General features: G+C 42.5%; 1 protein-coding gene across 1 annotated transcript; it reads right to left on the bottom strand.

The window, feature by feature from the left end:
- Positions 1-55,027: 55,027 nt before the first annotated feature.
- On the bottom strand, positions 55,028-282,988 carry EGFR (epidermal growth factor receptor). Its single transcript, XM_074988061.1, has 28 exons — positions 281,625-282,988; positions 123,565-123,716; positions 121,320-121,512; positions 119,341-119,475; positions 116,410-116,478; positions 113,163-113,281; positions 111,121-111,262; positions 109,499-109,615; positions 106,668-106,794; positions 106,471-106,544; positions 105,023-105,113; positions 103,044-103,243; positions 101,014-101,146; positions 99,246-99,345; positions 96,822-96,979; positions 89,162-89,197; positions 86,423-86,564; positions 84,200-84,322; positions 82,372-82,470; positions 74,578-74,763; positions 68,962-69,117; positions 68,066-68,141; positions 67,127-67,273; positions 64,029-64,126; positions 63,549-63,716; positions 63,388-63,435; positions 63,049-63,151; positions 55,028-61,639 (listed from the first exon to the last, which is right to left on the bottom strand). The coding sequence occupies exons 1-28, from the start codon at positions 281,737-281,739 to the stop codon at positions 61,263-61,265; spliced, it is 3,684 nt and encodes a 1,227-aa protein (XP_074844162.1). The 5' UTR covers positions 281,740-282,988; the 3' UTR covers positions 55,028-61,262.
- Positions 282,989-284,888: the final 1,900 nt, after the last annotated feature.

Below are 284,888 nucleotides of genomic sequence, written 5' to 3'. Positions count from 1 at the left end.
AGCTCCTCTAGCTCGCCGCAGCCAGCAGGAGAGACTGAGAAACCCCTTGTAGAACTAATCCCTGACCCTGACAAATATGCCCGCAAATGGTAAAGACTCGGGCCTTCCTTTGCTCAATGTCAGCTTTCATTCATAGCCCATCCACCAATATTATGACAGCAGCCGTCTTTCTCCAGCCCATAGTCACAATCCACATTTATCTAATCAGTTTTACAAATATGACAAAGAACTCCTTCTGGACAAGAGGGGGATGAGGAAAAGCAGCCTTTACTCTTCTTCCCTCTCAGTTCCTAATTTCCTCCCGGCAGTTTATTCTCCCCTGGCTGCTGTGAAATGTGTGACCCCACCCCACCCCTTGCCTAGGATGAAGAAAGAATAAATTTTGCATAACGAGCTTTGGATGGATGGCTTCCTGCAACTTAACTATTTCTAATACTCAATTGAACAGGCAGCTTTCACCACATTGTCACATATCCAAACAAAAAAAAAATAAAATCACCCAAAGCACCTAACACAGGTATAAAACAGTCACATATCTGAGTACGAATGGTGATGGCATTTTCCTCATTCACTGTTTGCTTCTTAGTTTAATAGTCTTAAATTACCATTTTTGTCTGTCCCACTTTCCATTTTTCCCTCTTGGCTAACTGTTCAGTTTCACATATACGCTGCTGCTTTATAGACTGGCTACCGGCAGGAGCAGCTGAAAACTGGTTTCGGATAAACTGGGTTATTTATTTGTTATATTCGAACTGTGTTACAGCTTTCTGTGGAAGCAGAGACTGCCTGCCAAATCCCAATTGCTTAGTATTGCAAATGGAAAGCAGAGATCTTATTTTGGAGACAGCATGTCAGCATAAATGTATAGAATAATGCTGATCTTTAAGATTCTAATTATGTGTGACTATATTTATGCATTTATACAGTTGCTAGAGCCTCAACAATTTTAAATAATGACAGGGTTGCCTATTATGAATAACTGATAGAATTTTGCAAATGATGAAATTAATGGTTTGACCCTGCAAGGTGGAAACCTGCCCTCAAATCCCTTTGAAGTGCTTGGAAAGTGAGTACACTCAGCACTTCTCTGTGGAGGTGAACTCCTCTTCAGGTTTGCACCCAAAGGCCCAAATATACTTAAGCATATGCCAAAATAAGGATCTCTTCAGGGAAGCACTTAAGTGCATGTTTAATATCAAGAGGTGTATATGAACAAACAATAACAAAATTCAAAATATTTGCACTCAGATATTTAATTTTGCTGATTTTATAACACTTACGTAGACATATATTGTGCTAGTCCCCAGGGATCCCACTTACAGATCAGGTGTGCACTGAAACACCATCCTGGTGTGCACTGAACAAACACACTACAGAAAAACAGCACCTGCCCTGAAGAGTTTACACTCTAAGTATAGGGACTGTAGAATATCTTGTGAAAATGTGGACATCTCCAAATAGGAGATCTCATTGCAGCAGTCTCCTATTCAGTATTTTCCAATTAGTGGATGAATGATCAGTGTTTCCGCTATTTTTTTCTATCGGGGCAGAATAAATTTTGTTACGTGCACCAAGGCATGTGTGGATGTGAACCACCAACAAAACACATGCTGCTTTGTGTGAGTGGCTGTGGGTGCTCTGCTAATCATCTGGGTGGCTCCTGAACTTCTTCTGGGTGCCTGTCCAAGCGCTCTGCTTACAGAGAACACTGGTCATTATGAAGTATGCAGTTTATCAAGGTTCTAGTCCATGACATCGGTCTGCATCAATTTACTGCCCTCATCAGAAATACTCAGAGTATAGCCCCTGCCTGCTGTGCTCCACCATCACTCTGCTGGGTTCCTCTGCTTCACTGTGGTGATAGGAAGCTGAGCAGCCCATAAGAACAGCCATACTGGGTCAGACCAAAGGTCCATCTAGCCCAGTATCCTGTCTGCCAACATTAGCCAATACCAAGTGCCCCAGAGGAGGTGAACTGAAGACAATGATCAAGCGATTTGTCTCCTGCCATCCATCTCCCGCCTTCAACAAAAGGCTAGTCACCATACCTTACCCCTTGCTAATAGCCATCTAAGGACCTAACCTCCAAATATTTATCGAGCTCCTTGTTAAACTCTGTTAAAGTCCTGGCCTTCACAGCATCCTCTGGTAAGGAGTTCCACAAGTTGACTGTGCGCTGTGTGAAGAAAAACTTTCTTTTACTCATTTTGAACCTGCTCCACTCCTCCTCGCAATGGCTGAAAGCCGGGTTTGGGGTAGCAGTGTGGGCTGCAGCTGGGTTGCTTTGCCTCCCACTGCCATGCTGAGCATGGGGTGGAGGCCTGACTTCTGCTGCTGATGCCACACTCACGTAATAATCCCCTGGGTCATGTCACTTGGGGGAGGGTGCTTTGGAGAAAGGGGTCCAGCGGGGACAGAGCAGGGGTGGAAAAAAGACGAGCAGGTTGGGGTTTGGAGGAAGGGACAAAGGTTGAGAGGAAAGGCAGGCTAGGGGCCCAGTTCTCCTCCCCTAAGGATGGCATTGGGCACTAGTTACCCATGCTATCTTTGGAAAAGAAAATAGCAATCAAACTCTGTATGTTATATGATTGAATATGCTTGGCTATATTCAGAGAAAAATATGGACCAAATAAATAATTTATAGAAAGGCCTGGGGTTTTTTTCATTCATGTCACAAGTGTTATATAACAGGTCTAAGATTATTTAAATTTTTCCCACGATAGCTGAGTAAGTTAAAAACAGATCTTTGCACATACACAACGCCTTTAGAAAATGATGCAATACCTCCTAGTATGGAAACCCAGTTTTTAAAAATTTTTCTCTGTAAAAAGTGTGGTTTATTTTACACACACTGTTGCATGCTATTGCTGTTGCATGTGAGCATTCTGGAACTTCTGAAGTACTTTTCCCATAATGCTTAGCACTCTTGTTGGAAATAGGATTGGTGGTCTTAAATTTGAAGGAGTACATTTGTTTAGTTTCCATGCTGTGACTTCCTGGCCATACTGGGGAGAAATCATTCTACAGTGTACCATAACCCAGCTCATCCTGAACTGAGCGAAAGACTTTTTTGCTATGACCTGATACACGCAAGCTTTTGACAAGGTATTATATAAACAAAAATGTTGCAAGCAGAAGGTTTTCTTTGCATTCCAGCGGTGTCTTACAATGTTATTCATGTAATGTTGACAGGGTCTGTGGGAAATAGCAGTGCTATATTTCCTCCTTTCTTTTGTATCCAGAAAGGTGGATCTACTTTGAAGGTGTACTCTGAAGGCTTTTAACAAGTTCTCAGTTGACATTTTTTTACACCAACAGGAAAAGTGGCCACAAAACATACAAGAATATGCTGTCTTTGATGTCCACACACACAATTTCTGCGCAAAAAACAGGAAAGGACAATATGTATCCCACTGTGGGAGCACGAGCACCTGGTGGCCGGGCCTCACTCGCAAGGCAGAATGACCATACACTCCATCTTGGAACGCTATCATACAACGGCGGAGTGGCCTAAAGCCAGGGCAGGAGAAAGAAATCAGAAAGTTGACAAGTAGTTGGAGAGTCCCCAAAGAGAACATCCTGATAAGTAGATAGTAAGTCCCCAGCTGGAAGCCCCCCGAAGAGAACATCTTGGTTGTGCAATATCAGAGGGTCCTGGGGAGAGGTTCGGAAAATGACCAAGGACAGAGGAAATCTTGTAACATATTCTGACAGGCTGGGAGGATAGAAAGCCCAAATTAGGTAACAAACGCTTTAATTGGCCAGGTATTGAACCCCCAATTAAGAAACAGTATAAAAGGTGATTTAGCAGGGACAAGGGGGTGGGCTCCTGGACACAAGGCGGAAGCTACCAACTTCCAGTCCAGACAACAGACCCCGGCCTGATCACCCGGACGTCACTGCCATGAAAGGTCCCAACCAAGCCGTATCTCTGACTTGAAGGGCTGCTCTAACGTAGTTGTTGGTAAGATGTGGGAGCATTGGATGTTATTGGTAAGTCATATGTAATTATATACAGCTATACGTAACCTAGTGATTAGCCTATGCTAAATAAATATATATATATATATATATATATATATATATATATATATATATATATGAGACAAGTGTTAAGTAATTGTAGTTATGAATAAATGAATCAATCACTATTGGTAAATACCACTAGCTGGACTAACTGGGGCTGTATAGAGAATTATTGGGACTTAGAACAGCCACAGGGCATTGTGGTGTTCACAATCGGAGTGTTATTGTTCCTGGTACTCATAATACTGTGGAAATCCAGGTTTTAAAGTAGATACACTGAATCACATATTGCTGCTACACTATATAAGGCTGCTATAGAGGTGGGGTGGTTGGTCCTGGGCCACCCGACTCCCCCCGCTGTATCAAACCCCACGCGCACCCACGGGACCTGGAATAGGTTGGCACATCGTCACCCACTTTTCCCTTCACTGAAAAGCGGAGTTGTTCCCAAGACAAGCACCTTACTTAAATTATACCCCTGGGTTTAACCATCCCTTATAGACATCTATCTAACCTGCTCTTAAATATCTCCAGCAATGGAGATTCCACAACCTCCCTTGGCAATTTATTTCACTGTTTGACCACCCTGACAGTTAGGGACTTTTTCCTAATGTCCAACCTAAAACTCCCTTGCTGCAGTTTAAGTCCATTGCCTCTTGTTCTATTCTCAGAGGCCAAAAAGAATAAGTTTTCTCCCTCCTCCTTATGACACCCTTTTAGATACCTCAAAACCGCTATCATGTCTCTCCCCTCAATCTTCTCTTTTCCAAACTAAACAAGCTCAATTCTTTCAGCCTTTCATCATAGGTCACATTCTCTAGACCTTTAATCATTCTTGTCACTCTTTTCTGGACCCTCTCTAATTTCTCCACATCTTTCTTGAACTGCAGTGCCCAGAACTGCACACAATACTCCAGCTGAGGCCTAACCAGTGCAGAGCAAAGCGGAAGAATGACTTCTCGTGTCTTGTTCACAACACACCTGTTAATGCATCCCAGAATCATGTTTGCTTTTTTTCCAACAGCATCACACTGTTGACATATTTAACTTGTGGTCCACTATAACCCCTAGATCCCTTTCTGCTGTAGTCATTCCTAGACAGTCTCTCCCCATTCTGTATGTGTGAAACTGATTGTTCCTTCTCAAGAAGAGCACTTTGCATTTGTCCTTATTAAACTTCATCCTGTTTACCTCAGACCATTTCTCCAATTTATCCAGATCATTCTGAATTATGACTCTATCCTCCAAAGCAGTAGCAACCCCTCCCAGTTTGGTATTGTCTGCAAACTTAATAAGCATACTTTCTATGCCAATATCTAAATCATTGATGAAGATATTGAACAGAACCGGTCCTAACAGAGACCCCTGCGGAACACCACTTGTTATACTTTTCCAGCAGGATTGAAACCATTAAGAACTACTCTCTGGGTACGGTTATCTAGCCAGTTATGCACCCACCTTATAGTAGCCTCATCTAAATTGTATTTGCCTAGTTTTCTGATAAGAATATCATGTGAGACCGTATCAAATGTTTTACTAAAGTCTAGGTATACCACATCTACTGCTTCTTCCCTATCCACAAGGCTCGTTATCCTATCAAAGAAAGCTATCAGATTAATTTGACATGATTTGTTCTCTGGCTCTTCCCTATCACCTTACCACCTTCCAAGTGCTTGCAGATGATTTCTTTAATTACCTGCTCCATTACCTTTCCTGGTACAGAAGTTAAGCTGACTGGCCTGTAGTTTCCTGGGTTATTCTTATTCCCCTTTTTATAGAGGAGCACTATATTTGCCCTTTTCCAGTCTTCTGGAATCTCTCCTGTCTCCCATGATTTTCCAAAGATGATAATCATGGGAGACAGGAGAGATTCCAGAAGACTGGAAAAAGGCAAATACTAATACTTTAAATCATGTAGAAACCTGTCTTTTCCCTTGGCTATACTTCTATCACTTTTCTTCTGACATTGTCCAATATTCGAAAGAAAAATAGGGCTGCAGCTTGTCTGAAAGTCATCATACAAAGAAAGGGCCTGATGACAATGGGACTATTCGTGGTAGTAAGCTCCTGTACTTTTTAGTAAATATTTGCAGGATCAGGGCCTTCATTTTCATTATGTGGCACTTACTGGCTTTGGATCAAATCATGCCCTTCTGTAAGTGGATTTAGCTTTAGCTGGTGTTGAGACCACTTATGTAAGAGTGAATCTGGCCCATATAATATATTGTGTTGCATTTTCATAAACATCACACTTCTTAGACATCTATGAATAATTGGTTCCTATTATTGTTAGATCACTCTGCTTGACAGACTGAATGCTTCATTGTATGGCTTTTAAATCACTCTGATAATGACTCAGAGGGTTTTTGTAACAATTCCATTTAGAAAGTCCATTTGGACTTCTAAGAGCGTGCAGTGTCACCAAATGCTGGTATAGGATTGCTTTGTTTTGTTGAGGGTACACTAATATGAAATAAAGTGAACAGCAGTGTTGGCCTATTTTTAAAGAATGGATTTTGACGTAGTCACCCATTTCATCTGCTTGTCTTTTTACCCTTAATGTTTCTTGATTTCACACCTTGAGCAATATAATTAATAATGCAGTCATCTGAAGATAACCTTAAATATTTTTCTGGTGTCTTGTTAATTGTATCCCTGTTGAAAAGAAACAATTACTCAATGATATTAAAAATGACCACTTGTGCCATATCAAGTTTTGTAAGGAAATTGAAAGTACAAATCAACTGATAAAAAATAAATATTCTCTCAATGCCATGTAGGTGGTGGAGAGGTCAGCCCTCTATATAGTTATGCACATCTATTTACTGCACAATAGCTAAAATAACCACAAGATTCCAGAAGTGTTTCCTTTGTCTCAAGAATTTACCTGTGACTAGGGCTTTCAAACTTCTGGTATTATCTTGTAGTTTCATTTTCTTGTTTTCTCTTCCATCCCTTGAATCATCTTATTTTGTGTGCCCTGGGCCTCAGTTAGCATGTATGGAAGAAAACACAGTCTTCGCCTTGTGGTTATCTCAGATTTGTCAGCGACACCTTTATTAAAAGACAAGCAGCTGCTGGAAGGAGTCTTCACTAACTGACACAGACAGACTGTGCAGTCAGGAGAGGCCCCCCTCAGCAAGAAAGTTGCAAGATGTTTATAGTCTTCATACAGCACAGATCTCTCAGTCCAAAATAAGGAGGTGATTACCAAATTAGGAAAGCAAGGTTGTTAAAATGAAGGAAAAGCATCTCTTCTGCAATAACCGGATAGCTCTAGTTTTTCAGAACAAAGAACAGATACTTCCTTATCAGTTACACAGCTGCAAGCAAAAGCTAAAGACATGCCTGCTTGGCAGTCCACCACCCAACAGTCACGTCCTCCTTATCTTATTGCAACCTGGGGCCTCCAAGCAGGTATGCAGACTTAGCCAAAATTTAGGGCCTATCTTATGCAGATTCCACACATGTGACCACATTTCATCATCAAATCTAGTCCACTGATTGGATCATTAACTTGCTCAGGCTTGGGTGCTGATGAAACGTGTGACGTGAATGATGCTCCATGTCCCCCTCCACCCAACGCCTTGAATGAAATTACATTAATGTGGCTTAAAAACCAACCTCAATCACTGCCTTGAGTTGCAGACAGACCTGGGCCCAAAAGTCAACAGACAAAACAGGCTTGATCCTGGGAGACACAGAACGTGCTGAACTGCCCTCGACTTTGGCAGGAAATGAGAGGCTCTGCATTTTGTACGAGGTGCCCACTGCCACGCAGAATTGTGACAATGTTCAGTCACTTTTTCTCACACAGGGAACAGTGTGGGGTGTGCCAGAAGTGATTGTAATAGGATTGACAAGCTGAGTGAAAGAGTCTTAAGCAAAAAAATTGAATGTGATTTACAAGCAAATGAAGCAGTTGGATGAGAGAGTGAGAGAGCCAGGAGGTGAAGAGATTAAAGGGCCACCCTGTTGCTATTCAAGATGGTGAGAAAACTCTCACTGATTTCACTGATGCAAGATCAAGTCCCTGGACAGTCTATGGGAGAAGCACTCACCTATCTTTGTGAAGGGGAAAGTGCATAGCAGGGTACTGAGAATGAAATAGACCAGGAGTGGGCAGTAAGTTTTGCAAGGGTTGGGGGCACTCCAAGAATTTTGTTGTCGGCTGCATGTTTCTGTTATATTCATGCAGGGGGTTGGGTGTCTGGGATGGAGTTTGGGTTCAGTGGGGAGCTCCAGGCAGGGGAATGGGGTATAGGAGGGCTTCAGTCTGGGAGGGATTTTGGGTGCAGCAGAAGGTTGTGCACTGGGGCAGAAGTTGGAGTGTGTGTGCTTGCGGGGTGAGGGTGCCAAGTGCAGGCTCTGGCCAGGAGATGCTCACTAACGTAGATGGCTCCTGGCCAGTGACATAGCAGGGCACTCAGGCAAGCAGGCTAGCTCCTACATGCCACATTGGCCCCATTGCACTCAAAGCAGCCAGCTGCTGTTAGCAAAGGAGTCTCCCTGTGCACCTTATGCAGGGAGGAGAGCAGGGGGTTTTTGCACACTGGCTGCACCTGCAAGCACCACCACCCCTGCAGCTGCCATTGGCTGGGGCTGCGGCAGGCTGGCACATGGCCCGAGCACCCTGTTGGGTGGCAGGACAGTTTCTGTGCCTGAAATAAACTGATAGGTCTCATGTTTAACTAGAAACCCGTACAGTAAACCCCCAACATGTGCAATTTCGAGTTGCACTTAACTTGCGTTAATGTGAGTCAAACACAACTGGAAGCCGCTCTATGTCTGTCTGCCCACGCAGCTGCCTCAGCTGGGGAGAAGCCATGCCTGGCTCCCTGAGCGGTGGGGAGCCGGGAGCTAGCTTGCTGCCTGGATCCTGGGTCTCCGCTGGTGCTAGTCACTTTCCTGGCTCCTGCCACCTCACTGTGAGAGCCAGGAAACTGACCAGCACCAGAGCTGGTCACTTTCCTGTTTCCTGTGAGCATCAGGGAGTTGGAACCCGCTCTCAGCTCTCCACGCTCCCAGGAAACAGGAAACTGACCAGCGCTGGTGCTACTCAGTTTCCTGGCTCCCAAGTGAAGAGAAAATTCAACTTATGTGGAGGTTGCCAAGACAACAACCTCCGTGTAAGTCAGGAGTCTACTCTATCAGGAAAGGGACAGTTTGTGTAACACACACACCTCCTGGAGTGGCAGATTTGCCGGTGCCTAGAATGAGTCTGACTCCCTCGCCCCACACCACTTGTAAGTTGATACACATTTTTAAATAACATAAAGATGAAGTGGAAACAGTCCCTCTGCCTCTCTCCCTACCCCATACACACCAGAGCTCCCTACTATCAGGTCACTTCTGCACCTGGGCTGTGCTGCGGTAGTAGCAGATGGATTCTCCTTCCATTCCCTATGCACACCCTGGGCAGCTTGAGGTGAAGGAGCAGAGCAGTCCAGTGTAAGCATCAGCAGCAGTTTTCCCCTGTGGTTGCAGGAGGGGTGCAGGAGGTAGGAGAGAAGGGGCGCAGTGTGGAGGGCACAATGCAGAGCTTAGGGGCACAGGCAGGAGGTAGGACTGCAGGGTGTGGGGCACTGGAGGGGGGGGTGCAGGTATCAGGGGCAAAGGAGGCATAGTGCGGGGAGGGGAACATAGGGACCCTATGGGGGATCTGTGGCAATGCGGGGGCAACACAACCACAGGGGCCAGGAGGCACCAGAATGCCATTTTTCTCTAAGGCCAGCCTTGTGCAAGACATTCAGCCAAGAAGCCCTCTCTGGCAGCTGGTCAGGTGCAAGGTATAGCCTCTCCTGTTGCTGTCCTTGTGGGGTGGGCTATGAGAGGGGAGCGGCCAATTATGTCACATCCCTGCCCTCTCATTGCATAGGTAAAGAAACCAGTGAGTTTGCTGCCTCAGGCACTGATCATTTCTGGGTCCTTTGCAGCATTGCATGAAGAAGCAAGAATTCCACAGAGACTTTAACAATCTGCACCCCACCATCTACTTATGCCTCGATTACTCCACGCAAGAGAGACATTGCCTGGACACTACAGTACAAATCAAGGATGGCCAGATCGGTACCACACTGTACCAGGAACCCACTGATTGCTATACTTACCTACATGCTTCTAGCTTCCATCCTGCAGACATAACTAGATCCATTGTTTACAGTCAAGCCCTTAGGTACAATCGCATTTGCTCTGAGCCAACCGACAGACCAAAAACTACAAGATCTCTACCAGGTATTCATAAACCTGAACTACCCACCAGGAAAATTAAAAAAACAAATTGACAGGGCCAGACAAATACCCAGAGACCAGGTACTCCAATATAGGCCCAAAAAAGCCAAGAACAGAACACCACTAGTCATTACCTACAGCCCCAACTCAAACCACTGCAACAAATTATTAAAGACCTACAACCTATCCTTAATCAGGATGCCACACTCCAGAAGCCCCTAGGTGACATGCCTGTTCTCTCCTACAGACAACCTCCCAACCTTATGAGGATTCTAACCAACAGGCACAGTCTATACTGCAGGAATACCAGTCCGGAGACTTTTCCTTGCAACAAAGCCCGCTGCCAGCTTTGTCCACGTATCTATTCTGGCGATACCATCACTGGACCTAACCAGGTTATTCACAGAATCACGGGCACATTCTCATGTTCCTCAACTAACATCATATATGCCATCATGTGCCAACAATGCCCAGATGCTTTGTATATTGGACAGACTTCAAACTCTCTCAGACAAAGAGCTAATAGGCACAAAACAGACATCAAAACATTCCTGATCCACAAACCAGTTAGTCAACCTTCTAATGGAGTGGGCCATGCTGTTAATGACTTAAGAGTTTGCATCTTATTGAAGAAGAATTTTCAGTCTGCTTTAGAAAGAGAAGTTGCTGAACTCTCTTTCATATTCAAATTCAACACACTAACATGTGGTTTGAACTGGGATGCAAATTTTCCAGGACATTATAGGGGCTCTTTGGCATACTTGGCTTAATGTAATTCTTGACACCCCCGCCCCCGGCCCTCTCCTCTCTGATTTGCTCACCTTGATAATTTTTTTCTGACTTGTCAACTTTGATTACTGTTTTTGGTTCTCTATGCCTTAAATATTGAGTCTGTTCTGGTATGGCTATGAGCTGAAGAAGTGGGTCTGTCCCATGAAAGCTCACCTAATAAATTATTTTGTTAGTCTTTAAAGTGCTAGTTGACTGCTTGTTTGTTTTGATAGTATATAGACTAGCACGGCTCCCTCTCTGTTACTTTCAAACTGAGTGGGAGACCTGGGTTTCTGAAGATTGCTGGAGCTGAGCACCTACATGTGACTATTCATGGGATTGGGACACCAGTGCCCATATAACTCATGGCCTGTGGTGTGGTGTTCTATCTCCTCTCCGGGTGCAGAGACCCCTTAGCAATAAATGAATCTGCTACTGCCTTAGCTATAGAGGTAAACCCATTTAGTTCCAGAGATCCCAGGGTCAACCTGTTCAACCAACAACTAGGGTCTGTTTGTGTTATACTTGCACTCTGCAAGTAGCTAAGCTAAACCAAAAGCTAAACTTCTGACTTGATTACTGCTAATTGCATTGGAAGCCTGGGTGATTTGCATGTATTGTGATTGAAAACAATCAATCTCATTTTCTACAATATGTTATGGACTCACTCTGCAACCTGCTGAGTGCCTCTGTCAATGACAACTGCAGTTTCATGAATCTTGATGAAAAATGAAGTGGTTGCATCTTGCTGAGACACTTGGCAGGATCACACACTATAGTGTTTACGCTGCTTATCCCATTTACCTGTTGTAACTCACACATAACCTCGTTCAGTCCCATGAGTTGAAATGCTTTTCACAATTGCTTATTTTGAAAATTAATGCATGTGCACTTCATTCCTCACAAGCGGTCTGATCAGTGGCAAGTCACACTTGCTGGAAGGGAAGGGGTGCAGGGAGGTGCCCACAGAGGAGCAGGGAGGGGTCATGTGGGGGGTACCCCATTTAGGAATGAAAATTTTGGCAAGGGCATAGAGGGGTGGGGCACCTCCCATGTGCTACCATGAGTCACCCCTGGGTCTGATGCTGCAGTGATTATTTGCACGAGGAGAGGCTGCATGATTAGGCATTTAAAGCCAAATCTTCACAGAACCCAGCATGAGCAGCTGGTCTGGGCCCTAAAGAGAGGCACATGGGAAAAGTGGTGTGAAGTAAGACATCTTCCCCCCTGGTTCTTCAGTCTGATGGATAAAGTATTCTTGCTTGTCTCTAACATAGTCTTGGTATTGGAAGAGGACTACAGGATCCATAGAACAGACACCCGTGCCCTGGCCTAATTTTGCACGGCCCTGACCTGTTCTCCCCCAGTAGCGCACCCTGCAGTGAGCGAATGCTCTGCATCATCACCCCAGTTCAGCCCTCTCCTTCCTCCATGGTATATGCTGCCTAAGGATGGGAAGATATTTATGACAGCAGAAGTCGGGGCAGGATTTTTCCTTAAGTGATTGCAATTTATGATGACAGTCTTAATGGCACAAATGATTTTTTGATCTGCCCCAGTCTTGTTTTCTGGTTTCTGCTTATAATCTTTCTAGTACTTACAATCACATGTACATATGGGAACAGCCGCAAACACCCACACTTGTCCATTGCCAGAAGAACAGTCATTCTGTACGAGGGAGACAAGTTGGCAACATGGAGGTGTTAGTGTGGACTGATCTTCATAGCTACTTCTCCCCATCACTTTTTTTTTTTAAATCTAATCTTCATTAAGGATTCTCTGTGTGTGCTGTTTATTCAAGGCTAGAGACCGGCCTCTTAAACATACTTGTAATTCTGGCAATGGAACAAGCCAAGTTATTGTCGGTGATAGATGTGAATTTGAAGTAGAAAAAAAAAAGATACATATAAAATAGGCAGATTTCTGTTTTGAAGTAAATTCCCCATTCAGGTAGCTACCTGACTGGCATTCTATCCCTTTACCATGTTCTGTATTTATTTCAGTTTGACATAAAATAAACTACTACTAACTTTAGATTTGAAATAGTTTTCCTAAACTATATAAGGTTAGACAATATGCACTATACATCTGCTGTTGCTGCAAGGATAATAGTCTCTGTGAACACATAACATAGATCAAAAGTTTATACACAGGGCACTAACATTAAACATTGCATTGTACCAAATTGCCACTGAGGTAACTCGACTGATTTGGATTCCCTTAACTATGAACTCAAGCCAGTTAAGAGATCAATCACAATTATGCCATAGTTTCCACTGGAGAAAACCAGGTTAATGCTCTGCCATACAGTAAAGACTATAAATATGTTAATATAAAGCTGCTGTCTTTAGCAAATGAAATACTCTTTTAATTCTACCTGCAGCAGACAAATGGATCAGAATAACTTCTCTGTGTGTACTGCAGTTCAGTCTCTTTGTTATATTAATCCTAGGCAGATCTTCATGGCAAATGTCACAAGAAATGTAAACCTTTGTTAATGATAAGACTAGGAACAAATTTCCATGAACTTTTCCCATTGTTTTCAGTTGAAGCGGGACAGGAGCCAAACTTGAAACTGAGCACTTCCGTAGGGATGCCGGGTGCCTGGTTTCCAACCGGAATGCTGACTGGGCTGTTAAAAGGCCTGTCGGCCACACTGAGGGATTAAGGCAGGCTTCCTGAAGCGGCCAGCAGTTCCCTTCAGTACTTAGGCTGAGGAGCCCAGGGCCTCTTTGAGTTGTCTGAGGCTGCGGTGTCCAATACACTGTCTGTTCAGAGTTCGCTGCATGTGGTTAACTGGACACCGAGGTGTGGCGAAGTGGCTCATTAGAGCCACACACATGGAGTTGCCCCCCACGGCCCCCCGCCCCGCCGCATGCAGGTGCCCCCACCACTTGGTGGGACAAGAGTGGCGGCAGCAGTGGAGGTGGCTCCTCCTGTGGCTCGCGTGGGCGGCAGGACAGCTCATGCGGTGTGTCTTGGGGCTCGGGCGTCTCAGCTCGGCTCAGCTCAGGTGGCACCGCTTGGGACTTGGGTCTGGGCAGCTTGCAGCTGGGCAGCTCGGGGCAGCACAGCTCCAGCAGTGGCTTCAGTGAGTCACTGGCAGTTTGTGGGGGATGGGGGCAGGGCACCTAGCTGGTGGGTGGTGGGGTTTGGCGGTGGTGCCTGGCTCCGGCAGGGGGAGAGGGAGGGGGCACATAGCGATCCATTCAACTGCTTTTGGACACCACTGCTCTGAGGTTTGGGAGGGAAGGAACACACACTGAAGTCTGGATGGCATGAGGGCTAACTGCCCTTGGCCCTGTCCCTTCCCCCTGAGATCCTGTCCCTTCCCAGGGCACAGAGCTCCCCCTGCCCGCCCCCCCCCACATCTTGCCCCGAGGCCTGCGGTGGCTGTCACCACCCCTCCTACTGGCCTCAGAGGAGAGGCTGAGAAGAAGGAAGAGGAAGGTCAAAGGTGCTCAGTTTTGTGCAGTTAGGACATTGGCGACTTACACTTCAACTGAGTTAAAAAGTAAATAAAACAACACTGGGTGTGACTGAGAGGCATCAGCGTTCAACATTTGTTCTTAACCTATTAACCAGAGTGAAGATTTTGAAGTTTTCCAGTGCTGCAGTGTACGCAGTGTTCTAGAATCCCAGGGCCTAGAGCCAGCTCTGCCACTGGCTCAGTAGGACACTGATCCGCTGCCAAAAACAAGATCAAAGTATAACGAAAGTGCCTTCATTTTAATGCCTTGCACCATTCATAAGTGCTAACTGGTGAGAATGCTAGCCCCTCCAGATGAAGTACCCAGATGTTCTAGTGCGCTAGTTTGTATCGTGCATATGTGCAAGGCCTTGTAAGAGCCCCAGGCAAGCAGAGAAGGCTTTCAATGAACAGTTTGGCATCCACAACAGAGCGTTGAGGAGCTCCAGGAGCACCCCGCAGCTGAAGCAAATTACAGCATCCTACCTGGAAGCCGCCAAGGATGGAGTCCAGTGCTGCCCTTTGCTGCACTGTTCAGGGAGAAGAAATAAAGCAGAGATCCTCGCAGAAAGGAAGACTGACTACATGATGGACGAGGAGCTTTTGATGTGCTCTCTTATTTCTGTGAGCTCACACATTCCCTTCTGTGTCAACATTATGCATGCAGGGCTCTGCAGATTTTAAGGGAGAGATGTAGGTGGATTGAGACTAGGGGCTGAGGATGGCACGTTTGTAGAATTTTTAGTGGTGTCAGAAAGGGTCCATAGCTCTGCCCCTATCACTTGCCTAATGTTCCGGGAGGCAGTTTGGGTGGAGGAGGGCTGCAGGCTCTTGGAGGGCATTTGAGTGCTGGGTGCAAGTTCTGATCTGGGTCAGGGAATTGGGCTGCAGGAGATGGTGCAAGCTCTCTAAGGACGTTAGGGTACAAAAGGGGCAAGGGCTAAGGCTCTGAGAGAGTTTGGGTGTGGAAGGGAGTTGGGATGATAGGGGCCCACAGGCCTTTTTAAAAATCACCTGGGGTGACAGGTGAGCCCTGGGGATGCTTCAGAAAAAGAACATGGGTGCAGCAGGCGGGACTGGGGAAGAGATCCAGCTCCAGTCTTTGGTACCTGGGCCACAAATATTCCTGGACCCTGGGTACCATGGGCCTGTGTAACTTGATGCCCCTCTGAGCAACATTTTCTCCTTCAGAACTGTCTCTTGGGCAATCCGCTGGAAGTAATTCCAGATATGTCTGATTTGCCACAGGGATGAGCAAGAAAATCTTACCCCACATTTTCTCCTAAATTCAACTTAATGTTCCCCTGTGGAGGTATTTATGAAAACATGCACTTTTTTTGTTAATTGTATTGAGGATTTTACACATGCTGTCACACTTTTTTTCTGGATAAGAACTATAATTGCAATGTACTTTGTATAATGGGAGGTTAATGGATAGTGCACGCTAAAGAGCGCTAGCACTGTGAAAAGGTCATAGTATGATACGATTGGCAGAAACTTTGGAAAAAGGGGTTGCAGCAGTGGTATTCTTTTCACAGCAATGACTCCTGATAATTTTCAGTGAATGGCTGTTTGTGCATGTGTGAATTAGGGAAGTACTTATGTAGAATTTTTTCACCAGGAAGAAAGAGCTTGTGTGATGCAGTTAATGGAAAGTCCTATTTTGTTACACAATATGAAATTGAAAAGGAAACATGAAATTTAATTATATAATTTAATTTAATTTAATTTAAAATTTAATTATATAGTTCTTCCTTTAAATACATAGTATTTCCATATTTGTTATTTCAATTTCAATTTCAATTTCAATTCTCATGCTTATAAACTGCAGTTACTATGAGTTCATCATCATCATCATTAGAAACCACGGATTATAACAAGACTTTAGAAAAGGATACTGCTGGCTACAGTTTGGTATATGTAATCTCACACTATCAAAACAAAAAGCAGTCAAGTAGCACTTTAAAGACTAGCAAAATAGTTTATCAGGTGAGCTTTCGTGGGACAGACCCACTTCTTCAGACCATAGCCAGACCAGAACAGACTCAATATTTAAGACACAGAGAACCAAAAACAGTAAGCAAGGAGGACAAATCAGAAAAAGATAATCAAGGTGAGCAAATCGGAGGGTGGAGGTGTGGTGGGGGGAAGGTCAAGAATTAGATTGAGCCAAGTATGCAGACGAGCCCCTATAGTGACTCAGAAAGTTCCCATCCCGATTTAAACCATGTGTTAATGTGCCGAATTTGAATATAAAAGTCAGCTCGTCCACTTCTCTTTCCAAAACCGTTTTCAAATTTGGCACACTAACACATGGTTTAAATCGTGATGGGAACTTTCTGAGTTACTATTGGGGCTCGTCTGCATAGTTGGCTCAATCTAATTCTTGACCTTCCCCTGCACCCCTCCACTCTCTGATTTGCTCACCTTGATTATCTTTTTCTGATTTGTCCTCCTTGCTTACTCTTTTTGGTTCTCTGTGTCTTAAATATTGAGTCTGTTCTGGTCTGGCTATGGTCTGAAGAAGTGGGTCTGTCCCACGAAAGCTCACCTGATAAACTATTTTGCTAGTCTTTAAAGTGCTACTTGACTGCTTTTTGTTTTGATAGTGTATAGACTAGCACGACTTATTCTTTGTAATCTCACACTGTTGGGGAAAATAGCTAGAATTATCCATTTAAAATATGAAACCAGAGTCAAGGATTTTATTGATTTTATTTTGTTCTCATGTATCTCCTAAATGATTTGATTGAAAAGAAAACATTCTGGGCCAGTGATTACTGTCTAAAATGCTTTTAGGTTTCCAAAAATAAGAATGCTGATGCCAGGGCATGGATTATAACATTGTCATTAGGATTTTTACATATCATTAATCCTGTACAAAGGCAAATGAGAGGCCGGCACAACAGTTCCAGCTGTTCCAATTGCTTGCACAAGTACGTTAACATATTGTTAACATATTGCCACTGTTTTCTGTCAGCAGTGATTATGAAACTCAAGCTTTCCAGGCTGTAATGACCAAGGCTTCTTCTCTGACCACTGAAAATATTTTTTTAAGGAAAGCACAAAGAAACTGTTCAGCATTTTCTGAGTATGGCAAAGGTGGCAGAGAAAAACGGTTTCCTAGACAAGTTGGTTTTGCAACTGTTTTTTTCCCCCAACAGCTGTACAGCCACGCTGGCAGGGGAAGCTATTTCAAAATGTTTAAGACAAAAAAGCAGTCAAGCACTTTAAAGACTAGTTGTTGGTTGAACGGGTTGACCCTGGGATCTCTGGAACTAAATGGGTTTACCTCTATAGCTAAGGCGGTTGCAGATTCATTTATTGCTAAGGGGTCTCTGCACCCGGAGAGGAGATAGAACACCACACCACAGGCCATGAGTTATATGGGCACTGGTGTCCCAATCCCATGAATAGTCACATGTAGGTGCTCAGCTCCAGCAATCTTCAGAAACCCAGGTCTCCCACTCAGTTTGAAAGTAACAGAGAGGGAGCCGTGCTAGTCTATATATTATCAAAACAAAAAAGCAGTCAACTAGCACTTTAAAGACTAACAAAATAATTTATTAGGTGAGCTTTCGTGGGACACACCCACTTCTTCAGACCATAGCCAGACCAGAACAGACTCAATATTTAAGGCACAGAGAACAAAAAATAGTAATGAGTCTGTTCTGGTCTGGCTATGGTCTGAAGAAGTGGGTCTGTCCCACGAAAGTTCACCCAATAAACTATTTTGTTAGTCTTTAAAGTGCCACTTGACTGCTTTTTTATTTTGACAGTATATAGACTAACACGGCTTTCTCTCTGTTACTATTCAAAATGTTTAGTTAGAGGTAGCCCTCAATAGCTTTGTTTACAATAGGCTTTCCTAAAGCTTTAGGCTCAGTCAGGCTACGTCTACACGTGAAGCCAACATCGAAATAGCTTATTTCGATGTAGCAACATCGAAATAGGCTATTTCGATGAATAACGTCTACACATCCTCCAGGGCTGGCAACGTTGATGTTCAACTTCGACGTTGCGCAGCACCACATCGAAATAGGCGCAGCGAGGGAACGTCTACACGCCAAAGTAGCACACATCGAAATAAGGGTGCCAGGCACAGCTGCAGACAAGGTCACAGGGAGGACTCAACAGCAAGCCGCTCCCTTAAAGGGCCCCTTCCAGACACAGTTGCACTAAACAACACAAGATACACAGAGCCGACAACTGGTTGCAGACCCTGTGCCTGCAGCATGGATCCCCAGCTGCCGCAGCAGCAGCCAGAGGCCCTGGGCTAAGGGCTGCTGCCCACGGTGACCATAGAGCCCCGCAGGGGCTGGAGAGAGAGCATCTCTCAACCCCCCAGCTGATGGCCGCCATGGAGGACCCGGCAATTTCGACGTTGCGGGACGCGGATCATCTACACGGTCCCTACTTCGACATTGAACGTCGAAGTAGGGCGCTATTCCGATCCCCTCATGAGGTTAGCGACTTCGACGTCTCGCCGCCTAATGTCGAAGTTAACTTCGAAATTGCGCCCAACGCATGTAGCCGCGACGGGCGCTATTTCGAAGTTAGTGCTGCTACTTCGAAGTAGCGTGCACGTGTAGACACAGCTTCAGAGGCATGGTGGCTAGCAAAGGTAGGAGTGCTAGCATAGACTGACTACAGGCATTTTTATTAACAAGTTGGTCAAAGCTTAACTTTTTCCAAATGCTTCTCCCAAGACACGGGCTTCACAATGTGCCTAGTATCGGAGGGGTAGCCGTGTTAGTCTGGATCTGTAACAGCAACGAAGGGTCCTGTGGCACCTTATAGACTAACAGAAAAGTTTTGAGCATGAGCTTTCGTGAGCACAGAGTCACTGCAGCACCTGTTAGTTTATAAGGTGCCACAGGACCCTTCGTTGCTGTTATAATGTGCCTAGAAGATCAACAAATTTGGGTTATTTTAGCCTCAGTGTGGAAGTGAATTTTTTGATTAACAGGCCTCACTCATGGGCTGTGTCTACACGAGCCCCCTCCTTTTGGAAGGGGCATGTTAATGAGGGAGTTCAAAAGATGCTAATGAGGCACTGCCATGAATATTAGGGCCTCATTAGCATAATGGTGTTCACGGTGATTTGAAAGTGCTGCTTTCAAATCAGACACCACCCATGTAGCCAGGGGCCTTTTGGAAGGACCTCCCAGTCTTCAACAGCCCCTTCTTCCCGAAACAAATGAGAAGAAGGGGCTTTTGAAGACTAGGGGTTGTTTTGAAAGGCCTCTGGCTACACGGGCGGCGTGCAATTCGAAAGCTGCTCCTTCAAATCGCCACAGCCGCCATTATGCTAATGAGGTGCTGCATATTCATGGGAGCACCTCATTAGCATATTTGGAACTCCCTCATTATCATGCCCCTTCTGGAAGGAGGGGGCTCATGTAGACACAGCTATGTAGTTCAGCCTACCAATAATTACCTCTCTTTTAAACTAAGGGACCCTTAGTTTTAGATAAGAAACCCTTGAGGGTCTCTGCTAACCACAGATGCTTCACCCCAATCATTTCAAGCTGTATAAGTCAGAACCAATACATTAAACCATACTTTGAAATCAGTAGGCAGCCAGTGCAGACTCTAGGATACTTGGTGTCATAGATGCACATTGAGATACATTGCTTAATATATACATTTCTGAAATGTGCATGAACTTCAGTTTGTGAGCTGATTTAAGGTGCAGCCTTAACAATGTTACAGAGAATTAATCGTAGCAAGGGGAGAACTCAGAAATGGTGGGAGAAGGAGAGGTTGCTAAAACTGAGGTGAGGTTTCAGAGTGGATCCAAAGCTGAAGTGACTGTGTTTACTAATGTGGGCATCAGCATAAGGGATTCTGAGGGCTGAAGCCAGTGAAAGCAGAAAAACTTACACAAATTGGGCCAGATTTTTGGTCCTTCCTGTCCTATATATGTTTACATCCCACTATCTCCCAGCCCGTAGCATAATTGAAAAACTGTGTTGGAAGACTGTACACCACCACACTCTGCTTATTCCCCATTGCTAGACCGTTCCTTGGACACATGGGTAGGTTTACAGAATGAGGCTACAAAGAGGCAACAGTAGACAGGAACCACATTTGTTCCTATCTCTGCACCACTGCTGAGCACAGCTCAGCCAGAACCATGATTTAGCCAGGGCTACATCTGCACTACAGCACTCTTCCAAAAGAAGATCTTTCAGAAGGGAGCCTCTGGAAGATTGTCTTTCGGAAGAGCTTGTCCACACACAAAAAGTGGATCGATGCAATCTTTTGAAAGCAAGAAGCCACACAGCCGCTGCTGCTCTTTCAAAAGAATGGAGCAGGAAATACTGCAGATGAGGTTGAAGGGCTAGCAAGCGCTTCTGCGAGCCCTGGCCACAAGCTCCCTTAAAGGGCTCCTCCCAAACACCCTCACCCTGCCCACTCTGCTGAGGCCTGCTGAGCTGGTCACAGCAGAGCAGACTGGTGCAGGGACCGGAAGCCCCTCGAAGAGGCAAATGGATCCTCAGTTGCTCCCCAACGTAGACCCCATTGAAGCTGTGGTCAGCCTGCTGTCCATGGTGATAGTGGCCACCCTCCTCCTCCTGCAGGTGACCGCCCCTCCCCCAAGGGTCATGCAGGCCTTCTCCCCAGAGTCCTGGCTGCCTTCCTCCCCTCCACCACCGGGTGATCCAGCGCCTTTGGAACCATCACAGCAGCTCTGAGTGGTGGGACTGACTCGTGATGGGGAAGTGGGATGACACTCCCTGATGCCAGAATTTTAGAATGACGAAGCAGACCTTCCTGGAGCTCTGCAGCTGGCTCGCCCTCACGCTCCAAAACCAGGACACCCGCACGCAGCCTGCTCTCCTCCTGAAGAAGCAGGTCACCATCGCAGTGTGGAAACTGGCCACCCTGGACAGCTACCAGTCTGTGGGACACCAGTTTGGGGTGGGCAAGGTGACCGTCGGGGCCATTCTCATGGTGGTAAGGCATGCTCAGGTCAAACACCCGCCACAGGGAGGGAGCTCCTGGGTAAGGCGGACCTTTGGGCACTTGTGGTGGGGTGCAAGGGTGCGAAGCAGGGGGGGTGGGGAGGACCATCTCCATGGGAATGTGCTGCTCCACCCCCTAACAGGCCTCAAGGGGAGTGGAGGGCTCAGAACGGGGAGGAGGGGGCTCAGAGGGGGCCAGAGGGGGAAGGGGAACCAGCCGAGGCCTGGGTGCACCCTGTCATGCACTCACATGCGTGCACGCTGTCCATCCCATGCAGGTCATCAAGGCCATCAACGCGATGCTACTCTGGTGGGTTGTCCATGTTGGGGACCTTGACACGGCCATCAACATATTAGCTGCCCTCAGCTTCCCCTACTGCTTTGGCACCCTGGGTAGAACACAACACACACTACGGTCTGTGCCCTGGACCACAGCACACGCCGCTTCATCAATAGGAAGGGCTACCATTCACTGGTGCTGCAGGCACTGGTAGACCATAAGGGATGCTTTATGTGCATCTGCATGGGCTGGTCAGGCCAGGCCCATGATGCGCAGGTCTTCCAGACCTCTGGCTTCTGCTGGAGGATGGAGGCAGGAACCTTCATCCACCAGAAGGCGCTCCCAGTTGGGCATGTCACCATGCACGGTGGCGGATGTGGCCTACCCCCTGCACCCTGGCTCATGTAGCCTAACACCAGCCACCTGGACTCCATACAAGAACTGTTTAACAGCTGGCTGAACCAGGCCCACTACCCACTAGAGTGTGCATTCGGGTGCCTGAAGGGCAGGTTTAGGTACCTCCTTATGATCCTGGAGTTGGGCTGCATAATGTCCCCCAGGTGGTGGGGGTGTGCTGTGCCCTCCACAATGTGGTGGAGAGTAAGGGCGAGGCATTTGTCCAGGGGTGGATGGGTGAGGCTGGCAATGGCTATGAGCAGTGGCGACTGACCTGAGCCACCAGGCCTACAGGGATGGGGTGCAGATCAGAGAGGTCCTCCACAAGAGCTTCACCTGTGAGCCCAGTGACCCTCCCCCAATCACCCCCCCCCACAGGCCCCTCCATCCCTCACTGCTCCCCCACCAATAACGAAGGATATGGAGGTGGTGAAAAAATTAACTATATAATGAAATATATGAACTTTGTGAAGAATACAAACTGTGCAAGTAACTATATACAATAGGGAAGTGGGGGATAACAAGATACATTGGGGAGGCTTGGGACAGGAGCATCTGAACTTACTGGGGGGCATGAGACAGGGGGTCTTCATCCTCTGAGAGGGTGGAGGGCCACAAGTCATGGTGGCCACAGGAGCCCCTACTGCACTGGGTCTCGAGTTCCCTTCAGGGCTCGGATGGAGCTGGGACAACAGGAAGGCAGGGGCATGGGAGGGGTGCATTGGGCTCAGGCTCAGTGAGGGAGGCTGGCTCAGTGGGGCCTACCATGGCAATGAGCCAGTGGCCAAGTCCCTGTAAGCCGGCGGGGAGGGGGTCAGATGAGAGCATGGCAGCAGGGGAGGGCGGGGCAGTGCAAGGGACATCTGTGGCGGGGGGAGGTGGGAGGCTAGGCTGGTGGGTCGGCAATGGCCCGGGTGAGGGTGCACAATGCCACTGCCACCTTACCACAGGCCTCCCGCTGTCAGGCTAGGTTGGCCCACTCCAGCACCAGCCACTCCTCCAGCAGGGAATTCTGCCAGCGTAGGGCAGATGTGTAGGTGGTGGCTTCCTCCTCCCGCCCCAGGTGATAAGCCCTCTGGCCACAGGCCCTCCCAGACACTAGTGCCGGGGGTGCCCTGGCCCTCTCCTCCACCACTGTCAGACACCATGGCTTTACAGCCTGGATGGGGCTTGCCCAGTCCTTGGATGGCGTGCAGCTGTACAGATGGAAAGGAAGAGTGCCAGTCCTACAGCCCAGCCCCAAGGGACATGCCCCCTGTCACTGTCCAACGGCCTGGCAGCCCTGGGGGATCCTGGGCACTCAGGGGGTCCCCACGTGGGTGGGGTATGCACCAGGCATGGGGTACCCCCCACCTCCTCCTGGGGCGTCTGGCTCACAGTGCTGTCTGTGGGAGCAGGTGCTGAGTGTTGCCAGCAGCTGTTTCTGTGGGCTGGGAGGTGTGGCCGTCTGGGGTGAGTCCACACTGGGGCCGGCAGCTGTGTGGCTGGCCCATTTCCAGCTGTGATAGAGGTGGACACCACCTCCCCACACCCTGGGTGTGCAACGTGCCTGGTACCTACCAGATGGTCTCTCGGGAAGACCCTGGGAGGCCCTGCTCAAGGGTGCATGGCTGGAGGAAGCCCACAGGCTGGTGATAACCAGTGCTGCATCACTGGATCTCTCCTTGTCCTAGGACAGCGACAGCTCCAGCTCCAGCTCCAGCTCCAACTCCAGTTCCAGGAGGGTGGTCTGGGTGGTGGGTCCCGGCTGCTCCTCCACCTTGGGCTCCAGCTTATCCAGAGTGGTGGCCAAGCCCAGGGGGAAGAGGGAGGCGTCCTTGCCCCCAAGGAGTCTCTCAAGCTCCTTATAAATAAGGGCATCTGACAGGTGCTGCCCATGAACGGCTGGCCGCATCCCTGGCCTGGGTGTAGGCCTGCTTCCTCTCCTTTTCTTTGGTGCGCACCTGCTCCTGATGGCAGGCAGGGTGTCCCTGGGTGGCCAAGCTGGTGGCCAGCTGGACAAAGTTAGTAGCATTCCGCCTCTTGCCTGTGATCTCATGGAAGACCTTCTCATCCCACCAGAGGCTGAGGAGGTCCTGGAGCTCCGTCTCTGTCCCCAACAGGGCCCTCTTTTTGGTGGCCTGGGTAGGCTCCTGTGACCCCTCAGAGAGCTACCCAGGGGCCCCCTAGGGATCATGGGGCAGCTGGGTGCTGGACATCCTGCCTCCAATCGCTGCAGGGGTGGCTAAGAGGGCATGCTGCTGCTGGGCTCGTTTCCTCGCTGCCAGCATGCTCTCAGCTTCCTGCCACAGGGACCCCAGAGCTCCACTAGCGATGGGCAGGGAGCCAGGGTGGCCAATTCAAAAGTAGAGCCTGCTGAGTGTCTACACTTGTTTTCTTTTGAAAGAAGATGCTCTTTCTGATCCAGAACTGGAGGAGTGCCTCCCAAAGAAGTGCTGCGTTCTTTCTCTTTACTTTCGAAAGAATTTGTTTTGTGTGTTGATGCTCTACGAGATCTTTTGAAAGAGCCCCAGCTTTTCCGAAAGATCTTGCTAGCGTAGATGTGGCTTCTCAGTGCAGAACTGGATCCTGCCTGAGATACATCCAAGTACAACAATAATTTCAACTTGTTTCCTGTTAGTTTAGTAGTAACCATTTCCCAAGGTAATAATCTTCTTAACCTACAGTCTCAGAGTTTACTTACTATAAATATCTTGGCTTTTTACCTCAGTATTTGTTCAGAACAGGATACAGCTGTAAGTCCATTGGATCTGTTGAATGAACATGACTCAGCACTCTCATTTTTCTGAGTAACACTAAAAGTTTCAGCTTCCTGGAAGGACTTGATAACTAATATGTGGCGTTTAGTTTCATGAAGAAGGTTGATAGGTGGTGGCAAAACCTTAAATGATGAGGTCTGTGGGCTTCAGAAAAATGCTTTCTGTGACTGAATAAAACTGAGGTTTAACTCTTGACAAGGGGAATCTACTCAAACATCCTGGCTGTGGCCACTCTAGCCCCTCCTATCTGGTTTTCAGAATAAGGGGCTTTTGAAATCAGGAGTCCAATTCGAAAGGCCCCCCTGGCTACACGAGCGGTGTATGTTTCAAAACCAGCAGTTTCAAAGTGCAGGTGGCTGCCATTATACCATATTCATGGTAGCACCTCATTAGCATATCATATGCAGCACCTCATTAGCATATCTCGAAGTGCCACATTACCATAGTCCCTCTGAAAGTAGGGACTAGTATGGCCACAGCCCCTGAAATTATGTTTTCCATCCTGCCCTGCTATTTTAAAGGCTGTACTTCCTCTTAGATAACATCAGAAGTCATTAAAATAATCTTTAATGTGGAAGAAAATCAGAATAATTCAATCTGGCTACATTTGGAGACATTGTCCTGGGGCACCAAAGATTATAAGCAGACTTCTAGCCACGCTGAATGTGTGTGCACACACATATAGACAACACTCACAAAAACATCTGAGTCACTAGATTGCAGGGCTGTTGTGGGTTTTTTTTTGATCCTCACCAGATGGAGGCTTTTATTACTAGCTTTGTTCTACAACAAATCCTCTGTTAATGATATCCAAGCAAAAATGTCATGACCTCCTGTATTCTTTTAGATCAACACTGCAGAATTCCATTCTCGTAAACGAGACAGTGAAGATATTACAGATCAAATACACTCATTCAAGAATCCCAGAAGCTATCTGGATATGTGTAAGTAGAGACAGATCCTCAGTAACAGTGACCTTCTAGTCTTAAATGTCTCCACTTGAGTGATGCAGCAGGAGCAGCCTTAAAATCATCATCTTTACCTTCTGATGCTTTGGACTTCACAGTGTTTTCTAAGACAATGGTGTTTACCTTTAATATATATTAGTGATGCCATACTACCTGAAAATATAATCAGCAGAACTTGGTATCTATAAGGAAAGAGAAAATTGATCACATAAACCAAGTTTTCTAAAACTTTTGTTGTTCAGTTTTTCATTGACTATATCAGATGATTTGATTTACCATCGTCAGTGAAAAGAGACGGTGCACAGAGCTTACAATACAGTGTACCCTTCTTCAATGTAAAAATGTTCACTATGCCTACTTAAAAATTTGGAGTAGTTTCCTAATGCATTACTAACAGATTCAGAGTTCCTACATGGGCCTTTAATCATCACTAAATATTTTATGAAAATAACATTTTATAAGGACCTTCTGTGCTTTACAATCTATAACTTTGAGCATCATAACAGAGAAAAGAGTGAACACACACCACTACCACTGTTTCCAACTTTTGAAATGTCCTAAGCTATGAAAAGGAAGCGTTGCAGATTATAAGCCTAGATCTTCCAAGTGGGTATTTAGCCATACCATTTCAATTTATTTTAAAATTTAATCATCTTCATTAAGGTTCTAGTTCAGGAAAATATTTAGGCAAATGCTTATAACATCATTTTTATTCTTAAAGCTCACAAGTAGATGACCTCATGAAGTTAAGTATGCACTTACAGCAATTCTTCATAATACTCACACATGCTCACAAATACAGGCCCCTAAGGGGAAGACTCTTCCACGTTTGTGGAATTCTACTGACAGACACAAAAATTTCTATGGGCAGAACTGGGACCATGGAATGCATTTTTAGTTGAGGTTCCTTTTAGATATGTCGGCAAAAAGGTGCACTTCATGTGCAAGGTGGGTCTTTAATAATCAAAGTTGTTTTAAATTATTATTCCATTGAGGCTGCAGGAATATTTTGACAAGCATAGAGGCATGTGACATTTTGCTACTTTTGCCAATATGCTTAGCTGGTTGTTCATGAAGTATCTGTTTGCAAGAGAAATGGGACAAGGACTGAAATGCTCTCAAGCAAGCCCTGGAAGGAGATGTAACAGAAATCAAGCAGATGTTTAGTAAATGGAAAGATGCCTATCCCCCAGTCACCTATGTTAGTGGAACTGTTTTAATTGATGGTTCATGCTAATATCCTTGAGAAACTGTTGGATAATATTGTGTCAATCAGTTATATGCTATTTTGTGTAATTGTAAGAAGGGTGTAAATGTTTTCCTGGGTAAATTATTTCCTATAATATACTCATTTCCCCCTGAAAAGGTAAAGGATCATTTTGCAGTATAGTGGATCACCCCTTCATGGGATTATATTGCAGCCTGCAAAACCAGCGGGATAGGAAAGTGGAGCCCATAGAACTAGGAAAAAGCCAAGAGAGAGCAACTTCCCCCTTTGCCCTATGATACCTGTGGCGTGTGTTGCCATTGTTGAAGGTATCATTTGATCAGGAGATAGAAAGCTGTGAATTCTATGCCTACCATAAGCACAATATTAGATCTGAAATTGAAACACCACTATTTGATCATCCAGAGAGCAATCCTTTTAGTGGTACTATATCAGTAAAGTTAGGAATGAATTGTAGGTGCTTCTGATCAAATATATTGCACTAAACTTAGTGGGATTATTTGTCACCAGTAATCAAGAGATCTCCATGCCAACAAACCAGAGGTGCCTGATTGCCATTACAGCAAATGACATAGTACCTCTCTTTCCTTCAAGCTCAGAGTCCTCTTTGCCTGATTTTGATTTTACTAGCAAAAAGCACCCTGTTAGAGCGGCAATAATTCTTCATCCTGTCTCCCAGATTGTCACTGTTGGTTTTAACTCCAGAGCATGTTAAGCTAGCATCGATAAAATGATTTTGCTTTGGCCTTCCTTTTTTTCCTTGGAAAAGAAACATTTCTCCCTTTTCTGGCAGATCAAACCACAGAAATCTATTACTGTAGGTATTTTGATTTTTTTTTTTAAATGTCAACCTTGTTTTTCAGGATTTTTGTCAAGACCTTCAGGGCTCAAAAGGATAGATTTTTAAACTTAAAATCTATTTCATCACATCAGCTGGAATAGATTTTTAAGTTTAAAACCAAACTGAGCTGATTACATAGGTACAAGGTTGTTGCACAAATTACAGGTTGAACCTCTTTCATCTGGCATCCTTGGGACCTGACCAGTGCCGGATAAGAGAATTTGCTGGACCATGGGAGGTCAACATTCTCTAGCAGCAATACCTACATGTACACTGCTTACTGGGGTCTTAGAAGACTTTTAGGGGTAAATTACAGCTAAATAACAGCACAGAACATTGCGCGCCAGGACTGGTTGCTGTAAACAAACTTTATGGGACCACAGGAAATATGGCCACGCCCATGATAAGTGGTCATCCGGATAACTAAAATCATGCCAGATTACAAATTTTGATGGATGAAAGAGTTTTGGATTACAGAGGTTCATCCTCAAGTACATTTCACGTCAAGGCAGGAGTTGATATTATGGGCCCAACCTTTATGGTTCACATGTAACAGGATTGCTAGGTATATGCTGTTTGCTGCTTTGACACCTACAAAATGTGTGCAGATGCTCGCTAATGTTTTCTAACGTTAGCAAATGAATGCCAGTATAGGCTACTCAACCAACAGCAGACACCTGAACAGAAAAAAATAGCTTTTAGCAGTCTCTCTGTTTTGAAACCTCACACACATAATGAGCATGTCCTCACAGAGTGATGATAATATTTTAGCTCAATTCCCAAGTCATACCAAGCTCAAGTGTGTCATTCAAGAACAGCCAAGAGGAAGGGAGACAAGGAGCCACTTTATTGCCAGGGGAGCCCTGGGAAGTGGTCTGTGTCCGGGAGGTAAAATGCTTTCTGTGGGAAATGGGAATGCAGAGAATGCACACCTGCTACCCTGGCCTTTTGTAAGATGAAGCTGTACAGCTCGCATTAGAGGTCTTCTACACTCATTTTCACATGCTCACAGCCTGCCTATCTCACAAATCATTGTGGTATTTGAGTGCCCTACCTATAGCACACGAATGTCTGATTTTCTTATCAGAAATACCACAGCATCACCACCCCTTGCGCAACTTAAAAAAGGCAAACTGAGGGTGGAGGGTGAGGGGAAACAGGGAACTGCAACCTTGCTCAGGGCAATTGCTGGTGAGAGCTACTGCCTGAGGCAACTCAGAGACCTGAGGTCTCAGGGGTTTAGGGCCAGGGTGACACATCCTCTGGGGATGTCAGAACTTCACTGTTCGGAGAGCAGACAGTGTGGGGTGGGGGAATGGGGGATGGGCTGCCCCCTTCCTTCTGGATTGTGTGTGGGGCGGGGGGGGCTGGGCTGACGTTCCCGCCTTCCCTCTGGTGTATGTGCCTGGGCTCCCCACGCACCGCCCGAATCCAGCAAGGAAAGCAATTTGTTCTGAGAGAAAATGTTACCTGTGTGCAGAGAACCCAGCTTGCAACATACACTGGGGCTCCCCTAAGCCTCTGCACACCTTATGAAATAACAGGAGCCCTTCCACAGCTTTCAAGGTGTGATGCCCTCCCCTCAGCCTGAGGCCTCTACTGTTAAATAATCAGCTAGGGCAGGCATTGCTACCCAGCTAACTTTGCATCCTATACTGATTCTTCCTTAGGCACACAGTTTATTAGCTCAGTAAAAGAATCTACCATATTTGCTCAGTATATGATTTTCAAAGGTTTACATTTAGATGCAAAAGCTTAAAAATCAGCTTTAAACTCAATTTCCTTTGGCACAAAGGAAGACACTGCTCTTCAGAGAGTCCTAGTTCCATGCTGAATTACCAGCCTTAGTTTCAGGGCTGTTCACCAGGAGGACAATTTAGAAATTTATGAAAAACCACTGTACCCAGCAGGTAAGTGTCATGTCACCTTAACTATAGCAGTCATTGAGGCTCTTGCTCTAATTAGTGCAACTTGTCCAGAGATCGATATTTCTGACAAACGTAACAAGGGCTGAATTAAACTATTCGGGAAGCAGGATAAATTGCAGCCTTCAGGCTACACACTGCCTTGTTAAGGAAATGGACTGGCCAGTTTTAATAGATAAAGAATGTTCTGAACAAAACCCAATGGTGAGAACATAATTGGCAGACTTAAGGATCAAGGCTGGGGAAGACAGGGTTTGGTGCTCATGATATGTGTTGGATTGGCAGCTCTGGAGCCTGAAATCCTTCATCTATAGTTACAACTCAGGCAGTAGCAGTACAAATGTCCCTGGGGGTACACTACCCTTGAAAATCTTCTCAACCTTAGTATAAAGAGAACACGGCCAAAGGCAAAATGATAGACTGATCTCCAGACCCAATTAAATCCTTGGTCTCTCTGTTGGACCTGCCTGGGTCATTTCTGTCTGCTGGGCACCGGACTACAAAGACTAACTAGTTTTACAGAGTAACAGAGTGGTAGCTGTGTCAGTCTGTAGTCCAACAAAACAAAGCAGCAGAAATGTAGCACTTTAAAGACTAACAAAATGATTTATTCAGTGATGAGCTTTCGTGGGACAGACCCACTTCATCAGATCAATTTCTACTGGAAACAAAGTTGATGTGAAGAAGTGGGTCTGTCCCAGGAAAGCTCATCAATGAATAAATCATTTTGTTAATCTTTACAGTGCTACATTTCTGCGGCTTTGTTTAGTTTTACAGGGGTCAAACATGACTCTTCAGATGGTAACAATGTTCAATAACAGCTTATGCAAGGCACACCCATACCCATGATTTTGGGGTCAGCTACTAAACAATCTAGTTGCAACATACAGTGGAATACATGTAGCCTATAGTTACATATAAAACTACATTTCAAACGTATCTTGCTTAGGAATCCAAAAATATAGGAAAAAAACCTTGTGCTAAGTCTGAAAAATAAAGACTTATTTGTGGGTGATAAGGGTAGATAAGCATCTTAAAAGCTCTGTTTTTGTAATCCACTAAGGTCACCTTACCAACATAGCACAGTTACCAACAGCACAAAATCACAACAATTTTTTCTTTTTTAAAACCCAGTTGTTTACAATCACAAATCAAAATAAGAGAAATATATCCAGAGAGGGACTTTACAATGCCACTGAAGGAGTCTGGATGACTCAGGTGCTTGGTAGCAGGATTTGAAGCCATCTGAGCACTAAAACTCATTTTCACAAAAATAAAAGAAGCAACATTCAAAAATTAAGGGGTGCTTTTATTTTTTTAAAAACTGAATTGTTGAAACTGATAAAGCTCATTTCTGATTGCACGCATGACCCAGGCAATGCAGACAATGTATGTTCTTTGTGCCCACACAGGGCTGACTGAACAAAATACTTAATAAAAATAATCTCTTTAGTTGGGATTGACCTGAACTTTGTATTATTGAAATGTGTATCCAAATTTGGCACTTCATGCCCATCTCTAATGGAAATTAGTAGGCCATAACTTCTCTTACTGTCAAAGGGAACATACAGGCAAGGGCTTGTCAAAAAGTTTCTATTTAATGGTGTCAAAGCCCTGGCTGGGCTGATCTGATGGGTTGGGTCCTGCCTAGGGCAGGGGGCTGGACTTGATGGCTGTTTTAGGTCTCTTCCAGCTCTATTGTTCTATGATTCTATGAATCTGTTTATTGATATATAAGTACATTTTCAAGATCTACCTCAGCCAAGGAGTCTCATGATGTTCTGTGGTGGTGGGAGCTTCATAAGAGGAGGGATAGTGCCAATTATTGGAAATGTAGCCTACCCAGGAAACTTAACCAATTAAGAATGGGGCCAAAAGTCACCTGAACTGAAACTCCCATGAGCTGTATCACAAGAGGACTTTTTTGTGGTTTGAGGAACATTTTTGTGTTTGACATTTTTCTGAAAAAGTTAAATTTTCTGTGGATTATTACTACTATTATTTTGCTGACTAGCTGTAATACAAACCTTTCAACTCAGAAATATCTATAATAAAAATTGAGACACAGGTATGCATGAGCTTATAGTGTGGAAGTAGCAATGGGCTGTCTTTCTTTGGTTGTTGGTGCCATCATGTATTCATTATGGCCACTTAATGCAAGTCTGCTACACACATTTTCCTGGTGTTTTAATATGCCTGGCAAAAGTTTCGATTTCCCTTAATATATCAGTGGCAAATTATAGCAATTGCAAGAAGGAGAAGTAAACAGGTTACTGGGAAATATTTTGGGAACATAATAGTGCTAGGCAACGTTTGTTGCAACAGCTCTGCTTCTGATGAGACATATGCGGTGATCTATCTTAGTACCGCACTCTGGGTACTGTGTTAAATGAGTCATATGTGATGTTGGACTTAAACATTTCTTTTCTAAATTTCAGCTGATAATGTTGGATTTTTTAATTGTATAGCTTTTGTAGTTTTCTACTGTGTTGTATGTAGAAGTCTGTGTATTCAATAGTGGTGCTGCAGTTTTGAAAAACTAGTTAAAAAATCACTTGACCTACCACTACATGGTCTCAATCTCTCTAGGCTGCTCTTGATATTTAGATACTCCCAGAACCTCATATGTAAACTGGTGATGCTCCACTGAGGATCTGTCTCACTATTTAGTCATCACCTCCTATGCTGGGCCTTCAAATCATACAAAATGTTTCTTCTTTGTAATGGAAACCCTCTAACACAAGGAAGTTGACACAGAAACATTTTGGATGGTTTACTGGAACTGTGCTGAATTATACCCGCTGAGGATCTGGCCCTACATGGCTAGTTCTAGAGACTGGAAGAAAGTGCCACCATAAGAAAAGGAGAAGGTGCTGTCACGCGTTGTTTAGATTTTCCTGTGTTAAAAGTTCCCCTAAAAGATGAGGAAGCCTTTTGTATGATTCAGAAAAGTGATTGTTACACTCACAGAGAGAAATGATATGAGTGCAGCACTGCTTGAATTAGAGATGGAAGACTCAGTGGATACTGCTTGAAGATCAATGATAATGAGGACTGAGGTCCCTCCACAGGAACTTTCTCCCATGCCAACATTCTCTCTCTTCCTGCAAGGGAAAGTGAGAGGTGAAAATTCCACTAACTGCCCTAGTACTTTATTTTCTTATTTTGTATTGCAACAGACCTCATTTCTGTTTCTTTTTTTTGTAGCAAAACAAAAAAAGCAAAAGCATGGCCCACATTGCTTCGGTTCCAGCAACATCAGCAACCCATTTTATTAGAAAAGAAGTTGCTACCTAGCTTAGGTTATGTCTACACTACAGCTCATCCAGCTACACCTCTACAAAGTCTCCCACATAGCCATTCTATGGCTGCATCTGCACATTTATGATCTCCTGGAAGAAGATCCTCTGGAAGCTGTCTTCCATAGGATCGTTTTCAGGAAGATTGCGTTCACACGTTAAACATGTTCCGAAAGAGCCTCCCCTTCTTCTGGAAGATCACATCTATACAGCCATGGATGCTCTTCTGGAAGAAGGGACTGCGGAGCATCTACCCATGTATCCTTATGAATGAATCTTCTGGAAGAAGGCACTCTTCGTGGTTTGGGAGCAGAGTATGGAATCCAGAAGAGGTGGCACATTCTTTCCAAAGAGTGCCATTTATGTGTAGAACCTCCATGGATCTTCTGGCAGAGCACTGTCTATATCTACACTAGCACTCTTGTGCATGGGTATGTGTAAATGCAGCCAACAGAAGAAAATTTTCCATATGCATAATTAAACTATCTCTGAAAAGAGGTGGAAACTGTGTCCACACCAGTGCTTGTGCTGGTGAAATTTGTGTTGCTCAGGCCTGTGGCTTTTTCAAATCCTGGACACACAAGAGTGCTAGTGTAGATATAGCATAAGTGACTGAACAGGAAAGATGCATTAATATATGTAAAAAGCTGGCTTCCAAGAAGAGGTGTTTGGTTTTGTCCAGCAAGAAAGCCTACTGAAACCAAATGAGCCATTGTGGAACACCAAAGAGCAATGGGTTTGTTAATGCCCTTCCTCCTGCTGCAATGGAGAAACAAAGTGGGCATGAACTCATCCCAGCATTCAGAACTCTCTTGCTAAAGGAATAAAAAATCTCTGACAGAAATAAACTCTTGCTACGCAGCTTGGACTTTGGGAGGATGAGATTTCTATGTACAAGCAAGGGCTCACCATTTGTTTAACCTGGGCTACCCCTAAAAGACTTGAGGGTTTTTTCTTATTATAGACACTTCTATTACTGTTTGGAACCCAAGACTGTAACTCATTTGTGTGTATATGGTGACAGGGTGAGGCCAGTAGAATAACTCACAAGGGGAAAAGCAGCTTCAAAAAGCAGGAACAGCCCTGGCAATCAGGCAGAGGGGGAGCACGAGGGGAAGAGGCTCCCCTAAACCAATTAAGGCCAGCTGGTCCCATTTGAGACTGCTTTTAAAAAACCTTCCCCTAGGAGGGTGCCCCAGAGGGAGTGAAAAGAGCAAGTAATGATCTCTCGCCTGGCATCTATCTCCAGCTTCTGACAAACAGAGGCTGGGGACACCATTCCTTAGCCATCTTGGCTAATAGCCATTAATGGACCTAACCTCCATGAATTTATCTAGCTCTTTTTAAAACCCTGTTATAATCCTAGCCTTCACAGCCTCCTCTGGCAAAGAGTTTTATACAGGTTGCCTGTGTGCTTGGTGAGGAAGAATTTCCAGGGGCAAATGTTTGGAATACAGGGTATAGAGCCAATACTCATAACTTCAGATACAAAAATGATACATGCATACGAATAGCATAATTATATTCAGCACATTTTAATCTTCCGTAGACACTTCAATCCACAGCACTTAAAGTGAGCACTGTGTACTTTATAGTGTGGTGTAAGTGAAATAGATATTCTCAAAAATGTAGAAAAACATGCAAAAGTATTTAAATAAATGGTATTCTATAATTTGCTAGTGTGATTAATTGCACAATTAATCACAATTAATTTTAACTGCTTGCTAGACCTAATAGTGAAGTACAATGACCTTTGTTCTATCTTAATTATTGTTCTATTAATGCGTTCACTGATCTTGAGAATTTTTTTCAAGAGGCTGTATTTTTAAATCATATCATTTTACTACAAGTACTGATTTTTCATACAGAAATGCTGTCCTAGATATACTAGTGCTTTTGCTACACTGGTATAAGGTTTCACAGCAATCATGCCTTTGTGAAAAAAGAAACTTGTAAGGTTTGGTTTTTATTCAGTAGTCCCAGGTCCATTTTATGTTGCACTCTGGTGTCTGATAATCTCACCTTTGGGGCAAGGTACAAACATCCTACATGGCACAAGCTCACAGCTGGGACTCCTTTTCAAGACCAACCGGCATTTAAATATTTATTGTAGAGAGTAATATACATTTGTAAGGAAAATGTTTGTACCACATAAATAATTCTCACTGTTTCTTCTGAAGCATATTATGAAATAGTTCTGTGTGTTGATTTCACACTAACTTCTCACAGTCTGTGGCTAAGCACTCAAGTTTTTTTACATAATATTCATTCTTGCAATACACAGTGTCTCTATCAGGGATCTCTAGGGAAAGTCACATTAATAATTTAAAAACATGCTGCAAGCCAGCCTATTTGACATAATGAGCCAGTTTCTCTGCTGCTGCATGAATCAATGTGGCTCCAATAGAGCTGCCCTGATTTACGCCAATTGAGGATGTGATACGCTATTCATATTAATAACACTATTGCTTGGTGAAAGGGAGTGACCGGTTTTGAGGGTTTAAATGGAAGCCCAGCCCTCAAGTGAGCCCTCTGCACAGGGATTAATGTCATACAATAAGACTAGTGTTGATAGTTTGGAACAAACCAATATATTTATTTCCTGGTTTTCATGCAGGGGAAACACCACAGCATTTAATCCTGTAACTTAAAATTTGACACTTAGCTCTTAAATAAAATATTCTAAATTGATATTAGCTGAACAACCTCCTCTTTACACCTTTTTAAAGTTATTTTGCAGAAGGGAATTTTAAAATAGCTGTAACTCAAATGTCACTAGATGTTCAACTCACCCGATGCAAACATCCAGCCAAAGGTTTGTACCCCACTTAAGTCTCATTTAAGCATGAGATTGAGGTTTTAAATGGTACAGAAGAGGTGCAGAGATTTTTGGGTTGCCCTCTGGTCAGAGCCAAATGACAATGTATGTGAGTACTTGAATACATGCCATTGCCAGCAAAGGCAATAATACAAGGCCATCAAGATGAAACTGAAGAGAAGTCTGTCAATATTTACCCTAGTGAGTATCAGAGGGCTAAGGCATGTTTAAGCCTCCTTTCTGCCTTCCCAATCCCGAGGTCCTCTAAGGCTGCAGAAGCCCTCAGCACAATTTAGGCAGCCTGGGAGATATGTCTAAATTTTAAGAGACTCCCTGGGTTGCCCAAGGTGACATAGCATTAACCAGAACCTCCCAGGCAGTGCCTTGCTGCCCTCAGCATGCCAAGGCTTGTGAAAATGTCCTCGAGAGGCAACCTGACAGTTGCCTTCTGCAGTACCTGTGCCCAGGAATTCTCCACTGGTTGGATGTGGGGCCCTTAGAACCTCTTTGCACCTCATAGCAATTTTAAGTGGCAGAAAGAGGCTGGGGCAGGAGGGCACAAGGCCAGTTTGAAGCTCTTCCTCTAGGTTAATAAAGTGAGAATAGATTTTTGTGATGGAAATGGCTAAGAAGGAGGTATCAGAATTCTTTTACTGCTGCTGTGTACAGAACACTGTGTAGGCATAAGCAGAATTGATAGGCATACAACATAGCATGTTATGCTCTCTCCTCAATTGTAAACTGGCCCCTTACGTTGTCTGCATAGTTCAGATGGCCAGAGCTTTCCCAGCTCAACCTAGCAAAAATCACTTGCTGGTATCTTCACCAAACTCTTCCTCCTGCAGTTGCTGTTCCTCTCTCCAGCTCAGGGGTCAGCAACCTGCAGCTCTCTAAGGAGTCTCTGGCAGTTTGGGGTGCTGCTGACACTGACACCTCTTGTGGCTCCCTGCCCTGTGCAGCTGAAATAACAGGACTCAATTTAATTGATGTAATGGCAAGCAGGGCAGGGGGCGGGATCTGGCTGTTAAACCAATTAAATTTAGTTCCATTGTTTCAGCGTGGCAAGAGTGGGCAGGGAGCTGTCCACACTGTAGGTGGGGGAAGTGAACAGGAGAGCTGTGGTTGAATATTCCCCTGCTGGAGCTGCACAGCCCCGCTGAGAAGGCGAAGGGGAGGAGCAGTGGAGGCGGGATGCGGCAGCTGTGGAGGAGCAGCAGAAGTGCACATGTCTGGAGGGGGCTAATTGGCGGAGGCAGGTTAATCCTGGGGATGACAGGGGTGGATTCAGAGCTGAGGGATGAGGTGGGTAAAGCCTAGAAATGGGGAACAGGTTTGGGGCTGAGAGGGGCTAAGCCTTAGGATGGGGGAATGGTTTTGCAGGATTCGGGGGTAAAGCTTGGGGATAGGGGCATATTTGGGGGCTGAGGCAGGTAAAGCCTGGGGAGGAGGGTAACAACTTTCTAACTGGTACAACTGTGGATGTGCTGTACTTAAAATGAGGGTGACAAAAAGTATGGTTTGACGTTATTTGTTAAGGACTGGCTCATATTCACATACATTGTGGCTCTTGACGTATTGATTTTGTGACTGAATTTGAAAAAATGGCTCGTTTCACTCTTTTGGTTGCAGACCCCCTGCTCCAGTTCCATGGAGGCTGCTACAGGTACCTAACTCCCTTAAGGCACTATTCAGAAATGTTAACCTCTTTACCCCAGTCTATTCCTCCTCTGGCCTCTCTTCAACACTTAAAGGAAGGGCCAAAATCTAGCCCCCTTCAAAAACAGCTTACAAAGCTCATATCTTCAACATAGTTTAGAAAACACAACCTGGTGGGACAATGGCTCAGTAAGTAACTTACTAAATAAAATACAAATCTTTTAAATTTTTAGCATGGTGAGCAATAAAGACTAAATTTCAATGCAACCATTTAAAAAAAATCAATACAATCACTTTTAAATACACCTTTACAGGGAACTAACTCACAACTTACCTTGTAAAGCAGAGACTGAAGGCTAATGTGGGTTACCTCAGAAGGAAACAAGATGATTCTGAAGCGTACTCATGTTGGGACCTCTCATGCTGCTTACCCACAGAAGGGCCCTTATACACACACAAAACCAGTGGTTCATCTGTCTCCAACCTTCATTCTCCTGCCAAACCTGGCAGTGATTCCTCATATTGTAGGAGAAGTCCACACTGGAGAGGTGGATGGAGACAGTTCAAGGTAGAGTTTGGAGGAGTGGCCTGGATACTGGAGGGGCATGAGGATGTACATTGCCTTTTTTCAAGCCCCACTGACTGTGAGTGAAAAATATAATGCAGCTCCATCCTTTATTAGCTTTCCTGCTTCTGTCCATTGCCCTGACTTTCCAAGGATCTTACGAGCTCCTGGTTAATGACGGAACTGGCAATCTTTTCTGAGATTCTTCCAGAGTAGAATTCTTCCATAGTTTTTTTTGATTGGTGGGGAAGCTCTGAGCTTCCTCTACTGCAACTATTGAAATTGTCTGGCTCCATATCTAGCGTTTTCTAGAATTTAATGCTCTTGGACCATGTGGCAATGCTGTTGCATTGTCTAGTTTACAATGTTTGCACAGCAGCGATTTTTGGTATGGATGCTTTAACAAGTCCCCTGTGACCGTTAGAAAACTCCTGCTTTGGAAGAGGGGAGATACATTGTGGGAAAGCCACACTTTTCTGTGAGGATAACAAGTATTGTTATTGGTCCAAATATTCCTGTCTGCTGCAAAATCCCATGATGGTGGTAGGAGAAATAACCCAAAAACTCAATAAGGAGACTCTCCCAAGGTTGTATTTGATGGTTTGCTTAAAGAGGAAGTGTTTGTGTAACCATACAGGGGAGTATATCTGGCCTGACCCACAGAGACCCTCCATCCAGAGGCTCATAAGATCAAACTGTAGCAACTTTGAAGTCCCTGGTCCAATCCCTATGGGTTGGCCAAAATGGTGGGTGGCACATGGGAGGGGTGCAGCAAATCCCACAGATCCCAGGAAAGCCTAGGTGATGGCCTTGCTCACCATGCTACTTTCTGGAATCTATTCTCGAATGTCCTTTGGAGTTCTGCTGACACAGAAAACGGTGACTGATTTCTAGCTTTACTCCATCAGACCCTTCCCAAAGTTGCAGACTTCTGGGGTAACTATGTAAACGGATTGAGGGGCTTTTGTATATTTCTGGGAAGGAGGGGGTAGCATATAGCAAATCTGCTGATCATCACAGCCGTGTCTACATGTGCATGCTACTTCGAAGTAGCAGCACTAACTTCGAAATAGCGCCCATCACGGCTACACACGTTGGACGCTATTTCGATGTTAACATCAACGTTAGGCGGCGAGACGTCAAAGCTGCTAACCCCGTGAGGGGATGGGAATAGCGCCCTACTTCGACGTTGAACGTCGAAGTAGGACCATGTAGTCGTTGCGCGTCCTGCAACATCGAAATTGCGGTGTCCTCCATGGTGGCCATCAGCTGAGGGGTTGAGAGACGCTGTCTCCAGCCCCTGAGCTCAATGGTGGCCGCGTGGAGCGGCCCCTTAAAGGTCCCCTCCCCCTCCCTTTCCTGTGCAGGAAGCTGAGAGAACGTGCAGGCGGCAGCCCAGACATGCGGCCAGCCTGCACATCTCTGAGCCACCACTGTCTGCCACCCCAGCTGCGATGGCCGCCTGGCAGCCCCTGCCCCCCAGCGCCCCCAGGGGACCCCCCGCAAGGGGAGCCAGGGCAGCCAGGGCTCGCGGGCTGGCAGCCAGGGTGGCAAGCGGCAGCGGGGCCCCTCCTGGACAGAGGCCGAGCTTCGTGACCTGCTGGGGCTCTGGAGCGAGGAGGAGGTGCTCCAGATAATGGGGAGCAAGAGGTGGAACGCGGATGCATTTGCTCGGCTGGCCGAGGGCCTGGCCGCCCAGGGTCACCCTGCCCGCACTCCGGACCATGTCCGGAGTAAAGTCAAAGAGCTGCAGCAGGGTTACGCCTGGGCCCGGGATGCGGCCGGCCAATCTGGGGCCGCCCCCGTCTCTTGCCCCTTTTACAGGGAGCTCAGGGACATCCTGGGCCCCCGGCACACCTCCTCCCCTCCGGCCACTCTTGATACCTCGGCTGAGGAGCCCCAGCAGGCCCCAGAGCCGGAGTCTGCCCCGGAAGTAAGCCCTGCACCCCGGGGCCCCCCCCGGAGCCCACACCCGGGGCACCGGAGCAGGAGGAGGAGGGGGACTCCTCCTCCACCGACACCAGGCTCCAGATCCTCCTCCTGCCATCCCGGAGCAGCAGCCGGGCGTCCACCCCCCCCCCCGGGTATCCCCCAACCATGGGAGTGGACCTACAGGTATGTACCCCCCCGGTGCACACCCCCAGGGTTGAGGGGCGGGGGTAATAGATATGTGGCCAGGGCCCTCCACATGCCCAGATGGCCATGGCCCCAAGGACAGCAGTGCCATGTCCCTCACAGGAGTGCATCAGCCCCTGCCCCCCGCCCCAGCACGACAGTGCCATGCCCCATCCCCGGGGCTGGGGGGAGAGGAACCTCTAGGGTCCCCTGGGAGGAGGGGGTTGGACACCCAGCAGCAGCAGCAGCAGCAGCAGCATGTGATGGAGTGGGGGGGAGTGCAAATGCAAGTCTCAGGCTAGATATGGGCAACAAGCTGAATAGCTCCCAGTGGCTAAGGATGATCCTGGGGCTACAACTGGCAGGTGACACCTCTGCCCTGAACAAAGAGGAGGGAGGAGCCGAGCTGGCTTTGAATCGGGGGGCTGCAGGTAGAGGCTAGGGGAAGGGAGAGCTGGAAGGCAGCCAGCCTGAGGAGGGGGAAAGCTACACCCCAGAGGGGCACCCCTTGGGGTCTTCTCCCCAGGACGGGTTGGAAGGACTGTCTCTGACTGCTGTACTGTCGCTTCTGGGAGAAACTGGGCATCTGTTGCCTAAGAAACCTCTCCTGTCAGACCCTGCTGAGTGAAGTGAGAGTCACTCCCGCCGGGGGATGGGGCGCAGTGCAGGGGGGCCCTTGAACCCCATCACAGCAGCATCTCCCGGGGACAGAGATGGGGAACCTGCAGCACAGGGGTGAGGGGACAAGGGCCACAGCTCGGGGCCCACACTAACGCCTGTCTCCACTCTTCTTCCCCCGCTCCTGTGTTCCGCAGCTGCACCATCGGAAGGACCGGAGAGCGCCGGCGAGGCTTCAGTAGTCCCAAAATCCCCTCCGGGGCCATCGCTCCAGGCCAGCCCCTTGGCGGAGGACCGACCGGCCCCCACGGCGGGCAAGACGGCGGACCCAGCACCACCACCTAACGGCGACGGACCCCCAGCTGCTGGCCCTCCACCGCCGGCAGCTGGAGGTCACGGAGCAGCGCCTGCGGGTGGAGCAACGCCACCTTCATCTCCAGGAGCGGGCGCTGGCCTGGTGCCAAGAGGCATGGGGGGGCCTACATGGACAACTTTAACCGGCTAGTGGACTACCTGGCCCCCACATGCCGTGCCGGCCGCCGCTGCACCCGCCCTGAGTGCTCCACCCACTGCGCCACCCGCTGCTCTGCTTGTCGCTGCGCCGTCCGCCGTTGCCCCACCACCCGCCACTGAGGGCCAGACCGCCGAGGGAGACCTGGGGCCAGCTGAGACTCGCCGGACATATCTGCCAGTCCGCCTGGCCCCCAGCCAGCCCCGGACAGGGCTGCAGCCGAGGCGGGGCTCCCAGCCACCCACCCTCAGTGCCAGACTATAGCGGCGTGGGGCCCAGGATGTGCCCCCCCACTTGTATATAGTTTGGACTTATTCATTTGTGCCCCCCGTTTGCCCCGTCCCCCCCCATGTAAATAGTTCTCCCCTTCCTTGCAATCCCTGTTTTTTTTTTGTAAATATATGCATACTTTTTTATTTTTCACTGATAATAGTTAGAAGTTCTTGTATATAGTTTGGTATTAGTTAAAAGAACAGTTAAAAGAAAACCAGTTTCATTTTACAAACAAGTGCGTGCTTTTATTTGTCCAGGAAAAGAGGCGGGGGGGGTGCTGTTGGGTGCTCCGTGGTGTGGGCGTAGGGGCAGGGAGTGTTGTGGAGGAAGGAGGGGGGGCCTGGCAGAATTCACCCCATGGCCTCATCGAAGTGGGCCCGCAGGGCCTCCCGGACCCGGGTTCCTTCGGGGTCCACCTGGCGACTGGGGGTAGCGGGTGGCTGCACGTTGGCCCTGCCAGCCTCCACAGCCCAGCCCTGAAAAAAGGCCTCCCCCCTGCTCTCCACCAGATTGTGTAGGGCGCTGCAGGCACCCACAATCTGGGGGATGTTGTTGGGGCCCGCATCCAGGCAGGTCAGGAGACATCTCCAGTGCCCTTTGAGGCGGCCAAATGAGCGCTCCACCACCTGGAGCGCGTGGTTCAGGCACTGGTTGAAGCGCTCCTGGCTGGCAGAGAGATGGCCCGTGTATGGGTGCATGAGCCAGGGCCGGAGGGGGTATGCCGCATCTGCGATGACGCAGAGGGGCATGGTGGTGTCCCCCACAGGGCTCTCCCGCTGGGGGATGTAGGTCCCCGCCTCCAGCCGGCGGCACAGGCCCGAGTTCCGGAAAACCCGGGCATCGTGGGTGCTGCCAGGCCAGCCCACATAAACATCCTGGAAACGGCCCCGGCTGTCCACCAAGGCCTGGAGGACCACTGAGTGGTAGCCCTTGCGGTTTATGTAGCGTCCTCCACTGTGTTGCGGGGCGCGGATGGGGATGTGAGTCCCATCCAGAGCCCTGAAGCAACTGGGGAAGCCCAGCTTGGCAAAGCCCACGATGGTGGCATCTGGGTCCCCCAGCCTCATGAGCCTGTGGAGGAGCATGGCGTTGATCGCATGCATGACCTGCAGGGGAAGCACATGGGAGAGCACCAATGAGGGGTGAGCAGGGTGTGCGTGGCCCTGCCCTGCCCTCCCCTGGCCCCCCTGCCCTGCCAGGGCTGCCTCCCCCCCTCCCCCTGTGGGTCCTCTTACCTCCATGAGGACAGCCCCGACGGTGGCCTTGCCAACGCCAAACTGCTGTCCCACGGATCGGTAGCTGTCTGGAGTGGCCAGCTTCCAGACAGCGATGCCGACCCACTTCTCCAGTGGGAGGGCACGCCGCATGGCGGTGTCCTGGTGCCTGAGTGCGGGGGTGAGCCACTGGCACAGCTCCACAAATGTCTGCCGGCTCATCCTAAAGTTCCTGAGCCAGCGGTCATCGTCCCACTCCTCAAGCACCAGCCGCTCCCACCAGTCGGTGCTGGTGGGGTAGCTCCACAGGCGGCGGCATGTGAGGCGGGGGGGTGGGTCGGGGTGCTGCAGGGTTGGGGGGTGAGTCCTGCTCCCCTGCGGGCCGCTCCTCCTCCGGTGTGGCAAGGAGGTGCTCAGCTGCCTCCCGCATGGCATGGATCAGGGCGAGTACTGCTCCTGCAGGGAGGGCTGGGTGGACCTCTGGCTGCTGCTGCTGCTGCTGGGGGTCCATGACTGCGTCGCCCGAGGTCTGTGTGCCTATGGCTCCTCAGACCGCGTGCTGTGCAGGCTGAGTGTGTCTGGGAGGGGCCCTTTAAGGGAGCGGCTAGCTGTTGCCCCGGAAGCGCTAGTCCGCCCTGTGACCCTGTCTGCAACTGTGCCTGGAACCCCTATTTCGATGTGTGCTACTTTGGCGTGTAGACGTTCCCTCGTGGCACCTATTTCGATGTGGTGCTGCGCACCGTCGATGTTGAACATCGACATTGCCAGCCCTGGAGGACGTGTAGACGTTATTCATCGAAATAGGCTACTTCGATGTAGGGTTCACGTGTAGACGTAGCTCACATGACTCTTTTTCCCTCCCAACAGTCTGTGTAAAAAGAGAGCGCGTCCACCACCCCATTTTAATACCTACTGCAGTAACTGTCACAAATAATATTTGGATACCCATCTCTATTTTCCAAGCGGTTTTTTTCCCTCTATGAAAAACAGTGGGTTAGAGTTCCTTGTTGTTTTATTATTGATGAATATACCCATACTGGTCTAAGGTTTTTTTTAATTAAGCTCAAGTTCCATTTTTTTTTTTAAATTAAGTGCTGCAGGTCAGAGAATGTTGGTTTCCTTTCATCAATGACCACAGGTCAGACAGTTACATTTCTGTCTTCAAGAACAAGCTGTAATATACCCTCTCATAAATCAGCAATACTCACACTTTTTTTCTTCATGTACTTCTAAAGACTCAAGCTCTTCTCTCTAAATATTATTTTCCTGTGATGTCTTGTTTTGGTAGAGAGGAAATATATTTCTCTATAGCATAAGATGAGCCAAACCTTATAAACAGGAGTGAAAGAAATAGGAAGAAATTTAATAGTGGCGCTGCAAGGCCCTGTATTTACAGATTAAAGAATTTTTGCTTTAAACTCAGAACATACAAGTTGAAAGTGACAGAAGAGGAGAAAGACCTGGGTATACTGGTCGCTCATAGGATGCCAACGAAGCACCAATATGACATGGCTATGAAAAATGCTAATACAGTCTTAGGGTGCAACAGGCAAAGTATTTCCATTAGAGACAAGGAAGCGTTAGTGTTGTTATACAAGGCACTGGTGAGCCCACATCTGGTTTACTGTGTACAGTTCTCACCCCCGATGTTTACAAGAGATTAATTCAAACTGGATGAGCTAAGGGATGGAAACTTTACCTTATGAGGAGCTTCAATGTCTGTGTCTACACTACTAAGTTCTTTCAAAAGATTTTTCAAAAGAAGGGAGCTCTTTCTACACACAAAAAATTTTCTTTTGAAAGCAGATCAAAAGAATGTGCCGCTCCTTTCGAAATTGCTCTTCCTTTCCCGTTTCAGGAAGAGCACCCCCTTTTGCAAGCGTCTTTCAAAAGAAAACATGTAGATGCTCTGAGGGCCCCCCCCATTTTTTTTTTTTGACAGAGGGTCTTCATGGGGCCTAATTTTTTCAATCCTTGGCTCATTCTTTCAAAAGAGGAGGAGGCTGGGTGGCCGCTCTCTTTTAAATGAGCAGATCACTCTTTGGATCCACTTTTTTGTGTGTGGATGGTCTTGTTCAAAAGATGTTCTTTCAGAAGAGAGCTGCTTTCAAAATACCTCTGTAATTTAGATGTAGCCAATGAGCTTGTAATCAAAAGACTGAGGGGGGAATACAATTTTTCCCTACAAATACATCACAGGGCTAGATACCAGGGAGAGAGGATTTATTTAGGTTAAGCAGCATTGTGGACATAACAAATGGGTATAAACTGGCCATCAATGATCTTAGGGTTAAAATTAGACAAAGATGTCTAGTCATCAGAGAAGTGAAATTGTGGAATAGCATCTTAAGGGGAACAATGGGGGCAACAAAAGCAACTGGCTTCAACACTGAGCTTGATAAGTTTATGGGATGGGGTTGACATGACAAGTCTGTCTACAACTGCATGTAGCTCATCTGTGAGTAATAGCAAATATCTCCAATGGCTAGTGATAGGCCACTAGATGGGGCGGGCTCTGCGTTACTACAGAAAATTCTTTCCCAGGTGTCTGGCTGGTGGTTCTTGCCCTCAAGTTCAGGGTTTAACTGATCACCTGGAAGGAATTGCCCTCCAGTTCAGATTAGTAAAGACCCTCTGTTCATACAGTTGTAGGGCCAGAAGAAACTTCAGGAGGTCATACAGTCCAACGCCCCTGCTGTAATCCCAACTAAATCATCACAGCCAGGGCTTTGTCAAAACAGAACTTAAAAACCTTTAGGGATAGAGACTCCACTATCTCCTTAGGTAAACTCTTCCAGTTCATCACCACTCTGCTAAGAAATAAATTTTCCTAATATCCATCCTAGGATTTGGGAGGGAGCACGGTTATTTATTTATTGCCCTCCTCTGCAGGTTTAAAATAGTGCAAATGTTGGATTCTCTGTAAGCTGAAGTTTTTAAATTGTGATTTATGGACTTCAGTAACAGAGTCAGAGGTTATGGGTCTATTACAGGAGTGGAAGGGTGAGTTCTGTGGCCTGCACTGTGCAGGAGGTCAGATGAGAGAAGTATGATGGTTACTTCTGATCTGAAAGTCTGTATACCATCCTGACAGCTGTAATTTCTCCTTCTTTTGCCTCCCTGACACTTCATACCTCTTTCCAACCATCCAGTCCACACAGAATGTAGTTATGGTTCAGTCTTAGAGCACTACTTTTCTGTGCACCTCACTTCTCCATGGATGATAGTGCCCTCTCACAGGGCTGTGGTCAGGATAAATCAATTCAAGATTCTGGGGTATGCGGCTACACTAGTAATGGGGGTCCACAGACGTACCTCTGCTACTGAACAGCAGCTCCCCAATTTAATAATTTCGCTGGCTTCCTTTTTCCCACTACAAGAAATTTAATTGGAATCCAAGGGGAAAGCCTAGGCCAACCACAGTTGGCTATCCCATTTTACTTGTCTTAATAATGTCTGCACTAGGTGCTCGAAGTTGTGGTAGAACAATGCAGTCGCTAAAACTTTTAAACTCACTATTAATTAGCGGAACTTTGTTGAAATCTTGTTTGAGTTGCTATGCAAAATTCATGTCAATCAGGCTCGCATAACCTTGAGCTGATATACTAGCTGGCTTGGCTGTTGTTAAAAATGGATGTTTCACCCGAGACTTGCTGTCATTTGTGGGAGGAAAGTATTCTAAAAGAGTGGCATGCAAGTCACCTAAATGCTGTATACAACCACTGTGATTATCTGTTTTGAGAATGGAACTGGTTTCAGCCAAAAAGTCATTCAGCCTGGGAAAGAGGCCAAAGTTCTTCCACAGATGATGCCCAAAATTTCAGTTTAACACAAGAGTGACAGAATTTCATCTTTTAAGCTAAAAATGATTGCATTTTGTCTTTGCAGCAACAGCTTGGTGAACATTCAGCTTGGTGAATACATCAGCATGGTACACAAGTCTCAGCCACCACGAGAACTTTGTCAACAACCAGTCAATGTTTGTGACCTACAAAAGACACTAACACCGTAATGAAGCTCAAAAAGCCTTACAAGCCCTTTCCCTTATAACAGCCACCTCACCTTCATATATTCGAGTGCTGTGTACTGACTGCCCATTTTTTGCACATAATTGTAAAATCTGGATTGTAGTGATCTAATTTTGATATAATTAATAATATGTAATTATATACTTTTATATAATTAATAATTTGCACTGCCTTGTCCAGAACATTTTAAAGAGGTACAGGCATGTAAGTTAATACATGGTTTGCCATTGACTTCAATGGGACCAAGAACTCGTCCTCTGTCTGTAGTTCCATAATCCAAGATTCTATTTGGAATATATAGTTTCCTCCAAGAGATGGCACTATTAGCCTTTCTATTGGTATTTTCTAAAGACTCTCCTGCAAGTACCTACCTCTAGGAAAATGTTAACAGCTGTTAACACTCAGTACTGTAATACACGTATTACATACATATTAGACAATATAGAGAGTTCTATAGGATGTTGCTGAGCCTGTTACGATGGCTGGATCTTTCAAAGGACTACTCCTCTCTCATTCAAGTGCTGCCTTCAGGGATCTGTTTGGCTGAATGATGTTGTCAATCACACTACTAAGAGCTGTGTCTTGGTAACATCCTCTGGATTCAAACTGCTTGATTCCACTGGGTTTTTGTGGTCTCCAGGATCAATGTGGGATGTCACAGTATTTGCTGACCTACCAGCCACCTGGGCAACAGAGAATTCTAAATTTCACAGCATAGGTCTGTCCCACGAAAGCTCATCACCTAATAAATTATTTTGTTAGTCTTTAAATTGCTACGTGACTGCTGGTTTGCTTTGTTAGCATATGACAGTTAAATCACTTAGGTTATACCTACACTGCCCTCTTCTTCAAAGGGGGCACGGTAACCAGGGTGATGGGAGAGTACTAGTGAAGTGCTGCAGTGCATATGCAGCACTTCATTAGGCAAATTCTCCTCCATGGCAACTCAGAAGTGTCAAACTTTGAAGTGCCAGCATACATGTAGCCAGGGGAACGTTGAAGTCCACGCGCTGCTTTGAACTGCCTTTACTCCCCGACATTTTGAGGAATAAAGTTTGACACTTTGAAGTTGCCGCAGGGGGAGAATTTGCCTAATGAAGTGCTGCATATGCATCGCAGCATTTCATTAGTAATCTCCCATTACCCTGATTACCATGCCCCGTTTGAAGATGGGGGCAAGTGTAGACATACCCTAAGCCCTATAAGGCTAGTTCTCCATCTGGTATAAATTGGTACAGCTCCGAAGAAGTCAAAGTGACCAGGACAGTTTGCAGCTGAAGATCAGGCCCTTTAGTCACTACTTTGATAAGTAATAAGCAGTCCTGTGGCACCTTGGAGATTATTGAATTTATCAGGTCATGAGCTTTCATGGGTAAGACCCACTTCAGCTGACATCGGTTTTACCCACAAACGCTTATGACCTAATAAATTTGTTAGTCACAGGACTGCTTGTTATACATGAAGTTACAAACTAACATGCCTACAGCTGTGAGATTCACTACTTTGAGTGTACTTTATGCATTTACACAGTGGACTTGTATTTCAGGCATTTTTGTTTTAAAAAAATGTTATTTGTGCAAATGCATACTTCTAGGAAAATGTTAACACTCAGTACTTTAATATATGTATTACATACATATTAGACAATATAGAAAGTGCAAGAAATATATTTGTGCCAGAAGAATGAAAATTACCCCTATAATTGTCAGAGTGCTAGAGCTCATAGATCCCATTCTTACTGTTGTGAAATGTTACTTCACATATATATGGGTGCATCTACATGAGGCATTAACTTCAAAGTTAGGCACTACATCAAAGCAGCCAGCAGAGGGTCTACATGTATTTTCCCTTCCTTTGACATTAACTTCAAAGTAGGGAGCCAAACTTCAAATTCCTTACTCCATGCCCAGGAATGGAGTAGTGCCCTATTTTGGCGTTTAACTTCGAAGCAGGGTGTGCTTAGACGCTCAAATTAGAAGTTGCTTACTTCAAAGTTGCACTTTGAAGTAAGCAAGTTCGAAGTTATTTCTGTAGTGTAGACACAGCCATATCAGTCTCAAAATTACTCCAAAAATTATAGTTTAAAAACATCGTAAGGTCTGCTTACTATATTCAGCAACCATAGGACGACTGCAGCTGATGAGACCGATTCATCCCTGCATTGATTCAGCTTCACATTAAATGTTAACTTCAATGGTGTTGCACTTATTATTAGCATTTCCATAGCACCTCAGAGCTCTAGTCATAGACACGTTTTATACAAATACATGGGCACTAAAGTAACGTAACAGTAGGGAATCAGGTCTTTTAAGGCTAGCAAGTATTACAGGTCGCTGTATATACAGAACCTGTGTTTAAAGCCTTTGTTGCCTGAAGTCTGCATAAGAGGTGAAAAGACCTGCTCTGTGTTATAGACCACCAATATGCAATTTTTTTAAAAAAAAAATCATACAATTTTAAGTTGTGCTGAAAGCCTACCTTTTGCCCTTTTACTTTCATTTTTAAACTCGCTAGGCTGCTTTGACAAATAACTCGTATTTTCTGTGCTCATTTAAAAAAAAAAAACAAAAACCAAAAAACCCACAACAGAGGGCTTTCTGCTTTGAGGACTCGTGTGCTAAGTTTCACACTGTGTGACCCTTTGAGGCTGGATTTGAGTCCCCTGAAGTTTGGTGTAAACCAAAAATCCAAGAGAGGACCTGGCTCCCCAGCCAAAACACTGATCTCGCAACTATGCCCGTTACGGAGCCTCACCAAAGCCCACTCTCATATGTGCACCTGCAGGCCTGTTACTTTGTAACTCATTCTGTCATTAGGATCTGATATGTCAGCTGCATGATTGGGCCCTTAATTTGTACTGGAGCAGTGTAAGTGATCCAGTTCATATACCATTTTTTCCATTTGTTTATTTTAACCCATTTCCTCTACACAGTTTAAAAAACAATCCAAGCCCTGCCTCCATGCATGCCTGGTTTGTTGAGGCATGTTACATACCATGATTTTTAGGGTTTGAAACATGTTTTGTGATCCAGTTGATACATTTGGTTTTTGTTGGCTGCTATGGACTGTGGGCCGAGCACGTTGGTCCTAATCCAGAAAAACATTTAAACCTACAGTTAAACGAGCATAAGTGCTGCTACTCAGTACCCTTGCAGGACTGAATCCCCAAGAAGCAGAATGCCCTGCCTCTAAGCTCAGGACCCTGCCTTCCCTCGATGCTTCCTTCCTGCCCTCCACTCTTCTGGTCAGCCAGGTTGATGACGTCATAAAAAAACTACACGCCAACTAGATATGATTCAGCCCACTCAGCTGGAGCTTGACAAATCTAAGTCTAACACCACACAGCTAGCTGACCCAGCCATTTCATTCTAACAAGCTTGCTAAAGCCAAAAACAGCTTCCCTGATGCCTCACCCTCCTGCAGACATGCCATTACCCGCTTTCATCAACCTGCTTTATGATTTTTTTGTTGGCCCATGCCATGATTGAGACGGGTCTAATGCTGGCAATGCAAACCATGTAGCACGCAGAACTGAGGTAGGTTTCCTTTCCTGAGTGACAAGGAGAAATTGTTGATGTATCTAGTGTAGAAGTGTGTGTGCTCTTTCACAAAAACAGAGGTAAGTCCCCAGTTCAACACAAGGTACATCTTAAAAGTTTGGAACTACTTCTGAAAAAATTAGAAAAAAAATTTCCTCATTTAGATTTGCAGTTGTATTTTTAAAAAGGCCCTTGTGATGTGGGTGGTGGGTGGGTAGTAGACGCTTCCCTGAGTTAGCATGAAAGGACTGTGGGGCTCACATTTTGGTGCTGATAACCCCTTTCATACAGCAAAACCAAGTGTGATCTCCCCCCTCCCTAAAACCCACTTTTTATATGTAACATTCTTATAAATGCTGGGGACAAAGTAAGACTTGGGGATGGAGGCTGGCAGCTCATGAAACCCGCCCCAGCCAACAACATTGCAACCCTTGGTTTGAGACACACCCCCGGCCTTTAGGAAGAATCATAAGCATGTACTCATAGTGCAGAATCACCTATGAGGAGTTAAGGCCTTCCATGGTACGGCCCCTTAATTGTGCATACTTATGTATATTTTGTGGGAAAGGTTTAAGGCCATCACCACAAGCATGTACCCAAATGAACACCATTGGCCTATGCAATTGGTAGTGGCGCTAATGTAATTGTACAGTTGTCTAAAAGGAGAGATTGAACAAAGCCAAATTCCCAACGTGGACACTCCCACTTTTGAGAACGTCAGCATCAGAAGATTCAAATTTTATCATGCAGCTTGAGCAATAATGAAACTATATACATTTATGATACTCAGTCACACGTAGTTATCAACTTATTGCAGGCTCTTTCCGAAAGTGGGCTACACAGAACTTTCACCTATGAACCCTTTCTTTTTCAGGGGGTTTGGCGTGATTTGTGCATGAAATAGATATAGTCAATTATCCCCTTAAATTTAAAAAAACACAAAACAAAACAAAAAAACAAAAAAACTCGTATCATTCCACTTATTCATAGCATTCCACCAAGCTAGACTTTCAGCTTGAGCATTAAGCCAATAAGGTCTCCTGAGATCCTTACAATGCTTAAATCACTAAAGAGATGAACGCGCAATTAGCTGAGTGATTCAAAGTCATAGCTCCAGCTGACACCAGTCCAGGGATCTGAGCGTGCACAAAAGACCAAAAAAGGAACAGGGCCATGGGTTTTATATCCCTGCAACAGGGTGTGACTCACCACTGGGGTGCCCCCTACTGGCTGTTCTGGAAATTAGTTCATTAAAAAGTACCATACACCCTTCTCAGCAGGTGTCTCACCTGCCATCACTTCTGTTCTCTCCATCACCCTAGGACCCACGCCACTCCCTGTACCGCACATCCTCTTTTGCACATCCGGAGGCCTGTGTATCACCCCTCTCTCCTGGACGACTGGCCATTCTTAGTAGTGCCACTTGCCTCAGAAGCCAACTGTGGTCGAAGGTCCAGTCCCTTGCCTCAAGGGTAAACTGCAGTCTGGTTACCAGCCACTCTCCTCATTGGTAAGTGGGGTATAAAGGGGGCGCCCGCACGCACACGCACACGCACACGCACACACACAGAAAGGGAGGGTAAAGGGAGCAGCTGCCCCGGGGCCTGATGGTTTTGAAAGGCCTGCAGTGGTAGCAGCTGGAACCCTGGGCCCTTTGGGTCACTTCCAGAGTGCTATACAGTGCTCTGCAGGCAACGGAGGGCTGGCACATGACTACCTGTAGCTTACACTAATAAAACAGATGTGAAATCATAGCCAAGCCTAATAACCCAATTGTAAGAGCTGCCTGCTTGCCCCCTTGTGTTCCAGCTTCAGAAGCCCTACTGGTGGTGTCATTCAGCTTCACAAGCTTAAAATATATGACAAGGTCACAAGTCAACAATAGATTGGGCCCAAAGGTGAAAGAGGTAACTGCGATCTGGTAGGGCGACCTAGTGCTGGTTCGGCTCAATGCTGATAACCCTAGTATTTTATCAGGTCTGCTTTGAACTCCATACTGGGTGTTTCCTGAGTTCTCTCCCTTGGCAAATTCATATTATCTAACAGAATAACCAACTCTTACAAATACTGTCCCTTGTTTTGTTTGATGTCAGGGACACAGCTGGGGCAACTAATCCTTCCCACTGCTCACATCCCCACCCTCTATGTTTATGCTCTGTTTTTAGCATGCTAACTTGATTAGCATTAGTGTAGACGTACCCTCTGTGGCCATAATGCAATCTTTGCTGTTTAGGTGTCTAGCCTCAAGTATCTAACTCAATCACAGACACCCCTTTGTCATAACTCAGACCCTTTGATCCCTTTATCGCCTTTAGATAAAAAGACATGCTAGCATTACCCTGTAGATTCTCACTGATATTGCTGCCATTGAGGTCAGTAGAAACTAATCTGTGTACAGCACCTCTGAGTGTCAGGCCATTATACTTAGGAGCATTATGGATGCAGGAGTCTACCTTTAGGCATTTGTTTTTGAAGATGATGGCTGTGGGTTGTATCCCCAGCTCTTCCGCAGTCTGTCAGCTTTTGGGCAAATCATGAAACTTCTCTGTCTGAATTTTCCTACTGGTCAAATGGGGTAATAATTCTATTTTCTGCCTTACAAGGAAAGTTGTGAGCCTAAAGTAGAATTTAGCGAGACAAAGTGAGTGAGGTCATTTCTTTTACTGGACCATCCGTTGGTGAGAGAGAGAAGGTTTTGAGTTTATACAGAGCTCTTCTTGAGGCCTCTGATAACTATCAATAAAATGTGTGAGATCATAAACTTGTCTCTTTCCCCAACAGCAACTGGTCCAATAAATGACATGACCTCATCAACCTTGTCTCTCTGATACCCTGAGATCAATGTGGTTATTACAACACTGCAGATTACTGTTTGGTGTGGTGATCCTTGTATGAAAGGTGTTTTGGAAGAGCAAAGGATAATTATAACCTGTGAAAGAAACTGGAGCTCCCCCAACCTAGATTTGCTCAGAGTTCTACTTTGTTCTACAGAGTTCTACTGACACAGATGTGTCAGATCCACATACATGGTCCACAGGTATGAAGTGGATAGTAGCAGGTCTGCAGGACTGTACTAATCTGTAGAAAGAAAAAAAAAACCCAAAAAAGAGAAGTCAATTTCATTACTTTTATTAAAATAAAAATATCATGCATTAATACACATTAGACATTTGAGACACAATTATAGGCTGTTTTAAAACTACATAATTTTCTGCATAAAATAAGTCAAGGGGGTTCAGCATGCGGCTTACGTAATGGAAGGGATTGGATGAAAGGTGCTGTAGTGGCTTTTTCTCTGTGTACAAAATTCATCTATAAAGAAAAAACTATTAATTTACAAGTCAGTATAATGGGGACTTATCCAGGCTGATCTTGTACTCCAACTCGTCTGACCTTTTACCATCTTAGCAACACAATGTATTTTGCTGCTGAAGGAAGCACACTAAATTTTTCTTTCCCTTCTATATAACTCATAAAACTGTTATATTTTAGGACCATGTGCTTCTCTTGATCCTTGTATGTAACTGCTATTAAAGTCAGTGGGGAGTTCCACCATTTGGATTAATATCCTATATATGCTATGATCCTAATTTACATGGTTTCTCTTCTTCTGAAACCCTGCTAGTTCATGTCTCCGTGTTAGTCTGAGAAACTCCTCTTTCCTGTACTGTTTTAAAACTAAAGTTCATTGTTTGCTTTTTTTCATTTGACTATTTAGTTTGTTGCCCGGAGTAGGGTCAGGGTGGGCAGCTGTGAGTTTTATTTCCTTTTCCAGGCCTTTTTCAAGTAATTTTCTCCCCTAATGTATTGAAATATTTTGTTGGTGTTTATATTATTTTAATGTATTTATATCCCAAGCCCTTACCACAGATTTTTGCTTTGCTCATGCTGGTGGAGAGAGATGCCTAAGGGATTTTTTTCATAGTATACAATTTACGAATGGGCAATAACATGGGCCTCAAAAGCAAAATACCCCATGGTTTTGAGCCTGAGGTTTTGCTTTGACTTAGTTTCATGTTTGTGATAAAATTATGGAGAGGCATTGCTGCGCATTTCAAAGAGTGCGGTGGACAAAACTGCTAGTTGTCTCATACGATGCTATGAAACTCCAACAGTGAACACTGGTCATGAGGACAGCATGAATGCGCTGGAGAGAGGAAAAGCCCCTTGTTATTAACACCTGTAAGCACTGGTTAAATCCCCAAAGTGACACTTTTTTTAAAATCAAATTTTCTCAAGAAAAGACTTAACATTAGCTCTTCCATGGCTATTAACCTTACCAAACAGGCAACCAGATTTATTTGCTCCTAAATACAATACTGTATATTACAATAAATGTTGTCCAAAAATTAAAAACAATTAAGAATATACACACCTCATTATCATCACACAATATACAAACAATCTTTGATCAATAGTATAAACCATTAAACTGTATAAAAGACAGCATTTCTTATTTGTACAAATAGTGCGTTCAAAATAGTCGATTAACTTTACAATGCTAAAAGGTACCGTCTATATGGATATATTGCTGGACTTAGTTTTTTTTTTTTTAAAATAACCAAGGCATTATTCCCAGTTGATGGCATCATTACAAAGCAACCTAAAATTGACACTGGATCCCTAACACATTGCGAGAGGGATTTTCAAAAGCATCCAACAGCAGCTTCACTCTGCTTCCACTAAAATCGTAACATTCCCATTGACCTGAGTAGGAGCAGAGTTAGCTCAACGCTGATGGCTTTCCAAAACTACCATGCTTCAGACGGCATCTCAGCTGTTAGAAGGATGTTTTGGAAACATCGCCAGAACCACTGGGAGGGCTAAACGCATGTATCGTGTCACAAATCCCTTAGAAAGCAATTGGTTAGGGCAGTGTTTTTTTGATTTTTCAGCTTACTCATAAGGAGGGTGAACTATTTGGAGGTAACAACGAGGGGAGGGCTACACAGACACAAGGCAGAGCCTACTGGACCAAAATCCTGACTTTAGACATTTTGCCACTGACTCTTTTGGGACCAGAGTTGGCTCAATGCATCATGTGGTTTTTGCTAGCCGTGTTCTAGATTTCCTTGTTCACTCTTAAAGAATTCCTCTCCTTGACTTGAACCCTACCACATTCTAACCATGCCATAGCCTAAGAGTATTACATCCTCCTCTCAAAGTCATCTGAATTCCTACTGACAATCATTGGAAATTATAACCATAATTTCTAATCCATAATCTTAAGGAAACACTGGTGGCCTAGAAATGTGTGCAGTTGGTAAAGCAGGCAGAATACGGCAGGGACACAGATGTGCATCATGAAATTTCATGCTTTTTGTCCACACGCCACGTTTAAAGAAATAATGTAATAAAAAACATGCTTACAAAGTGAGAGTCAACCTTGGTCGGCCTACAGCCTTGGTCAGATAAAGAGCAGTGATCCAATCACTCATTATGAGCCCCTCAATTCATCCCCCACCCCTGACATTAAGCCAAAACCTAAAGTCTTTGTTTAGTTTTCAGTGAGTCCCTATTTGGCCCAAACTCCCTTAATTTAATGAGAGTTTTGATTGAGCAGATCATGACTCAAAATAAAGGTATCAGATTTGGCCCATATGTTACACACAGCTCCAGTTGGATCACTGTGGGCATATCCTTGTTCTCATGAAGAACCCTATTAACTTCAGTGGGACTCAATGCAGGATTAGGGGGCAGTGATTTCTCCCACAGATAAGCAGCTGTAGAAATGCGGTCAATCGTCATTTTGATTTATTCTTTTTCTTGTTTTAAAGGAAGATGTTCTGTCTTTGGTCCTAACACAACCCGATTTAAAGAGCTCTTTAAAATGTGTCATTTTTTTATTTTACAGATTTTTTAAAAAAAAATTATTAAAAAGACTTTAAAAGGCATTTGTTAGAGCAGATAAGAAACAAACCTCATTGCGAACGCAAAGCTAGAAAACAAGATTTCAATATAAAAATCTGGTTCAGTGGTGATTTAACAGCAACGATCCAAAACACACGGGTGAAGTGTGCTACTTGGCAGCGTAACTTTACAGTGTTTAAAATTTAATTACCGTACATTTTCTTCAGGGAGGGAGATAAAACAGACAGACACTTTGTCCCAACTAAAATGTTTTCTCATGGAGAAATGTAAAAGACGCTGCTGCTGAAGATGAAGAAAAGAGCTAGGGCAATGTTACCATTGGACAGTGAAGAGGGAACAGCTTACGTGCTATAGGAGATGTTAAACTTCTAAATGAGTGTTTGTCAGGAAATGCAAAGAGTCACTCAGGGGCATGGAGCTATTCATCCCCATACAGACTGACACCTCAGGCACTTCTCTGTAGGAGGTGCCCCAGTCATCTGAAGTCCTGTTAAATTGGATCTGAACTACACATACTTGATCTTCTACGCACAGGATAAAATTCACATTTGTAGCACAAAGCCTGAGTAAACTGATTTTGCACCCAACCCCCAGCCCTCAAAATAACCCCAAACCAAACCATATTAAAGTTGGGAGGATAATATTCCCCCCATCAGAAGGTATGGCCCTAGGCACCTACTTACTCACTCACAGTTACTACTGTCATGCCGAACTGAAGTAGTATGCAATGACTGCTGTGGCTTCCTCTCTAAGCATATTTGGGCCAATGGATCCGTATTGTGTATAGATCCTCCGGTAATGGTCCTGCAATATAATTCTACTTACACCCACCACACCCCACCCAGGCCTTTTTTCCTTTCCAGGGGAAATACAATGCAACCTACTACTTCAGGGCCTGAAAAATCAGTTGAATGGGATAGGAAGGAGCAGCAAATCAACCTTAAACATTTTTTAAAAATGTCAAGATGTGCCATGCATTCCAAATTGGTCTGACCAAAAAAGTTTGTCAAACTGCTTCGTTTGACTTGCCAATGAGACAAGGGCATTGGACCCTGCAGAAAACTTACTTTATACAATACGCCAAAATGGTTTCAGGCTTTCACTTAGGCTAAATAGCATTTTTGTAGACTGTTGAGTGGTGACATGCAACTGTTTTCATAGTCATCATAAGAAACTTAGGAAGATTTACTCTGAAATCTAGCACATTCTAGGGGAGGTGATCTATAGGAGATCCTGAAGTGTCGCTTATCATTGCCTTTGTACCTGTGTACAGGTGCAACTGCCCCTAAAAAGGCAATAAGCCTTTAAATTATATGCATTTATTTCAGCTATAAGGAGGGTGACTAATTGGCCTAAGATGCAGAAGGAGAAAGGTTATAATCCAGAGTTTACTTAAACAGTGTTTATCAGGATTTCACAAAAAGGTGAAATTACCACATAACTCCCATTGTTCCTGCACAATTTGTATCCTCCAGTAAAAACATTAGATCACTTAAACCACACATTTACTTAGTATAAATAGCACTGGAATATTTTGATACAGTGAAGCTCAGCTGCCATGCTGATGTACTCATTGCTGCTCATTTCTGTAAGTGGCTGAATAATTTAGGACTACCTAATAGGAAATCATGACACGTTTATCGGATTTAAAAATATTATTAGTTCATAAGCATAGCGTCTGTACTACATAAATTAGGAGAGTTCATAAGTTACAGAAAATCTTGTATCAGAAGGTAGCTCCTACAATTCTCTCTCTGTTTTCAATTAAACAATAAATAAAAAAAGAGAACTCAACCTTAAATTTCTTGAACACCATTAAAGGATATAGCTGCATAACGCTCATTGGCTTTCATGGAGGTCAGGTTACAAAATCTTTCAGGACCCACTTTAAAAATATAGCGAGGTTAAATAGTTTTAATGCTACATAAAGCTAGTAACTTTTTTATTTTTTAAAAAATAACCATTTTTAAAGCTAAAAATATCAGTGGATAATTTTGGGAATAGTGTTGGAAAGATTGTAGGAAACCATGTAGTAGTGTATTGTACTGTATTTCTTTGAGTAGTAGACCTTATAAACTCTCCATGACTTGCGTTGGAAAGTCACTTGACAAACATACAGTCTTGTTATGAGCTTGTTAATGAGGAAAAAGGAATAAAAGATTATTAAAATGACTGTGTACACATGGGTGAAAGTCTATTTGAGCGTGTGTGTCTAGTGCACTTTTAACATGATATTGGGACAAAAACTTGCTTTCAGATACACAATGGTAAACTGTACTTGAGGGCAGAATTTTTTCAAAGTTTTAGTTTCAAGCAAATAACACAAGTTGTTTCATAGTCTCTGTAAGTCTCTGGCTCCAGTCTTACCAATTGGTAAGTCTCTGGCTCCAGCTGAGATGTGCTCAAAGACTATGACAATAAATGTATTTTGACCAAATTTGCTCTCTAGCTCCAGACTCTGTACTGTTAAGGACGTATTATTATACATGTATAGGCTTTCAACAACAGTCTACTACATGGCTCTAACATGAGACATTTTACCCTGCCCGTCTTTATTTCTGCCCCCCTCAAAGAAATCTGCCCAGCACTGTCCCAAAACAAATCTGCCACAACAATATTTTAAGGACTTGGGACCTGATCCTGGACTCAAATACAGTATTCAACTGGAATTTATATTGAGGTATTCCACACATAGTGACAGAGGAGTGAAATTTGACAGTTCCCTGATGCGATAGATTGCATTGATAATCTTAGGTATAAATTACACATACTTTGTGTGCTACAGTTTTTACATCATCTCAAGTAATTTCCAAATGGTAAACTATTAACTAAGGATCTTAGTGTGGAAAATGCTTGACTCACACCTGGCTTCAGATCCAGTTAATTGGCTGTAAGGGTTTTTCCCAGCAAGGCAGAGGAGGCATGCCTCTATATTACTAGTTACACTTTGAATCAATCCTTTAACTATTGTTTTTCAAACCACTTTGAAAGAAGACAGCAAAATGATAACAAAAAGGTAGTCAAAGAACATCAGGAGTTTTAAAGCCTACATGCAACTTAAACAGAAGCAATCCCTGTAAATTCCTGTACTACAGTGGCTTTACGTACAATAGATATATTGTATATTTAATAAGCCAAATATTGATCTGAATTATTCCACTGTGACAATTAGGAACACCCAATTTCAGAAGAATAAACTAAGCCAGAGGTTGTCAAACTGTGAGTTGAAACCACTTTTTAATGTGGTCTCCAGGTCCGGTGTTAGATTTGCTGGAGTCTGGAGCCCGAATCCCACTGCCTAAGGACAAAGTCCAAAGGCTTCAGGCTTGGTGGTGGGACTCAGGTTATAGGCCTCCCCTCTGTGGCTGAAACCCTTGGGCTTTTCTTTCACTCCCTCACCTGGCTCTGGCTTCAGTCTCTTCTCCTGGGGTCACATAGTAATCTGTTGTCAGAAGGGGGCTGTGGTGCAATGAAGATTCAGAACCCCAGCCTAAACTAAACAATTGCATTCCAACACTTCAGACTATTATCTTTCCCCTGATTTACTCACTGTATTTCCATCCTATCCAATGTAAAAGACCACCCGAAGACAGCAGCAGTAGTCATCTAAGAGACAACAGCTTCCCACACAGTGATAAAGAAGTTGGCTATACTCTGCCTCAAGTTTACCAGATTATATTTATGAGTCTCTCCTGCTCTCTCCCACCATGGGCCTTTTCTTTGGATTCTTACAGAGGAAAAATGTTTTTTGACTGAGCTACTTAAAAAACAAAACAAAACAACCACCACCACCACCAAATCTTACTTCCTCGCTTTGCATTTTTTGCATTTTTGTCTTAGTCACATTTAATTTTGTGCAGTTGGATTCTGCTCACCACCTCTCTCACTAGTAATCCAATGAACAATCTTTCACATTTCCTTGTCCTTTCTGGGAAGTTTTTCCAAATGAGATTGAGACAGAGGGAACGGACACTTCATTTTTTAACCATATCAACATCATTAAAATTTTTGTTTAAAATGCAATTTAACAAAACGTAGAGCTAACCAATGGACAGGAAAGAAGGAAGGCTTGCATTCAACATAGAGAAAACAGACATGAAAGTACTTCATAAACATTTACAAACAACTCTCCTGTGTGTAGAGTTCTTCCTGCTGGTCTTCAGCAGTAGTGGTCAGTAAGGTCATATGGGCAACCATCAAGTCCTTGTGCTAAATACACCGGGGGTTATAAAATTTCACCAACCTGTTCCATTTAAAACACATGCCTCATCGAGCAGACTATCCACATTTCTCCCAGAAGCTTTTTTTTTCCTGTTTGTACCACAAGGCAGTAAAAAGAGCCAATATTTAAGAGCCAATAATTTGGAACAGCCATTTAACTTCCAAGAGTGTGAAAAAAATTCTTCTCAGGGGACTGAACAACATATTCCTTTTTTCTCCCTCCAGGTGGTTGGAGAGTCATATAACAATCCAGCAGGCAAGTGTCTCATCTTGCAAAAGATCCAAAAATTCCAAAAGAAATGTTTATAGAAATATGCATTGTAGAAAGGAATTCTTACAGTTTATCTCAAAATGGCTTTTTATAGTGCTACCATTTGAAAACGAAAGGAATGCATCTGTGATTTCTTATCTGTAGGAAGTTTTTGCTCTAGTCCAACGTGCATGTGTATGGTATGTGCCTAAGTTATGTATGTGGAAGGGCAAGGAAAAGCCCAGAATGTACAGTAAAATGAGTTTGGTGAATTCAGCCCACAGGCTTGAAGAGAAAAGCATGTCTGTCAGTGAACAGTATTTGCTTTTCTGTCTGTTCACAGTTTGATCCTGCAGCAGCCATGTTGTTCATCTGACTTTTAGTTGGTATTACTGCAAGAAGAAAAAGTTTTTCTGTGGTCATGCTGAGGCTTCAATGTATTCACTTTTCGGTGCTTCTACCCTTAAGTATTCAGGATTTTCTGCTGCAGGAACTTTACAGATGCCATTGGCCTTAGTTTCCTTAGGAAAGTAGTCCTGTTGGTAGTCAGGATTGTCCAGATTTATTTGGTGATTGGCTGTTTGGTCCCAGTAGGAGGAGCTCTCAAAAACCGTTTGGACAAAAGGGGACTGGTTTGTGTTGAGATATTCTGGGTTGTCCACTGCTGTGCTGTGGGAATTCAGATAGCCTGAGGCTGTGGATGGCTTGGAGTTAATGGGGAGGGATAAGTTGTTGTAGATTGGATTCTGTATCACAGATGCCGATGGTTTTTTGGGTACTGATTGATTGACATATTCTGAGATTAAAAAAAAAAAAAAGAAAAAGAAAAATTAAAGATAAGTAACTAACACAGCCCTTTTAATGATCTGATGTGCACTTTTAACCACGTGGAAACAATCTTCTCACACATCATTCCACAAATCTTTTGGATCTTCCTCAGGATTCACAGACTTAGCCAAAAGCAAGAAGTTCCTCTGACCAAGAGTTCAACTAATCAGATTTTCAAAGCAGCCAAGGGAATAGAGCCACACACTTTCCATTCATTTCAGTCAAACACTCAATCCCCAGGGAGTGTTCTGAAATACTAGCCAGAGAGTTTAGCCAAGAGCACCCATGTATCTGGGGAAATATTTAAAGATAATGGAAATGACTTAAAAGAAAGGAAAAAGACCAACAGCAATTGAGATCCCATGTCCCACCAATGCAATGCTGGTTCGTTTGGTTCTCTCTCTCTCTCTCTCTGAACTACAGTACTATTTGGAGAGCAAAGCATTGCAAGTGTATTGTTTTATTAAAATATATCACTTTTAGGCAGTGTCTGGACTGTAGGGAATTGCTGGCAAAAGATACACAAATTGAGCACTGCAATTTTGCGTATCTTTTGCTCTTTGTTCTTTGCTCTTTCTTTGCTTTTGTTCTGTCCAGAGAGGCTTATCCAACATTTGGCCCATCTACACGGGTCCAAATGTTGGAAAACCCCCTTATGTCGAGACACCCCTTCTTCCTCGTGGAACGAGGTGCAGAGGGATGTTGACAGAACACTCCTGACCGGCAGATCTGCAGTCTGGATTTGTGCTCTGTTGACAAAACTTCAGTTTTGTCGACAGAAACCTGCAGTCTAGACATAGCCTTAGTGACCTTTTAAGCCAACCAATTCTGGTTCCAGCCAACTGCTCTGCAAGTACAGGAGACTGTGATTAGGAGCTGTCTATATTTCATTGTGCCTTACATTCCGCTTTAGTATGCCACTGTTCTGAAAGCAATGAAAACATCAAAGATGAGCAGAGTTTCTACAATAAAAACCATGAAACAACTAAAGAATTCTTAGGAGAGATTTTCAGAAATGTGTTATTAGCAGGAAAAGGGGGAAAAAAAACCCTTGATAAGGCATCCCTAAAAAAACCCCCAGAAGTCTGATTAGTGGGGGCGGGGGGTGGATAATATGTGGTCAAGAAGCTTTCAGAGAAGGTCCAGGAAAAAATGACAAGAAAAATCCTACACAATTTCCTCACTCTCTTTTAATGACCAGTGAAGAAAAACTGTGATTATCTTAATGGCTCCTCCTTTGCTGAGGATGGGGAAGGAAAATCATTACCCAGAGATCAGCAACAATCCTCAGAGATCCAAAGAGAAGCAGGTGGCATGCCAGGCTGCTCATCCATAACAAAACCTCTGCATGGGATGACGCCTAGCAGACGTACTCACCTGGAGCAGGCAGGAAGCCATCATCTATGCTGTCTTCCAAGAAGATGCCGGTGGGATCTGAACTGTAACGCTGGACAAAGCTGTCATCCCTCATGGGGTAACCCTGCTAAGTCAGAGGTAGAGGTTAAGAAAACACGTATAGTCTAGGCTATTTCACAGAGGTGGGTGTGTACAGGAGTGTATGTGCAGGAAAAAGGAGGGGGAGTAAGCAAAAGGCAACATTTGGGGATGAAACTGAGGCACTATCTTTGTAAAATCAAGACTTGATTCCTTAATTCAGTTCACAGCCTTAACATGGTGATGCGTGACATTTAACTGTAGCTGTTCACACTTACTTACCCCATTTCTGTCAACGCAGGTTGTGGCTGAATTATTGCTTGTAGCACTCTTCAAAAGAGAGAAAAAGGATATTTAAAAAAAACAAGTAAAACTTTGTCTTGCCTGGGAAATGATTAATGCTCATGTATTAGATCTATGAACAAGGGTGACATGTTCCATACCAGTGAACTCAAGAGGGGTGTCCGGGATGTTGAGGGGCTGTTGAAGAACCCCTGGTGTGGAATAAGGTACTCATCTGCATCCACAATGTCCTCCATGTCCTCCTCTTCCATCAGGGTGCGATAGAACTTGGAGTCCGTAGGGCTTGGCAAGTGCATTCTTTCATCTCCCTGTCAACCAAACAGCAGTTAAGAGCTGTTTGCTGGACAGCCTCCAGGCTGTACTACAGCAAAGTAGCTTTCTCTGGAGGAAAATAAAGATTCTGGAGATAGGTCTAACCTGCAAAATTTGAATCTGGATGTAAATTTGCCAAGAGTCTAGATCTGGCATTTCTGGTTAGGCCTCTCTTTAGAGTATCTGTTTTGTAACCCCATGGGCATTCCCGGGAGTCACCCCTGCCCTGTATTTGCAGCTGTTTCCCCAGCCAGCTTTCTAAATGGCTTACATCTTTGTTTCCTGGTAAAACAAGCTCTGATCAATACCTGTATAACAAGATAGCGCTGAGGATCTCGAGCCATTTTGGAGAATTCTGATATCAGCTCACGAAACTTGGGGCGACTATCTGCATCTATCATCCAGCCTGAAAGGACAATATGGGAAAACAAAGCACAACTCAAATCAGCTGAACTTAAACCTGGAGAGTGTTTTCAAATAGGATATAAAGCAGGATAAACTGTATGGTGCATGACACGTGTATTATGTGGCACATGGTACATCAAACTGTAACAATGAGGAAACCATTCACAGCAGTTTTCCTTGGACTTTGTTGTTTGTTGCTTTTTTTTTTTTTAAACATTTAAGAACAATACCCCCTCGCTCTTCTTGTAAGACTAAAAAGATGAGACATAGTAGAAAAAATCCTGTTTAGCATCAACATGCAGGAAGTACCATCCTTTAGCTCCTGTTCACAGAGTGCCCCAAAAAGGTCAGGATCTCTGTTCCGCACAAACTCACCATACAGTAGCCCACAGGGTAGGGAAGGGAACGGTGCACCAGGAGACAGACTGGGAAACCAGTGCTCGGCTAGCCCTGGCAAGCTGCAGCCCTGATGGACTCTCGCCCCACCTGGCAGATCTATGGAAGCTATTCCAGCTTCATAGCCAGTCCACAACTGGGTGAGGAGCATTCCTCTCTCCCATCACCCTGTGTATTTGGTCAGAACCTGGCCTGCTGATAGTATCTAGATTTGGCTCCAATTCTGTTGTCATTTAGATGGGTGAACTTCTTACAGAAGTCACATGAGTAAGTGAGACCAGAACAGGGCCCTATGAGCAACTGTTGATTTTTAAGCATCTCCTGTGCACAGCACCATACAGGTAGGTCAACAGGGTTCAGCAGACTTTGGGAGACAAAAAGTTTATTGGTTGGAAGATGAAGTTTTGGCTGCCCCGACACTATCCATGAATTTGACATGATTAGTTTTGGCTGGACATACATTTTTCAAGGCAGCTTCAGAGGAGGAGATGGGTGGAGGAGACAGTGTGTACATAAGTCCCCTTAAAGCCTTTGATGGGGTTTAGGGCACTTGCTTGGGAGATAAAAGATGCAGGTTTGAATTCCCACTTTGAAGTAGTGACAAAATCAGATCTTCCTCTCCCAGTGAGCATACTAACCAGTAGGCTATCTACTCCTCAAGGGTGGGCTCTCGAGTCCACATTAAATATTAGCCGATGTTCTGAAGAGTACAATTCTGCCTTGGCAGGGAAACGAACCCCATGTTGAAGCTATTCCACTTCGTCTAAATCCTTAAATATTCATTGGAGCAGGGAATTGAATACCCATCTCCTTAAGGTCTACTGAATTCCTGTTGCTGCAACAAGGGCTTCCCCTAGACACAGATACTCCAGCCTATGCAGGGAATATGGCTCACTGTTGGAATTAATAGAGGATCTGAGATATGGTTGCTGTTGTTGTAATGTCAGTTAAGTTTTAAAAACCTGTTGGCCAACTGAACTGTGGGTTGAATATTGTCACATCCCTTTAAAACCAATACACGTTGCTCTATAACAGCAACATTGAAAGAAACCTCAATTTACAGTTGGCTCCACCACAGAGATGTGCAGCATCATTCTTCATTGCTAATTATTCTAACTCAAGTCAGTGGCTCTGTAGTGATTTACACTAGCTCAGAAACTGGCCCATTAGATTGAAAACAGGTTTTAATATATAACATTAACTTAATGTCATACATTTATTAATATTTAATAATTGATTGGTTTAGTTTTTTTACTTATAATGTGTTGCAATGATTATTTTATACATTTTATTATGTTTGTATTTCCAAGTTGAAGTGATATATAGCTAGATCTACCTATCCGTATTTCAGTTGAGGTTTACCTCAAGTGTTTCTGTAGTCTTTGTTTACTAAACTTAGTATTGGGCTGATTCCATGTTAGTTGGTAGTAAAATTCCCACTGGTTCAATAAGAACAGGATTGGGCAATTTGGTAGAAACTCATGTTTAGATTTTTCTTCCAGATTAGAAACGTGTCTCATTGACTGATCTTTTAACCAGTAAAATTGTATTTCAGAGCTCTATCGGTATTCAACCATGGACTTGCTTCTTAATATTTCTACAACTGCACTAAATTAGGAAATATTGCAAATTCCAGTGAAGTATCATTGTCAGTGCTTAGGCCACATGGCTTCTGAATCAGTGCTTCATTGCCATGCACTAGGGCAGGTCATGAAATCAGCCAGCTCTATGTGAAATCAACCAGTTTGTCCATTAGATCTGCCAAGTTCTCATTTTAGCAGTCTAATCCCTTGTGGAGGAGTGATTTATTGTTGTTGGTAGTTGTGAGAAATCTGTACTCAGAGACTCCTGAAACCATAGCATCAGTAGAAGTAAATTTTTTGAATCCAAGAAAAGTTTAACCTCTTTGAGGACTTTGTAAATTTTATCTAAGGAAGTGCTTAATTGCCACCTAGTGAGCTACTTGTGAACATATTTTAATATACTCATGGTAATAAAGACATGGAACCAACACCACAGAAACGTGCTTTACCAAACCCGCTGGCTCCCATACATTTATCATGTTTCAGTGTAAGTAATAAAAAATCAGGGGTCAGACTAGTTATGAGGCTCGGGATTCTGGCTCAAATCTTCACACGCAGCAACTAATATTGTGGTTGTCTGCATTCTCAGGCTACTTTTTTTTCCCCCAACTGTGTGTATTTTTTAATGTATCGAATTAAATGAAATGAAAAGACAGGAAGAGAATCAGGACTGATGACTTAGTGCACCAAACCAGAAACCTAGATTCTGACCCCAGCAATGCTGGAGTAACTCTGTTGTTAGAATCTAAGTTTTTATATCAGGCTAACCAACACAATGATGAGAAATGAGAATTTGGATTCTTAGCTGGGGTAAAGAAAAACCTGATGTTTTGTCTGACGCATGAGATGTCTCAACATACATCTGAACCTACAGTGATGATGTTAGTCTTCTCATATAACACATGACCATGTTTTTCCGTGAATCTGAAGAATATAGCGTAGACTGCAAGTGTTCTGTAACTGGAACCATTTTCCTTCAGACTAGTATGAACTATATGGACCTGTACAAGAGCTGAACTCACATTTGACCATGATCATATAGACATCAATGGTACAGATAGGAGGCTGAGGCAAACGCTCGCCCTTCTCCAAGACAGATGAAATTTCACTGGCTGGGATCCCATCATATGGTTTTGATCCAAAGGTCATTAATTCCCAAACAGTGACACCTGAAGAGTATGAGAAATGGACAAGGTTAGAGTCTCATTAGGTCAGCAAGAATTCACAATGTTCCCAAAGCACAGTGGGCCTGCTTTGTTAGGTCCAGTAACAGCAGGTTTGAAGGTACAGAATGGAGGTGTTAACCTTTGATTTAGAGGTGGTATAGCTCACCAAAGGGCCCATTCATTTGCTAGCCATTCATGGAGGGAGAAAATGTTCTATCTTACAATGACAGCTATTTTAATGAGGACTGTGTTAACAAAACACATTGAAATAATCACCCAGGCTATATAGATTTTTTTTTTTAAAAAAAGGGGCTTTACGGAAGGTAAAATCCCATCTTTCAACTCTGCTTCATAACTTCACATCCTCATAAAGATAATTAGTTGCTAATTACTAATTATTGGGTTTGCACAATTAAGACAGTTGGCAACTCTAAGGAAGGAAGGGAAGCCCTGGCCAGGCCTGAAGAGTGCACCCACCAGTTAGTGAAGGTGCAGCACCTCCCAAATGTCAACAGACCCCCTTCTGCGTGGATACAAACTTATTCATGTGTGGGGGCTCATTGCCTTTTTGCTTAGGGGCCGCAGTTGCTGTTGGAATTCATTAAGAAGCGTAGATTTGACCTATCATTCATATTTATTCTCTCCATCATTTTGTTATGAAGATTCTGTTGTAAGTATCACAAAAGGATTACTGAATTTCTGGAGTGGAGTGGGGGAGTAGATTGTGTAGTGTCCCTAACAAATCCTACAATTATTTTTGGCCATCTAAAATCATAGTCATATTTTTAGACTCACCATAACTCCAGACATCACTTTGATGCGTGTAGATTCGGTGTAAAATGGACTCCAAAGCCATCCATTTGATAGGAACCTAGCCAAGATTCAATTCAGTCATAAGACACCCACTTCAGATCTAGAAGCAATGCTGAATTCTTTATGCTAATAATTTGACCATCAGTGGAAAGTTTGAGATATATAGCAAGCCATGTGAGATTTGCAGGGATCAATTATCATGGTTCTGATTTTGCCACTGAGCCAGGGAACTTGGATCATAATTTTGCGTTTCAGCAGAAATATCCCTGATAAGAATTATGTAAAATCGAGTTAACAGTTGAACTTTCGTAAGATTTTTGATGTTGTTTGTTTAAACATCTCATATCAGATCAGGGCACAAGTCCAATCCCAGGCTGTACAGCGAAGACTGATTGGAGTTCAGATGGTTTCAATTTATGCTCTCTGCAATATTCACAGACAGCTGGTCTTGAATTTCTTATTAGAACACATTCCCTCAATCAGAGCTGTCGAATGAGATCTAAAGGGCCTGTCTCCATATATAAACATAGTATTCCCTTTCTGTTCATAAACTACACATTATTTGGTTTTGTCTACATGACAGAATTCAGACTTGCCCTTTTCCAAATTTCATCTTGGCTCTTCCCAGACATTATACTTGCAGATTTTTGAAAAGGCTCGGGATCCGCATACCTCTAGTCTCACTGAAGCTCGATGGGGATAACTGCATTAAAGTCAATGGACTCCAACTGGCTACACTGGGAACAGAATTAAGCCAATGCTGAGGACTTTTGAAAATCCCACCCTGTGTGTCTCATTTTTAAACTTCAGATTCATATACAAGAGTAAATATCTGCCTCCAATGAAACATGCAAAGAAGGTTCTCTGCTACTTCTTACTTTGCCTCCTTCTGCATGGTACTCTTTTTCTTCAGCCCCAAGCAATTTTGCCAGTCCAAAGTCAGTGATCTTCACATGTTGAGGAGTCTTCACCAAGACATTCCTGGCAGCCAAATCACGATGGACCAACCGACGTTCTTCCAAGTAGCTCATTCCCTACAAAATACATGCAATGGGCACACCACTGTAATGCCCACACACGCTCTGTCAAGGTGAGGTGGAGGAGAAAGGGTTAGATCTGCAGCTGGGGTAAATGGGAACAGCTCTACTGGGATAAAGCCCAAGAAATGTACATAAAGGATGTTTCTTTAACAGTGTGTCAAATGATGCTCTGTGCAACCTGACTGACCTCAGCGTGACGTGACCAAATTTTACCCCACCATGTTAACATACATACAATGAGAAAACTACAGGTTAACTTCACATACACTGTAAAAACACATGTATTTTGTATGGGCACCTCAGTAGCTCCAGCCATGGGATTGGTGGGGAGCAGAAGGTGGGAGAGCGCCAGCTGGGTACCGACTCCTCTTTTTTTTTTTTTTCTCTCACAAAAAAGGCACTAAAAACAAGTAATGATACCAAGCAGCTGTTTCTCTGCCTCATCATGCCAGACACTGGTTTGTAATGGGTAATACTTAGGCGAATTGTCACCAAGATGATGGAAAACAACCACGCAAAAAATGTATTTTGATGGCTGAGTTTACTGACAGGTCCCTTTTTCAGGTTCCCCTTGAAACAGTTTCAATAACTCACGTTACTAGATAACACTTGACCTACAATGAATGCTTCTTTTATACCATTTCCTCTGAGGGATGAATAAGACTTTCCTCCATATTGGTTGTAAAGCTCTTTCGGGCTGATAAAAAGATTAACTGTGCTGGTTTACTTTTGTTATGCCATGAACCTAACATCTATTTCTGACCATGGAGCTTTCCCTCCTCACCCCTTTGTGTGAGAAGTACATTAACAGAGATAAATATTCAGGCTTTTAAACTTCTTTCCAGTTCCTTTTTAAGAGCTACCATCATTCACAGCTGTCTTTTAAACTATTCGTACAGAAAGCACTTTCAGTCTACAAACACAGCACAAAAAGGATCATACTAATGTGATGACAAAGCACTAGGGGAAATCATTTTCTCCCTAGGATTTCATTCCCATTCTTCCCCCACCATTAGCTAGACCACCCTCAGATCTTACACTGAAGTGTTTTAACAAAACTTCCTCAATGTACTATGAGCGGTTAATGTTGCCAAAATATACCACTCCAACAAACTGGCATAAGATCAGTAAGATAATTTAATTAAATATATTTAAATTTAATGAACTGAGCTTTTGAAACAAAAAAAAAAAAACCCTTAACGCTGTCAATAAAAAGCAGCCTACATTGGAAAAATCATTTGATTTAATCTGGAAGAAGATAATTCTCCAGCTAAATTGGTTTTGGTAAAAAGACTTATTAAGAGTCAAAGCAACTGAGGGGCAAGGAATCAGTCAAATTAATTCACTTAAGACACAATCCTTCAAAGACATGCGAACATGCTTAATATTACGCAGAGGTCAATGGACTGCTCATATACACAGTTAAAATGTTCTTAATAGAGCATGGGATCAGGATATAAAAAGTACATTGCAGACCAGGGGACTATAATACATTCTTAAAGCCATTCATATTTTCATTTAGAATCATAAGGTCATCTAGGGCAGCAGGGCCAACTAAACCTAGACCTCCTTGGCATGTGTTTGTCTAACCTGTTCTTAATAACCTGCAAGGATGGGGTTTCCACGACCTCTCTTGGAAGCCTATTCCAGTGCTTAATTGTCCCCCTTTGCTGCAGATTAAGCACACTACTTCTTGTTCTGCCTTCAGCTAACAAAGAAGAATTGATCAGAGAACTCTTCATGGCAGTGCTGGTCATAAAGTTCACATACATGAAGACTACCCACATCTGGTCCGTCTATCAGTAACCTTTCCTCATAGGTCAGGTTTCCTGAACCTTCTAACATTGTTGCTGCTCTTCAATTTGTCCACATCTTTCCTAAAAGCAGACACTGCACTCCACCTGAGACCTTACCTAGTGCAGAGTAGTGTGGAGCAATTACCTCCCACGGTCTATGGATGACATTTCAAATCAACACATCCCAGAATGATGTTTGCCTTTTTTCACAGCTGCACCAAATTGCTTTCTGATGTTCAATCTGCAAACCACTATAATCTCCATGTTCTTTTTCAGCACACTGCTGCCCAGCCAGTTATTCCCCATTTTGTATTTATGAAGTTTAAAAGCTGTCTTCAAAAACCATTTATTTGAACGCTAGTCTTTCTGTACAATAATGAAACACATTAGCCAAAAGAGATCTTAAAATGATTTCAAAAAGATTCAGGAAGAGAAACAAAAATAAACCGTGAAAGAATACATTAGGGAGTTTGTTTCCTGCTTCTTAGTTGAGAGAGATGAATAGATCTGCCGTGATTTACAGAAAAAACAACAGTGTGTGTTTTTAAAGAAGGGGATTATCTCTAAAAATTAGATAAGATTTGTGGATATAGTAACAAAGAAAATGTTGAGAGGAGAAATTGTGATCTTTATTTGTGTGGATTTTAAGAGGAGCATGGAATAAAAACACACAGAGACTACGGTAGAAGATCAATTAGTAGCTGTGAAGGTGGGAGCTGCTCAGAATTGGAGGGTCAGTGGATGTGAAAAATCATACAATAGTGAACAATTGTGAAAGATAACCATTCAGATGTGAGGAATGTGTCACTCATGAAATGCTGCATTTTTAGGATCATTTTTCCCCTGACATATTAATGATGGGGAAGATGGGAAATGCAGAGAAGAGAGAAAATCTCCAAAAGTGGCAAAATCAAGAAGGTGCCATAATCAGCTTACCATAAAACAGACTAGAAACAGGGGCAGTTTGTGTGAAACATAGAATAAAGGTTATTTACTGAATTGCATGCAGTACTTTACAAAACTCTTAAGCTACGTCTACACGGCGTGCTGCCGCGGCAGGGTCATGCAAATGAGGGCACTTGACAATGTAAATGGTCACTCATTTGCATAGTCACATGCCTTATTTGCACAGTTGCGCGAGATCGTTGTCCCGACAGAACTCCATCTACATGGCTTGTTTTGTGGCAACAGACGCCTCTGCCGGGACAGTGATCACGTGAGAGTATGCAAATGAGGTGCACAATTTGTAAATTAGCACCTCGTTTGCATTGACGAGTGTTCTCATTTGCATGACCCTCCTGGCAGCAACACGCCATGTAGACGTGGCCTTAGAGCGAAAAAGGGCTGTGTAGTTTGTGGACATCTCTGTAGTCTTCAGCATGTTTATCCAAAGCAAACCATAGCCAGGTAAAATTGTAATGTGTATAAGGTCCCAAGAGATAACAAATGTGCCATATGTTCTGGGTAATTTAAAAATAGATATGACAGTAATGAATATAGTGCAGCCAGAGAGTCAAAGGGACTTGAACACCTTAGAGAATATTAGTGTCATTAAGAAAGATAACAGAAACTACATCTATTTCTCCCACCCTGTATGTTTCCCTGCCAATCTTCTAATAACCTATGCTGCAGGTGTGTAAATCTGCATTACCTGGGATGGAATAATTGATGAAGATAACAATATATAAAGAGCATCCCAGGACTGATAGTAAGATCATGATAGTAAGACATGCCATCAATAAATGATGACAATGAGCCAATAAATCTTAATGGCTAATGCTTTTCCTTGTGAACAACTTTTATTTTGAATGATCCACTGCTTGCTCTGGGCTGCCCCAGTTCATGTTTACACAACCCTGAAATGTTGAGTTGCTCTACTGTGCACAGATGTTATATTAACTGTAACTCCAGCAATTTTCTCAATGTTCTTTAGAATAGGTTGGTTACCATTATACAAAGGCATGACAAATGGACACGTGAATATACAGTCAGTGTTGTAAATGGTCCACTATGAAATAGTAACATAGCAGATGCAAGCTGCCACTGAGCCATTACTGATGTGGTCAGTATTCTTAGTAAGCTCGGGAATCTCCACGTTGCGGTTTTTCCATCTGCAAATGTGGATAGTCCCTCCCATTTTTATCCACAGACATCTTTTTGTCCATTCCATGCTAATTAAGTTTTTCCGGGTGTACTCCAAAACTACAGAGGCAGCATTACAGCCTCCTGCCATTTAAATGGAAATGCCAGGGCACCAGGCTTTTCACCAAGTTACAGAAATGCGAATGCAAACAACATTTAAACATGTACTTCAAATGTGACACCTTGCAAAGGGCAGTGATCACAGAACATTTCCAAATTTTAAGCAACCTCTACTTAACCTCTTAACAAGCAACCGCTGCTTGTGAGAAGTGCAGAATAGATGGGCCAGGAGAAAGAACTTCTCTGTTTATACAAAGAAAAGTGAGCACCTAGATAGGAGCAGCGCAATATCCCTTACACTGCCCTGTCATGGTGGCACAGCCCTAATATGAAGGATTACTGCTAAGGGTGACAGAATATCATTTAGTCTCCACACTGCCTTTCCTTCTTTGTCTCTGTGCCAAGCCTCCCTGTGTGTCAATGTGTGTCACATGTGATCGTGATTTTGTTATAGGGAGATATGTCCGCCAGACCAAGGTTAGGTACACCACCTTACTGCACACAAGCTACAGAAGAGCTGCCTAGGGCAGGAGTGGACAATATGTGGCCAGCGGGCCAGACGCAATTTGCCAGGATTAGCTCCTAGTGGGCTGCCAGAGGCTTTATGTACCTGTGTCTCCACAGGTACGGCCACTCACAGTTCTTGTTGGCTACAGATCATTCTTCCTAGCCAATGGGAGCTGCGGGAATTGGTATGGAATAGGACACCACTTCCCTCAGCACCCTTGGCCAGGTGTAGTGATCCATGGCCCACAGGAACTGTGATCAGCTGTACCTGTGGACGTACAGGTAAATAAAGGGTCCTTGCAGCCTGCCAGGGGCAGGTCTCTTATTGCCCACACTTGACCTAGCAGCGCTGTCTTGCAGTCATAGCCAGCATCAGTAACATTTTCACTACTAAAATAAGGCTTTAGTAACATAAGGCTTTGCATTTGCTCACCACTCCTCTGTAGTCTGCAAAATCAGGGTGTTAATCCCCGACACACAAAAGATTTTACCATCACATTTGTCCAGTGGCACAGCATGACCGACACAGCATTTTGGAGCAACAATGTATAGATTATTGGAAGAAGCATGGCATTGCACAGGACTGACACTCAAGGGCTGCCATCTTCTAGTCCCTCTTCTGCCACTGATTCATTGCATGCCGTTGGGCACTCCACTCATTTGCAACCAGTGCAAGTTTGCACACTTGTACAATGGTGATAACCCTGCACTGTGCAGGAATGTTACATTTACACGTGGTTTGAAAATCTAAAGCACTACACAAATGCAAAATTTTATCTTTACTATAACAAACTTTTCTACCCTAGAGTAAAATTTATTGTACATGATAAGATGCCATTCTTTTGTGTTCCTCTCCACTCTACCGCAGAGCTAGATTTCATAATGTTCAGATCTCTTGGTTCCCATTATGATCAGCCTTTTGGATGGCACTGTTTTGCCATTCACTTACCTTTGCAATCTGCACACACCAGTTGAGAAGGTACTGGGAGCCAATGTTATCCTTGTGCTCTCGGATGTAGTCGAGGAGGCAGCCATAAGGCATAAGCTGTGTGATAAGCTGGACAGTAGAAGTAAGGCAGATTCCCAGCAAACGGCACACGTGGGGATTGTCAACACTTGCCATCACATAAGCTTCCTGTTCAAAAAAATGACAACACCCTGAAACAGTCCCTCATGAATGACAGAAATACTTGGAAGAAAGAGGAAGTAGTCACCCCTGCTCCTCTTGAGAAATAAATATAAAACTGGCACTTTCCCGATTCTGAACATTTTTGTAAAATGTTCTCTCTCATATAATGGGCCAATGCATATTTCCCATTGTACTGTGATGTCCTCAATCTCAGTGTTGAAGCATCATTTCATATGGCACCAGGGCAGCCTGTTCCCTGGTTCTTGTATACTAAGAAGCGTGTTCAGTGCAAACTTTCAGAAACAAAACCAGGAAACCTAACAGGGCTTTATAATTTCAAATTCAATTTTAGGTGCCTAGCATTTTTGGGAAACATATTTTACAACCTAAATGAGGATTAAGGAATCGGACTTTAAGCAATTGTTTTTGAAATCTTGGCCCTGATTGGTAAACTCTTCTGCATAACAGCAATATGAGCAATACAATGAAGGCTGTTTATAAGGCAGCTTTATGCAGCTGGGAGCCAGGATGAAATCAGCCTTCCATCAAAGCTACCTAGTAATTAGGGCTTGATTTTCATAAATGTGTGATCGGCTGCTCACCTACTACATTCATTAACACGACCATGCCAAAAGTAAAAATCTATCTAGGTTTTGTGCATGCAGTGGCCAATTAGAGCAATAAATTAACTTCCAGTTTAAGTCTTTTTCCCCACCCTCTGTTCTTCCCCCACTTTAGAGTACCTTTAGGCCTGTTTTTGAAACAGAGGACTTCCATTGTTTGCAGGCTAATTGTTTTACACCCACTCTGAACTGCAAAGCTGTGCCCTCAGAAGGAAGCCTTATGGAAAAATCAGGCTTGATGCTAATTAATTATCTCTACTTGTTTTTGTCCCTATTCTACAGATATTGCTTTTGGTTTCTGTTTTTATGGCACTGACCATTAATGCAGAACTAAATGGGAAATTTCCCAAGTAGCGAACTTTTAGGTGAACATTTAAACTTTTAGGTCACCTGGAATGACATTAACCAATCGTTCCTTGACAGACAGCAGCCCAAAGCAAGCAAGCAAAGTCAAGACACTTCATTTATGGAGGTAGAAAAAAGTTCTGCTCTTTAGAAAGGTGAACAAAATGCAATATGACAGCACTTTAATCATCATTTCACAGGCTTCTGACAGATGTTACACAGTTGTGAGGCTGGCAGGGAGCTATTGTTAGAAGCACATTTAACCAATGGCATAAAAAAACCCCTCTAAAATCCATGAGGAATACTTTTTTCCATCCACTGTACTGTTAATTCACAATGCCAGCTTAAGGCCGACGTGTTATTGACACCTGATATTTACCACATGATACTGAGATAATGATGTTGAGAGGTCTGCTCTGAGGGATAATCGTGTTTTTTGTTTGCCACACTAATGCTGCCCTTTACAAAGGTCTTCTGTGGAGCAGAATCACAAAAGATTCCCAGAGAATTGGAGGAAGATTGATCACCTTACTACAAAATATTGAAACTGAGCTACAGAATTCTAGATGAAGGGTATAATTGCCAATTAAATTCTAAGTGGTATTAAATTTCTAGGAAAAGCATGTCATTCTCTACTAAATTATACCGGTTTTCGGAATAATTTATATAGGAACCTCGTGGTTCAGTACCCCACACATACTGTAAGATGTTTCCATATGAATAGAGGCCCAATTATGTTGATCCCAAAGGGTTTAAAAACCATACAACCACAGCAACAAAGAAAGGCTGTTTCTTGTACTGCTTCCTGTTCAGAGTCAGATGCATATGGAATTAATTTTAACTGAGTGAAAAATCTGCGAACTCAGAGATGTTCTCACTGCCCATCTGCTGCACAGCCTATAAGGAACAGACCTCAAAAGACTGGGAAATTGGGAACTGAGCATGTGGAGTGGGTGGATGGGCCACACAAAGTATGAAATTCTTCCAGAATTTGACGCTGCCTGTTAAATCTGATACTGCAAAGTAAAATAGGCCATAGCTCCTTTGAAGAACCACTGATCATATAATGGAGCCATTGTGCAGTCATAGGTCCCTTTAAATATTTTACTAAATTAAAGCCAGTCTTTGTTTCAACTATTTATCTTGGAAATCTCTGAGGTACACTCTGACCCACTCCAAGTATGCTTGGTATTTGGTAACAAATCTCTTGAATTAGCCCTACCCTAATAAAGCTAACGGGGCTTGTGGCTGGAGAATAAACTGGATTATATGAACAAATGCTGTATTACATGCTGAATACCTAACCATTCTTCTCACAGAAAGTTGTTATTAATTAGCCACTACCTCCAAGGGATCAGTGATCTTGGAAAGTTGTTTAGTAAAATCTTTTTAAAGTTCTGTTTATCTCCCCCCTTCCAAGTTTTTGTATCTTTTCTTTTCCTGTGAAATGTGGAATGAATTCCATCAGCTAAGTCATCTACAAAGTAAACAGGTCTAAAAATGGCAACAGCTGCTTGCTAAGAATCTCACTTCAATGGGAAAGAGCAGGAAAAGATTCAGTACAGATAGCTAAACTCTTTAAAAAATAATACTGTGACAGATCAGAAGAGCACAAATGTTACACAGCTATTGTCCTGCCAGGAGAATAGCTTGAGCTGCTGAACACAATTAATTAACCCTTCCTTCATGCTACATGAATTATATACAATTAGGTGCAAGGTGCTTTTGCCAAGTTTGTGTTATTCTCTCCAGACCTCTTTATATCACCTTTTAAATGTCCTTTTGATTTCTTTTATTGAACAAGCCTAAAAGTATTGACATGTACTTATGAGATACAAATGTTTAAAATACACAGAGACCGATCTGTGTGGCTGTGTCTACGCTTGCATTCCTCTTTTGAAAGAGTCATGCAAATGAGGGAAATCATATCTGGCACCTCATTTGCATATTCTTATTTCCAAATAGCTTCTTTTGAAAGACAAAAACTTGCGCAGATGCTGCTCTTTTGAAAGAAAACCCCATCTTTGAAAGAATCCTTGTTCCCTTTTCTTATGGGAAGAAGGATTCTTTTGAAAATAGGGTTTACTTTGGTAAGAGCAGTGTCTACACTGGTTTTCTTCTTTCGAAAGAAGCGATTTCAAAATAAGAATATACAAATGAGGTGCCAGATATGAAAATCTGCACCTCATTTGCGCTTCAATTTCCCACACTTGTATGCCTCTTTCGAGAGAGGAATGCAAGTGTAGACACAGCCTATTTGAGTACACCCATGTGTGCATGCTCTCACATACACACACAGGCCATGTGTTCTCTGAATTGTGGCTCTTTGAAACATAAAAGAGGAAGGGCGGCTTGTGTGTCATTTGCACCAGCAAAGAGCCCTTTGTGTTATCAAGGGACCCATACAAGGATGGAAATGGAGGTACAGGGTTTAGACTTGCTCCATCCTCACTGTCTGAGGGAAACTCTAGGAAAGGTAAAACAATTTGGTCTGCATTAGCTTTCCCCTGTATAGAGCCCTCTGTGCTATGAAACTGCCCTTTACAGGGGATTGGACATGTCATCTTGGGACACCATGCAACTGAGCCCTGGGGAGATGGGCATAGTGTGTGTGCGCTGGGGGGAGGGGAGGGCGTGTCGTAGACCATGCACTCCTACATTTGCAGTATGTGCCTGTGTTTTTCTTGACTTGCATGTAGTTTAAGGGCCAAACGCTCTACCACTTCCACTGGTTTAGGGAATGGACCTCCTCACATTCGCTGGACAAAACTCCATGAGGGGAATATCAGTGAGTTTTCCTTTTCCCATAGGTCTTCCTGAAGGCTGATAGTATGGTTGCATCTTTTATTTGTGTCTACCAGTCAGGGGCTATGTCTACACTAGCACACTACGTCGAAGTAGCCTATTTCAAAGTAAGACCATAGGCTACTTCAATGCGTATCGTCTACACATCCTCTGGGGCTGATGCCGTCGACACAAGCACTCCCCATCAAAATAAGGGGCCAGCAAAGCCTACGGATGGGGTCACAGGCTGGTCTAGCCCTTCTGGGGCAACAGCAAGCCGCTCCCTTAAAGGGCCCCTCTCAGACACACTTGGCCTGCACAGCACGCGGTCCGCAGAGCTGACAACCAGTTGCAGACCCCGTGCACACAGCATGTACCCCCAGCTGCAGCAGCAGCAGCCGCCAGAAGCCCTGGGCTAAGGGCTGCTGCACACACCGACCACAGAGCCCCGCAGGGGCTGGGCACAGCGTCTCTCAACCCCTCAGCTGATGGCTGGCATGGAGGACCCTGCTATTTCAATGTAGTGGGGCATGGATTGTCTACACACGCCCTACTTCGACGTTAAATGTTGAAGTAGGGCGCTATTGCCATCTTTGGATAGGAATAGCGATTTTGACGTCTCGCTGCCTAACATCGAAATAGTGCAGAGCACGTGTAGATGTGATGCGTGCTATTTTGACGTTGTGCCAGCTACTTCGAAGTAGCCGGCTAGTGTAGATGCACCCAGGGAGTGCAAAAACATGGTTGGAAGTCATGAATATATAGCCAGTTTTTAAGGAAACACCCTAAAAATCAGCATAGATTTTTGTTTGGCTTATCAGTCCTGAAAATAATAACTTTTGCTTCTGTATTTGAACAGAAAATGAATAGAGTGATGTGCCACATCAGTACTCTACAATATACATGTGAAATAGGAAAGTTATTCTGCTAGATGCAATGAGGATTCCAAAGTGCTTTATTGTAAGCAGGCCCATAGCTAAGATTGCCCAATACTTCCCCAATGTCTTCACCTGCTTATTATTTTGCCAAATGTTAACCATTTTGGCTGAATTTTTCCAGACCAGGTGTCAGCCTCAGGTGGATTTATTTTGTTGTTATTGTTGAAAGTTTCAGCTGAAAAAGCCTAGTCATTTCTGCGACTCAGGTAGGGAAAATATAATTTGTTGCCTGTTATTTTTTTTTTTTAAAAATGCTTGAAACCATTTCATTGAGAAGCTCTAGATTTTGGGGGCAGGACCTTGACATTTGGCAGAGGTGTGGCCATGGTGCCAAGGGTGTGTCTTTTTCCCTGTGTGTGAACGTTTCCCCAAATTAGCCATGGTGCAAGCTAATAAGACATTACAGTTTGCACATGCTCAACAGAGATGTGTAGAGTTTGGAAGCTAAATTCTCAGAAATGTCTTGGTGCAGTGAGTACTCTTAGCCACGCACAGCTACGTATGAGCTGACCAGACTGCACGCACACCAGCCCTGCAGAGCGACTGAGTGTGCTTCAGTCCAGGGCTGCAGAGAGATTATCAAGACTAAGGCAAATAAAATCTGATCACATAATTGAGTGATGCTCAGACTGTGTGTCAATCTTGAGCCTCCAGTGGCTTTTTAGTGGGCCCCCTGGCTCTTTGAAGCATATGATATTAAAACAGAGTGATTTAATTATTAAGCACTCTGAGCTATTGACCAGTCAGAATGCGTTCACTATATTATTAACAAATTAAGCTATCAACGTGTACTAAATTACTGAACTTATTTGCTGGGAGAATATATTAGTCTCAAAGTAAACTAAATATTTCCCATCTTTCACACTGCTTTGGCTCCTTTGTTTATTGCCGATGGCTAATTTGGCTCCCTGAAGCACTGAGGTCTCAATATCACTGGTGTAATTAAAGTGTGTACCATAAAATGCATACACACACAGGGGCCGAAATAAAAGTGCATGAGTAATCTTTATACTGGCATTTCCTAACTTTTTCTTGGCTGTGCAGTCTTTGTGAACTTTTAATGTAACTTTTTGTGAAGGAAATGAAGTGTCTGCCTGCACGCACACACTATTAGCCTCAAACAGCAAAATTCAGATCTGCATCCATCCCTGGTTGTTCCTTACTCTCAAGGATATGCACTCACACATAGTTACAGCATAATCATCCATATTTTATTTTCCTAAACACGTATACCATGCTCTCCAAGCAAAGTCAAGTACATTATTGCACAGCCCCTGGAGCAGCCCTGGGAGGCAGACTGTGACTTGGAATCACACTCTGACCCCCATTTATCCCCGTTCACTGTGGGAGGTACCATGTACCAGACCTAAACGAAAAGCATTGGATGTCTACTTCTAGGCTGGCTGGGTAGCTCCTGGGTGTTGGGAAAGGGTCCGGACACAGGACCAGCTCTATCTGTGAGTCACTGTCTGTCCTGTCCAAGCACAATAGAAGTAGAATTCATGAGTATTTTTTTCTTTATTAATTATGGGCTAGATTCAAGAAAAAAATAAAATCCAGCTGGACTCTGTGGTCTTGGATTTCTTCACAAGGCCAGATGATTTTTCACAGTTTCCATATCACATGAGCCAAAGAGAGGTGGTTTTTTTTTGTTTTTTGTTTTTTTTTTTTGAAACACACATCATTTAGCACCATGTAACTATACATGTAACCCTAAGACGCACTGAAATGTCACGGTCCAAAGAGCATTAGTAATCATTATCATTATTGTTGTTGTTATTTGTATCACCATGGCCGTGTCTACGCTAGCCCAAAACTTCGAAATGGACATGCAAATGGCCATTTCGAAGATTACTAATGAAGTGCTGAAATACATGGTTAGTGCCTCATTCGCATGCGGCCGGCTGTGGCACTTCTAAATTGCTGCAGCTCGCTGCTGTGTGGCTCGTCCAGACAGGGGTCCTTTTCTTAAGGACCCTGGGAACTTTGAAATCACCTTATTCCTATCTGCTGATAACCTGTAATTATCTGCTGTAACCTGTAATAACCGGTAATTTCTGTAAAGCCCCGAGGCGCTGGGAGAGCAGTCGCTGAAATGGTGCCCCATTTTTATCTTTTGTCCAGTTTTATTTCAAACATCTGAAGTGACAGATCTTCTACACCTTCTCTTGGGAGGCTGTTCCACTGTCTATTACATACCACTGTTAAAATATTTTAATGGATAATCTGACTTACTTTGCCATTTTAAAACTTTGTGTCATTATTGCTTGTACCATTTCAGGGGAGGGTTCTCAGAAAACTTTCTGCTTATGGTCCAACTCTGCCCTCATTGAAGTCAATGGTGAATGCTTCATGGACTACAATGAGAACAGATGGGTCTCCCATTGAGTCCACTGGGAGTAGGGTTAGATGGCTCTTGGAGTGGGGCCTTGAGCACAAGGGGCAGGCCTCCCCATGCAGCCCTCAGGGCCACACTGTAGCCACCCCAGAAAGCCCTCAGTGCTGCCCAAAGCACACCACACAAGGCTCCAGCAGTAATTTCAAGGCCCAGGGTTCTGGCCACCACTGCTGCCCTGGTTGCACACATATCATAGTGCTGGAAGAGTTGTCAAGTCTAGTCCCTTGCACCTATCACCACACCTGACATTTTTTATTTAAATCTAACCTGTGCCAGACTCTTGAAAGACCCCCCTCAAGGACTGAACTCTTAGACCCAGGTTTACAAGGCCCTTGCTCTAACCACTGAGCTATCCCTCCCCCTAGCAGCAGTGACAGCTGGTAGCCCTGGGCCCTTCTGACTTACCAGGCCTCGGCAATTGTCCCCTCTGCTGCACTGCCACCCCCTGCATAGGACACAATCTCCCTCCCATTAAGATGGCCACAAAGCAAGGATTTAATAATAAAAAAAGAAGATAAAAACTCACATCAAGGATTTCCTTGTTGGCTTTTGGGGAGGTAGCCTCTCTCAATTCTTTAATAGCAACAGGAATTTTAACCTTCTCTCCTTCTGGAATCCACAGGCCCTATAAAATACACAAAAAGGTTACCTAGCTCCTTAGCCCAATGATTCACTATCGTTGAGGTCACAGCAAATGCATGTTTTTAACATTCTTGTCTGTGCTGTTCTCAGAGCAGACTGAAACATTCCAAGCAAGGATTAGGGGAGGCTAAGCGGGCAGTGAAAGAGGTATATAGCAGTTGCTCTCCCTGGAGGGCTGCAGAGAATCCTGTTCATGGATGGCATCTGCCTCAATCTCTTGGGCCCGATCGTCAACAACATGCATATGCAGTTACCTCGAGTCAAATGTGTGGAGAGCCCAGAAGATGAACAAAGGACAATGTGTGTGCACCGATGCCCAAGTAGTGCTAACAATCATGGCAATGTTGGACACAATTAGACATAATTATTGGTTGGACCTCTTTAATCTGGACTTTCCTGGACTGGCATCATCGGTGATCCCTTGAGTGCTCTAGGGCTGGAACACCCATGGGATAAAAACAAAAGGCTGGAGCCAGAAGTTTTGCTAGCCTAGGGAGAAACAGAGTCATGGAGCTCCTGTGCCCAGCCAGTCAGCTGCCAGAGCAGTGGGATTTGGGACTGATGGGAAGGGTGCCAGTGGCCGGAGCAGTAGAGCCTGAGTGCTCATAGACATGAACAGCAGCGTTTTGTGAGGGACAGTGGCCAGGAGTGGAGGGGCAAACACTCATCTCCCTGATCTGGCAAATTCCCTGGCTCGGGAACAGTCAGGTCCTGAGAGTGCTGGACCAGGGAGGTTCAACCTGCAGTCTTTGCTGAACTCATTTTTCACTTGGTTGATTACTGTGTCACTTCTAATTTATAAGATGCTGAATGATGGGACTTGGGATTTTCTCATGCGCAACTAAATTTCAGCCAGTCTGCTCCAAGGCTTGTACATTAATTCAATCCTTAATATATATTATGAGTAGTAAATTTACATGAGAATGCTTTCTTATGTACTGTCTCCTGCAACAGATAGCCATTTAGACAGAGGGGTTTTTGGGGTCAAAAGAGGAAATCTTCAAAAGCACACTTGGAGACTTGGGCTCACAAGTGCTATTAAAAAGAAAAACTTATGCTCCTAAGTTTCTTACGAGCATATGAAAATCTACCCCCCAAAGGTCTAAACTTGAAATTTGGTAAATAAATCTATATTTTACATTTCAGTACAAAATGGTATATAACCTTCAAGCTTCCTCACTGAGAAATTTTTTTTAGAGAGGTTAATTCCATAGAGAAGGAAGAATAATGGGTGTAGGGAGGGAAATCATTCTGCATAACAGAGGAGGTCCAATTGGTTTTTCGTAACCCTATGTGGTTCTTTTGACCCAATGAATGTAAGCCACAAATAAAAAGAGAAGATTTAAAAAAACAAATTATGCTTAGCACAGCAGACTGAATTGGCTGCACTTTGATTTCTCTTCTTAACATTTGAACATCCCTAAGAAAGCATTTCTGGCAGTGGTATTTTTTAATTAGATGCACTGGCTCTATACTCAGCTGTGTAGCTTTCATACCTTCTTGTGCATTCTCTCTCTCGCTCTCTCTTGCACATGCACACACACATACGCACACACACCCACATACACACCACCCTTACCTGGCTCAAGATAAAGATGGCTTGGAAATAATTCAAAAAATAATAATTCATGGCTGTTTTCAGCTTCTAATGCAAACACTGTTTAAAGGGCTTTGTGTGCATGCATGTGATGAGAACAACATGGTGGTCTTACCTTATAAACAGTACCAAAAGCTCCAGAGCCTAAAACTTTGACCTTTTTAAATTCTGTTTCCTTTAGAATCCTCAGAAGAGCTTGGTTTGGCGCCTCGCCACTGGGTGTTAGAGGTTCAACAAGCTATTGTGTACAAAGGAATTGGACTTTAGAAAGATATACAGTAGAGGAGGAAAACAAGCAACACATGCTATTGAAACTGAGAAAACATTGTTGGTAATAATGCAAATTCTGTCCTATGTGGTGCAAATTCTGCTCTGATTTACAGCTATGAAAATCCAGAGTATGCCTGGAGTTCATGACGTCAGTGAAGTTACTCAAGACTTCCATCTGTGTCAGTGAGACAAGAAAAAAATCCATGGAATTATTACTTGATTTACACAACATAAAAGAGAGCAGGATGTGAGCTAAGCATGGCAACTAACATTTTGAAAGAGCACGGAGTGATGTTATTGTTCATTTTAGGATGCAAAATTTATACCCTTGAAACGTGTATAATATTGACCAGTTTAATTATCACATATTCCAGGGTTTCCCAAACTTTATATAGTTAGAACCTGTTTTTTTTTCAGTACCTTCTCTTGTGGCCCAAAATATAAAACACATTTTTAAAAAATGAATACATTTTCACATTTATTATTTTTTCAGAATAATAATAGTACATAATAATATAAATCTTGATATAAAATATGTAAGTGCCTAACTTATTGTTATTATCTTAATTACTTTGGAAAATATGAAACATACTAAATTAATAGGATCGTGCATGATAATTTGTGTATTTTCTAAGAACCAGTATTTTTTTTCCCCAAGGACTGGTACTGGACCATGGACCACACACTTTGGGAAATGCTGACATATTCCATAAAAGACTCATTTCTAAAAATAAGTCAGAGGTCCACATTTTAAAAGGTTATACAATGATCATTGTGAAATTCTGCAGCTTTGCCTTGCTTAACGAGATGAATTTACTACAGTATCGGAGGTGCCTTCTTTGCTTAGTATAGGGAACTACTGCAAATGCTGAGAGAAGATTACTTATTTAACCATGCAGCCAAGGGGTTTTGAAGTTGACTAATAGCTTTTATTTATTTGTTCTGAATTTTGTAGTATTTTTTCTAAGAAAACAACAACTGAGTTCCTTCCAATGACAGAGATTAGATGTTTTCCCACCATTTAATTTCCCCTTCTATTACTGTGGTGTGGTTTTCTTCCCCTGAACAACTTTCCTAATAGGACACACAGATTTGGCCAGATACAAATCTGTTTTCGGCATGCCAGCCATTTTCTCACTTCAATTAATAATTCTCATATTAAGGAGTACAAAAAGGTATCACATGAACCAAGCAAGGTATGTGCTATAACATTGCAACTGTACAATACAGAGGCTCATAAAAGGTTGCTACGTAAGTTAGCAAAAAGCAGGGCAGCTTCAGGAGTTTTATCACTTGACTTTGCAATGCTAGTGAGGGAAACAGTCTTCATTAGAACTGTGAATACAATGTGTTAGTATCTTATTAAAACTGATTTGGAAGGAGAAAGGGAAGAGCCATTTCCGATTTGTTTTGATTCTGGATTAATTACTCCAAGCACAGAACATAGCTCACAGTATAGTAAAAGACGTGTTTTCGCTATTGTTAGGCTCATGTTTAGTGAGTAATAGTTTTCCAAAAACACAAAAACAAACAAACAAAAAACCAAAAATAAAAAACCACATGAGTGGAATAAGGAGCAACTAAAGGTAGCATTAGCTTTGCAACTGAAACTCAGTCTATAAAGTCCTGTTCATGACGTTTGCACTAGAATAGAATCCAGCTGTGTTGGCTCTGCACCACTAACAGGACTACTAAATAGTAAAAACAGTATAAAAAATTCCTTAGATTTTGTCATTAGAATAAGCAGATCAGACACCTACGTGACTAATCAGCCTAGTTCCCAATGACTTTCTGCAGAAGTTAGGCACCTAATTCACTATAAGGTATTACAATTTTTATCCAGTGATAAGATCTGAGAATTAAGCAATATGGTGTCATATTTACATCGCCACTTTTCAGAGCAGAACTGCACATAACACTTTATCCAAAAACCAGATAATATTATACTCCATGTTTGTAGTAGGGCGAGGGCCACAGTAATTTGACCCAATAAAACAGCTCTTTCTGAGATGCTGTGACACACCAATCAAGTTCGTTAACATATTTAGAAACTGTTTGCAATACTTACCTCCCTTTCCTGAAGCAGCCTGCGCAGTGTACGCTTTCTAACAATGCGACGTCTGCGCAGGTAAAGCCCTATGCCCAAAGCTATCACAACCAGACAAAGGATACTTCCAACAACACCAGCTGCAATGGATGGGACTTTGGAGCTAGAAGACAAAAATGGGGAAGAGATCTGATTTGGTATAAGAAATAATATATGATATATTTTTTAATATGGCATTCCGTGTGAGAAATGTGATTAATGTGAATGTGAAATTTGATCAATCTAAGGCGACAAGTTGAAGCTCTCTTTTGACCTACTTGTAATCAAAGCAACTAGGGTGTCAATAATTTGAAGGTTTTCATTTAGGCCATGTCTACACCTGCCCCCTACTTCAAAGATGGGAGATTACTAACGAAGTATTATGATGAATATGCAACACATCATTAGGCTAATTCTCTCCCACGGCAACTTTGAAGGGTCAAACTTCGAACTGTTGGCATGCCGTATAGCTGTGGGCACTTCAGCCACTTTGAAGTGCCTTTATTCTCCAAAAAGTAGGTACACTCATCCCTCGCTCTACGAGCACAATAGGTTCCCAACTTTGTGCTCGTAGGTGAAAACTCGTAAGAGGGACCCTAAATTCTCATTAAAATACATGTAAAAGTCTCCGATTGGTTCCTAGAGCTTGTGAAGGAGTGGCAGCAGGTGGCGCTGGTTTTGAAAGGTAAGTGAACCTTGGATTGTGGGGTTGGAAAAGGTTAAAGGCTGAGGGCAGTTTGGGGCCATGAGTGGGAAGGAGGGTTAAAACCTGGTGCCTGGTTGGGTCCGTGGCGTGGGTGGGGGGTTCAGGCTGCTGAAGGTTGGGTGTGTGGTCCGGCGGGGGGGTTGGGGTCAGGCTGCGGCAGGTTAGGTCTACCAGGCTGGCAAGGACAGAAAGCGGGGATGTCAGGCTGCCGTGGGGCAGCAGAGGGCAGGGGAGTTAGGACACCGCCGGGTGGCAGAGATGTGTGGGTCAGGCTGCCGTGGGGCCAGTCTGCGGTTCCGCATAGGGGTTAAGGCTGCCACAGGTTGGAGCTGTGGGGCTGGCAGCAGGGGTCAAGCTGCTGCGGGGCTGGGGGTCAGACTGTGGCAGGTTGGACCTGCGGGGTGGGGGGTAAGGCTTGTATTAGCAGGGGGAGTTCACTCCTACAGTGAATAAAGGTAAGTAAACATGTCCCTTGTTTAAGCGAGTACTCATGAGTAAAGTAGTCATTTAACAAGGGATGAGCATAACACACCAGCCCGTACAGTGCTTACCATACAGAGCCTTTTCAAAATGTTTTTCAAACTATTTGAACAGATACAGTGACATGCAGACTTTAGAGAGACAATGATGGTTCACAAATCCTAGATTAACGGAAGAAATACATGAATTTGGAAGATTAAGACTTACTACTTTTAAAGTCCTGAACAAGAAATGTCTAGAAGAAAGGAATCAAGAGCTTAAATACAATAGATAAAATACATACATGCTTACAGTAGATCAGGTGAAAAATTTTCTAATGAAGTTTGTTTCATTTAAGAAAGGCCTTTTTTTTAAATAAAAAAATGCAAACTGTTGCATTTTGGGGAGTAAAGGCACTATGAAGTGTCCATGGCGACATGCATGTCAGCACTTCAAAGTTCGACACTTTGAAGTTGCCGTGGAGGAAAATTAGCCTAATGAATTGCTGTATATTTATCACAGTACTTATCACAGCATTTCATTAGTAATCTCCCATCAGGCTGATTGCCATGCCCCCTTCGAAGTAGGGGGCAAGTATAGACATAGCTCAAGTGTTTGTGAGTTTGTATTGAAAAAAACCAAAAACTTCAACACGATTTCAGTTGCAGGCTTGAAATAGACCAATTTATATATTTTTTCCAAAATAGTTTCACTTTCACTAACCATTATAGAAACCATGACTGAACACGTTCACTCACTGAAAATAGGGTTTAAGAACATTTTCAATTAAAATTTAGGGTAAATGTGGTGAAAAATGAGAAAATTTTGCAAAAAATCAACAGTTTTGCATTTTTTTTTATTTAAAAGAAGGGCCATTCTTAAATGAAATAAAACGTCATTAGAAAAATGTTGGCCTGATCTACTGGAAGTATATATGTATTTATATACATATTTAAGCTCTTGATGCCTTTCTTCTAGTCATTTCTTGTTCTGGACTTTAAAAGTAGTAAATCTTGATCTTCCCAATTCACGTATTTCTTCCGTTAATCTAGGATTTGCGAACCATTATTGTCTCTCTAAAGTCTGCATGTCACTGTATCTGTTCAAATAGTTTTAAAAACATTTTGAAAAGGTTCTGTATGGTAAGCACTGTACGGGCTGGTGGGTTACTTACTTTTTCTGTTTACCTTGTGGTTTTAAAAATAGTTATTTCAGTACACAAGAACAGGATTTTACTTTCAGATCTTCACAAAGGATCTTACCTCAGAAACTATGCACTTGAAATACACAGATCTCCAACTAACAGCAATCATACATTTAGGTCCAAAGCCAGAGAAGCACTAAAGCACTAAGTTTCATTGGCTTCAACAGGAATATTCATACACTCAAAATTAAGGACGTGCTTCTCTGAAGCAGGACATTATTATGCAGATTTTTGCTGGGGCTCTGGAGTTACTTCTCAGTGTCCAGTTACTTCTCAGTGTCCAGCACAAAAATGTAAATAGGAATACGTTCTTTCCAACTATATCATTAATCGTGACAAATATGATAATTACCCTAATGGACAGCCATCAAGACCCGGTCCTTTGCACCTGTAAAAATGACAATTACAAATACATATATTAGCACCAGTTCTTACTCTCACGTGCTCTGGAATAACTATCATCATTCCCAACTTACCTTTTTGAAAAGTGGTCTGAATATTAGCATTCTGATTAAGAACTAAAAGAACCGTTTGGGAAGTATTATTTTGCAAGCTTTGCTGCAAAAGCTGGGCCCAGTGGCTCTGGTGTTCAGTGCATTCGCTGAAAAGGACAATTTATGAATGCCGACCCATGAACACGGAAGAATATAGCCAAGGCATATATGCACATCATTTGACTGTACCACGCATCTCCAACATCTTTTTTTCCTCAAGTACCTCTGCTTGTCCCTGTAAGTGCTGCCTTATTCAACAACTTCAAAAGAATTCACTTCTTCATCTCTACCCTAGGGGGCTTGAAGCGAATGATCACAAAGAGCTGTTTGGTGGCCTGTGTGAAAGGAGCCAGCGATCTTGCCCTGAGTGGGCAAATATGCATTACATCAGGCTGTTTTTTTTTTTTTTTTTTTTGGTTACCAGGGGGACAAGGATTCAATACGTCTAGAGGGGGAATTAATCTTTTTCTAGGTTAACCATCTCATACAAAAGAGAGGGTTGTGAGGAAAATCCTGGACTGCTCTTCACCAAACTACAATAACTGGTCTGTGGATCTGTGAACGATGTCAGTGTCCGGACCTTCTAGCCTAATGAAAATTATCACTAGCAGACATCTCCTCATCAAAAAACAAGCAGTCCTGTAGCGCCTTAAAGACTAACAAATTCATTTATTAGATAATGAGCTGTCATGGGTAAGACCCACTTCTTCAGATTTGACAAATCTGAAGAAGTGGGTCTTACCCATGACAGCTCATTATCTAATAAATGAATTTGTTAGTCTTTAAGGCGCTACAGGACTACTTGTTTTTCTGTGAAGCTACAGACTAACATGGCTACCCCTCAGAGTATTTCCTCAGTGAATAGGGTTTAGTTACACTATTCTACCACAAGGTGTACTGTTTGTGTGAGCACCAATGATATTTTTTCACTGCGGATCTAACATCTTGCTTTATTGACCCTGAGCAGCTCTGTGCTGGAATGTATACACCAAGGTGCTGTATTATGTAGAATCCTTTCAGACTTAGTCATTTCACCCTCTGTATTAGCTTAAATGCATATCACTTTCCACGTACCTTAAATTCTTTTTTGGCAAGGCAGTGGACCCCGCACACCAATGCTACAACTCAAAGCTGAAAATACAGTGACTGTATGTGTAAAGCTCCATCTAGAAGTGCCAGTGTATGAGATAAACAGAACATCCTAAGTACTACTCAGTGGTAAGATGTGTCTGCCTCTTGCGAATTGTGGTCTTTGTGGCATTTACTAAGGAGAGGACAGCACTGCAGAAACAATTACATCACCACTGAAAAATGGAGTTGAGCAAGAAGAAGAGTCTAGTCTGGGGCTTGTGTCTCCCTCTCTTGCAGAAAATACATCACCTAAACACAGACAGGGTAGGTCAAGGAGCAAGCCAGGGCCAAAAATGCAGTTCTGAATTCCATTAGGAGGAAAAAGGAGTCAGAGCCATTTAAAATATGGGAGGTAGAGACGGAGATTTGACCTACTGCTCATTTTCTTCGTGCTGTTTTTGTTATTTTAATCTTTCCTTGTGTTTTCAGTGCCAACAAGGTGCAGCAAGACCCATAGTATGAGAGGTCCAATGAGTGCACTGCGCTCCCATAGAGGAATTTACATCTTGGTGTCCACTTCAGATATTTTACTCATTCCTTCCAGAAGCCTGAGTGTGCAACTTTGCCAACATCCTTCATTTGGATACGGTTTTCTCAGAGAACTTGTTTGCTTACACAACTTGTTCAGCCTTACAAGTAACCATAACAAATCTGAATAGTAACAAAGAGGAAGCCGTGCTAGTCTATACACTATCAAAACGAAAAGCAGTCAAGTAGCACTTTAAAGACTAGCAAAATGGTTTATTAGGTGAGCTTTCGTGGGACAGAACCACTTCTTCAGCCCATAGCCAGACCAGACCAGACTCAATATTTAAGACAGAGAAAACCAAAAACAGTAAGCAAGGAGGACAGATCAGAAAAAGATAATCAAGGTGAGCAAATCAGAGAGTGGAGGGGTGGGGGGGAGGTCAAGAATTAGATTGAGCCAAGTATGCAGACGAGCCCCTATAGTGACTCAGAAAGTTCCCATCATGATTTAAACCATGTGTTAATGTGCCGAATTTGAATATAAAAGCCAGCTCAGCTGCTTCTCTTTCCAAAACGGAGCGATAATTCCTTTTCTGTAACACACATACCTTTAGGTCATTGACAGAATGCCCCATTCCATTAAAATGCTGACTAACTGGTTTGTGGATCTGGAATGTTTTGATGTCTGTTTTGTGCCCATTGACCCTTTGTCTAAGGGAGTTAGAAGTCTGTCCAATATACAAAGCACCTGGGCATTGTTGGCACATGATGGCATATATGATGTTAGTAGAGGAGCATGAGAAAGTGCCCGTGATTCTGTGAGTAACCTGGTTAGGTCCAGTGATGGTATTTCCAGAGAAGACATGTGGACAAAGCTGGCAGCGGGCTTTGTTGCAGGGAAAGGTTCCAGGACTGGTGTTCCTGGGGTATAGACGGTGGCTGTTAGTGAGGATCCTCATGAGGTTGGGAGGTTGTCTGCAGGAGAGAACAGGCATGTCACCCAGGGCCTTCTGGAGTGTGGCATCCTGATTAAGGATAGGTTGTAGGTCTTTAATAATTCGTTGCAGTGGTCTGAGTTGGGGGCTGTAGGTGATGACCAGTGGTGTTCTGTTCTTGGCTTTTTTTGGCCGATCTTGGAGTAGCTGGTCTCTGGGTATTCGTCTGGCCCTGTTGATTTGTTTTTTTACTTCTCCTGATGGGTAATTCAGGTTTATGAATATTTGGTAAAGTTCTTGTAGTTTTTGGTCTCTGTCAGTTGGATCAGAGCAAATGCGATTGTACCTAAGAGCTTGACTGTAAACAATGGATCTAGTCACGTATGCAGGATGGAAACTAGAAGGGTGTAGATAAGTATAGCGATCAGTAGGTTTTCGGTACAGTGTGGTACTGATCAGGCCATCCTTGATGAGTACTGTAGTGTCCAGGAAATGTATCTCTTGCATGTTGTAATCGAGGCATAAGTTGATGGTGGGGTGTAGATGGTTAAAGTCTCAGTGGAATTCTTCTAGAGCCTCTGTACCATGGGTCCAAATCATAAAGATGTCATCAATGTATCTTAAGTAGAGGAGTGGTAATAGGGGACGAGAGCTGAGGAATTGTTGTTCCAGGTCAGCCATAAATATATTAGCATATTGTGGGGCCATGCGGGTGCCCATAGCAGTTCCACGAATCTGGAGGTATAAACTGTCCCCAAAACAGAAATGATTGTGTGTGAGAACAAAGTTACAGAGGTCAGACACCAGATTGGCTGTGGTGGCATCAGGGATGGTATTCCTGATTGCTTGTAATCCGTCTTTATGTGGAATATTAGTGTACAGAGCCCCTACACATCCATTGTGGCAAGGATGGCGTTATCAGGAACTTTTCCGATGTTTTGTAATTTCCTCAGGAAGTCAGTGGTATCTCAGATATAGCTGGGAGCATTGATGGCATACAAATCTGAGTGTGTGTGTGTTGCAGGACTGAGGGGATTACCTACCTATGAAATGTACACTGGGGCATCTCCACTAGGACATGAGAACATTTGTCTAGGATGCAAGTTGTAGTCCCACTACCTTTTAAGACCTCTAAATGAATGGGTAAGTGAAAAGGGGTACAACGCCCTTTTCTACTGTAGTCATGCAAATAAAATGTTAATTTAGACACTCAGTATTCAAGTGTATTTCTTTTACAAAATTCTTTATTCTGAGCTATTCTCTGAAAGTTTCATTGGGGTCGATGGACGATTCTGTACAAAGGAAATGCTTTCTTAATGCACATAGTCTGAAAGATTAGATTAGAATCTAGCTGCTGAAAAAAGGGACATCAGTTTTCATCTGTGGTCTTTGGTATCTATACAAATCCATACACACAAACGCTACCCAGATAAAGCCTAAAGATGTTTGAGGGAGAAAATGCTGGATCAGACTGTGCTTTTCACATCCCATACAATTTTCTGATTCCTTTCAGAAGTCAAAGGAGAAGCAAAGCATACAACAAACATCAACTCAAGCCTAAATATAAATATAAGATAATATAATGTGGAATCCTATAATGACACCTAACATAAGTCACCAATGTTATATGGAATCTAAAGCATCACTTTTTCCACTCTTGAATTATTTCTCCTCTGCTTCGTACAGACACTAAAATGAGAAATATGACCTTGTATTATAAACTGTCTAGGAATCTTAAGTACATATTAGCCTGAACATAACGGCGGGTGTACTCTGAGACACCTCTCTGCTTACTGTAAAATCATTGCAGCATACAGTTCCTGAAATGATTCTATCCTGGTGCTATTTGTAACGGTCTACACAAATATTAAGTGTCTTGGTGCAGATACAGCTAATCATTTTTCAGTTCAGAGGAGATTCAAACTAACAGCACAAGCTACCTCACAATCATAACTGAAACGGGAAACTATGGGGTTTTTAAAGCCTTTAAAAACTTTCCATCCATGCTTTCTTTTTCATTAACCTTCTAAATGACAGGCAAATATGCCCCACATGTGCAATGATTGCAAAAATTCTTCCTGGGCATTTAACATGAATGACTACAGCATTTATAAACAGGTAGTATCTAAACTTGGAGGGAGGCTCTATCAGTGAGGAAGCCCAACACAATTACACTAGCTCTACCTCTCTCTTTGTAGTTCTGGCAGCACACAGTTAAAAGGCTTGTTTAGACATGGGTAGCCATTGTTCTGCTAAAGGTATCAGCTCAAGGGGGCTGTAATACGTCAGCCTAATTTTGGGTGTTGAGTTAGGGGTGTGGGTGCTGGGTGGTGTTGGTGGCCTATGATATACAGGAGGTCAGCCCAGACCAGGGGTCGGCAACCTGCGGTTCTTTAAGGAGCCACTTGCGGCTCCGAGCGCTGCCACTGCTGACTCCACTTGCGGCTCTGGAAGCTGCCGCCACTTAAAGAATGCCTGCTACTGAAATGGAATTTCGGGTGTTTTTGCTTTTAGGTTAAGCAGCGGCAGCCTTCAGAACCGCAAGTGGAGTCAGCAGCAGCAACAGGGAGCCCTGGAAGGGAAAGCCGGCAGGGCAGCGAGCCGCTCACGTGCTGCACGCAGGGTAAGAAGAGCTAGGGGTAGGTCAAGCCTTCCCTGCTGGAGCTGTGCTAAGGAGGAGGCAATAGTGGGGAGCAGTGTGGGAGAGGCAGCGGCTGTGGAGGAACGGCTCACGGAGCTCCTCGTCTCAGGCAGGTAAACCCTGGGGATGGGGGTGGGGTGGGAGGTTTAGGGCTGATCGGGGTTAAGCCTGGGGATGGGGGTAACAACTTTATAACCGTTACAAATCTGTTTGTGGGCTGTTCTTAAAATAGGGGTGACAAAAAGTACAGTTTGATGTTATTTACTGCCTGTCTTTTAGTCACATGCCTTGTGGCTCTTGTACTATTGATGTTGTAACTGAATTTGAAAAAAATGACTCCTCCCACTATTTTGGTTGCAGACCCTTGGCCTAGATCACCTACTGAGTTTGTAACTCTAGGCTTTGCCATGGCCCGACTTGTAACAGTGACATTGGTTTACTAAGGCCAAGTTTCTATTAATGGGAACTAATGGTAATGGTTACCTGGAGCGCCACTTTTTGACAAAGATCACTCATTGAAAAACACAAACAATCCTTGCCTACAATCATGATAAAACACAGGCAAACCATCAATCCACATTAATGTCTCTCATGCCATCTGAAAAACATTACGCTAAATTCCACGAAGACTTGAAACACACCTGGTGACTTAGGACAGTGTTTCTCAATGACCAATCCATGGACTGGTGCCTGTCCCCAAGATCTCCCTCATACAGTTTAGGAAGGCAGCAAGCTGTCCCCTCACTGACTTAAGGCATGTCTACATGGGGAAAAAAACTCATGGTACCTCGTACACAGTAACACCCCATGTGGATGCTCTTAATGTGCATTAAGAGACTCTTTGTGCACCTGGACTTAGTGCATTTGAAAGTATACTAAGCCACATGGGGCGCTAATGGGGAATAGCTAGTCCACTTTACTTGCCCACCCTCACTTAGTGCACACGAACTTCTTCTTGTAGACCAGCCCTTAACTTTCAGTCATCTATGAAGTGATAGTGAAGCCTCTTTAACCCCTTCCTTTTCTTCTCCCCATCAATGTATGTGTTCATGCCATGTCAAAGGCAGGCTCCATTTTTCAAGAGTTGGCAGACAAGAAGTTGAAAACATGAGGAGGACATGAGACCTGGGCCAAAGGGCAAGCTGAGCACGGGAAGAGAACACTGCATAATCTTCTCTTAGCTAACACAGGTGAGCATTTGAGGTAATATTTCCATTCCTATCAAGGAAAAGCCCTATGGGGAAAAACCACCAATGAGAACCTTCTTTGAAAACAATGCAGGATAAGAGTCAAATTTCAAACCCCGTCCCTCTTTCTGTGCATCTAATGTAAGCACACATGTACAAATATATTGCTATCCTGCATGACAAAGTGATAGCATAGTCTGGCACATGACTCAGCATAGGCTGACACATGACTTTATTGTGTCTTAGAACTACAGTAATGCCTTGACTATACTACGAAACAGAACCGGGTTTGCAGCCAGGCCCTGTCTCAGTTGTACTGGTGAGGTAGATGGGACCCAGGTGCTGGAATGGTGAATTTGCCTTGTTCTGCCTACTCTCCCTGGCACACTGGTATGGGTAACTGACAGAGACAGGATACTGGATCAAACTTGGACTCAGTATGACAGCTCTTATGTTCTTAGCAGATACAGAGATGAAATCCCTTTGAAGTATTAACATACAGTGTAGGTCTGAGACAATCGGTTGGTGTTTTGCATATACACAAAAACTGAAGTCACAAGGAGATAACATGAGCAGCCACTCACACTATCACACTAATCTTAAAGGCATGGAACATACTTCATACTCTTTTCAAATATTTGTTTATACATGGATGTCACTACCCACCAGATCAACCCACCTGTGGCACCTTATAGACTAACAGATATCTGTTAGTCTATAAGGTGCCCCAGGACTTCTTGTTGTTCTCGAAGATACTGACTAAACATGGCTACCCGTGTGATACTACCCACCAGATGTCACTGTTGCTCCAGACAAATACAACCAACACAAAATCAAACTGGTGGTGAAAAAGTAAATCATACGGCAAGAAACTTATAAAATTCCAGAAAGTCTAATTTTAAAAATAACCTTTAGATTTAAGTCTACCAAAACCATTTTCTCCGTTTTTTGTCTTTTCTGCAGTCTAGAAGCACTTCTGAACTTTGCCTATTCCAAACTCAGCACCAGCAGCACTTTGCTTATATTACTTACAAATTCATAACCTCTTCAGTTTTATAACACTCCCCACCCCACGGATGACTTTACAATGAGGAAAATCACAAGCAAGAAAATACTTTACTCCTTCCACTTATGTGTAAGAAAGAATTTTACCCACCCACGGGTACAATTCGGATGACAGAGCTGACACACCGAATTTTCATCTGCATATTTCCAGACTAAGGTATCATTTTCACCCAGAACTCCAGCTGGGCAGGATTTAACACAGTGAGGGCCATCTATATAGTGGGCACACTTCATGCAGTTGTCTGGACCCTGGATAAAGAGAAAGAAATTGCTGTTGTAACGGATTTGTCCAAGCCATATATTAGCATATGCAAGAAGAGACTCAGATCTTGTGGGACCACTTACAATTCTAAACATGACTCAATATTTTATTCTACGTTATTATTGTATTTGTGTACTACAAAAAATGCTTGAAGTTTTGATTCTCTTGTATAATATGCAATGTAAGACAGAGCACTGGATGTTAAATTAAATCTCTCTCTAGGTACCAATGCTGAGGTATGATTCCTGCTGTCTTGTAATTTTTATATTTTCTGCCCTAATAAAAACTTACCATTTCTGGTTTAAGAACATGAATTAACATGATCTGGTAGTAAATAAGTTAACAGTGAAAAGGTCTGTTTCTAATTTAGTGTAAATCACCATTGCTCCTTTGAAACCAGTGAATTTCAAGCTTTTTGCTTTTCTGTATAAGCTTAGAAAATATTGCTTTACTCCATTCTGAAGAAGAAAGGGAAACTGGCTGAAAATAGAAAAGCCCACTCATTTCCCAGTCTGGACTGCTTTTAACTAAAGTTTAGACGAATTACTCTGACCATTTTCTGGAAGATTATTTTTACTGAGTTTGGGGTAGGACCCAGAATGATCTAGGTACTCTTCCCAACTGAGGAACAAATAGTCTCAAGCAAAATTGCCTTTTCAGAAGGAAAAGTTGGAAGTGGGGTGTTCATGACAGACAGCAGGAAGACTGTTGTATATCTGCAGAATATGGATTTTTAGTTTTATGATGTTAGTAAGCAATACACCACAAATATGAAGACACTAAAGAAACGTCCAGGCTACCTGGATGGCATGGTTTATTTCCAGCAGGAGTTCCAAGCAGGTTGCAGAAAGTCATAGGTTAGATCCTTGGCACTGACTGCAGTGGAGCAGCACTAATGTATTTATGTAGTATTATTTGTACCCTCTAGCAACCCTTCTCGTTACCTGGGATTCTACCCTACTAGGTGCTGTATAAACAGAACAAAAAACAATGGGGTCTATTCCCAAGATGCCTGCAATCTAAGGGCAAGTCTACACTACCCCAGAGTGGGGTTGATCTTCTGGGGGTTCAATTTTGCACATCTAGTACAGACTGGAGAAACTCTCCCATTGACCTACTCTTGTATAGACAGCCAAGTTAGCCAAGCACAGATATGTCGATTTTAGCTACTCAGATGGAGTAGAGCTGCATATCTGCAGATGACTTTCTCATTCTAGTGTAGACATAGCCTTAGTAGCTGTACATCTGTTCTAAAGCAGCAGTTCTCAAACTTTTTCTTTGTCAAGCCCCCCAACATGCTATAAAAACTCCACAGCCCACCTATTTCATAACAATTGCTTTTCTGCATAGAGAAGCCAGGGCTGCCAATAAGAGAGAGTCAACAGGGCAACTGCCCATAGCCTTCTGCCACAGAAGGCCACACACAAACCTGAATTGCTTGGAGGCACCTCAGATCAACAGCCTTGCCACAGTGGGGCTACAGCTTCCACTTTCTGGCCTGAGCTTCAGCAAGTCTAACACTGGCCCTGCTTGGCAGACCCCCTGAAACCTTCTTGCAAACCTCCATGGATGCACAGACATCTGGTTGAGAACTCCTGTTCTAAGCCACCATGAAATCAAGCATGTGCTGCATTACTGAACAGTGATTGATGAAGAATGGAGACTCATCCTGTGTCAGGAGAGTGGCTGCAATGGAAGGGGCATGGGGTTTCCAAGAGTGGGGCTGTAAGGTGCGGGGAAGGAAGAAAGTGGATCTTTGACATAAGGGACTTATTTTAAAAATCTGAGGACAAAACTGAGGAGTATTTGTCCCTGGATACTGGGAAAGACCATGGTATTTTAATGTTTACAAAGAGGGCTTTATACAAATTCAGAAGGTTTAAATAACTTTGGAAAAGTTGACCACCCTTTTTACAAACAACTAATACTTTGTTATTGCATTACAAAAGATGCATTTATTTTAATTGTGTAGGGATGGGGAGTTTGATCTTAAACAAAAACTACTTCCTTAATATTTTCTAATAAACATCCTTAAAACCTCATCTTTGGTCTTCAGAGGCAAACAGGGAGTGAATTAATTTTCTGTTGTCAACACTTATGATTTATGCAGTGTCTCAGAACCCAGCTTCCATAGTGGAAAGTTTCATCATTTGTTTATCATGATTTGACTGTTCAATAGCTAAGTATTTTTAACGTTTGCTGTATTAGAGGGTCTCTCTGTGTACAAGTTTGTTAGGTCAAATTTGCTCTTACAGGTCCTGTGCAGGTTGCATTGTACTGAGTTGAATTTTGCACCAGGCATTCTGGGTGACATTGAAGACATTCAGAGCCTCTTTCAAATTCTCTTGGCTCCCTGAAAAATAAAAAGGAATAGAAGGAATACCTGACAAGATGTCAACGTCACATTACTTTACATTTCAGAGCCTTTCCCCCTCTTTGGATATATTAGGATGACTATAATGATATGGGAGGGAATATCTGAAGAACTTCTTGACTAGTTATAACACATCGCTATAACTTGCTGAGTGTAACACACGAAACAGTGAGAATAAGGAAGATTTGTCATGACAGCATCACACATGACAATCTGGGTTGCAAACTACAATTAGTCTGTACATTTTAAGCCACTGATGAAGAATATTCTCAAAAAATTTCAAAACGTTTTTATAGCACTGCTGATCACTGAAAAATATCTCTTGGGATTCTGAGACCCTAAATAACTTGTGAAATTAAACAAATTGGCTGATAATTAGATTCATGACTCTCCTACAACACACAATGAATCATCAAAATATGAAAGCTGAGAACAGATGGTTGTGATAGCAATAAAGCTGTTCCACTTCAAGTAATTGTCTTATTCATTAAACCAAACCCACTCATCGTTTGACACAAAAAGTCCCCAGATCGTTCCGTACGTCATGATGTCTGCTGGCGGGAATTCACTTGAAAAGACAATGGCTACTGAATGCAAATCACCAGACAAATATAAACATTATGGACACCAGCATACTGTAAATCATCATCATAGTACTAATTGTGTTTTAAAAGTTTTGCAACCTTCAAATAATTAGTAAAAAAGAAACAGGAAAACCATATTCATTGGTAGTTCTACAGATGAGTGCACATTTTGTGCTCTGTAAATGCATAGTATTCAAAATCCTTCCATTTGGGAATCACCAGCATCTTTCATGTTAGCTTTTTCTTTATCATATGTATTACAAGTTTAAATAACCATGAGAATACTCCACCTCAAGATGCAAGGGCACTTAAAAAGGTTGCTAAACATAAGCCAAATTGACGGAATTATTTTGCTGGAAATTATTCTGCAAGGTCCTGGCATTCTGGGCCTCATGTATTTAAGTTCAGCTTGCCTCCGCTGCAGTTTAGCAATAAAAATTAAATTGTAAGGACAAATTATTTATTTAGGCCAAGCTCCCAGCAGTTACATGGGCATCTGAGGCCATACTTTGACCTTTCAATGTTACTGTGATCTAGTAAAATTTACTTCAGTGTGTGCATAAATGTAAGCCGATTAAGCTGTCACATTGAAGTAAGTGAGGCTAATCAATGGGTGAAATCCTAGCTCCAGTGATGTCAGTATCAAAATCCCATTGGTTACAGTAGGTTCAAAATTTCACCTAATTTGCCTAAGGGCTGAGACTCAGAGAGGTAGGCTGCTTGATTTTCCAGAGGAATGTGCGTTCTTAGTTTGCTTAAGCCCATTTGAAATCCCAATCTTCTACTAGTCGGTGTTGGGGAATCATCCATATACATCCCCCACTTGATGTTTTGTGGGGCAGGCGCCTAAGTATTCTTAGAGAAGGAAGACTATTTCTTCCCCCTTTTCTGTACTTAGGTACCACACTTAAACCAACATTTTTGCAAAAGTAACAAAAATGGACACAACTAGAATTCCTGTTTGTTTTTCCCAATGATGTTAATATTTTTCTTCATACACTTAAAAACAACACCACCACCACCACCACCAAGAGCTAACAGAACAAAACAACCACCTCCTTACCCTTGCATAATATTGCATTTTTTCACACACTCCCCTTGGCGACTGAAGTGACGACAGGAAAAGCAATGGAATGGCCCTGGACCCCAGCAGCCTATTTCTGAGCATAAGGGGTCACAAACATGTCCTGCAGCAGCTGAGAGAGACAGAGACACAGACAAACAATAGCCAGGAATTTCGTAAAGAGTAATTAGAGCACCACAAAAGGCTCATTTTGAGAGCCAATTTTTCCAAATTAACTCTGAGTAGTTCTGAAGGATCCTGGCAGCATTACAGAGCAGGGGAAGGAACATTCATGCTTTTCTCTCATTTCGAAAGCTTGAAATTCAATGGAATTATAAGTTTTCCCACATAAAATATAAGCTGTTCTGTGGCCATCTATGAATCAAATACAGGTTAATCTGTTGTAACGAAATCGACTCCTGAAATGGATATGAACATAAAACAAATTGATATGCTGCAGACAGACGCAAATCGGGGCCTGATCCAATGTCTATGGAAGTCAATGGAAAGCTCAAATTAGGGCTTGCCTGACGGAGACAGAAGTGGAGTTAGAACATCTCCCCCTTACACTTCAGATCCCAAACCACAAACCTGTAGCTGAGCCATGGCAAAGCAAATCTGGCCTGCCAGTCACTGCTAAGCCTTCATCCTCTCTGCAGGTGAACTGCAAGAGCAAAATCCCATGCAAACGCACATGGAGTCCCTATGGTGCAAGTGAGCGTTCAGAAGAGCACACCTGACTCCAGAGTTTTATCTTTTTTATGCTTGCTCCTCATTTGGAATGTATGAATTGAGCACCTGCCAATGTGTGAGTGGGAAGGGTTGTTTTGTACAAAACTGCCAGAAACTAGGTTTTGCATGTGTAATGCCTCATAATTTTGGGTTCGTGAACCTGTGTAAGGCTTTGAGAGTGCTGAGATGGGACAACCTGAGGAAGCCATTTAGTCTACATATCCCCCCAGCCACCCCGCATTAATACAGCATCATGCATAACCTTTAACAGGAAGCAAGTTAAATGTTGGGACTGCCTTTCCTTACCTCTGCCATGCAAATGGACAGAAATGGCAAGTAACAAGATAGCACCACAGAAGCATTCACACCAGCTGTGACACACAGGCCTAAGGCTACGTCTACACTACCCCAGAAGAGTCAATTTTCTAGGATTCGATATTACACATCTGGCAGGTACATGCGAAATCGACCTATCAGGGTCGGCATCAACACAAGGAATAAGGGAGGTCGACAGCAGAAACTCTCCCATTGATCTTCTTCTGTGATGATGGCTTGGTAAATCGATTGCAGATACACATATTCTAGCTATGCAATTGCCACCGCTAGAATTGCATATCTGCAAACGACTTACTTTCCCTATTGTAGACATAGCCTTACTCCACTCTCAGCATCAATGCCATATACATTCTCAGTCAGATCGGGTGAAAACCTGGCCTCATTAGAGTCAGGAACAAAGCTTCCACTGATTTCAGCAGGGCTAGGATTCCCCCACCCACTCATCTACCATAACTATCTCCCTTTCAGTTCCACTATACAACCAAACACAATGCAGACACCCACGCCCTCACAATAACATTCAAATGCACCACCTCAACTCTCACCTCAAGAAACATCACATTATGAGCTGTGCTGCTCCAGGCAGGTCACTCATCCCAGACTACCTGAGCATGGCATTAAGACTGTGTTTGAGGGACTCGGAGTTGTATTTGGTTATACGTTGGAACTGACAGGCGCTTGCTGTGGAGCGGAGGAATGCTTGGTTATTGTCATGGTTAGTTGCTAAGACGTGTGAGTCAAGGCTGAGGGGCATGTGAGTATCAGTTTAATTGATGTCTGGAATCATAGTAATTGTGTTACTAGAAAAGGAGGCTGAATAACAGCAGCAGCAGCTTAAAGATTTTTGTTTGTGGTCATATACAAGGAGGAAGAAAGGTGTGCTTAAATTATAGCTCTCAGTCTCTTTCCCTGCACCTCAAAAGGGACATTCCAAGAGGGGCAAAAGGACAATGTTAACTTACTGCAGTTGTCTTTATTTCTGTTGCTTGTAACTTTTGTCTTCTGTGCTTCTGTCGCAAAGAGTTTATTCCAGTTCATTGTCTCAGCATAGCAGAGGTTCTTGTTTCTCATAATGGCTACATCACCATCACTTATTTCCTTGAGGGAGCGCAATCCCAGAGAACGTATATTTAGGTTAACAACGGCGAGAGAATACTGACCACTAAAATGGGTGTTGATCAAAAAGAACAGATGGGAAAAGATTAAAGGTGGTCATACAGGGTACATTTTCTTTTCTGAGTTTGAAAGACTCGCTTGGGTTACCGTTAAGTGAATTTTTTACAAGGAAAGATCCTGCTTGGTCCACCACACTTAATTGGTGTGACATTATGAATGTTTTTATGCCACAATTATCGTACAGGTTCCATAGTAGCATCTGATTTTCGGTAGAGACTGGAAGTTAAATATTCCTAAGGGACAGACACACAGCATCATGTATGTACTAATGCTGTCTAGAGGTAAAGCTCTTTGGCTTAAAAGAGCTTATTTTGCACTTGAATCGGCCATAGTCCTAAGCATGTTAGTATGGCACCAACCACAATGGGGTCTTGATCCACATTAGGACTTCTGGATGCTGCTGTATTTCCTTCTTCATAGCACAGTGGTGCCCAGAGTCACCAATTGAGAATGCAGCCCCAATTTGCTAGGCTCTGCACATGCACTGTATAAGAGAAAATCTCTGTACCAAAGAGCTTACCAGCTACCTGAGAGATGGACAAGGAGTGGAAGCAACAGCACACTGGGATTGTCTGCGTGACAGACAAACGTGCTCTACGAGGCTGTGATTTCTAAAGCACGCTCATGTGTAGCACAGTAATTGGCTCCTGTTAGACCCTGCACACTACTGTTTCAAATAGAAGGATTTTATAGTGCACTTGGGCACTTTTAGTCTGTATCAACAGGATCTACTCAGACCACTTAACGTGAAGCTCATTAATAAGCTTTTGACCTCACAGTTGTGTAGGCAAGCCCGTTACTATCACACTTCTTAGCGCTGTGCATGTGCCATCCAGAGGAGAGAGTGATGCGCTCCAGCTAGATAGCGTGGGTTCATCATCAGGGTCAATTTCTGCAGGCAAGTGTTTGCAGCCACTGCTGTGCATCTATTTTGTTTCCTCTCTCCTGCCTTGGTAAATGCTGCCTCTAGGGCATGGGTGTCCAACCTTTTGGCTTGCCTGGGCCGCATTGAGTGAAGATAGCCTAGGACCGCGTACAAAATATATAATATAGTTAATGTATATAAATCACATAATAATGTTAAAAGTTTACAATCTTGTGGGGCCGCATTACTAGCTGTCCGGGGCCGCCTGCTGCCTGCGGGCGGCAGGTTGGACACGCCTGCTCTAGGGCCTGAAGCTATGTTAACAACAACAAGTTAACCCTTGAGGGCTCAGTTTACCATTTAGTAACATGCTCCCTGGGAAATATTCCACCCTCTGATTCTACCACCTCAGCAAAACTTATACTGTATATGTATAAACTAACTTTTGTCTGCTGGAAGAAAATTCCCTGGAACTTAATTCTCTGGAGTGACATAGATTCTTAATGGGGAAATTGGATTTGCTTAACATAGTTTTGTTTAAAGCAGTATTTTTCAGGAACATTGGAGTTACTGTATAAAAGTGGAATCATATGGTGCAGTTCTACTGACTTCAATAGGGTGACACAAATTTACACTAGCAGAGAATTTGGCCCAAGATTTGCACAACCATTTATTATTTAGATAAACCTGGCTATAGAAACAAAAACAAGTCCTGTAGCACCTTATAGACTAACAGGTGGGTCTTTGCTCACAAAAGCTTATGCTCCAAAATATCTGTTAGTCTAGAAGGTGCCACAGGACTTCTTGTTGTTTCTGAAGACACAGATTAACTCAGCTACCTCTCTGATACTGGCTATAGAAACAGTTTGTCTTACCCTCCTTCTGGCACAGTTTACTTACTGTTGCTTTGTTCTGCCTCGTATGATCTCCAGATTTTCAAAAGCATAGAGATTTGTGGCATTTTCAGGCCAAGCTTGAATCAACAAGAATCCTGAAACAGGAACAAAACACATCCAACAACTCACAGCATCTTGAAAATGGGAATTTTTTTTTTTTTTTGTTATGAATTCCTGTTGAGCCAGGGAAGGCACTTTTACCTTCCTCACATCTTTACGAGACATGCAAAATGAAGAATTACATTCTAGGGAGTCTGCAGATATTTTTAACTCTGTTTTGTAAACTGTTTACTTTCAGGCCACCAAGAGGGCTTAACATAGCACAAGTCCAGTGTGCAACTGAGCTGTACATCCTGAAGTGCTTGAGAAACCACAGGGAGTATTTGCTCTTAGCAGGAAATGCTGTAGTAAAATGTTGCTGGGTTCACTACAACATGAGAGCATCACTGGACCTTTCTATCCATGGAAATATTTAGGAAACGGAATAAAGATGAGAGGAGGGGAAAAGCAGAGCAGCCTTTAACTGCTCAAGACACTGATTTCCCTTCTTGGACATTCAATGGGGAAAGAATTTCAGGACCCATCTTACATAAAAGTAGTTTCCAAATGTAGTGACAATTACCTTTAAAGTAACTGGACGTATTTAAAGCGAGAGGGGAAAAAGGCGAAGCTGTCCATTGAATTCGAAGTTTACACTGCTTTTCTAAGTATGAAGTCCTTTTACATCAACAAAAGCACAGGAAAAGATTTTTATCTTGTGTGTTGGGGGCATGCATGGTGCCAGAAACTGAACACTTCTAAGAGGCAGACAAGGCAAGGGAGCGGGGCTGGATGTTGGGATGTGGCAGCAGGCGTGAACTGAGGGATCTGGGAGGGAGATGGGGGCTTGAGGAAAAGGAGTTGGGGAATGGGAAGGATTTCAGCGTGCTCACCTTGGGAGGCTCACCCATAAGTGGTGATCTGTCTCTATTGCTCCTGGTGGAGGTGCAGCTAGGCAGCTTTGAGCACCGCCCCGTCCTTCCCGATCACAGCCTCTGCTGCTCCCATTTGCTGGGATCAAAATGAGGCTCTGGCTGCCCAAGTTTGCTGCCACACAGAGCACTCAGTGTATGGATCCAAGGAAAAGGCACTCAGATTTGTGACTCCCATGGATGCAATGGAAGCAACAGAGAACAATTTCCCAAAGAACCTTTGAAGAGTTCTGCTCTTTGGTATTTCTGACAAGTTAGACAGAAGGGATGGGTCGGTAAAACCATGCACCTTAGACTGGCTTCTGATATGAGTTACGAGCATGTAAATCCAGAGTACTAAACTGACTGCAGTTGAAAGGCATTACTCTGGATTTACACGGGCACTAACTCAGATGAATTAGTTCTTTGTGGCTCTTACTTCTTTCCCCCTTTGCTGATGTTTTCTGGGTCAGACAAAATTTGAAGCCAAAAATCTCCCTACCTGTTATTTCCTTAACTGTTCTGAAGATATCCAGTTTCTTTGGGTCCAGAGGCTGTGTTTTGGTGAAGGCATCACTAAAAATCAAACAGATCAAGCCATTTGAAAAAGAACACATCAACTCGAACTGCGGCTTTTGATAAAACATCCACCTTGACCTTTCTCCCCCGACATCACAGAGGAATCAGTTGATAACTTACCCAAGAAATGCTACTGGCAGAATGCTGACATCCCCATTGATCTTGGTACAATTTTTGAAAGAGTCAATATTTGTAGCATTTATGGAGAGAATCCCTTTCAGTTCACCAATTCCAATGCCATTGCAGACTGTTAAAATGAAAGCACAAAAGCTGCAGGTTTCTTGGGTGATTTAGGAATTAACTCATTTTAGAAAACAAACATTGACGTGAAATTATTCTGGGAAGAGTCAATTGCAGCTGTTTTATCTCTAGATCTGTAGCTATTAATTACAGACATACCTAAGTATAACAGCTGACAAGACATTGCAATAATTGGATAAACTAGGAGTTCATAGGCACAGTGGAACTTAGACTCATGCACAAGAAGGTATATTTATACTGCTCTGATCTTGCACATTTAACAAATTTAAAAAAAAAAATCAGTATTATAGCCAAAGCCAGAGGGAAGAGAAGTTAACAGTTTGATAAGCAAATGTGAAAAGATTATTTTTAGAAGAGTTTTTCAATAAGTCTGAGAGCCAGAGTCTCATCTAACTTATACTGATCTGAGAGGAGAACCAGATCTAGAGTGAATAAAGGGGAAAGGGACACAGTAGAAGCTGCAGATGTAAAAGTTTGATGCACCATGTGGCAGGACTATGAGACGAGACAGAAGGATGCAGCAGGAGGAGAGAGATGGCAGCAAGTAGATTCAGAAGAGCAGGATGTGGATGGGGAACCAATAACGTAAAGATGGGGAGAACGGAGATGTGCTGCTTTGTAGCAGGTTTCTACATTCTGTACACAATGGGCCCTGACAACCAGGGGCGACATTTCAGATTCTGGAAAGGGGGAGCAACCGGTGCATGCTGTGATGGGAACACAGAGCGATGGCCGGGAGGCAGGAGGGGAGATGAAGGACAGTGGCTTCAGCAGTGTTACTGAGCATGCTCCGTATAAGCCAACCAGCAGCTTGGGGGGGTGACCCTATCTGCCCTCCCCCTCTCCACACCACCTCTTTTCAGGGGCTACTGAGGCACTTGAAAACTCTAGTTTTTTGACAGATAAGTTAGTAATTGGCTGCAGTGCATTTTGTTTTGTTTTATTTTAAAAAAAAAAAAAAAAAAAAAAAAAAAAAAAGGAGGAATCAGTGTTCAGCCAGCTTACTGCCCCCACCACCTTGCTGGGGTTGCCAGTGGTGCTCTGCACCCCAGATGGCTCCCAGCTGTGGGGCTGGTGGGGTCCCACCACCACCTGGCCGGGGATTATGCGGCTGGGGCTGCTGAGATACTGGTTTTCAGTACCAGCACATATTGGCACTAAAAAAAAAAAAAAAGATAATTAGCTGGCAGAAGCACTGTATCTAATTCCTAAGTAAATGTAAGAAAATTAAATACATGTTAGAGATGAGTGGGTCTAATACTAACATTCTGACGTCTTGTGGCAAGTCACCGAAGGGACATTAGTTAGCCTCAAAGTTTTAACATATATTCTTACTTTGTTACTACCTCTGCGGAGCCGGGGAGAGAGAGAGACTGTCAGGACTCCTGGGCTCTAAGTCAGCTCCGCTCAGGGAGGGGAGTGGGTCTAATGGGTTACAGCAGGGGGCAGATACATTTGGACTCTGTATGAGGACATCAGAATGGCCAAACCGGTTCAGACAATGAGCCACCTAGTCTGGCATCCTGTTGTACAACAGTGGCCAAGGCTAGGTGCTCCAGAGGGAATGAACGGAGCAGGTAATAAATCAAAGGATCCATCCCGTCAGCCACTCCCAGCTTCCGACAAACAGAAGTGAGGGACACCATCCCTGCCCAACCTGACTCGTAACCATTGAAGGACCCATCTTCTCTGAGCCTATTTTGTTCTTATAGGAACTTTGTTCTAATTTGGGGCTTTCCCACATCCCCTGGCAAAGAGTTCCACAGACTAACTATGCAGAAATAACTTCTGTTTTACATCTGTTGCCTAAACATTTCATTGGGTTAGCTTCTTGTGTTATGTTAGTGAAGGACTAAATAACTTTTCTTATTTTATTTTTCTACATCATTCACAATTTTCTATCTATTCGTTATTTCTTTTCCAAACTAAAAATCATTCACGTGTATCTTCACCAGAGGGAAAACAAAGCTGTGAAGCGAAAGAGAAACACTGCTTACAAACTCACAGAATGGCTGGACATTATCCTACTAAACCCGGCACAAACCACTAAGCAGCCTGAACTAAGGTGCAGGGTTCGGGGTGGCTATCAGGCATTTATGACACACTCATGTTACAGGCAACACTGGCTTAGGAGTAAGGCCCCTAATTCTACTCAGGTGCTAATTCTACTCAGGCACATAAACACTGCCATTCTGGGTCAGACCCACAGTCTATCTACTCCTGTAATCTTAACTCTGACAGAGGCCAGTGCCAGATGCTTCACAGGAAGGTAGAGGACACATGCTATAAGAGGTATGGGGTGATCTGCTCACTGTGTAGGTCTCATCTTGGCTACTTTTTGTTAGCATAAGAAGGCAGCTGGTCAATTGTTTGTTCAGCGCAGGACATAGTGTAAGCCTATGAAGTTGCGCCTACACTTACACATGCTTCTGCAAACACACTCGTTTTCGTGTAACTTCCACAGCTGAAGGGCTGCCAAGTGCAGGGGATGCAAAACCTGGGAAGACAAGCTAGGCAAAACTGTCTGTGAGGGCAGCATTTACTTTCTGTCCATGCTGAATGACCCAGCTGGAGGCCATGCTCTGAAGCATTACTTTCCAGCTATGATCAGGGTCCCATTTGGTTAGGTGCTCTGTCAAGTAAATTCTGACCATGGTAAAAATATTACTGTCTCACTGCATTTTCCATACCTTTGCTACATAGCCCATCACATTTTTTACATTTCCGAACACCGTTTTCTTCAACTTCATTGGCATCAACATTACATGAGCGAACACAGGAGCCGTGGTCTGTCACCACATAGTTATCTGCAAAGACAGGAAGGGCAATACAAAGTGGGCATTGAAACAAAGGAGAGATGCTTTGAGGTTGTATTTATGCTTTAAAAAGACAATGGACATATAATGCCGAAGTGTGTTTTTGAATAGAAGAAGAGTGAATTAAAACACACAAGCTGCGTCTACACAACAAGTTTTTGTCTACAGAAGACACCTTCTTCTGTCGACAAAACTAGGGAACGTCCATACTACAGATGTGTTCTGTCTAGAATCTGTTGACAGAGCACCACCTTTTTTTTCCCCCATCAGAAATTATGTCTTGAAAGTTTGAGGCATGGCACCTCTGTAGACAGACTTTGTAGACAAAAAAATAGCGTAGCTGTTCTGGGGGGGCCCTCTGTTGACTGAGAGGGCTTCCAGTTCACCAGGCAGCCCTGTTTGCAGAGCTTCCAGTTGGCTGTTCTGTCGAAAGAAGGCTGGGCAGTATAGCTGCTCTCTGTCGACAGAGGGCCTTTACAGGGGGAGCGCCTGTTACGCATGGACGTGTTGTGTAGACAGATATTCTGTTGGCAAAACTCTGTCAATAGTGACTTCTGTACACAAAACTTTGTAGTGTAGACCCAGCTAAAATGCTTAAAGCACTAACTAACCAAATTACAGACATTAACAAATTAATTCTCACATTATGCCTGAAGGGTGGGTGAATAACTATTATCATCATATTAGCTGAGACAGAAAGTTGGCCTTTCTTAAAGCCAATAGAAAATCAATCCCATCATCAGAAGAAGAACTCAATGCCTTCCAGTTCCAAGTTCCTCCCTCAATCTTCCAGACTGTGCTGTCTTTATAATATACTATGGTGGTCTCAAGATACAGGGCCTAATTCTGTGTCTCAAGTTCACCTCTCCTGTTAAATAAATATTTTTAAAAGACCCTGGATAGGGAAGAGAGAGAAAAAAAACAAAACAAAAACAACACCCCCACCCCCAAATACATGTGTTAAGAAGAATCCATACGCTTTGTGATTGATATGGTACCACAGATGTTTAAAAGAGTAGATTTCTTTAAGCCCCAACTAAGAACCAACTCTGCTTTATTTATGGGTTTGCTCCTATGCCACTGAAGTCAGTGGGAGTTTTTCCATGGACTTCAATGGGAGCACGAGAGCAGGTCTTTTAAAGGGATTCAATGGGTTTTATAAAGTGTTTCTTTTTTGGCATTCATCAGTAAAGACTAAAAGATAAAACCTCGAAAACAAAATACCAATAACCCAGAAAAAAACAATAGAAATAATGGATACAAAAACGTTAATCTGCTTGTTTTTTCTTGGCTACAGCTCATTTCTGATTTTATGCTGCAGGTTTCCATAACAAATGCAGCTGAGGAGAGTGACAAAATGTCTTTGTCTAAAAGAGGGCACTAAACTGAGGAGCCCTGAACTGTGTGGGAGGGAACAGATAGTGACCTCTGCCTGCTGCCTCTTTGACCTACTATCATCCTTGGTCTGGTCAGATTGCAGGCCTAAGTGAACTTACGTGGACATTCCCTCACACAAGTGGCTCCAAAGCTGTATTTTCCATCTGGGTTGACATCCATTTGATAGGTGGTAGGGTTGTAGAGCACTAAAGGCGGACAAGTATCCTTGCATGTTGCTTCATCCCGAAACTTGCGGCATGCCTGCCATGGCACAATGCAACAATGGTACAAAGTAAGGTGTAGTTATTTTTATAGCAAAAAAGGAAGATACCATACTTTCTATTTCCAGCTTAATAAGGCTGTTAAAGACAGAGCTATGAGCCTCTTAGGCCCATTTGAGGCCCAGGGCGCTTTCCAGGGTTGGGTTTCTGTGCTGTTGAAGTAAAAGGGTCCAATGGTATAAGCAATCTTCTCTGACATTTACAAAAAGAGAATATGCAGGTTCTTAATATTCATGGACTCAAGCAAATAATGTCTATGTTACAAAGTCCTTATGAACTGAGGCTCCAGCATTGGACCAGATCCCTAAGAAGTGGAGCCTTATACTTCATTGGTGTGCCCATGGATTCCACCTAAAGACAGGGTTCAGCCTGCATATACTGGATTGTGAAAACAGAGCCAAGGAATCAGAAAACAGATCCAAACAAACGGCTGCTTTCTTCATTGGCAACATTTTAATAACATCGATAGGATGAAGTTCTTACAGTTAACTGCTGACCTGGACAGTTTATTTAAGTAATGCCATTATGTTTGTCTACAGGTAATGAGCAACTACATTTACTCAGACTTCATTAATGTCATTTCTACGAAGTTAATTCTAAATTCAAGTTGACCCTCTTTCTTCCTCCCTTGGTTCTTCCTTTCTTTCCTGAGGAGAGAGAATTAATGTTCCCCTCCTTCAATCAATAAGAACGTAATAAATGTGATTTGTTTACATGTTTAATGGGCACAAAATATAGCTTGAACTGCTCTAATCTGGCACCCACAGGATCTGACCACTACTGAATGAGAGAATTTGCCAGACCATGTGAGGTTCAACCAGTGTGTGTGGGTGTGTGCGTGTGTGTGATATATGTATATAAACAGATAAAACTTGACCATTTCCATTGAAGCTGCCTGAATTCCACTTAATTTAGTGTTAAATCCAAACTAATAGGAATCCCTTCTTTTAAAAGGAGGAAAAAGTCACAAATATAAAAGCAAATGTTGCAACAGTTAAAATAACCAACTAATGTAAGCAGGTTTTTCTGGATTCCATCCCCTTGAATGCCGTGAACCTTAGCGGAGTTGTTCTAGTAAATGAAAAATATGGAAATTGCACAGTCTAATGTCAAGGACTAAACTGAATGAACTGCAAAAGGGGGTTTTAAAAATGAAGAAAAGTAAGTTTCAGTTTTAAACGTCTTTGTTTCAAAATTCTAAGCTGTTGTTGCCAAGTTTAAGAAATACTTGAGTCAGGTCCTCGCCTGGTATAGACTGGCATAACTACACTGAAGTGAATCTACCCAGTAAACTCTTGATTTAACAGACCCTGGTTTAATGGACTTTGGAAATAATGGGCACTGTCATCCAGCCCCCTCCTCTCCCAAATAAACGCAGGCAACTCACTAGAGCCGCCTGCCACTGCTGGGGCCAGAGGAGATGCTGTCACATCTGGCACTGGTGCTGCTGGGGCCATAGGAGCTGCGGCTCTGAGCATGCCAAGAGCCGCAGGAGGTGGAAGGAGCCAGGCCAGCATGCAGCTCTTCTCCTGGTAATCGGGAGATGGAGATGTGAGGGGAAGACTGGGGCAGAACTGGGGGAAGGAAAGGGCGGGGGAAGAGGACAGGAGTGAGTGATGGGCTGGGAAGGTCAGTGAATCACCGTACAATACAACCATTTGGCTATAACAGACACCCCTTCGTCCTATTAGTCTGTTAAATAGTGGGTTCACTGTACTGATTTACACCACTGAAGGATCTGTCCCATACATATTTTAACAAGACATTGTCCACTCGGTAAAGGATGCTAAAGATTAAAAAAAAAAAAAAAAGTGACAGTGTATTCAGCACAAAGCTTGGCTGCTGCTGTTAAACTTCAAAACATGTTGCTATACTATTACCAGGCAGTCACTCTCGCGAGGTCCTGTACACCCAGCAGCACACTGGTTATGACAACAGTCACTGGGCACCTTTCCTCTGCACCGGCCTGAACACTGCTGGGCACAGATCACTTTTGTTACTGAAAAACAGAAAAGGAATTAGAATGCATGTTTGCTAACCAAGATCAAAAAGCATGGAGAAAACTCCAGATAAAGACCATGTGGTACACCAATTTCTACTCATCATCAAGCAAAATTTGTGGGCTGGAGGAGCCAGAAGGGAGTTTTAAGATTTTCCTCAGCAGTATATTATAGCCAAACTCAACTCTCAGTCACCTTGCAGTAAAGGTGTCAGTTTGGCAAGGTCCTGACCACAGTGGCAAAGCACAGCTAATCAACTTACATGCTTTGTGAGAAAGGAGGTGGGGCTCAGCACCTTGCTAACTCACAAATGCCTCTACTCACATCCGTGATGTCTATCCCAATCAACAATAGCATAAGACAGCAGCATTAGACCCTTGTATCTCACAGTTTTACTGAGATAATAAAATATCAGTTGGTGCTACTTTGTGATATCAACGTGGTGGGAAGACCAGCTTTATATTAACAGGCTACCGTACATACTTTGTGTACCATAAGAATTCCTGTTAAGCATACAAAACATAAATCTGATGCTCACAGAGGATCCCACTCCCACAGCTTATTTTATATGTTTTACACCTTTCTTTTTCCTCTTTGTTTAAAACTTCAGTACCTTGGGCTATGTTTTCCTCTCTTATGCAACTCACCTGGGGTTTGTGCCACTATAACTAACAAAAAATTCTCATACCAAAGCAACAACCTGCGAAAGGTTTGTTTTTTTTTTAAATATCAAAAGTCATATGGACTAGAATGGTGAAAAAAGTCAATCATTGACGAATATGTGTTTGCACTACTAGCACAGGCAGGACAGAACCAGAATTACTCAACTATGTGCCCTTCACAGCAAGCTGATTTTCCTTGGACAGAGCAGGTAGGACTTGTGCTTTCTAAGCAGGAGGATTTGATTTTGAACCTGTTGAGTGGTTTTGGTGTGCAGCATGGTGTAAACTGTGAAATTCCCAGATGGGCATAGCGTAGTCACAATATTCTAAAAATTCTTGTAACTCAGAAATACTCAGACTGCAGTTCAGTCACAGAATCAACACTTAAAACATCTGACAGCTGCACTCTGGCACAGGGTAATCAACCAGGCTTTCCTTTTTGTTTGTTTTAAATAATTATTTCTTTTAAGTTAAACTTTTGCACCAAATATTTCTGATCTCACATTTGTAACCAAATGCAACATATTCAAGGAAACACTATCTCAAAAATACACATAATTGGTATAGCAGCAGCTCCTCCACCAAACCAGAAACAGTGGGATAAAAGACACATTGTTTTACAACAGAGTTTTTATGTCATATTTGTAAGCATCGGCAGAGGTGTAAAACAGAATCATTCTAAGAGCAACTCACAAAAACTTCCCACTGGAAGTATATCACAGCTAAAGCTTATGTTTTGTGCAATATAATCCACATTTGTTCAAAGACAGGAACAAACAGGACATAAAAATTTTCCACATATGGAATGTATTTCTGATAAGCCAGATTCAAAAACAACTTAACGAAATGAATGCTAATTGCTAAATAAGACCTGTTCCTGCAAATGCATTTGCTTAACCTTGAATAATCCCACTGAAATGAATAAATCTACTTTCAGTGCATATGATTAAGCACATGCATAAAAGGTTGCAGGATCAGGATTTAAATTTCCTAAGTGATAGTGTTACCTCTGGACACCAAGCTAAAAGTGGACATGATCCTGCAAGTGCTTTGGATATAGAACCACTATTTACTTCAATGTATACAAAGTAACTGTAGAATTAATTCCACAATATCCAGCAGAGAGTGTTTTATGAGCTGCTGTGAAGGACTGATGAATGAAGCTGTTACAGCTAGATGAAAAGTTTTGAAACTGATGAAAAACTGAGGGGCAGGAAGAATATTTGAGTGATGTGTTGCAAATGGCTCCAGAAGTTACATAGATCTGGCCTGACACCGGAATTGTGAGCAAGATACTCAGATTTAAATACTTGTGTAGGGCTGGATTCTGTTGTCACTTACGCAGATTTAACTCAGTGGAATTACGCTAATGTAAAGCTGGTGTGAGAGGAGAGTAAGAATCAACAGCTTTTCCACGAATGCAGACGACACTTACTCTACAGCAGTGAAATAAAAAAATTATTAAAAGAAACAAAGTATTCCAATACATTCCCCATTGGTCTTCATGTACTGAAAAGTAAAATCCTTACAAGAGCTTTAGTGTCTCTGAACATCTTGTGTTTGCTGTTCTCCTGATGCGCAAGGGAAGCATCCAATGTGCAAAATTGCAGGATAACGTGTGCAGCCAGAGAGTGACGTGATTGCTTAAGAATCCTTATGTGCTCTATAAATAATTAAGACGCCTCTCCCATGCTGTGAATCCCCAGAACCATGCACCCTTATGGCCACCGCATCATATTATGAGAGTGGTGAGGACTTGCTGGATATGCTGACAGGGTATAGGAGTGTGACTTTCTTTGGCTCTGTTATTCGTGATGGCAGGAATTTTACAATGAGGATTTAAAAAACAAAAAACCCACAACCTCACTGTGCTAGTGAGTTATTCCAATTCTCAGTCTACAATATTATGTAACCATTTATTACATGTTCATACACAGTCATTTTACTCGAAACAACAGAAGTGGAGAAAACTCGCATTACAGCAGTTTCATTACTCCTCTATAATTACTTAGGTCTAGGTTTTCACATTTTTGGGAAAAAGACATGGGAGGCAGGAAAAGTGCCACAAAGAAGCTTTGTTTTCATGGAGAAGTCTTGGTCCAGCCCAAATTATTTTATGATTTCTGTGCTAGTCACCAGGTCCCCTTTCTCTCCTCAAATGCAGCTGCTCAAAGAGATGTTGCAATGTCTTTTGTTTGCTGTTCATTTCTCCTATATAATAAGAGGGATTCATGCATATTGAAAAAAATCAAATCGGAGAGACTACTGTTAGATACTTGATGGATTGCTAGGAGACCATGCCATCAAGGTTCACAGTGTGCTTAGGGGTCCACAGGGCAGCATCAGGGAGCGTAGTGTTCTCTGTAAAACACTTGTCACCACGTAAGGGTTTGACATTATTTAGTGAATAATAAACACATAAGTGCAAAAAGTCCAGGATATTTTAAATTAATCAGTGGACTTACATGTTTGGCAGTTCTCCTCACCAGCAGCCCAACAGTAGTCTTCTGTGCAATTTGCATGACACTTGGGACCTAAAATGCAAAGGTTAAATTGATCATAAAACCTTTACAATGTAATAATTCTGTACATGCAATTGTTAGATAACACACCAGGGCTGTCAAGTTGTTGTTTAGGCCGTGTCTACACGAGCCCCAAACTTCGAAATGGCCATGTAAATGGCCATTTCGAAGTTTACTAATGAAGCGCTGAAATGAATATTCAGCGCTTCATTAGCATGTGGGCGGCAGCGCCGCTTCGAAATTGACGCGCCTCGCCGCCGCCCCTTCGAGCTCATGGGAATAAGGGGACTTCGAAGTAGGCGGCGTCCTTTCGAAAAGGAGCCCCGTCGGGACGCGCCGCGCGGCGGCAAGGCGTGTCAATTTTGAAGCAGCGCTGCTGCCCGCATGCTAATGAAGCGCTGAATATGCATTTCAGCGCTTCATTAGTAAACTTCGAAATGGCCATTTGCATGGCCATTTCGAAGTTTGGGGCACGTGTAGACGTAGCCTTAGTCATGAAATCTCCCCCAGGTGGCTGTTACTGGAGTTAAAGAGAGCTTCTGTGCCACAAGCTGACCAATGAGGATAAAAACAAACAGTAAACAGCTACCTATTCAGTGAGCACAGTCCCCTTGTGTACTAAATGACGAAGGAGCCCTGTGGAAAAAATAATGCATATACAGGGTGAGCAGTGGCAGGAAGGGTGATGCACAAGGCAGAGATGGAGCAATGGCATATGGAGTCTGGCAGTTCCTAATGTTTGTTTGTCTGACTTTACAACCCTAATTTTCCTCTAATGTAGCCTTCTTCTATGTGATTCCCTACATTCTTAAAGAAGCAAACTGAAAAAAAACAGAAATTCTACCATATGGAGCTATACTGACCCCAGCATGGGTCACTAGCACAGCTGCAATATATGATCCACAGCACTTACCTCCAATGTTTGAGCTAATGGGGTTAGGTAATTATCCTGTATGTGAATCAGCTATCAGAGAAGGAACAGAGAGATACTTTGCTAGCAGTGACACAGACAGCTGCTGCAGGCCCAGGGCTTAGGTGGTGGGGGCGCAAACTCCCCATCCGAAGGGGTGTGGCCGAAGGCAGAAGTGGCGGGGCTTAGGACAGTAAGCCCTGCCCCCCTATACTCCCTCAGAGCTGCACGCAGAGCAGCAGCACAGAGCTCCACAGAGTTTCAAATGGTTCTGTAGATCTGGTCATCATTTCTGCTCCTTTGGTTATTTAACTATAGAACTGGCTGCCAGTAACGACAGTGTGACACTCCCATCACCATAGGTACTCCACCTCTCCCAGAGGCCGTACCTATGTTGACAGGAGAAGCCCCTCCACTGACATAACACTGTCAACACTAGGACAGTTTGGTTAGTGTAACTTGTGGGGGTTGACTTTCTAGACCTGGAGACATGTAGTTATACCAACATAAGTTTATAACATAGACCGGGGCTCAAATACTTTATGGGGGTGGCACACAGGAGTTGTAAGGAGACGCAGCATGTCAAATACAGAGATATGGCCACCAAAATATATATCAAGCCTCCTCAGAGCATGTGTGAACTCTGATTTTTCACAGAGGCTTATAAATAACTTGGGGCAAATTTGGACAGATGTTCAGAGTTAAGACAGAAGACACGTTCCTGACACCAGGGCAAACCTCTCCCTTGCCACCCAAATGCCTGCTCCCAAGCACTGAGTTTCTCAACAAAATGGTTGAAAGAATTATTTTAATATGAGCAAAATTGTTTATTTTCTCAAATAATTTTAGCTGGAACTTTTCAGCCACAATATCCCAAGGACACAGTTAAGTTACATGCTCATTAATTTAAGAAAAAAAATGTTTCCTGGACAGATTAATCTGAAACTTGCTACATTTCATATTTCTTCCTAAAACAGTTTTGTTCATATAATAATATACGGCTCTTTCCAATCCCTTCCCTGCCAAAGTAGCTGAGCAACTGCCAGTTCATATCCAATAACTGATTGATTTAATGTTGGACAAAAGAGAATCACGTTTAAAAGCTAAAGGTTAAAAAATCCATCATCTCAGGCCAAATTTTGTGCTGACTGTAAGCACTTGCAATCCCATTGACTGCAGTGGGGTTCCACAGGATGTCTGTTAGTGCTGACTTAATTACTCAACTAAGTAGATTAGAAAATACATATTGAGCTAATCTGTAATGCCAAAACCACTCAAGAATTAAAACAAACCTCTTTTTGCCCCTCTTAGAATTGTGTGGGTGGATTTAGATTTTACAATGGATTAACATTGCTGGCTTGGGCCAGATAGAAGCATGAATACATGTAAGCTTTCAAATATACACCTATGCCCATGACGATCTAAAGCACTGATATTTATCCTTTTCTGATTCCCATTTTTTGCAAAGATTTCCTATGCTGTCATTCCATGTGTAGCGTTCATAATATTCATAAATAGGAATAAAAGCCTCAAGTCAGCAATGCATGTTCAGCACCTTGGAAGCACCTGTGCGCTTAAAGTAAAGCATACACTTAAAAGCTTTGCTGAATCAGTGCCTTACACTGTAAATTTAAAATCATTCAAAAGATAATTTATATGCATCATATTGATGTGTGTTGTTTTCATCAAAAAAAGCACATATTTAAAGGCCCAATCAAAGGCCACTGACATCACTGGGAACCAATCAATTTATTTCAGCGGGCTTTGAACCAAGCTGTTAGGTCCAAATCTGGGTCCTAATAAATTTAATACAAAATACAATTGATTTCTATGTGAGTAGGATTTGAAGTTGATGCATTGACATAAAAGTATCTGCAGAAATGGGGGTCTATAAAGCAATAAGCAGGTTGATAGTTACTGCTGTTTGTACTGGGTAACTACTGTTTTGTTATATGTATACTTACAATTAGTCAGATTTCTTTGGTAGTCCAATGTCATTGTGGGGTTTTTGTTCAGATCAACAATGTCATCCCACATAACTGTTTCCATGTTGCACAGTTTTGGATTGTTGCTGATTTTAACTCCCCCGTTAAGAATTTCTGTTAAAGAAAAAAAAGGACAAAAATGAAGCAATTTCATGATTGCTTTCTTTCTTCCTACACATTCATCAGATGTCATGTTGATGGAAAAGGACAATCCAAAACCTACAATTACATGTGAAAGAAAGTATGACTGCAAAACAAGAGTCCAGTCCTGCAGTCTTTGCATATTCGACCTTCTTCCCCCAGTGAAGTTAATGAAAATTATGGATGTGCATACTGTGCAAAACTGGAGGTTAAAACCAAGTGGCTGAATTTTTCACCAGCGAATTGTGCTTCTGGGTTTCTCCATTTCTGGATGATCAGATGTAAGCACTTCGAAGTTTTCAGCACTTTCTGAAACTCAGGCTCCTTTAAGGCATCTCAGATTAGCACCAAAAAAACCACCCTCTTCTCAGTTTTGGGATACCACCATTCACAGACTCAAACAACACTAGAACTGGAATGGACCTCAAGAGGTCATCAAGTCCAGTTCCCTGCCCTCTTGGCAGGACTAAACACCAGCTAGATCATCCCCGATAGGTGTCTGTCTAACCTGCTCTTAATATCTCCAGCAATGGAGATTCTACAACCTCCCTAGGTAACTTATTCCAGTGTTTAATCACCCTGACAGTTAGGAAGTTTTTCTTAATGTCTAATCTAAATCTCCCTTCCTGCAGTTTAATCCCATTGCACCTTGTCCTATCTTCAGAGGCCAAGAAGAACGATTTTTCTCCCTCCTCCTTGTAACCCTCTTTGAGGTACTTGAAAACCGCTATCAGATCCCCTCTAAACCTTGTCTTTCTATACTAAACAAGCCCAGTTCTTTCATTCTTCCCTCATAGCTCATGCTCTCTTGACTTCTAATCATTCTTGTTGCTCTTCTCTGGACCTTCTCCAATTTCTCCACATCTTTCTTGAAATGTGGTGCCCAGAACCGGACACAATACTCCAATTGAGGCTTAATAAGCGCAGAGTAGAGCAGAAGAATGACTTCTCGTGTCTTGCTTACCACGCTCCTGTTAATACATCCCAGAATCATGTTTGTTTTTTTTAGCAACAGCATCACACTCTTGACTCATATTTAGCTTGTGGTCTACTATGACCCCTAAGTCACTTTCAGCAGTACTCCCTCCTAGACAGTCGCTTCCCATCCTGTATGTGTGAAACTGATTGTTCCTTCCCAAGTACAGCACTTTGCATTTGTCCTTATTAAACTTTATCCTGTTTACCTCAGACCATTTCCCCAGTTTGTCCAGATAATTCTGAATTATGAGCCTGTTCTTCAAAGCAGTTGCAACACCTCCTAGCTTGGTACCATCTGCAAACTTAATAAGAATACTCTCTATGCCAATATCTAAATCATTGATGAAGATATTGAATAGAACTGGTCCCAAAACAGATCCCTGCAGAACACCATTGTTATGCCCTGTCAGCATGACTGAGTCATTAATAACTACTCTCTGAGAATGGTTATCCAGCCAGTTATGCACCCACCTTATAGTGGCCCCATCTAAGTTGTATTTCTCTAGCTTATTGATAAGGAGATTATGTGCGACTGTGTCAAATGCCGTACCAAAGTCTAGGTATACTCTGCAATTTTAAATGGCCTCAGTGGTTTACCAACAGATATTCTGGGCCTATGCATTGTACACAAGGAAATTTCCTTTAGTACCAGAAGCCTGGGGAATTATAAAGTGAGTATATATTTGGACAGACTACATTTAAATTCATTCAGAGTATCTCCTTTGGAACGGGTGTCTAAAAGTCCATGCTTTTTAAATGAAACTCTCCATGAAGATCTTGGAGCTTGCTTCAAATAAAGCAAAGTTCACAACTACATATTTTCAGCTGTAACACTTTACCTGATAAATGTTTCATTGGCAGCTCCCTGAGTCCACTGGTTTCATCTGCCTCTGTGTGATAATTGGATAAAATTGCCAGTGCGTAAAAGTTGTCATAAAGCACGTTTCCTCGGATGATCTGGAGATTGTCCAGTGGAATGCTATCCACACTGTTGAGTGCTATTAACACGTAGCCTGCAACCTCCTGTATGGTCTGAGGAAAATCAGAGGGAACAAAACATTTAGTGTCATTGTGTTGAGCTGCTTCTCTCAACTGCTTGCCAAGAGGAAAACAAGATTCATTTGAAGAGGTTATCTCCTCAGAACTCATATCAGTGACCCACCCATGAGTCTCTGGTACTCCACAGCTGTATTTGTTTTACGTACAAGTGAGCTATACTTGATATAGTTACTCTCATAATTTATCACCCTTCAAAAATATTGTAACCTGATAACCAACCATGAAATAAACAGAGTATTGAAAACACATTATTTCAAAAGCACAGATCTGAGGAAGCGTGATCGAGTATGGGGGGTTCCAAACTTCATTGCACCACAACCCCTTCCGACAACAAAAATTACCACAAGATGCCAGAAGTCTGAGACTGACTGAGAACCAGTGCTCCAAGCAATGGGGCCAAAGCCTGATCACCCCCGGAAGGCGGGGCCAAAGCCCAAGGACTTCAGCCCTAGGCCTGATCGCTGGGTGGTAGGACTCAGGCTTTGGCTCTGGGCCCCAGCCAGTCTAATGCCAATTCTAGCAAGTCCAGTAAAGTGAGGTCACGACCAACATTCCCTCTCATTTTTCCTCCCACGTGCAGAATGAGTGTTGGTATGTGCACAAGGCATGTGTGGATGTGCACCCATGGTTGAAACACAAGCTGCCAGCTGCAGGCAATCAGCTGAACTGCATTTGAATCTCTGTTGGGTGGCTACCCAAACACTCAGCTTACAATAGTAACAAAGAGGAAGACGTGCTAGTCTATACACTATCAAAACAAAAAGCAGTCAAGTAGCACTTTAAAGACTAGCAAAATGGTTTATTAGGTGAGCTTTTGTGGGACAGACCCACTTCTTCAGACCATAGCCAGACCAGAACAGACTCAATATTTAAGGCACAGAGAACCAAAAACAGTAAGCAAGGAGGACAAATCAGAAAAAAGATAATCAAGGTGAGCAAATCAGAGAGTGGAGGGGTGGGGGGGGGGGAAGGTCAAGAATTAGATTGAGCCAAGTATGCAGACAAGCCCCTATAGTGACTCAGAAAGTTCCCATCACGATTTAAACCATGTGTTACAGGAACACTGGTCACAGCCCAGTTTGGAGTCCTATCCCACAGTTTAAGAAATGCTACTCTATAGTGTGTAAGTTGCCAAATCGGCAGCCAGGAGAGCCAGGTTCTACTCCCAGCTGTTCCACAACCTTCCTGTACTATCTGGGCTAGCCAGGATTGCACAATACCAAAAAGTGCTTTTTTTGGTACATCCAGTAAAATATGTCCCTTTCTTTTCAGTTCCCACTCTCCAATAGTTCCTCTGCGTATGCATGGCCATGGCCATGAGACAAATGTAAGTTCAGAAACTATTATCTAGGATTACCCTTGAAGATCACAGTCCAGACAGAACACAGCTGACTCCCTTGGTGGAGGAATATATTACACAGTATTACGGAAGTACTGAGGGATGATGATGTTTACATGGCCGGGTATCTAGTAATAAGGGAGATTACATCTTCCACCAGGTATCACCATGGCAGTAGAATGCTCAAGCTAATGAGAAGCCATTTTCAATAACGAACCATCAATGCTGCAGTTTGCTCCACTGGTCTGACAACTCTCACATTTGTTTATCTTTAAGATGCAGAGCAGAGCTTTTCCTTTTTCCCTGGTAGTAGAGAGGAGAGAAGGGAGCAGCAGTGCAATACTTCTCCCATTTAAAATAATTACTTTTCAGCTGTGGGTGAGGAGTACAAAAAGGCTGCTTGATCAGTGCCATGGAATTACTGATACAAGTCTACAGTGTAGGCTGGTATTTTAGAATTCTAGTCTGCCACTTCTCTGATTGACAATCAGTACCCATGTGTTTGAACAACATTTTCATTTGCCACCAAATTTTATGGATACTTGACCCACCTCCAAAAAAACAAAATTCAATTCCTTAAACATGTGACTCAGACTAGAAAACTATTTCAATTAGGAGTTAAACTCTCCGAGGGCACCAGTGTAGGTTGTGTGCTGGATCAGAGCAATGTGATTAACTATACTGACCTTCAGGAATGAAAGATCCTGATTGCGCGTCACGTATGTGATCTCCAGATTGCCGAGCACCACTTCACAATTGTTATACATCCTTTGCAGGCTGACGAAATGGTCTTCTACGTTCCCTAGCTGGGTCAACTTGTTACTTGTTCCTTGGCACACTGTGGGAAGAAAGAAAACCGTATGAAACAAAAATGCTCACGTACAGAATGGGCAGGTACTGCCATAGCCACCTTAACAAGCATCAAATCAGTATGAATGAAGGGCAAGTAGGGCAGATTGTCATGAAAAGTGATACTAGCTCTATATTGCCTTTCCTGCTATCTAATAATTGTATTAGTTAGGAATGTCCTCAGAACTAGAGATGGGTCAGAACAAATATCCCTTCATCCTCTACTTTTTGTCACGCAGAGAGCCCAATGGGCATCTTCTAAATTTGGGTCCCAGATCTAAACGGCCCCAAGAGTTTTGTAACAAAATTAAAATCAGTGGTGAATGGGCATGGGTTTAATGTCATCAAACTGTATTAAAATAGAGTCCTGCTCTGAAATGTGTTTTAAAAAGGATTATATTGGATTTTATGGAATATTTATTGCAGCAAAATGACCTTATTGAAATTTGCTCCTATTGCTGTGGGTTCTGGGGTGTGTGGGTGGAAATACTGACATTCAAATTATTTATATGTGTGCCTCAGAGAGCAATCTAATAGTGCTTTACAACCGTACTTAAGAGTATAAGTCAGCCCAGGAAATGTATTACTGCTGATGAGGGGGCACTATACTGATGATGATGCAGGATAAAGACCTGCCACTACTTTCAGATCCCAGCTTTATGACTGCAAGTTACAACAATATTTAGAATTTAGAGCCATCCAAGTTTACTGGGTAGAAATCATGCAAAATTTGGAGCCATCAAGTTCCAACTGACAATTAGCTGTTCAGGTTTGCTGCTGCCAGCCTCCTGGTCTGCTGAGCTGAGGCGGACAGAAACCCCACGATTTAGATTGGGAGCCCTAGGCATTTCCAAACAACTGTGCCTGTAAGGCCATTAAAGGAAATAAATTATGGCTTGCATTTGTTGTAGAAGCAGACAGCTTATAACTCCATGGGGCTGGAAGTAGGTCCTGTCCCTCAGAAGATGGATAATGGAAAAAGCACTTTGTGAATGGCTTGATGCTACTTTTTGGGCTGCGTTAGGCAAAGCAAGTGCCCACCCGACCCTCTCTCAAAAAGCCAGAGGTATGAGGTGCAAAGATAAACAGTGAGGGCCATGGAGGTGATGGGATATATTGAGTTGCTTGAACCCAATTCTCCATGCAAGCCTCCAGGGCTTGTTTTGCTGCCTGGCCCTGCCAGTCAAAGCTACAGGATTCAGCTTGAGAACCCCAAGCAAACTGAGTCCTGCAGGGTTCAGACAGCTCTTACCACTATAAACATTTGGATGCCTGCTTCCTGTCAGAGTTCTCCTGACATACTTTTGCCATGGAGCACAAATGTGATTAGAGATATTGAAGTCTGCATTTTTAATGGCAAGGCAAGTGGCTCCACACAGCGGTCTGCTGAGGTCATATAAAAGTTTAGGATGGGGCAGTGGAAAAAAAAAAAATCAGTACTTGCTCGACACTCCATTACTCCCTTATTAGGTTAACTAGTGGAACAGTCAAAAAATTGGCACCGGCGCACTTAATCAGAACAAAAGAATGGCTTTTGTTTGAAATGCTTCATTATACCACAGCTTATCTAACTGTTCAAGTCCGTATTAAATAACAGACCCCCCTCTGCCCAACCCCTTTCCCCATCACATTCATACCAGGTTATTTTTCCGTGGCTAGAATTTAAACATCTCTCCATGCTGCACTAACAAACGGGAGAGGAATAGAATGGCACATGAAACAATACACGTTTATACACTGTGAACACTGTAGAGCCAGCCACCTTACAAATGCATATCACAGGCCAATTCTGAGCTCACCCACATATGTACAAATCAGCAGCAACTTCATGTTATTTCAGCAGGAGCAGGACTGGGCCTTTATTTTGCAGTCACGGGGACTGAAATCAAAAGCTGATGCCCTGTCTTGGTGCTAAATTGGAAGGATGAGCTATTTTGTGCTTAGGGAAAGACCAATACAAACCAACCAACCAAACAGGATGTTAGAGCCAGGGTCACAGAAAAGTAGTCTGGCCCTCTATTAGAGCTGACACAGCTGGTTCCAAATCCCATTGTACAATTTCACCAAGATACCTGCTCTATGTCTGCCAACAATTTATGGTCAGGGTTTGAAAGGTCCTGCCTGTGGGCAAATAAAGAGACCTAACCCATTAAATTCTGCAGAATCTACTCTTTAATTAACAAAAGTACCTGTTGAGTTCTTATGGTTCCAATCCTTCCAAAATGGAACCACTGAAATACCGTTTTCCTGCATCTGCAGCAAATATGCTGTCTGTGTCTGTTGTGGCTGAGTGGGGTGCAGAAATTAACAGGAACCTGGTCATTGGCATTGTACAGACCCTTTGGAGAGCAGGGATGCCAAAAAGACTCTTCTGATTTCTCTTGTGAAAGCAACAACTAAGAGAACCTCAGATGCTTCAACTGGTCTATGGGAAGACCCAAAACACAGAGACTGGAGCATAGCAGACATCCCTCTGATAGTTTCAGGGGAGGGAAGAAGAGGGAGAGGGAGTTATCTTTCCCTTCCAGCATCAGTGCTTGGGCAGGGCTTTAACCTTATTGGACACGTAGGCGCGCAGGTCTGATACAAATGATGGAACTTTATAACTAGGTGCAGGGATAGCATTGTGATGGGCATCCTAGCATCCACTTCCTTCCCAGCATTTGGAGACACAGAGAGGTTTGACTGCTTTCACTACAGATTGCATAAGCCATGGACCACAACAAGAACACAGTAAGTCTCACAGGGGTGCAGAACACACAACATTGCAATAACTACTCCCTCCAAAGCAAGTGTGTGTAGTCAACTGCTGTCCTATCTCATAGAGCTGGAAGGAACCTTCAGAGGTCATCAAGTCCAGTCCCCTGCCCATCACCATCCCTGACATACATATTATATATATATTGCCCTAGACCCCCTAAACAGCCTCCTCAAGGATTGAGCTCATAACTCTGAGCTTAGCAGGCCCATGCTGTAGGATATAGAATTGTTTCATGCTCTTTGGGGATCCTCATCCACCCACATTCCTGGTGATAAGAGATTTAAGACCATCTTATAGCATCTTTTCCCTGATTTCTGTTTTCATGGAAGATACAAGGCAAGATCCTCAGTTGATGTAAGCTGATCTAGTTCTGCTTAACCTGTTTGTACCAATTACACGAGCTGAGGAACTGGCTTATCATTCTTGTGCTGGGCAAATTAGGTAAGAAGAATGACTAAAAACAAAATAACCCTCCTCACCAACCCATCAAATTACTACTTTATAAAGGAGCACTTGGAAAACTGCCTAAATACAAAGTTCTGTATGAGCAGGAAATGGCATGCTAACTTTTAATGAACATCAGCACTAATCTCCAATTCTTTGCTTACAAAAGCTATACTTTGAGAAGCCAGCGGGCCAATGGGAGTGGAGAGGGGGCAGTTGCTGCACGCTCCTTCAAAATGCAGTGGAGTACTGTTCCGCGTGTGGCTGTGAGGGTGAATATGGGGACGGGGACACACAGGACTGACTGCCCTAAACCCCACCCCTTCCACCCTTGGCCTCCCTCCCACCTTGCTCCCAGGCCTGCAGCATCTGTCAGTGCCACTGCTGAGAAGACAAACCCTATCTTTTTCTGACTGCACTGCTGTCATGTTAACTCTGTTCTTAAACATTAGTTTTGGCCAGAGAAGGCGGGGAAAAAGAGGTTTTGTTATAACACATTTGTGGAGACTAAACAATACAACTTGATAATCTACACCTTCCTTTAAACTATAATGGAGTGTAATTTTGTCTAGTCCAAAGAACCAGTTTGTGAAGACCACATATACAGACAACGCAGAATTCATGTTTCTAAACAAAGATATAACCATGATGCTTGTGTGTGTTAGAGAGAAATACACAATGAATTAACCTCTAGGTAGCGGGATGTATCCAGACTCTCTCGCACTCATGGGGCAGATGTTGCACCCACATGCATTAATTCTCAAAAGAGGTAAAATAACATGGATACTAACATGTTTAAAACATCGGGGCAGTATGGAAAAACACTTACGGAACGCTTTATGGAGTATGCTAGATACACTTCCATAAAGAGCCCACGTGTGTAAAATTACCCTATCCTAAACAGTTTCAGCAGTCTGTATTTATAGGGCTGCAAAGAAACCAGAGATCAAACCCCTTGGTCAGAACATTCCAGATGAAACTCCTGGGTCAGAGTGTTCTTCTAAACGTGAGGAAAGCTTTGAGGCATGGGCTAATCTTTAAAGGAAACAGACTTTCCTTTCACTGCCTGTGAATACAACACAAATATGGCCAGCCTGAATATTTTAGATACCCAAAATTATGTAGCTATGATCTGCTGGCGGAGAACAGGACTGCAATCAGGCAAGTGAGGTGCTGCTCCTATAGTCTGTAACAGAGTTATCTGTATGACTCTGGGCAAGTCATTTAACTTGGCTGAGCCCCAGCCATCTTGTCTGTAAAATAACAATAATGAGGCCGTTTGTCAGCTTTGTAAGTGCCTGGAGACCTAGTCAAGGATGAACATTGCCACATAATTAAAAGTCTGATATACCTTTATGATGATTTTTCTCAGAACACTCTGTAGTTTACAAGTGTGAACGTTCTGTGCCTATCTTAGACAATTACAAAATTACACTCCAAAGAAACTAAAGCATACAAAGAAAGAGAAATCATCGATAAAATATAATAAGTTTAGGCCAATGCAAACGTTGTACAAACCCTATTTTCCTGTGCAGCAGCATAGATATGTACAGCTATGGTTGTAAAAGCCAGGCTAACAGCTTTTCAAAATGCCAGGAGCAGACTAATGTTTAACCCTGATGCAAGAGACCTAATCACAGTGAGCCAAATCAGCATTGCACAGGCTGAATGAACACCACCCCAAGTAAGCAAAGATGAAACAGTCACTACATGCCATACAAAGATGTCTACGTCTTTAAAATATGAATCAATTGAATTTTAGTGCTTGGGATAGGAATGAGGCTGACAGCTCTGGAGAATAAATTCCTGCTTTTACACACACACACACAATGCAGGTTTCTCTTCATTTTTTGCACAAAGGTGTCATAATCTTGACCTTAAAAGCACCATTGCTGTTCCCTTTCATAGAGCTACAAAGGATGTTGGGAGATCTTTGAGCCCAGTCACCTGCCCTTCTTATTAGGGCCAAGTATGTTTCCCCCTCCTCCAATCTATTTGCCCCAGATCCCTAAATGGCCCTCTCAAGGATTGAGCTCACAGCCCTGGGTTTAGCAGGCTGATGCACAACCCACCAAGCTGTCCCTCCCCCTCTGTAAGGGTGTCAGCAAGGGTACCAATTACTGACAACTGCGATGATGCACAGAGAATTGGAGTGAGACCAAATAAATTCCGGAATCGATCTTCTTTGAAGCCCCCATATACAGAGGACTTCAACAATGCAGAATCCAACCTCCCAATTAAAAGCCTCCCATCTGTTATGCTATTTGACTCAAAAGTAACATGCATTAAAAGCTGGTCTCCAGTCCTGATACAAACAGAAACATTTTTTCCATTTTTCAGAAAGTCTCCTGTTACCACAGTATAAATCCTGCAGTGCATATTTCCCTAAGACCTCATATGACCCTTGAGAATGCTATGGGACCATATTGCCATCAACCTCCATTATCTGTAACATCTGGGGCAACCCTATCTCCCTGTCCCAAATATGGGACAGGAAGATATGGGGAGGAGGGGTGGCTCCTTCAAGCCCCAGGGAGCTGGGAAGGAGGTAGCAGCTGCTGCCACTCCCCAGGAGCCCCAGGGAAGCGGCAGCCCCAGGCGCTCCCTGAGCCCTGGGGAAGTGGCAGCTGCCCACGCTCCCCGCTTCCCCGAGGCTCAGTGAAGGGGCGGGGGATGGCCTAAATACAGGACAGTTAGTCTCCTTTAAAAAATAAGTTGGGATGCCTTTTTGACGTCCAAAATACGGGACCATCCTGCCCAATACGGGAGGGATGGTCACCCTAGTTACAGTCTACGTTTTTCAGAGGGGTGGCCGAGTTAGTCTGTATTTTCAAAAACAACAAGAAGTCCTGTGGCATCTTATAAACTGACAGATCGGTTAGTCTGTAAGATGCCACCGGATTTCTTGTTTTTGAAGTGTACATTCTGTAGCTCATGATGTGCAGTTCTCCTCCAGCTTTGACACGTTAAAATAAATAATTCAATAAAGTGATTTCAGAGATGTCTGGGTCAATTTCCTCACTTCAGGTGCATCTACACTTGCAATTCCTCTTTTGAAAGAGGTATGCAAATGAGGCAAATAAAAATGCAAATGAGGTGTAAATTTGCATATTGACACCTCGTTTGCCTATTCTAATTCCGAAGGAACTTCTTTCGAAAGAAGAAAGCCAGTGCAGATGCTGCTCTTGCGAAAGTAAACCCCATCTTCGAAAGAACCCTTCTTCCCTTTGGGATTAAAGGTGAAATCCATCCCTCTGCTGTGGTCCTGCACGAGGTCTTGTGCGCCACATAATCCCCTCACAAGGGCTTACACATACCTCACGCGGGTCCTCCGTGCAGTGGCGGATGTTACCCTAAAACAGTTAAATACGCTACACTTGCGTCTGACTGGGAAAACTGTGCTTTTTATATTTTAAACTCAAAAAGTCTGTTTAAACCATTGGTACGCATTAAACTGCACTTCATCGTTCTGAAGTTCATGCTTTCAGAAGCAGACAGTTGCAGTGTGCTGAAGTCTGTGTAGTCTGCTGCACAGGGAGAGATTCCATGGAGGATCAGTTGTCCTGACTCAAATTTATTTGATGTTAGCTCCTTGGTATTAGTAGGAAAATGAAGTAGAGTTAGTACTTACTTGTGGAAATCCTTGATGTCAGAGGGTTAATGGGTATTTCTGATCGTTTGTTTGAGAAGCTAAACACGTTAAACATCAGATGCAACTTACAACCTCAACTACTGATAAACTGTGGCTGTGAGTTTGTGCAAAGACACCTCTAAAAAGCATTTGTAATGAAATTTCTCTATTTCAATAGTTCAGTTTATTTTGGAATTACATTTTTCTCCTTTTTTTTTTTAAAGCAATATTTTCTGAAATCCAATGTACTGAACCCAGATACAAAGACGACATAAAAAAACCAAAACCTCTGACATATATAAAAAAATGGGAGGGATGCATTTCACCCTTTGGGAAGAAGGATTTTTTCGAAGATGGGGTTTACTTTCGCAAGAGCAGCGTCTGCACTGGCTTTCTTCTTTCGAAAGAAGCTCTTTCGGAATTAGAATAGGAAAACGAGGTGCCAAATATTCAAATTTACACCTCATTTGCATACCTCTTTCGAAAGAGGAGTGCAAGTGTGGACGCACCCTTCACATGTTACCTATAATCCTATATTGAGCAAATCGATCTATTTTCTTTACAGTGTTTTCAGGCTTTATTGAAAGTAATTTAAAACTTGTAGGATAACAGAAGTACATTTCTATCGCATCCACCTGTCAAGTTATTTACACATTTTCCTCTCTTCCCTTGCAGAAATTTGATTCTGACAGATTTAGTGATTCTATGGAAGAAAAGTATCTTCCAAGGCTACTGTTCCAGACATAGCTGCTTGTGAAGGACAGTAGAGACAATAGCACTGTATGTTCTAATCTCTGCTTGTAAGTGATTCTTCTTCTTCTTCAAGAGGGTTTGCGGGGGAAAAGGACCAATGAAAAGAAAATATGTTTTATGAAATACTGGTCAGTCTGTGTGCACACTGCCATACATGTATATAATACTGCAAGTATTTAAGTGTGTGTGTGTATTGCCACATACAAGCACAAAAACACACTTTCTACTTTCTCAACTCACAAATGCACAGGAGTAAAGTCGCGTCTGGGTTTAACTGATTTTTTGAAGGCTCTTTTGGGACAGAAGTTCTAACCAGATAACAAAGGGCCCACAGTGTGCATGTAGCTAGCCCTGCCAATCACTATTCGTGGGCTAAACTATTTGTGGCTTCAAGGTGGTGGGTGTCAAATAGGAAGCCAAACAGGGACCCTTTTCAAAGCCAGGCCCATAATTAAACCAAACACACATCCAACGTGTACATATACGCATTTTTTTTTAAGTCTGCACACATGATGGTCCAAGGCCTGGTTCTTAGTGGGAATTAAATATTTTGCATATTTTAAAGGCATCCATGCTGGCATTACATACATAGGATAAGAGCCAGGCCCCATTCAAGATAATGATAAAATTCCCATTGGCTATGGGGCTATATCATCATCCAGAAGGCCTGATCCAAAGCCCACCAGGTCACTGGAATAACTTCAATAGCTTTGGATCAGTCCCAGAAACCAAGTTACAGCAATGTCTTTAAAACTGCACCAAAAGAACAGTTTTCACTCTCAAGCTGTGTCCACGCTAGTCCCTTCCGTTGGGAAGGGGCAGGGTAATGAGTGAAGTCGGAAGATGCTAATGAGGTGCTGCCATGAATATGCAGTGCCTCATTAGCATAAGGGCAGCCATGGTGACTCAAAAGTGCCGCCTTCGAATTGCACGCTGCCCATGTAGGTGGGGGCCTTTCGAAAGGACCCACCAGACTTCTTAAGAAAGCTTCTTATTCCTATTTGGTGTTAGGAACAAGGGGCTTTTGAAGACTGGGGGTCCTTACAAAAGGCCCTTGTCCACACAGGTGGCACGCGATTCGAAAGTGGCACTTTCGAATCGCCATGGCTGCCATTATGCTAATGAGGCACTGCATATTCATGGCAGTGCCTCATTAGCATATTCATGGCAGTGCCTCATTAGCATCTTCCAACCTAACTCATTACCATGCCCCTTCTGAAAGAAAGGGGCTAGCGTAGACACAGCTTTATAGAACTCAAAAATAGTCAAACAGGTTAAATTATAACAGAGAAAATTATCTGAGACCAACTCTACAGAATCTCAATGGCAAAAAGAGAATTTCTTAGAAATTTTAAAACAAAAAGCAGTCAAGTAGCACTTTAAAGACTAGCAAAATAATTTTAGGTGAGCTTTCGTGGGACAGACCCACTTGGGCTGAAGAAGTGGGTCTGTCCCACAAAAGCTCACCTAAAATTATTTTGCTAGTCTTTAAAGTGCTACTTGACTGCTTTTTGTTTTGATAGTGTATAGACTAGCACGGCTTCCTCTTTGTTACTATTAGAAATTTTAAGAGCAGCTGAAATTAGGGAGCCAAATGGAGACTCGCTCGCTTGCTCAGGCTCTCCAATTTAGCATATAATCTCTCTCTCTCTCTCTCTCCCCCTCTCAGCAGGCGGACAAAACAAAAACATTTTTGAAGTTCTGTTTCTGACTCGGGCTATACAAGGCCACACAGATGCACTCAGCCTGCAACATGACCTCTGCTCACAGTGCTTGGAGGCAGAAGGTTCCCATAACAGAAATAAGCGCTCCCACTGTTTGCAATTAGCTAGAAAGAAGGTAGGTGAAAAGCAGCAAGGTCAGCAGGCCTTGCAGGGACTGAGGAGTTACTTAAGGAAGTAGCTCAGCTGGAGATAGGTATATGGGACAGCCTTCAGTGCAGCAACTTTAAAAACAACTGCAACAATGAAGCTGGGATATAAAATGCTTATTTTACCAGATTAATGGAGATATAGTACAGAAAGACATGCAGGAAGAGAAGAGGATAGAGATACAAAAGCTGTAAATGGCTTTAAAAGGAGGGGTCCCTATTTTTTTTCTTCATGACAGAGGCCCATAACCATACTGTAGGAGCAGGTTATACATCACATTATCTAGACAAAGAATAACAAAAGGTCAATGAAAAGTGTTCAGCCATGCTCTTTATCTGGTTTGTGCATAAGCTATAATGTCACAATGTATTCCCACATGCTGCATGGTTGTGCCATGCCATTTCAGACAAAGTCTACAAGACAATCTGTTCACTCCATTTATCATATGGACTGGACAGAACCAAAAAAGTTAGAGACAGCAAAGATCTCTTTGGTGATTTGATCCATTTATTGTTATTTTGTCAATTGGAAAAATGTCCCATATACCAGGTTTCACCCATTTGCCATATAAAAATCAGTGTAAAAGCAACAACAATCCTCCTTTAATATCTGTGCAGTCTAGTTTTTAAGAACCATTTTCACTTAAACATACATCATTCAGCCAGTCAGATAAAGGGAAGGCATAAAAGGGTCTGTCCTTGGAGACAAGATCATGTTATGACTGCTCCGTGCGTTAGTAACATTTGCATCGCCACGCTGCTCCGACAGACCAGGTCAGTGACCGACTCCAAGGGCTAAGCTGGGTTGTTTAGACGTTGCTGTAGGATGGGGCAGGAGTCTGAAGCAGCTGTCTCAGGAGAAAATCTGGGGTTTCTGGTGTGCACTGCAAGAAAAGACAGATCACACTCCTTGGACTACCCTGTGTGCGCCAGTGCAGAAGGAAGGATGGACTTCTGGCCATGCCGTTGCTCCACAACTTACAGACCCACTCCCTGCCACCTTGAGGATGGGTGTGCCCCCTCTGAGCATGCATGGATGTAGCTCACTGCAAATGACCATAGTCCACATGAGCATTCACAGAGTGAGTGAATATTCCTTGCACCCTCATGCACCAACCCTGGGCACCTGCTTGTGAGCCATGGACAATATGGCTATAACATGGACTATTTCCTGAAAGCTAGTCTTATGTAATATGGGACAGATCCATGTAAGAGACAATCCCTCCAGTGTTGGCAGCAATTTCCTATGGAAACTGGGAAAACACAATTTCAAGCTCTTTCCAGTAAACTGATCCAAGTAATGCATTAAAAGTTACAAAGACCAATCAGTGGCAGATATGTGATTGGTCAAGATTAACAACATGTTGCCTGATCAGAAAAAGAGCAACCCAGGAGGCTACAAAGAAGACTGGCAGGGAATTTCAGAGGCTTACAGAAAAAAAGGACTAGGAACACCATGAAGTTTTGATATATATAATTAGCCATTTAAAGAAACATTTGTTAAGTATCTAGCTTTACACGGGAGGATGTTTCTGTGTTTTCTGACCCTAAATCACATTCTGTATCTCAGTGTAAGACTTCCTTTTCCCCAAGAAAAAAAAAATAAAAGCCCTCATGATACACAAAAAAACCCAAAAAAGAAACCCACAGCCCTACCACACACAAAGTCAAAAAATCTGCTATAATTTGCTCTCAAAAGTTTCAGAAATGAAAAAAGCCCCCCAGAATACAAATAGCGATCAAACAATGGGGATGGTCTCCTTTGAAACAACTGGTTGAAAATGCAAAATTCACCTAAAAAGAACAGTTTAAATTTAATCTATCTATTTTAGAGTGTGTGTGTCTGTGATTCTGTAAATCCATTTTTTCAAAGAATTCCCCCTAAACCATAAGAGGTAGGAACACCAAATGTGGTATGCAGCTTCCTCTAACTCCAATTGAAACCAGGGCCAGGGTCTGGCTGTGCCTAAAAAATGGGAAGTGCCAGGAATGGGGCTGTTGTCTGGAACATGAAAAGGGAGGGGCACACAGAGAAGGAACCCAGTACTGAGTGTGGCCACTGGGGGCAGCTACAGCACCAACAGAGAGGCAAGCAGGGCTGAGACTTTGCATCTCGTCTGTCACAAAGACCGGGTAAGTAGCTCCCTGCCCCAAACCCAGAGCCTGCCAGCTGCAGAGGGGGCTGCAGGAGGAGGGGCAGCACTGAAAAGCCTGCCTCCTCAACAGCCTGGTCCATGCAGGGCAGAGCTGGAGGGGGAACCATCCTCATCGTCTGGCCCCTCCCCAGACAGCCTTCAGGCTGAGCAGGGGCCATTGGAGGGCAGGGCAGGGCTGCCCACCCAGACAAGCTGCAGGCTGCCGTGAGGAAGGACACTGATGACATCCCCCAGAGCCTGGTCCCCGTACAGCCTACAGGCCAAAGGGGGCCACTGGAGGCCAAAGGCAGTCCTGAGAGCCTCATCCCCCAGCTTGACAGCCTACGCCCCGTGGGGCTGGAGGGAGGGCCAACCCACAGGGCCGGCTCCCTCAGACAGCTTGTAGGCCATGGGGTGAGACACACTTGAGACCAGGACCAGCTTGCAGAGCACCGCCCCACCAGGCTTCAGGCTCAGAAGGGGGCAGCTGCAGCACAGGACTAGCATGCAGAGCCCCAGCTCCCACCTGAGAATCACACAGTCCTGGGTCCGTCCCCTCTCAGGAGGAGTCGCTGGCCAGGAAATGCTGTCCTGGCCCCTGGTAGGAGCCACTGTCAGAGCAGCACCACCCTCACTGTCATGGGTGACTCTGGTAATGCCTCCCCCTGCCCCCCAGCCCCCTGCCCAAACTTCTGTACCTCTCATGTGTCTGGATTTCTGCACCCTCATGCTCCACTTTGAACCCCCCACCTCGAGCCCTCACCAACTTCTGCCCTAAACCACCCACCTCCTGCCCCTCCTCACTCCTGAGCCCTCCCCTCCAGCCTTCATTTTCCTTCATTTTTGAAAAAAATACTACTATTGAAAAACCATGTACATTTTCGTTTATTATTTAATTATTATTTATTTCAAAATAATTACTTCAGTTAAAAGACCTGAGCAATGCCGGGTACATCTGCTCGAAGAACTATACGACAACAGCATTTGGATACTGAAAGCACTGCCAGAGCAGAACTTCTTACAATTACCTGTGTGTGTGTTCAAAGCCTGTAATTTTGATCACAATTAAAAAAACACCAAACACAAAACCAAAACCCACCCCCCTCCCCAACAAAACAAAACATCCTAATATGATTTTTGTGTCTGTGGTTTGGAACACGAGAACAGAAATACACATTGATTCAGACTTCCAGACACATTACTAAAAACAATGGCATTGGTCTTAATCTACTTAGGGGGGGAATCATATTACAAAAGAAACCAGCCTCTAAACCAAATGCACCATGGTGGAGACAAAGAACATGCCCTAGGGAAAAGCTTCCCAGATGCTTTTCATATTTATATTTGTTTTAATGAAAGTAGGATTTTTTTTTTCAGACATAGTCAATTTTGATTCCCTTTGTGGTTTCAAACAATCTGTGGGATACAGTTGTGTAGAACGAGGCGGGAACTCACAGGGATTCTTTCATTTTTTTTTTTAAATGTCCCTCTCCTGAATGAAGGACTTGCCAAAGCAAGACAGAGCACTTCTTGTAGTAGTGAAATCAGCCTTGTTCATTCACTCTGTCTCAGTGATTCCCCTTTTCTTTTCAAAGGCCATCTAAGAAGATTTTTTTTTTTCCACTTGCTTATACCTCATGTTTTCTGAGCTCCCACTGCAATCTTACAGCTAAGGGAAACAGGAAGATCCTTGGATGTGTAAGCAGAGAACTATCAAATTGGCATTAGAAAGGCAGCGTTACCTGTGCGTACAGCTTTAGAGAGACAATTACAGGAGAACTGTATCCAGTTCTCGTGTCCACACTCCAAAAAGGATGTTGAACAACTGGAAAGGACTTAGAAAAGTTCTAAAAGAATGATGGTAAGGTTTAAAAGCATGCCCTATGGTGAGAATACCTTGATTAAGATTTCTAATCAAGACGGAGTGTCTTTCTAAAAAATATGCCAGAGCTTAACCAAAAGTTATGAGCTTGATACAGAAATTGCTGGATGAATTTATGGGGACTATGTTATGTAGGAGTTCAGACCAGGTGATTATAATAGTCCCTTTTGGCCCTATAAATCCACAATCTTTTAACATCAATTTCCACTGACTTTGTGCTCCTGTAAAATAAAGGAAAAAATCTCATGTTTTTAAAAGGAATTTAGAAGGCTATTTATCTGCAATATTGACTAGAATATTGGCCTTCTCTGAATCATTATACTGAACAGCCTGAACTAGGCTCAAGCCCAATGTCAGAAGTGAAGGATGAGCTTTCAGAACTCCCATCTTTTAGAGGAGATATGTAACTTCTGGTCAGTATCATGCCATTGATTTCTTTTGATCTGTTACTAAAAGTTCAGTGGCAATGCTATTTGCATAGTCAAGGCTGCCCGAAGTGCAGTCACAGTGAAATGTAGCCAGCTGAGCTTTCCTCCACAGCCCACCAACTCCTTCTCTGCACTAACTGTAGGGAGGAGGGGATTCCCCAATCTGTTGCTAATTTTATTGCCAGTGAAAACAAACATGCCATTTCCATTGTGGACTCATAAGACTGCACAAAGTCAAAAAGAACCATCATGACCGTGTAGACCAGTGGTGGGACCCATGTGGACCACCAGGATTCTACATATGGCCCAGGAGACATTTTGTTCACCGCTACCCAAGCCACAAGGTTTCCAGATTCTGCTGGTTTTTGTGCATGTAATTTTTTTTCCCCTACTGGTATTAAAGTGACACACACAAAAAGCAAGGGTGTGTGAAGTGAGGCGTGTGCTGACTGTATGCAAGTGCAGTTAGTAAAACTACCCCAGCCCAGGAGACCATCTTGGTTACCACAATCTTGTGGCCCAGTGAGATGAAGGAGGGCCACTCATGCAGCCCATTCGCTAGCTCAGGTTGCCTGTCACTGACATAGACAGACCTTCATCAAACTGGGAGGCCAACGGGATTGCCAGACCCCTGGGCAAGATTGGGAGAAAGGAGATTGTCCACTCCTGGAAAGGCAGAGCCTCAGATGGAAGTGGTGGGGGCTCCAGATGTAACTTAAAGGGACTGGAGTGGCAGTAGCCAGGAACTCTGTGTCCTTTTGAATTGCCAGGCCTCAGGGCAAATGCCTCCTTTATCCCCCAACTCCATCCTGATGTGACAGCCACTGAATCTCACCCATTCACTCCTGTGAAACACCCTAAACTTTGTTTGCGTTACCCAAGCCTGACTCAGATCATGATTTAAAGACATAACTTATTAGTGAAGATACATATAACCATAGCATTTATCTAGTCTTCTGTTTTGAATCTGAAGCATTTATACACACAATCACACCACTTGCAGGACAGTACTTTATTCACAAGTTGCTACAAATTCAGTGCCCACTGAAGTCCATTGAATGGCGTCCCTTTAGTGCTAAAGCACACAGTTTTGCTTTATGAGTCAATTAGGACTCTGACGTGCAAATGATGAATCAGTAAAAAAAATTAGGTCATGTGTCTTGTAGGAACAGAAGAGCAACAACAGGAACATGCTGAGGCTCAGCCGGGGCAGCTCATCTGCCCAGGCAAGTGAGAATTCCCAAAAGCTGCAAAATACATTTTGCTAATTCTATGTTATGGAATTGATAAGTACATAGGGGTTTCTGAACAAACTGTGATTTTATTTAAAATGCGGGATGGCCACTTATACATTCCTGGAATAGTCCAGTACTATTCCAGGAATGTATAAGTGGCCATCCCGCATTTTAAATAAAATCACAGTTTGTTCAGAAACCCCTATGTACTTATCAATTCCATAACATAGAATTCCAGTACTTAACATAACATAACAATTCCAGTACTTCTACCCCTGCCCTGCTCCGCTCCGCCCCCTGACCACCTCCTGGCACACCTTCAATCCCATCAGCATGATCTCACACACGAGACATGCAGGGCAGAACGGTGCACTCTCCCAAATGGCTCTTCTTGTCCAATACTGGACGAGGACATATAACATTTTATCTCAGTCTTAGAGGGGGCAAGGACAAACATTAGAAAAGCAGGAGACTGGTTTAAAATTGGACGAATGACCTTCTACTCTCCGCCCCCAGGAGCCAAAAATGCAGCACTGGGAAGTTAGAAAAACGTTGAGCTATGTGAGGTCCAGATCTTGATGCAGCTAATAGAATCTCAAAAAGCCACCATGTCATGATGGCATTTACCATGCCCTAGAGTCCCCATATTAGTATGCTGCTGTGCTAACCACAGCTTGATAAGGCCAGGGCAGGATTGTTATCAGTTGAGCCTGGCCTGCAGGAGGCAGGGGTGGGATCAGCACCTCCCCAGGCTCCTCCTACATGAGACAAGCTGCATGAGTGTGCCTGAGGAGCCACCGCTGATCTCCTGGCTCACCTCGTGTTCTACTCTGACCCTCCCTTCACCTGCAGCAGTGCTGGCTCCCCTCCTCAGGCCTGTTTGCTGCTGCTGCACTCTAAATGCAATGAGCTGTTAACTAATAACTGTTACATTTTCACATATATATGGGGGGTGGCAGAGTGGAAATAACTTTTGTAGTTTGTGCCTCACCTGTGGAAAGAACCACACACTGTCACTGCCCTCAGTGCACACTGACTCAAGGCAAAAAACTTTGAGGAGCCCTTGATGCACGAATCAGCATACTGGTCTAACGCACAGCAGCATTGTGGTGGAAAGGAAATAGACATTAGCCTACCACTGTAGTGTCGGGGCGCCTCCTACAAATGCACCGGGAGAGAGAACTCTCCTATCTCCCTGGCTCTGCCTTATTTAAGTGGCACCTCAGAGAGCTCAAACTTCACAGTTCATCCAACTTTGTCTGTCTGTGTGCTTCACTCAGCCTTGCAGCACTCCAAGAGACAGAGCTGTTACTGGCAACAAGTACAGTATTCTGCGTGCTCCTGCAAGGCCAGTACTGTGTAAAATCTGTTTTCTAAAGGGACTTTCAGGTGATCAAGAGGTCATGTACAAGGGCCATGTGTCAACAAGCTGTATTTATGGTTGAGAGATATCACTGGGGTTTGGGAAAATAACTGGATAGTTGCAGATGGATGCTTATGCCTTGTGAGCTAAGAAAATGCATCCTTTATATTGCTTGTTCTGTCAGGATCAGTAAGATACTATAACTTAATGAGGGTTACCCTAACTTAACAGAAACTGAAGACAAGTCTATGAACGTATGGGATTATTGTCTATTAACACCAGCTGTGGGTTGCTTAGGACATATTCATAAAACAGTTTAAAATCTGCTAAATGAGATTTTATCTCACACACATTGTAACCTATGGGATCTTGTTAATAAGCTGCAGTTGTATATTTGTCTTTCCTCCTTACCATGAAGGCAGACTGCATGTTCTTCTCTCCTACACTGATTTCCATTATCCAGCTCTTACTGCTGAACAAATCTTTTACACCTGTGAAGTTCATATTAAAAAAATGAGCAATTGAAATCTCACATTTAATTTCAGAAAAGTAGGGTTACCATATAAATACCAAGATAAATGCTAACCCTACTTTTATATATCTATCTATCTATCTATATAAAGGACCCCCCTGAGAGGGAGGGCATCTATATCCGTATCTACCAACTTATGTTGCACTAATGTGTTATAGTATCTGTAATATATTAATACAATGTGAGTTGGTAGATACGGATACAGATGCCCTACCTTTCAGAGGCGTGTTTTTTTTGTTTTGTTTTTGTTTTGTTCTGTTTTTTTTTAAATGTAACGTTACTAAAAAGCTCACAAATCTCCAGGGCAAAGTCTAACCACAGAGACCCAGACAGGGTGAAAGATACAGTTTGCACTGGTCTCAGAGTGCCAGTCTATATTGGCACAATTTTACAAATGCAATACTTTCTTCTTTTTAATTAATAAAGTTAGTGATCAGAGTTACCAGACGGACTACAAGGGAAATTGAAATTTGCTGTACAGATGGAAATCATTGCAACAGCACGAACTCTGATGCCATCTTGGAGTTCATCTCCATGCCTAATCTACTATTCACGGAAGGCAATGTAACTATTCCCACTGATATCAGTGGGCATTGGATCTAATTCTTCACCTCTTTGCAGAGATTGCCAGCAAGGGCTACAACACAATTAGACCATTTAATGTAAATCACCAAACAGCCGTTATAGAGTTACTAAGATTATTAACTTAAATATCATATGGATTCCCATCAGAGATCGAGAGAGGAAAGGATCCATTTTGCTTTTGTGCCTCCCAGAGACAGTCTCTCTCCAAAATGGATCAGGACTTTCTGAACTAGGCTCAAATAAGCCCCATGGGAAAAAAATGTGTAAGCTACATAGTGTTCTGCTGCTTGACACAATGAGATCAGGTTAACCCAACCGTATTTTTAACAACAAAGTGCTTCTTTTTGAAAGGTTGTACCTAGCAAATGTACTTGAATGATTTTTGCCATTAACAGCACACATTTAGGACTTCCAGCGGAAATCTGAATTTATATTTAGATAGTGGCAGATTTTTAAAAGGGAGCAAGAAAATACAGGAAGGTTTTTCTTCACTAATGTGCAGGTTTAGAAAAAATAGCTGGAATGTTCAATACATGTATATGGAGAGACTCACGTTGACTTCATGGGATTTGAATCAAGCTTATAGTCTCCTTAAACAAACAGCATGAAATTCAAGATTACCAATTCACTATTTTTCATCATTTGTTTTTGGTAGCACAGCGGGAAAGCCACTAGGTGATTTAAACAACATCTGGATAGTTTTTGAAAACGACAAACCAATTCATCTCTGAAAGTCTGGGGGGAAATATTGGGTTTGATATATGTTGCAATAAATTATGCACGTTAAAACGAGTTGTTTGCTGTCATTCCTGTTCATTAATACAGAATCTCAGCAGTACTCTGTGCCAAATATCAGTCCTGTGGAGAAACAAACAAGTTGGAACATTTTAAAATCTACTGAAGCTCAACGTACAGTAAGTCATAAAAAGTTGTAATTTGGAAGAAAATTCTCTTTTCTCACCCAGTATTACCCTGATTCACACTGCCAAATGCTGTTGTGTATGCTGCACACAAGGAATTGTGTATTCCTTGCACACAAGGAATCTGATCTGCAGCTCATTGTCAACAAGTTTGCTGAAGCCACTTGCCTCTTTGGTTTGACCATCAGCCTAGGAAAGGCCGAGGTACTGTTTCAACCTGCTCCAGGATCTGCTGCTCTCCCCGCTTCAATCTTTATTGAAGGAACAGAGTTAAAAACAGTAGAGGAGTTCAAGTACCTTGGCAGTGTGATAGCCAGCGATGGCTCCCTTGGTAAAGAAATCAATGCCAGAATCTGCCAGGCCCGCCGGGCACTAGGACCTCTGAGAGCGCGAGTGTTGAACCAGCACAATATCCGACAGTCCACTAAACTGAAAGTGTACAAGGCTGTAGTCCTCACCAGTCTCCTGTATGGCTGTGAAGCCTGGACCTTGTACAGAAAACATATAAAACTGCTGGAGCACTTCCACACACGCAGCCTGAGGTCAATACTGCACATTCGATGGCAGGACAGGGTTACGAACCTGGAAGTCCTGGACAGAGCAGGAGCCACGAGCATTGAAGCCATGATTCTGAAAGCACAGCTTCGCTGGACAGGGCATGTCATACGAATGGAGGAGTCGAGAATACCTAAGCAATTCCTCTATGGTGAACTCTCCCAGGGCAAAAGTAATCAAGGTAGGCGTTGCAAGACGTATAAAGGCCGCGTGAAGGCCAACATTGGTCATGCTAGTTTAAAACCAGATCAGCTAGAGCAGCATGCAAAAGACCGAACAAGCTGGTGTGCTCTTGTACGACACACGTATGACAACTTTGAAGAGCAGCGACGCGTACACCTCATTGATGCTCGTGAGAGGAAGAAAGCAACAGCAGCAGCTGCACCAACAGAGCCAGGACAATTCCATTGCCCCCACTGTGAACAACCATGCTGTTCAAAGCTTGGACTCCTCTGCCACGTGAGTCCACATCTGATTAGCCTGTGCAAGATCCAGACGTCATCGTCAGACATGACAGACTACCTACAGGCTGTATTTGAATGGTATTTCACTTCCGTGGGTTCTCAATACTGTACATATCATTTAATTAAAGGTAAATGCATAGTTACGCATCCCAAGAAATCTGCAGCCTGAACTCCAGACAAATATTCACTGAGATTCACAATGCTATACTTTCATAGTGTACAGGCAAATGGAAAATTGTTTAATACCCATCATACCATGTGACTCAGACGACAGGGTAATGGATTAAGTTTTATCTTGGTTTTCTGTGACTTTGAAGAAGTAATTTCACCACTTTGTGCCCCTGTTGTTTTCCCGATCTCTAAGGTCGGGACATGTATTTATCTTTATAAGTCATTTTGAGGTCTGTGCATAAAAAAGGCTACTTGAAAGTGTGTTTATTATTATTATTGTTATTACTAGAAATGCCTTAATAGAATCATCATATTCTTCCCAGGAACACTAATGAAAGACATAGGTTAACCTATTTATTTCCTTGATTAAAAAAAAAATTAAAAAAATAAACATGTCAAAAGCAGCGATAAGTCCTGGGCCATTTTTAGACCTGTTTCCAAAATTAAAATTATTCATATATATGGCCATGTAGAGTCAGTTTTCTGGTTTAAAACCATTATTACTTAGTGTCATGCTGTAAAATTCAGGTTCTGGAACTTGCCTCTTCCTATAGTTGGGGGATTCTACATTTTGGTGTTACTATTTGGTGCGATTCTAATAAGAGAGGGAGTGAAGGGAAAGATAGAGGGGGACAAAGAAGGGACATCTCCACTTCTTCTACTTAGACACAAAAGCTGAAATTTCAAAGAGTGAAAATTTAAAAGATCAATTGCAAACTCAAGTAAATAAAATAAATCCTATAATCCTCAAATGTATGTAAATACATCCTACTCCATAGAGAATAAGTTGCTGTAAATTAACTGTCACTTCTGCTCAAGACACTTGGAGAACTTTTTACACAAACTATGCAGAAAAGAAAAAGAAGAAGAAGTTACAAAGTGGAATGTAAAACATTATCTATAAAAGTCAGTTGGTTGCACTGTGTTTGTCTTTGCCAAAGGGACATGCTTTCTGCTTGTATAACAAAGTTTATGTAGAGACAAGAAAGCTCTATTGTTTAACTGGTCTAGTTCAAGTCTATTCCTATCTACTGCTTCCATCCTGCCAACATTTTTTTTTAAATAGACTGGAAGTATTTTGACAGCTACTGTTTTGTGGAATCCAGTTTGGGTCTCCCCTCACTCCTTCCAGCTGGTAATAAAGATACATTACAATAAATCTTGTATTGGACACATAGGGGACTGAAAACAAAATCTTAAATGGTGATTCTTCAGCACCTACGCAGTCATTTGCATGTGTGCACAGTGAGTGTATATTAGATGTGAAATGCTACCATTCTGACCAGGAAGGATTTTTTTCTCACTCTGCTCAGGTGTTAATGAGTCTGCAAGATGTACAGCAGTGGAGAGTCAGGCCAATGATATTCTTCACTCCATCCCTCCATAAAGCCAGGATAAAAATGCTTTTCACCAGGGCTGTGTCTACACTAGGCCCAAACTTTGAAATGGCCATGTAAATGGCCATTTCGAAGTTTACTAATGAAGCGCTGAAATACATATTCAGCACCTCATTAGCAGGGCGGCGCGGCACTTCGAAATTGACGCAGCTCACCCCAACGGGGCTCCTTTTCGAAAGGACCCCGCCTACTTTGAAGTCCCCTTATTCCTGTGAGCAGACGGGAATAAGGGGACTTTGAAGTAGGCGGGGTCCTGCCAAAAAGAAGCCCCGTTGGGATGAGCCGTGCCAATTTCGAAGTGCCGTGGCACCCGCATGCTAATGAGGTGCTGAATATGTATTTCAGTGCTTCATTAGTAAACTTCGAAAACATGGCCATTTCGAAGTTTGGGGCTAGTGTAGACACGGCCCAGGAGCCATGCAGTGAATAAGATTAAACCCAACCACGGGGCCATCGAGCAGCACCTCCAAGACCCTTATTCCAGCTGCTTGGCTGGCAGGGCAGCAGCTCTGTGTTCCTGCCCACTGTGGTCGGATTCTCAAACGTTGTGAACACACAAATGCTTATTCTGTCAGGTCCCCTCCTCTCACCTGCCAGCAGAATTTAACTTACCTCAAAGACAGACCAACATGTGTAAGCTATAAAGCAGGAAAGCTTCTGGTATATTAATTAAATGTAAATGCAAACAAAGCAGCTACTATGGAGTGAGAAACTGCTAGGTTTGTAATAATTCAAACATAATTAGAGCCAAATTAAGCAACCATTCAATGGTCCAAGGAAAACTGATCACCCAGTGGGGTCAGCAAACTTTCTGAAGCAGAGTGCTGAAATTTGACCTTTGAACCTCTATGCATGGTCCAAGTGCCAGTGATACTTTTAAAGGTCACTAAAAGTCCTACCTACAACAGCTTCATTAACAAACAAAGATACAGAGCTTTACCATTAGTGTATGAAAATCAGCTCATGTGCCATACTTGCCACACATGACAGGGGTTGCCAACACTGACCTATGTCAAATGTATAGATTTGAATTAAAGACTGACGCAAAACCAGACTGGTAACTGCAGAAGGATGGTTTTTCAGCTGCAGTCTGCAGACCACAGATTTCTCTTATCCCATCAATGAAAATCCTGTCATTCTTGAAATACTGATACTTATTGGCAGTGTTTACACTAATCCAAAACTTCAAAATGGCCATGCAAATGGCCATTTCGAAGTTTACTAATGAAACGCTGGAATACATATTCAGCGCCTCATTAGAATGCTGGCAGCCACGGCACTTCAAAACTGATGCGGCTCGCCACCGCGTGGCTTGTCCAGCCGGGGCTCCTTTTCGAAAGGACCCTGGCAACTTCGAAATCCCCTTATTCCTAACAGCAGATAGGAATGGGCTAGTTTAGACTTAGCCATTGCTAGTTATAGCCCAATCCAAGACTTTGTGTGTCTGCTTTTCCTTTGACTTCAGTGGCTTTTTACCTGATTTACCTAGTTGCAAGATCAGTATCACCCACTTTGTATTGTGAAAGGCTTCCTTTTTCAATCAGCAAAAACACATGCACTTTTTCTATGTGTATTACTTTGGAGTGGGGACAGGGGGAAAGAGTGTAACATCAGGTTCAAACCCTGATCTGAAATGTGCATGGACACTAAAATCAGTACATCAGCAAGCTCCACAGGGGCCTGAATTGGAATACTTGATTTCGTATTTGACTGCTCCCCGTGACTTTGTATGCTGACAAATATCTAATTGCAAAAGGGCTTAACAATTTGTCTTCAAATGCCTTTTCAGTAAGATCAGAAAAGAGAGCATATAATTAAATGTTTACTCACAGGAATGTGTGTGTGTGTGTGTGTGTGTGTGTGTGTGTGTGTGTGTGTGTGTGTGTGTGTGTGTGTGTGTGTGTGTGTGTGTGTGGGGGGGGGGGGGGGGGGGGGGGTTGGTATAATTATGAACTGCAGTTTGGAATTTAAATATACTTTCTCTCATGATGTAACAACATTAATATTTAAAATACTTGGCTTTGTCCACTGTATTTTCAGGAAATTTCCAAAATTGCAACACAGTCTGAATAAAGTACTCTTTGACCCCCCACACCACTGCAAACTTCAACAGAGCCATCTTATCTTGCAGAAATAACACATTGCTAATTTTAAAGACATAGGGCCCTCTTTGGCTGTCATTGATGGGAAGCACTGTAGCAGCTATTTTAATTGCCAGTAGAGTAGAGCTGCAAATAATGATATATACAAGCCTTGAAGAACAAAACAGGGGTAGCTGTGTTAGCCTGTAGCTTCACAAATAATAAGCAATCAATCGTGTAACTCCTTAGACTTTCAGGAGACTAACAAATTTACTGCATCATGAACTTTTGTAGGTAAGACCCACTTCCTCAGAGGAATGTCTTTTAATCGGTTTGTGTTTAGGAGCTGCTAAGAAAGCTCCCAATATATTATGTGAGCTGAACCAAGTGTTTTGTTAATCATTTAACTGGCTTAAAAGTGATCGCATAAGGGAGGAGTTACTGTGTTTGGGCCAGTTGTTCTTCACTAAATTTCTACTGCCTGGTGAAAGGGGGTACAGGAGTGGGCTGCCATTCATTTCATATGCTGAATCTCGATAGGTCAAATGCAATGGGGACTAAAGAGGAGGCTTTTAACGTCAACTCTTCCTCTGTGTAAATATTGGAAGGAAGAATGAAAAGGAAAGGGAGAATCAAGCCTTGATAGCATTCTACTGGATGGCAGCTGAATTACTGCTCTGTAATATTTGGCTCTCCTTTCTTTCCTCATTGGTGTGTTACAAGTGTAAAAGCAGGAGTGAAATCCTAGACCATGAAAAACCAATGGGATTTTGCCACTGACAAGTAGGGCCAGGATGTCAACTCATCTTTTCAATTTAACATTCCCTGAATAAAATCTTTGTATGGAGAAAGAGTTTCTCCCCCCTCCCCACCTGTACACATTGAAACAAATGAAAACCTTGAATTAGTCAAGCCATTTCTTTCACTGAAAGTAGTGAAGAGACACAGAATGTTATTCTAGAACATTAGCCCATGATGCTACAACCTGTGCTGGCACAGCACTTCACACACACCACCCCATAGATATGACCACTATGGCCACTAGTAAGGGTTTGTATGGTTAAGAATTTAGGGGAAGCTTTTCAAAACCAAACATGGAAGCTGTACACCCAACTTCCACTAAAAGTCAATAAGATTTGAACACCCTTATTGTTCTCCAGGCCTTCAAAAAATCTCCCCCCTTGTTTAAGATCAGACACTACCATTGCTATTCAGGCAGGGGTCAGAAGGATGGCACCATGGCAAATAAGATTTCATGTCTACTATGCCACCTAGAAAGGAACATTTTGTATTGAAGTAATAAGAGTGTGAAGTCTGTCTACAGCGCAGATTACTTTGGGGCTCTGATCTGATTGCTGCATCTAAACATTAGAAGTTTTTGGTTCAGCTGGGTGCAGAGAATTCACATTGTACCTAAGAATACAGTTTTGAAATGCTCTCAAACCCATTTGCAAATAAAATGCAATGGAACCTTAACAATTACAACTACACAAGAGGCCCTGGAAGCAGTCAAAAATAACTGCTAGTAGACACATTACATTTTAAATCAGTTTACAATGATGCCCACAGGTTCCAGCTCCAGAGTTAAGAATACCCAGAGGAAGGTCCAGGTTGCGATGTCAATATTTTAATATGGTGATGTGATGTCTCTACTGTCTCAAAGGTTTCTTTTATCAGAGGCAGCCTTATAAAAACAATTTTGTACTCTGGCTCCTAACTATTATAAAACTGAATATTGTAAAACTGAGCACTTCAGAACTTTACCTAATATATTTCCGCAGTAGGCCTTAAAATGGTCTATGGACAGTGTCTGTATAGTCTACATACTGTACTCAACTGGCCTCTTTCAAAAAATGACAATACAGTTTATCCTGGGGTGTGATGGGAGATCAGGGATGGGGTATTTAGCACTTCAAGGATACAGCAGATAATGTGCTAACAATACCCCACTGTGAGACATTCAAGTGTCACTTACATAGTCTCCTTTTTTCCAAATTTTATAAGCTGATGGTTATACCTAACAACAGGGCTTTTCAGTCATGTTGCACCAGTTTAGACATGGTGACTCAAGCACTGCACTTAGGTGTGATGAGACAGACCAACTGCCTTCTGAAAGCTAAGGCTTGAGAAACTACGGTTCCATGGCTTCCTTGACCACAGGATGTTCTTTCCAGAAGAAAGATTGCTAAGCAGAGATGCAGTCCACCTATCAAGGAAGGGGAAGAGAGTATTTGGATACAGACTGGCTAACATAGCAAGGAGGGCTTTAAACTAGGTTTGACGTGGGGGCAGGTAACCAAAGCCCACAGGTAAGTGAAAAAACATGTACACTGGGAGACGGGTCAAAAATAGGGGGACAGGAAGAGCACAGGGTGCAACAAGAACAAAGGAGAAACAAGGCAAAACTCAGGGTAGGGATGTGTGGAATCAAATCAGCATCGTAGTGCTCTGTATACAAATTTAATAAGTATAGGGAATAAGCAGGGAAGAACTTGAAATCCCACAACCACACCTTAAACATATGAAAACAAAAAGCAGTCAAGTAGCACTTTAAAGACTAGCAAAACAGTTTATTAGGTGAGCTTTCGTGGGACAGATCCACTTCTTCAGACCATAGCCAGACCAGAACTGACTCAATATTTAAGACACAGAGAACCAAAAACAGTAAGCAAGGAGGACAAATCAGAAAAAGATAATCAAGGTGAGCAAATCAGAGTGGAGGGGTGGGGGGAGGAGGTCAAGAACTAGATTAAGCTGAGTATGCAGATGAGCCCCTATAGTGACTCAAAGTTCCCATCCCGGTGTAAACCAGGTGTTAATGTGCCAAATTTGAATATAAAAGCCAGCTCGGCTGTTTCTCTTTGAAGAACGGTGCAAAAGTTCTTTTTCAGTAACACACATACCTTTAGGTCATTGACAGAATGCCCCATTCCATTAAAATGTTGACTGACTGGTTTGTGGATCTGGAGTGTTCTGATGTCTGTTTTGTGCCCATTAACCCTTTGTCTAAGGGAGTTAGAAGTAGAAGGCCCTGGGTGACATGCCTGTTCTCTGCTACAGACAACCTCCCAACCTCATGAGGATCCTCACTAACAGCCACAGTCTATACCCCAGGAACACCAGTCCTGGAACCTTTCCCTGCAACAAAGCCCGCTGCCAGCTTTGTGCACATATCTTCTCTGGAAATACCATCACTGGACCTAACCAGGTTACTCACAGAATCATGGGCACTTTCTCATGCTCCTCTACAAACACCATAAATGCCATCATGTGCCAACAATGCCCAGATGCTTTGTATATTGGACAGACTTCTAACTCCCTTAGACAAAGGGTTAATGGGCACAAAACAGACATCAAAACACTCCAGATCCACAAACCCTTTAGTCAACATTTTAATGGAATGGGGCATTCTATTAATGACCTAAAGGTATGTGTGTTACTGAAAAAGAACTTTCGCACCGTTCTTCAAAGAGAAACAGCTGAGCTGGATATTATATTCAAATTCAGCACATTAACACCTGGTTTAAACCGGGATGGGAACTTTCTGAGTCACTATAGGGGTCATCTGCATACTTGGCTCAATCTAATTCTTGACCTCCCCCCGCCACCCGTCCACTCTCTGGATTTGCTTACCTTGATTATCTTTTTCTGATTTGTCCTCCTTGCTTACTGTTTTTGGTTGTGTGCGCCTTAAATATTGAGTCTGATCTGGTCTGGCTATGGTCTGAAGAAGTGGGTCTGTCCCACGAAAGCTCACCTAATAACCTATTTTGCTAGTCTTTAAAGTGCTACTTGACTGCTTTTCGTTTTGATAGTGTATAGACTAGTACGGCTTCCTCTCTGTTGCTACTTAAATATATGGTGAGTTTCTTTTTAAAACAGCATCATGTTAATTTTCCATGGCAAGGCCATCACCCCACTGCATTAAGTACTGCACTTGCAGCTGAATACCGATGGTTCGGTGAAAACAAAATCTCATATTGGTTCTTCTGCATTTTTTAAATGAAATCAATTTGGGGGAAAATGCCAGACTGACAGCCCAGAAGGATGGAATCTATCCAGAGAGAACGACTTGTGATGATGCAAACTACCTGCCTGCATACTTTACCTGTGTCCCAAAAGGACCTCTTTTAGAGAATGAGAGCCTAGTTCCATTTCAACAAAGCTTTCTCTGTGCTATAAAATTCAAAGGGAGCGGTAATCTTGTGACATGGAGACCTGGCCACCAACCCTGGGGTTGCAAATTTCAGATACAGTCATACCCCGAGATACAGCCATTCAGGTTTGAGAATTCAAGCTTATGAGGAGGTTGATTTAAAACCCCTACCTCATCTTACAAGGCATTCCTCGAATTTACAAGGACTGATTTCAATTGTGTGCGCCTCAGCGGGACGTGAACGCCCTGCAGTGGGAGAAAGGCTGCAGCTCCAGGTAACGGCTGCCTGCAGCTGCATCCTGCCTGGCACGTCTCTTCGCAGTGCCCAGCAGAGGTTTCCCAGAGCCCCCCAGCCCAGCCTTTACCTGTGGCTGCTCTGGATCTCCGCCTCGGCTCTGCAGCAGCGGCGCGCCCCAGTCCAGCCGGCGGCTGCGGGTTGCCAGGTGCCCCCCGCGAGATGTGGCTGCTGGGAATGCAGCCCATACTGGCCCTGCCCCGGCCACTCGCTCCCTGGGTGGCTAGGGGGCTGCCGCTGCCCGCCCTGTGCAACTGTGCCTTGGGTGCTGCTTGCCGTGTTCCTTTGCATTTAGCGCCTCGGCCGCTGCTGGCGGGGCCTCTCCGCTGTGCAGCTCTGCATGAGTGAGGCATCGCCCCTTGCCAGCTGGGGGCCTCCTGTGCCTGGCTAGCTCCCCGCGCGGCCAGCCCTTGACACTGCCCCCTCCCCACCTAACCTGAGCTGCGCTCAGGCCAGGCTGCCTCCCCGTGCCCTGCTCTGCCCTGCCTGCCCCCTTGCACCGGCCCCACTTCTGCAGCTGCAGCAGCTACCTGACTTTGCGCCCCCTCCCAGGCACTCTTCGATTTCCATTCCCCTGTCTCTGCAGGTAAACAGACATATTGTAGAGTAATTAATGAAGGGAAAATGCCTCGTTAGGTTGTGTTATGATAACTAATGTTAATTATTGAAGTAATTGTGTTCATTTTAATGGGATTTGGTGGTGTTTTACCGTAAATGGGTGTAAATTTTGGGGCTCAGGAACGCATAAAATTTTTTCCCATTGAAATTAATGGTAATTACATTTTTGACTTTCAAGAATTTGGCCTAAGAGGAGTTTTTCAGGAACAAATTACCCTCGTAAGGCGAGGGAAGACTGTAACAGGCATGAAGAAGAGCTCTGTGTAGCTCAAAAGGTTGCCTCTTTCACCAAAGGAAGCTGGCCCAATAAAAGATATAACCTCACCCATCTTGTCTGTGTCATTTCATTCAGGCAACCAAACAGCTGACAGCAGATAATAGCTTTCAGTCTCTATCAATCTAGGTTACATTTCAACTGGTGAGATTCAGGTGAAAGGCTCTGCACTCCATTACTAATCCTCTGGGCTGTTCTGTCCATTAGCTGGATATATTTTAAAGTATATTTTGATGACTCCCAAATGGCGCATAATTAATTTGAAAATTCCATGTGGCACACTCGTACACTTTTCCTGAAACTTGGCAAAAATGTGAACAGAAGGATAGGGCAATGATCAGTTTTCAGATACAAGAAAAAAAATGATCATCTACTCACAGCAGAATTCACAGAGAAAGAAACAATTTCTAGATGGAACACTCATAGCAATGTTCCAAACACAGCACTGTCACATAGCTCTACTTGCCACCAATGGGCCCTCATCTATTTCAGATTTGGAATCCAGACCTGCAAGACAACACCCATGCATAGAACTATTTTTGTAATCCCATGGGTGTTTAGTGAATGGAGGAGCTAGAGTGATAGGACCCATAATTTGACAGCCTATTCCTTATCTCCTACACATGCAATGATTGCAGGAAAGTGTTTAGAAACGTTACTAAAGCTGCCAAGCCAGCTCTAGGAAAAGCCAGAATTAAAGTTATCCATGCAAATGTCCGATACGATCTAATTTCATACTCTTTTCCAGGGGGCTGTACAGCAGAGGAATGGTGAGACTCAGGAATCTTTGGCTCCATTGAAGGCTCTGAAGGGGAGTGTTCTTTAACCCCTTCTTCCTCCTCCACTCTAACCTGAGATAAAATAGCCAGGTAAGTCCCTTTCACTTCCAAGATGGAGTTCACACAGAGGCAATGGATTCTGGGAATTTAACTGCTGAAGTCTAACAACTCTATATTGAGCATCTGCATACTATATTTTTTTCCCCCCAAGACAAATTTGGGCAGATTTTCTGGAATGATAGGAATACGTTCCTGATACCAAGGCCACCAAACTGCCAAATGTCACTCCCTGCTCCAAAGCATGGGAAGGACACAGCTTTCCAAAACATGGTCAGATCACTTTAAAAATTTTATTTTTTTATTTAACATAAGCAAAACAATCTATTTTCCCTCTAGTCTCAATTCTCAGAAATGGCTAAACCATTTTGGCGGAAATATTCCAAGTGCGTATCTGTGTGTTGCCTGAGGCAGACAGCCAGCACTGACCCTTTCAGCACAAACGGTAACATTTTGGTAAAGTTATAAGCAACAGAAAACAAGCTTTTATGCTGGGAAGTGTTGAGCAACCTTAATAATAAGCACTACTACCAGCCTTGCCTATAATTATATGCACATACACAGAGAGAGAGATTTTAACAACAACTCACAGGAGCACAAATGTGCTTCTCTAAGGCTCAGAACAAAATAATTTTAAATTCTCATTTTACAGATGGAAAGAGTGCTTGATCCCAATTCAAAACGAAAGCAGAATACTGCACTTGTGATTTCCCTAAGCAGTACACACCACATTTGTTAGAAAGTACACTCTACCCCAGTATATCTCAACCAGGAATACGTGTACTCTTGGCGGTAAATTGTGGTCTTCCAGGGGATACATTAATTCATCTTGATAGTTGGCAAGTTTTACAACACCCTACATAAAAACGCTAGTAAAGTCAGAACAATCTAACATTCAGATAGTAACTTGTTTCTACTGCTTCATAAGGCTTATGCTGAAATGTAAGTACAATATTTCTATTTCAGTTCATTTATTTGATAATAAGATGGTAGAAAGTCAAAAAGTTTCCAGTCATAGCCTTCTGTGATATTTGTGCATGTTTTTGTAAGTAAGGTGTAACTTGGTGATCTGCAAAACAAATCTGGGTACAGGAATCTGGAAAGATAGAATGGTACTTGTTTCAAGACCTCAGATTACCTGAAGACCATGCTTCTCAACTGGTGGTACACACGCCTTTAGAGGTATATGAGAGAAGTCGCGGGGTGGGGGGGACTTTATTTATTTTTTTATTTGAAAAAAGGGGTACTTTACAAGAAAAGGCCAAGAAACCATGCCGTACCCCTCTTAACAGTCAAAAGCCTCTGGAACCCCTGGTAACTGATCCCATTAACATTTCATTGAACATGTGCGCTTGGCTACAGTTGTCAATGTCTTGCTGAGTGCAGTTGGGTCCAGAAAATGAATGGTTTATTGTCACCAACACAGAGGTGCTTCCCCTATGTCAGACTGCTGCAAATGCCCTTTAGAGCATTTTAATACATCATTCAGACAATACAGCTGTGCTGCAGAGGCAAGGTGACTTTACCACTTGCTGCAATGACAATCAGCAATTAGTGAAGAGGTATGTACACGGTGTTGAGCTAATCTGTCTCAAATACGCTGTGGAAGTGTGGCTGACAGCTCTCTGAAAACAGCCTTAATTTGTTTTGCACTGAGTTGCACCACTTAGTTTTTCTTGGATGACTGTTATATAGTTTACGCTGTTGCATATTCGGTAGGGATGTAACATAAACCAGCACTTTCATGGAAAATATCAATTTTACCGCTCATCAAAAGAGTTAGAAACAATTGCCACTCATATATCACACATCTTTTATCTCACCAAATAGAAAGCTGTTTCAGATTTGAGAGGAATCAAAGCATAAAACGATAATGTAGACCCGGGTGAAGATATCGGCCAAAAACTCCACTGAGACTATACCTTGGGCAAAAAGTACGGCCACCAGTTTGTCTGGGGACATCTCACTGACTTTGTGGGGCTTTGCTTTCTTTAGATTCACTTGAGATCAAAGCTGGGCAACCTGCATTCCGCATGCTGGTGGGCTGCTAAGTGGGTCGTTTACCTGCCATCCACAGCTACAGCTGCCTGCAGCCGCAATTGGCCATGGATCACTGTTCCCGGCCAATGGGCACTGCATGAAGTGGCAGCCAGCAAGTCCCTGTGGCCAGAAGCGATTGATAGGAGGGACTCGAGTGGCCACCAGCCACATGCCTCCCCTCCCAAGCCCAGAGAAGGGCTGGGACAACTTCTCTCTGTCTATCAAGACCTCTTCTCTCTCCACCTCTTCCCTGCTCTTGCTCTGTCACAGCCCCACCTCCTTCGCCAACCAGGACAGCCTGGGGAACAGCAGGGCCAGTACAGCAAGGTTGCCATAGTTTGCTTTGCTCCCCTGCCCAGCTGCATTATTCTGCTTCCTGATGGTAGTGTGGGGGCGGTCCCGCCCCACCCCTGGAGCGGCACAGCCAGAGAGCAGTGTAAACCGGAGCCGCTTTCTTTGCCACTGCCAGTGAGCGCGGGGTGGTGGTGATGTAGACCCCTGCTGCCAGTACCGGCCCTCTATCCTCGCTAATCCTTCCACCCATGGCAGCTGGAGGAAGGAAGCATGTGCCCCTTTGTGCCCCCTATGCATCACCACCGCCTGCTGCCAACACAACTCCCTGTGGCTGGGAACAGCAAATCACTGCCAGTGGAAGCTGTGGGCAGCCATTCCTGCATATGCAAGGTAAACAACCTGTCTGGCAGCCCATCAGCAGCTTATCCTGATGAAGCAGATGCCGCTCATTATTCAGCATGCATGCAGCTTCCTGTATTCTCCCAGAGGAAAACTGCCATAGACTCTGGGCATCAGAGAGACCCTACCTGGGATTATTTTGAAGAAATTCATTCCCTGGATTAAAAAAAAAAGAAAATGTGTCATGGGTAAGCAGGACAAGATGGTGGCGATGCAGGGCCTAGTTGCAAGAATGACATGTTTTAAGGAAAACTGTGTGTTGGGAGGGGGTCAGAGGATTGGGCCATGGGGCTCACGGTGGGGGGGGGGGTAGAGATGGGGGGCTGAGGGACTTGGGCCTCAGGGCTGGAAGCAGAACAGAGGCCAGGGGATTGGGGCTGCTTGAGGCCTCCAGTCTCACTAGGCACACACAGGCGCAACATAGGGCACTACTTCATTTGGGACAAAATGGTGCCTCATATTTATTGGTGCCCTATGTAGCCTCATACTTTGTGCATGCCACAGAGTGGCCCTGGGGAAAAACACAGGAATCATTTCTCTATAATTCTGCTTCTTTGAGACAGACTGTTCTTGATGCAAGCACATTCCAGTTCAATCAATCAAGTTTTCTGTCACAACTTTTCGTAGAGGTGATGACATTACCAAAGGTGGGGAAAATAGCGTTTAGTTGACTAAAACAGAATAACCCAGTGCTAGGCATAGCAGGGTAGCAGGGACCAGAAATTAATGCAGATTCTTCTTCTCTTGCTGCAAAGATTCATTTTTGACACTTCACAAAGCGCCAACACCTCAGAATATCTACACATCACCACCCAATCTAAAACTTACTGAAGTCAGTGGAAGTCTTGCCATCAGGTACATCTAATGATCTCTGGATCATCCCACAGGTTTGCATGTAAGTAGGCTGCATGATCCCTCTGTGCGGTTTTCTGGGCTGCAAGCCACACATACAGGAGTACTGACTATTTGCTTTCATCTGGAGTCCTTAAGTTTTAATACACAATTCCCTATAACAAGCAACACTCCTTACACACTGGTTTGCAAAAAATCTCCCATGGAGTCAGTGTAATCTATTCTCATTTTCAATTACAATATTTCATCACCTATAATTTATAGAAACAACTTAATTAAAGCTACAGCTCAAATGCATGGCATGATTCTAATTGCATTAAGAAAATCCTGAGCGAAAACATGATGTGCTACTAATTAGTTTGGAACGGTTTCAGAACTGAGAATGCACTATAGACATCAACAAACACCACCACCAGTTCATCATTCACATCAGCATGCTACCCCATAAATTTAAACATGAAAAATGTTTGCTTTGTAAGACATGAAACATCTCTCTCACTGGTAACAATTTCAAAAAAGTATGTATAGTTATATTCCTCTAGAACATATGTCTGAATTAGAATGTGTAATAATTATCAGTACTTAACTATAATAGTAGAATATTCAAAAGTAATTTTAAACACCTGTTCTTGTGTTCTAAGTAGTTTATAATATGTACTTCTCCGTTGCAGCATTATAAATCATGAAGCCCTTAAACTGTACATTGTTCAGAACTTAGACCGCATCTTCCCATATATTTGCATGGAGCCCCTGAAAATGAATCCACCATTGTAACTGGGAGAAATAAAGAACAAATTTTAAGAGCACCAAGTATTTTTGGTTCTGAAATTAATGGCATTACTTACCATTAAATAGTGCCATATGCATGCACAGCACTTTGCAGACTGATAAAGACAACATCATTGCCACCTAAGATCCTTCAGTCTCATTTAAGACCCATCTAAAGATTATTACAGAAATTAGGTAGTTAGGAAGATAGACAAGTTACAGCAAGAAGCTGAGATTCCTTTGGTTAGTACAATATCCATCACAAGGCTTTCAGTGTGCTTTACTATAAACATACTCAAATATTTACCTGGTATTGGTCAGGTCCTTAACTCAATTAATAGTTGGTTTTTGGAAAACGAAATGAAAATGTACATGCTTCATTTAAATCAGTGCTCTGGAGTGGGACTGAGCGAGGAGGGGTTTCAGTATACAGGCTGTCCCTGGGACAGAGGACTGCCCCGACCCTCTCTCGCTACAGCAGCTTGGGGCCAGGTGGGAAACACCTCTCCACGGCCACTGAAGCTCCAGTGAGCACAGCCAGGGGAGGGGTACAGGTCCCCAACTGGGAGAGGTCCAGGTTCATCTGCCCCCGTGCAGCAAACTGTGCACCTTCCCCTTGCTCCCTGACAAAGGGGGACAGGCAGCAATGGGGAAGAAAAGTGGGAAGGAAAGCTTCATTCCACCCCTCCACCCCACATCTATAGGGCACATGGAGGATTAGGAGGCTCAGGGCTGAGGCAGTCTGGCAGGGCTACCCCTAGCCACTCACTGTCACCTGCCCAGTGATTTTGTCTCTTTTCTGTATGATTTTGTGTGACACAATCCCGTTCTGGGCACATCCCATTTTCCTGGCACAATCAAACCCTTACTTGGTTTTAAGATATAAGAGGAAACTGGACACTGAATTTGGTGGCCCCAGCTCTTACCGTTTAGGAGAAGTCCTTGAACAGACAAACTCTCAAATATATAATAGATATGGTGGGTTCCCAACTTTTTCAGAGTTTGTTTGTTTTGCAAACTCTGAACTCTTTCTAAACAATTAACTTTCATAGGTATTTTTAAAAATGTGTCCATCAAAACTGAAACATCGCCTGATCACATCAGCAGAGGACTCCTTAATGAGTGGCTCCTTAGGTGAAAAATGTGACATCAAACTCATTTTTCATCAGGCATCACATTCATTTTACATGAACAATAAATAGGACACATGTATTTTACAAACCATAAATAGTAATATTGGAGGAAGCATCAAAGACTGAGGAAGAGACCAACTGCTATTATGTAGCAATAATGAAAAAAATATATTATGCCAAATTACATCTTTGTATATAGGAATGGGATTCTACCAACTTGGCCCATCTCATGCCATAGGGCCTGAGCCAAAGCAGATTGAAGTCTACATAAAGATTCGTCTTGACTTTAATAAACTTGGGATAAAGTCTCAAGAGACTAAAACCTGAAGAAGAATCTCTTGCCCAGAGTTGTGTGAATTACTTGAATAATAATTTGACATACTTCATGACCCTTATTCGCCAAGCATTCAAGTTGGGAAAATGTCTTCCTCATTAGGAGATGTTTATGTTTCACTCAGAGCAATTTCAATATTCGAGACAAAACACCAATGATATTTCATTACAAAAATTAGGGTCACTTTTACATAAAAGTTGTACTTTTCTTTCACACAACACAAGAACCAGGTTCAGCTAAAAATAGTAAAAGGCAATAATTTAAGGAAGTATTTCTTCACACAATGCAGTCAGCCTATAGAATTCATTGCCAGGCAATTTTATGAAGGCCACAAGTATAACTGGATTTTTAAATTAGGTAAGTTAAAGGGGCCAGGACGGTTACGGACAACTCCATGCTCCAGATGGTCCTAAATCACTGTCAGAAGCTGAGATTGGACAAGAGGGGCTGGATCATTCGAAAAATTGCGCAGTTCCATTAATTCCTTGTGAAGTATCTGGCAGCAGCCACTGCCAGAAGACAAAATACTTGTTTAGATAGACCATTGTCTGACCAGTTTGGACACTTCCATGTTCTTATCAATAGACAGTGTTACAGATAACTTATATCATGGTTATAAACAGCATATTGTCCTCTAAAAATCTAATAAAACATATATTAACAATTTATTAATCTTTCACAAGCTAGTTATAAATGAAATCTTAGTATGAAAGTGCGATCCAAGACAGTATAAATAAAAAATGGGGTGTTTTATTGAGGGATACCTAATGAAAAATTCCAAAATGATACATGCAATGGTAAATTTTCAATATAAACAATTAACACATAAAATTCCAATAATAATTAGGAATTGAACCATTACTTCCCTATAGTTGTCAGCCTGTCTACCAGTAATATTGCAATTGAACTGAACCACAAAAAGGTCTGACACAATAGATGAATTAAAGGCAGGGCAAATTCAAGGAAGCGCAATTGTGCATTCTTGGGTAAAACGCTGGCACATGTTTCCAGAGTCACACATGTTCTACGTGATTAAAAGTGTTGAAATTAAAAGTGACAGGCTGCAGAGTCCATCTGTGATTCATTTCCTTCTTGCTCAGAAGTGAGGATCCTACAATACAATTTCCTGGTGACCCATCACCTGATCATAACCCCTTAGAGAAGTATGAGAGATTGGTCTCTTAAAATTGATCTAATTTCAAGTGCAAACATGATAAAAAGTCTTATCTGTGTCAGTGAGACAGCGTGAGCAATTACCTGGTGCAGTATTCCACACTGCCTTCTGCACACCTTGTTTGTAAAGCTCTGCTTACTTACCTGCCACTATTTGACTGTTAACCACAAATTAGCTTGATGGGCTTTTTCAAAACAAGCCAAATATTTATCAGAAAAACATAACTTATTCAGTAGACCAAATGCAAATAAACCTCAGGCAGGTAGGTCAGGAGAGCCATGGGGAAGAAGCATATGCTACATACAACAATATATAGAAGGAGTTCTTGTCAGACGCTTGCCTTCTCAGAATACCATAATCACTGTAATTTGCCATTCACTCACTACGTACATTCAACCACAAAACACTGCCAAGAGTTGCAAAGGCTCACGCTGTTGACAGAAACATATTTAAATTCATGGGAATATCGAGAATCTACTTCAGATTTTGCATTCTACTTTCACTCTTCTGTCAGAGTCTATGGGAGTTTTCCACATGCAAGCAAAGTAAGATCCTACCCATGTGTTCTAACCTGTCACTGACATTTGTTTAGGCTTGTTTCAGGCTGTACATTACGGTTTCAGCCTTGTATTCCTGGGAAGTACTGAGCAAGACCAGCACTGTGACAGTGAGAGGTTGAGGGCACCTTGCATAACTGAACTTATGTAAGTCACTGTTTCCACACTGTATAGTAATAAAGTTACTGTGTACAACAAACACCACCACCCTTCTCTACAAAGTCTGTGGCTGGAATAATGAGGAAGTAAAACTCTTTCGGACTCTCAGCTTCAGAGCAGGGTCAGACTGGATTCAGGATAAAAACATTAGAGAGGGACTTCAAAAGCCATCAGGATTCAATGTAAATCAGTGTTACTCTCCTCTTTCTTGTTTATCACAGCTCCTTGTGCATGCACTGCAACCAAGGACTGAATTTGTAACTAAATCATTATATACACATACGCGCGTGCATGTGCACGTGCGCGCGCGTGCACACACACACACACACACACACACACACACAGAGCCCATTTTTTCCTATTTGAAGACCTTTGGACAAGGGTGTGATATCACAGATTCAGGAGTATCATGTGAAAGCAAATGATTTGCCAGTAAAATAAAAATAATCCCATCTGCAAAATTTAGTAGTCATGCCTGGAAACACACAAAGAACATTTGGATTGATTTCTTCCTGTAGATTTTGCAGGGACTTGAATATGTTCATAAAGTTAAGCACATGCAGTTTAAGCAAGTTTTTTTTTTTTTTTTTTTTAAAAGGACTGGGGCCTGTATTTTGTCCTTTCTGAGAGCAACTCAAATGCAGCTGTTGCAAAAAATTCATCAGTTTGTGAAAGTCCATTTTCCTCAAACTAATAGAATTATCCCCACATTAATTGCTTGGTAAGACAAAAAAATTGCCTCTAATAAAAGAACCATTATGATAACATTCTTTGCAACGTAGTAGTTAGCCTATTAAAGAAAAAAAACTATCTGTTGTTGATATTCAGTATCAGGGCCAGATTCTGCTCTCTGTTACATCTATGCCAATCAGGAAAAAATCCATTTCTCTTTGGTGGAATTGCTCCAAATTTACATCTGCAAAAACGAGACTAGCATATGGCCCAGAGGGAGTATAACCCATTTAATTAAACCCAGACTGCTTATATTGTGTCAATTACAACCAAAAAGAAGAGGAAAAAAATCCATTCCTGTCCCATCTAGAAGTAAGTATTAAAAAAACCCTAGACTCAACATATGAATATACATTGCACTCCTGAAATTCTGAAGGGAAGGAGAATAAACTTCCTGCTTACAAGTTAAATAATAAAGGTCTGTCTGGAATTTTGACTAAACCATACTTCAAGCGAAAAAAAAAAGTTAGTTAATCTGTAAAGGATACGTTTTCTGAATTTTTCCATTCTGCTGCCTTAATGAATGACTTTCACATTAGTTTTGTTCTACTCTAGTCAAAACAAGTTCTTTGGCAGTTATTTTCTGTTCTTTCTCTATCTGCCACTGCCATTATGACTACTTGCAGTATTTAGGACCAAATTCGACTCTGAAATACATGTGCACAACTATCTTTGCTGTCAAAGTGAGTGGCATGTTCTTATCATAGCATGGATTTACCCCACCAACAGCTGTTTGAAGGATAGCACAGTCATAAGGTGCTTTTTGGTCTTTTTTTCCCCCTCCCTTGCTTAAGAATGAGAAGCACAAAATGTAATATAAAGAAAAATAAAAATATAAAAGCACATAAAATATTATCAGTAAACACTTACATTGTGGTACTGCCAAAATGGCATGTAGGGCCCTGCTGTTCTCGTCTACAGACATGTAATAAATGACAGCCCATGGGCCTCGAAAATCTTACAGTATGAAACACAATACAACAAAATGGTGGGAGGGAAAACAGAAACAGAGACTTGCCTCAGATCATAGGTGCCAGTGGTAGTCCTGGGACTATAACTCACATATCCTCAGCTCTTGTTCACAGGGTGAGGCTGCTTTGGGCTACACTGCATGCTCATTCTCTCTAACTCCTCAGTATCTTCAGATAGAGGGATATTTTTAAAGATGGATATTTTTAAAGATGTTTCCTGCTTTCTTTTTAATATATGAGCTATTGAGAGGAGCCTAGGGAAAATGAACATACGACATAATGCTTGCTGACTACTCATTCCAAATACCGTTAAAAAAGAAAGACAAACACCCTGATGAGCAAATTAAATAAGGGCCTAACCACTGAGAAGAGACGGAGAAACTCTTGGAAACACTGGCATCAGCCAGGAAGAAATTTACCACAGGAAAATTGACACCTGATGACAACAACAGGGCATTTGTCTATGCAAACTTGTGGTTCTTAAACTAACCTCAGAAGTTTTTGGTGTGTTTTTTTTTGTTTGTTTGTTTTTGTTTTTGGCATTTGAAACAACACAGAACCAAAATTAAGATTCACAAAATCCCTGGACTGTTTCTTCCCTGTTTTCTTTTGAGATCACAATTGCTCTTTCCAGAGTTATTTGGTGTTGATTTAAATGACAACTGATTTAGGGCTCATACAAATGTTCTGCTTCTACTTTTGTCCACACCCTCACTAACCTGCTGTTTATAACTGCAGTATATGATACATAACTTTGCAGTATCATCCTGAGATATTCTGCCTACAGAAACAGCATAGGCTAGCAGTCAGGAACTAGGAAGCTTCAGATTCTCTTCTCAGGCGGTCTGTCAAGGACCTTCTCTAATTGCCATGGGGACTTTGCCCCAGTCTGCTTTCCCTTGCAGAATTAATCATCATATAGAAACCTGAAAAAGTAAGCTCTTTTTACGCCTCTATTGCGCATTGACTATGAGCCATTTGTGATCTAAAAATTAGGTGTTTCGTATACTAAAGATTTATGGCTGCAAACTAGGCCACTAATGGCAGCAAGAACTTTTCTGTGTACTTCATTACTACGTGGTACTTTGTAACCCTTTGCCCTTTTACCGTTTGTCCAATTATTTGCTCATTGGAGATATCTAACTTCAGACATGAAATGTGAGGTCACATGTCCCCATCCCAGATTTTTTGGTTGTGCTTCCACCTAACCTAAACAGGCTGTGTAGCCTGCTAGGTGAGTCAGAAGGGGTGTGTACAAATGGCATGCTCTCCCCAAACCTTGCTGCATGCAGCTAGCCTAGCACCACAGGGACAAACCACCTGGTGTTGCTGCTTACCTCCCCCACCCAAAAAAAAAAAAATTCATCTGCACCCCTTTACGGGACAAACCCTACAGACTGAAAAACCCTATGGGATGGTCATAGCCCCCCCAACGCCCCCGCCCCCCCGAGAAACTATTTTCAGATGTTATGTGTTGCCTCTGGTCAGCACCAGCTCCACATTCCTACACAATATAGTGCAGATGCTATTGTTGTGCTAAACAAAGGATGGGAAATAATTTTCGGAGAATGGCCATGCCATGAATTTCAGTAAGCGTCACGGGCAGAAGAGGCTAGGGAGCGTGTGACCGCACGAGAGAGAGAGAGAGAGAGAGACTGTGTGTGTGACAGACTGTGATACAGATTAAATGTACGTATCTAGAGAATGTGTGTGTGTGTGTGTGTGTGTGTGTGTGTGTGTGTGTGTGTGTGTGTGTGTACACATGACAGTGACTGGGGCCATGGGAACAGGGTGTGTGATAGTGGCACAAAGCGTGTGTGCCTGCTACTGCTGGGTAAGTTGCTGAATGATGCCATGCTCTGTGCCCTATGAAAGGGAATGCTGTCCTGCTCTGTTTCCCTCTCAACCAGTCGGCAGAGGTGGGAAACTGGGGTGGGGAGTGGAGAAGAGTGTGGGGGACAGAGAGCGCGATGAAGTCCTAGCAATAGCGTACTGCCTCTTACGGGCACTCACCATCCATGCTTCAGACTGGAGCAACTCAGCTGTGAGATTCCCTCTCCCCAACCTCTGCTCTGCAGAGATGAGGTACGGAGGCTGGGGGACACCCTGCCTTCAGCACTACCCCCCTCCCCTCTGACTCCTCCCCTTGTGCCCCCTTCTTGCTCTTCACAGTTAGCAACAGGGTCCTGTGAGCAGCTCAGCTGCAGGAGGAAGCAAAGTGTGGGGAGGGGCAGCTGAACCCAGAGAGCCAGCTCTAAGTAGGCATGCTCTGCTAATCAGCTGGCAGAAATGCTGGGCGGGTGGCGAGGGCTTATGTTAGCTGTGCTCCCCCTAACCCAAACAGGCCATATTTTGCCTGTGCCTGCGCTAAACAAAGAATTAGAGCATGAGCACCACACAGTTAAACTCAAGATAAAACAGTCACTTTCACTTTTGTTTATCTCATTTCCTAGCAGAGAGACAAAGAAATAAAAAAGAAAAAAAGTGAACCTGTTTTTCAAAACACACTTTCATTTTATTATGTGATGGTTTTATTAGGGACAGTGATACGAAAATGATGAGCTAGACATTAACACTGGAAAAAGAGAAGTGAAAATACTGTCTCACTGCACCAGCTACCTCCAACAATGAATCCTCTGGGAGAGCAAACAGCCATACTGGTTGACAAAAAAGCTGTGAGGACACTTGGGGGAAGTGGCGGCTTCTCGCAACAGACAGGGCATCCAGAACTTCTGGGTGCCCGTTTGTCAAGAAAGCAGCCAGGCAGCCCAGCTGCCGTGTTGACAGAGCAGAAAGCTCTTCCAATTGGCTTTTGTGTGAGGTCACACACTGTCGACAGAAGTTTTGTTGGGAAATCCCTTCCAACAGTCACTTCTGTCGACAGAGTGCTGGAGTGTAACCAGAGCAACAATGTCCCTTAAATAACTCACAGGTGTGCTGCTGTGGCATAGCAACTAACACCGATGTGCGACACATGTATATATTTTCTGCTATTAAAACCTGATACAGTATGTTTTCATACCTAAATTACTTAATTTTAGATTACTTCATCTTGCTCTTGCTGTTCATGTTGCTGTTTGGGGATTTTTTTTTTTTTTATTGTGTCTGACAGGAATTTTTTGAAGAAAATTTTCACAGCTGTTTCACGTAAAAGTATTATTATTTGGCATTCTGTCGCCTCAAAAAGTTTAAAAAACACTGGTTAACACAGCACTCAGCTTGTTCAGTTGCTCTAGTTTTCTTGCAATTGAATCAAACCAAAATTTACAAATGCAGAACAACTCAAGGGTCTCCCTTTGAATGAATTATTTAATCTTAACTGAATGAACTACCAGCTCTGTGGGCATTTCCCCCTCCCGTCCTCACGCCTGTATCTTTGGGAGCTGCATTCCTTCATGTACACTAATTCGGCTCCCCTGCGCACACACCTTCCCATGCATCACACTAGTTAAGATTGCATGAGAACAACATGACGGGAAGCCTTACCCTAACTGAAAAGGTGTGAGGTAATCCAAGACAAGATGAAGCCTGCCTAGGTTTGACAGCTGTCTCAAACCAGTGTTACCACAGATCATAACAAACCATATCCTCCCAGTTCGAGTCCAAAACCACAGAATTACTGAGCAGTGAAGTCAAAATGTTCCATTCTGATATGAAATGCCCTGAGAAGATAGCAAATTGAAGTTGATGTACTGAATGATGTAAAATGGGGCGGTAAGAAGAAGGGAAGCAGTAGCTGGCCTGACTTTCCATGTGGAAGCCAGTCAGCTGTCCAGTAGGGTTCAATAAACACAAAAGTCTAATTTGTATGGCTACTGAATCAGTTCCTTAGGTATAAGCAGAAAAACTAAAACCACAAGCAACAAAACATTTATCCATTTGGAGGACTCCAAGCCACCCACTCATTGGCTGGTCTCTCCAATGTGCACTGCATCCCCCATATAACTCTGATTGTTGAGTTTTAGTACATGGAAAAAGTCAGGCTGACATAACTGGCTTTAAATTATAGCAGAGCTCACTTTTCCACCTGTATTTACCATTGCACTCTGGGATCTCTGGTCAAAGTCCAAGGCAGTGGTGGGGATTTGGTAGCCAAGGTCCAAAAAAGGGGTAAAGAATGAAAGGAAAGATTTGTCCTGATTTAATACATTATATGCAGTCATTAAATCAAATGTTAGGACTTAACTGAGTAAAGTCAGCTGACTAACAGTCCAGCTTTTGCTCAAGATGTCACTGATATTGGTAGAATTAATGTGCACACTCCAGGAAATCTATGTATTGATTAATTGGCATAGGTTCATTAATCAGCTTCAAAGGTGAACCTAAAGGGAGAGTAATTTATACTTTCTTCTGGTCTCTCTAATGCATATACAATATCAACTTTGAGTCCCTCTAGGTTTACATGTATTGCAGTGTGTAATGCACACCTCCGTCCCCTTTACACCTCCTTTGATTTATACATTGCCTCTGAATCTTAATAAAAATGAGACATCCTGTGGCACCTTATAGATTAACAGATTTTTTGGAGCAAAAGCTTTTGTGAGTAAACTCACACTTCATCAGCTGTAAAAGGTGCTACAAGATTTGTCATTGTTTTTGTGGCTACAGACTAACACAGCTAGCCCTCTGATATTTGAGCATTAATGCAATTCAGTCTGAGTGGACAATTCAAGTAACTCATACTGAGAGCTCAGAAGAGGACAGTGTATAATGGAAATAGTTAAATAGGAGGGTCTAAGAAATCGAAGATTAAAGTAGTTAAAGTAGTTCCCTTTAACTTATGACTTTGTCGTGATCTCTCTGTAAATTATAGAAGACTGGACTGACTACACGCGCCGTGTGCTATTTCGACTGGACTGACTTACACATCAGATAATGAACACAAGTCTGCTAAGAGGGTCTTTGTTTAAGGAAGCACAGTTTAAACTACCCCTTAATAAAGGGACTGCTTATGTAGACCAGAATATAGTCTGTACTATAAAGTAGCAAGACCAACAAAGGCATTTCTCTACTCCCTGAGACCTTCCTTTTAACAGCCTATTGGCATAGTTTTTAGTTTAATGTACAGGTTGAACCTCTGTAATCCAGAAGGCTCTTGTCCACCATCATCTGTAATCCAGCATGATTTTCGTTAGCTGGACAACCACGTATCATGACTGTGGCCAAGTTTCCCATGGTCTTGAAGTTTGTCTACAGCCACCAGCCCTGGCTCTCAGTGTTTTGTGCTGTTGTTTACCTGTAATTTAATCCTAAATGTCTTCTAAGAGCCAAGTAAGCAGTGCAAGTGTTGGTAATGCCGCCAAACAATATTGACCTCCCGTAGTCTGGCAAATTCTCTCATCTGGCACCAGTCAGGTCCTGAGGGTGCTGGTTTAAAGAGGTTCAGCCTGTAACATTCTTTCCTGTGGAAAACTACTAAGACTAACTGTATGACTTTTCCTCACAATGTCCTCCTGTACGTGGAAAGTCAACCCAGCTAGAAGATATCGCCTTTTGATTTCTAGCTCTGGCTTGTAAACAATCCAGTTGACCCTGGGAAATAGAAACTATCAATGCCTTCAATGTTTTTAGATTCCATCGAAATGAAAAGATGATTCAGTTATCTACTCGTCAGAGGCAGAAACTAAATTGCCCCTAAGCAAGTAGAGGATCAAATCATCACTACACAGTCCAGAACCCACTCCTTTTCCAACAGGATGAGGCTGGAATACTCACTAGGCACTGTTAACGAACATGGCTAATGGCCTCAAACCCCCACCTTGGCTGCTGTATGGTACACTTAATCCTTGCCTAGCAGATGCAAAATATGTTTTGTTTTGTTTTTTAAAGTTCCCATTCCAGCAATGCATACTTTAACCAATTAACTTTAAAACAAAACAAAAAACCCACCAACCAACCAACCAACCAAAAAAAAATCCCCAAAATGCTGACTTAGCTTCCATATTGTAAGCAAAGCAGTATCAGGGAAGAGAAGAGGGGTTATCTGAAGCAGCATTTGAGATATAGTAGATTAATGTGCAGACCTAACAATTTTGACAGTGACTGTATCCCTTTAACTTTTACAACAGATGTCTCGCCATTTGTATATATGGCAAGAGTAACATTCGAAGACTTAATCACCTGGGCAAAAGGAACAGCTGTAAATTCATCTTCTTGTACCTGTCCTTTGCTTTACAGCTTTTTGTTTGCAGTGAGGGGAATCATTATTAACCAATTACTAATATGTAGGTATTACTCAACCTTTCATTTGAAAGTAATTTGGGATCCCCTGGTTTTATTCAGGAACCAATCATTTAGGTAGGCAGACTCTTCAGGAAACCATGTGACAAAACTGGTACAGATCTTGCTTCCCAACAGATAGGTCTGAACTATTGGTCTACACTAGGCCTTGAAGTCGACTGTAGATACGCAATTCTGGCTATGGCAATTGCGTAGCTAGAATTGACGTATCAAGGTCTGTCCTTACTGAGGGAGTTTGATGGGAGTGTTTCTCCTGTCGACTTCCCTTACTCCTTGCAATAGCAAGTACAGTGGGTTGACTGCCAACTCCAGAGAGATTGATTTCATGCATCTTTAGCAGATGCACAAAATCAAACTCCAGAAGATCCTTGTAGACAAGAAGGCTAATGGCATATTGGGGGTGAATTAGGAGAAGCATTTCATCAGATCTAGAGAAGTTGCCCAGGTTGATTTTCAGAGAAGTGAAGCCAAACCCTGTGTCTCAGGTGCAGAAAATCATCTTTCAGAAGCTCCTCTACCTCCTAGAGACAAAGCCTTTTGGTTAAATTAAAATGTGTAGAACCAAATCCTGTGATCAGTTACTCCACTCCTGACACAAATGTGAGTTGCACCCCATTCTAACTGAGGGCAGGAGTTGGTCCTTACAGGTTGCAATTCAACAGCAAAGGATGGGCAAGCTATCTCCAGTGTGTTCTTTACACAAATGCCTCATGCAGCTTGCCTTGGAATCAACTGAGGGTTAGCATCTATTTACCATGGTTTTTATCCACTGTTCTGCTCTGTTTGTTTACATAGCCTTTAAATATTTTTCTTAGCATGCAAACAGCTCGTCCTGTAAGCCTGCCCCAATAAGATTCTATTGGCAGCTTCTTTCAGGTCATCTGAGGAAATTCAGGTTTTTTGTTTTTTGTTTTTTTGTTTTTTTTTTTTTTTTAAAAGAACGTGCATTTCTCTAGGAAGGTTTTGCTACCACAGCTAACAAATACCCATGCTAAATATATGCAAACAAAAACATGAACCCATTAGGAAAAGACTTCATGAAACTAGAATATACTTCTCTTGTCTGCTTCATTTTTTTCTACAAGCAGTAGAATTGTACATTAACTAAGCTTTGCTCAGCCACCTGAAATAACAGGATTTTTACTGTTTAAACTCTAGAGGAGCTCATGACTCACTAGCAAAGATAATATACTTCAAATAAAGAAATGTGGCATCAGTTTTTTAAGAGGGGTAACCTGACCAAGTGATTGTTTCTGCTCCACAGGAGGATCACCTCTTTATTAACATTCGTTCAAAGATTATCTGCTTCCCATAGTATTTCTCTTTTATTTCGTGCAAGAAAGGTTTTTTCCCCCCTTAGCTTTGATGAAAATGAAAAGTCTTTCCATGGACAACATACCAAAAAAAGAGCTCCTATTTTAAAGGGTCTGTGCCCGCAATTTGAACTGCTCTGAGTCAACATAGAGATATTCTATTACTTTTGGGCTATGTCTACACTAGCACACTACGTCGAAGTAGCCTATTTCGAAGTTAGGACATCAAAATAAGCTACTTCGATGCGTATCGTCTACACATCCTCCAGGGCTGCTGCCATCGACGTTCAATGTCGAAGTAGCGACAGGGAACATCGAAAGGAGCCGCCCCGGAAGGAAATGTGGAGCGTCCACACACACAAGCGCTCCCCGTCAAAATAAGGGGCCAGCAAAGCCCCAAGCCACTCCCTTAAAGGGCCCCTCCCAGACATACTTGCCCTGCACAGCACAAGATCCACAGAGCTGACAACCAGTTGCAGACCCTGTGCATGCAGCACGGACCCCCAGCTGCAGCAGCAGCAGCAGCCAGAAGCCCTGGTCTAATGGCTGCTGCACGCGGTGACCATAGAGCCCTGCAGGGGCTGGACAGAGCGTCTCTCAACCCCTCAGCTGATGACCGCCATGGAGGACCCCGCTATTTCGAAGTAGCAAGACGCGGATCGTCTACACATGCCCTACTTTGATGCTACATGTCGAAGTAGGGTGCTATTCCCATCTTTAGACGGGAATAGCGATTTCGATGTCTCACCGCCTAACGTCAATTTCAACGTCGAAATAGCACATGGCGCGTGTAGATGCGATGCATGCTATTTCGACGTTGTGCCGGCTACTTTGAAGTAGGCAGCTAGTGTAGACGCACCCTTGGTGAAACAGATGTTAGTTTAAAACAACCAAACAACTATGAGTTAACACAGCAAGAAAGTTATACTTCTTCATAAAACTGACCCCCAGCATTTCTCACTGGTATGTCACTGAATCTTGCATCTCACTTTTCCTTACCCTGAATTCAGACTGGATTGCCCGAATCTAGCTTAGATCTAAAGAAGTCCAGATCAGTATATCTTCTTACTTAATAAATTAAAACAGGCTTGAATACAAAACGCTCTTTTACTTTGCTTTCAACTGTTGCTGTATGATGTGATTACCAATGGATGAAAGAGCCAAACCCCACATGAAGAATCCCCCTTTTCTAGTTTTTTAATCTTAGATAAGGTCCAATTTGGGCATCAGAAACACCAAACACACTAATCAGACTACACTATACCAAACTGGATGGTAGCATCATTTGAAATGTGAAGAGAATCTGGCTCCAAAGACATACACATTAAACTCAATAAAGCTTTCGACTCCTCAGGAATCAAGTTCAATTGTTCAACATGAGTAAAATGGCAATTACTTCTTTCCCCCTCCTCTCTCTCCCACCTTGGGCCAGCAAAGAAGTGAGCCTCTGGTATGGTTTGAGAAAATATTTGTTTCTTCCCCAACTGCAAAATGCTGGAGATTACAGGCTTGACTTGCAGGTTCTCCTGGTTAAAGGCAAAAGGGAAAAAGCTGGCTTCAGTGGATAATAAGGCGCTTGGCACCACTCAGCTAAAAAGGCAAACAACTCCGGAAGAAGCAAGCATCTAAGCACTATATTTTTTTAACCATGGTTCTCCCATGAGCCAACCTATCATTTTTTCATTGCTTGACCAATAGATTTCGTTTACAAACTGAGATGGTCTCCTAGCTCTGGAAAGTCTTCCATGGCTGATTTTCATTCTCTTGCCTCACATTTTAGTGGAAGAAAACCTCTAAAATATAATGACCAAAAGGTAATTCCTCCCCCTTAGCAAATACAGAGTTTTTAGAGGTGTCTGCAAACAACGGAATTCTTCCTTATTACGCTCAGCATATTTTTCACATGATATATGTGAATTCAGAAGCTTAGGTTAAATCCTACAGTCAAATGTCTCTGTTTACTATTTTCCAGTAAAATTGAGGATCTTTGTTGTTATCCTTCTCTCCCACATATCCCCTGCTACACGAGAAACCAAGATAGTGGGGGAATGAATCCGTCACAACACTGCACGCTCAGAGCCATCTTTTAAGCAATTTGCCTAAACTGTTCCAGTAGGTTGGCTTGAGGTTTCCAAGTCAGTCAACACCAGATATCCAGATATATTTATGCTTTAAGCCCTTCACATTGGTACCCTGTGACTAACACAAATTTTAAAAAAAAAAAAAAGTCAGAACCCTGAGACAATAAGCTCTATAAACAGAAGACACACACAATCGTGCACTGTTAGGTATGATACAGGGCTTGGCTAGAACCGCTTATTTTTACTTTAAAATGCAACTGTTGATGATAGCACTGGCAATGCTACAGTGAGTGCTGTCACTCCCACTCAGCTAAAAGGTACAGAAGCCATTTTGCAATCCTGTTGCTCCCTGTTTCCATTCCAAAACTCGTGCAGTTAACAAACCCAAACTTCCCAAGACAAATTCACATAGGGGTTGCACCAAAACACATAATTTGACGGTGAAGGTGGAGATGTGCAGGAGACTATATAGCCTTACACCAAGGCCTTGAAAGCAGCTGAGCAGCAAGGACAGGAAAAGTGGGTGGGCCCCAGCTTTCAGGTGGCTGGGCAATGATGAGGAGCTGGGGGAACAGACAGGAGGGCCCTGGGGTTGAGGGGGGGAAGATCAGATGTGCAGGAAGGATCCAGCACCATGGGGGGAGGGTGCAGGAAGGTGAGGGGAAACAGGAGGGATCTGGTGCTTTTGCAAAAGGGGGTTAGAAAGATGGGGGAGACCTTCCGCCCCCAAGCCCCATTACTGCTCAGCAGGCACTTGAAATGCACACGCTCCAGGGCACACCCATGAGTAGAGGGGAGCCCCACCAGGGGTTGAGCTCCAACCACCCCTCTGGGGTGACCATCCGTCCTGTATGAGGTGGAACAGTCCCCTATTTAGGGAGCCAAAAAGGCATCCTGACTTATTTTTTAAATGGGACCAATTGTCCCGTATTTGGGCCCCCCTCCCCCTGCCCCGGGGACCTGTCCCTGTGCTGGACAGAGACTCGCAGGGCTTTTTTCCAGCCAGCGCCATTTTTAAAATGTAGCTGCCTACCTGCTGCACCACTGGGACGCCACTGCCAGCCCCAGCCTCTCTCAGGTGTGTGGTTGGGCTAGGGATGGAGCTGTGGGCCAGGAAAGTGGGAGCTGGAGCCATCGCCAGAGCCCCTCCACCCCCAGTCCCTGCTGTGGGGCTGGGGTGGAGCCAGAGCCCAACTGTGTCTGGAGCCCTCAGGGTATCCCGTATTTACCCAAGGGGAATATGGTCACCCTACACCCCTCCCAATCTCAGCTCAGGGTCTGCCAGCCCAGCTGCTGCTCTGCTTTCCCCACCCAGGACTGCCCTCATAAGGCTCACACTCACTAAGGCTAGCGCTGTGTCTGGAGACTGCCGCAGCAATGCATGGTGCTGGCAGGAGAGTGATGTCGCAAGGCTGGGGTCAGCCTGTGGTTTCGGGGAGTTCTGGCCCTGATTTGGGTGGGCCTGGATGCTAAGTCGGTTAGCCATGGCCCACTTAGGCCTACTCATAGCTATGCCACTGCTTGGAAGGGAAAGATGTTTGCATATTTTACATGTCTACCCATTGAAAAATCCTGGAACTATTTGTCTATTTCCCGATGTGCATTCTTCTTTATGAAGTTGGTGAACGTCAGCAGTTATAAAATGGTTAATGGCTGACACTATCTCAACTCGAAAGGACCCAAAAATTCCAAATCACGTACCAAAATAATTCTTGGTGTCCCCTCACAGCATCCCAGCAAAATTCTTTGTGAACAGACAGATTTGTACCCAGAGGGTTAAACTCTGGCCATCTGCTAGAGGAGACATAGAAGCAAGCTCCAGAGGTAAGGACCCTTCACAGACCATCCTACTTCTGGCCTCCAAGCGCTTGATTCCTGGGACTAACAGAGTGTCCTGTCTCCCAGCAGATCTCTGCGACTGGAACGTATCACGCCATCAGAAGGCTTGCCTGCTGCGTGAAACAAATGATCCCCACTCCAGCTCAAGCAGTCATTCATCAGAACAGCTGCTTGAAGTTTCCATAGTTCAGGCAGAGGAGCAACTTTCCAGAAATAAATCCTCTTACACACACTGCTTCAAACCAGGTCACAGTGGCACCATACTTGCCTGTGAACCATGGACAGAGACTCTTCCAGTACCAGTTATCTTATTAGGCACAGATTTTTTTTTAAAATGCTATTTTAAAAACATACATGGAAAGAAAATTAAATCCAAACAGTACAAAGAAGTTGGCAATCCTTAAACTACAGATTCCCAGATGTTGACAAAATTGAAAGCTTCCACATAATCCCAAGAGTCCTAAGAGTGAGGAGCAGGCAATTATTTTTCTGAAGAATTCCAAAGCTGGACACAGGAACCAGTTCCTTTGAAAGGAAAAACAGAAGTTTGCCTACCCTATTATTTTTGCTTTCCAGTTGATTCTATGGCACCCACAGGAAGCTCACGGTATTCAATTTCTCCTTATATATCAAACGTTTGGTTGCAGTCTCTGTCGCCTAAGCTTAATGAAAACTACAGCAAAAGAAAACAAAATCCTCTCTCAATAATAAAACATACTGGCAGTCACAGGAATTGACAAATGAATAAACCAGGATTTTCCAGGATGTTCAACTTCTTAAATTTGATGGGGTTTCATGCTTATATTTTTTATATTAAACCCTTCTGGATGAAAACTATGGATTAGGGTAGCCAGTGCTTATGCTGATACAGTGTAAAGGCTCAGTCCCCCCAAACTTGTGCTGGCAGAGGGCAGCAAGCGCCACCAGAATGGTACAAAGCACTAAGTGTGTTGGGAAGGGGAACACAGAACAATCCTACGCCAACTGCTCTGCTAACGTAATGTAGGATTGGGGATACAAAAGTTTAGCAAGGATGACTGCACCCTATGTTTAATTAATGCATACCTCAGGTACTCCGCTGGGGTAGATCCACTGAAGTTAGCTAACGATTTGTTCAATAGTGACGAATTAAAACTTGTCTATTGCCAACAGCAGATCCGCACAAGGGATGAATTTGGCCTATGTAGCCTAACTTTATCCTCCAGACTTCTCATACTAACTCTTTGCTACTTCAGGGACAGATTATCAATGTGTGTGAGAACAAAACTGATGTAGGGAAAGCTGAAGTACTTAATGCTTTCTTTGCCTCTGTCTTCATGAACAAAGACAGCTCCCGGACTAATGCAATAAGTGATGCATTCTGGGATGAAGGTGGACAGCCTTTGGTGGGGAAAGAACAGGTTAGGAGCTATCTAAAAAAGCTAAATGTACATAAATCGATGGGCCCAGACCTAATTCATCCTAGGGTTCTGAGGGAGTTGGCATATGTTGTTGACGAGCCCTTGGCCATTATCTTTGAAAAGTCGTGGAGATCGGGACAGATCCCAGGTGATTGGAAAAAGGCAAATGTAGTGTCCATCTTTAAAAAAGGGAAGAAGGATGATCCAGGGAACTATAGGCTGGTCAGTCTTATATCAGTCCCTGGAAAAATCATGGAAGGGCTCCTCAAGGAAGTCATTTTGAGGCACTTGGAGGAGGAGGAGAGTGATCAGGAGTAGTCAGCATGGATTCATGAAGGGCAAGTCATGCCTGACCAATCTGATTAGTTTCTACGGTGAGATAACTGGCTCTGTGGATAAGGGAAAATCAATGGATGTGATTTATCTTGACTTTAGCAAAGCTTTTGATATGGTCTCCCACAATATTCTTGTTGGCAAGTTAAAGGAATGAGGAGTGGATAAATGGATGGTAAGATGGATGAAAGCTGGCTAGAAGGTCGGGCCCAGAGGGTCGTTATCAACGGCTTGATGTTGGGATGGTGGTCAGTTTCTAATGGAGTGTCTCAAGGTTCGGTTCTGGGTCCTGTTCTGTTCAACATATTTATCAATGACCTGGATGAGGGGTTTGATTGCACCCTCAGCAAGTGTGCGGATGACACTAAGCTAGGGGGAGAGGTAGATACGCTGGACAGGGTCCAGACTGACAGACAAATTGGAAGACTGGGCTGCAAGAAATCTGATGAGGTTCAATAAGGACAAGTGCAGAGTCCTGCACTTGGGCTGGAAGAATCCCAAGCATTGTTACAAGCTGGGGTCCGACTGGCTCAGTAGTAGTTTTGCAGAAAAGGACCTGGGAATTGTAGTGGACAAGAAGAATGGACATGAGTCAACAGTGTGCCGTTGTAGCCAAGAAAACTAATGGCATATTAGGGTGCATCAAGAGGAGCATTGCCAGTAGATCCAGAGAAGTGATTATTCCTCTTTATTCAGCTTTGGTGGGGCCACATCTGGAATACTGTGTCCAATTCTAGGCCCCCAGTTATAGGAAGGATGTGAATATGCTGGAGAAGGTCCTGCGGAGGGTGACCAAAATAATTAGGGGGCTGGAGCATATGACTTATGAAGAAAGGTTGAGGGAATTGGGACTATTTAGTCTGCAGAAGAGAAGACTGAGGGGGTACTTGATAACAGCCTTCAACTTACCGAAGGGAGGCTGCAAAGAGGCTGGAGAGAAGCTGTTCACAGTGGTCACGGATGGCAGAACACGGAACAATGGTCTCAAGTTGCGGTTGGAGAGGCCCAGGTTGAACATTAGGAAAAAACTTTTTCACTAGGAGGGTGGTGAAGCATTAGAATGGTCTACCCAGGGAAGTAGTGGAGTCTCCATCCCTGGAGGTGTTAAAGTCTCGCCTCGACAAAGCCCTGGTGGGGCTGATCTGATGGGTTTGGTCCTGCTTACAGCAAGGGGCTGGACTTGATGGCTTTTTTACGTCTCTTCCAGCTCTATTGTTCTATGATTCTATGAAAACTGGGTTGTTAGATGTCATTATAATCAGGAAACGTTATAGCCAACAGACTTGATGAAATTAACAAAAACTGCTTTTTCAGGATTGATCCAACAGTTTAGGTTAAATAAAAAGCTAAGGAGACCCAAACTTTTAGCAGGTTTTAGTCAAGACCAGAGTAAAAAGGGATATCTCTCTGCTACCTAAACCAGATGGCTGGGTCTACACACGTGCCTTCCTTTCCAAAGGGGCATGATAACGAGCGGGTTCGAAAGATGCTAATGAGGTGCTGCAATGAACAGGAAGAAGGGCTTTTGAAAACTGTGGGGGGGTCCTTTCGGAAGGTCCCGTCTCCACGGGCGGCACGCGATTCGAAAACCTGCACTTTCAAATTGCTGTGGCCATCGTTATGCTAACGAGGCACTGCATATTGATTGCAGTGCATCATTAGCATCTTTCGAACCCGCTCATTAATATGCCCCTTTCGAAAGGAAGGGGCACTTGTAGACCCAGCCGATGAGAATTTGGCCTTGCAAATTTTGGGAGATCCTTCTTCACCCATCATATCTTGTTTCCTGATCTTTCCTAGTTTGATAGCATTACTGAAAAGCAAACCTAAGGCACAGCGATAAAGATAGTTCCCTTAAACACTCCTTTAACCAGAATTTCCCCTTTAAAAAAAAAAAAGCAAAATCCACTACTTGGCTTTTATTTATTTTTTTTTGAATTGCACCTGATTTGAAAAAGGCAGTGCTTATAAAGCCTAATTTCAGCAAGAACTAAAAAGGATAAAATATTTAAATTTTAATTTTAAGACATTAATACAAAGAATTCTTGTTATTGTTTTTTACTGTCCTTTTCTAACATTTGAGTTACATGTGTAAAAAGGAAAAGCTGTTAAAAAACCATTGTGGCAACACATACGATAAAGGAAATCAATCTTCTTCTGCCCTGTTAACATTAATTGCAGACCAAATTGATTTGCTATTATACTCTGTATGCTTCTTTGAGTTAATTGCAATTTGGCACCTAGCAAGCAACAGCAAATATAACAGTTTACAAAATGCCTTGTGGGTAGCAGACACCAACCTTACTTTGAATTCTGCCTTGTGAAGTGATCTCATGAAAAGAAGTCACAAATGTTAGGACTCCAGAATGAGTTTTACCACAAGAATATTTTAATATATGGACGAACAGCCCAATCCATAATTAGGGTTTGATCCTGTACCTCTTGACGTCAATGGTAAAGTTCCCATTGTTCCCTTCAATAGTGCAGGATCACAAATTTAGTCTAAGCCTAAAGAAAAGGGGATGATGCCTTATCTATATTAGTTGAGTATCTAATACTTTGAAGCTAGACGATCACCATAAATGACCATTACATTGCAATAACTTCTGAAGTTGGCTGTTTGCACCAAGTAAATAGTTAATACTGTATCTTGAGATAATGCCTTCAGAATGATTACCCTAAACACGTTTTCTTACAATTGTTTAGCACAGGGCAGTCGATGTACATAGCTGTTCCTAGACTGGTTACTTGAAAGGTGAATTAGAAGCAGAAAGTAAAAGACAAGCAATTTTATGGAGAGGAATAGTCATGACATTTTGTATAATCACATTTGATAGCATGTTCTACTGAAAATAATGCTACCAGTGAGCGATCAGAAACAAATTTTATGCTCTTCTCAGAAGCATCATACCTTCAGAAATAGGGACAAAAGATCTAAAAGCAGTAATGCTATGATGATGTTAACCACCTATTGAAATACTTGGCACCTTCAGAACAATCTTCACCCAGAGATCTCTCTCAAATATTAACAAACTGAGCCTCCCTACTATACTGAGAGATAAATATTCTCATTTAACTGACACAGAGAACTCCAGTGATTTGGCCCCAGGTTATACAGACAAGAGGCAGAGAACCCACGTCTTCTCCCTTGTGATTGTGGTTTATTTTTTGACTCAGTATGTTTCTTCTCGGATATGTCTATACTGCAAGCCTTGGGTGGAACTGGAGCACAGGTAGATATACCCCACCTAGCTTTAATTCAGCTTGCTTGGATACTGGTGCAGTGAACTATGGCAGATGATAATACGGGCTTTAGTGCAGCCTAACCACCTGATTACCTACCTAGGGTTCCAGGCAAGCTTGTATAGACTTCACTGCTCCAGGACCCACCTATCATGGTTAAAGCTAGTTTGGGTATGTCTACCCTCATGAGACAACTGAGAACATAGGATATTTGCTAAAATCTTTGTCTTTTACCTACTCACAGAATCACAGATAGTTCTCTGCTGGCCAAACAAAATAGCCAAATACTACAGTTCTGCTTACAAAATGTGACAGACCACTGTTTGCAGAAAACATCTGCACAATTGTACACAGTCACTGTGTGCAAGAAACAGCTGTGATTGGATAGTCTCATGATCATAAGCTACAAACGGAAGTTACCATCTACACAAAGTTCTTGAAAGGCTCAAAATTTGATTTTCAGCTAAAGAACTTCTAGCTAGACTGGAACCAGGATTTATTACGTAAGAAAGCTGCTATACTGTCTGGGGTTTGCTGCTTGGGAAAACTTTTACTTAATTGCCTGCCCCAACGACACAGCAAGCAGGAAATTTATAAAATAAACTATTTTTAAACCAGTGAGTTTTGGATATAAAAGTGCTTTGCATGAGAATTCATGTCTGAAAGGTGGAGGAAGTGACATCAACACCAGAAAGCAGTGCCTTACTCATCTCTTCTCTGTCATTTAGCTGACAACTCAAATGGGGATCCATGTGTCTGTCCCCTTCCCCACAGTCCTTTTCTGAGTAAAGTGGCACAACTATGTGCTGGTTTGGCATTGGCAGAATAAGGTAGTTCCATCATGTTCCATTTTTTTTTTTTTTTTAAACAAAGCCGTATTAGAAAACAGGTCTATAGAAATCACTAACTGATGCATTAACTCACTACACCACCACCAATAATAATCATCTGTAATGTAGTAGCAGAGGTGTAGTCATGTTAGCCTGTATTCCATCAAAACAAAACAATTGATTAGGTGATGAGCTTTTGTGGGACAGACCCACTTCTTCAGATCTGTCCCACAAAAGCTCATCACCTAATCAATTATTTTGTTAGTCTTTAAAGTGTTTCATGACTGCTGTTTTGTTTTTATCAGCTTCGCACCCAATGCCCTGGTCCAGAAAAGTGCCTGAGCATATGCAAAACTTTAGGCATCAAGCCAGATAATGACAAGATGTTGAGCCATGACTACACTCAGGATTAGAATGGTGAACTGATTTAGAAGCCTAAAACTAATTTTCAAAAGGGACATGGACACTTAGGAATCAAAATCCCATTTAAGTCATCAGGACAGAGGCTCCTTGAATCGCTTTGGACAAAATGATCTGAGCTCCTACTTACATATGCATTGCAACGCTGAACATAAAAAAAAATGCCTAAAATACCTTTTAAAATGTTGGCTGAAAATAATACTATGAGAGATGACTGATTACCATCTTCAGAAAGACTTTCATGCTTAAAGTTACTCAAATGCTTAAGTTCTTTGCTGGACCAGGGTGTGAGCTCCAAAGAGAACCTCTCCTTATTCTAACAGTACATCAAAGCATCTATTGGCTTTTTGAGTAAGCTGTGCCTTCCAAAAATGCACTGATCATATTATTTACTAGACAAGCACTAACAATATGCACCGTGCCATACAGGGCATGAAAGAATGCCTCTGCCCTGAGACTTGTCATACAGACTGTTAAAGGTCATCAGTATTGGTATAGAAAAGGCATCACCCTTCTCCTTGGATATTGAAAAACAGCACAAGTATGCCAGAAGCACTCTGAACTCAAAGGACAAACCCAACCTTGTTTTATTGTCTGATATCAACAAAATATTATGGGTAACTGTGGAATTTATCGGAGGGGTAGCCGTGTTAGTCTGGATCTGTAACAGCAATGAAGGGTCCCGTGGCACCTTATAGACTAACAGAAAAGTTTTGAGCATGAGCTTCTGTGAGCACAGACTCACTTCATCAGATGCTGGTCTTCGAAATCTGCAGGGCCAGGTATAAATAAGCCAGAGCCAGGGTGGGGATAACAAGGTTAGCTCAGTCAGCAAGGGTGGGGCTTACTACCAGCAATTGATCTGGAGGTGTGAACACCAATGGAGGGGAAGCTGCTTCTGTATTTAGCCAGCCATTCGCAGCCATTGAAGCAAATCCTAACCAGCAACTATACACCACACCACAGTCACTCTAACTCAGGGACCCATCCATGCAACAAACCTCGTTGTCAGCTCTACCCACATATCTACACCAGCAACACCATTACAGGACCTAACTAGATCAGCCACACCATCGTGAGTTCGTTCAGCTGCACATCTACCAATATAATTTATGCCATTATGTGCCAGCAATGCCCCTCTGCTATATACATCGGACAAACTGGACAGTCTCTACGGAAAAGAATAAACGCACACAAATCAGACATCAAAAATGGCAATATACAAAAACCCATAGGAGAGCACTTCAATCTCCCAGGCCACACAGTAGCAGACTTAAAAGTAGCCATCCTACAGCAAAGAAATTTCAGGACAAGACTCCAAAGAGAAATTTCTGAGCTACAATTCATCTGCAAATTCGATGCCCTCAGCTCTGGCTTAAACAAAGACTGCGAATGGCTGGCTAAATACAGAAGCAGCTTCCCCTCCCTTGGTGTTCACACCTCCAGATCAACTGCTGGTAGTAAGCCCCACCCTTGCTGACTGAGCTAACCTTGTTATCCCCACCCTGGCTTTGGCTTATTTATACCTGGCCCTGCAGATTTCCAAGACCAGCATCTGATGAAGTGCCTCTGTGCTCACGACAGCTCATGCTCAAAACTTTTCTGTTAGTCTATAAGGTGCCACAGGACCCTTTGTTGCTGTGGAATTTATCTTTCAGTTTCTCATGAATTCAACACCTTGACAACGTGCCGCAGAACTGTGGAGAAGCCTGCTCAGTGTCAGTCTTTCTTCAACACCAGTTGGATGCTGACAGACAGACATGAAGCCATAGGACTGATTCACCTCAGGATGGTTCTAACTCTTGCAGAATTCTGCTGACAGCTCTTCCTGGGTGGTATATTTTAATTTACAGAACCTGTCACACCACATAGGAAGTACCACTGGAATTTCTGAGCTCAGGCTTGTGAACTGTTAAAAAAAGCTCTCTGATTACTCAGACTTTGCGGAGTATGCATTGTATGCCCACCCACCCTCCAAATATTGGATTCAACCAGTGTTCCCAGTAAGCCGAATGCTGGGCAGCCGCCCAGGAGAGATTCAGGTACTACCCAGCTAATTAGCAGAGCACCCACAACCACCCACAGTGTGTTTTTGTTGGGGATGCTCATCTGCACATGCCTTAGTGCATGTAACAAAATTAATTCTGCCCACGAATGGAAAACATATAGCAGGAACACTGGATTCAACAAAGGCCATTTTGCACTTTTCATTAAATTCTTTGTTTGCTATTACTGTAGTTAAAGTCTTGGTCTGGTGGCTATTTGGTACAAAATTTCCACACACATCAACAAACAGTGATTTTCTTACAGCTGCTCTTAGGTTCCTCCACAAAAATTCGCAGTAAAATGTGGCAGGCTCTCTCTTGACTGTGTTACCCATACTCCAGATAGCTTTGAAATAACTGTGTCAAACAGCTGCTGTACAGACACAAAATTAACAAATGAAAATACAAACCAAAACAGGACTAATTTAAGTGGTGGGGTGAGGGTGTCAAAACTGCTTGGGGTGGGGGAAGAGTGGGAGAAACCAAAGGAAAAAGTTACACATACTAAAGCTTCTGCTCACCCCGCGCCCCCGTCCTCCTTGTCCAAATAACGCTATAGTGAACCAGCTGGTTACTGTCTCTCTGTGGGGAAAACTGCTGTCGTGTTACAGGATTCCACTTCCCACTTGTCACAAAACAAACTCAGAGGAAGTAGAGATTTCACATGAGTGTTGCTTTCAGTGGTGGAAGAAAGAGATGCTTTAAAAACAAGCAGTTTGTGATGGGCACAAAGAACCTTTGATGCCTGAAAAGATTACATGTATATTTCAAGAAAGATTATCGTAGGGCTACTTTTATTTCACTCTGTCATTCACTTTCTTGAATTACTCCACCGAGACAAAAAGAGAATAGTTTAGGGTTATAGTCTAGATAGGTTATTAAAATAAAACAATGTAAATGACCAGATATACTCCAAGAAAAGCAGTGGAAACAAGGTAGTTGGGTTGCAGGATAGAATGATATAGATCAGGGGCACACAAAGTGGGAGCAGGCCCCAGTGGGGGGCATGAAATTTTGTAAGGAGGGGGCGCAGCATGATCAGCTGCTGGGTCGCAGGCTCATCCACCTCATCAAAAGTGTTAAAATATGTTACTGCTCTTACGTATGCGTATTCACATGTATATACCGATTAATAAAGTTTTACATTCTACATGCTTATTTTCTTACACACGTCAAAAAGGATGTGTTTTGTTTTGTTTTTTTTTGACAGTAATTGAAATTTCTGTCAGTTTAGATTATATGCTCTCTCCACAAAATGGAAGGAGGAAAATAGTCCAAGGGCAGGCCAAGGCCTGTCTGTATAAAAACTAACTGGTTCTACTCACCATACTTTGCTTGTAAGGTAAAAATTAATTTCAATGCAGCCCATGGTCTGTGCATCGCTTAAGTGCTGCTTACACTCTATTTATGGTTTACGTAGGACTTCAGGGATGCATATGTTTTGTTCAGGGTCTCTGCACAGGTCTGAATTTTATACTTCGAGAACTTCAGTAGTGACAGAGGAGTGTCTGATCAGTTCCTACTCACTGAGGCTGAGGGCTGGGATTCAAATCACCTGGTGATTACCAAGGTTTGTGTGTGGCATGAGCAGCAGGCTCTTTCCTTTCAACTAGACCAGTGGCTTTCAACCAGTGTTCTGTGAGAACTGTCCAAGTATGCTGTGAAATTTTATCCATTCCCTCTTGCTGAGGCTCCTTCCAGAGCCAGGGGGTGGGGCAGCACACCACACCCACCAGCACTCAAGCAGCAAGGCTGCCTGAGTCCCAGCTGTCATGGGGTGTGTCAATTTCCATTCCCCCACCCACCCAGGGTGGCACTTTGTAGAGCCCCCTTGAAGGGAAATGCCAATCCCACAGGCCCGTTTGTAGCAGGTGGCAGCTGAAATGCTGCTTTCCAGTGCAAATGAGCTGGCAAGGAGCCTACCCCAGCTCCCTGCTGTGGGAAGGAGGAGGGAGGGCAGGAGCTTGTTGGAGCTGGGATGTAGTTTAAATGTCACATCCTGGCTCCAACAACTGCTTTCAGTGGTTACTCATTTACTCAATATCCCTAGCATGGCACTGAGCAGATTTTCAAAATGTGTCTGTGCTCTCTGTCTAAGAGTGTATTCTGTGGTGGGTTTGAAATATTAATGCAGTCTTGTTTAGCTTATTGTATGCACTACCAGGCTGCAAACCTCTCTAGTAAGATTGTCGTCATTGTAAATATAAATAAACGTGACATTTATGAGCAATCGGATCAGCTGAAAACACTAGGTGTGCTGTGGAATTGTTTGTCTCATGTTAATGAAAAGGTTGGAAACCACTGAATTAGATAAATAGCCCTGCTCCAACATTGAAAAGGAAATGAACCTCTCCCACAAAAAGAGAGAGTGAGAGACGGACTACATTGTAAAACATGTTCCTGACACTGCTATTCTACTTGATGTGTTGTCATCTCATGACCTCAGGCAATAACCAGATCTAAAAGTTCACTCCAAAAGTTAATCAATGATCCTGATTTTGTTGGAATGAACAGTTGCAACAGCAAGTGCCTACGCTCACCAATGGTTGGACTGATCTCATTCTCTCCGTCTTTTAGAAGCCACTGTCAAACAAACCTTGGTGTCCTAGGGTATCCATTAACTTTTCTGAAGATGCTTCTAATGCATGATTGAGTCAAACAACATTATACTAACATTGAGTTTCCAGTAATGTTTTGGTACTCATTAGAAAGACATCAGGATAAAAGTTCAGAGTTGTTTCTAGGACTTAACGCTTGAAGCATAAAATAACATACTAGTTACGAGAGCAAGAGAATTAATAAGTCGGTCCAGAGAATGACAGTAATCCATCCACTACGACAAAGTAAGTTTTAACAAAAGGACCTAACATGAAAGTGAGGCAGTTGTGTATTTGTAGATTTTTCAGTGTTCCTTATCTGTGTCTCCCTACAAACTTTGGGCCAAATTCTCCGAATCATGACAATTTTATTCAGTGTTCAAGCAGAGAGAGAGCCAAGACTGGGCAATATAGAGACTTGATTCCTTCTGCTCCATATCCTGTCCTCTCACATCAAGCCTCCCCTAAAAATCAGAGGTGTCTAGACATCAGCATACTATTATATTCCACCCACATTTGGAAGGTTGTCTAATGTGGAAAAATCCCATTAACTGATACATTCCGAACACAATAGTCTGACAATAAACCCACTGCAAATATGAACACTATATTTATGATACGGAGAGCCTCCCTGATTAATTTCAACTACAATGGCACATATGGTCTGGCAAAGGCATTGAATGGACAGACAATTGTACTGTACCATGACACACTTGAGGGAACACCGTTGTACGAGTGGGATATCAAACCTATGTCTTCAGTTGGATATGAAGTCTTATGATAAATCTCAGCAGTTTTGTAGAATTTTCATCAACACTTCCCACATGCAAATTGTGAGGTTTGCATTGATCCAGGATGCCCACTGATGATGCGTGAGACGGAGAAGAAGGGACAGATCATCTAAATAATCTTTCAGTCCCAAGTGCTGGTCACGCTGAACAGAGCAGAATCCCACTTCAACTAGAAGACCATCCTTCTTCACAAAATGAAGACGTATTTAGAAATGGGCTAATACAGAGTGCTTCAAACTAAAGAGTGAGGATTTCGTTGTTCTAAACGTGGCCTATAAATGTTGCTAGAGAAGATCAACAGCAAATATATGCCATACAGTGTACGTGTACACACACAGAGAGAGAGAGAGAGAGAGAGAGAGAGAGAGAGAGATCTGATTTCACAACATGTCTCCTTGGAAAGTTACCCTACTTACATTTGCTATAATGAGGCCATTCCAGTTTGTATCATCCTGTTTATCCTCTTAATCCACACAATGGAGAGGTTTTATTATAATTAAGCTTTCTGCCTTTTCAGAGCCCTCTTTGCTTAACTATTCTCTTTTGTAAACACCAGGTCCTCAGCTGCTGTACATCAATGAAGTACCACTGAAGGAAATTTTTCAGTGTAGTGGCAGATTTTATTAAAGAAAACATTTTATGACTTGCCAATTATAAACAGAGTTAGTGGGGAAAGAAAGTCAGTCAAATTTTATGGATGATTTGATGGAGAATCTACGCCAATTCACACTAGCTGAAGGGTTGGTCAATACTTCCCAACACTTATATGCTTTCTTAGCTCCTGAGTGTATTAAGCCTGAAACATTACAACAGGATGCTAGCCTCACTAAGTATCTGTTTGTATGACCGCATAAGGAATACTCCCAAATATTCATCTGAAGAGGGAAAATTTCAAAAGTATCTGTGTAGTTCTGGAGTACAATACCCATTGAATAGGTAGGTTAATAAATATGGGCTTATTTCTGGTAAATTCAAAAGCTGCAGGGTTAATCTGTGATTGTCAGCCAAACCTGCTGCAACACTTTACTAACTGCTTCTCTCTTTTTTTGTAATTAGAAAGTGACTCCACAATTTCCAAAAACTCAGCCACTCTGCTTAGAACCCTCAGCCTGTTTGTTCAGCATTCCTCTGCTGGTTTCCCCAGAAAGTAAGAGACAGTGAAGTTGTCTCAGTCTTAGACGTCAGTAATGACCATGAGAAGCAAGCTCTGACTTAGATTCCCCGAATCACCCAGTTATTTATCAGTCACACAAGAATAAATATTGACTGTTCTTTGCACTGTCCTCTCTGAATGCAAACACACTAAAAGGGCTAAGGATCATAAAAGTTCCTGGATATATATGAAAAGGAAAGGGGCTTTTTTTTTTTTTGCCTTCTTTTTTTGGGAGGGGTTGCTATTTTGAAAAATTTTCTGACTTAAAGAACAAAGCCTAAAGGAGGGTGGTGGTGGTTTTGTTTGTTTGTTTTTTTAAGAGTCATCGTGCAGTTTATTTTAAGGGAAGACTTTAAATACTGAGGTGCCTTCTGATCCTAATAATTCCATGACACTTCTTGTAAGATTAGAGCACTGTCCTGAAATTCTTGGCCGAAAGTTTCCCCCACCCCTCTCTCTTCTCTGTTGAGCACTATGATGTGTACCACGACCCAAGTTTTCAAAAACTACTCATTCTTTTGCATGTGTCTATTTGAATGACTAAACAGAGGTACCTTAGGGCTTGATTTTCCAAGGATCAGGACACCTATAATAGAAGTAACTAGGAGAATACCAAACATATTTGATAGACTCTTACATTAGTGCAAAAGTGACGTGTATGAGATCTCACATAAGGAGATGGGTCAGGCCCATCACCTGAAATCAATCTTTCAGCATGATGTTGCTACATTAATGTGAGATAAAATATTCAAAACACCAGTGTTTTATAATAAAATGTAAAATTATTTGTTACAAGCTCATGTATAAAAACCTGAATAGAATAAGTCCACGTATAGCTTTCTTGCTTGTAGAGCTGATCAACTATTCAAAAGCTCCCAAACAAAAATAAAAATTCACCTCATCCATAGTCAGGAAACAAAGATTTCCAACCCACAAGAGCTGTAGCAAATGAGTTGGATTTTGGGAACGTTCATGGGAAGAACCCACTCCAGGGAACTCTCCTGTGGTGTGAATATGACAATTTATACCAGATACCCAAGTCATGCTCCTCCAGTCACGAAAAAGAAGCAATACCATGTGAACTATCTGTCCAATGAAAATAAGTTATAAAAGGGTAAAAATATCAGGTATGAAATATTCATGATCCACTGCTTTTGAGCAATGTACAGACCAGGAGTTGTTTCCTAATTATTCAGAAAATAAATTCACTGCTACATAGCATGTCATCCCAATGCAGATAAGCACTACCTGAAACCTCAAAAGAGGGCAAAAGAAGTTGAAAGTACTCAGCACCTTGCAGCATCTGATTTCGGCCCTCAGTTACACTAATGCATCTCCTGTTGAGTTAAATGAGGATAGAATTGGTCCCAAAGAAGGAAAAGAAATAGTAATAGCCCTTGTCATCAGATGCTAGTCAAACGAATGAGGCACAGCTCTCCTCTCAGTTACCTACTCCATAGATTCAACTCCTTGGACTTCAGTATATCTAAACTGGTATAACAGTCCCACTAAGTTAAAAAAAATTATCAGGAAAATATAGTAAGAATCAGCTCACTAGAAATGCTCCTGTGCTAGTAATCACCACAACTGCCATATTAAGAAATGTTTTATTTATTCTTTTTATTAAGCAAACATTACCCTTCACCTTGGGCTTCAATCTGGTAACTTATTTTTACATACCACTTTCCCTAAAGATTTGTACTTGAAAAAAAGCAAACAGATTTTTAAAACCATGTAACACTGAACAGATGGGCAGTAAGTAAACATTTCTCAATGATTTTCCTGCTTAATCAGCTATGAAGTAAAGCCATAGGGCAAACTCTCTGTTAGACGTGTAAATTGTATGCTCCTGTTCTTTATGTTGTAAATGTTACAGGTCTTCCTTTGTCTGCTTATGCTAGCCCAGAGAACTAAGCGGGCTTCCCCCCACCACACACACACAAATGACAATGTGTTTGGCACTGGCTAAATTAAATGCTTTAGTTGATTAAAATATATATGTCATGTTTTTTAAACAATGAGTTCATAATTCATATTCTAAAGACAGCCCTGGTTACTTTCACTCTAATAGAAGCAAAAATTACATGAGTTTATTGTCACATGTACTTAATTGAAAATAATCAGAAACAGCCCTGAATTCTGAAGCCTGTCTTTTACAGAAAGCATCTCAGATATGATTGGTTTTATGCAAAAAAATGAATACGTTATGGTGTAAGTAGGAGTTTACTTTGACACGGCACCAACATGTTTTTCCCTCAGCAGAAATAGTATTTTATATAGAAACAAATTCCAAATAAATAAATATCACCAGATGTTATCCTGTGGGATACACCCTCAGGAATTATGTTTTCCCCTTATAATTTGGAAAGTTGATCTAAGTATGGGGACGCTAATTATTGTGGGACGTATGTTCTTTCTTTTTAACGTGAAAGACAAAACATTCAATATGTGGTAGTATTTAGATGCTTAATTGATAAAACCTCCCTCCTATGTCCTTCTTTCACACCTAAAATAGGGTTTGCCATATGCATCAAACACCACCTTTGTTTCTGAAAAGAAAAGGATCCAATGTGACGTTCTCATGAAGTGCATTATAAACAACAAATCAGTTCTAAGAAAATATGTTGCCATTTTTAAAAGTTTTAAACATATTTATGATTGTTTGACTGAACTCTTACCTGGTTCAAAAACACTGACAGCGTCAGAAACGTTAGTCAGCTCTCCTAATAATGCTCTGTGGGAGACAGGCATGCAGAGCAATTAAAGTTGTTTGCCAAAAGCACAGCCAAGACTAGACTTCGGCTTTTAGGCCCAGGGACCATGCTGCCTGTTGTACATGTGCGATTTATAAATTTGGTCTGCAGGACACTAATTCAGCACCACGCCAATTTGGTCATTGTAGCCACGTTACTGAAAGCTAGTCTGTCCAGTAACAAGGCTGGTAAGAGTACAAGGAGTTTAACACCACCACCTCCTTGCATCTCGCCGCCATCAAACTGCATGAGGAATGTTGGCCTTGCACTGCACGTTCCAAGCAATCACTCACGTTCTTAGAGTGAATGAGACAATGTCAAATCTAGAAATCAACACTGCTTCTACAGAAGGCCTATGTCCACAGTAGTTACCAACTGGATAGAACAGTGAGGTCAGTTCTAAGCTCTTCTCCCCTCAGACTGTTAAAAGATGTTAATACCACTCTCTGGCCACAGTTACACTCTCACTGTATGGTAAAGCAGTGGTTGTCTATTTTCTTTTGTGTGTGACCACTTGAAACTTGCTCGGGGTCTTAGGGGACCACTTAATGATCTTAGCTAATGTTGGCTGTACCATTAGCCAGTTATTGTAAAGCACTATGGACAAAACTGCAAAATTAACAAACCCTTAATGATAAATGCTTTTTTGTTCTACAAATAAAAGCACACTTCTCCTTTTAGTATTCAGTAGGGGTCTCTCCCCCACCATCACAGCCACAGGGTTGAGGCAGGGGAGGAGGGCCATTTCTCCCCAGCAGCCACAGCCCTGGAACAGGGGAAAAGGTCACCTCTTTCTCTGGCCACTGCAGCTTTGCACATCCCCTAACCCCCGCACTTACTCCACTGCCCCACCAGCTACTACTTATTCTTCCCACCTCACCCCTCTTCCCTCTCCCACCTACCCTCTATTCCCCCGCAAGGCCATCACTTCACCTTCCATGTCCAGGCACTTAATTAGTTGAGCCACACCTGTGAGCCATTAATTAGGTAGGCTGCTCTTCACGTTCTCCGGTTCAGCTGCCAGGGGCATACCTTAGGGGGAACTATCCATAGACAACAGTTTGAGAACCTCTGTGGTAAGCAATGCTTTCCTTTATGGGCCTATATCGATACAGCTATGCCACTCGGGGTGTGAAAAATCCACAGCACTGTAGTTACACAAACCTCACCCTAACGCCCGACATACACAGCACTGTGTCAGCCAGAGATTCTCCCACCAACATAGCAACTGCCTCTCAGGGAGGTGGACTGGCTACACCAATGGAAGAGCACTCTCCTGTCAGCTTAGAGCACCTTCACCACAGCGCTGCAGTGGCACAGCAGCACCGGTGCAACATTTGAAGTGTAAGCTTGTCCTTAGTTTCCACGACCGTATCGCTTCTCGGCCCTTTTAGAACTACATGACAATTACTGAATAACCTGGTTACTTGTAGCTGCAAATAGAAGAGGGCTGTACCCCAATCTCACTGAGACCCACACAGATTTTCAGCAGGACCTGAGCTAATTGACAGCAGGCTTAACACCTTTCTGAATTATGGCAAGGGACAATTTGTTAGGGGCAAAAAAGCCCAAGCTTGGTAAAATATCTTCAAGAAGGCAGTCTTAAGAGTGAACTTTGGTAACAAAGACCTGGGAATTGAGAGAAGGGGAACCACTCCCAACACCCACTGATGTACTTTGAATGCACATGGATGAAGCATTCATTATGTTTAATCAAACAGTCCAAACTACAAAAATGTGGCAACAAATTATAGTATAAATCTTGAGAACTAGCATTATACAATCTTGAGAGCCACAAAGTTTTTCTATAATATTAGAAACTCTAATGACAGTTGAATCAAAATCCTTTCGGCACGGGGCCTTTCAGCCACACAGGAGGTTAAAAGCCAAGTAAGATGGCTCTCTGAATGCTTTCCAAATCTGAGCTCAGGAAATATGAACCAGATTTATGACCCTTGAAGACCCTTCTGTTTCAATTCATATCATTTACTTTACTGACTAGTGCACTTCATGTCATATAACGGACAACTTATTCTCCCCCATCCCACCCTCTTTTCTAAACATGCCATAGCTTTGCTAGTAAAATAATGGTGACTGTGATTCACCCCAGATCAGCTACATTTCAGTGTGCTAGTGCTGGCAAGTAATGCATGTGTGATGTATAGACAGTGAATACATGCCCATGTCGTACTAAAGTTTTATGGTATGTTGTTCCAAATGACCTCCATTACCTGAGCAGCAAAGCCACAAATTGCAGGTCATCCCGAATGAGTCCTGACACAAATCTCACACTACACCCTAGGCCACGTATTTTCCAGAAATACCATCTGAAATAGGTTCAGGGTGCTAGTTTGCTTACCCCTCTACATCCAAAGCCATCTGGACCCCTGAAGGGATAACATGACTACAATTAACGAGTATGAGAAATCTTTGAACCAGTTTTTCAGTGAGCGATATTATTACTATTTTGGGTTCTGCTCTTTGTGCGTCAGCTATTGAAAACAAGGAAGGGAGTGAAAAGAAGCAAAACCAACACACCTGGATTTGGTCACCATAGTTTATATACTGAATAGCAACCTCCTCCATTCCTCTAGATAGTAAGGTTTTTGTTGACACTGCAGTATAAGTTTATAGGAAAAGAGAACACTACCTCAGCGGGAAACAATGGATCCTGACTAGGGCCCTGGAGTTATACTACACTACAAGAAATACATCATCATAATTAACAAACAAACAAAAACAGCTGTATGAAAACTGCTCAGGGGTTTGGTATGTCAGTCAGAGACAGTCCCAGGGAAAGGGATTAGCAGGCAGAGTGCAGGTGGGGCAGTCACATGACAGGCCCAATTTCTCATGGGGCTCTGCAATTTACAAACATAACTATCACCAGCACATGCACACAGCATCTGAAAAGAGCTCTGTGTTCTATCAGGGGTTGCCAACACACGAATGAATATTATTAGGCCACTCAGTACGTTACTGAAACCTTTTTTCAATGCTTTTCTGCTTATGTAGGAAAAGAAACTCCTCATAATTGCTACTCATTGGCAATGACTTTGTATTAAAACATATGACACTGAGGCAGATTTTTCCCCTAAAGGCAAGGAAACTTCCCTCGTAATGTAAAGTGAGGGGTAACAGAGAGGTAGCTGTGTTAGTCTGTATTCTAACAAAACAAGCAGTTGTGTAGTTCCTTGAAGACTAACAACATAAATAATAATTATTTTGTTAGTCTTTAAGATGCTGCATGACTGCTTCTTTGTTGTGTTAAGGTGAGGGGGGTGGCAGGAGGCGCTCACACTAATATTCTTCATCCGTGGGTGGAGTAATTTTGGCTACAGGCAGCAAGGCATGTGCGGATGCGCACCACCAATAGAAACACATGCTGACCAGTGTGGGTGGCTGTGGGTGCTCTGCTAATCAGCGGGGTAGCACCCAAATCTCTGCTGCGTGTCCGCCTTAGCTCTCAGTTTATAGATAATACTGGTGGCAGGTTGTAGTAGTAATAAGCCTCTTCCACTCCTACATCTTGAAGCATAGGCTACTGAGGACCATTCGCCAATGTCCCCTGTCCTGAGCGATCTCTTCCAGCTCTGACTGGGTGCATCCCATCTTTTTAGGTGTCTCCCTTCAGGTCTGCTCCAAGATGTAGGCGTGGAAGAGGCTCACCACCTGCTAACCCTGCATGCCTCTCTGCAGTAGATGACAGAAGCATCTCCACCCCCCCGCCCCGACCCCCAAGGGAGCAGACTGGGGAGGGGTCTAGGTTGTGGTGAAAATCAACTCTGGAAAGGTGAAGCATCTCCCACTGGAGTGACAAAATTAAGGGAACAGCACATGCTTAGACACTGTGCTCTCAAGTCTGGCCCCAGCAAACATACATGTGGGGTGCTGAGAACCAAATTCTCAGTTGGTGTAAACTGTCAGTAAATAATTATAATTATTTACATAGCCTGAGGACCTAGCTCCCTTTCTTCTCCTTCATGGGAACTTCATATGTATGTTTGAAGATACACCTGCATTTTTTGTACACTTAGCACTCTATACCTAGATCAATACCACAGCATGGCAACCATCAAAAACAAATATAAACCCAGATTTTCTTTTAAATAGCCTTAGAAGCAAAATTTAAAATCCAAAATAACTCTCACCACTTTCCAGAGAGAAAAAGAAAGTTAGAACTTGCTAACGTATGAATTACCAAGGAGTGCTTTTATGTAACAAACTAGAACAAACAACATGCCAGCATTTAAGGAGATGAGTTGAAATTTGGCATCACAAAGAGCCACATTTAGAATAAAGGAGTAGTTCAGATTGTTTTTTACATGCCTGACAGATGTTGTGGACGATTTATTTTAAGTGCCAATTCGTCTGATAACCACAGGGATAGCCTGAGCATTACATATGCCCATAGGTGTTCCACTCTGCTGTAATTTGTACTGAAATGTACCATTGACTTAACAAAATAATATGCATCACTTTTAATTTCAATCTGCAATTGCTTGCCAAAGGACTTTGAAATGACATGGAAATTATGTGCAAGTAATAGGAGTGCCTACAAGTTAGTCTAGTCCAGGGATTGTCTGCATGACAGGTGGCAATCTATTCACTTATATTTTTAGTGTAGCCATCTGAGAATTAAGCAAACAACCCCTGTGACTGAAAATAAGAGATGTACAGTTACTTTCATAGGCATCGTCCTGGAAATACAGCAGTCTAGTAAGGGAAGCCACAACAATCTGTGCATCATATCCTGGCAGAGCACCTTCTCTGTGTTGGTTGAAGATATACCAAAAGTGATGGATAAAATTTTCAAAGGCAGTGAAGTGACTTAGGATCATAAGTGCCATTGACTTTTAAGGACACTTGAGCGCACCTCCAAGTTATGGGCAATGTTCCCTGTGTAAGCTGAGTGCTTGGGCAGCCACACTGGAGAGATTCAGGTGCTGCCAGTGAATTAGCAGAGCACCCACAGCCACCAGCATGTGTTTCTACTGGTGGTGCAAGCCACGCATGCCTTGGTGCACATAACAAAATGTATTTTGCCCATGGATGGAAAAAAATAGAGGGATTGCTGGTTGTGGAGCCTGAGCCTACTTATTGTGTGCTCTATGGTTATAGTAGAGCATGGAAGTCATGACCATTATGATCACTGACTTCCCCTCCAATGAGCTACTTATATATATAATACTTCAGTTTATCCATCTGTTAAATGGATTTACCACATATCCCTGTGGGCAAGCTGTGAGCCCTATTTAAAGGTCTATAAAAGATGCTTTAAATTTGCAAATGAAAGAAGCTATGGACATTCAACACGCCAATGTAAGTGGCACGTAACACTGTCCAACATGTCCAAAGCTCACACAGATAATTTTTCCCCAACACACTATTAATTACATAGCACCTTAAATACTTGCATGACACCTCACAAATATCTGAAGTTCAAGTCATTAGCATTTTAGACTCTACAGAGTTATGTAAATATACCCTGCAGTAAGTCAAAAATAGTAAAGTACAAGTAAAAGAGATGAGACTTCCCCCACAGATTGATGAAGTGCTCTTTTCTAGATTTCTTCATTGTAAAACTTTATCTTAATAATATATTCATTTAATATTAGCTGCTTTAAAACAAACACTTTTTCTGAATCCTCATCATGGACAATCACCATCATATTCAAACCTATAAATTAGCCCATTGGCAAATGCAAATGAATGAGTAGTAGAGGCACATTTGCTTTTGTAAGAAGGCAAGCAGAAAGGTTTACTGTGATATCTGTGCTTGATTTCCCAATGAAAAAAAATGTTCCACTATACTAGAAATCACTCCTAAGGCACACAGCCTGCTTTTTCACTTGGCTATGAACTCTGAATTAGACTGCATCAACACAAACTTATTTTTGGTTGCTTTTTCAAGTGGGCAGCAGAAGCAGTGGAAGCCTAAGTAAACTCTGACCATGAGATAACAGAGGCATTATTACACTGTAGGACTTCCTGAACGGGCTAGAAAAACAGACACAGCTCTTGTTCCCAGCTGAAGGAAAGGAAACATAGAATGAGTGCTAACTAGATTACGTAGGCAGCTCGCTCAGCGGCTGGGTGGTGGAATTTTGTTTATTTGAGGGAGGGTAGTTGGAAGAGGGAGGTGCCAGGAACTCTCTATGCAGACAAAATCAGGAAATTTAAAAAAAAAAAAAAAAAAAAAAAAAGTTCTATTGTGGGGCATGAAACCTGCACATTTCACACATCATTCCTACTCAGCACACCAGCTGCTTCTACATTCCCCAGCTGCAGTGCAATGCATTCCAGCCAGATTACTGCCAGCAGAGGAACAGTAGTGCTCTGAAACCAACTTCAAACCCAACCGCAGGGCAGCTTTCATGCATTTGTGTGGTGCAGCAGCAAGAGCAGACATTAGCCCAGGAACATCTCTGGTTATGACATTAACTGGGACAGAGGAAAAGAGGGGAAAGGAAATGGCTCGTGCTGAAATGAATCTAAGATACCGAATATCCTTGATATATGTTGGGGATAGGGACCGTAAAGCTGCAACAAAGTGAAACGACAAATAACGAGGATTTTTTCGCATAAGAAATAATGTAAATAGAAGGGGATAGGGACTGTGAGAGTGTAAATTTTGCCTGTGTGACCATTTAAACCCTAATGTACCACTCACTTACCATATTATGAATTTTAAGCAACGTTAAGAAACAATCCTAACCCAAAATACATTTTTAAACCATCTTTCTCCTATGTGTTGTATGAGACAGAGGAGAGTCAGTCACAGAGGATACTGGGAGCATATGCTAATTTTCCAAAACAACTTCTATAAGAGCAACTTATATCAAGGACTGACTATACCTCAAATAAGGCATTTAAACAAAACAGACAATCAAATTCTGTGATGCAATTTCTTTTGTCCCAAACTATTTACCAGGAAACAACTAAGTGATCAATACAAGTGCTCTTTACAGCTCTCTTTCCATTTTTCAATGGCAAATAGGACTGCCTGCACCGTGACATGAAATTAATCAGAAGCTTACAAAATGTCATGTATCAGATAAGCCGTCCCTTCATTGACAATTTGTGGATAACTTTTGACTAGATAGACAACAATATAGTCTCTTCATTAAATCTGTTAGGCTCATTAAATGAAAGCCTAGACAAGTGGTGCATGATTAAAATTGTCCAGACTCCAGTTCCATGATTTTGTCAAGTGCTAGATTCTGAAGGGATCTAATGAAAACATCAACTATTTAAAAAATATTTCCCTTTCTCTCACGGTTAACTCCACATGAGCAAGTGTGTGTGTTTTAGGTTCTAAGCCTATCCATCTTTTAAGCCTATCCTCCTCTCCATTTCCTCCTGGTCCACCTCTCACCTCGTCTACTCTTATCTCCACCTCTTTGGTTTTTCTGTATCTCATCCCAACTCCCTTGAGTCCACCCTCCCCATTCCCATACACCCTGGATACTGACAAAAATCATCTTACTCTCTTGCCTTTCAGACAATATCACTTGCCTTCCCAAATACCATCCCTGTTTTCCTTGTCAATCTTGAACTTCTTACTGTACTCCAGTGTTCCCTGTAATCTGCGCACTTGTGCAGCCGCTTAGGAGAGACACACGTCACCCAGCTGATGAGCCGAGCACCCACAGCTACATTTTTGTTTCTGCTGATGGTGTACGTTCACACATGCCCCAGTACACAAAAATTATTCCACATAGATGGAAAAGATTAGAGAGAACATTGGTCCCCTCCCCTACACTATGCCCAATTTCTCTCTATTCTTTTCTAGGCCACTCATTTAAGAAACTTTTTTTATATCTTTCTCCCACTCTTGCATGCTCTTAGCCCTCTTCTTTGACACCTCTTCCAGAGCTCCCCTTCATTTGCCTACTATGCCAAATGGCAACCCCTTCATCACTTATACCTCCTCTGAAACACATGTGCCTCCCCATGACACTCTCTTTAATAATCTACCAGAGCAAGTAACATCTTCTCCTGTTACATCAGTTTATTCATGAGGGGTTAGCTGGTAAATTATGCATATGCACCCAGTTATGGATCTAATCATGACTCCTTGTGGAAAGGACCATTTCACTTCCTCCTTACTTGTGTCGTAAGAGGGACACACCCTTTTGGCCATCATCAAGACCTGAACCCACAGAGCTGAAGAGGCTGGCAGTTTAGAGCAGTGAACACTGGTGTTCCATGAACTACTTTTAGGTGTGCAGCAGCGGGGTAGCAATGAGCCACGACACATGGTGCATGCATATATATTCTGCATTATTAAATGGACACACCATTACTTCTTCATTGCTATGATACCCAATTAAATGACTACCTTTTGTTTTTGCTGTATATGTTGCTGTTTGGGCTTTGTTTTTGTCTCAGCAATTTTTTTAAAGAAAATTGTCATAGGTGTTCCACATTAAAAGTATTGCTTAAGAAAAAAAGTTTAGAAAAACACTGGTGTAGAGAGAGGCCATAATTAACTTACATGCTCTGTGGATCAGGCACAGATGGGGGCACAAACACATACTAGCCAGTGGGTTACAATCGCCAAATTCAAGGGTTTGAATTTTCAAATTCAATCACGTGAATTGCACAGGATTAGTTCCCCCCCCCCTTTTTTTCTTCCCTTTTTTTTGGGGGGGGTGGCAATTGGGGAATGGGAATCTGGTCTCTCCCACCAAAGGAGGGAATGTGTTTTTAAGAAGGGATTTGTGGAGGAGAGGGAAGATGTTCCAAACACAGCATGCAGTCCAGAGAAAAAGAAATCAAAGTGTAGACTAAAACAGGAGTTAATTGGTAGGAAAGACACACTGACTGAGGAGGAGATGGGCCCCATGTAAAACCAGGTTTCTGGTGCAAATTCACTTATATGATTCACTTTCCAGAAATAGTCTCTAATAATCATGTAAGGTTTATTGTGTTACAAAACATTGCTGTTTCTAGATCAACGGAAGTGGATAAAAAAGGGTACCAAATAAAAGCACTGAATTTGCATTCACTTGTGTTTCAGGAAACATTCAAACACAAACTATTCACCTCGTTCTAATTCACCAAAAACCCTCAAAGTTAGAAACTTGTATTTCAATGGCAAAACAATCACTGCTAATAAAGCAGATTTCTAAACTTGGAAATGTAAGCTACAGGGTAAGCTATATATATGGGTTAACTACGTATTTATCTACAGTAAACTCTTTCATATCCAGCAATGCCGGGACCAGAAGATTGCCAGACATTCAAATATTCTTGATAAGAGAGAGGTATACCTAGCAATGCATAACACTAAAGAAAAAGAAGATTAGATAGTAAGATACAAACAAAAATGTATGCAGAGTACTTTATTTACCAACAACAGTAGTGTTGTACACTGTAAACTTATCCTATATTTGTTGTATTTATTTGTATTTACTGACACTGTACTGTACTTAAGGAAAATGTAACTAAAATATTTATCATCATCTTAAAATCTACTTAAAGTAAATTAACATAATTTCTTCCAGATTCTAAGCTGTTTCTCTAAATTCCGCCCAGAATTAAAAAGAAGCAAATTCAAGACTATAGACAATTGTCTTCCCGTTAGGGGCTGTTTAATCTTATTGAAAGACCATCATTAAATAAACATAAAAAGTTAATGTATTAAAAGTCAGACACAGTTCATCCTTAAATCAAGGAAAAACAATTCCGAAAGCCTCTTTGGTGACATGGCATTGGAAGTGACTTAAGGTCTGCCACAATCCTCAAACACCCCTCCACCCTCCCACTCGCTTGCATGGCGGGAAGCAGAGCAATGTGTCTGGGAGTTGGGGGAGCACAGCATGCTGGGGCTGTGTTGCTCTGCTTCCAGCTGCCACTGGCAAGCACACAGGCAGGCCCAACACCTACTGTCAGTGACAGGCCCAGTAATGCCCCAGACTGAGATCTGTGGGTATAGGTGGAGCAGAGTCAGGAAAAGTTAGGGTAGGGGAGAACAGGAGCAGAGCCTGGAGCGGGCGGGGGGGTTCTAGGCCAAACACCCTCCTAGAGACCACCCTGCTATCAACAATAACCATCTTAAAATGTTAAAAGCTGATTTAGAAGCCATCATTGTGTGTACACTTAGGGTTATATTTACCAATGTACATAATATTGAACCCATCAACATTGTACTTCATCTGCTTATTTTGCTGACCAGTCACCCAGTTTTGCAAGATCCCCATGTAAAACTCCCTCACCATCAGCTTTGTACTTGACTATTCTGAATACTTTCTTAACATCTGCACTTTGCTGCCTTTTCCAGGTCACTCACATTCATCCCAGTGCTGATCGTTACCTCCCTCCCTTTTGATAACTAACCATTTCTTCCTACCCTTTGTTTCCTGACTTTTAATCAGGCGCTGACTCGTTATCAAGTGACCACAAGACTAAGAGGAGAGAGAGAAGATCCAGGTGAGGCACTTCACTGTTATCCAATGACTATTCTGCTTCCACGAAAGCTGTTTTTTCTTTTTTTTGAAGAGCTTGTCAAAGGAACGGACTTGTTTTATTACTTAAATTGTAAATGGCTCCTCTAGAAACAGTGATGTCTATACACTGCTGGTATTTCACCATATGGCAAGGGGATTATTTTTCCTACATAATAACCATATTTGTCATAAAAACCTTGATTGGCAGCAGGGCTGCATAAAACACAACTGATGTCGCCTGCCATAAACTAGACAGAAAGGTTGCATGTAAATCCCAGAACTACCTGGCCATCTAGTTTGCTTGCCTCATCTCATATTTTTACCTGGGCTGAATTTCCTGCCATAAAGACTGTGGAGAGAGGAGAGTGGAGGTTCCGTAAGAGCAGGAAGAAACAGTGCAAATATTGATCATTTCCTATGGTGGAGTATACGGATTTAGTCAGGGTGAAATTTATTAGCAGATTTTCCAGAGAGAGATGGCTATCTGAATGATGCCCATTTATCCAACTGCAAAGTCATATTCTCTGCATGGACTGACTAAAGCCTTAGGTATTGTGAATTAACTTACAGCCTTTGCTATGGAAATGAGGCAGGACCGAGTATGGAATAACTTCAGAAAAATGCCTTGCATCTGATGGCTAAGAGGATCTGTTTAGAACAATGCGAGGATGAGGGAGAAGACTTCAAGTGTAGGTGAGACTCTGATGACACCAACCAAATCCAAGTATGCTACCTCCTGAATCCCAGACTCTGCTCAGGCACTGAATCCCAGACACTGTAGCGGGGGAGTCTTTGCAATAGGATTTTTTTTTTTTAAAAGTTAGCATCTTGTAGGAGTGTAGAGAACACTAAACCACCTGGGTGAGGGAATTTTAGGAAGGAACGTGTTAAAGGGGAAAGAAGTGGGAATTTTGCCAGTAATGAAGTTCTTCTGACTGTCAAATGCATTGAGTGGTAATCTAATTTAAAAAGCTCCATAGGATGACCTGTAATCTGTCTAACTCACTCCAGAGTTTGCAGGAAGAATCAAAGTCCAGCAACAAACCCCCCAAGCACACACTCCTGGCATCTTACTGCATCTTCTAAGTCATTTTCAAGCCCAATTTCTGTTGGACACCCTGCCCTTTCTGATGCTCATTTCCACTCCTCCTGCCCCCATAAGACATCAGCCAGACATTCCCTTTCACAAGATAAACAACACTCCATCTGGAAAATTCTGGCATATGAAGTTTGACCCCTTTTTAGCCCCCAGCAAGTGGCATTGCTCTCCACTGATGTTTAATAACAAAATGCATTAAACATGAGGAATAGGTATATCAAACCTGGGGTCCATCAATCTGCTTCTTGTTGCCAAATCTTAAAGGTTGTGGTTGTTCGTGATGGTTCTTGTCTCAGAATCTACACTGGGAATTCCATCATCATGCACTATAGATAGAGGAAAATGCCAATGAACTAGGAAAAGTATGGAATGCACTGCAGCAAGCAAAAAACCAAAGAGCTTCAATTATTTGTTATGTCTAGCAGTGCAGGTTAGGGGATAAAAAGTGTGCTTGAAAGCCTGTCTTGGTAGTTTATTTAATCAAAATTGTACAGCCCCTTCTAAAGAAGAAAACAGGTGCAGAAGTGATTGTGTATTAAATAATTTAGAGCCAAATCTTGAGAATTACTGAACCCTCGAAATTCGAAATTGACGCAGCTTGCCGCCACGCGGCTCATCCAGATGGGGCTCCTTTTTGAAAGGACCCCACCTACTTTGAAGTGCCGCGGCCGCCTGCGTGCTAATGAGGCGCTGAATATGTATTTCAGCGCTTCATTAGTAAACTTTGAAATGTCCATTTACATAGTCATTTCGAAGTTTGGGGCTAGTGTAGACATAGCCCCAGTGTGCTAGTTTGACAGTGTGATGTTATATATTTGTCCTTGCTCTTATTGTTTTGAATCAAGAAAGAAAGGTTGGACTTCCTCCTGCTCCTACCCCTCTCTCCGCTTTCCCACTCTAAGGTGATTAGAACTCAGGAGATTAAATTTGGTTGCTGCAAGCTGGTAAGTTTGTCTCAGGGACTCTGCTCTCAGTCTAATTACAGCCTCTCTCTCTCTCTCAAACCCAAGTCAGGACATGACTATATATTATGTATTGTTGAGAGCACACCATAAAGGAGCTTAAATTAGATTGATCAATATTTGTAAAGCACTTCTAGAGCTAATGAGAAACATTATTAGAATTTTATTAGCAAGGAGCTCCAGTACCACGGCACAAAACCCACACCAATCCTTTAAAATTACAAAAATCATCTCAGGCAAGGTCTATACTGGACTTTTGCCAATATAAGGTCATTTAAATTGACCGAACTCTGTAAGTGTCTACATGAGAGAATTGCTAACTTCCATGCAAGTCTGCCACTATTCAGACCCAACAAATCTATCTTTGTAAGAGGAATAGAACTTGGGATGATGTTGTTAGGGCAACAGTGTCTGTGTACACACTGCATTACTGCCTGCACTGCTGGGAGTTCACAGCCCAAGTTGTTGGCTCCACCAAGAGATCTCAGCTGTGGGGCCTGCTGCTGCACAGAGCTGATAGCCCCAGCTGAGAGTGCTGAATAGAGCTGACATCCCAGGATGGGCTTCAGATGGGAGCTCCATGCAGAGCTGATGCATTGACTTAAGTGGGGCAGTAGTGGTGGCAGGGGTGGGGGGAGGCAATGGCTCCAAGTAGGGATGTGCAGCACCTGCACAAGGGAGGTAGCAGGGACATGAAAAACTGCAGCAATTACTGTGGTGTTGAGCTAACATAGGTTGACTTAATTGTATTGTCTAGACAAGATGTCAGTGGTGTGCCAAAGCTATTGGCCTGGAACCCTCTTCCACATCAACTTGCGGCTCAGCTTTGACAAAATAGAACTGCAACCAAAGCCTAATTTCATCTTGTTTTTAGGCGGGCTCAGCCAAAACAGTTATCCTTTGCAGGTGCACCCGTCAAAAAGTGTAGGCTTAGTTTACCAATTTATTATAGTAATAGAAAAATGCAAGCGCCAAAGAAACCAAAAGCCCTGAAAGGCTGGGCACAAGTAAAACCAGGGGTCCTACTTAACAAAACAGAAAATATGTGGGTGAGTTTGCATCATTACCCCACATTATCTTAGTTTAAAAAAAAAAGGCTGTGATAAGGCAGGTAGGTCAAATCAAACACCTTTGAATTATGTATCGCAGTTAACTGTATTATGAAAAAAGCATCATTTGTTTAAAAATATTGTATTTTAATTACAGCTCTGCAGCATTTAAAGTATTAATAGCTTTCTGTGCTGCTTGTTCTTACATGCTTTTCAAAATGCATTTGGTAAAGCCATGTTCCATCTGTTTTCTCACACTCCATCAACACATGCAACAAAATTAGCAAGCACTACCACCGTAAGGCTGTATTTTGTTTAAAACTTTCTGCTTGCATACCAGAAATTCAATGCTAATCCAACATGGTTGATGGGAGGGCAGCTACATCAACAGCAGTAAATGAACGATGAGCACACATACATACACAGGATTTCTTTAAAGCTTGCTGGTGTCCCAGTGCCTCCTGTTATTCAGACTTCAGTTCTTTAGTCTCTGTGATTTTATGATGTCCAGAAGACTTATCTTCATGTACATTCAAAAAAATTCCACCTAAAGCTGTTAAATTCTCCTCCTCCAAAATGTTCTTTGGAAAAAGCCATCAGTTTAAAAGAAAACCAAATGTGCACTAAATTATAATAGCTATATGATTTATTTTTAGGGGGGTGGGAGTGATGGGCAGGACCGTCCGTCAGGCACTGAATCAACTAGGAACAGGGCATTTTTAGTTGAAGTAGGGAACCTAACTCCACTTAAACTCTGTTGATCTGTCTCTGGGCATACAATTCACTTCCATTTTGCATTTTGACAGAAAACAGTTGTCTTAACTCTGTTTGCTAACCCAGGTATTTAACCTATAATATTTATTACCTTCGCTATTTATTAATCAAATGAGCTTATCAACATTCAACTTTAGCAACAAGCATCTACATTCAAAAGATACTTCAAAATACACCAAACAAATATTCAGTAGGCACCAGTGAGATATGTTCTGTCCCCTCATCATATTATCCCCAGAAAACTTTGTAAACTTATTTGATGGTGGCAAATTCCTCCAGTCAATACACAGGGGGAGTTCAAAAATCTAGGCATGAGTAGAAGTCAGATCTAAATAAAAGATTTTTCCATTATAAATTTGTACCACAATTAGGGTGACCACCTTTTCAAAAATTCAAAAAACAGGACACATACCCCTGGGACAGGCCAGAAACAGAAGCTAGGCAGGAATAGGAACCCAAAGGAAGCCCCAGGCCCTTGTTCCCACTTCCCCACATTGATCTGCCACCTAGGGTAGGGAGGTTCTGAGACTCACCATAGTGAAACAGGCTCCCTGGTTGGTTCTCTCTACTGCCCAGCTCTTCTTTTGAGCTGCCCAGAGGCTGGACTTGTGGAACTTGAAATATACATTGCAGGACTGTTCTAGACACTGTATCAGGCAACTCCTCGGCCACAGCATACTGAATTCCAACTTTTCCAATCTATTAAACTTAAGGTGTTGCAGTTTCCTTTTACTTTTACATTGGATAGAAGAGGAGAGATTAGTTCTTATTTAGAAAAATCCACGACGAATCCACAACGTGGCCTTTTCTCCTTTCAGTATATTTTCAATTGTAAATTAATTTTGTTTCGAACACCTCAGCAGAGCGAAGCAGATTTTGAACAAATATCTTTTGGGACTAGGTGCCCCCACGGATGTAAATCAGCTTAGCTTCACCAAACTCGGTCCTTAAAAGGATTTGGAAGGTAGCCTTATACACTAGTATATTCAGCAATTTTAATCTGAGTTTTGGGAAAAGATTTTGCTGTCTGACATTTGCCTGCTTAAGGGGAAAAAAATAAATTAAAAAGGAGCACAGTACTACCTAAAGGACACTGAACACAACCAGGTATTAGCAATACAGAGCGTAGTAAAAGTGGAAGTAAATAGGAAAAAAAAAACCCAATTGCTCCGTCTAAACGATATTCCTTCATACCAGAGGCATGAACACTGTCAAATATGTGCCAAGAAAATATGAACACTTGTCATTGTTTGATCATTTTCCTCGTCTATCCTCTTCTGAGCAAGCATGGAAATTCAACATGAAATTATTTGTGTGTTTTAAGAAAGAATTTTGGTCTAAAATGAGGAAGGTCCCCCTCCCCCCTGTAAAAATTATACTTGAGCCATATGAATAAAATATGACAAAGTGGCCCCCCAGAGTCTGTGCAATCCAACAATCTGCCATAAACATACCATCCTACATATAGCAGACACCTCTTAAGTGTGTAATTTGCCCTTAACTAACTTAACTGCCATGTTCCCTAGTTTGTATCTATGCTAAAAACTGGAGTTAGTGAAAATACTGTAGTAGTCACATTATCAAAGGCAAATGGGGTATTTTCAAGCAACCACTACAAATAAGGACTAAGACAATATACCAATTATAAAGGATGTTCCTAATAAAAGTCTGTCCCCCGCACCACACATTTCACATCAAAACCTGTTTTTAAAAAGGCATATAAATTGCATAGAATAGATGTAAGTATATCTCTCTTCAGCTTATACACCCTGATTAAGCTTTTAAGGACATCCCCAGTAATTCCTGGGACACATCTTTCATTTATGCAGCACCGTCATGGTGCAGATGTATTTGATGCACCATGGATGTAAGCAACAGCTATTACACAATTAAATTGCAGTGGTCATAATTTCTTATACCATGTTCTTACGGATATAAAAAAAAAATCTCTTTATATTAATTGAATTTTAAGCTACTCCTTTTCTTTAAGTAGGTCATAGAATACCAGGAAACTGAAATCCCTCCAACCAGCAATAGCGTAAATGTAGCCATTTTGCCAAATACAACACTAAGGGGAAAAAATATAATTTCTGACATCCTGCTCTGCTTATTTCATCAGTTTGCTCCACTTTGTAATCTGATGCTCTGTGCATACACAGAAAGAGAAAAAGAAAGTATACACAGGCACACACAGACAGTGTTTACAAAATGAATGAAAAAGCCCAGCTACTTCTTGCATTGTTTTTTACTGCACACTAATTTTGTACCGTACTAACAGAGAGATAGCCGTGCTAGTCGATATAGTATCAAAACAATAAAGCAGCCCAGTAGCACTTTAAAGGCTAACAAAATAATGGTATATAAAATAACAACAAAATAATAACAAAAAGGTGATGAGCTTTCGTGGGATAGACTAATACCCATGGACCAGCTACTCCAAGATAGGCCCAAAAAGCCAAGAACAGAACACCACTGGTCATTGCCTATAGCCCCCAGCTTAAACCACTGCAATGCATTATTAAAGACCTACAACCTGTCCTTAATCAGGATGCCACACTCCAGAAGGCCCTAGGTGACAAGCCTGTTCTCTCCTACAGACAACCTCCCAACCTTATGAGGATGCTCACCTACCACCACTGTCCATACCGCAGGAACACCAGTCCTGGAAATTTTCCTTGCAACAAGGCCCATTGCTACTTTGTCCACGTATCTATTCTGGAGACACCATAACTGGACCTAACCAGGTGAGTCACAGAATCAAGGGCACATTCTCATGTTCCTCAGCTAACATCATATATGCCATCATGTGCCAACAACGCCCAGATGCTTTGTATATTGGACAGACTTCAAACTCTCTGAGACAAAGAGTTAATGGGCATAAAACAGACAAAAACACTCCTGATCCACAAACCCATCAGCCAGCACTGTTAATAACGTGAAAGTTTGCATCTTACTGAAGAGGAATTTTCACAACAGATTGGAAAGAGAGGCTGCTGAACTTTCTTTTATATTCAACTTTGACACATTAACACATGGTTTGAATATGCAGCACCTCATTAGCATAACGGCAGCCACGTGCATTTGGTTTTGGGAAGAAGGGCTTTCAAAATCCCAGGGGTCCTTCTGAAAGGCCCCCGTCTGCACTGGTGGCACGCGTTTCGAAAGCAGCACTTTCGAAATGCATGTGGCTGCCATTATGCTAATGAGGCACTGCATATACATAGCAGCACCTCATTAGCATCTGCTCAAGTGGCTCATTAGCATCCCCCTTTCGAAGGGGGGTGCTAGTGTAGCCACAGCCATTGTGTACAGGCGGGAACAGACTTTGCAAGCAAACTTCATCATACTTGAGATGCCATTTGTGACAGTGGCACTGCCCACTAGAAATTAGGCTGAGGCCACCAAAAAGCCACCTAATGCAAATACTTTTTAATCTCTATTGAACTGGGCCTGGTTTGAATCAATGGCCAAGAAGTGAAAGGCTTCGGTCTAAATTCCATCTCAATAAATAAAACAGACAAATCCTACTGAAGTCAATACTTGGTATAGGATATATGGAGATACACCTCTCATAGAACTGGAAGGGACCTTGGGAAGTCATTGAGTCCAGGCCCCTGCCCTCTTGGCAGGACCAAGTCACTGCCTTTTTCCTGATTCCTAAATGGCCCCCTCAGGGGTTGAGCTCACAACCCTGGGTTTAGCAGGCCAATGCTCAAACCACTGAGCACTGGGACAGAATCCAATCCTTTTGTATGCTACGATTTCAGGCCACACGATGTCTTTTTCCCCAAAGCATCAGCATGCTACACACACAGAAGGAAATCACACATGCCGAAATAAGTGCTATTTTTTGCTAGTTATCTGAACACGTCCTAGATCTTACTCACTATATTTTTCCCATTAATTGTATGTTTTCTTTACATTATCACACTGGGAAAATACACACCGTAAACATCTCATTATTTGCTTCATCTGGACATGAGTTTTTGAAATCTCTTGCTTCAAACTACAAGATCACATGTAGGAATAGCAGATGACTGTTGTCAGACAAAAACAGTACTCTGTCAATGTGCTCTTTACATATAATCCCATAGGGTCAAGAGAATTACTCACTAACTACTCCATTAAGGACAACGTGACAAAGGAAACACACATGGACATTCTGAGTTTAATTGGGATTCACATGTAATGTGTTTCTTGGTATTTTGAAGAGGAGTATGTGTTCAGAGTATAGCCATTTGAAAGTGAGAACGCTTAACTTTATCTTCTTTTCAGATTCGCAGGCGCTGCTATCGAAAGTTGATTTGCATGGATTTCAGCAACCTTGGTTACTCATGCTCAATAAACAAAAAAAAAAAGCGGGGGGGGGGGGGTCTCCCATTCTAAAGTACATTTGCAGCATTTAGCATTCCAGGGAGGATACAGCTGTAGTGTTTCATAATCAGTGCTGGAAGCACAGCATACAGTGTTCTCCTTAATACAGTTTTAATTTGATGGCAGGCACGGTACTTTGTATACAGGACAGAGTAGCCTGTTAGAACCACAAAAGGAAAACAAAGAAGAAATTATCTATCCTAGGTAACAGGCTGCACGTAACTGCCAAATTCAGATGGAACACATCTGTTGGGATGCTAATTGGATCAGAAGTGTAATCTAATTAAATACAATGCAAGTTTAGACCAGCATTATAGTATTTTAAAGAGAGACCTCAATTAACATTTTCATTTGCAGAACCAAATGAAAATGTTAATTGACCGCTTCCTTTAATGCTTTTTTAATATTGTGCCCCTTTCTCCCTGCTTCTGCTGCGCCCCACCGCTTTGCAATATAAAATTTCTAACACAGTGTTTACATTGCTAAATAGATTTTGTGCAGTGGAAATTCATTATACGATGTTTGCCAAAGGACCCAATAAAAGGTATAAGAAATTACACAGAATGACTGCTTCTCATGCAGGGGGGCACAAATGCTGAAAAGGTTGTTAACTAACGAAGATTAGAGATTGAAACCTGTAGACCAAAGATTAAGTTATTTACATTTAAGATGGCTACCACTAACGGTTAGCACCTGTGGTGGTATCTAACAATTAGGTGAAAATTTTCCAGCTAAACAGATTGCAGTTGGATACCAAAACTCTCATTTAGGCTTATCTGGCTGAATTGGAAGCATGTTTCCCTAGTCCACTGCTATAACTTGCCATAGTATTTACTTCACTGTGAATTCAATCATGCATCCTATTAAAAAGGCTGACATGGACGCGTAAGAGCAACAGCTAGTATATTTTAGCGGTCCTCTGTTCTGCTCCATTACATGAATGGCTAGTGAGTGGTGCAAGGAAGCAGGAATTATGGCACAGAGGACTCTAATCCTTTGAGAAGACGCCTGGAGGGAAAGAACCAAAGCAGCATGTTCTCCTGATTGTTCCCAAGCCCTGGGAATCCTTCTGTGACCATATCAGGTTTTGAGGGATGTGTGGGTTTTCAAAAAGTGCCAGCAGCAATAAGGTTTGAAGCTGGGCAGCCCAGATTTTCAGAGGGAGTTAACACTAAAAAAAAAAAAGCCATTACTTTTCCTGCAATCTCTCTCAGGAGGTGAGAATCCAGTGGCAGCATGCCTTCCAGAGACAACTGTGCATGATGGAGAGATTAGGAGACTTCTCTGCAGAAAACCAGGTTTTATTGGGCTAGTCAAAGGCAGGGTTGCCAACCCTTCAGGACTGTCCTGGCGTTTCCAGGAATTAAGAATTGTATCATGTAATGAAATCTCCAGGAACTGGTCCAACCAAAGTTAGCAACCCCTAGCCCAGGGTCCTTGTCATCAATCTGTAAGCTTCAAGATATTTAGGATTCATCAAGTTCAAAAATGCATCCTCGTCAAAAATGCATCCTTGTCCTTGTAGACTACTAAGGGGAGGAGCAGAGGTGAGCTTTGTGAATTTTCAATTTGGGTTTCCTGAGCAAGTTCTCCTGTTGGGCCAGTTAATCTAGGAGGGTAACATACAACCCTAAGATTTTGGTATCTAATTTGAATCCAGCTTCTAAGAGGAATGGGTGGCTGATTTTAGTACTCTTAGTGGATTTGTTTCCATTGTGCCCCAATCACTTGCCAATGACAGTGGAAATAGGTTGGATTCAAGTGCAAAGCTTTGATGGCATGGGGTGGGGGGTAGAGAGAAACACTGCTTTATTACAAACCCCACTTTATTCTACATACAATCTTTACTTTGTATGAAGAAAAATTGACGCAGTCATCCTTTTAAGTACTAGAACTAGTATCTGGCATTGTTTGTTTTTTGGCATTATTATTTGTATTTCAGAAGCTCTGCAGAACTCCAACCTACTGTGCTAGGTGCCATACACTCATGTAGTACAGTCTCTGCTCTAAAAAGCTTACAATAATTCACCTTCTGCCAACTAGCTCACTAAATAGATGCTCATGAGCCACATTACCTACACATATCTCAGCCTCACTGATATTACAGAGAAAAGAGCAGTCAAGTAGCACTTTAAAGACTAGCAAAATAGTTTATTAGGTGAGCTTTTGTGGGATATTAAAGAGGTTCCAGTAGATGTAAATCAGGGGAGAAGTAACCCGTTACCTTTATTTGTAGAAGGCTACAGAAGAGTCTGTACTGCAAGAGATAACCAAGATGAGGTAACTTTAAGAGAAGTTTCTGCTCAGATTGAGCAGCAGAGAGATCCAGAACTAAACCTCCAGAAACTAAATTGTGTTCTGTTAGCCTGGAAAGTCTTCAGCGGGTTTCCATGCTGAATGGAACTACACCCCTTCTTACAGTCACATGATTGGATAAAGGAATCCAGCTGTAAACCAGTGTCATTCAATATCATCACTGTAGTGGTAAAGCAAGTGGAAAGCAAGACAAACATCATCAGAAAGGGTTTAGGCTTACTACATAATTGGCAACACAGTTTGTGGTTCACCAGCTAAACACAACCTTCCAGCACTTCTGAGGCAGTTGGGAGTCAGCATTCAACACTGCAGCGTAATTTTACATGTGTGCTGCTTTCCTCCAGAAGCCAGGAGTGTCAGCATACTCTGAGAGTCTTCCATCTGCTGTCACAGGATTAACAGGAACAGAAAGAGTAGCTGAGCCCAGCAAAGAGAGAAACAACTGAGAGGGTTTTCTGGTTGCACCAAAATGGAAGGTAGGATAAGAATAACCACAGGCCAGAGAGTTTCATCCTGCAGCCCTTACATTAGATAGCTCTCACTTCATTCTCAAGATATTCTAAATCAATGTTTCTTAATCTTTTTAAGACCAGGGACTGGCTTGCTGCCTTCCTACACTGTGTCAGAAAGATTGCAAGAATGGCTCTGGTCCATGGACTTGTTGTTGAGAAACACTGTTCTAAACCTTCCCATAGTTGTGTAACGTCAACAGACCCGGGTCATTGGCAGAAGAGATTGAACCTGCGACCATAGGGGCTAAAGCCCAGTGCTCTACCACATGAGCTAAAGAACAGCTGGCTTTCAGACAAGGCTGCAGAGCAGAGACTTAACTCTCCCTATTATATGGTCTCAATGCTTCTGGGGTTACAGTTGGAACTGGCAAAAAAAATTAGGGGACCATCCTCAATGATTCCCTTCTTCTAGTATACTCAGATTCTTCTAGGAGTGAAAAAGAACCTGGCCTGCATCTTAGATTATTACATTACACTTAGTTCTACAACAAACAGTCAAAAGAAGGCCAGCAAACATCAAGGGGATCTGTATGCAAGTACTATTTAAATGAATTATTAGCAATGGTTCTAATTATTAGTTACACTGAGATGATCTTTCAGGACCCACAGTGAAATAGAGGAATGCACTAAGCCTATAACAATCCAGTGAACAGATTTAGAACCTGTATTTGTGGGTTGCCACTTGTCTGCTTGGTACTACCCCAGCAGGAATGCCAAAAATTTCACTTTTAGTGGTGCTCCTTGTGTTCCTAATCCAGCTATAATTAAATACATTTAATATGGGAAAATTTCAATGCAAACTAGTTTATTAAAAGAAAGTTTCATTTACAGAAATATTCTGAAAGCATATATAGAGATTATTAACACAGCTGGGTGAAATCTATGAAAAAGTATTATATAGTTGTTTAAATAAAAGCTCAAGTACTTCCAGCCCCATGTATTTAAAATTCAGAGGGGGGAAGGGACCCAGAAATGATGATACAAACTATACCATGAGCTGTCAACACTGAAATTGACAACAGTATTCACATTGCCTTTTATTCAGCTTTTACAAATACCTGTATGAGAAAATTTTAGTTCACAGGAAACATGTTGTGGGGAAAATTCATTCTTAAGGGTAAGAGGAAGAAGAAAAAGCTGTCACATTCAGCCCTGATACCTGTCTGTTTCTGAGGAGGTGCTGGACAGCTCCACAGTCATACAATGGCTCCGTCTACGCTACAGAGATCTCTGAAGAAAGTTCTTGAGGAAGCGCTCTCCCAAAAAAAACATCGTTTGATAGATTGCGTCCACACAGCCTCCGCTCTTTCAGGACAGGACAGGGATCGAAAAATCCCGCACCATGAGGACTGCTCATTCAAAAAAAAAGAAAAAAAAAAAACCTGGGGCATCTATACCACTTTTTTTCCTGAAAGAATCTTTCAGAAAAAGGTTCTCTTCTTCATCTGGGAGAGGAAGAGGGCCACCAGAAAAAGTGCTGCATTCTTCCAATTTAATATAGAAAGAGTGCATTTTGTGTGTCGACACTCAGCGAGATTTTTCAAAAGAGCCCCAGCTTTTTCAAAAAAAAACAACTCACTAGTGTAGACATAGCCAATGTTTAATAAAAGTGGCAGAGATGGTAATGCACCTTTTTAGGTTTGCTGAAAATTACAAAAACCTGCAGGATATTAAATGTAGTGGCCATATTATCAGATAACCAGAATACTCTATAATGGAAGTGGAAACAACATCTAGAGTAACAGGCCTAAACTAACCCCCCAACAAAAAAATAGAGACCAAAGGTGTTGCTCCAAAGCAGGAGTGCGCCCCTCTGAGGGGGCATGAAATTTCAGAAGCCGGGGGGAACAGCATGATTGGCTGCTAGGTCTCAGGCTAATTCACCTCATTAAAAATATTGAAATATGTTACTGTTTTTATGTATGTGCATTCACATTTGTATACCAATTAAGAAAGGCTTTAGATTCTACATACTCATTTTCTTACATGTGCCAAAAGGATTTTTTTTTCATATTAATATAAACAAAAATTCTGTTGGATTACATTAGACAGGTTAAAGAACCCCTGCTAATTGCAGGGATAAAAAGTGGGGCCCAATATAAAAAGTTCACTCATCCCTGGTCTAAAAATTAACAGCTATAGCCGAGAGCGGAAGATGGTCCCTGATGATGACATGAGTTATTAGCACACGTCTTGCACAAGAGGGCACAACATTTTAGATTAGCCATGGGGTAATCCCACAGAAAAATCTGAGTAATTACAGTGGTATGACTCTCTAACATAAATTGGCAATTAACCTAATAGCAAAATAAAAATACAATCTTATGAAAGAGGATGTGCCTCAGTCACGAAGAGCCCTCACAGGAAAATAGCAGAAAAGGCTTTGCTAAGCCTGAGTTGCCCAACAAATTAGTGCCAAAATATACAAACAGGACAGGATGTGTGTTAACAAGACAGCCCTTTCACCGACCTTACAGAAACATTACAATTCTGGCTTGGACAAACAAGGTTAATGTGGCTTTCAACAAGGGGATGAGCAAATGGCCTGTCACAAGGATAGAGATAACACTGAAAGTGCAAGTACACATGATCCAAATACAGACTAGAGCAAGGGGTGAGCAAACCTTTTAGGTTGTGCCCCCCCTTTTCAGCCATTCAATTAGCTGGGGGGGGGGCAACCTATGGGAGGACCACAGGAAGGGATGTGGGGTGGGGTGGGGGGGTCAAAAAGGCATGGGACACTCAGGAAGGGGGTGCTGCAAGTCTCCAGGGGGTTCACCAGAAGGGGAAGGGTGCTTGGTGGGGAGGACGCCAGAAGAGACCCCAGGAGGCTCTCTCATTAAGGCTGGGAGTTGTTGGCAGCCCCTAATGCCTGTCTCAGGGCCTCTGTGCACTCTGATTGGCCCAGCGGCTGGGGGCAAGGGGAGTGTTCTCCTGGCAACGCAGAGGCCGCACAGAAGCAGACACAGCAGAAGCTGTGGGGGCTGGAGAAAGCCAATTGCACCGCACCCCCCCTGACAAAATGATGCACCACCTCTGGGGGGGCGCTCCCCCCACCGTGCATATCTCTGGACTAGGCAATGGTAACCCACTCACTTCTGGAAGCTGCGATGGGTTGACTGGCATCATCCATTCCCCCTAACCATAGACTTCATTGTTCTGTTTACTTACATGTGTAAACCATTCTTTGGTAGCTAACCACTGCCTTTATCTTTTTGTTTTCACTGGTACTGAATATTGTACAAGTTGTATCTCTCATAGGCTGACCATCTTTAATATGTTTCTGTGATGGCAGGGCCAAACCTTGATCTGTTTATATTGTACTGAAATAAAAATGAACGGAACTTGAGGAAAATAAAAATTGATTCTACTGGTTTGCTGTACAAAACTTATATTCCTTAATTAAATTTGCATGAGAAGATGGGATGCGAAAGCAGAAATTATTCACAGTGCCAGGACAGTTCCTCTGCTTTGTGTTGGGAGGCAGGCATTAACTGAGGTTTGTAAAACTCTTATACTATTTTTAACAGTATTCCCAGGGAACTGCGCTTGAGACAATTATGCTGGTGACCTGATGAAAGACTTATAAGTGCAGAGCATGACCATCTGTCATGACAAATGATGGAACTACAAATAGAAATGCAAAAGAGAAGAGTGGGAAAATACCAGATCATACAAAAACATGCTTTCTTCCTAGGAAGAGTAAAGAGGCTAAAATAGGGGGAGAACAGTTCACTTTCTATTCTAACAGGAGAAGTTACTTCCTCTCCTGCCAGTTTGGGTAAGCAGTGCTTCCCTGTCCCGCTATCTGGGCCCACTCACTATTTCTTGGCTAGTATTGGAACTGCTCCACATCCTGGTTTCTAATCTACCATCACCAGTGAGCACAAGCACTTTGATGCAGATACTAGGGGTTATCTCCCTGTTCAAAACTGAACCCCCTCACATACACAGAGGGGAACTAGCCAAGCCATTGGGGTGGAAGGTTTATTTATTTTCCCCAAAACTTTTTAAAGATGCTGTATCATGAGTTAAACACAGCATCTGACCATGAAAAAGCAACATGCTTCCCTCACCCATCCTAACTGTGCGTTAACTCTGAAACAATGGAGATACACACATCTCATTGAACTGGAAGGGACCTTGGGAGGTCATCGAGTCCAGTTCCCTGCCCTCTTGGCAGCACTACCTGAATGTCCACATTGTTAACTAAATGAAGGCATGTCTGTACTCCAGGCAGGATCACCCAGCCAGAATGAGAAGAATAACTGGAGTCGACAGGTATCAGAGGGGTAGCCGTGTTAGTCTGGATCTGTAGCAGCAACGAAGGGTCCTGTGGCACCTTATAGACTAACAGAAAAGTTTAGAGCATGAGCTTTCGTGAGTTAACTCACTTCTTCAGATGCTGGTCCTGGAAATCTGCAAGGCCAGGTATAAATAGGCCAGAGCAAGGCTGGGGATAACGAGGTTAGCTCAGTCAGGAAGGCTGAGTTGTATTGTCATCAGTAGATCTGGAGGTGTGAACTCCAAGAGAGGGGAAGCTGCTTTTGTATTTAGCCAGCCATTCACAGTCTTTGTTTAATCCTGAGCTGAGGGTATTGAATTTGCAGATGAATTGTAGCTCAGCAATTTCTCTTTGGAGTCTGGTCTTGAAATCTCTTTGCTGCAGGATAGCTACTTTTAAATCTGCTACTGTGTGTCCTGGGAGATTGAAGTGCTCTCCTATGGGTTTTTGTATATTGCCATTTCCGATGTCTGATTTGTGTGCATTTATTCTTTTACGTAGAGACTGTCCAGTTTGTCCGATGTATATGGCAGAGGGGCATTGCTGGCACATGATGGCATAAATTACTTTGGTAGATGTGCAGCTGAATGAACCCACGATGGTGTGGCTAATCCGGTTAGGCCCTGTAATGATGTTGCTGGTGTGTATATGTGGGCAGAGCTGGCAACGAGGTTTGTTGCATGGATGGGTCCCTGAGATAGAGTGACTGTGGTGCGGTGTATAGTTGCTTGTTAGGATTTGTTTTAGGTTGGCAGGTTGTTTGTGAGCAATGATAGGTCTGCCTCCCAAGGCCTGTGAAAGTGTGGGATCATTGTCCAGGATGGGTTGTAGATCCCTGATGATGCGCTGTAGAGGTTTTAGCTGAGGACTGTAGGTGATGGCTAGTGGTGTTCTGTTGGTTTCTCTCTTGGGCTTGTCCTGTAGCAGGAGGCTTCGTGGCACACGTCTGGCTCTGTTGATTTGTTTTCTCACTTCCTCAGGTGGGTATTGCAGTCTCAAGAATGCTTGGTGCAGATCCTGTAGGTGTTTGTCTCTGTTAGAGGGGTTGGAACAAATGCGGTTATATCTAAGTGCTTGGCTGTAAACGATGGATCGTGTGGTGTGTCTGGGATGGAAGCTGAGGCATGAAGGTAGGCGTAGCGGTCAGTCGACAGGAGAGCATGAGTTGTCAACTTATCAAACCAAGTCATGTTGACTTCAGCTAGGTTATTCACATAGCTGAAATTGCATAACTGGTAGTATAGACAAGTCCTCACATAGCATACAAGCTCTTTGTCGAATATGTGTCTGCTCATCTACTTGTACAACATCTTGTATAAGGAGTCCCCAATCTTGACTGGACCTAGGGCAGCACTGTAATCTAAAACAAACCAACAAACCAACCCCTAAATAGCCGCAGTTTCAAATGCCCACACTTCATTTAAACTGAATTTCACAGGCAACCATCCCCTCTCAGTTTCACTCATTTAATATTGACATCATGGAAAGGAGACTTCTCCCACTCGGGTGCACAAGCATTCTGTAGCACCAGGGAGCACAAATGAGGTTTTATATTAAGCACTCCAGGAAACTATTTTGAGAGGAGATGTCAGTTCATTTTTTCACTCCCACACTCCTCTCGAAAACCAAACAAACAATCTTATTATTATTATGCCATTAATCTGCCGAATCAGACAGACCCACTGGGCTAAGATAATAGAACTTACTAAGTGGTATATGCTGGAGAATTGTGATGAGATGAAAACGGACGGAACTGCCATGAGAAAACAGTGGTCACTCAGCGTGCGCTCATGCCATAATTTATATTCTGGGGATGGCCTGTCAATCACAAAGCGTCATCATTGTTTACAGACTTCTGGCAATACTTGAAATGTCTCTTAGCTCTATCATGGAAATTCTTCAGTTTGATTACTGGCACAATGGGCACCATAAGTCTAAGCACCACTCTCATATAAACAAACTTGCAACAACAGGCCACATGTAGGACAAGTCCGGCAACAAAACACAAATTTGCATGAGAAATCAGCTGCGTATCTCTAATCTGCTGCTAATCAACTTACAGCCAACATCTAGCACCACACCCATTGAGTAAATATGGCAGGTTAAGAGATGCAACTGAAGCACAAGTGCCTTGGGCACACTGGCAAGTTACTGCATTTTAACTTCCTTGCTCACGAGTGCGAAGAACACCCCTCACAGTGCAACAAGTTACAGCGCTGTAAAGCACCCACGTAAACAGGCTCCCAGCACTGTTAACTGCTCCTCTGGTGCAGGTGGTATACCTAGAGAGCTGGAAGAAATCACACTGAAACCACGACCACACTATTGCAGTGCTTTAATACTCTGAGTGTAGACAAAGTCTAATTTCTAGCATTGGGTTATTGCTGAGCATTAAGAAAAAAAAAAACTGTCTCCATTTTCAAGACAAATTATAACTTCAGTTTGTTAAGGAGCTTTTAAAGAACATGCCAATGGCTTGCAGACAGCTATAGAGTTCTATATTGCTTTTTTAAAAAATGAAATGTACTCTCCAAACATAATTAATGGAAACCTACAATTCAAGCCAAAACCCCAGTTTGCTCCAAAGTTATTCCTTCTGCTAACATACAGGCAACAAACAGAGTCACACATATCTGCTGGTTTCATCAAGCTCTCCATCTCTCGGTCTCTCTCCCCCCCCCCCTCATTTTTGGCACAGAGATTACCTGCCCTCTGTTATTCAAATAGCATGTTTAATCTGTGTACCCAGGTTGCCATGGAATAGAGGAAAACTTTGTAAATCTCCAGCACTAAAACACATTCTCTCAAGATGTGTCATTTTGGTGCACTTTCTCATTCTCTCATTATGTTCCTCTACCCCTCCTCCTTCCCCATCCCCCAACTTCTTCAATAGCGGCACAAAGAGCATGAAGTGGAAATGCAGCAGCTGCTCACTTGTTAAAATATTTACATTTGTCATTTATGTATTACAGATTGAGCCAATTATGTACACTGACTCAATGTGAAAAAGTAGCTATAGGTTTGATTTAATGTAAATAAACCTGTACACAGTGACCTGACATTTGAAAGACAAAAACCAGGAGAGGTTAGAGGGTGGAAAGAAAAGACTTAAAAATAAATAAAATATTATCATGCCTTCCCTCTCCTTTCTTGGAAATGTTTACATTTATATTATCAATTAGTTAATAAAGTTATTTCCATCAAATTACCAATAGTGCTGTGGTAGTGATTTCCCACCTTAGTTTAAGTATCAGTATTTGCAATACGGAAAAAATATTTTCAATCATCACTGAGATACAAATGCTTTTGCTGTGATGCTGATATGCTCCTGGTTGGTTCTAGCCCAACTCCAATAAGAACTTCAATAGCTTTCAGCTGCAATTAGAGTAACCCTAATTGCTATATCTATGATTAAAGATGCAACAGCAGAATCCACCAGAGATATCTGAATGCAGTACAATTATCTTTCTTTCTGAAATTCATAACATTTAAATTACCAGTCTAATTCAGACTCCTATCTTTGAAAAATAGTGGGATAATTGTCTCTACTAAAGGGATTTTTGTCCACATGAATAGCTCCATAAAATCCAGAAGGAAAATTTTCAGATTTTTCTTCTTTTATTGATCTCTTTAGTTTTTCCTGAAACCTCAAAGTTGTAACATGTCTTATTGTTTTGAAGTATTCTGATAAGTGGAAAGCCTTTCAAAACAATCATAAAGATTCCATTAAAGCTATTGTTTAAAGCTTACTACAGATTAAGGCTGCATATCTGTGGTCGACTTACTTCACCTAGTGTAGACATAAGTTCTAGCTATGGCAATTGCACAGCTAAAATCGACTTACCTGTGCTCTGCTAACTCGGCCGTCCCTACCAGGGAAAGTCAATGGGAGACTTCCTACCACTGACCTGCCTTACTCCTTGCACTTCACGAGGAGTACAGGGATCAGCTGCGACCGGAGAAGTCAATTTCACACATCCATACTAGACTATCTCCAGGGTAGCATAGATGTAACCTCAGGCAGACATCAGTTCACACTTCCTTCATATTTTGAAAAAAATTAGCTTTGCATCAGACAACAGTGGCAGTTTTTTCCCCCCATGAAAGCTTAAATTCTGAAGAACAATTATGTAGCAACCCTTTAGAAAGCAAAAATGAGGTTATCATTTATGTGGCCACATATGGTAACTAAAAATGGGGCTCTAACCACAGACAAATAAAAGAAATTCTGCTTCTTATATGGTTTGCCAACAGTCCAACTTTTAAGCGCACATCTAGTTACTGGTTTTTAGGTAAAATATTATCTGCTTTGATACAGAGCTGAAAGTGAAGTTCAGCACCAAGATTTGAAAGTATTTTCCAATAAACTGCTACAGGCCATGCCCTGACCATATTAGGGCCCCACTGCGGTAGGCACTGTAAAAATACAAAGTAAATGACAGCCCTTGCCCAAAATACTTTTGAGGATTTTGCTATTGAACTAAATTTAATTATTTCCTGTTTGAATTCATTTCTAAAGGCACCAGTAATTTATTTTGTTAATTTTTAGATTATGTGTTTATTCAAATTTTGCTATTAATTATAACAAGGCTATAAAATAAAAGAGACAACTCAAAATACATACTGAACTTGCCTATATACTTGACTACCTGTATACTTCAAAACACTTCTGCACAAAAGCTTGAAAGGAAAATTTAGCTTTGCAGCATACCTGAAATACTAACAAATGCAAGGGGCAGCAAGGAAGTTCAGAGTTGAGGACCCATTATAGAAGATGCCCAGTCAGCAGCACTTATCCTTTTACTGCAAAAGCCTGCTCACTCAAGCACTCAGTCCCATGATTGTAACCATGCCAGTATCACACACTACGGGGTATTCTGTGCAGTTGTTGTTCCATTGCTACAGTACACATATGAATCCTGGGACAACATGCAAGCATCATTTGAAGACATTTGAACAACAGCATCAATGGTGCCTCTGGAGAATCTTTCTTGGGAGGATAGGCACACAAACACTGGTATCGTGAACATGACCAACACTGAAGCCATTATCATTTATCAATCAACTTTGTTGGACTGGTCAGATGGTTTGGCTGTGTGATCAGCAGCTCCCAAAACGGATTCTGTTCTCCGAGTTGGAGGAAGGCCAGAGGAGTGTTGGGGGTGAGTGCAAATGATATAAGGACAGGCTGACGGCACACATGAAAAAGGGCAGCATTGGTGTTAACCTTTGGGAAGAACCTTGCCCGAGACCATCCCCAGTGGAGAGTGTCCATGAAGTGGTGGTGCAATCTAAGAGGTCCACTGCAGTGCAGATAAGGAGAAGTGGAAAACAAAAAAAAGCAGCAAAAATTACACCATGCCACTCCAACAGCTACCAACACCTGCCCCTTCTGTGATAAGATCTGAGGCTCCAGAATCGGGCTGATCAGCCATCAACAAACTCACACGTAAAAAGGTGACATCCTACTCGTTACTGAGTGACTGCCAAGAAGAGAGAGAGTGTATCACACAAGAAAAAATCCTGGACAATGATCCCCCACTTTCACAGGCCTTGGGAGGCAGACCAGTCTTAGCTCAAAGACAACCTGCCAACCTGAAGCAAATCCTAACCAGCAACTATACACCGCACCACAGTCACTCTAACTCAGGGACCCATCCATGCAACAAACCTCATTGCCAGCTCTGCCCACATATCTACACCAGCAACACCATTACAGGACCTAACCAGATCAGCCACACCATCGTGGGTTCATTCAGCTGCACATCTACCAATATAATTTATGCCATCATGTGCCAGCAATGCCCCTCTGCTATAGACATCGGACAAACTGGACAGTCTCTACAGAAAAGAATAAACGCACACAAATCAGATATCAGAAATGGTAATATACAAAAACCCGTAAGAGAGAACTTCAATCTCCTGGGCCACATAGTAGCAGACTTAAAAGTAGCTATCCTACAGCAAAAAATTCTCAGGACCAGACTCCAAAGAGAAATTTCTGAGTTACAATTCATCTGCAAATTCGATGCCCTCAGCTCAGGCTTAAACAAAGACTGCGAACAGCTGGCTAAATACCGAAGCAGCTTCCCCTCCCTTGGTGTTCACACCTCCAGATCAACTGCTGGTAATAAGCCTCACCCTTCCTGACTGAGCTAACCTTGTTACCCACAGCCTTGCTCTGGCTTATTTATACCTGGCCCTGCAGATTTCCATGACCAGCATCTGATGAAGTGAGTCTGTGCTCACAAAAGCTCATGCTCAAAAGTTTTCTGTTAGTCTATAAGGTGCCACAGGACCCTTCGTTGCTGTTACAAGAAAAAAAGTCACTCTCTCAGATGAGATGCACTTCCCGCATTAGGGATGCATTGTAACAGGCCCATGTTCCTGCTTGGAGAAACAAGGATGTGCAGAACAACCATTGCTCCACAAAATTTTCTGTGTTACTCCTGCATTTACATATTTAGAAGTTTTGGCTTCTGTAACACATTAAAAATGTTTGAGGTAATCAGAAAAATAGACCAAAAGGCCAAAGCATCTGGCTAAGAAAGTGTAATTGTTTTGACTTCCTGGTACAAAGGCCTTTAGAACTTTCTAAACTAGGTGGTATAATAAAAGCATTCATATTCCCTAAAGTTGTCGAACAGTAATCCCCAGTTAAAAGACCAATCCCTAGTAATTCAAACACCGATATACCACAAAGTCAAGGTACAATAGAATATTCAAATAGATCACTTTCATTATTCCTTTCCCCAGTCACTATTACTTTGTCTGGGCTACCTAAAATAAAGATATTCAACCTTCAGGAAAAAATAGAATTGTACCTTTTATATGGATAGGTGTTCGGAATTTACTGGAGAAAAAAATGGCTCTCAAACTGAAAGTGTGTCATCACTGTATAATAATGCTTGAATCATTAAGAGCACAGAATTGTAGCCAAAGTTCAGCTCATAAGGCCATAGTTTTTAATCTGATTGTATTAGTGATGCGCTTGAGCTGTAAAAATTTGGATCCTGATCCAGGATTTTGGTCCCAGTACACTTTTATATTACACATTTACACATATAAATATACACATTCATAAGCCAATAATGTTTGCCAAATATCCTGTCTTTTATAAAAGCATCTTATGTCTTTGCAACAAAAGTCCTCCAACTAAGTTATGGAACCGATAAAGAAAACATCAGCTGGACTTGACTTCCCTTTTTTCCCTTCTTGAAATTCTGACTCAGATTGTAAAGAGATCTAATGACTTATCTTCAAGAACTAAACTTTGGGCTAAATTGAACAGACTATTTAAGAACCTGCAAAAAGCAGCTTTGACAACATTGTTTTTAACAAATGCAATCACTAAATGATTCTTTTTCATTTACAATTTTGGGTTAAAATTCATACCAGTGCAAAACACTATGCAACACTAAATTCCCACTTAAATTCTTCAATAAGTGTTTACATGGCTAATTGTGTTTTATGAAGATGATCTACAATTGTGTGTGAATTGCTCCAATGTTTCTAGATACTCAGCGTTTCTGGACCCCAAAACAAAGAATATACAGGCTGCAGGTGGTCAGCAGCTTTTAGGGAGTCAGGGAGAAACATATCTTTGCAGAGTAAGTGCTCCCATAGGAAACAAGGTTAAGAGAGAGCAAGCAATAATACAGAAAACCCAAAGCTGGCTACAGTATACTGTTTGCTCACTAATGCAGTTAATATGTTGGCAGATGTTAAGGAAGACATCCCTAGAACTTAAAACAATTTCAGGATGTGAACTCTAACTATAGAAAAATCAGGACTCATGAATAAAGAATAAGTTTTTGAACCTATTATTTCTTTCCCACTGTTTAAATGGAATAAGCTGATTTTTTGTTTCCTTCACAACAACGTATTTCTGGATAACATCGTGCTCCCCAGAAGTGGCAGGATTTCAGTGGTGGGGTGAGCAATCCATGTAGGAATTGACGCTAAAGTACTTCGGGATGGAAGTAAATTTCAGGGGAGCGGGGGTTAAAATAATCCCTCATCATATTTTCCTCTGCCTTCTTACAAGGCTTGGCCATGAAATCTTGCCTAATGTTTTGCTGGGACAGTTGGCACTGTCTGCATATAGTTCTGTCTATAGCTACCCATAAAAGTTAATGACTTCAACAGCATGAAGACTTTAAAGACAAACCCAGAACAATGCAGGAGGTGCGGGGGAGAGAGGAGCAAAGGCAGGGAAAAACGGAAATGAATATAGCAAGCGCCACTATGCGCCCAGTGGTTATTTCCTGTTGATTTTTTTTTCCTTATTTTTTAATTCATATGAAAACTGATCCCATCTGCTTTTTTCATTCAGGCCCTGGATGAAGTATGTGTGGCACAGTTTAGCAATTAAACTCCCGTAAGATTTGAAAATTGGAAGATGTAATAATACTTTGTGCAATGTTAGAAGCAGAAAGCACAGCACGTGATTAAAGTACCATTACAACAGTGTCATGAGACAAGCTACAGCTGTTTCTGAAGGAACATGGAAAAAAAGTTAATTTATGGCAAAAGTGAAGATAGACCAAAAAAAGGTAAACACAAACACTGAAGTTAAAAACTTAACCTGAAGGTTAGTTCTGGCAAGCTTTGGCACAGAAACATAGCTTTTCCCCTTACTATTGTTATCATAGGTTTGATATGCATGACAAAGTGCAGTAGAACAAAGCAGCAGAAATGTAGCACTTCAAAGCCTAAGAAAATGATTTATTCAGTGATGCGCTTTTGTGGGACAGACCCACTTCTTCAGATCAAAATCATTTTGTTAGGATTTAAACTGCTACATTTCTGCTGCTTTGTTTTGTTGGGGTACAGACTAACACAGCTACCTCTCTGTTACTCAAGTACAATAGGACAACGCTGGAGCATTTGGAACTTTAACAGCCATGTAGTAAAAATTAATATACTTTTTGACCAAAGTTTCTTATATAAATCAGGGGTTGTGGGGACAAAGACACCAACAAAAGTCCAAGCTAAAAGATAATCCAAACATACTCATTCTACTACTGTGCTAAGCAAGAATATTAAAACTTCAGTCGTCAATGATCAAAAGTAGCAAAATCTCCCAAAACTTGAACGTAAAGGTAATTCAGATTGACTCTGGGGTGGTTGTACTTTTTATTTGACTGGAGAAAACAGAGTAATCAGTTCTTCTTGGCCACTGAAGGAAATCCACTTTAAGTCACTTTTCACATTGATAACTGAAGGCACTGACCCCTACAATTATAGACAGACCATGGGTCAGCGCTAACTTCCAAGACCTTCCATAGGCTGAATAATAGCTTGTTTCTACTGACTTGTTTGGAATGTGTTCTTCAAGACTGGACTTGAAAAATTCTGACTTATTTTGAGTATGAAAGAAAAACAATGCTAGTTATTGTGCAGAAGTTGGACTTATCATGGATGTCAACTGTAAAACAGCATCTACAAGGAAAGGCCAGACAGAATCTGACTTATCACCGTCTACTCATGTTCGGCTCCAAAGTTTGCCACTTTTCCTGTCTGAAATGGGCTCATCTCTTTTACCTATACATTCTTTGGAATTGAAAAAAATAAGCTCCACAAGTGGCTCTGATACTATATTCTGGAACTAGAACCCTATGATGAAGCAATCTACTGCCCTGGGATTACTTTAAAAAGAGTACAGAGAAATGAAGACATCTGGAAATTGAGGATTCCTTGTCCACAACACAGTATTTCAGCAGAAGTAAATTAGTAAGAGAGAAAAGCATATGCCTGGCAGATGGTGTAGGGAAACCTGTTTTCTCTATTGCATTGGAAAAAGGGGTAAAATCAGTAAGAAAGTAAGATCCTAGTAAACATTAAAGAAAGTCACTGAGACCTTAATGACATGCAGCTCTGGTGCCTACAGAAGTTAAAGCTAACTGCTGGCTCTTCTAACTTTTACACACACAATTCCCCCAAGCCTCTTAAATATTTGAAAAGAAAATATATCCAGCTTCTTACACAGAAACCTGATTCAGACTACACTGGAAATAATGGTTCCTTAGGAAAACTAACCTTCGTGACCTATGCAAACCTCTCTTTCCCCTTTCTAGATACATGTGACCACAAATACTACTTACGGCTGATGAGCTTTAAAAGAAGAAATCTAATATTTAGGAAGGAAAATACTAAATTTGTACCAAACAAGACCAACTGTTAGTTATAAATTTATTAAACTGAAAACTCCAAATTCTAGTGTCTGCGAATTGAGACCAAGTCAATCAATTTACCATGTGGGGAAAGCATTTGCAGAGTACCATTTTTCTTTTGAGCTTAATGACCGTCATTTATGTATCCACTCAATATTACCAAGCAGCTTCCTGTCATAACTAGCTAAACCATTTTTAAGCAAACACTACCCATTGATTTCAATGTGTCACTGAAGGCAAAGGCAGGTTCTCCTTAAAAATCAAGAACATAGCCCTTTTATTTATTAATTTATTTTAAAAAGAGCAAGAAACCTTCAAAAGTCAAAGTAACTGCAAAAAATAAATATGAAACGCCAGTGTTTTCTACATACGTGATAGGAATAATTGTTTCATGTAAGAGATACCAAGAAAACAAAAGCCACAAATGAAGTTTGAAAGACATTTCTTGATGCATTGGATTTGTGCTGGAAAAGTACAGAAAAAGAATGGTTTACCAAAATGTGGGAAGGAGACAATTAGACAATCAGAAAGAGTAAAAATTACTGAAGGAAAAAAACATGATGATATTCTAATCAGCCATCTAAACTCCTTGTATTCCAAAAAGAGAGAGAGAGAGAAAAGAAAAAAACTTAACTATGGCTTACATCCTACTCTCTTTATTCCCATGAACCATTCCCACTAAAGTCTATGGCTGCGTCTACACTAGCAAGTTCTTCTGGAAAAATCAGGCCCTTTTTCGAAAGAACACACACAAAATGCGCTCTTTCAATCCAAAAATCAAAAGAATGCGGCTCCTCTTTCAGAAGCCCTCTTCCACATCCAGCTCAAGAAGACCTCTTCCTTTCAAAAGCTTCTTTCGAAAAAAGCGTGTGTAGACACTCCATTGGCCCTTTCTTCAAAAGGGCAGTCCTCGTAATGCTGGATTTTTTGATCCCTGGCCTATTCTTTTGAATGAGTGGGGGCTGTGTGGACGCTGTCTCTTGAAAGAGTGGATCGATCTTTCAATCCACTTTTTTGTGTATGGATGTACTCTTTCAAAAGAAGATCTTCCAGAAGATCATCTTTTGAAAGAGTGCTGCAGTGTAGATGCCGCCTATCAGAACACACAAACAACAAGAGACAAGAAATAAGAATATTTGGTCATTCTAGTCATTGAAACCTGTAACATTTAAAATATATGTAATAAGTACATTACTTTAAAAAAGGAAGAAAGAAAGAAAAACCACTTCCTCAATGCCTGCATTTTCTCATCAATTATTTATTGTTCCAGCAATTACGTTATTTTAAGCTATATATTTTGTTCTAGTTCCAAGGGCACATATACATTTTCTGTAGCATACGATGTTAAAGACACAAAAAGTGTATAAGCTTCATTTCAAATTCACGTTGTTCTGAAGCTCAGATACTATCACCTGCTATAGATTGGAAATTTATTTTGCATTTGCAAGTGGTTTTAAAAATAGGGCGAGAAGATCATTGTATTAAGAGTACACAAAATAAATGCCATGTTACATGACTCCGCTGAAATGAGAAGCTGATTTACATAAAAGAAAGTTTATATGAGTATTAATTTCAAGTCACCGTGACAATTTTTTATCACAACCTGTTGTCATTTTCTCTGCATTCTCATGACTAATCTCTCTGTGCCCTTGAACTGTAACATTTGATACATGTAATACAGTGCTGAGTGAAACCCACAATAATCATCCATGCCAACACTTCATATGCAGAGTTAAAGAAACAATGAATGGAATATTAAAAGTAGATACACTTGATTGATTCTCCCTTGAGCAATTTACATTTAGACAGCTCAATATTTTTAAAACAAAAATTGCTCACATTTATCTTGGTGTCAAGGACAAACCACATGCATTAGGGCTGAGATGTTTGCTTTGTTTAAACAGCACTAATAGCTTGTCCACTGTATGTACTTGTATATTATATATATCTATAACTGAACTTGTTCATGTACTGTCAGGGCTGGCTCAACCATACTAAGGTGCCAGAGCATAAGAGGTGCTAACTTAGATGGAACTTAACTTCTTTTTCTCTATTTAGAAAATATGCGCAATGGTCTTCCCCCGTGCTTTATGAAAACTGGATTATGAATATAAATGCATACCTCAGAGATACCTTGGACAAAATACCTCATGTAACCTATCAATTTTAAATGTTATAACCTGCTGGCACCTTACATTCCATATTGGAGCATTTATCATTTTTCTAATACAAAGTGTAAGCCTGTTTATAGTTTTCAATGTTCTAATAAGGGCCATTGATAGTGTTCCTGGAACCCTAATGACTGGGTGACAAATTTAATGAGCTGTAAACAGCGTAGTTTGTCCTGTAAGTCTAGAAGGCAGGTGATGTTAGAAAGCCATGTGACTATACCACCTGGTTTTGAAAGTCATTTTGATCCATGTGGATGGCTGTTTTAGGGGAAAGATTTCCCACCCTAGGGGAAAAAGTCTATCTGAGCAATAGGACACTATTAGTTCTTTGCCTTCAGTTTGCCTTGAAATGTTCCTATCGCACCCTAAGAAGGAACAACTATGAAAGGTTGCTGACCCAAATCAGAAAAAAAGATCTGCTCTGGTTTGAAGATTTTACTCTATGAAAACACCTATAGGGTAAGAATATGTACATAGTGAGTTTCTTAGGGCTTGTCTACACTACCTCCCTACTTCGAAGGGGGGATGGTAAGTAGGGTGTTGTGAGTTTATTAATGAAGTGCTGTGGTGCATAAGCAAACCCCCCCCGCCCCCAAACAGTACTTTGAAGTGCTGGCTTGCATCTAGCCGCAGCTCATCCACCGGTACTTCAAAGTGCCTGGGGTACTTCGAAGTCCTTTTACTCCTCAAACCTATGAATATGGTTTTCAGCCTGGCTTCACTGACTAACGGCTTTCCAGGAGTGTTACTCAATTTCTATAGCCCATTAGAGCTCCCCCTGCTCAGGTGTAGCCTCTCACATGGACTGCATGGTTCCCCTTAGATAACACTTATCTTTCCCCAGGCCAAGCTGCAGCTTTGAAGAGACAAGCTTCGTATGATGCAAGAAATACTGAATACCCAACTGTGCATAAAAAAGCAGAATGTCCATGGAGAATTTCCAGAATTGGCACCAAGAGCTTAAGTCACACACTGAAGGCTAGAGAGAGTTTATTTGGCATTATTACACAACAAAAATTAAGGTTGATCATAGTATAATAACATTGGGTCATCCTTACACACTTTGGGTCAAAACATTCCATGATTTTTATAGGTTTCCACATACATACATGGCTGAGCCTCTGAATTTCCTAATGCCATTTTGTAATAAGCAATCTAAAAGTCACCTTTTGCCTACATAACCAGGCACAAATACAAATATCAGCTGATTTCAATCACACAGTAAGAGACATGACACTATAAATTATTTCTGTGTAATGACCACACTGAGCAGAGCATAGTATCAACACTCCCAGAGACAACTGTTAATACAGATCAGTCCAACTACTGGTTTGACCACCAGGAAGCTGTGCTGCCATGTAATGACACTGTGCCATGTATCATAACATCCTGATCCTGACCTGCCTTACCTCTGCTGTTCCAGTTCTAAGCCTAGACTTCTCACTCTCTCAAAGGTATTTTTTACAGCACTCATCACCATAATTATCGAAGCCTCCCTGGAATATAGGCAGATGACTGTATTGTACCATTATAAATTATAAGGTGGCTTTACGAGACGGATACCTAGGGAGTGACTAGGCTGGGAAAATATTTGAACTTTGCGATCCAAATATAAAAAATTTCGAGGAGTAAAGGGACTTGGAAGTTGCCCAGACACTTCGAAGTACCAGCGGGTTAGTAGCAGCTACTACATGTGAGCCAGCCCTTTGAAGTTTAACCCTTCGAAGTTGCCGCAGGGGAGAATTAGCTTAATAAAGTGCTGCGTATGCAGTGCAGCACTTCATTAATAATCTCCCGACACCCTACTTACCATGCTCCCTTCGAAGTAGGGAGCTAAATGTAGACACAGCCAGAAAGGAGTGGCAGGGGCAGGAGCACACCGGAGATCTGTGTTGCTCAGACAATGCCCAGAAATGGCTAGTTCCTACAGAGAACTGCAGCTCATGAGGGAATCACAGAGGGCTGTCACTCAACACATTCTGCAGGGCTTAATGGCTCTCAGTACCTCTCAATGAAAATCCATCCTGGCCACTGCTGGTGATGGGGAAGTGGCATCTGCCTCAGACCTTGTAATTCCTGAGTCAAGCCCTGTGGGGTTCCTACACTGAAGCCCCATGAGACCTTCTGGCCATGTACAGGAAAAAGCAAGTTAATCTTTTAAAAGGGGCATTTTTGTCACACTGGAGGATTGCAAAGATCATTCCCCCTGGAACCAGCTGTAACTGGCATATGCTTTAGTTTGGAATCTGGCTAGAGTTTAGAACCAAGAAATGCCTGCACCTGGCTTTGTGCAGTAAGCACAAATTGCTGGATCAATACTTGTCAGCCATAAAACTTATCCACCACACTTACAAAGCAGCTATTTTCATGACCAATGGCACACATGACTATGCCAACCTTTTGAAGACAGGGACTATAGCTTCAGGCATACTTGTACAGCACGTAGCCTCCTGAGACCCTCTCTCTCATTTTGGCGTGTAGATACTGCTGTAGATACTGCACTAATTAACTCGTAATACATCAAGTAACACACTGGGGATGGCAACGAAGGGTCCTGTGGCACCTTATAGACTAACAGAAAAGTTTTGAGCATGAGCTTTCGTGAGCACAGACTCACCTCACGAAAGCTCATGCTCAAAACTTTTCTGTTAGTCTATAAGGTGCCACAGGACCCTTCGTTGCTGTTACAGATCCAAACTAACACGGCTACCCTGCCGATACTTGACACTGGGGATAGTAAAAGAAAAATGACTATGTACCTGCCTGTTGTCTGCTCTCTTAGGCAGGTCACATTTTTCAGTTACATCATCAATCATGTGTATGCAGAAACATACTTTGTTGTTATTGTCATTTATTAGTTGTGCACATTGCCAAGCCCTGGTCCTGAAAACCCTATGCATAGTCTTGTTCCCTTCAAGGATAAGCCCTATGCAGCAGATGTACTGTCTAATCTTCAATAGCTTTGAAGTACAGGGAAGGCAAAAGCTGATCCAGGATTATATTATTTGTAAACAAACAGATAATACTTCTACGGTGCACTCCAATTTCTATACTGCCTAGAGAATTCAATTTTCCCATTACAATTTTGTTTACAGAATCCAGCTCTTACATAAAGGCTTAGGTCCCAATTTCAACAGAAATTGCAACAACACATGCATCTAGGAGCATTATTTGGACCTTATTACTACTTCGGTAGAAATTTAGCCAAACTGTGCTTCACTGTTCCAGGTACTATTACCCAGAAAACCTGATTCCCCACCCATTTCTCTGATCCAAAGCCCAGAGAAGACTTCCATTGACCTCGCTGGGTTTGGACTTAGAGCCCAAGCAAAGAGTCTCCATAATAAATTTTAGTATTCGGTTAAGACAACTATTTTTATAAAACATTTTATATTATATCTGTACATTATTAAGTATTATCATGAAAAACCCTACAACTGTCATGGAAGAACAAAGTCAATGGTAAGCAATGTGGTAAATAATTAAACTGCTTAAAGTATCTTCATGAGGAACATACTGTATCATGTTCATATTCTACTGTTGGTCAGGGATTGCATGTATAGCTTGTGTTCTAAAACAGTAGGCTGTGATTAATATGTTGGTGAATCATTTACAGTAGAGTATCACCCCTGTGGAGGTACATATACTGGTGTAAACTGATTTTCCAGAGACTAGGAAAATAAGGAAAGGTGTGTGGCTCAAGAAGACTACATTTAAACCAAGTCAGGGCCTCTGTTTAGATCCAGGAAATGGACAGGGTCCGCTGTACAATGGCCCCAACTTTTCCAGATGGATCAGAAGCTCTTTGGCCTACTAGGAGTCAGTAATGGATTTAGAGTTAGTGGGTTTTGGTGGGAGAGAGAGCATGTGGGCCTTAGGACCTAGCCAAGAAAAAAGTCTCTCTTATTTCTCCCCTCCCACATTTTTCATTGTTTTTTTCCTTCATCCTCCTCCTATTAAAAATAATAGGAAATAAATGAGGTACCTTGAATTGTTTGTAGTCTAACTTTTTTCCCCCACTTCACAGATTGCTTCAAAATTCCTGAGGGTCTCCACAGCTCATTTGATGTTTGTGCCATTAGCTAACTGTTGTAAAGATTTTTTTTCTGTTTTGTTCAGAATGCTTTATAAAAAAAACAAAAAAAAAACAAAAAAAAACAGCTGAATGAAGTTCTTGGACCATAGTTTGAGAACTTCTTATCTAGATGAAAGTGTGTATTTGTATTGTGCTAATGTGAAAAATGTATAAAAATACAAAGTATAGATGATGCAGGAATGGAAAAACAAAAGGTTCCTCTGAAGAATCTTGCTAATTTTGGAAAAACACATTTTTCTACATGTTTTCTTTATAAAATTGTCAATAGTTTATAAAGAGGCACTTTCAATTGTTAATATTGCTGAACTTGTCAAATGTTTCTGTCTCATCATATTTAAGAAATAATTTTAACTTGTTTCAATACCAGTAAACATCATTTACCAAAAGCAGGTGAGACAAATATTGTTAAAAATATTTTTAGAATGGTTTCTACATTTGGAAAGGTTGACTACAAACAGTCATGTATACATCTATATAAATCCTCTGCTGATCTCAAAGTGCAGACCTCATCATTTTCAATAAAATAAATGAAATGTTTCATTTCATCTTCAAAAAAGATTAATGTGTATGTCCTCTTGCTAGAATTCACTTTAGGGGCAGCAGAATCAAAGGTGCAGTTAACCCTGAATGCAACAAGCAAAGGAAGGCCAGCTGGGTTCTTGTGTGCCACTGGAAGGGCAGAGGACAAATATTTTCTTTCAGAGAGATAAGTCACACCTGCTGAATATACCAAATAAATCACCTTATAGGGGATCAGTATGAATGTCCCAAACAAAGGATAAATACAGGTGCATGCCCTTCTTTTAGATATTCATGATTATTGAAACAGAAGAGCTGTACCCAGAAGGGAAAGAGTTGTGCTTAGCCTTTCTGAACGTGCCTGTCAAGATGAAAGAATTACCAGTGTAGAAATATTTTTCCCCTAGGGGAGAATGGTAGCCTCACAGAATTGCTCTATAAATCCATTTACCACAGTGATGAGAACTGTCTAGGGGCTAGAACACTGCACTAGCCCGTTCCATCAGATCAACATGAATCACATCAAGCTAATTGAACGACTGCAGGTTAATAGCCTGAAGCCCAATTCAGCTACACCCGTTAACCATAAAACATTTTAAAACCTGTTAATTGTTTGAAGGGTTTCACCAAGTGGATGCCATAAGATACAGGGCAGGACCATATATATTGTGTGCCTATTTGGCAATCCATTAAGACAGAGATTGAGGTCCTTTCTAAATAAGAAAACATCATTGAAATTAACTTAAAAAGCACTATACAGAATTTTATGGCAGTGAGAATATACACCAGTTTTTCTCAGGAGTAGCTGAGTCACCAAACAATACCATCTGCCATTTCTCTGAAAGTTATAGCACTTTGGTGCTCACATCACCCTTCTTTTGTCAGTCTCCAAAGTTACTGATTTTATTGACTTCCTGCTCTGAGATTTCCCTCTTACATACTAAAAACGAGCAGTCCTGTAGCACTTTAAAGACTAACAATTTTATTTATTAAGTAATTGAGCTTTCATGGGTAAAAAGCTCATTACCTAATAAATAAAACTGTTACTCTTCAACATGCTACAGAGCTGCCTTTTTTTGCGGGGGGGGGTGTCAAGCTACAGACCAATGCAGCTACCCTTTGAGCCTGTTATTCATTGACTTTGCATCAGCAACATCACTTCTCAGTACAACAGAGGGCCATTAGGGGGAGAGCTCAGTGGTTTGAGCATTAGCCTGCTACACCCAGAGCTATGAGCTCAATCGCTGAGGCGGCCATTTAGGGATCTGGGCCAAATAGATTTAAAAAAAAAAAACCATCAAGGATGGTGATAGGACCCATTGTAAGGGCAGGGGACTGGACTCAATGTCCTCTAAAGGTCCCTGAGCTGGACATACCTCTGTATAAAAATTCTTGGTTGACTCCTGGGCACTAATGTTATAAATAATGCAGTGGGCAATCCATGCCTGATTTTTTTCATCCCATCCTAAGCTTCCCAAAAAGGGTACTTATTTTTATTGCCAGTGAAACACAAAATAGCATTGAAGAGGATCATAATTTAGCATTTTCCCCTCCACAAGCTGACCTTATGCCCCAGCTCTGATACTTAAATGCTGTCACCAGTCATGTATGTGTGTGCAACAATGGACTGATGAAGAAGCTAATGATTCCACAAGTGCAAATTTGGGGTCTTCAAAAGGAAGAGGCTAAACGTGCCTTATAAAAAGGATGAAGTACAGTTGGTTCTCAAATGCCCTAGACCTCAGGGAATTGCCTAGAGACCAGGGCTTTGCTTAGAGAGGTGATTAAAGCAACCATTTACACCCATGCTTAACTTCAATGGGATTCCTCAGATACTTGAAGCAAAGCATGGGTGTAAGTGTTTGCAGGATTGGGGTCTAAGTAATGCTTAGAAAATGCCACATGAGTACTAGTGTTATTGTTGTTCTGGCAGCCTGGAGATTCTCATAGCTGTTAAATTCCGCTTTACTGTAAGACATGTTTTAGCTTCAACTGGATCCCCCAAAGTAACTGGCATCAAAGAAAAGGTCAAAAAGAACAACTCAAAGAATGAAATAGTCCTTGAAGGCTAGAATCAAAACTCTTGACTGCCCTGGCTCAGGGCACTGTCATCTGAGTCTAATTGCTATTTCACAGGACAATAGCTTCCTTTGATAGGTTTGTATTTTTGAAGGCACAACTGGGAACATTAAGTAACTTTTCGGCTTTCTGAGAGTTATTTTAAAATCCTTCTAAATCAATTTACTTCCAGAACCTGTAACATGTAACTTCAACAGTTCTAAGACCAAAGCACTTCAAAAATACTTAAACATTCAAAAGCAGAAACTTCTATCTTCTCAGCCTTATTCACATATCTGGATTTTATTTCAAGGGTTGCATATGCAGTGCGCTACAAAGCAGTGTCTGAAGTTGTGTCTATGTGAGAACTGTTTGCCTACCTGCAGCACAATTCACTGAAGCAAAAAAGCCAAAGTTGCTCAAGTGTTCAGACTGACCTGAACTACTCACACAAATGCATAAATAACTCTGAGATGGTTCCTAGAGACATGAGTTCTGTGGAACAAGTCATATGAATTATGCAGCATGAAAAACCATCTCAATGAAGAGCGTTACCGAGTTCACAATAAGTTGTCCCATTGCACTCCATTTCATCTGAGCATACCAGTCTGGATAAAATCTTCCTTGTTCACAGATTTTTTTTTTTTTTTAAATATTAAGACTTAGGTCTTGTTTTCATGGCAAAGTTAGCACAGGTTATTACTCAAATGCTGTCGCTAACTCACGTCCCATCCACACATCCCTTAACTGCAGTGCAGTAGTGTTTTTAAGTTTGTCCTCGCTGGCCTGTTGGGTGAATAAGTTAAAGCCTGAATTGCATACACTTGCCAGCCGATAAAAAGACCATGCAGACTAGCTGCACTATAAGGCCACCCTGACACTGTCACAAACACGCTTTTGTGCCCAGAAAGGACACTTGAGTTCTTCCTCTATTTCCAAAAAAAAGCAGTCACAGAGCTTCTTACTGTAGTGCTTGGGACCATAGGACTTATCCTACACCTGTCTAAGCACGACTCATGAGCGTAATGTGAGTGGATACCACTTGCTGCCGTGTTACTGCACAGTGTGGCTGCTCTCACTTGAGCTCAACTAACTGGAGAAGAGTAATTAAAATGCAGATTACGCTAGAGTTAACATACACCCCTAGTGAGCCAGGCAGAGGACAAAATATTTAATTCTGAGTCACAGTTTTAAAACATGAAGCAGTTTTCCACGAGCACTTATGGAGCATGTGTGCTCTGTTTCTTTAAATCTGTAGCACACAGGCAGGATGTAAACTGAAGAATGGTCCAAGCAGTTGTTCTTTGGTGAAATCGAGAAAAAGAAGCAAGCTATAGGACAAGGCTATTTCCCTTAGTTTAGTAAGTTTCCTTATGGGGTATTACAAAATAATGTAACTAAGAAAGATTCATAATCATCATTCAGAATACTTTTATTGCACTTTTTATGTTCAGACCACCAAAAGGGCTTTACAAAGTAGGGGCTTGGTTTTCAAATTTAAGGATGTGCATGTATAAATCAGACATTTGCATGTGCGAACAGCTATTTCAGCATCCCACAGATGTCAGGTGCTTTGGTGCTTACATTCTGAAAATTTTAGAAAAATCTTAGGGCTCAGTAAGAAAGATATACTCAGTGTTTTTTGGTTTAAAAAAAAAAAAAAAAAAAAAAAAGAAGAACGGGGGGGGCAGGGAGGCTCATACTCAGCTGGCTCCTTACCTCCCTTCCTGCCTCAGCACATGGTTCCTGCGGCTGGGGCTGCAGAAGGGTGCGCTGTGGCCAGCTCCCCACTGCCGGACTGCCAGGGACCCCGACCCTCAACTGGGTCCCCAGGGCTGAAGCTGCTGATGGGGCTCTGTGCCCCAGTCGAATCTCCGCCACGGGGCTGGTGGGATCTCCCACCACCCAGTCGGGTGCCTGTGGCTGGTGTCGCCAGCAGGGCTTTGCACTCCAGCCGGCTCCCAGCTGCAGAGCTGGCTGAGTCTCCACCACCTCCCAGCTAGGGATACTGGCTGGGGTGTTCTATCCTGTACCAGCACAAAAAAAACCGTGGATATATTACCAAGACTTGGCCTAGACTTGATTGTTTATATCAGCACACTTATATCAATTTGGTGTGTGAAAAATCCACTTCTGCAAGATGCAGCTAAGCCAACACAACCCCCGAGTAGACAAGCCATGTCACTGGAAAAGTCCTGTCAACCTAACTAATGTCATTTGGGAAGTGGTGTTACTGTTCTACACAGACAGACAACATCTTTTCTATTGCCGCAAGCTGCGTAGCATCAGACGGGTAGCCAAGTTAGTCTGTATCTTGAAAAACAGGTAGTCCTATAGCACCTGATAGACTAACAGATATTTTGGAGCATAAGTTTTCATGGGCAAAGATCCACTGACGTCTTTGCGCACAAAAGCTTATGCTCCAAAATATGTTAGTCTATAAGGTGCCACAGGACTTCCTGTTGTTTTACAAGCTGCATTCACAGTCCAGGGTGAGGCTTTCAGTCTTCTCCATGCAGAAAAATCCAAAAACTGAAAATTCCAAGTTTTGCTCTAGAGCAGATTCTATAGTAAACACATGTTTTGTGTCGGAGCGCCTAATACAATGAGGTCCTGGCCCACAACGAGTCCTCGATGCAATGGTAATACAAACACACACTAATCAAGTAATTATACACATTCATATGCATACAATTCACTTAATTGGGGCATGTTTAATTATCACTTTTACCAGAACATCTCCACAGGAACACACTTTGCCCAGTGAGTGGTAATAACTGCTGATGAACCAAAACAGTAACTACCTAAATTTTGCTTAATGGCAAAGCGCGTTCACCAAGTGGAAAGGAGCAAAGTGGGAGCTCATCAGACAGTAAACAGGTATGCGATGCCAAATCCTGATCTTCTAATGAGGAAGAAAGTACCAAATGAATATGAAAAGGAAGAAATGGCTATCAGGTTAAGATAAAACTAAGCGTGGACCATTTGTAAAATGATTTCAATATGAAAACAACCCTCTTGAGCAATAAAAGACCCAGTGCCAGACAAAATAGCAAACATTCATAAGGGTGATGGGGAAAGGCAATAGAAAGGAATCTAAGCTACTCTGGAAGATTGACTCTGCTCAGGGTCAATCTTCCAAGGTTTGATTTTGTGCATCTAGTATGGATGTGGGAAAATATGCCTCTCGGGGTCCCAGTTGACTCCTGCACCCCTCACAAGACATGAGGCGTAAGGGAGGTTGACGGGAGAAACTCTCCCCATTGACCTTCCCCAGTATAGACAGCCAAGTTAGCCAAGCACAGACATGTGGATTTTACCTATGCACTTGCCATAGCTAGAATTGCATAGCAATGGTCAACTTGATTTGCCTAGCGTAGACATAGCCTAATCAGGCTTCTGAGAAATTGTGTAAATACTTAAAGTGTAATGGCTGAAGCTGCATTCTTTGGCCCCCAGCATACAATATATGGGAGAGTTGTTGACTCTCTCATGCTCTGTCACTTCCTGAACTGGAAGAAAACTCATCCTCCAGCAAATCTGGCTGATAGCTAGCACACAGATAAGGAGGGTGAGGTAACATCTTTTATTGCAGTAGTTCTCAACCAGGGTATGCATAACCCTGGGGCACATCAAGTCATTTAGATATTTGCTTAGTTTTAGGACAGGACACACAAAAAGCACTGGCAAAGTCAGTATAGTACAAACTAAAATTTCATGCAGACGATGAGTTGTTTATACTGTTCTATATACTGTGTACTCAAACAAATAGAATATTTGTATTTCAATTGATTTATTTCACAATTATATGGCAAAAAAGGAGAAACTAAGCCATTTTTCAGAAACTGTGCTGCAAGTCTGTATTTTTATACCTGATTTTATAAATAAGTAGCTTTTAAAGTGAGATGTAGCTTGGGGATACTCAAGTCAAACAAGACTCCTGAAAGGGGTAAAGTAGTCTACCAAGTTGAGAGCCACTGTTCCACTGGACCATCTTCTATTGGTAAGACAGACAAGCTTTTGAGCAACTAAATACACCTAAGTACAAACACACAAAAAATCCTGCAATATTCACTCAACTGAATCACCAACATAGTCAATCGGAGTGAGTAAAAATGGTAGGATCTGGCCCTATGAAGTCATTTGGGCCCACCTAGACTACTCTCTTGTAGTCTATGAAAAATAAAAAAGTTACAAGCAATGTCAGCTACAACCACATTACTACTGCATTTATACTACTCTAACTAGTGGTGCTGGAACAATCGCTGTAGTGTGGGTGCTGAAGGTGGATTACTACTAAAAGCCGGGGTGCATCCCAGTCCCTCCTAGTTCCAGCACCTATGATTCTTAACAGGCATATAAACTGAGATACCATGCTCAGTAAAATAAACCCCTGAAGGTGCATGCAGAGCTATTTCACACTCTACATAGGGCACCCTGGTTTGGGGTTTAAAAGGAGATCTTTGGATAGATCTTCAAAAATTAAAGAAGCCAAAATCAGAACATTTGCATATGACCAGAATCTAGACAACCTTACCTCATTCTTCCTGAGATTTTTTTGATGGGTTCCAGTTACCACACTAGAGACAGCAAGGCAAACAAACTATTGTTTTAAAGTGTAGATTACATTGCTATTATAAAAGATATGAAAAATACTGAGATAAAAGGTAGTAGATCATTTTGATCAATCTAAACTGCTCAGAGGTTATAGTCATGATTTATTATTGCAGCAGAAACCCTTAGTAAATTACTCCTGTATGTTCTCACAGGAATAGTTGTGCTGGTTTGTACCTCCACAAAAAACTCAACCAAGCAGTCCTGTAGCAGCTAAAGACTAACAATTTTATATATTAGGTAATGAGTTTTCTGGCTCTTACCCATGAAACCTCCTTACCTAATAAATAAAATTGTTAGTCTTTAGCTGCTACCTGTAGGACTGCTTGTTCCTATATGTTCTGTCCTATTTGCATTTATCTGATAAGCTGACTGTGAGTTGCCACAACAAAACAGCAAACTCCTGCAAGTACAGAAGTGTTCAGAAGCCCAGAACAGAAAGAAGAGACAGAACTCTCACCTAAACAAATCAGCTAATTTCTACTACAAATTTACATGTGCAAAATCTAAATAACGGGCTTATTTGCCTCCACTATGATTCTAGCTAGAACATATTCAGGACATGAATCACTGCTACAATGCAGTGAACTTTGCCATTTTGTGTTAATCCTTTTAAAAATGTGGATTTCTTAAGCTCTCCAGGAAAATGAAAAGTAGGGGTCATGAAATGCCACTGAAATTTATTTTTTTACCTATGGACTTCCAAAACCACAAATTTCCACCAGACACTACCACATACCCCATTTACAACCATGCAGGACACATGCATCTACACGGCTGATGTATTAGTAATGAGTCTCTGGAATGGTTTCCATTTGTGTTCCAGAAAAACATTTTGAAGGACACGTGTGTGTCCTAAGGAAAACAAAACAATTGTATGATTTAATTTTGGGATGTCACTTGCATCTAAATGCCTTGCTCACAATTAGGGCAGAACTAAAAAAAAGGCACTCTTATGCCAGCATAAGTGTCCACATGGGACTGAGTCAAATTCAGATTACACCAGTAGATCTTTCCTTTGTAGACAATGCTTTATAGCAAGAATGAGCCGAATTTACTGCAGTGTTGTGGGTAGGTTGGTCTATAGGAGGCAGACTGAACTTGCAACTTACCATACCATGATGCAGTGAGTAATTTCACCAACTAACAAGTGTGTTCTAGATTTTCACAGAAACATTAGTGACTATTTAATTTCACCTGGCCATTTTTTTTCTTCATAAAATTTACAGAGGTATTCAGATGGTGAAACAGAGCTTTGTTTAGTACCTGAGGCAAAGAAAAAAGGTTTGTTAATTCAAAGAAAACAATTCTTGCTCACACATGGCTTCACATGCACAAATATGATGAAACCCACCACTCTCAGCTTCTCTATTAACTAGCTTGAATTCTTCATGAGAAGAAAGAACAGTGTCTAGTCTGCTCTCTCTCACTACATCCATCACATTTTCCTTTTTAAACGTTTCTTTCTGAATGATGGCTTTCCCGTAATAGTTCAACCAACCTGCCACTTTCACCTTTAGTCATTTATTAATAAAGGCAATGACCTACAAGAAAAAGGTCCCATTTTCATTATTAACTGTATCGCTTCCTGATCACTTGTCTCAATTTGCATTCCTCCTTCTAGCTTTTTAAACTCCTGAAAATACAATACTCTCCTATGTTAAGGGTATCATTAAAACGTGATTTTAAAATGTTACTTTTTAAAAACAAAGCTATTAAACAACTATTTAGGCTCCGAAAGCTCTAACAAAGCACAGATGTAAAATTTGCCTGCAGTTCTGGATTTATTCCACATATGAAACCAGACCAAATTCTAGGATACAGCACAACTGCAGAAAGTTCTAAAACTGCCAATAGTACCATTTTAAAAAGTAACAGGAAGACTGTCTGCCAAAGCCCAAGTTCCAGGTTCTAAGTTATCAGTTTTCCTATTTAATAAACTGTAACCTAACATACTGCTTGTCCCATAGAAAGACTGCTTTCCAGAGGGAGATAAATATCTAGGGCCCCAATTCAGTAAGATACATGAGCATAAACATACCACACTGAGCACAAACATAATGTACTAGGTGCAAGAAGTCCTGCTGAAGTCAAGGAGGCTTTGTACGCATTTTATTTCTTACAGAACTAGGCCTTAAATGCATTACCATACATCACTCTCTTCCTCAGCTACAAGCAGGTGTTTCTATGAAACTCTGCCCAGAACACACAACAAGTGGATCTGTAATAAGAGAGAAACGGACGGAGAAATAGTATTAACTTCCATATTCTGGGTTAAAATTCTTTACACTCCTCCAAAAGGTACCTGCTGCCATAGATCCCTCACTTGGGGCGAGGCCTTGGGCATATATCTACTGGCAAACTCCCACAGCTCTGGAAACTTTAAACATCAGCTAAAGCAGGGGCCATTGCATCATCAGCCTGGTCTACAATAGAGGACACAGTTGATCCCAGATACACAATTCTAACTATGCCATGAGCATAGCTAGAATCAACGTATCAGGATCGACTTTGTTCCCTGGTGTAGATCAGGGCTCTTTGGGCTCATGCCAATATTCCTTACTTCACGCGATAGTATGGAGATGCAGCAAAACTGAACTCCAGAGGATTGACTGTGGCGCTTGTGACAAGTATAAACACATCATCATCATCCGTTACTTGGAATCAAACCAGTCTCTATAAAGCCATGATTTTCCAACTTTGGTACAAGCACCTGGGGGTCCACAGACTATGTCTAAGATTCCCAAAGTGGTCCAAGTACTTGCAACATTTTTAGGGGTCCACAAATGAAAAAGGCTGAAAACCACTGCTTCACAGGTTCCAAAAGTCACCCTCCCCTCCCGCTCCCCCACTGTGGATTTTACAGGAGATCAGCCTAGAACAGGGGGATTCTGAGCTATTCATTTCAGCTACTGCTGTACCACTTCTGCACTCTTAAGGGAGAGTTGCCTCTTCTCCCCGTCATAACAAATCTCCTCCATGTTCAATATATTGTTTCACTTGTATCACCTTTTGTTAGCTTCAAGCATTTTTTTTTTTTTTTATTAAGTTTGAGGAAATTATTGTTCCAGTAGAGGTCACACAGCCAAGTTTATGTAAGTGTTCAGGTCAGTCTCATGCTCTCTGGGAAAGCCAGAAAAATAAGTAAGTCTGTTTTTTGCAGTAGTAGCTCTAATCCATATTTTCTCTTGTTCCTCTTCCCAGTCCCTTTGTGGCAGAGGATCAGCAGCACCTGTTTAAAATGGTGTAAAGTACAGATGTACCGGGTCCCTCCTAACACATGAGCAGGGCATCAGGGTGGAACATGAGTTGCTGTGTTACCCACACACTTACAGAGACAAAGAATGAGTCACCTCTACAGCCTCAGCTCAAAGCTGGCTTTCAGCTCCACTTATAGAGGCTCATGCACTAAGTTCCAGAGCTCCTGTGTTGACATCCCCTGTGAGTGGTTAGAAGTAGGGGCTTGTCCTGGATTTCAGCTGGGTCTCTGAAGCTTAGAACACGCTTCCTCAGCTATGCAAAGTATATAACCCACAAACCTAGGGGTGTGATTCACTACCCCATTCAGTGGCACATGGACCAATTACATAGAGAAACAAGGAGCTTCCTTTACAGCCTTAGCTGAGAGCCAACTGACTTTTGGCTCAATCCATAGAGGCTCATGCACCAAGGTCCTGGGTTTGAGCCTGCCTGTGGGCAAGTTACAGCTGCACTGTGCTATCTGGATCCAGAAGATTGCCCTGGGACCTACAGCCTCCAGAAACAGCTTAAACTGCTTCTGGCCCATACCATAAGCCTGACTCCATAAGACTACAGGGTCCTGCAGACAAAAGCCTGAATAAGCCAAAACCTGCGCCAATGAATTTTCCATAACCAGAGTCTACGCCGGTTTGGTAGCACTGATATGGAGCTCTGTCAGAGCTTAAGGGATGGGGAGAAGGAGGGCAGGCAAGCCGAACGCTGGCTAAGAGTTATACAACTAAACAGAACAAAAGAACTGAGAAAACCCGTACCCTCACCAGTTACACTAAGCCTTCAATGTAAGATGTTTAGTTATCTATCAGAAGGGCAATCTTGGCAGAAAATGCCAGATCACCTGTCTAATTAACTATTTTTTGGGGGGGGATGAGGGGGAGGAGAAAGCCAGTAACTCTCCCAGAGAGCTGGGATTCCTCCTGGCTTCCCCCTCGCTATGTTAATTATGAAATTGATTACAGTATTTCCTTGTAGGAGGAGTCCCTTACTTCAGGGCAGGCATTTTGAAAAGCCCACCCTGAAAACAGATTTACTGTGTTATGGTGAGGGATGTTTGACAGATTCCACATACTACAAGAGCAGCCCATAAAAGAACATAAAAAGTCCTTTTTGGTTTTTACAGATGCTGCTGGGAAGACTGGCAGAACATGTGGATTGACTCTCACATTCACCGTCTTCCAAAAAAGGGATTTTTTAACCAGTCGAGAGTGTTGACTGTTGGCTACCCATCCTACATAGGCAAGTACCAAAATGTGAAAGAAGGCCCATAAATCTGTCACTTCTCTGTCCAAAGATATAAGGATATAAATCAAACATGTTATCTGCAAGAACTCCGAGGCATACCAACAACAGGTTAGCACAGCCTTTGATGTATCTGATGTTTCAGCAAGAACAACTGCCTCTGGGAAAGGTGCATGCCAACTTGCACAGCTGCAAGCATCCAGCCTTAATTACGGAAATGCGCCAGAAGCTCAAGGACTGTTACGAGAAAGGTTAATATCACCAATTCCAAAATAATGGAAGACACCTTTCATTTCCTGAGGTCAGTACCAAAGCCCTCTCTCTTATCCAACAATGGGAGAACAGAAAGTCACTAGTTAAGATGATGGTATATGTTTTTGGGTCCTACTACAAGGTTGTTCAGTATCACTAGAGTCAGTCTAGATTAGGGAACTGCTTCCAAGTCTCCTCATGTTTTGAAAGGCTCAGAGAGACAGCGATTAAGCCAGCAATTGTTTAGAAGACTTCTCTGTGAAAGGGAGACAAGAGACCCTTTCCTGGCAGAGACGTGGGAGACATGAGTCTTCAGCAGTCTCAAGTACTGCCACAGGAGTCAACATTTTTTCCCCAAAGTGCTCCCTGTAGAGGGTCTCATGAGATAACTTTAGTGGGCCATCCATAATGTCAAGCGTCACATGCGTAGCCATCTCTCACAGATTTCAAATGGTGCCTGATGCTGCAGTGATGGTGGTTCAGGACCAAGGTGTACTTCAGAAGGGACCTCCAAATTCCTCCCATCCAAAGTACAATGCTGGCAAACACATGTTGCCTGAAAAAAAGGGAGTCCCCATTAAAGGGACCTCATCCATGATACTGATTTGCTCTGTTTAGGAACAGCACATGCATGGAAGTAAACACCGAGTAAGCAGTGTGCCCTTTATCAGAGAGGTAGCCGTGTTAGTCTGTAGCTTCAAGAACAACAAGAAGTCTTGTGGCACCTTAGAGACTAACAGATATTTTGGAACATAAGCTTTTGTGGGCAAAGACCCACTTCATCAGATGCATGAGTGGGGGGTGGGGGTTTCAGAGGGGTATGTAAAGAGTGAGGTCCCAGTAAAAGGAAGGGCCAGAGCTGACAAGGTCTATTCAGCAAGGTGGAAATGGCCCAGTATCAATAGTACTTATCAAAAGAGGAAAAAACAAGTCAGATCAGATGGGGATGTGAGCCTTTGTCAGAGTCTAATGGGGAGATATTAACACCCAGGGCAGTGTGCCCTTGTAGCCAAGAAGGCTAACGACATACTAAGATGCATTAGGAGGAGCATTTCGAGCAGATCTAAAGAATCAGTTGTTCCTCTCTGTTCGACACTGGTGAGGCCACATCTTGAATACTGTGTCCAGTTTTGGGACCCCCAATATAAAAAGGATGTGGATTTGCTGGAGCAGGTTCAGCGGAGGGCAACAAAAATGATTAAGGGTCTAGAGCACATGACCTATGAGGAGAAGCTGAGGGATTTTGGCTTTTTTAGTTTGCAGACGAGAAGAGTGACAGGCAATTTGATAGCAGCCTTCAACTTCCTGAAGGGGAGCTCTAAAGAGGAGGGTAAGAAACTGTTCTCAGTGGTGTCAGATGGCAGAACAAGGAGTAATGGTCTGAAGTTGAAGGGGGAGAGGTGTAGGTTAGATATTAGGAAAAACTACTTCACCAGGAGAGTGGTGAAGCATTGGAATGCATTGCCTACAGAGGTGGTGGATTCTCCATCCCTCAAGGTTTTTAAGTCCCAGCTGGACAAGGTCCTGGCTGGGATGACTTAGGGGGGGTTGATCCTGCTTGAAGCAGGGGGCTGGACTAGATGACCTCCTGAGGTCCCTTCCAGCCCTATGATTCTGTAAGCTTCCAAGAGATGAGAGGTTCTGGATGCACTAAGAGTAGTCTGATGTGGCATTACAGACCATAGACGTGATTCAAATGACAGAAAATTACACTTTACATCAGGAAGCAGGAGGGTAACAAGATTATTCACCCTTTGTGGGGAAAAGCTTGGAGTTGTGGAACTCCGCAGTGCCCCACTAAATGACATCTTTGTTGCCACACAGCTGTCCAGAAAGGATAACTCTCTCACAGACAGGCCAAACCAATCAATAGCATTCCTTGGATCGACTTATGGTCACGTTGATCTCTGCGAAGAGCTCCCTCTTTCTGGATGCAAACATAATACTCGCTGCTGTTCCAATGCAATCCCATAAGACTGAGCACTTCACACATTATTCTTGCCAGCATGGGTCTAGAACAGAGGTGGGCAATCTAGCTTAGTGAGTGGGTTTCAAGATTGTCATAACCAAGGTGGTCTCCTAGTAGAAGATAGCCAAACTATCTGCACTTGAATACCTACAATTTGCAGGGTATGCCGACTGAAGCACAGCAGCACTTAGATTGGATGCAGCGCTTGTGCATGAATCTCACCATCAACGTTGGGTGCAATAAGCACATGCCCTATTTCACATGCCCTTACTTTACATGCCTGCCACTTTAGTAATACTGGTAGGAAGAATACTACACAGTTGGAAACAAGCAAAATGTGGCAACTCTGCACATGGGCAACAGTAAACAAAATGTCTGGCAGAACGCACAGAAGCCCAATGGGCTGCAGGTTGCCTCTCGCTGTTCTAGAACAGAAGAGTAGCTATTCTGAGTCAGACCAATGAGCCATCTAGCCTTGTGTCTTGTTTATGAGACTGTTCAATGTCACTTCGGAGTATGCAGAACCGGGAGTTGAACTTCTCCACCTTTGCCTTGCACACCTGGCTTCTAGATGTCAGAGGCTTAGGGCTGCCCTAAGCATAAGGCTACATCCCTGAACATTTTGGCTAAACAGCCAGTGATGAACCTAACCTCCATGAATCTACCTAGTTCTTTTTGAACCTGGTTATTTTTTGGCCGCCATAGCATTCCCTGGCAATATGTTCCACAGGTGAATTATGTGCTACACTAAACAGTACTATTTCTTGTTTGTATTAAACCTGTTGCCTACTAATTTCACTGGGCACCCTCTCATTTTTTTATTGTGGAAAACACCCCCCCATTCATTTTTCCCCACCATTCATGATATTATCTACCTCTATCACCTCTCCCTCTTTGCCATCTCTTTTCTAAGCTGAACAGCCCTAGTCTTTTCAATCTTTCCTCATAAGGAAGCCATGGCCTGCTTCAGATGTCAGAGTCTTGCTTAGATGTGGCAGCTATTTTTCATGAGTTTATCTGCCACTGCTAGTCAGAAGGTACTTGGTAATCCATTGTGTCCAACGACGACATCAAAAATCAGTATGCTGCAGTTTCCCGATGTTGAAGGAGGGTCTGACAACCTTGAGCTTCTTGCGGTGCAGTGGTGCAATGTGCAGCATAAGGACAGATCTGACGAGTCTATAATCAGTCCAGCACTCAGCTCCCCATGTGGCACTGGTGATCTTAACATCACAAATGTCCTGGCCTACAACTGATGACATAGCCAAATCAGGTGCCACTGTTTTGATCTCAGGTGCATCCATGTGGTCTTATATTTATTTGCCTGCCTGAAGAGAGAGTGTTGGTAATCGTCAGGTCATTTTCTTCACACAAGCTCAGACAAGGCCATTGGCATTCATGTAACCAACGCCGTGATGCCCTAGCACCCCTCTCCAGTTCCTACATTACTTGCTGACTCTGGCGTTGAAGTCGCCCAACAGGAGAAGCTTGTCACTAGGAGGAGTTGCTTTCACAAGACGGTCAAGGTCCTCGTAGAAATTCTCTTTTGCTTCATCACTGCTGATCAGAGTGGGGGCATAAATGCTGATGACTAACATGACAAGAGAGGTTGACGGGGAAGCAGAGCTTGATCAAACGCTCACTGATGCAAGTTGGTAGTTCAGGAAGCTGGCACAGAAGCGATGTCTTAATGGCAAATCCCACTCCGTGCAGTCTGTCTTTGTTTTCTGGTTTGCCTTTCCAGAAGAAGGTGTAACCTCCTTTCAGGTCACAAATGGATCATTCCTCTGCAAGTCTGGTCTCACTCAGGGCGGTTATGTCAATATTGTAGCATGCCAGTTCTCTTGCTATGAGGGCCGTTCTTCTCTCGGGCCTCATGGTGTTCTCCCTGTCCAAGAGGGTGTGAACATTCCGTACTCAAAATATCATCTTTCTTTTCACTGTTTTTCGACCCCTGTGAGGGTAAAACTGCCAGCTGCGGCATGCTGGCCAGTTTGGTTGGGACAAACAAGTCAAAAGGTACCTATTGCATTATAATCTATACTTCAGAAACCCTCTCTGTCAGAGGCTTGTGTGACCCTCATTGCCTGTGAGCGGAAGTTCTCCTATAGGAGATAATTTACTAGTAAGAGCTAATTTATCCCAGAGTGTTAGCAAGCTGAGGACGTAGTAAATGACCCACTTTACTCTGAATAAAGTTGTGCAACAGACTCATGTATAATTTCTCTGAAAGGTGTTGTCACAATTCCACTTTAATTCCATCATTCTTCCAACATTTTCCTCATACTAATAGGTTTCCTCTAGCCAGGATCCTCTTTATGAACAAGTGTGAAAAGGTGACCACAATTTTATCCAGGACAGAGTAAAGATTTGTTTACTTTCACATCTGTACAGTAAAAGAGAGCTGTGTCTAAATGACTGCTTGTCACATTGTTCCATTCTGACAGTTTTACAACTTCAAGGTCACGTCAAAGCTTAACTGGACTGAGTGATGCTTCTGTAACAAACCTCTAAACAAGGTCTAACCAGAATATTTATAGTAGAAACACATGGTCTTTTCTTCACAACTTTCAAGACATTGCCACTTGGTTTCAGTCTCACAAAAATAAGTTTGTGTCTCTGGTATTACAGAACCCAATTTTAGGCTCAGAAGACCCATCTCTCCCAACACTAGTACTCTGGGGACATCTCTAGAATTGTACCATTTATGTGCTTGTGTTTTTCTCGAGAGACCTTCTCTCACATTATTTCTGTCTAGCCTATGAAAATGTTGTGAAATATCATAAGAAAGCTGAATTACACTCAAATTTTTCTTGCCTTTAGGTGAAGTGACCAAATTTTTCATACTTCAGTGGCAAAAGTTGACTTTCTAAGGCCATCTTTAGGGTTTCCAGGAGTGCAGAACACTGACAACTCCTTAATGACTTCTCTAAAAATCAAGATACGCATTCTCGGGCCTAACTTTAAACATCCAAGTTCAGAGGGAAACGATCCAATGAACAAAAAAGCCTTTTCTTTCAGGCCAATCCAAAACACCAACTCCTACTGATTTAAACTAATCTTCCCTGTCTGTAGAGGTTTACAGAGCTGAATCCTTTCCTGTGTATGCTTCTTTGTTCTCTTCATTATACAATCACTCTGTGCAGTCACTATCAACACAGTTGAGTCAGCTAAAACAACAATACCAACAGCTTCAAAGTCACTTGGCAAAACTACAGTAATTGGAAAGAGCTGTACTCAGTATTAACATTCAAATAGTTTTCTGGGATACAAATATTTTTGTACACTTGCTGAGCTCTCGCTACCAGATGTGTAAAATGCTCCCAGAGGATGGAAAAGTAGATTTTGGAAAGAATTACATTTGACTATATAAATCTATAATACACACAAACTCTACATCTGGGATGAAATTTACAAAAGCATTCACGATTGGCATAATTATGTTGCCAATATAGTTAACTATCATTATAGTTTATCATTATTTCAGTGTGATGAGAATTAGAACATGGCCAGTGCTTTGAAATCCAACTCATAAGTAACTTATGTATTAAATATTATCATTCAACACACACATACACTTCCCACAACCCATGCCAGGAGGAAATCCAATTTTTTTAAACCCTAGAGATTTGAAATTTAACAACTCATTCCTTCTATGAGAAAGAAACCTACAATGTAAGTGTCTAGAACTTTTATTTTCATTTCTGAGTGCAAACTCTTATACAAGCAAGAGGGAGTAATTCTCTGTAAGTCTTTACTTATTGTTAACATTGGATTACTTGCTTAACATTTGATAATGAAAACTGTATGAAAAATACGTTGCTTCCTCCTTACCAGCCATGGCATAATATGCTATTCTTGTCACAAAGATTTAGGGAGCAATGTATTTAGAACTTGCCAACTTTACTGGAACTGCTGCAGTGTCATGACATTTAAAAAAAAAAACCAATGTTTGCCATATGCTAAATTTATGATGTTTCCACAGTGCAAAGGAGCCATCTTTCCTTGTTAGACCCTTGACATTATTCCTTTGTAAACAAAGCTTTGATGTGAAGGTATAATTTAGAATTCATAAAATTTCCCTGGCTTTCGCTTGAAAAGATTTTAGGATGAATGATCAACTGTAAGCGTGGCCCAAAATCCTGGCAGGTAACAGAAAACAGCGATCATCTACCCTAACAGCATTTTTGTACAGAGAAATGTGGTTTGCCACACAATACAAATATAAAAAGTTAAAATATGGTCCCAGATATTACATGTGATATTCATTTATGTAGATTTGATTGAATCAATAAGCACAATGTAACACATACATGCAGGCCAAACTGATCGAAACTACGGCAAACTACTAAGTATAAAAGAAAAATCACAAGATTCATGCAAAATGATTCTTTTCCTCTCCATGGCACAAAGGCAACCCTTCATTCTGTCATGGTAACACACTGAACTTTAGATTAAAACGTAATATAAATGAGAGATGCTGATTTGTGGATTGTTCAATTTGTTATAATTTTTCAAGAGTAATAACTGGCAGAAAACAGTCATATTAATACATTTCCATTCAGAAACTGTCCTGAATGCAGTCAATGAAGATCATTTAATGAGCGTTTGCCGACAGTTAAAATGTACTGCAGGACACAGAAACTAAGGAGTCCCTCTTATTTTTCGTCCTAAAATGTAACTTTAGAGAAATTAAATCTAGGATAATAGTTCTCTGGAAGTATAACTCACTGTGTGTTTTACTCTAGTTTTGAGAGGCGTTCTGTAGTTTATAACCTATCATTCAGTCATTAAGCAACCATACGGATGGGTAAACGCCTGTGATGTGCCAGAAAATGCAAGACCCATTGGTTATTTTTAAGCTTAAAATCAGTATGCAATAAAACTGTATGCTGCTCATCTGCTCAGTTTGCGCAGAATGAAAGCATATTGACGTCAGCCAATGATGTCAGACAAATGGATGTCTATCTTCTTTGCACACTCACAGACTATTTAGTGCAATTTACGCTTTTCTCCAAAATTTACTATTTCAGACCGGGCAAATAAATTATGCTGAAATGTGAAAACAATAGCAACAGATAAGACACAAAGGGATATTGAGTAATTGAACCGAAAATCTAAAGCATTAAAGTAACTGCTGCTCTGTTCTAAGAATTACATGAGTACAACAGATCTGTTCTGCACCGAAGCCATCCTCTTCCTGCCTTTCACTAACAGGTTAGTAGACATACTTAATACTCAGCATCTCCTCGATGTCCATCAGCTCACATACGGTTAAATGTTCATAGAAACTAACATGAAGTCTGAGATAAATGTGAAAAACAACAGCCAAAGGCATGACACCTTTAGTCAGACAAAATTCCATCTCAAGTCAATGACAGTTTTGATCACTGTATTTTATGCTAAATTTCCAACATCCTAATCAAGTTATTTCATTGCCAGTAATTTATTACTGCATGGAACTGGTGTTACCTTTGTGACAACCACCATCTTGGTTGACACTAGGAATGTCAAGAGTTGCTAAGTATGAGTATCTGCAGCATGAGTTTAAGAGCTGGGTTCTTAAACTGAGAGCTGTAAAGATACACACAAAATGAGCAGGTTACACTTGCAGCTGTAGGAACTCCATATTTTACCATAATGAAGATACAGCTGCTGCACCATCCTCTGGGCTCATAAACATGATACTGCATTCACAACAGAACTGACACTGAATGCAACACAAGAGGCTCCTAAGATTATTTACACTGGTAAATCAAACACAGAGTTCAATTCTGGGATAGTTTTAGTTCATTATTACTAAATTGTGCATTGAAAGATAGTTTTAAAAATTACGCACACATACAGAGAGTACAGGCAATTCACAAATACACATTTTGCTGCCTCTTCAGAGTTCAGCTATATTAACAATCAAACAGCACTTTAAAAACCCTAGAAGTTACTCTCTAATTTAGGATTTTTTAAACAAAACAGTCTATAAGCAACCTATTAGACAGGAATAGGGTTGAGCATCTGATCACAAAAGCACATGGTATATTTTCAAAGACAGACATTTAAGGTGGAGTGATTTCTTAACTCGTAAGAGTTCCACACAACATGAAAATCAGAGGCTCTAGGAATGTGAGAATATGATTTCAGCAACCTATTTGACAGTAACCACAAATATGCCTATCCTGTTTCTCACCATCCCCACTTTTCTGTATTGTACAAAAAAAGCATTCAATGCCTGCCTCTTCAAATGAGCTGATATCAACCTGGTAATGGGATATTAGCAGAGGCAATGCAAAGTAAGCTCTCTGGGGCCATGTATTACGGTGCACTTGATCCATATGCAGCTTCCATTGACAGGAAAAGAGATGAACAAACAAGAAAAAAAGGAAGATTATGTAGGAGAGATCAGTGTTTACAAAGGAGCCTGTTTGCCTCTTGATATGCATATGTATATCCCATTGGTGCATACCAGTTGCTGAAGGAATATAACCACAAATCCATGGAAAGTAAACTAACTTCTGTTTAAATAACAGCCTTTCAGTTTACTGTGCATATACTCATTTTAAAGGGCTTTTTCTAAAACCTGCATTGATCCCACAAATGAAATTGGACTCACTGTCCCATTTAGGGCAAGTCACTTTTATTTCATGAGAATTTGGTTGGAGGACAACTATCAAGACCCCTTTTTTCACTCCCTTTACTCATCTCCCACCTTTTAAAAAAGGCCCTCTGCCCCAACAATCTCCTCTCTCGCAAAGGAGGCTCTTTGTGGTTCCTGCAGATGTTTGAACATTGGCCAGAGGAACTTGCTCAAGTCCAGCTGGAGATATGCTTCCTCACATGTTCAAGTCTCTTTCATAACGATCTTAGCCTTGGATGTGAAGAGTGACAAGTCTAGTACTTTCTGTCTCTACCAGCTCTTCCATTTTATTATTAATTATTCTTCTAATAAAGTTAGTCCCTAGAGAAAAGTTGCTGAGTAAGGAGCACAAGCAACAATAGTGAAAACGACCCCCTACATCTACCTTAAACTCAAGAGATATAGTCTAAGACGAAAACTGCTAATATGGTCACCAGTTAGTATTAGTTTGTGATGTGGCCATTTATTTACTAAGATCAAGATGAAGAGAACAAAGGAAATGATTTTTGGTGACAACTGACCTGTACCTGATTCATCTGCTCCATATTCAGATTGATGACCTAGAAGTGAAAGGCTCCATTCCATGGCCAGTCCCATAACAAAATTCCTCTAGCCATCTGCTCTAGTATCAAACCTTAAACCATTCGGTACTGCAGGTAGTTCTCCTTCACAACCTCATTATGCTGATTTCTGGTTTTTAATTTAATTAAAGATATAAAACCTTTATAAGCTATGGAAACAGATTGTCTGACCAGTGAATTCAATACACTGTCCTTATTATTAATAAACAGCAACAACAATAGTGCACTGAATTCCCTACATAGTGTACTAAAAGTTGACCTATTTATGACTTAGCTTACTAAAAAACATTCAGAACTATGCCGATTTAAGGTCTGAAGGATTTTCTTTTACATCATATAAATTTCTAATTTAAGTGGCCGATTTTTTTCTTGCAGCAATGATTATGGAAGCAATTGACATATCCAACATGTCACAATTCACTAAAATTTTAGTACAACAAGAAGTCCTGTGGCACCTCATAGACTAACAGATATTTTGGAGCATAAGCTTTCATGGGAAAATATCTGCTTCATCAGATGTATAAATTTATAAAGTTGTTACATTCTGGATGCAACACAGCTGTTTGTAGTCCATCCAAAGAGCTCTATCTAGCAACTATTTGCAAATTGGAGCAGAATAACAGTGACAATTTGAGGCATTAGGCTATACATCTGCATGGATAAGAGTAAACTGCGCTCCTCCAATAATTTTGTCAATACATACTATAAATAAAGCACTCAAGTTTTAAAAGGGCCATTAAGCTGTTAACTGTCCACGTTAAAGCAACTAACAATACTGGTCAAATAAATGTTTGTCCATGCTTACACTTCAAATTCAGATGAGAGGTTATTGTCTGTTATATGGTCTGTGCAGATGTGTTTTTTAATGGATTTAAATCTCTGATAAGAGAAAGGGTTACTCTCCAAGTCTAGGAAGGTAACAGAACAAAAGATAAAGCACAAATATTGTTTCTTTCATCTATTTTCCAGCTGCCATGAACATTAAACTCATTTTGTATGTGTGAGTCAGAAATAATAAATCTGTTCCCTTCAGATTCTTCTTATACTACACTCAAGCACCCTGCTTCTAAGCACCTTCTAGAGTTAAAAATAAACAGTGGCTAGTGATTGTCAATCTCTCTTCATTCCGCACCCCAAAAGGGAAAAAAAATCGCAATTATATATTACATTGCATACCTGTGTATGAGAGGGAGTTAATCTGATGCTATGTGCAAGAAATCAAGTTCATAACAAAAAAAACGTGATTTGCACTAGGACAGGAAAATGGAAACGAGTGGCTGTTTGATACTGTGGCCGTGAAGGCAGGCCTACATGCTGGAACTGTAACTCAGCATAGTTAGGTCTCAGCATTTGATGCGGGCAATGCTACCTTGAAAGAAGAAGAATGCTTCCACCAAACTAGCTCCTGCTTCTGAGGGAGGTAGTTAAATAGAGTGAGGGCAGAACCTTTGCAGTCGCTGTAAGGAGGGTACATGCAACAGCAGCATAGCAGTTCAGCATCATGTGGCAATGAAATTCTTTGCAAAGACAAGCCTGTGAGCAAATATGAAGTGAAGTAATGTGAAGGGTTAACTAGAACGTATCTGAAAAAAGAAAAACTATCAATACACCCCAGACTGGCTCAATTTTTCTTTGTTACCAAATAGTTTCCATCTCCCTTAGGGCTCAATCTTGCCAATCGCTGACTGGCCTCATAACCCATTGATTTCAACAGAAATTGGCTCAGCCCTTTCCAGGAGGCTCTCAGAACCTTCCAGGTCAGGTTCCCAGTAAACAAAACTTCAGGTTTTTGCATCACGTAATCATCATTTTCTAAATGTTTACAAGAACCTTAAACAAAACATTACACTGTGATCTTTATATTTCTCCATTAAAAGCAGATCTTCTGCTGGCATAAATAAGTATCACCATATGTAGAATCAACCACTTTAACACCTATACGTTTTCCTAGCAGAGTGACACCTGTAATCAAAAATAACATAATAAAATTCATTTCAGATGCATCAGTAACATCACATTTACATTGTTAACGACAGTTGATTTTGGCCTATAACAAAATATCCAGTTGGTTTACAGCAGCAAAGTCAGTGTTAGGAGGCAAAAAATCCATGGGTGTTCATTTTCAAAATTAATTGCAACAGAAAAAAAAACAACTAAAGATGTGAGCTAGCAATGGTCTTACAGCAACTTCAGGAGCTACAAATACATTTTTGTTACTGATCTGGATGTCGGGAGGAATTGTAATAAATCAGTAAGTGGTTCAACAATTTACTTTAGTGTCTTTTATTACTCCATTACATATACAGGTTGCAAGACTTTATTAGGCTATACTGTAGGTAGATAAATTAGAATGAATTTAATAAACTCAACTATATCATCACTTACTCATGTTTTTAAAACAGTGAACAACGTATAATCCAAACTGAACCTTCAGGTTTAATCAAACAGAGCACTGACGTCAGACACAGAACAACTGAACTTCACCTAGTAAGATTTGTGGGGCTATTAAAATGGAGGGTATTAGTTATTATGAGACTTCTTATGTAGGTAAGTCCTAATTCTGAGAGGTGCTGTCTGCGCAGAAGGCTGCTGACAATGGGAAGTAAAGGGGGCAACTGCATTTCAAAGGGGCCTGGAGCTCCAGCTGCCATCACTGCTGCTTTGGCAGCCAGAGCTCTGGGCCCTCTTAAAATGTCATGGCAGTGCTGCTCCTGCTGCCCGGGGCTGGCAGGGAACATGCGGGGAGGCCAGCATTGCGGTACAGATGCGGCTGAGGGCTGACTGCTCTGGGCCCCATCCCTTCCACTCCTGGCCCTGACCCTTCCAGTCTCAGAGCTGGACACTCCTCCCTCCTTGCCCTGGGCCTGCAGCGCCTGTTGGCCCTGCTATCAACGCATCCTTGACGTCAGTGGGCCTGGAAGTGTCTCAGCATCTCTCTTCAAAACAGGCCCTTAAATAAAAAAAGTATTAACATGTTTAAAAAAAATCCACGTTTTATGAAACAAACAATTTCTGGATCATGGAGCTAAGTGGATTTAAGCCAACTAAGGATCTGACTTTGAATGAATTAGACACATACACACCCTCCAGTGTGTGTGCCTAAGTCATTAAGGCTGGCAATGGTGTTACAGCAACTTCAGAAGCTACAATTTCTGTTGTATGCCAGAAGTCATCTGGTATTGGTTTTTACCAGCTGAACTTGCAGAAATAAAACAATGTTCTAAACCAGCAACAGGTGACTTCAACTTGAGGAACAAGAAGCAGAGAACAAATTACTTCCTTCGCCATGATGGCTCAGCAATATAAAATAGCGCACTACAGAGCAAAGCCAGGCTTGGCCCATTTCTCACCTCTGTCTACCTGCTTCCAGTCCATCGGAAAGGGAAATGGATGAGCAGCTTCATGGATGCAGCAGTCTTTTCTACACTGGGACCTGCAATGCAGGTAGCCGACACTCTGCAGAAGGTCATCCCTTATGTCCCCTTCCCTTACGAACCCACTTTGGAGAGTGTGAGATATAAGCTTTATTAATATAAAACTACAGTTCCCAGAAAAAAGGAATATCACACTTTTTTTTTTTAAAAGAAAGTAAGATAATTCCTTATCTGTGCACATAAATGCATGCAAAACGTTAAAAATAATAACCACAGGGGTTTTTCCTTAATCTTTTATCATTCTTACATCTTACCATGAATTTTTCCTCCTTGCAAACACAGACATAAAAAGAGATGAATCCCTTTAGCCCATGTATTTTATACTTAGGAATATGATTTTTTTTTTATTTATAATTTCTAGAGTTTCATTTGAAGCACACGAAAATATGTAATTGCGCAGGTAGTCATAGGGAATACACAGACACTGCCTTTATAATCCTCTTTTGACAATCGCATGGGAAATCTTACTCTGATCCCTATAAGGTCAAAAATATCAGATCATGTTATCGATTTAATGCTTGAAATCAGGCACTCTTCAAAGCTACGTTTCTTCCTGTATTCCTTATTTATGCCCATAGGTAGTTGGGCTATTATTTGACACACTAAAGTAAAAATTTCCTGCTGCTAAAGTAAACAAAAGACCCCAACCACCACATTGCATTACAAATAAAAATTAATAAAAGCAGCACTTTGTAAAGCGTGGAAACATTTGCTCCTCATGTTAGGTTGATCTCAGGTAATGTAATGTGTGATTGTATGGGCATTACACAAAATTAAAAGCTATGTTAAAATGCTTCAGACAATCCTAGAGACTTCAGAGCACAAGACAAGACTTCAGAGCAAGACAAATGGAATCAGAACACATTTCATTGTTCCTCTGCCACGTGAGATCTTTGAAACAACAAGAAGTCCTGTGGCGCCTTATAGATTAAAACAGATTTTTTGGGGCAGAGGCTTTGGTGGGCAAAGATCCACTTCATCAGGTGCATGGGGGTCTTTGCCCATGAAAGTTTTTGCTCCAAAAAATCCATTAGTCTGTAAGTTCCCACAGGACTTCTCACGGTTTTTGCGGACACAGATGAACATGGCTACCCCTCTGATGCATGAGATCTTTGCAAGTGGATGGGGAAACAATGAAACTTACAACTGTTCAGCCCACTGCTTTGGAACAAAATGTGCAACAGAAATAAATCTATGTTACCAAGGAGAATCCAGTTTTTCTTCAAGATGAGCACAACTGATTGCTGTCTATGTAAATGTGCTGTTTGAAGGCCAATGCATACTAACCTAAAAAGCATCTCACATAACCAGTCTAGAGCCATGTCTGAAGAAGAGCAGAGCAACACAATGCCTACTTGTGTCAATGCACAATAGGCATGCTCCATATATTGCAGGAAATTACTATACAACTGAAATCTTCCATTTCAGAGGAAAGAACATCAACATGCAGGTGAACGTGCAGTCCTCCTGGCTCAAGCAAACTGATTCACCCCATTAAGCAGGCCCTAAGCTTAAGTGCTTCTCTATTTTATGCCTTTCATTCATCCTCTCATCAACTCTATGCCAAAAACTTAGAGGGGCCAGGGACTTAGTAGCTTTGATGATTTCCTTATGGAAAAATCCTATAGCACGTAATGGGCTTAAGCCAGTAAATTTCCATGGAAGTTACTCTAAATAATCCATAGAAGTTAATAGATTATATAGCCTCATAATTTTTGTGAATCATCATACAGAATTTTACAGCAGGAACATAATTCTCTGTGCAATTCTACAGTAGTCCAAAAACAAAACACAGAAGTTATTCTCTCTTGAATTCAACGAGATGAATCCATAAGAGCTGGTGGGACTGAATACAGTTCATAAAGATGAAAATAGTCTTCGCCACAAATTCTATGTATGGGGCAGCACACCATTTACAGGAAAGAGGATAAATTTTTGCCTTTGTTTTTCTGGATTTTCTCTTTTTAATTACACGTAGGTAACCTCACTATTTCATTGGGGATACACAAACTAATGAAGGGCAACACTTGGCCCTGTGTTTGCATTACATCATGTTACCAATTAATTAAAATCCTGAACTCCATACCGGTACACAATGAGGTACTGTTAGCTTTAGATAACAGCTGCCCATACAACTGGTTGCTGCTCAAGTAAATGTTTGCTATTCCTCCCTACACAAGGAAACTCCCTTTATCAAACCAAAATAGCCGGTCATTTTTTGTTTGGCAGTAGCTTATACTTCATATCCATAACTAAGGGTACATCTAAATTGCAAAACAAAATACAACTGAACAAAACACCACATAGCCAATTGGGGTGTGGCTGGAGCTATTTTTAGCAATGTAGACATTCCCACTGGGGTTGGAGCGTGGGCTCTGTGAATCCTCCCTCTTGCCATGCTCCAGAGCTGAGGACCCCACCCAAACGAGAACATCTACAATGCTATATATAGCCCTTTAGCAAACCAGCTGACCAAGCCCCGAGACTCTCTGATCGGGCATTTGGGGGTTTATTTTGTAATGCAGGCATGACCCTTATTTGTGGACATGGACTGACAACTCAGGGACAACCTCTAAGCCAAATAAGCTTCATCTGTTTTTGAATGCACCATGTCATTTATAATGAGGAAATGCCGCTACAATGTTCCCATTTTAAGAGGTGGACTAGACGCTATTGCTGAACTTGGCACAACAAAACACAAGTCCCATTCAATTATCTTTAACACCCTAAGAAATTTATTTTTAATTATAACTTTGGACACGTACTTTTAACTGATGCTTTAACAGCGAGTTCAAAAAAAAAAAAAAAGCCACACTTTTCCCTCATATTAATCCCTGGTACCTGTGGCCCCCACTCAGCACAGCAATTCAGCCCATGCCTTACTAAGTATGACAATCCCATTTCTTTCTGTAGGACTATTCATGAGTTTGAAGTCAAACAAATTAAGTACCTGGCCAAACTGGGGTCCAAGACCGTAAGGCTCAATTCTGCAAATCTTTACTACTAAGAATAGTGCTTTTTATCCTGGGTAGTCTATTGGGGAGTCAGACCATTAATTAGAACTGCAATGGACCTACAAGATCACCGAGTTTAACCCCAGCAAATGCAGGATAGAATCCCTCAGATAAAACATTATTTCACCATCTGGATAGCATCCATTCCTCTCTTCTCCAGGAGAACACACTCAGGTTTGATGGATTCAAGTTTCATTTCGCCATTTTTGGATTATTAGCAACTTAAAGAAATCAAAGTGCAGACAACTAAACAGTAACGGGCATCACCACACCCCTCAACCTATTTGTACACAGAATACCACATAAATCCCCTCATTGTTTAGGCCAGGACCATGATATGAAAATGAGAAGTCATGGTTTTGTGTTTGTACGTAAGAATCTGAAGAAGTTACAGATGGTTGACTGTTACAATTTATTTTGAGAAAATGCTCATGCTTTTAAAAGTACAACTCCCCCACATTTCCAGTGCCACTAGGAGCATCTTTCAGATGAATTAACATCAAACTTCTGAGCTATTCTCTTTTTAGTGTTTCAAACTCCAAAAGCCTTTTTAATATACATGTAAACCAGCTTTTATAGGAAAGTCTACTTCGTATAAAGTCAATGGTGTGCCCAAGAGTACAGTAACTTAACTGGAAATGTGGGGGAGTTGTACTTTTAAAAGTATGAGCACTTTCTCAAAATAAATGAGAACAGTTAACCGGCTGTAATTTATTCAGATTGTTATGTACAAACATAAAACCATGATATCTCATGTTTATATCATGGTGCTTGACTGTCTTCACTGACACTCGGAAATTGCTAGTGGTGCCCTTGTTGTGTGGGAAAAAAAATTAAGTCAGACTTCTGGAAAGGTTTATAATTGTTTTATAATTGTTTTATAATTGTTTCTTAAATTTTTGTATAATTGTTTTATACAATTGTTTTATAATTGTTTCTTAAATTTATGAACTGCATTTTTTTCAAGATCAAGGCAAATGACCACACATGATATGTGCCTTTAATTAGATACATGCAATATTCACTGCCTCCCCCCAACTTTTTTTTTTTTTGGCATAGACCACTGGGGCTTTTTAAGCCCGGGTCCCAGTAAATTTTTCAAACAAACTTTCTCAGTGAACTCTTTCCCACACCCCCACCCGTCCACTTTTAGGTAAACTCTTCTCCTTGCAGTAGGTCCTAACAAATTCTGCCACCCACTGAACTGCCAACTGGCCAAGATTAAGCCACAAGTAATATCCTCAACCTCAATGAACTTTGTTAAAGTGCTTTCATATTTGTCCAAACAAAACTTTATTGAGGTTTCAGGCAGATTACCAATGCAAATAGGCTACAGCAAACCTAACTAGCAACAATGAAGTGTTTATAGCTCTATCAGTACTGGGATAAGACACACAAGCAGGTGGAGCTGAATTAAGAAAGGGGGTTTAGGGACTGCAATCTGGGGTCCCCCTTAGTCCAGGCGCCTGGGCTGCAGCCCCTAAATCAGGTTCTGCTTGGCTTGGGCATGGGAGTGGCTCTGCTCCAACCCCTCCCCAGCCCCAGAGCCATATTGCTGCAGCAGGTACTACACCAGGAAGTTGTCCCAGTGCTGCTCTCAGAGGCTGGCTCTCCCCCAACAGCTCCCATTGGTTATGATTCCTACCCAATGGGAGCTGCAAGGGGGCTGTGCTTGCATGAAAGCCAATGCAGGCCACACAGAGCCACCTATTTCCTAGCACCACCAAATGGGAGCTGCTCCGGATAAGTGTCCACACCACAAATCCCTGCTCTAGCCTCCTCCCATACCCTGAACCTTCAGGCCCATTGCATACCTTCAGTCTCTATCTCCCTCCCAGACCCCACATCCCAACCCTGAGCCCTGCTCTCACTCAAACTCCTGAGACCTCTCCTATGCTCCGAATCCTTCAAGCACAGCCAGGAGCACCCGCACCCAAATGCCTCATCCTCAGCCCCACCCCAGAGCCCACACCGCCTGTCACAGCCCTCACCTCCTCTCGCACCCATGCTCTTAACTCAACCCACAGCCCTCTCCCACACACTGATCCCCTAATTTGGGGCCCATCCCAAAGCCTAGGGATCCCCACAAAATCTAGTTGCTCCACACCCCCAAAAGAGTTAACCTAGCCCTGAAAGTGGATGAGGTAATGTCTTTTATTGGACCAACTTCCTCTATTGGTGAAGAGACATATCCTGTGAGTTTATCTGGAGGTAACCTGAAGAAGAAGCACCTCAAAAGCTTGCACCTCACCTTCTTCAGTAACCATGAAGGCAGATATCCGGAGGGCAGCTATGTAAGAGGTATCGGGAAAGATCTCACAGTTTGCATTGTGTGGGAGAACATCTTCATGTGCACTGCAAACTATCAGCCCCAGAGGGGAAAAAATACCAAAAAGCAGAACATTGTCTAGAAGTTCCTCTGCAGGGGAAGAAGTTAGCACAGAAGAGAATGCAGCAGGACAACGGAGGGCTCAGGACACTGACATTCACATCTCATCATTTCCAGCTGATGCTCTTTGCGAAGAAGAAAGGATTCGTGCCCCGATTCTCCAAACCCATAAGCACATGCTTAACTTTACTGCCTGGCTGCACGCTGCAAAAGGCAGAAACCACAGGAAGAGAAGTACCCAGACCAGTGTTTCCTGCAGGCTAAGCACTTGGGTGGCTTCCCAGGAGAGATTCAGGTGCCACCCAGCTGATTAGCAGAAGACCCACAGTGGGCAGCATATGTTTCCTATTGGGGGTGCACATCCACGTGTCTTGGTGCACATAACAAAATTTATTCCTCCCATGGATGGCAAAAAAAATAGAGGGTACGCTGAGCCAGACTACTAGATATGCAGATCCTGCAAAGTGCTGCTGTCCAGTCCATGGCATCGCATTTTCCTTGAGGTTTGCTGATGAACATTAGCAGAGGTACACTGGAAGTTATTGCTGCAAAGAAAAGCATTAACATCTGCCAGATATGGATAAACATTTGCACAGAGCTTTTTCATATCCTGATGTCGAAGTGTTTCAAAATGGTAGGTAAACATTAGCTCTTTTAATGATTACTGTGGATGAAGATAGGGATGCCAGAGGAAAACTGTTCCAGAGTCTAACTTCTTTTCTGCTTTCAAGGGCAGGTGTCAAAGAAGTGCATTTACATTTTTATACTATACAGGCAAAAACACTAGTAGCTGGAGAAAGCACCAGTAACAGTATTAGCAGTGAACTGCTCTCTTCTTCTTGCACAAGTGTTATTAACAGTAACAAATGATTCCACCTCATCCCAACATTTATCTGGAGATAAGAATTCTTTTAATCAGTGGTAGAAAACATATCCAAAAAGTTAGACTAAAAGTGCAGCTGCTTTCACTTCTGGATTCTTGGGTACAATTTAGATGTGATGAGAGTGTGCACTCTCTCTCTCTCTCTCTCTCTCTCTCTCACACACACACACACACAGAGCTGCACTTTTACTCAAGTAACGTATTAGGTACTTCTTCCACCTCTGTTTTTAATGCCGACACCCTTGGGTTCAGTTTTTTCCCCAATAGTCACTGACTACTAAACTAAATTATTAAGGATATGAAGAAACCTCATCAAGTAGACAGTGCACAAGTCTTTGTACATAACCCAACTTCTCCTACTCCAGGGGTTACATATAAAGTTCAGAACAGCATATTAATCCTATCGCTGGGTTACCAGTGATAAAATATTTTTCTAATCGAGTCTGCAGTGGTTCTAAATCTTTACTACCTTATGCATTCTTGCTGCATGGCACCCCCCACTCCCATTAGTTTTTTTTTTTTTTATTCTTCTGGAAACCCGTATTGTATTAACTACATGTTTATACTTACTACACAGAAAAGCATCTTTGTACATGGACGTAGGTACCTCTTCTTGGCTGTGTCTACACTAGCTCCTTACTTTGAAGTGAGCATGGTAAGGAGGATGTTGGGAGCTTATTATATGCAGCACTTCATTAAGCTAATTCTCCTCCGCAGCAACTCCGAAGTGTTAAACTTCGAAGTGCTGGCTCACGTGCAGCCGTGGCTAACCTGTAGCCGTGGCTAACGCGCCGGTACTTGCCCAGACACTTTGAAATACCAGGCAAAACAGGACTTCTTGTTGTTCTTGAAGATACAGACTAACATGGCTACTTCTCCGATCGTCATCTCCATTCTATGCAAGTAACTTCAGGAGTGCCTTAAGCAAGCTAACAAACATCTGTCTTGTGTGGTTTGTTCCCAATCATCCTCTCTTCAGAGGAAAAATTTCCCATCAGCTATAATCAGATGTCACATGATAGTTATTTTACCTGTCACAGGGAAAAGGAAAGGAAAGGAAACAGCAAGAACTAGTAACCATGACAAAAAAGTAAAAGGCTATTATTCAGCTATGATTGACACAAAATGTAAGTTTTAAACAAACTAAAATGTTTCCATAATATTTTAGAATGCCAATTAAAGCACATTTTAACAAACATTCCACTGCAGGATGGGTTTCCAATATTACATCATTAAAAGCCTGAAAAATGAAACCAACGTAAAACTGACAGTTGATTTTTTGTCCAAATGGAGAAAGATGTTTAAATAGAGAATATAACTAATGAGAGAAAAATGTTAAAATTCTTTCCTTCTTAATAACCTAAAGTGTTACTGGCAACATAGATTAGCCTCTGTTTACAACATATCCAGCCACATCCTCAGCTGGTGTGCGTCAATACAGCCTGGTCAATGGAGCTCTGCTAACTTACACAAGTTGAGGATCTGGCCCATGAGTTTTACACTGACCTCATCATTTTTTCCCCCAATAGAAGCGTTACATCTATGGAATTAAACTTATTTTGTATAATTAAAATGATGGTGTTAATTTATTAAGAGGACTGAGAAAAGTCACTGGAAAATTCCCGAAAGAAGTACAGGCCGATATCTTTCAAGTTGCTGTATGTGAGCAGACAAGCACAAACCTCAATGGTTTAAAAAGGGGTCCACTTACACAGAACAGCTTACAGGATCAGGGCCGCACTATAAAATTTCAGTTTAAAAATACATATTTTGTAATCAGGGTTGTCCCAAAGTGCAGATACATCTTCATATTGATCATTTTACAATGAAGATACATCTCTGTATTAATCACTTTCACATGAGTGTAGATCATCTTCATACAACCTCTGTATTCAGTCCCTTCATATATAACCTTCATTTTCATATAACTTTATATTAAGTCTTTTGTTGTATATCTCTGTATTATTAAGTCCTTTAACATGGAAACTTTTTATAACTTTGTATTAAGTAAGGTAAAGAAAATGTTTTTATACCAGACTACATCTCTCCCCTTTTACTTAATTGATTGCTCTGTTGAGTGAATGAGGTGTGAATGGATAAGGCATGAAAAGCAAGCCCTCCAGCAACAGTTGTAATGGTTGGAGAGGGGATAGAAGCCAGACCCAAGAACAAGACCTGTGAAATGGGCTCATTAAAAGAGAACTGGACATATAGAGGGCCTTGGAACTAGCAGCAAGTGCCTGTTTTGAAAGCACTCTCTGACATGTGGCAGCATTAAGACAACACCCAAAAGAAGGTGCCACAGATTCTGCATGTGCAAGACTAATTACTATAGATCTGCAGGAGAGGGAAGCAGCTATAAATCTAGGGTGTCTTGTCAACATCAGAGCACTGATCTGTATCAGCAGAAGCCCAGTTTCAGACCTCCCCTATCTAACTCACTTGATGAGTGAAGTTAGGAAGAGCAACTGTAGATACCTCTTTATTTTAACTATTTTCTCATTGGAGTTTTTAAATATTGTATCAAGTCATTTTATGTATCATTGTATTAAGCCCTGTTATATAGAAATTTAGTATCCTTTTCATTTAGAATGTAGAAAATGCGTATTGTCTTTTTATATAGAAATCTTGTACATTTTAAATGGAAAGGTACAAACTCTGTATTAAGCCTTTACTTTGTGCGTCTTATAGAATAGTTACTTGGAATAAGTCTAAAGAATTGGGTCTGTCCCATGAAACAGAGAGAAAGCCATGCTAGCCTATATACTATCAAAACAAAAACAGTCAAGTAGCACTTTAAAGACAAGCAAAATAATTTATTAGGTGAGCTTTCATGAGACAGACCCACTTCTTCAGACAATAGCCATACCAGTTCTGTTCTGGTCTGGCTGTGGTCTGAAGAAGTGGGTCTGTCTCATGAAAGCTCACCTAATAAATTATTTTGCTTGTCTTTAAAGTGCTACTTGACTGCTTTTTTGTTTTGATAGGAATAAGTACGGTAAAGAGAATCTCTGTACCCTTTTTTTTTTTTTATTGCTTAATAGATTGCCCTGTTGAGTGAATGAGGTGTGAATGGAAAGGCATGGAAGACAGCCAAGGCCAGGTACTTGCAAGGGTTGGAGAAAGGATGAAAGCTGGATCCAGGACCAATAAGAACAATGGAACCTGTGAAGTGGGCCCATTGAAAGAAGACTGGACATATGGAGGCCTTGGGAGTCATCAGCCAGTGCCTGCCTGTGGAAGCACTCCCCCACTCTTGGAAGGTGAAGTAGACACCACCCAGCAGAAGTGCCACAGATGCCTAAATGCATATTCACAAGATTGCTCTTCCAGATTATGCATACGCATGAGGTGGCTAACTGGTTTCAACACAAAAAAGCAGTCCGGTAGCACTTCAAAGACTAACAAAATAATTTATTAGGTGATGAGCTTTCGTGGGACAGACCCACTTCAACATGTGAGAGAGAGAGAGGACACTGCAAATGGAAGGCATCTTGCACAGTGACCCTGGGTTTGTCCTGTCAGCACTAGAGCACAGATCCAGATCAGCAGAAACCCAGCCCCACCCTCCCCCATCTAACTCACCTGGCCAGTGCAGTTAGGGGGAGCAACTACTGGTAACAGCAACAAGACAGAAGTGTGCTCGTGTGTGTACGTGAGCGTAATATATCAGATGCATATGATATGTGTATTACAAATAAATGTGGCGTTTTGCCTTTTCTCCCTGAAAAGATCCCACGCGGTACTGTTCAGTACAACACAACTGCTTGGTAACAGCAGCAAGATGAAGTGTGCTTAGAACGGGACAGAGAAAAGGAAAGAAAAATTGGAAGTCAACAGATCCTGACCAGGCTGAACAGCGGCTAAACAAAACAAATCCTTTTTTAAAAAGCAGGAGGATTAAACAAAGTTTTTAACAAGTTTTTAAACAAAGTTTAAAGGTGGAAATAACAACTGGCTTGTGGCTAAAAGTACCAAATTCTTGTTCAGTCTTTCCACGATAATCCATTTTGCCAAGTGAACAGTCACTAGTGCAACTTCATTTAATACACATTTGGAGGAGGTGTCTGTTTAGAGTTCTGTGTTCATATGCCGTAACAGATAATATTAATCCACATGCCTCCAAAATGAAAAATGTATACTTAAATTTGCCAAGTTATAGTTCTATTTTTTCATTGTTGTTATGGCCTCACTTTCCAGCCAAAATTATGAAAATTTAAGGGGTTTAGCAGATTTATGCTTCAGGCATTCAAGTACAAGAAAGAAACCCAACTGAACTTCTATTTGTGAGAGAAATATTAGTCCTATGTAGAAAAAAAAAAAAATCTATTTCCCTAGCCCTACCCACTGCAGACACAGGAAAACCACGCTATTTTTAGACTGTACCCCTTAATCAATAGAATATACAATACCTTACTCAGCCACTATTACTTAATATATATAACATGGAATAACTAGTTACACCACAGTAACTAGGTGACCATATACATGTTTAGTACTTATTGGCTACGTCTACACTAGCCAAAAACTTCAAAATGCCCATGCAAATGGCCATTTCGAAGTTTACTAATAAAGCGCTGAAATACATATTCAGCACCTCATTAGCATGCGGGCGGCCGTGGCACTTCGAAATTGACGTGGCTCACCACTGCGCGGCTCGTTCAGACGGGGCTCCTTTTCGAAAGGACCCCGTCTACTTTGAAGTTCCCTTATTCCCATCCACTCATAGGAATAAGGGGACTTCGAAGTAGCCAGGGTCCTTTCAAAAAGGAGCCCCGTCTGGATGAGCCGCACGGCAGCGAGCCATGTCAATTTCAAAGTGCTGCGGCCGCCCGCATGCTAATGAGGCGCTGAATATGTATTTCAGCGCTTCATTAGTAAACTTAAAAATGGCCATTTGCATGGCCATTTCGAAGTTTTTGGTTCGTGTAGACACAGCCATTGAATAATACAGTCTCTCAGGCTGCGTCCTCACTGTGAGCTAAAATAAAATTTCTTAACATCTATTTATTAACGCTGGGTTTTATCTACTTGATTTTGAGCATTCTCACATTCCCACAGGCTTCCCACAAAACTGACTTATTGCTGCCACATACAAGCAGCAGTGTATTACGACTTATTGCTGCCACATACACAAGCAGTGTATTACGAGAACCTATCCCACAGTTCCCTGAACCCTGTAGCATTCTGGCTTTTTCACTGGTGCAGCATGGGGAAAAAAATGCCCAGCAAGTAGATGTGGGTATCTGACAACATCTTCCCACATTGCTTTCCCCTCCCATGTTAAACAAATGTCCCTTTTTCACCGATGGGGTCTGGCTTGCCTGTATAAGAGATGTGCTTTTTACAGTTGAGGGAAGGGTAGTAAAGTGCTTAGGAATGGTTAGGAGAAAGATTTTGTGTTTCCCAACCAATAGGTTTTTGAAAACGGGATGCAAAAGCACGGGATCTTTGCAGGCTTGGATCTGGATTTAGACCTCTTCTGGCAAAGACGACCCTTGGAACAAGAATTTGTTTAAATAGACACGAGTGCTACACTGAAACTGCAAAAAATCATTAAAACAGTTACAGCATGGGGTGGCTAAAAGACCCTGGTTACAGCCAGCTCCAAAAATCGTGACCACCTAGGGAGATCCACTATCCACCCCTATTATAACAGCATGTCCAGGCTTGGACCTGCATCTGGATTTAGAGCTCCTGGAAAAGACGACCCTTAGAGGAAGAGTATGTTGAAGTAGACACGGGTGCTACACTGAAACTGCAATGAATCATTGAAACAGCTACGGCTAGGGGCAACTAGAAGAGCCCATGCTACAGCCAGCACCCAAAAATCGTGACCGCCGAGGGAGACTTCCCCCGGGCAGCTAAAAGGCCCCTGACTACACCCAGCCCGTTGTCCTTTCGCTAAAGCCCATCCAAAAATTTCCTCGGAGAGGACAGCCACACTAGTGACAAAACATTTCTTCTGTTGACCAAAAATTGTGACTGACCAGGGAGACTTTGCCATGCCAGCTGCAGGACCCTCACGGTGCACAAGCTGCCTGGCACTTTGCGCAGCACGTCCTTTTATTGGTTCGGGGTCAAGCCATGTAATGCAATGGGGTGCAGGAAAGTTCCAGCCTAACTGGCACATCCAGGAGGAGGGCAGGGAGGGGATGTAGGGGTCAGCATAGTAAACTGCTGAAAAGAAGTTTCTTGTCCAAGCATGACCCCCACCCACAGACTAGCTGCCACGTGATATGGGCAAGGGAAAGTTCCAGAAGGCGTATCGCCTCTCAGGGAGGGAAAAGAGGGGATGTTGGGGGTGGGACCACATGTAAATGGCTGAAAAGAAGTTTCTTGTCTTATCAGACAAGCACGACCCCACCCACAGCCTAGCTGCCACATGGTGCGGGGAGGGGCAGTAGCTGGCACCAAGCAGCCCAGAAAAAAAAAAAAAAAAAAAAAAAGGCAGCAAGCAGGGGCATACACAGAACCCACAGACGTGCTTACTAGCAAACGGAAAGATTTTTCCGCCTCCGGTGACCCTACAGCCATGGGCATCCAGGTGCCAAATCGAAACAGTCTTCCTGTTGCCTAATTCTTCTGCACCTGAGAGCAGTGGAGATGGAAGAGGCTACAGCGGAGAACTGTGGGGTGCATATGGGACATGTCTGGAGGCTAATGAATTCAACTTAAAGACATGGCACATCCTCACTACCTTTCATTCAGAATTTTAAATTCAAACTCAACACTATGACCGTCAGGTTACTACAATATTATATCGATATGTTGATTTTAGTGCACCATAAACTGAGCTAATGGCATTTACAGTAGATATTGGCACTTGGAAAAATCAGGCTAATTGACTTAAAAGAGATATTATTTCATAGTGTAGATATAGCCTCAGTGCCTAGGAACTTCTACAGTACAATCCTGTTACTGTAAAAGACAACAGTAATAACTATAAAATTAGGTAGCAAAGAGCAAGTTCAACCTTTATCTGAGAACATGCTGGAAAAGTATTGCTGTCACCTGAAACCCAGTCAGGACAAGAGAAGTTGTAGGCACAAGAGACCTGATTGGTTAAGCAGCACATCCCTTTGGAAGCACTACTAGAGATAATACATACATCTGAGAAAGGGTGAAACTGATATTAGACTAATGTGGCACTGCTTCACTTGGGGCTCATCTACACTAGTTCCCTCCTTTGAAGGAGGCATGTAAACAAGCCCATGCAGTGAATAGCAATAAGGTGCTGCACTGCATATGCAGCACCTCATTTGCATAATTCTCGCCACACAAACTGCAAAGTGGCTAACTCCGAAGCAGCAGTAAGCAGTCTAGCTAGTCGCAGGCACTTTAAAGTGCCCATGCAACATCGAAGTTCCCTTACTCCCAAGTGTTTTGGGAGTAAGGGAACTTCAAATTTCGTCAGGTACTTTGAAGCGCCTGCCACTACACTGCTTGCTGCCACTTCGAAGTTCAGTGAGAATTACGTGAATGAGGTGCTGCCTGCGCAGCGCCATACCTTATTGCTATTCACCGCTCGGGCTCATTTACTAGTGTAGGCGAGCCCTTCAAGTGTTATCAGCAACTGAGGCTACAGTGTAAACAGGACACCTACTGATACAGCAATTGGAGGAAAAAAGAAGGAACTTGCCTGAGTATTCTCAAAAATTATAGAAACGTAAGTAGGAGGAGAAAAAGCATTTTCACAAGCAAAATTGTGTTTACTGAAAAGTAAAAATATAACAGGCTGAAGGCTATAATTCTGTACATGCTGTACAAAAAAGTGTAAATGTTTATTTTAACATAAGCCCTTGCTAAGTGGTTTTGATCCAAAGCGTGATGCTGTATTCCAGGAGTAAACCATCTAACAGCATCTATTCTAAAGAACACAGTGTGTATAACATGAGATATATGACGATGCCATGTTACTGGCAGCAGCTGTGTACTTGACTAACCCTAATTTAGTCAGCCAAATGCATTGAAATGTGTTCTAATCAGAATCATGGAAACTAGCCACTGATTTGTGTAAGTGACCTCTTGCTTCTTTGCCGAAGGCGTTGTAGGAATAACTGACTCAACCGCTAAAACAAGCTCCTTCCCAGTCTTGCCTCATTCCCTTTCAGTTTTACATATCTCCACATACTGAAATCAGTCTCACAAAACCCACCTGAATGTGCTGCACAAATTCATTTCAAAGACACATTCCTACTCTCGAACAAAGTTTGAAAACGGAGACTTGCAATTTGTTAAAACTACACACGCAATCAAAAAAAGTAGCATTTTCAATACCAAAGGATCATTTAGAGGATTTAAGAAATAGAACTATCAGCAGCAATTAATGGAAATAAGTGCATGAAACTTGGAAAGAAGCATTAACTATTTTGCATTCAGGGCAAATTCTACTCTCAGATGTACGCACACCATTTCCACTGAATCTAATCAGCAGTGTGAATGCACACTGGAAATCAGAAATTGACCTATCTATTGCTAAGGTTTTGGAAATACAAACAAATAACCTAGGATTTTGTTTAAAGCACCAGAGCGCCAAAGTCAAAACTAGCATTAAACCTATATTGCATTTACAGAAGAAAGTGATTTAGGAGTAAAAGTCAAACCCAACATGAGCAGGGAGCTGTTTACGCAGCCCAGAATTTGCCTCTGAGATTACAATTCTCCATTATTTAAATATCTCTTATTGGCCCTTCAAGTGTTTTATCATAGTCCTATGTCAGCAATAGGGATATGGAAATAGAATTTTTGCATATGACAGGATTTAATGTATTTGGTTATGATATCAAACCAAGGATCTTACATGACACCATTCCCTATGAGGCTGATTATTAGTTATCACAGTCATACTCAAAGGATTCAGTCAGGTAATGGAAACACCTTGTGATACAAGCTGTATAAACACACAGAAGCACACACAGTCCTTGAAAGCCCATCAAATGCTAAACAGCCTTTTCAAGTGTGCACCAGTGGAAATAGAGCTCTGAATGAAACATTATTTCAAAGCTTGACAATAAGCATACCTGGAGATGTGAGCAGTGGGTTACGTTAAAATGACAGGCAGTGTTCATAAACAGGTAGACAGAGCATGGGGCTGGAGGCAAAAATGAAGCTCTCCCTCTGTGTTGCATCTGGCAACTGCTTAACCTCTCTGTGCCTCAGATTCCAAATCCAACAATATGCAAAATAATTCTTAGCTACCTAAGAGCAGCATTGTGAAGGTTGCATTGCCCCTTTTGCCAAGCAGCAGCAGATTGTCAAGGCCATGCTAGTCAGTTAATTATGTGGAGCAGAAATTGACGGGGAATCAATTATGACCTTCCTTTAATGGAAACAGAGGTAGCAGTGGTAGTCCTCATTCTAACAAAACAAAACAGCAGTCATGTAGCATTTTAAAACCAACAAAATTATTTATTAGGTGATGAGCTTTCGTGGGACAGACCCACTTCTTCAGATCACTTCCTTTAATGGGGTTACCTAAGTGCACTTTGCAAGCGATGTTTAATGAACAGGACACAGGTAATTCTCTTCTTGCAGAAGCCTCATGGAAATCACCTGAGCAGCTGATTTGTGCTCTTCTCATCTCCTCTCTGGAGCCTCACCAGTTCAGTCTCTTCTTCCTTCCCCAGGCCCCAACACTTACAAGTAAGAAGCAGCTAGGGCAAGTCTACACTGTTGTTATTACACTAAAATGAAGTCACTCTATGTTGACATATAGTTACTGCAGTAAATAGCATTTGCATGTTCACAGAACTATGCTCCTTTGGGCAGTGCTGTGCATCCTTATCAGGATCACTTGCTGATTACTGTACATCAAACTAAGCACTGCGCCTCTTGTGGAGATGGAGTTAAGTCAGTGTAGTCAGCCAGTTACAGCAGCAGGACCTTCTTGTTAGTGTAGACAACTGTTTTTCAACCTATTTACCATTGCTGGCCACACATGCAGCTCTCTCTGTTAGGCTGGCCAAATCAATACAATATATATGCTACCTGTATGACTTTAAGGATTTCATATGAACTGCATCTGTATGCCACCTGGTTGGGCTGCAAGTGAGTCTTGGGTTGAGACTCACAGGTTTAGATGCTTAAAGAGCTAGGTTGCCATAAGCCACCTTACACTGACCTAGCTCTGTGATGTAGATCAAGGCTAGGCAAAGCTATGGTCAGTTAAGGGTGTGATCTGTGATTGATGTAACTGTGCAGGCCAAAGCTTCCAGTGTAGGTGCAGCTGTACTGGCAAACATTAGAGGTTGTTTTGCTTGGAAGTGAAGGAGAGGAACTAGAATACACCACATTGGCAAAAGTGCAGTTTTGCAAATATACGTTGTGTCCAGGCAAGGAGCACTTTCCTGCTATAGGTACGCTGGACAACACAGGCAGAGTGCTCCTAGGATAGCTCCTAGCTGCTCAGGAGACCATATTTGAAAGGAGTCTCCAGGCCTACCCTCCTTGTGTAGCTGCTCTGCATCACAAAAGGAACTGTAATGCCTAAACTACCAAAGGTGAGTGCTTTAACCAACCCTTCTGTATCCTTGGAGGGCATTAACATATCCTTCTTGCCTCTTGGGATTCAGTCCATAAGACCACTTGCACATGAGGGATAGCTAATGTGCAAATAATGAGCAATTTCCAGAGCAATTAGTTACTTAAGTATGTGCATTATACTGTGAAGATGCCACATAAAGGCCATCTAAATACCAAGTGTTCTTGTTTTTTTATCATTAAAATTAGGATTACCATATAAAAAGAGAGGACACCCCCAGAGGGAAAATATTGGTATCAGTATCTACTAACTCAAGTTGTATTCATATGTTATAGTATATCTAGTACATTACTACAACATGAGTTGGTAGATACTGACAGAGATACACGCCATCTCAAAGGTGGCCTTTTTTGACAGGTCAAATGATGATGATAAAATATTGCAGATTTTGTACACATTTGCACTTATATACACTGGTATATAGATACAAAGACACAAATACTTTCATAGGCACAGACATATATAGAAACACACTAGAGGATGCTTATTAAAATACCAGCTTAATAGGTAGAGGAGCCTTGCATAAGCACATGTGGTATTAAACCCCGGCTTTAAACAATCCGCACCAGTTCGATTTACATAAAGTTCTGCACTATACTCTACTACCCGTATTTTGTTCCTCAAATGCACTTAGGCTATGTTTACACTATAACCTATGTTGGGGTGTGACTATTCCACCCTCCCGCCCCCGAGCAATGTAAGTTACACCAACTTATGTGTTCATGTGCACAATGATTTGTTAGTGGGAAAACTTGTTCTGGCGCTTATGCTGTCGAGCGCCTTCACCAGACATGCTGCAGCAGCATAGCTGTATCACAGGGTTTCCCAGCCTCTGGGTCAGGACCACATTTTAAAAGGGTCACCAGTGGTTCTCAGCTTCTTAACTGGATTAACAGCCCTCTGGCAGTTAAGCCAATCAATTCAATTGAGAACCATTTCAGCTGCAGGGCAGAGCACTCCATACCTGAGGAGCAGCGCCCAGTTCAGGTGAGGTGGAGGCCCGTGTCTGAGGGAGGGAGGGAGGGAGGGTGGGCAGAGCTGATCAGCCACCTGGCTTCCAGCCACTACAGGAGATGGGGTCTCCCTCATAGCCGGCCAGGGTTGCCGTGGCTGGCACGGCCGGCTGGGGCTTCGTGCCCCAGCTGGCTTCCAGCTGCAGGGATGGGGGTTCCCCTGCCATACCAGCCAGGGGTCTCATGGATGGTGCTGATGGCCCAGGGCTGCACACCCCAGCCAGCTTCCAGCTGTGGGCATAGGGGTTCCCTCTCCCACCCAGACGGCTGGCACTGCCGGCTGGAGTGCCAAGCCCCAGCCGACTTCCAGTCCCAAGGGTCTCTGTGCCTCTCCAGCCCAAGTGACTCCTAGCCCCTAAGTGTGACTCCCCTAACCCCTCTAGCTTCCTCCAGCCCCTTAGTGTGACTCCCCACCCCCTCTAGCTTCCTCCAGCCCCTTAGTGTGACTCCCCACCCCCTCTAGCTTCCTCCAGCCCCAGAGTATGACTCCCCTAGCCCCCTGCAGCCCCCTCCAGCCCCAGTGTGACACCCCTCACCCCCTCCAGCCCGAGTGACTCCCTTAGCTCCCTCCAGCCTGAATGTGACTCTCCTAGCCCCTTAGTGTGACTCTCCTAGCCCTCTGCAGCCCCTGAGTGATTCCTAGTCCCTGAATGTGACTCCTCTAGCCCGAGTGACTCCTAGCCCCTCCACTTGACTCCCCCAGCCCCCTCTAGTCCCTGAATGTGACTCTCCTAACCTCTGATTGTGGGGTTCAAGCCAGAGGGAGCAGTTCGGGGATGAGTGTCTTTCTACCACCACAGCTCTAACTATAGTAAACGTAGTATTATTTTATTAATGTATCTCTCCTTTTCTATGAAATAACTATTATGAATATATAAACTTGAGGGGGAATTTTATATTCTTGCCTCAGGCACAAAATGAGCTAGTTATGGCACTGCCCTCTCTCCCCCTCAACCCCCATTTTTGAATTGCATTGGATCACCAAGTCTTCCTGAATTGTCGAAATGGGTCCCCATCTGGAAAAGGTTGGGAACCGCTACCCTATCCGAACCTCTGCACCGCAGCACTGCTGTATGTATAGATACACCCAGAGCATAACTATTTGCAACAAGTGCACTCATAAGTCTGGTTGCCAACTGGCACTGCCTTTTTTGTGGGTTATGATTATAAACAGGCTGTTTTTCTTGAAATGGGAAAACTAATGAAAGCAGTCCTCAGCCCTCTTCTTTGCAAAGCACTTGTGCTCAGGCTAAAGAAGCAAAAACTGAGAGCTCTTGTTAAGTCATTGGCAGCACAACACTGCCACCCATATGCATTCATTTTCCCTGTGAGGAAAGTAGCCAGGGCATATCATAGTTGGGTCAGTAAATAAGCAATCTCCCTGAAGTACAACCAGACTATTACTCATTTTGATAGTGACCCACTGTACTTATATTAACTCTCACACCCAAGGGCCAATTCTGTCTCCCTTATTCCTGTTGAGTATTGCCTTGCTCCCAAAATACTCTCAGAGTAAGTATGACTTAGTATGAATAAAGTGGAAGAATTAGGCCCTAAATAAAGCAGTATTATAATCTTTTTTGACATAGTTGAAAGTCAGGAATTACCATGCCAGAGAATGGTTACAGCAAACCATTTAATATAGGCAGAAAACAGACTTCACAAGGCACACACTAACCAAATAGCACTGCTGTCCTTCCCTACAATAAGGTGCCTGTGAAAAACAAACAAAATATAACTGATAGGAGTTAAAGAATAAGATCAGGTGTTCTAAGAAGTGTAACAAAGACTGTCAACTCAACATGTCAGTCCAAACGAAGTATCAAATGACAAGCTCCCACAACATGTACCATGACCTCCTGGCCATAAAGTGCAAAGTGAAACTTAGTTGAATGTTTTGTGTCTGGACTAAGAAAAACCTGATAAAACTCTTCGCACCCGCCCATAGAGTTTCTGTGCACTTCAGGGAATCTATTAAAAGGTGATAACATTGAATGACAGCGTTGCTTAAGGAGGAATGACTTTCAATGATTCGCTGTCTATCAAAGCTTTAATATCACCCTCATCATCAAAATGTCTAGACTGTGTTTAACCTCCCTTACATGTCAAGCCAATGATGAAGCTAAGGGCCCCTCCTGTAATATCGCATCACTGACCACAGATTATGCTAATTGCAACTGTGGCAGGACAGCCTGGGAAGAGAAACAGACTTTCTGGCTGACAGCTATAGGAGCTTCCGCATCACCAGCACAACAGCTATGTGTGAAGCACTGCCTGGGAGGTAGACACCTGGATTCCACACTACCTTTACTTCCACAGACTGTTTGGAAATTAATCTAAAATAGAAAACATTACAGTGGTCTAATTTTGAGGTGAGAAGGACGGAAAAAAAATGCAGCAGAAGCCTATTCATGACAATAACTAGCAGAAAGCATCAAGGGGCAACTGCAGATCTAATAAATCTGCCATGTTGCAAATCTGCATAACACACTCGTTCCAAAATGGGGACAAATAACAGACACCCACCACATCTGCAAGAAATGCAGCAAGGACTGTCACTCTCGTGTGGGTCTTCATAGTCACAGTAGATGCTGTAAATGAAGTCCTCAATTGAAACTATAAAGGGTGCGATCCATAGTCTATGCAGACTGAAGGATGCCTACTAGACTAGGAGCTCTGCTTTCACTTTATGCCAACCTTACTGATGTCTTGGCAGGTAGAAAATTAAAGAAGGAGAAACTACATTTCTATTGTTCTGACTAGGATGCCATTTCTACAGGGTAGACGCTCCCCTTCTAAAATGCAGTATTTAAGGTAAATTCCTGTGACTGTAAAACAGGAGGACTCATTATGTGGATCATACAAAAGCAAACAATATGACATACCACTGATTAAGTTTTGTTTATTTTTGAACTCAGTAAATTTTTACAATATTCATAAATACAAGGTAATTGTACCTCTGATGCATACACACATCATCGCGACTTGGAACAACCCCAGGCTTCACTGGGAATACTAGCAACTTCCAGGCCAAACCATTGCATCAAGGTACAAGCAATCCAATGAAAGTGAGTTAAGGCAGATCTGCATGTTCACTATGTTTGTTCCTGAAGAGTCAGAAGACAAATAAGGCTTGACGTAAAAGGAAACATGGAAGAGTTATAGCACTATGAATGAACTGGTTGGAGCAGTCACTTATATTGCTGCCTTAAACTAGTCTATCACATAAGGTTTTTAATCTCCTCTTCTTTGCCAGGAGCATAGACTGAGGATGAAAACCCAGAGTTTGGGTGCAGCACTAAAAGTGCACCCAAATTTGTACTTTTCCTCCTTACACATGATAAATTCCTTTGAAGATAATTAAATTTTTGCACTAAGACTGAGAGTAAAATATGGTCCTTAATAGATAGATATACCTTTTTAATTGTGTGTTTGTTTTTAAACAGATAGGATTACACCTTTCATATATTAGACACAGCTTTTGAACAATTTGTATTGTTTTATCAAAATAAGCTGTACTAATGAACACACTTTCAAACTAGTATAACCACATCTACACTAGAGGTTGCATCAATTTAACACTGTATTGGTTTAGAAACCAATACACTTAATTTGTGTGTGGAGTCTAAACACACACACCTTCCACCCTATCCTACTTTCTGTCCTTATGCAAAACTTCCATTGGAAGTCAATTGAAATTCTCTGCTCAATGAAGTTAAATACATGGCCCAACATAATTTTGGGACCATATAATATCCTTGACTTCTGCTTGCAACTTCCATAGGTCTCTGGTAGTCAGATGACAGTGTATGACCCAAAAAGTAAGAAAAGAAACTTTTATCACTGCTACATACTGTTGAACCAGTGTATGAACATGACAAACATTGGCTATGTCTACACGTGCCCCAAACTTCGAAATGGCCATTTGCATGGCCATTTCAAAGTTTACTAATGAAGCGCTGAAATGCATATTCAGCGCTTCATTAGCATGCGGGCGGCAGCCGCGCTTCGAAATTGATGCTCCTTGCCGCCGCGCGGCGCGTCCAGACGGGGCTCCTTTTCAAAAGGACGCCGCCTACTTCGAAGTCCCCTTATTCCAATGAGCTCATGGGAATAAGGGGACTTCGAAGTAGGCGGGGCCCTTTCGAAAAGGAGCCCCGTCTGGATGCGCCGCGTGGCGGCAAGGCTCGTCAATTTCAAAGCGCCGCTGCCGCCCGCATGCTAATGAAGCGCTGAATATGCATTTCAGCACTTCATTAGTAAACTTCGAAATGGCCATTTGCATGGCCATTTCGAAGTTTGGGGCACGTGTAGACACAGCCATTTTGTCCTATGAAGTCTACAGAAAAATCTAAAAGACACCATAAACATGCGTACTTGTATACCTTAGTGGATGTGCAAATATTAAACAGTGTACTAGATGGGTTTTTTATTTCATATTAAAATAAATGAAAATCCTTTTAGAAAATTATAGATACAAAACATCAGATACTACAGGAAACCAAAGATCTTCTTTAGTTAATAGCTGCCTGATATTTTGCCTTGAACATTCTCAGGATATAGCACTGTGTTCACATGAATGGCTGACCACCCAATATTGACCTGATGTAGAAAACCTGCTTTTCATTGTAATCTGATGTAAACACCAATTTACCATTTACACTTTAGTTTGTTATTGGTGAACTGCACTAGGCAATAACTAGCCCCACTATTACTACAAATTTTCTACTATTAAAGCTATTACTGTAACTGGAGAAGTTAAAATGCATATTAGCCTTACTGTTGCACTAATCTGGACTGAGTTACTTTACACTCACATGTGAGCCAGATTCTGATCTCAGTGTGTTTCAGTTTTCAATAACATGGAGATGTTTGGTTTTGGAAAGTTCATGACACCTTTTTATTTTTAAAATATCAACAACAGTAAAACTAAATTGCATGTTTAAATTTGCTTTTAATTCTCAAAGTTTAAAGAACGATAACATTTTATTTAAAAACCTGGCATCAAAGCCATCTCCTAAACCAAAATTGAAAATTGTTCATTTTTGGCATTTTAAACAAACACTGTACCAGTAACTGATTCCTTTAAAAATAATAATACCAGCTCTTTGTGTAGTAAGAAGTGACTTTCATTCAGCTCAACTTAAATTTTTAGATGGCGAATACTCATAAATACAACTTAAAATTTCTTAGATGTATCATTTTAGTGTACTGTGGCACTTCATTAGTTTGTATTGCTGGTTTACCTCCAGCACCTGTAGTTCCAGCACCTTAAATCAGGGTCCAGGATATATGGTATCAAAAGGATGATCCCATGTACCTGAACCATGACGCAGGTTCTGGAGCCATGAAGATGGTCTGACCTATCTATCACCCACCTATTACTTTGAAGGCAAATGTTAAAATTAGGAACTATTTTATGTTTTGCAAATGAGGGTTCACCCTGCATCATTGATTCAAAAGAGAATTTTACCAGTTAATTTGATAGAAGAAGTAGTTCTGTGGCACCTTATCGACTAACAGACATTTTAGAGCATACTCTTCCGTGGACAAAGACCCACTTTGTCAGATGATGGAAGCAGGAACACACCATGAAAAACCATTTTTTCTGCTGCTCACCTTAACGATCATACATTACAATGAACACAGAACAATTAGACAACACACAGCAATTTAAAGATGACATACCACACTCTTTATCTTTGTCAACGGGTCTAACATTCCTCATATGAAAAGCTACAGCCAACCCATTACAGTACTCATTACAGTACGGGGAGGGGGTGGGAAGTGGGGGAATCTATTGATTATCACTTCTTTACTATTGACTATTTAACTATCTAGAATGGGTTCCTGGTCTACACCTAGACCTTCTAGACAAAACAATAACAGCAGCCCTGTAATAATAATTGCTACCTGTTAAGATTATTAGCTTTAGTATGACCCCTGCACCTAAATATTCTGCAGAAACTGTAAAATATAGCCTGTGTTTCAAAACAATGTTATCTGAGCTGCAGGATCACAGCAAAGGCAGTCAACTCCCCCCTACCAAACCCGGCCTTCACTACATCAACAGGTACAAACTTGCTTCTTGGAACCAGACTGTCACTGGATTTCAAGATTGTGCAAGGAGCTTTCTTAAAAGGCGTGTTTCTCCTTTTCAAATATGGGTGTATTGTTCAGAGTCACGAAATGCCAACCCCTTTGCGCTCAGCTCTCCTAGCCGCTTTTCTAGCACTATTAGGTCTTTCCTCGACTTTTTTTTTTAAAAACAAAAATCTGCATTGTGTTGTGGTTGGAATATTTCCAAGATAAAGCCCATTTTGCATGGAACCAAAGTTGGCTGCCTACAAAAGCTTACAAAAAAAAAAGAGAATTTGACCAGCCACAGGCTTTTTTCTTCCCCAAACTGAAACCGCTTCCTCAACGCACTAAAACCTTGCAACAACCCCATCTGCACGCTTCTCAATGGGCCCAGGTCTGCGCAGGGGGGTTGGAAGAGGAACAGGGAGCGCAGGCTGTCATTCATGAAGTTGCCAGTGTTCCACCTGAGCACTACCCAATAATACAGGACGGTAGAGAACATAGCTCAGTGGTTTGAGCATGGGCTTATCAAACCTAGGGTTATGAGCTCAATCCGTGAGGGGGCCGGCCACTCAGGGATCTGGGACAAACAGATCTAATTAAAGTTTTAGGGACTAGGGATAAGTTCCACTGAGAGTGCAGGGAACTGGAGCTCATGCCCTCTCGAGAGCTCTACGAGCGCAGTGTATCTCCAAGTGCCTCCCGTTCCGAAGCCGCGTGGTGGCGGCTGGGGGGAAGATTCTCCCTGGATGTCTAACCAGCGCCCGGGAGCGGAGCAGGAGAGGGGAGCGCAGCGCCCAGCCTGCCGGCAGTTGTTACAAAACTTCCCCGTGCCTGGTGCGCGAGCTGCTGGGCTCCGCCGCGCCTGTGAATCATTCGTGGCCTTTCCCCACGTTGTATTAGTTACAGGAAGGCGGTAACTAGCCTCGGCCAGGAACCCCTCGGGAGGGCGGCCAAAGCGCTTGTGAAACTGACCCAGCCGCCTGGCGCTGTCTCCCTTCGTGGCTCGCAGCCCCCTGGCGGGGGGGCGGTAACTTTGCCGGGCTGTTTCGGAAACGCCCCAGGCGGGACGCTGCCGGGTTCACACCTGCGGAGCTGGGCCCTGGGTAACACGGGGGGAATCTGTGTGGGGCGCCACGCGGGGTGATTGCTGGGGAAGGAGAGAGGCCGAGTCAAGGCTCCCCTGGACTCGGGAAGCGGGGCGCCGCGGGGGGGCCCCAGGAGCTGCACATCGCCCCCCTCTCGCGGACGGCTGCTGAGCCGGAGGAAGAGTTCAGACCCGCCCAGCCCTGCGCTCCCGCCGCGCGATCGGTACCTTTCTTCTCCTCCACCGCGGCGCCGAGGCAGAAGCTGGCGAGAAGCACCAGGACAGAGGCTCCCCCGGCCCGGAGAGCCCCACTGGCCGGGGGCCGGTGGCTCCAGTGCTCCATGCCTGGCTGGGAAACAATCCTCGGGGCGGGTCGCGGCGCGGCGCGGCTGTCTCCAGGTCCCCCGGCGGCGCTCAGCGGCGCGCCCCAGGTCCGCGCCCCGCCGCTCTGCCCACCATGCCGAGCGGGTGCCGCTGCCGGGGGGCGACGGGATCGCGGCGCTGCAGCCGGCGGCTCCCACCCCACGTGCGCGGCGAGCAAGTGCCCGAGGTCCGGCCGCGGCTGGCGCTACTCCCGGGCGGCTGGCTCCGGCTCTGGCTAGGGCAGGGGCCGCGCCGCTCTCCTCTTGTCCCCTCCGGACTCCTCCACTCGCAGCCAAAGTTTCCCCGCTCGCACCGAGCAAGCAGGCTCCGGGCTGCCTCTCGCCCGCCCCGCGGAGGGGGCGGGGCGAGGGGCGGGGCCTGCCGGGCGAGGCCCCGCCCCCTAGGCTCCAGGTGTGGGGCTGGCGGGGCGCTCACCTGGTCCGGCGGCGTTCGCCCGTGCTCCGGAGCAGCTCGGCCCCTGGCCCCGGCTGCCCCCCTGCCCGATCCCTGAGCTAAGGGCCCCCGAGAGAAGCGAGGAGCGGACGGGAGCCCAGCTGGGCTGCACAGTCCCAGCCCCGGCGCTTCGTGGCAACCCCCTGCGCGTCGCTCCGCTGGAAGTCAGGCCAGGATCGGGCCGCTGCGGGGCGAGGTGGGAAAGCGGGGAGGGTGGCTGGTAGATCTCGCCTGCCTTCTTGAGGGGGCGGGAGGGGAACGACGTTACCGAGCCACGCTTTGGGGAAGCAAAAGGCCGATAAGGAGCAATGGGGGGCACTGAAGTGGGAGACGAAAACCTGCGGTCGCTTCTTTGCCTCCGGAGGAGAGAGCTGTAAAGGAACTTCTTTCAAAGTGCCACGGGAGCTTTCTGGAGCGCCTCCGGGGAAAACAACCATCAGTGCGTTAATAATTACCGGGCGACGTTAATGATTAATAGTTTGTGACATAGCCCTAGATCTTGAAGCTTTGCTACTGCCGTCTCTGGGACTGATCTTTTTCGCACTCAATGCGTTTTACCCCAAACCACTTTGAGGAGTTTGTGTGAGAGAAAAATGAAGACGAACTACCTTATTTCTACACCGCCTTTCCCCCCAGTAACTCGCAGCTCCTTCGGAACTGATGCTGTTTGGGGCTAATATATTTTGCTACAGTGTATTCTTCTGTTCCTCTTTTGTTCTGGGTCTTCTAATCTTCACACAACTCTAAAATCCACAAAAATCTCTAGAAATGTTGCTTGGCTAAGGAATATGAAGTTTAGCAAAATAAATCTTTGTTTTATATTATATTTCGTTATATAAACCAAAACAGTCTCTCTCTCTGAAACGATAGGGAGTTTTTTATGGTTAGTATTATACACTGAATATGTTCCTCTGGAACTCTTGTTACGTTATCTGGTGCATTCTGGGTGGATCAACTAGCTTTCATTGGTGGAGACAGATAGTATCTTTTTAATCACACATGGGCAATATAAACAAACTTTTTAGCACCACAGGGTATCCTCAGCATATATTAAAGGTTGCAAACTGCACTGTAAAGGGACAGGGGAGAAGTCTGTCACAGGGATGCATGAGAAAAAAAGTATAATGTCTAATGCAGCTACTTCCTTGAAGATAGTGCAAGAGTAACTTATTTAATGCAGTCTGTTAGCCTCCTGCATGCTGACTTCACTATGTATACCAATGGAACCATCATTCTATAACCATACAGTATAAAAATACCATTTACACAAAATAGGTAAGGGTTATTGGCTTTTTAAAAACAAACACATAGGAAATAAAAAGGATTGAAAAGGAAGCTGAACAAAAAGAGAACTCATCTCAAAAATACAACCCCGCTAAAACAGAATGCAGAAGTCCTAGGAGTTTACAGCGTTTCAAACATCTTTCATTCTGAAATGGGGCATTTATTGTCTAATTTGTCTATACCAATCATCTTTTCTGTGTGAATTTGGGAGAAACTGACTGTTTAACCCTGAGTGAAGTCCTACCTCATTCCTTACCTAAACTGAAAGCCAATGGACCTCTGAAGGCACGTCTACATTGCACTCCATTTGTAGTGGCAAGCAGAGTATGGGTATATACCCTACATACACTGTTAGCATATGTATGAATAGTGGCAGAGACGCTGAAGCACTGCTTAGGTGAGTGAGTATAGACAAACCTGAACCCTTTGGGCGTGTAGCATACATACAGCTCTTCTCTACATACCCAAGCAACATCTGCCTCATCTAACAGTGCTATTTTTAGTTCTATTGCAGTGTGATGCTACATCCCCACGATGAGAATCTTTCCCATCACACAGAAAGATGTTAGTAGCAAGAGAAAGGCCTGAAGGAGAGGGTGGGGAAAGGCTCTGGAAGTTTATCAACACCAGACCTTTCCCTGCCATAGCTGTCTTCTTCCTGCCACCATCTTTCATTGACGTGTAGCTACACACTGCAAAATGCAGCTTGCTTTTCACTGTGGCATGTAGTTACACATACCCAGTATTCCACCGCCAGTAGATTTAGCCTTTGAGAATTCCCCCTCTGTTCTTTCTCATGAGTTGCTACCTTGGCGTGGTGAGAGGGCTTGTGAGTCCCAATGAGCTATGCCGGTGGGAGTGTAACTCCTGGCAGCGACACCCATGCCAGACAGGTCTGATGGTAGGGGCCAGACAAAGGGCAACTCAACCTGCTGCCTTGCAGGAAGGTAGAGGAGTACCAAAGGCAAACAGAGACAACCAAAGAGAACTGATGGAAGGCAAGGGAAAACCACCATCGTACAATTCCCAAACACATCATGAACCAAAACCACTGTCTATTTAATGAGAATGATGTAAAGGGCTGTTGCAAAACATCCTCGTCCAGTAGGGTGTGTCATGTGCTACAGGTGACACCAGACCACCATCAAGCGACTGTTAGCAAACCAAAAATGAAACAAAAATACAACACTGACATCATAAAGATAGCTACTTGGAATGTGAGAACTATGCTGGCAAGTGGGAAATTGGAGAATATCAAGCAAGAAATGAAAAGACTAAAGGTAGGTGTAATGGGACTCTGTGAAATGAGATGGAAGGGAGCTGGAATTTTTACATTGGATGAGTACAAAATAGTCCATTCATGAGGAGAGGAACATGAAAGGGGTATGGGAA

Source organism: Carettochelys insculpta, chromosome 2 (genome assembly GCF_033958435.1).
Source record: "Carettochelys insculpta isolate YL-2023 chromosome 2, ASM3395843v1, whole genome shotgun sequence".
Lineage (NCBI taxonomy): Eukaryota > Metazoa > Chordata > Testudines > Carettochelyidae > Carettochelys > Carettochelys insculpta.
Note: the sequence above shows the minus strand (reverse complement) of the source record. Positions and strands in the feature narration are given on the sequence as shown.

What these genes read in the sequence shown, in the direction of transcription:
- EGFR (XM_074988061.1), bottom strand. Translation starts at nt 281,739, where the DNA reads ATGGAGCACTGGAGCCACCGGCCCCCGGCCAGTGGGGCTCTCCGGGCC. An exon ending in TGATGGGCTATGTAGCAAAG is followed by an intron (nt 106,795 to 109,498) that starts GTATGGAAAATG and finishes TCATTTTAACAG; the next exon opens with TCTGCAATGGCATTGGAATT. An exon ending in GGCTGCTTCAGGAAAGGGAG is followed by an intron (nt 84,323 to 86,422) that starts GTAAGTATTGCA and finishes TGTACACAATAG; the next exon opens with CTTGTTGAACCTCTAACACC.